This window comes from Paramisgurnus dabryanus, chromosome 6, assembly GCF_030506205.2.
Source record: "Paramisgurnus dabryanus chromosome 6, PD_genome_1.1, whole genome shotgun sequence".
Taxonomy (NCBI): Eukaryota; Metazoa; Chordata; class Actinopteri; order Cypriniformes; family Cobitidae; genus Paramisgurnus; species Paramisgurnus dabryanus.
Window position 1 is genome coordinate 7,150,936 of NC_133342.1, and position 215,469 is coordinate 7,366,404.

Here is a 215,469-nt window from a genome sequence, read left to right on the forward strand (position 1 = left end):
ACAAATTTCCACAAGACAAAGAACCTCAGAAATCATGGATTGTTAAAATGAGAAGGGACATATGACCTAATTTTGAGATATGAGCAGTCTGTACACAATGTGTACATAAAGGGCCAATTTTAACTTTCTAGGCACATTGTGCTTCCCAATCCTGGTCCTTGAGGACCCCCCCAAAATTTTTTTTAGATGTCTCCTTATTTAACACACCTGATTTAACTCATCAGCTTGTTAGGGAGACATGTTTACCATTTTGGAAGGAGGCTGATTAGTTAAAGGGATAGTTCGGCCAAAAATGATATTAAACCCATGATTTACTCACCCTCAAGCTGTCCGAGATGCTTATGTCCATCGTTTTTCAGACAAACACATTTTCAGTTATTTTAGAAAATGTTTTAGATCTTTCAGTTGATTAAATGTGAAGTTACGGGGTCCACGACCTTCAAGTCCAAAAAGTGTGCGTCCATCCTTCACAAAATAAATCCAAACGGCTCCAGGATGATAAACAAAAGTCTTCTGAGGGTAATCCGCTCGGTGCTGTTGTAGAAATATCCATATTAAAAACTTTATAAGCTAAAATAACTACCTTCCGGTAGCGCCGCCATCTTAGACTCCTCTGTATTCAGGAGAGAGTATTAGCGTAGTGTACGCACTTTTCTTAGTGACATATGACAAATTCGGAGGGCGGGGGCACCGAGCAGCAGCAGAGAAACCTCCATACGCTGCGTAAAGCTCTGATCGTGAATGCGGACGCGACTAAGATGGCGGCATTACCGGAAGGTAGTTATTTTCGTTTATAAAGTTTTAAATGTGGATATTTCTACAACGAAACTGTTTATCATCGTGGAGCCGTTTGGATTTATTTTGTGAAGGATGCACATTTTTTGGACTTGAAGGTCGTGGACCCCTTAACTTCACATTTGATCATCTGAAAGATCTAAAACATTTTCTAAAATAACTGAAAATGTCATCACCTGAAAAATGATGGACATATGCATCTCGGACGGCTTCGGGGTGAGTAAATCATGCGTTTAATATCATTTTTGGCCGAACTATCCCTTTAAATCAGGTGTTTTAAATAAGAAAACATCTAAAACTTTTTGGGACGCGGCCCTTGAGGATCAGGATTGGGAAGCACTGGTCTAAGTGCACGGCGCACAGTCGTGTCCGAATCCACTTTTGCCAATTTAACGACAGGAAAAATGGTTTGTGCACCTAGAGCACTGTCTAAAAGGGTTGTTTTTGTTTCAGCACTAGGACAGCGCCGCAAGTGTTTTGAAAAGCGTTACTTAAAAAGGTTCTCGTCTCACCATATCCACAGGTACAAAGTCATCATATACAATAAATCCGTGGGGTAGCATTTAATTTTTTTAAATATTTGCCACATTCAATTACTTACCAGGCTACATGTGAAGCAGGTCTTTATGCCGTCTAACGTTTCTTAATCAGACCTCATTTATGTTCAAGAGACTCAATAATAATCTTTTAGATATTAATCTTTTAATTACACTTGCGTTGTGCTTTGCACTGCAATGCACCATGTGTATGACAGGGTTGATAATCTGTTTTGTTATAAGTCTGTTGGCTAATCATTAATTTACCCCATAAACTTTTCTCCTGTAAGTTTTTTAAGCACATTGACGAGAATCAACAGAAGCAGGTCTAAATAACATTTGTACACAACTTGGGGGTTCATATGGGGTTTTACACCTCTAACAATACTTGCACAACGAACTATCACGTATGTAGCTTATCAAGTCAATCACACGCTATTAGGTCAATGTTCATGCCTTAAAAAAAAAACATAACTGAGAAAATACATGGGACATACTTTTATGTTTTCCCTTACGAAAAATGTACCATGTTTTTTTTTGTGGTAAACGTTTTGTAATCATGTTTTTTAGTTTTTGAATTACTATTATCAAAAGCATGGTTTTACTACACTAACCATGGTTTACCTATGGTTTTGTCAAAACCGTGGTTATTTTGTGGTTACCATGGTTTTACTACAGAAACTATGTTTTTTTTTTTTTTTACTGTAGCAAACCATTTTCGCAAGGGCTGTATAAACTAGAGATGTATACTTAGTTGTTGTCATAAAATATTGTATTTTTGCACTATATTGGTGTTTTAAAGAAAAGTAAACATGCTTACAGCATGAGAAAAATTAGCGATTAGCCAACAGGCTAATATCCAAAACAGATATTATGTACACAATGCGCTTATCTCATCTCAAAATAGTTCATATGTCCTTTCTCATTTTAACAATCCATGATTTCTAAGGTTCTTTGCCTTGTGGAAATATGTAATACAATGTATTTTCTGTGTTTTGATGGCTGAATGATTAGCATCCTGATACAAAACAGTAGGTTTAAAGCGCACGCTCTGGATGTCCATCCCTCAAAGCCTCGGTTTTGGAAACATGGCGACGGACTGAATAAGACGTATTACTGTTTTCAGTGCATTCTTTTTTAGTTGGAAAAATAATCCCCCATACAACCAAGTTTCAATGCACAGTATATTATATAAACGTTCTGTACAAATCACTTATTATCATTATATTGTCACATATTTGTATAGGAGGACAGTGCAGACCTGCGTTGTCAGTTGCAGTTTGCCAAGGAGGAATCGACCCTCATGCGTAAAAAGATGGCAAAACTTGGTCGCGAGAAGGATGAACTGGAACAGGAGATGCAGAAGTACAAATCGCTATACGGGGACGTCGACAGCCCTTTGCCCCTGGCGGACGTGACGGGTGGAGGTCCCCACACTACCCGCGAGGCAGAGTTACGCTTACGGCTCAAACTAGTAGAGGAGGAAGCCAACATCCTGGGCAGGAAAATCGTAGAGCTAGAGGTGGAAAACCGCGGACTTCGGGCGGAAAACGAGGACCTGCGCTGCCAATACGAGAGAGACTGCTTCGGGCGTGAACCCTTCTCGAGTGTCCCTACCTCACCGTATGGTGGCGATGCGTTGGAATCTGCCAGTGAACTTCGCCGCCACCTGCAGTTTGTGGAAGAGGAGGCAGAGCTTTTGCGGCGCTCCATCTCTGAGATCGAGGACCACAACAAGCAGTTGACATCCGAGCTTAACCGTTTCAAATTCGGGCCCAGCCAAAGTGAAAGGGAGTCGGAGGGTGCTGAAGGTGCAAGTGCTGTGGCAATAAAAACTACCAGCGGTAGTGTGGGAGGTAATGGTTTCTTAGGTTGCCCAATTAACAGTACCGCCCTACAGGAGGAGCTGAAAACCTCAAGACTCCAAATAAACGAGCTTAGTGGGAAGGTGATGAAGCTACAGTACGAGAACAGGGTGCTAATCTCAAATATGCAGCGTTGTGACCTTGCGTCAAACCTGGGTGTGCGCACGGGTAGCCCTCGTGATGGCGACGTGGACAACGATGCCGGGCGAAGGGAACAGGATGAAGAGGAGACAGCCAGGCTTTTGTTGCTGCACCCAAAACGGGAAGGTCCTGTCGGTGGGGAGAGCGACTCCGATGACCTGTTTGAGAAGACCGCTACCTCTGGGTTCGCCAGTGCTGAGAAACCCTCCAATGAGCCAGGAGCTATCGAGTTGGCCCAGCGGAGACGAGAGGACCGGGAGACACTCAACAACATCAGACGTGAAGCGGAACGACTCGGAAAAACAGTGGAACGGCTCATTACGGACACAGACAGTCTGGTCCGCGAAGGACACCTGGTGGTCATTGGAGGGGATTTTCTAGAGGGTCCTGATACTAAATCTAACCCCGGAACACAGGTGCTCGATTCCATCAATACCTGCATGAGGACTTTCCGAACTGAACTCCAGCTATTCGTGGAAAAGGTGGATCATCTAGGGGATGGTTTACGAGAACGTACGGATGACCTCTCCCCGATGCCCAACCTCACCGAATCCAGCAGCTTTCTCTCCACGGCCACCTCCATGTCAAGGGACTCACCCATCGGAACCCTGGGAAGAGATCTGATGACGGACCTTCAGGTAAGTTTGGTGAACCTGTATCCTCCATTTTCATTATAAATGCCCCCTCAGTGTTCGCCATCACATGCAATAACATCTTTAATTTCATTTGTTGCTGCTTCCTTATTTGAAAAGCCTTTGTCCCTTTTCGAGAATGCATATGCCTTATGTTGGTCCTGCGCATCTTCATATAATGAAATTTTGTGAATGTGCTACAGAGGAAACCTTTTCAACCTATATCACACTGGCTGGCATGACTCCTCAACTTGATAAATAAAAAGCAAATCGTGCCCATTCGAGATGTTCCATTTGAGTGTAGATCGTAGAGGTAAACATTATCTTAGCAAGTAAGACAAATACTGTTTATTATAGTTAACAAACTACATGCTTCCCTATGATTACACACATACCTGCCCTGAGTGCCACCCAGCTCAGCCAACATGCTCTTACCTTTCCTATCCCTGTGATGTCCACACTCAATGCAACCCTCATACCGCCCGCCCACCCCCCATATTCTCATCCTCATGTCTTACCCTGGCTGCTTGCTGTATTGCTGCTGGGGCAGGGGAGGGGCGTAGGGGTATTTACTGCATGGCTTCACAGGGCTACAGGGTTATGTACCCTGTTGAGATTGGAATTGATGTGCAGGGTCCAAAATTACTTTTACCTCCATTGTGATGCCAAAGCATTTTTAATTTCCCAAAGAATAAAAGAGAGGTTCTGTGGAAGTTCTTTATGGAACCATACAACCCGAGAAAGAACGTTTGAGGAACCTTTATTTTTAAAAGTGCAACAGAAAATGATGATTGACTGGAACTGAATGATTAGTTTAGTGACTTAATGTAAAACATATTTAACAGCTTTATTACCACATAGAGTTCTGGCAGATAAATCATAGCCTTGAAACTTTTAGACCCGAACCCGCTCAGGTCTTGGACGGAACCTCTGGTTTTTGGATCTAAGTGGACCAGTGAAGACCTCTAGTACCAAGCCAGTTTTTACTCTCATTTGGCACTTGTTAGTTTTGGACCCTGTTAATGTGGCATCACACTTACTGTAGAAAAATTGCCATGAAATGTGATGTCAACATAGACTTATTCATTAACCAGTCAGTCAGTGGCTGTGGGCGGGGCTTTATTTGTGTGATGTCACATTAACAAGAGAATCAAAACTGCATGTCTATGGTGGATGTTTTTCATTGTAGGGTGGTTGTGTTCACACACTCCCAACACACATTTATGTCCAAATTATTTTGCATAATAGGTGCCCTTTAAGTGTTGTTAAGCGTATTGTTAAGTGTTTGGTGTTTAAGTGTAAGTTTTGCTAAACAATTTCTGAAAGCTGCTCTCCATAGAATTGCTTGTAGCTTTATTCCTGCTTTGTGCTTTTGAATTCGCTTGACGATAACATGAGTCAACTTTTCAACAAATAACCTTTCTAAAAACATGCGTTTGACATCTATGTGTGTTAGTGGTTTATCATATAATTTGCAATGATTTGATTATTTCAACTGAAAACATTATTGGCACTTTCAAATTCATTTTAAAGGCAAATAATCTGAAAAACTGAGGAAAAGATTTTGCATATTTACAAAAAGTAGAAATGAAAACATGTTAAAGCATCACCAAATTCTCATATTATAATTAGCCCATGTTCTGTGCTGGAAACCCATCGGCTAAGTTGTTGGGTTCCTTGCTTTAGGGCACATTAAACTTGAAACTATGGGTGGGCGATATGACCAAAGATCTATTTTACAGAATGAGTCACTTGATTTCATGGTAAAATATAGTTTACAATAAATTTGGAGTGATGTGCATCGAGTGATGTGCACCGATTATAAAATCAAGACTGACAATCAAAAGCATTTTTAAGCGCTTGTTATTTGTGGATTAATTCATGTCTCAGTCTAATTTGCAGGAAAACATGTTTTCATTTGAATGGCCGTTGTTTCCTTTACAATAATTGATGTGTTTTGTCAAACACAGTTACAAAGACAACAAACTGAAACAAAAGCCTACAGTTAAACTACCCAACAAAAAGAAACACTGATCACCATAATGGCGACAAAACATTTCAATAAAACATCAGCATCTAAACCTCTAATAATTCTCAAAAGAAAGTAGAGAAATGTGGACAAATAACAGTTTCTAGTTTATAATAAGTGAGAGTTAATGTCTCTATCTATCTATTAACTAACTGTAGATGTCATACACTGGATAATATGAAACCAAAAAATTCATTGATGACCTTCTTTAACAGCTTAAGTTCACTAAGCGTCTGCTTTCTTTGCATGGCTGAGCAGAATGCTGTTGTCATATCAAATTCAAGCTTCCATCAAAATCCAATCCATCTTGGACCCCAAGGGTACCTTTTTGTAATGCCTGATCAAAAAGCCTTTGACTCCTCTTCGTGCTAATCATAAAATTGCAATAGTAACGTAAAAAAATACATATTAGAATAGAAATTGATGAAGATTGATGCCATTATTATTACTATATTATTATTATTTACCATTTTCATTTTATTATTTTAATAGAAAAGCTTTCCAGAGTTGGAAGAAAGCTTTAAGTATCAAGATTTTGATGGAAAGTCTGGAATTTAGCATGACGCTTAGCATTTATTTACAGCTGTCACTACACATTTTGGGTTATTGGTTGTAAGACTCATGTGTCCCCATCGCATGCGCTTCATAACCGGTGTTTTGCATTGTTTTTTTACCCCTTTTGGCCCCTCCCACTTTTCTCAATCTCTCTCTCTCCCTCATTTATTCCATCCAGATGTTTCCGCCCATGTTTCTGTTTCTCCTCGTGCTTGTGCTCTTCGCGTCTCTCTCCTACGCCACCATCTTTAAGTTGGTCTTTCTTTTTGCGCTTTTCTTTGTCCTGTAGCCGCTGCCTCTCACTTTCTGTGTTTTTTTTTTGTTTTTTTTTTTTTTAGAAAATTCATAACCATTCTCATGTTTTTGTTGTTGAAGTACAGTGTGTCACACAACCTCACCAACCTTTCTGTACATTTCAACGTTTTGAGTTCCACGTTGAGTTTTTGTTATCCACTCTTTCTTGTCTCGTGTGTGTTTGTCGTTCACCGGTCCCCACACATCTCCCCTCTATCCTCCACTTTCCCGACCCTCCCTCACTCGCAGTACTGGCGAAGGGAAGAGCAGGACTGGTGCCTAGACCGGCAGAGTGGCCCGGAGCCCCAGGGGCAGGTCAACGCTAAGGGGTCCGCCACACCCAGGGGCGCCCCTGGACACAGTAGATACATCAGGCCACACAGTTTCAGACCCGAGGTCAGTTCCTCGTCCATCTCCCTTTGAATCTCCACATAGAGTTCAATGTATTAGGGAAAGTTGAAAAGTATGTGAAAGGGGCTTTAAGAGCTTGTTTGATTTGCTGATTTATTGGCACACTTATTTAAAGGTTTTCACTTTTTTTCAGCTGGACCCCTTTACCTAAATTATTTAATTGAAGTACCCGCTGAGATTTTAAGTAAATATTTAAATAATTTAATAGCACAATTGCATACTTAACTTTATTTATTTTTCATCCGTTTTAAAGTTTTATAAATCGTGTTTTTAATTCACATTATTATTACCTTTATCTGGTAATTTTTTTTTGTAGTGTTGTGTAAGTCACATGACATGCAGATTATATAAGTAGAATATATCTTTTGTTAGTAAAAATTGACATTGTTAGAAAGTTGATTTTAAAATCATTTATTTGCATCTCATGATTTTATTGTAAGTAATTATTTAAATGATTTATCAACTCACGAACCCCTGCAATTCCCTTGTGAACCACCAGGGGTTTGCGAACCCCAGTTTAGAAATCCTGCGTTAACGCAACATACGTGAACGTAAGGTGAAAACTAATGTAACGCAATACGATGATAGCCAGTGAAGTCGCAGGCAAAAAAATTTAAAATAGTGTTAATGTTATACTTGGTGTGGGAAAAATCTACGCATCTGGCAGACACTTTTATCTGAAGCCATTTACAGTGTATTCAACACATTTGGTCAATATCTGTTAATTGGGAATTGAACCCTCAACCTTTTGTGCTACAGGAACAATTTTTTATTAAATTTGCATTTTATCCTAAATCAAGAAAGACGTCGGTTCAATCAGATCCTAAAAATTATGTCTAGTCATGAATTATTCAGTAATATGGCTCCAGATTTCAAAATAAAAGTTTTATTCGATTTCAGACAGACTGGCGTTTGAGCACAAAACGGTATGCATGACGTTTGTGGCTTGTAAGTCGCTGTAGGTAAAAGTGTGTGCTAAATGCATAAATGTATTTCAAATATAAATTGATTTGTCTGAAACTAAAAGCAACAAGAGCAGTTTTGTTGTCATGATTTAATTCACCATTGTTTGTTTCACAGCAGTTATTTTTGCACTCACAGCCACTGCTGTTTGTTTAAAATCACATTGTTTTTTCATTAACAGTCGTCGTCCACCATCCCCACACAAATCACTTTTAAAATGAAATGTTGACGTTCTTTACTATTTGTTTCGCAGGTAAAAAGTGTGTCAATCATTTTATGTATTTCTCATGTGTTTGTTTAAGCTTACAGTTAAGCTTAAGTTATGAGCTATTGTTTAAAGGGGACAGAGAATGAAAAAACATTTTTACCTTGTCTTTGTTGAATAATGGTAGTCTACCCGCATTCACGAACATACAAAAAGTGCTAGACATGCTAAACATCTCAGTCTCAGTCTCAGTCAGAAATTCCTTTTTTAGAAATGTCAGCCAGAAAACGGCCCAATCTGAAAAACTGATGCTTATGACATCACAGGCATCTCACTGCCCCTCCACTTTAAAATAATTGGCTACATTTTTTGAGTGGCAGCAAAGTCAGCCAATCAGTAATGAGATTGCAAGTTAAGCCAGTAGGGGGAGCCAAATAGGTGCAAAACCACTTGTTTAAAATCCCCCACCCTAATAGAGCTATCTGAGAGAGGTTTTTAGGAAGCTTCTAAGGACCAAAACAAAGAAAAATTGTCTACATGTCACATCACAGAACAAGGATAAATACCCCGTTCAATCATTCTATGTCACCTTTAATGTGGACTGTTATAACACCTTCTGGCCAGGGTAAGATTTTTAGCAACTCCAGTTGCGGCGTTGTCGTGTAGCCGCTGAAACCAACATGGCTTTACGGTTAGGGATATATCGCCATCTGTTGGTTGGGCATGCCATTGATCCGTGTTTTTTGCGTGCGTGTTCGTGTGGATGCGAAGATTTATTTTAGGAAGGAGGAAGAACTCTGTTTGTAAAAATACTCCTGTACATGTGGACTAGGCCTCAGTCTTGGTGCATGAAACACTGTTTTTTATTTTTGCATAAAATTGATGGTGTCTCTTTTGAAAGTGCTGGGATTTTGAGAGTGCTGTTCTGTGTTCTGATGGGGTTCAGTTCCGTGACCCAGTGCTACCTGAGGTGGTAACCCCTACCAGAGAGATGCAGTTACGTCTGGACCATGAGAGGAGGATGAGGTGTGGACCGGAGGAGAGAGAGAGCTCAACATCAACCGTCCTTCAGGTTACTGACCCTTATTTTGAAAAGTACAACTGAAAACACTCCCCATATATGAAATAACAGCAGACTTACACCTGGTATTAAGTGGACGGGTGAGACGCACCTGGTGTTTTAAGCCGTCTGTTTTGCCCACTTTCGACTGCTTCTGTCCTGATAATGAGGGCGTGGTCTGTGGACGAGTCCCTCTGCTTTCGTTAAAGGCGGGGTGAGTGATTTTTGGAAAACAAACTTTGGAAAAGGTAGGCGGCCTTTTGTGGCTGCTTGAACACATTTGACCACATGCGCATCTACACCACAAAAGCAATTCGGTCTAATGCGTTTTCGAAAGTGGACAAGCACAAAATGTTTACACCTGTATTTAGCGTCGTCCACATCTTAATAACTGGTGTAAACAAGGCCCAAGAAATGGTGATAGTCTGTCATTTTATACTGTAGCATTAAAAACAAATCAGAAAAAGTAAGTAGTTATAGTTACTAATTACTTTTCACAAATAGTAACTGAGTTAGTAACTGCGTTACATTATTATAAAAGTAATTAATTATCAGGAAAAGTAATTACTGCGTTACTCAAAAAATTATAATATTTCAAATAACTTGAATGCCCCTTACAAAATTAAATATGTTAAATGACTAAAATGGATACTAAAGAGAAATCACTAATTTTGTGGCAGCATGTGATGATGTGAGGTGCTTTATTAGATCAGAATTACTTGCCACAGACGTGGAGAGACTTTTTCTTCATGGACATAACTTGCACATTACACAAACATTCTTGCCTTTCACCTCAACAATGGAAAAGTAGTGCTTTATACTTCGTGTTTGCGACCGCTACCTTTGAGCTTGTTGTACTTGCCATCGTCCTGATGCCGGTGTTTTCGGAGTGATTGATGCCAGATGACCGGGCTGCATGTCAGTGCTTTGAGATGGGGCACAGCAGCAGCACCGCTGCTCGTTGAGAAGAGAAAACGACGCGTGTTTTCATGTCAGTCTACAAAAGTCTCCAACCACGGCAGAAAAGATAGCTAGATTTGTCCTATAATGTCGCTAAAGTGATAGAAAGTTGCTAAATCTAGTGACAAAGTTGCTCAGACTTTTTTTACACTGCTCGCTCTGATTCGGACTGTGCGAGTGTGTGCGTGCATGTTTGTAAACTCTGCCTCTGGTTGGCTAACGATGGAAACTAAGCCAATCATCATCAGCTATGTGGTTCTCCCACCCCCTCTAACATACACTCACCAATCATCATCAATTATGTTTCTCCCAATATATATACACACACACACACACACACACACACATACACACACAAGAGAAAAACAGTGTTTGGCTGAGAGAGCGCACATACTGGTTTCCATGTTTTTTGGGGACATTCCATAGACGTAATGCATTTTATTCTGTACAAACTGTATATTCTATTCCCCTTACCTGCCCCATTCCCTAACCCCAACCATCACAGGAAACTGTCTGATACCTTAGATTTTCAAGAAACATCATTCTGTTTGATTTATTAGCTTGTTTCCTCATGGGGACATCAAAATGTCCCCACAAGGTCACAAAAATACTGGTATTCCTATCTTTGTGGGGACAATTGGTCCCCCCAACGTGATAATTACCCGGCCGAGCATACGTGGGTGAACATCACTACAGTGAGATCAAGTTTAGTAACGCGCAGCATTTTAATGTCAGTAACGATAACGGCGTTATAACGTTGGAAACAGTAATTTATTTCATTACTCGTTACTGAAAAAAATAACGCAGTTACTAACGGCAATTACTTATAACGCCGTTATTCCCATCACTGGTTTTTAGTATGTTTGTTTTTCTGTTGTTTGCTCCAGGACCTAAACTTTAAATCAAATTCAAGCCGGGTCAACATTCCACGCTGCCCTTAAAACCCCAACGTACTCTTTGTCTTTTTACCCACAGTGCATCGGTGCACTCGTGTTATGCTTCACCTGAGATAATCCTAACCCTTATGACTTTTATCTGCCCTGAATGTTCAGGATGAGGAGAGGCGGCGTTCAGAGGCGCGGCGAGGGCTCGAACTGCAGGGGCTTCAATCTCACGAGCCACAGGAAAGAGTCCTGCTCCAACAAGAGGTCAGGTTCTTCCGGCAAAACATGATCATCGTGTACATGAAGCTGCGTTGGATCCTCATGCACTGGAGACTCGGCCGTAGGACGGACGCCGTAGAGGAGGGAGCGCATGCAGAGGTGAGGGAAACGCAGTTGGACTGAATATTTAATACTTACTGATTACGTGCATTTTAGAGTTTAAATAAAGTTTTTTGTTGTTTATTTTTCTACTCGTTTCTTCAGTTCGAGAGATTGGAGAACATTCCCGAACTGAGCAGTGTGATTGAGCAGGGGGACAGCGAGACAGAAAGAGAAGATAAAGTATGTCACCGGATTGCAGGAAGTGACATCACAGATCCCGCCCCACTCTTGCTTTCTCCTGAGAGATTTCAGTATCAGAAACAGGTACCAGACAAACGTGTACGGAAAAAACAGGAAAATAAAGTTTCCAAACTAATAATTGTGGGGTAATTAAATGTTTTCTGAAGAAAACGATGCATATTTTGAACTTATTTAGCGATATTACAATACTAGCACTAAATTCAAATATGGTCCACGTCTGTCATTTCAAATCTCATTGATTCTTCCAAGTCTCTTGAGGTTATATGATAACTATAAAATTGCAACCACTGTACAGTAAAATACTCATCTGGACTTATCTGTCTCTATCTGTAGGTGGGTGAAAGTCGGCGGGTACTGAACGCCCTTCGCTCCCTGCTCGAGGAGCTGAGGGCGGAGCTTCGCGAGGAGGCCCAGCGGCGTTGGCAGCTGCAACAGACGCTAGCCAATGAGAGAGCAACGTGGGAGATGCAGAGGGCTGAAATGAGGAGCCATGTTGCCAAGGTGCAAATAAGCGTTTAATCATAGAGAAAGACATCACCTTTGCACACTTAAAGCTCTTATAACCAGTGTTGGGGAAAGTTACTTTTAAAAGTAATGCATTACATTATTAAGTTACTCCCCAAAAAAGTAACTCATTGCGTTACTTAGTTACTTTTCATGGAAAGTAATGCGTTTGTTACTTTTAAGTTACTTTTGCGTTTCTTTTTCTTACTTGGCTGAGGCTTGATCTCTTTCAGGCCTTGCAGTTGTTTTTTATGATTGCAAAAATGTCAAACTCTGGCCTGCCATCTAAGTTTCTGATTCAAACTGTTCCCGCTCAGGCACACAAAGTGCTTAATTCTACGTTAATATGTTCAGTTTAATTCAGTACATTATTTTATTTTTAAATTAAATAAATTAAACTGAAAAGTAACTTGCATTACTTTTTAAAAAAAGAAACTCAAATATTAATGTTTACATTTATAAAGTAATGCTAACTTTACTCGTTACTTCAGAAAAGTAATTATTAGGTAATGCGCGTTACTTGTAATGCGTTACCCCCAACACTGCAAATAACACACACCGTTTTTGCTTATCTCATGTTAATCTTGAGTACTATAGTGTAGCATTAAATCCTTCATATTTCCAAAGAGTCTTTAGTTTTATCAGATTTAAAGTCAGATCAGCTGTACCGATTTTTTCCAGATAAGCCCGAGCTCCTGGAGGCGTTCCGTGGGTGGAGCGAGTCACGAGCAAGCAACAAACAAAAAACATTATCCCACTATCTCTGGATAACTTATGATTCACTACACCTTCGTATCGTTTACATATTATACACTTATGGGCTCATTATAGTTGTGTGTAGGTCCCACCAGGTAGCCGCGGCGGCCTAGGTTCCGCGTCGATTTTCATTTATACTTCTCCGTCGTCGTCCGCGTCGATCTGCAAACACACATGCAGACCGCTGGTAAGCAATATCCACGCATGTACCACAGTAGCAGCACGAGCGTCAATGAAGAAGCAGCCTGGCAAGTTAACCCACAAACGAAGAAGAAAAAGCAACTTGCTTTGACCAGCAATGGTGGAAGTACATTGACAGCGACTTATGTTGCAGTTTGAGTAAAATCACTTCTCAACTTGGCTTATCTTTGTTCTCACTATCGCGAAGAGAAATAATACGCAGTTTTTTACCTGATGGGAGGGGTTCTAGTGGACCAATCATGTCGCTTGCGGTTCGCGTAGAACTAACGTGCTGTAAAAGATTTGCCAAGGTGCACGTCAGGCTACGGATAACCTACGGAGTAGAATTTACTCACGACTATAACATGGGCTTTACACGCCAATTGCCAACAAAACACAGACATTTTATGCCGTTTTACTTACCGTCTGCGACTCATGACCTGGTTGGGACCGCCCCATTTAAATGAAATCCAGCGTTAAACAAACACACGTACTGCTACCCCAGATAAACAAGCTTGTTTCCATAAGGCTGGGTTCAGTGAAAAGCTGAACATGCTTAAATTCCATCAAAAAAACCAACACATTTCTTTGGTGACGTTTATTTTGTGTCAGGTCTTGGTTGGTGTGTGCGTGCGCTATTTCGGTTAAAGTGCCCATATAAGGACTTCCACTGTACTTTCTGCACTGAAATTGAAATAAAGCAAGATCGTTACATATGAATCTTTTATGTTCGAAAAAACTTTCCAAAACTGGTACAAACCCTGGCAAAGTGCATTCGGCATAGAAATACTTTGTCATGCGTCTAACACTTTGCCTATGTTTAGCTAGGAATCCAACTCTTAAACTGTGTTGATAAGTCAGAATACATGAAATAGCTTTAGACCCCCCAAGGATTGTAAAATGCAAAAAGATAAATGTGACACTGCCATTTTAGCCCAAACAGCGTTTCTTTGAAGAAACATCAGGAAGAGCCTTTGCATCTGCAAAACTTCAGTTTAGATAAATGATGTCGCATAGGTTGCCTAGGTTGGCAGCTCACCAGAGTTTGAAGCAGAGCCCTAAAGATAAAGTTTGTTGATTCGAACACGGACCAATATTCCTATTGTTTGGCTCATTTTCGTGCAATTTTTTTAATATTGAGGTGGATCCACAGAATGCACAGATTTTAACAAGCATTGTCTCATTCATCTTTCAGACTGATAATAGTAAAGCTGTGCAGTAATATTTGTTTAATTTATTGTTCAGTTTACTGTATCCCCTCCTTTACAAAGCTGATTTACTCTAGGATATGTTTATGCTCTTTCCTATTAAAAACGATTTGATTATATCACACAGAAATACTCTCACGATGAGCTTAAGATGTCTTGTGTACCGTTTTGGTGTTTGAGAGTTAGGGAACGTCTTTAAATAGACAGCTATATTTATGCAGTGATGCAGTCTGGCCATCAAACACTGTCCTGGTTTATTTAAAGACGGCATAGTCAGATGAGCCCAGACTGCAGGTAGATGAACATCTGAATGACAGATGTGAGATGCATGTGGTTTGTAGTACATGACATGAACATGCATGCACAAAATTGCAGCATGCACTGTAGTAGGCTACATGCAAATTGATTTTATTTGTAGTAAAACCATGGTTAATTTTCATAAAGGTACACTGTTTTCTACCTGCTATTTTAAATATTACAGAATTCATATGTATTCTTCTCTTATTGTTCTCTGCTTAGCTCCAAGGGGTGAGTGGTGAGTCTGCATGCGCAGCCGATGCACTGCAGCAGGAACGTGAAGAACAGTGCCGCCTGCTGGCCGACAGTCACAGTCTGACAATGGAGCTGCGCTGGAAACTGCAGCATGGAGAGAAGCGTTGGACCCGCGAACGGAACGAAATGTTGGAGCGATTCGAGAAAGAGAGGCACGAATGGGAGCACAGCTTACGAGAAATGCACCGCAAGATGGAGAAGGTCAGAGGTCAAAGTTTCAATTCAGAAGCCCTGTTATATTCATGCCACTTAAAGGAAAACACCACCTTTTTTCAATATTTTACTATGTTCTTACCTCAACTTAGATAAATTAATACACACCTATCTTTTTTCAATGGGTGCACTTAATCTTTGTACAGCAGGTCGTGAATGTGTTAGCATTTAGCCTAGCGCCGTTCATTTCTTAGGATCCAAACAGGGATGAATGTAGAAGCCACCAAACACTTCCATGTTTTTCCTATTTAAAGACTGTTACATGAGTAGTTACAAGAGTAAGTATGGTGGCACAAAATAAAATGTGGTGATTTTTTAAGCGGATAAAAAATGAGAACTATATTGTATGGCAGAAGAGCACTTAGTCTGCAGCACTTCGACCTCGGCGCGCAGTAACATTATCACTCCTGACTACTCCCCCTCTCGCTCCATCTTCCATCAATATTACTGCACCCGAGGTCGAAGTGCCACAAGCTTAGCGCTCATGGAAGTGTTTGGTGGCATCGAAATCTTCCCTGTTTGGATCCTAAGGAATGAATGGGGCTAGGCTAAATGCTAACACATTCACGACACGCTGTACAAAGATTAAGTGTACGCATTGAAAAATGATAGGTATGTATTAATTTGTCTAAGTTGAGGTAAGAACATAGTAAAATATTGAAAAACGGTGGCGTTTTCATTTAAGCCCTTTTCACACAGAGATTACGGAAAATACACGGAAAATGCGTCCGGGATTTGTCCAGGATCTTTTGATTTTTGATTAATTCATACTGCCAATGATTTTCCGGAATCTGTGCATGCATTCACACACATACTGTTTCTCTCTCTTCTCTCGAGCAATTTTGTTTATGACAAGATCATAAGGAGTGTGTGATGCGCTGTTCTGTCATGCTGGTGAATGATCTCAGCTTCAGCGCGGATAGTGACAAGCTCCCTGATCTCTGCGTCAGTCCAGTTTGCTGACATTTCTTTAAATTTCCTTAAATCTCTGTGCCAAAGAGCTGAACCGTAACTTCTGGTTGCAATGACACGCGCATCCTCACTACGGAATGCACCTTACGGCATTGTTTCTGCCTCTTGTTTACACAGAATGCTTTCCGTGAATGTTACGGCAATGTTACTAGGCCCTTTTTACAAAAGCGATCCCAGATCATGTACGGGATGTGTTTGTGTTCGCACAGAAGCCTTTCTGCCAATTTTACGGAAATTTTCTGGGACCAAATGCTGTGTGAATGGGTTTTATTCACTGTCTGCATTTGATAAACAATGCCGATGTCTCCCCTTCTCTATTTCAGATGCAGAAAGATCTGCGTCATTCGGAGGGGGCTCACCAGTCTGAAGGAGGTTCAGCGCATGTCTTCTCACCTCATGATAGCCCATCGAAGCCTCCCAGATCTCCTCGCTCCCCCTGCACAGCCGCGCACATGCGCTCACACTCCGACTCTGAGGCCACGCTGGAGGAGAAGGGCGCAGTGAGCAGACTCAGACCCTGCGAGGGACCTCGGGTCTCAGAGAACCTGTTTTTGGATGCCCTCTCTCTGGATTCCCTAAGAGAGATGGAGGTTCCCCCTCCATCATGTCTGGAGATGGAAAAGCGTTTTCCCTGCATGAAGGAAGTAAGAGACATCGGAATCTGTTAATGAATTAGCAAGATTATGGCTGGAAAATTCACTGCCGAGTTCTGAGCAGCTAAAGCCACTATGATTGTGTCCAAACTGCATTTACATTTATGCATTTTGATCCAAAGGGACATCATTTGCATGGTTATATTTATGATGCTTGCGATCCTTGCTCCTCTCTCACCGGTAGAAGAGCAGTAATAGTGAAGAACATAAAATACTACTGTATGCATTTATTACGTTAATTCAGTAATTGACTTTATATAAAAGCAATGTTAATGTTGTGTGCTTTGTTTCAGGCTCTGAATGAGATTTGTGAGAATGTAGAAACAGATGTTTACCCGGAGGAGGAGATGGGTGGCGGCAGTCTGCTCAGGTACTGTGTGTGTCTCTGGCCGTTTCTCAAATTCCCAATGTTTTATGCAATATATGCAAATACATATATTAAACAGCTGTCCCTTGTGGTTAAATTGCACTAGTTTAATGTCATTACAAATAACGACTAACTTGTTGTTGTGACAACGTATATCACGTGATGTATCAACATGGCGGATGTAGTACATTCAAATTCATTCATACTATCCATATTCATACTATATAGTACTTCATCTTATTCAAAGAGAGAGTGTGTATAGGGCATAAGGCTTTGTTCTCTTCAGGTCAGCTCCAGATTATTGATTCACTGTCCATTTATCACTGTCCAACACAGCGCTTCATTCACCCCAACACTGTTTCAGCTGCAAATAACCTTCAGTATCTTTCCTGACCGCCCCAGTCTGAATCTGTAAAGATGAATCGATCTTGCTCTGCCCTTGCTTGAGTGTAGGTCAGCAACTATGTTTAGACCGAGATATTGCTGCCATTTCAACAGGCACTAAGGAGAACTACAAAGGCAAAAGAAGCTCTTCATCTCAGTCTTTACTACCTCTTCCTCCACAATTTTATGAAAATATAGTGTTATTATTTAAAGGGTAAGTGTATATATAAGGGAATTATAATTGTTAGTTATGTTGTTGTCAATGTGTTTAGGAATCATGGCCATGTTCTCAACCTTGTTTTGCATAAAACCAAGTATTTGATTGATTATAAATATGCTAGTATGGTTAGCAGCACTAATGTTAAGATGCTATGTAACTACTGACAATATTCCCTCCACAGGGCAAAGTCGGTTTGCTCCATGAGCGAATTCCAGCGATTGATGGACAGCTCCCCCTTCCTACCAGACAAGAGCAAGTCTGGCGAGCACGGGCAGGATGATGTAACTCCTCCCCTTTCACCAGACGACCTCAAGTACATTGAAGAGTTTAATAGTAAGGGCTGGGATCTGCCCACAAGCTCCCTGACGGCTTGCCCCATGCCGGGTCCAATAATTCCCCCTCCTGTGATAGAGGCCTGGGCAGAGAGGACAGAATCCCGAAGGGCCGACTCTAGTTCAGAAGCATTCCAGCCAGCCTCTTGGTACCTAACTACCAGCGCTACCTTGACCACCAACACCATGAGTAGTCCCGAGTACTGCCCAAAGCTCCCGCTTAGGACAGCACAGGGGTCAGAACAGTTTGGGGTTCAGATCATTCATAGCCCTGCAAGAGGGGAGCGGTCTGCTATGGGCCCTACTGAGCAGGAGTATTTGTTCTCCAAAATGACCAAAGTAAATGCAGGGGAGGTTGTAGGAGGTGTAGAGGAGGTGTTTGGAGCCAGATGGCCATGTGAGTTGAGGAGTCATTTGGAGGCAGGACTCAGGCCTGGAGAGCACCCACTGCTTTGTCCTGCCATAGGGTACAGTTCAGCTTTAGAGCTAGAGATGGCACGCAATCTCAGCGATGACATGAAGGAAAAGGCCTTTTCCACCCTCAATACCATCCGATCCTCTGCGTCAGGATCCAGCCCTCCAGAAAGGCAGCTACGAGATATGGCGTGTCAGACGAACGGATTAACCTCACGGGGCACTCAGACCACCCAGACCATCAGCGTGGGGCTCCAAACAGAGACCATCCGCACCCTCACCAGCAGCCCGCACCGCTGTCTAACACCAAAAGGAGGCTCCACCCCAATCTCATCCCCATCTAGGAGCCTGAGAAAGATGCAGTACTCTCCTGTAGTTCAGGCCAAGTTCGAACGCCCCTGCTGTTCCCCTAAATACGGCTCACCCAAGCTCCAAAGGAAACCCTCTTCCAATTCTGTCAAAACCGACCAACCTCCTGCCCAAGTCCGTGTTCCTACCCCAACAGCTCAGCAGCAAAAAGGCAACAATGAATCCGCTTGGGCACGCTCCACGACAACCAGGGACAGTCCAGTTCACACCACAATCAACGATGGCCTCTCCAGCCTCTTCAACATCATCGACCACACGCCCATCGCTTACGACCCTGTGCAAAAGTTCAACAAGTCTCCCAGCCGCTCTCGTCCCACGGAGGCAGGGCCTCAGGGGTCGGCGGATTCCAAATCTCCAAGCATTTGTGCCACACAGGGGCCTTTGAGAAACTCTCGGGGCCGGTCCCCAAGCCCTGTGCAGCTGATCGTTGAAACGCAGGGTGAGAAGAACCCGGAGGTTATTAGCATCAGACAGGATCTGTCCGCTCCGCCGGGTTACACGCTAGCAGAGAACGCCGCACGGATCTTGAATAAGAAACTGCTGGAGCAGAGCTTCAGAGAGGAGAGGAAACTTACCACTTCGACTACTGCTGCTCAGAACAAAGGGGATGCAGAGAAACCAGGATGTCTTGAGGTATGTCAAGAGGGATTTGGTTTTTTATACGTGGATGAAAATGTTTTGCTCAGCTGATGTTTACTGATTGATTAAATGACTTGGGTTAAGTTCGAATGTTGTTTTCAGTTTGGACAGCTCTTAAATTTTTTTTGTCTAGGACTAGTCTAATCCCTGTACGGGCAACCGCCACACAGTTATACTTGCACCGCCTACTGCCGTTACATAATTGTACACGCGACACAAACAAATGCACAACACAATGGCGGCAATGCTCGAGGGTGCACGAGAGTACGCTAATCTTGATATCTTAGCAGTCTTAATAGTCAATAATCTTGACTATTAGCAATGGCGCTAATAGTGACGATTCTCTCTGACCTTTCACATTTTCTCTGCACATCACATTTTAGTATCGGTACAGCTCACTTAAACATCAACTCATATGGTCCTAAAAAATTTATCTACTAGTGGAAAACCCCACAAAAAGTGAGTCATACTGAGAAGTATCGAGCCTTACTATGCAATGGAAAATGACATTTATTACAGTATATTTCATTGAAGTGTTTACTTTGTCTGAATTGTTTCTCCTAAAAAATTTTATCTCTAAAAAAACATTAGCAAGAATCTTCTGCATCTCTATTTGTTCTGTATTTAATCTAATCTGCCTAGGAGATATTGAAGGTTCGTACAGACTCAGTTTGGCTAATGTTTAGTGAGCGTGCTGCGTGTCATATTACAGTAAAGGTTTGACTGCTTGAGTAATGTTTTGGTACTAAGATAATTCAGTTTCAAGGAACAAAACTACATTATTGTTTGTCTATGATTTAGTGCTTTGTTTTGAAACGTTGATCAAATGCCACAGCCCAAGCCTGAATGTATTTGAGCCGCATGCTGCAATGCTAATGGTAACTTAATCACGTATGATATTTGCTGCCTGTTGTTTCCATGTGTAGAAAACTGCTTATGTAAGTACTTTAGATGCGGGATGTTTGTATTCAGCGTAATAAAGTTGTGTTAGTGTATGTTGTCTGTCCATTTGAAGATCAATCCCGTACATAAATGTACAAGACCGCTGTCAACACACAGATAAACCAAATCCCAAGGGTAAATTTACAGATTTTTACAGAATACAGAAGTCAATGATTTAATTTTTATATTTTTATTTAGTCATTCAAGCTGTAATGTATAGAGCGGTAAATAGATAGGATGATAAATATCTAAAAAAAATTATGCGAAATACACACTTGTGAAAATAACCATGGTTTTATTATAGCAAATCTGTAGTTACCTTGGAATTTGTAAAATCATGGTTTTTCTATGTTCGATGTTTGGTTACTGGACCAAAACCGTGGTTAATTTATGTAACTACAATAAGCATGTTTTTTTATTTGAATTGCAGTAAGGCCATGGTTATTTTTTAGGGTAAAAATAGATGTCTCTTTTCTGGATTTGTAGAGTAATGTCACTGATGGGTTTTATTTAATATTATATTGATCTCTATGCAGTGATGCTACGTTTACAGGTCAAACGTTTGGACGCTCCTTGACCTGTCTGGATTTAGCTGCTTCAGTTCAGGGATTCAGCGCTCCTGCTGTGCTTGTGTGATTTTGATGAGTGTGTTTATTCTTGTTTTTTTTTTTGGGTTATCTTCAGAACCATACCGTAATACTAACCGCACCCTGGGGACTGTAACACAGCGCTGTAAGTTTCACCGCTCTTCCCTGACCTCTGACCTCACAGTGCTCTCACTTGTGTTCGTCTCTGTGGTTTCAGTGGATTTGTTTCACCGCATGCCACACAATTTTCCGACTCTGTATCACTGCTATGCATTATGGGAAATAACATACTTGCTTTGTTGTGGTCACACTCTCTCCTCATGTAGGTGTGAGCATGCACATCGTCTGATATTAATTGACATCATTGATAAACAGTTATCCAAAAAGCCATCGGTTTAGGGGAGATCACGCTTTACTTTAATCTTGGGCCATAATACATTTATAATCGAAGGTAATTGAGTTCCAATTTTTCAAACATTTTTTATATATATATATATATATATATATATATATATATATATATATATATATATATATATATATATATATATATATATATATATATAAAGTCGCTTCAAAAAGTTGAAATCAAATGAAAAAACATCAAACCAAGTTGCATAAGTGATATGAGGGGTCATTTACTCGACAACATTTTCAAGTAAACAAATAAAGTTTGTGTGGTTTGGCGGTTTTTTTACATGACAATAGCAGTTTGGGGTCCTGAAAATGCAAACTTTCAAAGCAATTTTTAAAATAAAATGCCTTGTAGTCATATCTACCATGTAAACGCAAATCTGTGATAATGGTGAAGTCATACAGGACTGCTAAGGATACTTGGTTTATTAATGCTTCTCCAACAAAGTTTACAAAATTTGGCCACTTTATAGACATTTTCAGTCAAAAAGAAATTTTTTTCAAACATAATTTTAAAATTATTTCAAAATATACACAAAATGGCAAAAAAATATATGTACTGAAATATATTTTGAAATATGTTTACAAAAATATATATATTTTTGGCCACTTTTGTATATTTTTAAAATAAATATATTTTAAAGCATTTATACTAACTTTGCATTGGAAGAAAAACTTTGTATGTTACAAACCTGTAAACATAGCTTTATATTTTATACATACATATACATTTTATATGGATTTTATACATTTTTTTATTATTTTATTATAGGAAAAATAAACTTTTTGCTGTATGGGTTGGCTGGCATGCGTAATACTCGTAATAATGCATAATATGCGTAATAATTTAGTCGTGTTTGTGGATCTATGTAAACACAGATTTTATTGTGTTGATGTAAAAAATAAGTGTGTGTGTTAGGGCTGTCAAAAGATTAATTGCAATTAATTGCATAAAAATAAAACAGTGTGTTTGCGTAATATATTTGTGTGTGTATTGTTTGTAATAGTTATGTATATTTAAGAAAAATGTTAGTCATGTATTTTTATATATACAGTAATATAAAATACACATAAACATGTACACATGTAAAGGTTTCTTAAATACATACATGCATGTGTGTGTATTTATATACACAAAGTAATTACACACAGTGCACACACATATATTATGAAAAAAGAAACTTTTATTTTGTATGCTATTCATCTTTTGACAGCCCTAATGTATGCAGATATTTTTTGAGTTGACGCTGTGTTTATAGAGGATAAAAGAATGGATTGGGAAAGCTCTGGCTTTAAACGTAACACTTTCCAGCCAGCGCCAGCATTTTTCATGATTTTCACAAAAGTTTGATGCCTTTCAGAAAATGTTCTCCTTTAAATATATAAACAAACAATATATCAAATGAAAGGACAAAAAACTTTCATCCTACCTTCATTAATTCTCTTTTTATCACCTCTCAAATATGCGTAAGTTTCTTTAAAAACACCAAATTTTTAGCAAAAAGCTGAAATAATTAAATTTTTGTGAAGGACTTTTGATAGAGATCAGATTCAGAGCAATTTTAAAACATACACGGAGTTCTTTCTCTTTCACGTGAGGCGTTACTTCCGTGTTATAAGTTGCGAAAGTGCGCCCCCCTGGTGGATATTAGCGGTATTGCGGAAAGTCGGAAATTCTCGTCATTGACAGGGAAACACCTAAAACACCTAAAACTTCTCAAATAAAATGCAACTTGTTTTGATGTTTGGTTCTGACAATGACATTTAAACGAGTGTCCACATGCCATTTGAGGCGTCCGTGTATTAACCTCAGATGTGGCTTTTTGAATGGTGTAACATTTATTAATATATAATCACTTTTTTATTTTTCATAGGTCCTTTGGCTGTAATGTGTGTTTGTACTTCCATTACTTTAGTTGGTTTCAAATTGTCTTTTACAGTCCGACATGTCTCACCAGCAATGCGGATGAAGACCACAGTCTAACATCTTGGGCTCTTTCTGGGGTTTCTGGGGTTTCTTTCCTTTTACCATGTTTACGGTCTCGTGTTAACATGACCTGCTCAGCATGTTAGCAGTGATAGTGGTGTTTTGTGTTGGATAATGTGGCTGGTGTCAGTGTTGGCTGTGTATATTAACACCTGCTGCTAATGCTGAATATCATCACATAACATCTAACAGTGTGACGTAATCTCAGTGTTAGTGGTGATAACATAACACTTGGTTGAGATCTTCACAGGACAAAGGGCTTTACTTTTTAAATATAAGAGCAACAATGTCATTGGTGTGTGTTAAGATTACAGACATTGAAGTTACTACTCAAATCAAGGTTATATTTTCACAATTCTTTACATTATGTAGGTGTAAACATTAATTATGATTTTATGTAGAAATTTTTTTTGACAAAAAGCACACAAAGGGCATTGTTTCATGCGAATGACCCCAATCTGATGTAATTCGGATGATGGGTAGATGGGTCATGTTTCCATTGGGCTTTATTATGTATAAGCTACCAGATGTCTGCACGGGACAATCAACTTTAATCTTATGGTTTTATTTTCTCAATGTAGGACTTGCCACGTTCGCCAGTTGCCCCGCCTCTGGACTCTCGCTTCCTGCGTCCGGCACGCCCCGCAAACCGACGCCCGCCATCCCGCTGGGCTGCCCACTCGCCGTCATCTTCCCCCAACTACAGAGATCGCACGGAGTTCCGTTTTCCCTCACCCGTCAGAGCGGTTCAGACCATCCCAGAATCGGAGGAACCCGGTCAGGAGGTTCACCTTTAACCAGTCAAATTTACATTACACCACTACTTCCTTGCAACTCAGGCATCCTTTTGTTGTGTATTTTTTATACCAGCCGGTTTATCATGACGTGATGGATAAAAAAGCTTGGGGCTGTTAACCAGAAGTATGGAGCCAGCACCGTAGTGCCCTTGAACAAAGCAGGCTGTGTTTGGAATTGAATGCTAGCATACTGCTTAGTGCACAGTATATACTGTATCCTCTATACTGCCTACTGACGTTTTCAAATAGTATGAAATAGTACACTGTCAGAAAAATTTTATAATAATATTCCTTGACTGTCACCGGGGCTGAAATACCCTTTAAAAAAGTACACATTTGCACCTAAAGAGCTCATATTAGTACCTCAAAGATACCAAATGTACACACATTTGTACCTAAGTGGTACATATTAGGACTTTTTAAAGGGTACTGCCCCAATGACAGCTTGGGTACTTTTCTTCTGACAGTGTAGTATGTACCGATAAACTTGGACTTCATTACATTGCATGTTTAAAGCAACACTATGTAGTTTTTTTACCTTTAAATAATGTCTCTAAAATTATTTCAGTGATAGAACAACTTTTAACTGGACAAATTGTACTGTTGCTGCAACCTGAGCAGCCTCCTAGCTGCTACAAGCACACTCTGAAAGTGGCGGTGGAGGGTAGGAAACACAGCCCCGCCCCTCCCCCTGCCTGCAGAAGAGTGTCTGATACCAGGCACTGTTGCGCTTTTCAACCACATGGGGGAGCTGTAAGTCATTTGTACATGGAAACTACATAGTGTTGCTTTAAATACGTAGAGAGACATTGAGTTAGCTGGATAAATAAATGAGGTTATTTTGCACCGTTAATCAAATGATGTCTAAAAATATATAAAGATTTGTACATTTTTGTATATTATTACTTCCGGTTCAGTGGTCACAAATGGTAAGGTTTAAAGGGGTCATATTATCAGATTTTTTAAAGATTTAGAATAAGTCTTTGGTGTTCCCAGATAAGTATGTGAGGTTTTAGCTCAAAATACCCCACGGATAATTTATTATAGTATGATAAAATTGACACTTTGTAGCTGTGAGCAAAAATGTGCCGTTCTGGACGTGTCCTTTAAAATGCAAATGAGCTGATTAATGCAAACACGGATCACCATAATGGTGTTTTGTTGAAATTGAAACTCAATTGTGCTGTCATTTATTTCTCTCTCTCTCTCTCTCTCTCTCTCTCTCTCTCTCTCTCTCTCTCTCTCTCTCTCTCTCTCTCTCTCTCTCTCTCTCTCTCTCTCTCTCTCTCTCTCTCTCTCTCTCTCTCTCTCTGCACTTAATGACAATGCGGTGGTTGGATAGTGCAGATTAAGGGGTGGTATTATTGTCACAAAACAGGCAAAATATAAATAACCAAATTTTTCACATGCTGGCAGTTATTGGGTTATTCTTTTCACATTTTCTAGGTTAATGCAAGCACTGGGGACCCAATTATAGCACCTAAACATGGAAAAAGTCACATTTTCATGCTATGACCCCTTTAAAGTTGCCATGAAATGGAAGTAGCAATTGTCTTTTTTTCCATATCGTGACATATATACAAGTAAAACAGCTTTTGACATGAGAGAAGATGTAGGGCGGGACTTGATTACGTCCATCGAGAACTGATTGGATTGCAAGAAGTCGGGCCATGTTGCTAATCGCTTCGACCTTTTCCCAGGCCGAAACAAATCTCTGATAGCCCCGCCCTTTCAATTTCATGGTGACTTTAACACATTGCATTGTGGTAAACAGCCATTCTTATGTTCTCTATCTGCACATTTTAACAAATGTTTGGTGAATATTAAGGTGCTACACAATGCCATAGAGGAACTATTTTTGGTGTTATGGTTCCATAAAGAACCCTAAATATCCGAAAAAAAAAAACTTTCCGTTTCACAAATGGTTCCTTTGTAGTAGGGTTAAGGTTTTGAAAGGCGAGAAAGAAATGGTTCTTTGGGGAACCCAATAAAAAAAGGGTCTTCTTTGAGCCTTTTGTAGCACAAGTTCATTATAATTTTCCATGCATACAGACCACTTACGTACTGCAGAATAAATAGTATGCTAGCATGCTTTTTCAAACATAGCCGAGTTCATGCTGTTTTTGCGAGGAAGTCACGAAGCTCCTTCACCATCTCCTGATCCAGTCTGACCACACATACAAGTACGCACACCACCAGAGCCACTGAATCATCAAGAATCTTTCTTAAAACGCGTCCTGCCACTAGGGGGCAGAGTTCTGTGAGCACCAGCTAAACTGACCCATTTGGAAACTGAGCTTGAACCTTTAGAGATATCAAGGACCTGGAATGTACGGACACAAAACATCTGAAAGATGCATAAGAGGTGCCTGCACACACGTGACCTCTCAGTGTGTGTGTGTGTCACTGTACATGTATGCAATACATACGATGATTTATGTTATGTGTTCTTTAAAAAGCTGATGTGTATTTTTTTCAGGTTTTCTGAAAACTTCAACTGGACAGTAATGATATTTGTCAGAAGAGCGTAAACGTTTACACGTATTTATGTATTTTTCTCTCTTGTTTGGCGGGGTGAATGTCATTTGTTAAATTATGTTATGTGTACAGTATATACTTTATAAAACTATTTTCTTAATTTTAGCCTACTTTTCATCCCATTTCTGTTTGTACCCTTTGATGCTTGAATATAAAGATTTGTAAAGAGAATTAGATATAACAAAAATCTTAACTAGTTCGACAGGGAAGAATGATACATGATGTCAATCATACCAATGTATTTAAAAAGCAAATGTAACATTTGAATGTTCAGCTTGATGACACAATGAACGGAGAGTTTGACACTAAAGCTGCTTTTCCACCATCGTGCCAAACCGTTCTCGATGTGTATTTATTCAAAACTGCGCCGAGCCGCTACGGATATGGTTTACTTTTCTGATAAAAGCCTCCCTTGAAATGTAATACAAACACATCAATCAAGAGTTTACAGACGATATGCAATGTAATTATTGAGCGTGTTATGAAGGATAATAATTTATTTTAGTTTTTAGGACTACTTTTTACCTGATCTGTGTTTATTTCGCTCAAATAACGCACTTTACCAGTTACAGAGAGATACTTGTAGCCAGGCAACAGAGAGTGACCAATCCTGAGCGGCGATGTCACTATTCGCATTCTATCAGCATGATTAAAGCCTGTCGCACACTGAGAGAGATGTGAAACACCACAAATTTAAAATTTGACGCATAATTTTTTATGAGCACACTGGCGCCATCTGTCAGGGTTCCAACTTATTCTTGAAATCCTTGAAAGTTTGTGAATCTGAGGGAAAAAAATCAAGGCCCCAAAGTCACAGGTCATTGAAAGTGCTTGAAACTATTTTATGTAAGAAGTTTTCTGGAAAAAAAATCATATTATTCCCTGTGTAGTGTAGGATAATATCATAAACATTCTAGACTTTTTAAGCACACGTGCTAAACTGTTCACTTTAAATGCTTATATCTTCTGTATGCGAATGTTGATTCATACCAAAATGCTTTTTTGCATAGTTGTGTTTGACACATGAAAACGTCTCGGGTTACGTATGTAACTGTTGTTCCCTGAGAAGGGAACGAGACGCTGCGTCTCCCTTGCCATACTTCCTGCGTCCCTGTAACACCGTCTTTGGCAATATTTCAGATAGCGATATACTTCCTGGCTCTCGCTTCACTCTTTGTCGTTAAGCCTCACCATTGGTTGAATTTGATATACACATTCAGACACACTTACACCTGGAGGCGTCCCCAAAGTGTCACCGCAGTGACGCAGCGCGAGTTCCCTCGAAAGGGAACTGTAACAATGTACCTTAGGTTACACGATGTAACCTTGCTCTTGAAATGTGTCCCCACATTTAGTCTTTGAATTTGAGGGTATTGGACCTGGAAAGTCTTTGAAAGGTCCTTAAATTTGAAGTTAACTAAGGTGTGGGAACCCTGCATCTGTCCACTGTGCTTTTCACCTAGTGTGCAACAGGCTTTAGACAACCATACTAAGAATTACAAGCTGAGAGCGGTTTCTAATCGTACCGTGACGAACCAGGCACAGGTGGAAACATAACTGTAACCGTTCCTTAGCAGTCTATATCGGTTCGGCTCAATGGTGGAAAAGTGCTACTAGTATCCTTATGCACAATTACCAAGTCAAAAAATACCAACAGGAATCTGTACAGGATTCTAGAAACAATTATTATTATTATTATTATTAATTCAAATTTCTTTCTTTCGAACACTCTTTTTGATAATGTTTTAATAGTCAATGACTGACTTTATGATTGGTTTTGTTTTGTTAAACTCGCTGCTATATTCTAACACTGGATTGTTTTAAGGTGGTTTATGTCTGGGCCCTGCAATTCAGGGTTAGCCCATAAACGGGTTAAAAGCAGTGCTAAGCTTGGACTTAAACCCAGGGTTAATGTCAACATGAAATCAATATTTTTACATTTTTCCTTTTAAATAGAAGTTTAAGTCGTCTTGTGCATATTATAATATGACACTTCATAAATGCACATTGCTCTGGAAAACAAATAAAGTGTATGAATACACTGCAAAAAATAATTTTCAAGAAAAAAATTCTTAGTATTTTTGTTTTGTTTTCAGTAAAAATATCTATAAATTCTTAAATTAAGATGCTTTTACTTGATGAGCAAAATCACCCAAGAAAATAAGTCTAGTTTGTAGACCAAAAATATCAAATATCAAAAAATATCAAAAAAAAAAAGTTATTTTGTGCATAAAACAAGCAAAAAAAAAAAAAATCTGCCAATAGGGTATGCAATTTTTTCTTAATTTTTTCCTGAATTTAGGGTTTAAGAAAAATGTTAAAGATTTTTTTGCTTAACCCATTGGCAGATTTTTTGGCTTGTTTTAAGCACAAAATCACTTAAATTTGATATTTTTGGTCTAAAACCTAGACCTATTTTCCTGGGTCGTTTTGCTGATCTTAATTTAAGAATTTTTAGATATTTTTACTAAAAACAAGACAAAAATACTATGGTTTTTTTTCTTGAAAATCATTTTTTGTATATTTTAAACATAACAATTTTCTCCTTTTCTGCAAAGACGTTCCCTCTCCCATCAAGGCCTTTTTTCTTGTTTCATAAATTCCTAAATCAAGTCCCACTTTTAACATTTCTTGTTGAATATCCTGCGATATACAGGATATGGTGCGGTACAGTCAACATAATATAAGTTATGATGGCTGTTTCATGCTGACACTATGTGAAAAGTTTCTAGTTTTCTATTGGTGGAATGAAACAATTCCCATAGCGATCCTTCAAAATGAAATTCTCATTCTAACAGGAATCCTTTACACATTCCTAAAGGATGTTTTGACTGGGATTGGACAGCCATTGTGCAGATACCATATTTGATATGCATGCCTTTAAACACTAGCACTTTAGTGCATGTACTCGGATGCTGTTGTACTTTGTGATAAAGCTCATATTGTAAGCCAACCCCACATATGTATACACACACACACACACACACACACACACACACACACCGCTGTTCACAGGTTCTCAAATTGTCTTTTTTATTTGTCTTGCTATCAACTTTGCATTGAGATAAGAAAACTTTTTAAGTCTATGGTTGTATGTATTAAATCATGTTTGTATAGCTGTTATTATAAATTATAAAGTTTTTTCTTTCAAATGAGAAATGAAGTTTTAAATGAAGCCCCTGTCTAAAGTCTTATGATAGAGTGTGTGTTCAACTGGTAATAAATTGAATGTGTATTTCCCAAAAAAGCTCCTATCTAATCATTTCTTGTGTACTGAGATGTCATTTACCACATGCCAAAATTATTGTTATATACAAATACTTGCCTGATCTCTCAGAAATTTGCACTGGTTTTACAAGTTGGCTAATTTGTATGAATTTGTACAAGTGAATCGAACAAAGCTACCATTATTTAAAAAAAAACTATTTTGAAACCTTGCCCCTTATCCCTAACATCAGAGAGGCAAAAGCAAATGTAAGAATGTGGTCGTACAAATTAATACGAATTAGCCACCTTTTAAAATATATATAGATTGCAATGAAATTGTGTTGGTATGTACACTCACCTAAAGGATTATTAGGAACACCATACTAATACTGCGTTTGACCCCCTCCCACCTTCATAACTGCCTTAATTCTACGTGGCATTGATTCAACAAGGTGCTGAAAGCATTCTTTAGAAATGTTGGCTCATATTGATAGGATAGCATCTTGCAGTTGATGGAAATTTGTGGGATGCACATCCAGGGCACGAAGCTCCCGTTCCACCACATCCCAAAGATGCTCTATTGGGTTGAGATCTGGTGACTGTGGGGGTCATTTTAGTACAGTGAACTCATTGTCATGTTCAAGAAACCAATTTGAAATGATTCGAGCTTTGTGACATGGTGCATTATCCTGCTGGAAGTAGCCATCAGAGGATGGGTACATGGTGGTCATAAAGGGATGGACATGGTCAGAAACAATGCTCAGGTAGGCCGTGGCTTTAAACGATGCCCAATTGGCACTAAAGGTGTGCCAAGAAAACATCCCCCACACCATTACACCACCACCACCAGCCTGCACAGTGGTAAGAAGGCATGATGGATCCATGTTCTCATTCTGTTTACGTCAAATTCTGACTCTACCATCTGAATGTCTCAACAGAAATGGAGACTCATCAGACCAGGCAACATTTTTCCAGTCTTCAACTGTCCAGTTTTGGTAAGCTTTGTAGCCTCTTTTTCCTATTTGTAGTGGAAATGAGTGGTACCCGGTGGGGTTTTCTGGTGTTGTAGCCCATCCGCCTCAAGGTTGTGCGTGTTGTGGCTTCACAAATGCTTTGCTGCATACTTGTAACGAGTGGTTATTTAAGTCAAAGTTGTTCTTCTATCAGCTTGAATCAGTCAGCCCATTCTCTTCTGACCTCTAGCATCAAAAAGGCATTTTCGGCCACAGGACTGCTGCATACTGAATGTGTTTCCCCTTTCACACCATTCTTTGTAAACCCTAGAAATGGTTGTGCGTGAAAATCCCAGTAACTGAGCAGATCAGGCCAGCTGACCCACCAGCTTGACCAGTTTTGCCAGGCTGGGAGGACCATCTTAAACCAACTACAGCCACCTAAAACCAGCTTTCAGGTTATGTTGGTCTTAGCTGGATTTTTCAGTTGGGTCATGTTTTTTTTTGTGGTAAAAGTGCAGTAACCATTGTTTTTTTGTGTATTACTATTAGCATGTACAGTAACCATGATTTTTTGTTTGTTTGTTTTAACTGAAGTAAAACCATGGTTAATTTTCATAAGAGAGATTAATGTCAAAATCAATATGTGTAAAATACAACTATTCTTGCTATAATGCAAAACTTGGGAATTAAAGGATTTTCTAGCCCTAATCTGCTGGTTGCAATAATTTGGGATGATATGAAACAACCTTGATTTATCTGCTATCCGGGAAAACTACAAATCCCAAAGTCCAGCAGCACAGCTTCCTGACACGTGACTCCAGGATTCCCACAGGTAGGCATTTGTTTACTCAACTATTTTGTTCTGGCTTAGATTAAATACGGCCTAAATGTAGTGAAATGTTGGGTTTAGGGTTAAGTTTGGTGGGTTTAAAATAAATATAACAAATGATATAAATGCATCATCAGTTTTGTCTTCGTTCATCACTTGAAAGTTTTGGTCACTTTATCAGAAAGTTCTTTCTGTGTGCTGCTTGTGAAAGAATATATATATATATATATATATATATATATATATATATATATATATATATATATATATATATAAAATAGCTGCACTTTACCGCGCAGCATTTTGATTGGTCAATCTATCAATCAGACTAAGAAATCAACATTTTCTTATTTAATTTTAAGCAATTGGAAATCTGAGGGGGCCAGACATGTAAATGAGGGTGCCAAGGCCCACCCAGGCCCCCTCGTGGCTATGCCCCTGGCTGCAACATTACCTAATTACAACCAAAATACAATGCTGTTGTGAAAAGCTGTAAACGTGTTTTGTGTTTGCTGGGAGGACATGAAACAAAGATTGGTTCAAGTCATCATTTGTTAGTATGAGCAAAAGAAATGTATTAACATCACTGAATACTCATTGGATTTCTGGATGGCATTGAAATTAATCTAATCCGATTTTCTAGTCTCTGCTCAGCTCTCATTTAGCGATAAGTGAATTATTATGATCTTGTTTTCTCTTATTTCAATTCATCTAAGTGTCCCGTCCAGGTGTTTTTAGTATAATGGTCATACAGGATCACGTCTGTGAAAGTCAGTGGTTACACTTCACCTGTTTTTCAGCTTAACTTGATCACCATTAGTTAATCCCTGTCAGATCTTACAAACTCCATGAACATCCTTACGTCCCAAAATAATCCAATATTTGTAAGAATGGGAATCTGTAATCAGAAAAGAAGGGATTGAATGCTACAGCACATGGATTTATGAAAGAGCTATCTGAGAGTGACATTCAAATGCAGCTGTTAGTACTGCGTGTCCGTTCATATCTATCTGTCCATCTGTCATGTCTATTACTCATCTGTATTTTTCACTTTACATTCTTGTGTAGTTCATTTTTCTTCACACACTAAGGCTGTTAGTTGATGTGAGATGCTGAGGAAGATGGCATAGACATCGACTTCATTCTGAACTTTTGCACATGTTAAGATGAAGAGGCTTGTCGATATGACTGTTGTCATGGTAACTGCAGTTCGAGGTGATGTCATGATTTTAATATTCAATCTCATCCTGTCGTTGTACAGTTGCGTGTGAACATGTGTTTCCTTATAAACAAATGATTCACATAACAGATGCAAATAGTAGAAATCCATGTCATGTGGAAAACTGAATCACTCCAAAGCATCAGGAATATATTTCCCTGCAAGATTGTTGCATAATCAGCAGTCTTTTCTCATGCACTACTGTGCAATTTATGATATTTTAACCCTGCCATTGGGTAACAACAGTCAACAAAAACTTTTGTATATCTTATTTAAACTGTATTATTTTAAGCTCTTGTGAATAAACATTGTCATGCATTGCATGGAAGCAAGCATCTGATGTGATGGAGCTTGACAGGAAGAGAAAGCAAATCTGATCCTTAACAAAAATATGTTTGATGAAGATCATGGATGTACAATAATCTCCAGTAAACAACAACTGGTACATATGCAAGTAAAGACTCAGCCAGAACACAAAGAGAGAGAGAGAGAGAGAGAGAGAGTTTTATAGACTGATATGAGAACCATAGTTACCGTAGTAAAACCATGGTTTTGCCAATGTAATCAATTTGCCAAAATACATGGTTATAAAAACGTGATTAATTTGTGTAAAGGTATAGATTTATTTAAATGTCATTAGGTTTGATCCTCAGGGAACACACACTGATACAAAAAGCATAAACTGAATGTGACAAATAAAAGTGTCAAATGCTTGAATGTAAATATACTATAAGAGGTCAAGAAGTTTATTTTCAGTGTTCCACGGTTAACCACAAGGGGGCATAAATGTGTTTTAGAGAAAGTGTTTACTGTCATGGTCGTTTGTTCTTGAAAGAAAATGTAAGTGATGTTTGCCCATGCAAAACAGTCAAATAGTGTTTAATTCTGCTGTTCAGATCGTTTGAGTTTTCCAGGCTGTAAAGCATACGATTTTAAAGGTGCCACATAATGCATTGAAATAATCTGTTAAATTGTTCTCTGATATCTACAGGTATGTGGCTTTACTAAATGCAAAATTACCCAGAGACGGTTTTACATGTCTATTTACAACCCTAGGATTTGCCCCCAGAATGAAATGGTCTATTATACCTTAATTGAGAGGATCATGAATATTAATGTTGAGCTCTGCTCTGATTGGCTGTTTCACAGAGCAGCTCCTTCAGTAGCTCTGTGTGTGTGTAAACAGACCTTACGTTGAGCCATATCGGAAATAGATACAGATTTTAAGGAATAATCAAGTGTTCAAAAAACACTGGGGGTGTGTCCGAGATCATGCACACTCGCAGGAAAGCTGCCATCTCAACCTTTAAATACAACCGCTACAACCTAAATGGATGCTCGTAATTGTGTTGGGGTCAATAGGGCTTGGGCGCCGCGTTGCATTCTGGGACGTGGCGGCCATGTTGATGGCCTCGCGAATGTAAACATACAGCAAGTCAAAAGAGAAGCAGCAGAGTTGGGAGGATTAAAAGAAAGAAAAAAGATGATAAAATCCGGAAAAGGATTTAAACAGGGAAGCAGGGACTGGTATGTGGACAAAATCGGAAATATTAACGGTTTCGATCCACATGAAAAAAGAGTGAATAAAGAGCCATTTTAAGATAACAGCGTGGTTGTTGTGAGAGCACGATTTCATGCCAATCTGTAAGTCACGTACGACCTAGCTTCACAGCTAGCTTAGTTAATGCAGCAGTTTTTGCTGTCAGCAGAGGGATAGCAACAGAAAGATGTTGAAATTTTCCCGTTCTTTGGGCGAGTAAACCGGGACATTTTCCTTATTTTCAGTATTCAATGTTGATTTAAGCTATATAAATTAATATTCAGATGTGTTATACTTCACTGTCGTACATATAACTTTCATTTATATGTCATGAATACACATTACTGAGGGGTTGAAGTTAATGTTTGGTTTCCTACATTGAATAAAACATGAAGTGTTGTCCTTATCTGTCATTTTTAATGTAAATTACTTTTAATGTGTTACTTTATTATTAATACAGCAACGGTTTACCATGGTTGAAAAAATAACGACAAATAAATCAAATTAAGACACACGATTGAGAGAAAGTAGAGCGCAGCAGTCCGAGTAGCAGTAAAGGAGGCAATCAACATGGCCGCCACGACAAGTAATGACGTCATGACGCCCAAGCCCTATTAGTTGTCCCGCAACCAAAATGATTTTAAAAAATCATGCACCCTGCCTTTAACGGTGTAAAGGCGCCTTTCCTTTGTACACGAAAATCGGACACGACTGTCGGAGCCCTAGTGGCAGTTGTAATGGAGTTTCAGTTAACATCATAACATGGGACGGAACCTTATTCCAGCGTAAGAGGCTTCATTTTAGGCATTCACAGATTTACACCCCTTCACGACTCTCCATAGGAAATAAATGACTTCCGGTTTATCGGCCGTCGTACAGTGGACAGTGGAAAGGCGGCTTGACTCCACAATTCAGTACTACATGGTTCAGTCTTTGTAATATGTTTCGGCAATACATTTCTAACATTTACAATGTTTAAAAATTCTCTCATATTTGGAAAAATGTTTAAGATCTTTGGTGTCCCCAGAGTGCGCCTGTGAAGTTCAAGCTCAAAATACCATATAGATCATTTATTATAACTTAAATTAAAGCAACACTATGTAGTTTCCATGTAAAAATGACTTACAGCTCCCCCATGTGGTTGAAAAGCGCAACAGTGCCTGGTATCAGACACTCTTTTGTAGGCAGGGGGAGGGGCGGGGCTGTGTTTCCTACCCTCCACCGCCACTTTCAGAGTGTGCTTGTAGCAGCTAGGAGGCTGCTCAGGTTGCAGCAACTACAATTTGTCCAGTTAAAAGTTGTTCTGTCACTGAAATAATTTTAGAGACATTATTTAAAGTTAAAAAAACTACATAGTGTTGCTTTAAAGTTAAATTTTTTAACGGTATTATTGTAACTGGCCTTACTACCTACCTCACAAAACAGGCGAAATCTGAACGACCTATTTTTTCCATGCTTGCGCAGAATGATTTACTAGGTTGATCTTTTTCACATTTTCTAGTTTGATAGAAGCACTGGGGACCCAATCATAGCACTTAAACATGGAAAAAGGCACTATGACCCCTCTAAGCATTATTTATGTTTTTAGCACCACGTGTCTAGAGTTTTACACATTTATTCATAAGGGTTCGGGGTGCCTTCAAATGAGCAATAGATTTATTGAAGATCTTCACAAAATGATAATTTCTAGTAACATATTTCACCATAATAGGCTTCTTTTGATGTAAATGATATACTGTACTGTATGTGTATTTTCAAACACTTGTTAATACCCATAAAAATAACAATTCATCAGTTTTTGTTATTTATAAACTCTTTTGAAAGTGCATTCAAAGTATGTCCAACATAACGGAAATCAAGGCATCCTTCATACAGGAAAATATATAAAACATAAATCAAAAATTAAAACATTTACATAATCTATCTTCTGACAGAATCAAACAATCAACAAAATATGATTGTATTGTAAATAAAGTTTAGTGTGCTAGAGGCAAACGTGAGGCGATGTTTTGTTTGATAATTTAGCATTAACACCTTTTCATCTTTATTATGCACTCAAAAAATATGGTGCTAAATTACTAAAAAGCTCGTAATCATAGGGGAACAATTTTTAGCACCACTGTTGAACCATACACATGACAAAACATATGGTTTCAGTGTAGCGCTATATGATTTTAGCACTTAAAATGGTTCCCTATATTATTATGAGCCTGTAAACAACTTTTAGGGCTTTTTAGTACCATTTTTTCAAGTTTTATGATCTGATCTAGCAATACCTGAGCTCACTTTAAGCCCAAACCCAAAGTCTTTAACCTCAGGTGAGCTCACACATGTGAACGAAGCTTTGAAATCATCGCGATATCAGATTGTCTTCACGCAGCCGCCTCGCACCTTTGACTAAACAGCACATCCACGACTTTAGGGTCAGCCAGGGTCGAGAGGTCACCCAGGTCTTTATCATTGCGAGCGATCTGCCTCAGGACTCGCCGCATGATCTTACCTGAAAAACAGGTGAATGATTTAGATTTAGTCATGCCCAAATGACTACATTGAGCACCAAAATTCTGAGAAATCTGACATTTAATGAGATTTACACTTAAAGAAGGGGAAAAAAAAGAAAACTTTTTTTAGGGATTTTTTATATTCCACTGACAAGAATAAATAGTTTGCATTTTGGGGTGGTTTCCTGGACAGGGTTAAGATTAATCCAGGACTAGGCCTAAGTTATATTAGGACAGTTAATTAGTTTTTACAAACAAATCTTACAATGCTTTTGACAAAACAATGGAATTGGTATATGTTAAGATACGTCAGTACAATGTGTTTTTGAACTAAGGCAGCTCAAACATGCATTTTAATCTGGGATTAGGATAAACCCTGTCTGGGATACTGCCCCATAGTGTGTATATATTTTAATAAAAATATCTAAAAGTAAGCAAGATCGTAAGTACATGATCTTCTATCAGTTTAAAACAAATTGAAAAAGTATAAAAGTTTGCTTGTATTACCCGAGCGAGTTTTGGGCAGGCCAGGTGCATTCTGGATGAAATCTGGGGTGGCTATTGGTCCAATCTTTTCCCTTACTGATAAAAAACAAACGTACATGGGTCAGAGACAAAAACACGTTTGGAAATATGAGAAACTCAAAAAAAAATTTTTTTTTACTTGTTTTAAAAGCTCGCATCAGGTTTATTTCAATGCACATGTATTTATGCTGATTTTATGCAATCAAATATTACATGCACCATTTTTATGAAAGTTAAGACTGAATGGACCTGAAAATGTCAAATGGTGTAACCGCCATTTGCGCCAAAGAATGAGAAATATTAAATATTTTATCCACCTTGAAGGCATGTAAGCGTAATCACAAAAAAATCATTTTAAAATATCATTTTAGTTATTTCTAAATGTAAATTTGAATGCGTTTTGTAATATTTGTCTGGATATATGCTGAAACAGCTCTGTTTTCTAAATAATCTTTACCAAATGATGTAAAAATGTATGTAAAAAAAATCATATTACCCAAAATTAGATGATTGTATTTTATTCCATTTTTTTTTTTTATATATTTACATTTTTATTCAAAAAAATACTAGTTATACCAAGTGACATTTTTGCAATTATCCCCCAAATATTCTTTCAAAATGAAATAAAACCAAAAATTTTAGACTTGGTCCTCAAAAAAAGAGAAAGTAATCTGCAAATGTATTTTGAAATTTTAACCCTTTTACATTTAATTGAACCATACGGACACTAAATAATTAATGTCACGTCATTGACCCACATATGTAGCTCAGTAAATTCTTTGTGATTATGATCTTTTACCTTTCCTCTTCAGTTCCTCCATTAGCGTGCGGTTAAACTCGATGTAGTCTTTCAGCGTGACAAAACAGTACAGACACTCTCCCTTTACCGCATGAGGGCGACTGACCACTGCGGCTTCAGCGACTGACGGATGCTCGGTAAGGGCCGCCTCCACCTCTGATGTACTCAACAGATGACCTTAAAGAAAAGAGACGATCAGACACCTGCGCATGTGTGTCAGTAGTATGATGACTGTCACTAGCTAAACTTTGGGATCCATGTAAAATCCAGTATATATATTTTTTTCTTTATGTGTTGTATTTAATTTAGATGCATTATGAATGCTATTTATATATATATTTATTACACGGCTCTCTGGAATGCTTGATTCTGATTGGTCAGTTGAGACATTTGCAGGTTCGTTCTTTTCAAATAATAACCGCTCCAAAATAATAACGCATAGCGGGACTACTTGCACGAGTAAAATCGCTCCGCGCCAATAAAGATCAATAAAGATTACTGTCTGTTTGGCGCCATCTTGTGACAAACACTCGACAACCACGACAAGACACAGACAGCTTACTGAGACTGAACTTGACAAAATAGAGCATGACAGCTACGAAGCCAACACACACAAAAATACAGAATGGGCATTAAAACTTCTCAAAGACTGGCTAAAAGAGAAAAAATGGAGACAGACAAGTATGAAGCAGAGGATCTTAATAAGGTATTACGATCATTTTATGCATCTGTGCAAAGTTTCGCGGAAGGATAAAAATGTTAATTTAAAACAAATATGCCAATAAAATGTTTCAAATTCATATTCATGTCCAGTTTTTTTTCTTATGTGGCAAGTAGCCGTGTAATAAGCGGGATAATGTAGAGGCAGCCGGTAGTTATTGGGAAATAAGCCGCTTCAGTGTGATACAAGACCCTCCGCTTCGCGTCGGGTCCTGATCACACTGTCGGGGCTTATTTCCCAATAACTACCGGCTGCCTCTACATTATCCCTTACATAACCACTGGGTGTCGCTATACTGAAATCTCAGGGCCTCACCAGAGACATTCAGCATGTCATCGATTCTTCCAGTGATCCAGTAATATCCGTCTTTATCCCGCCGGCAGCCTGAGGACACAAGTACAAAATCTCTCAACACTTTACCAGCACGCTGCAATACGATACAGCAATGGGTCAGTCTAAATATAGTAACTGGTTTAGTTTAGTGACACTGCTTTAAACAGCCACGTGGTGACCCGTGCGGGATTTCACACTGGACGTGACAAATATTCTGAATAATGAAATCTATTAGTATTGTTAGGAGTTACAGAAGTAGATACATAACATGTTACTTTAAAGGCGAAGTGTGCAGTTTTGAAAAACACATTGGAAAAGGGAATCGGGCCGACTACTAAAACACACTTGTAGCCAATCAGCAGTAAGGGGCGTGTCTTCTAACCGACATCGTTGCCTGCGTATGTGTGGGACGGGTCTATCAAAAGAAGGTCCAGATTCTATTGGGGTAGGGGCGTGCTTGTTTAGGTGATTTCAAATGTCAACATTGGCTTTCAAACATTGTGCACTCCGCCTTTAAGAATTTTTTGTACATCATAACACCCATGTTAAAATTTCATTAGAAATTTTGCTTTTATGCAATTGGCAGACGCGTATTTTAAAGGAACTTTTAAAAAAAAAAAACGTTATTTTTCAAACACTTATTCAGGGTAGTGTGTAGCTCAAAAGTAGTTCACTTTTTGCGTGTGCAAATACGTTTTTTTTTAATGTAGAAGTGCGCTCAAATAAAGAGCGACGGTGTTGCAATGCACACGCAGTGCGAGGTGCTCTTTTTTCCAAGCACGTTGGCCCCATAGTGGGTTGAAACAACTTTTTAGAATGCCCTGTCGGAAAGTGCATTGAAGAGAAGAAGGAAAGCGGCATGGTCGTGTTTTCCGTGCGGAAATGTGAACCGTCCTTTAAGAATGCAAAGCTCATTGGGTTTGATTCCCAGAAGACACTAATGCAATGATAAATATATAAAACGGATAAAAATATAAAACTTGAATGCACTTAAAGTCGCTTTGGATTAAAGCCAAACAAAATAAATAATCTGAACTTTAAGGTGAAGTGTGTAACTTTTAGAAGGATCTAATGACGGAAATGCAATATAGTATACATAACTATCAGTGGCATAGCAATTGAGTCCCGGGCCCATATGCAAAAAAAATTTACGGGCCCCCTTAAGCCAAAGCCCCCCCCCCAACCTTGCCCGTTGGCACTGTTAACTGTGGCGCGCAGGTCTGATAACAACATATACTTTTAATAAGGTAGTCAAATATTTTTGCTTTTTAGTTTTTTACTTTAAAGGGTAGATTTAAATTATAATAAAAAATAATGTTTTGGGTAGTTTTTGACTCGTGACTAACTTCTCCACCTTCTCTTTTCTCTTTGAGGCCCCCCTTATGTTTATATTTGTCCATCCTTAATGTTCATGTAGACAGCCGCTATAGTAACCTCTCACACTGTGTTTTCTTTTTTTTGTGGCGCGGCGATGCGTCATGCAAAAAAGTATGCCGTTGTAGTCTACGGCAGCCGTGGAGTGCAAAAAAATAATAAACGCAAACAAGAAATGACGGAGAAATTAGACATTACGGAGAAATAAGAAATCACTACACATGATATGCATACAAAAATATATTTATTGCTGCCACAAATAAAATTTTTAAAATTTTTTTTATTAAAAGCTGGGGGGCCAGGGCCCTATTGGCCCGGGCCCATTTGCACGGGCCCATTTGCACGTGCATGCCCAGACGCTACGCCACTGATAACTATATTACCAGTGGTGTATAAAGACCTAACAAAATGAACTGTTATATGTGTTTATTACTTTAGAATAAACTGTTTATATCTACATCCCCTTACATGGAAGTCGCCATTTTGTGCCGTCATGTTTCTACAATAGCCCTAAACGGACAAACTGCTCTACAGAGGGCGTTTTGACACTACTGTATTTATTCTTGGATGACAACATGTTTGTCCTGTGGCGACTACCGTAGCTTCTCTATGCGTTTCTGTAAAGGGTGGACTGAGCCGTTGGTTGCAATTCACAATCTCACTGCTAGATGCCGCTAAAATCTACACACTGCACCTTTAAGTTCATCAGCATTGACAGGGCTCAACATAAAGGACTGCCCGGTGGCCCGGGGCAAGTGTGAGAGACGTTCGGGCCAGTAAAAAGTATTGTCACTTGCCCAATCACTAAAATATATTTTTATCAATATATAATTTAACATTGATTTAAGCAGACGGCGAACGAAACAATGCAATATTTTGCACCGTTTGCTGTCAGTTTACAGGTAAAGCAGAAAAGTTGGGAGCCTTTTTCGTTGGAACATGTCTGTTGTATGTCATAAATTTGACAAAGCTGTTGTATGAGATACTGTGGTCTGCAAACATCTGGACACAGTAATGACAGTCCGTAAGGATTTAGTTCAAAACCATTAAAGGTGCAATGTGGGACTTTTAGCAGGAAAACTGTGGAAAAAATCTAGCAAAAAAACCCTCATGTTTGAAACACATAAAGAAGCTACGTTAGCCACCACATGACAAACACGTTATCGTCTAAGACAACGTAGTGATGAAACACGCTCTATAGAGCAGTTTGACCATTTAGGGCTACCGTAAAAACATGGCAGCGGAAAATGGTGACTTCCATGTAAGGAGACCCGCAGTGTATGTAGATAAAAATGGCTCATTCTAAGATAATAAAATCAATACAGTTCATAAGGTCTTTATACACCACTGATAATATAGTTATGTATATTATAATGCATTTCTGTCAAAAGTTACACATTGCACCTTTAAGAGAAAAATAATTTAGTATACAAAAATTTGTTAGGAAAAAATCCACTTTGAAATGTAAAAATCTGACAGTGTGAAAAAGTAGAACTAAAGTAACTAATGTGTTGTACATTTCTATAAGATTTCTTAATGTAGCCATTTCTATAAAAGGTAATACAATGATGTAACATTCCCCAACATTGGTTACTACAAATGGCACATGCTGCAGGATTACCGTCTCCTGTGACATAGAATCCTGGGAATTTTCGGAAGTAGGTGTTTTCGAAGCGTTCCTGATTCCCATACACACCCCTCATGATTCCCGGCCAGGGTTTCCGGAAAACCTGAGAGCGAAACATCAAATTAACTTTTACATTTGCGCCTAGTTGTGCAGTTTTAGTGATGAATCAAACACTAAGATACAGATCTCACCAGATAGCCCTCAGCCTCCCCCTCTAATTCTTCTCCGTGCTCATTTAAAATAGCGGGCTGAACTCCAAAAAAAGGGAACGTCTGCATGGGGACACATTTCAACAAGAAAAAATTTAGTCTGACCCATCATGACAGATATTACTGCACTGCTTTGATAATTCATATACAGATGATTTAAAGGGACTTACGGCAGATCCTGGCTTCAGAGGTGTAGCTGCTGGCAAAGGGGTCAAAACATGGCCACCCTACCAACACAAAACCCAATTAATCTCATGTTTGAATATTTGACTTGTTTTATAAAACCTATAATTTAGGTCTGAAACTTGAACATTTTGTTAAACACTGGCCTTCAGTGGCTTGCTGCTTTATTAAACTTGGTTAAACCTGACCCCTGCTGGTCTGTACAAGGGATACTCGCACTCTGTACAGTTACCAATGTACGTGTAGTTGGTCAGGTTTTGTGGCAATGTAGTCTCAGTGATCTTTAATGTAAAGCTTTAAATGTTTTACCGTCTCCGTTTGCCAAAAGGTGTCGATAACCGGACAACGCTTCTGCCCCACAACATCATAATACCAAAGCCAAGCCTCCGGGTTTATAGGTTCACCAACTGTACCCAACACACGCAAACTGGACAAATCATACCTAAAAGAGACATAGAGATCAAATATTACATTTACATGTGTGCATGTGGCAGAAGCTTTGATCCCAAACATATATTTTTATTAGTGTGCAAGTTCCCTGGAAAACATTTGGGTTGCTGGCGCAGTGCTCTACCAGTTGAGCTACAGGAACACCGTTTTTCCTAGATTATAATTTAAAAAATAACATTTTAACATGTTATACAGGAATTTCAGTCTTTGCATAGAATAATGAATCCACTTGTGAAGGACAAGAGTTTTTTATGCCACCAAATCATTTTTGTCCAATAGATGGCGCTTTTAATATTCAAACATATCTCTAGTGTAAGTACTGTCTGTGTTTGATAAATGTGAATTCAGCAATATTGGCTACAGACTGAATTGTTTAATAACAAACACGTGATTGTTGCTTGGGCATCTGTGTGTGTGTGTGTGTGTGTGTGTGTGTGTGTGTGTGGCATGGGCATCTCTTTCTCGCTCACTCGTTCTCTCTCTCTCTCTCTCTCTCTCTCTCTCTCTCTCTCTCTCACGCTATCTCTCTCTGTGTGTGTGTGTGTGTGTGTGTGTGTGTGTGTGTGTGTGTGTGTGTGTTTGTTGTTGTGTATCTATGTGACTGTGACTGTTGTTGTATGCAGGTGTAGTTGTTATGTGTCTGTTGTTGTTTGTCTGTCTCTGTTGGCTGTGCACGGGTGTGGTTGTATGTGTTAGTTATCGTGTGCAGGTGTTGTTTTGTGTTTGAGTGTGTTTGTTTTGTGTAGGTGGTGGTGTTGTTGTGTGTGACTGTTGTTGTATGCAGGTTTGGTTGTTAAGTGCATGGGTGTGATTGTATGTGTTTGTCATCGTGTGCAGGAGTGTGGTTGTTGTGTGTGGGTGTTGTTGTGTGTGACTGTTGTTGTGTGTGACTGTTGTTGTATGCAGGTTTAGTTGTTATGTGTCTGTTGTTGGGTGTCTGTCTCTGTTGGTTGTGCACGGGTGTGGTTGTATGTGTTTTTTTTATCGTGTGCAGGTGTTGTTGTGTGTTTGAGTGTGTTTGTTTTGTGTAGGTGGTGTTGTTGTTGTGTGTGACTGTTGTTGTATGCAGGTTTGGTTGTTACGTGTCTGTTGTTGTGTGTCTGTCTCTGTTGGTTGTGCATGGGTGTGATTGTATGTGTTTGTCATCGTGTGCAGGTGTGTGATTGTTGTGTGTAGGTGTTGTTGTGTGTGACTGTTGTTGTATGCAGGTTTGGTTGTCTTGTGTCTGTTGGTGTGTTTGTCTCTGTTGGTTGTGCACGGGTGTATGTGTTTGTTATCGTGTTCGTGTGTGTGTGTGTACCTGGTAATTATCACGTTGTGGGGACCAGTATTTTTGTGACATTATGGGGACATTTTGATTTGGTGTTTGTTGTGTGTGTATCGTGTGTGTGTGGGTGTTGTTGTGTGTGACTGTTGTTGTGTGTGACTGTTGTTGTGTGCAGGTTTGGTTATGTGTTTGACTGTATTTGTTGTAGTCAGGTGTGGTTGTATGTGTTTGTTATTGTGTGCAGGAGGTGTGATTTCTATGTGCGGGTGTTGTTGTGTGTGACTGTTTTTGTTTGGTTATGTGTTTGTCTGTATTGGTTGTTTGTTTGTTTGTTTGTTTGTTTGGTTGTGTGTTGTGCACCTGTTGTTGTGGGTGTGTGACTGTCTCTGTTGGTTGTGCAGGGGTGTGGTTGTATTTGATTGTCATTGTGTGCAGGAGTTGTTGTGTGCGGGTGTTGTTGTGTGTTTGAGTGTGTTTGTTGTGTAACTGTCTCTATTGGTTGTGCACAGGTGTGGTTGAATGTCTTGGTCATCATGTGCAAGAGTTGTTGTGTGTGTGTTGTGTGCGGGTGTTGTTGTGGTGGTGGTGTGTGACTGTTGTTGTATGTAGGTTTGGTTGTTTTGTGTCTGTTGTTGTGTGTGTTGTGTGCGGGTGTTGTTGTTGTTGTGTGTTTTTGTGTAGATGTTGTTGTTGTCTCTTTTGATCATGCACGGGTGTGATTGTATGTGTTTTTCATCGTGTGCAGGAGTTGTTGTGTGTTTTGTGTGCGGGTGTTGTTGTGTGTTTGAGTGTGATTGGTGTGTGTGGGTGTTGTTGGATGCAGGTTTGGTTGTTATATGTCTGTTGTTGTGTGTCTGTATCTGTTGGTTGTGCGCGGGTGGGGTTGTATGTGTTTGTTATCATGTGCAGGAGTTGTGTGTGTGTTGTGTGCCTGTTGTTGTGTGTAGGTGTTGTTGTTGTTGTTGTGTGTGACTGATGTTGTGTGTCTGTCTCTATTGGTTCTTTGTGGGTTAAGTTGTATGTGTTTGTTATCGTGTCCAGGAGTTGTGTGCGTGGGTGTGTGTGCGGGTGTTGTTGTGTGTGACTGTTGTTGTTAGCAGGTTTGGTTATGTGTTTGTCTGTATTTGTGTGGTTGTGTGTGTGTGTGTTTGTGTGTGTGTGTGTGTGTGTGTGTGTGTGTGCGGATGTCGTTGTGTGTGAATGTTGTTGTGTGCAGGTTTGGTAATGTGTTTGTCTGTATTGGTTGTTCGTGGTTGTGGTTGCTTGTGTCTGTTATAGTGTGCAGGAATGTGTGTTTGTGTGCACTTGTTGTTGTTGTGTATGACTGTTGTTGTATTCAGATTTGGTTGTTATGTGTTTGTTATTGTGTGCAGGAGTTGGTGTGTGTGGGGGGGTGATGTTGTGTGTGACTGTTGTGGTGTGCAGGTTTGGTTATGTGTTTGTCTGTATTTGTTGTATGCGGTTGTGGTTGTATGTGTTTGTTGTGTGCGGTGTTGTTGTGTTTGATTGTGGTGGTGGTGGTGTGTGACTGTTGTTGTATGTAGGTTTGGATGTTTTGTGTCTGTTGTTGTGTGTGTTGTGTGCGGGTGTTGTTGTGTGTTTGAGTGTGTTTGTTTTGTGTAGGTGTTGTTGTGTGAGACAGTTGTTGTAAGAAGGTTTGGTTCTTATGTGTTTGTTGTTGTGTGTCTCTGTTGGTCATGCACGGGTGTGATTGTATGTTTCTCTCATCGTGTGCAGGAGTTGTTGTGTGTTTTGTGTGCGGGTGTTGTTGTGTGTTTGAGTGTGCAGGAGTTGGTGTGTGTTTGTGGGGGGGTGATGTTGTGTGTGACTGTTGTTGTGTGCAGGTTTGGTTGTTATGTGTCTGTTGTTGTGTGTCTTTCTTTGTTGGTTGGGTGCAGGTGTGGCTGTATGTGTTTGTTATTGTGTGCAGGAGTTGTTGTTGTGTGTGTGTTGTGTGCGTGCGGGTGTTGTTGTATTTGACTGTTGTTATGTGCAGGTTTGGTTATGTGTTTGTCTTTATTGATTGCGCACGTGTGTGACTGTATGTGTTTGTTATTGTGTGCAGGAGTTGTTGTTGTTGTTGGTATGTGTATGTGTGTGTGTGTGTTGTGTGTGTGTGCTCACTGCTGTAGTGGTTCTCTTCCATATTTCATCAGCAGTCTGATAGCAGTGGGTGCTGTGTAGAATTTAGAGACTCCATATTTCTCAATGACCTCCCAGAATCTGCCCACATGAGGGTAAACTGGGACACCTTCAAACTACAACACACACACACACACACACATTCACAGATCGTGTTATTTCAATAGACTTCAACCAGTCAGTGCTAAATCACTAATAATCATAAAGATAACTAATAAAAACATTATTTAAATGTACTAAAACACGCAACCAATGATTTTGCATATAAAGTGACCACAGATCTTACGAGCACACTTGTTGCTCCATTGGCTAATGGCCCGTATGTGATGTAGGAGTGGCCTGTGATCCATCCAATGTCTGCAGTGCACCAGTACACGTCGTCATGGTGATAATCAAACACATGCTTAAATGTCAGTGATGTGTAAAGCATGTAGCCAGCAACAGTATGAACAACCCCCTGTACAGAGAAAAATGAATGAGGGGAAGAACCTTCTTGCATACTGCACAATATAAGGCATATATACTTGGAATTTTCAAATGAATTTTCATTTTTGGGTGAACTATCCCTTTAGGGCTGAAAGGTGAATGGTCACTTGCCTTGGGTTTTCCTGTAGAGCCGCTTGTATAAAGTATGAAAAGAGGATCTTCAGAGTCCATCCACTCTGGTTCACACTCATCTGACAACCCATCCAGAAGATCATCCCACCAAATATCACACTCAACATCCCATGAGGTCTAAAGCACACACAGGTTTATTTCATTGTATTGGTGAAGATATCTCATTCACTTTCTCCCATAACACCTGATAATGGTCTTGCACATCCATTCATGTCTCAACACTGTTTTTATATCAAAAACTTGTCAGTACTGTTTAATGCTATTACCTTCTGCTGCAAAAAATATTCTCTTTCTCATTCTCTTTTGTAATCAGAGCCATATTGCATCGGTTGGCGCTACTTTATTATTTATTTTATGCATACTGTAGTGTCTTGTACTGTCTTGCATTTGTCTCTTGTCTGGCACTAGGTTGCACACATGCACTTTATGTTGCTAGGCTAAAAATTTACTTTTTCTAGTCTTTTGCTCTGTGTTGATTTATGTTGTTCAGTAGTGCCATGGTCCTGGAGAAACGCTGTCTCATTTCACTATGTACTGCACTCGTTTACACTGTAAAAAGTTGGATCAACTTAAAAAAATACCTAAAAGCAGTTACATCTAAAAAAGTTTTAATTTTTTTTTTTAAGTTGATCCAACTTGTACCTTTTTTTTACAGTGTATGGTTGAAATGACAGTAATGTTTCTAGACGCGTGTATGATGTACAAGAGCTCTTATTATATATTGCTTTATAAATATGTTATAATAATTTCTTTATGAACTACTGTACCTGTAGTTTGTTGGAAGCGTCAGTGTTTGTGATGAAGGCGTGATGTTTCACCACCACACATTTTTGAACACATATGCTAAGAGAAAGAGAAAAGGATCAAAAAGTAAAAATGATCAGATTAACAAGAAACTGTAGCACACAGTGACTCAGACATCTGATGACATATTCAAGATACCCAAATGATGAAACCGCTCTAAAATCACTTTTATCATTCGACAAGCAAAAATCATAACTCTGATATAGCTTAGATAAGTAATATAACATCTTGGCAGCAGTTTGTCTCTATCAAATATTTTGTCTCTTACACTTCTCATGGATTGATATATCACGTAGTGTGTAAAGTCGTGCAATACATATGCCAAATTCAAATTTTTGCGTGCATATGATACACCAGTCCTTCCCGTTCACTTAATAAAGTGCATCTTTTCGTGTCGTTTTATGTATTGGTTTCTTATTTTTTTTGGCTGGGTTTTTTTCTGTCACTTTGGTTTGGGGTTAGATTTGGGATTTGCTTTAGGATGTAATTTAACATATAGGTTCCTCCATGTTTTTGTCTATTTTTAAACCGTAGTCGCTTGGAGTTGAGTTTAGATTTGGGTTAGGACAGTGGTTCTCGAACTTTTTTGGCGTACGGCCTCCCTTGTGTATGGTGTATCCCTTCATGCCTTCCAAAGAACTGTAACTTAATGGCTAAATACATTTATTCTATGTGATAATGCTGCTATATCACAGTAATCTAAAATACATTACTTGTAATTTCACAGTTAAATAACGTAGTACTACAGGAACATACTGCTAAATCACAGTAATATGGAGGACTAACTACTGTAAGATCACGGTATACAGCTGTCATTTCACAAGTATTTACTGTAAAAATGACACAGTAACATACTGTGAAAGTACAGTAACTGCATGACAGTAATTTACTGTGAAGTTACATACTGTACCTTCCTGTGAAAGTAATGCAACTGGTTGCCAGTAATTTACTGTGAATTGACAGTCATTTACTGTGAAATTTTTTGGAATTGGAATAAATCAAAACATATTAAATTATACAATGTAGTGCTGTTGATGAGTAGCCTTATTTTTCTGAGATTTAATTACACAGAATTTTATGATACATTTTTATATTTTATAAAATGTCATTACACTGGGGCCTCCCTGGCACCATCTCAGGGCCCCCAGTTTGAGAACCACTGGACTAGGATGTCATTTAATGTAACAAAAACCCAAGCGACAATGGTAAAAAAAATGAAAAAAAAAGATAAACCAATACAACACGAAAAAATGCGCCACATTAAAGCAACACCAAAGAGTTTTTTTTTTTACCTTAAAATAACGCTTCCAAAACAGTTTCAGTGGTTCATCCACTCAAAACAGGGTGAATGGCACTTTCACATTCGCTTTGCAGCCCTCTATCGGCCAACACCGCACTAAAGAAGTTTCCAACGGTCGGGTAGCGGTCCTGTTGTCCGAGTGAATACTACAAAAACTTGCTTTACGGCAGACCTACAATCCAATCAGAACCAGCTATGCCTCAGTATTTATGACAGTGGGTAATGGACAATTACGCTTCTAACCTGTAGGGGGAGCAAAGAGCCAAAACTCTTTGGTGTTGCTTTAAGTAAACGGGAAGGACTGGCCAATCATATGCACGCAAAATTGGAATTTGGCGTATGTATTGCATGACTTTTCAATTTATACGCAAATCATGAGAATGGGCTGGATTGATTGCCGTTCTTCTTACTTTTTAAATTCAGTTTGGCTGCCTAAATATAAATAGTAATAGTGATGCAATGGCAAAAATGTTACCTGTCTGTTATTGGTATTCATATCATCGCATTATGTCAATGGTTTGAGTAATAACCATAAACACCTGATGCACAGAAATAATTATCAACAACCATCTGGTGACACGTTGCACACCACGCTCTCATGTTTCTGTAACATGTGTTTTTTTGGACTGTGATGCTGATGTCTCTTATCACACATCATAATAGCTATATGAAAAGGAGGCTTTAAAACCGTGCTGTTGCCCGGCAACCCTTGATAGATTCCAAATGGGTGACACTGGAACAGCTGATGGTTTGGTGCAGATTGAGTTAGGGGATTTAGAGGTATAGTTTTCTCAAAAATGAAAATTCTGTCATCATTTACTCACCTTCGTGTTGATCTAAACCTGTTTCTTATACATATTGACTACCATAGTATTTGTTTTTCCTACTGTGGAAGTCAATAGGAATCTGGGGGCTTAACATCTATGTTTAAAAATATCTTCTTTTGTGTTCAACAAAATAAAGAAACACATACAGGTTTAGATCAACATGAAGGTGAGTAAATGATTTTTGTGTGAACTAACCATTTAAGTCAAGTTTATCTAAAAGAAGAGGATATAAAAAAAAAAGATGTACCTCCCCTTGCAACGCTCCAGAGCTTCATCTGCAATCTTCTTCAGATTGATCAGTTTGTCACCTCTGTAAACACCATCTGTGGGTCACGTACACACAAAGAGAAAGCAAACGCATGAATAAAAAGAGAAAGAACAGGTGTTAAATTAGGGCTGATTTAGACCTCAACCCAAAGCATTTTGGGCAAATAATTGACCAAAGCTATGTTATCATGACAAGCTCCCATGTGATTGCTGGTTTTAAATGATTTACAGCATTGGTTCTCAAACTGGGGGCATGAGATGGTGCAAAATGTAACTTTAATGTCAATAGTAGATGTCGGTGTTATGTTGAGATTGGCTTGTTTTCCAGCAGTCTTTTGCATGCAGGAGGTTTACATAAAATTGAGGAAACAAACGCGTTTAAGGCTCCATTATCATGTACAGAACTTATCTATGCGAGGTAAATACAGTTTTTTATTCTATGGCACCTTTAATAAGTAATGATTCGTTCACAGCAGACGCGGTACAGGCGTCAAGCGTAATGCAGGGTTCACACCAGACGCGTTAGACGCGGCAAGCGTGAGTGATTAACAAGTTAAGTCAAAGCAAAGATGCAATTAGGCATCCTGCTGCGCGGTACACATGGCGCGGAGGGCACGTTCCGCACAAATTGAGCGTTGCCGCGGAAAAGGCGCAAGTTTAAAAATCTGAACTTCGGCGGATTTCCGCACCACGTTAACCAATCAGGACCTTGTTTTAGTAGTGACATGATTATAGGAAGCGAGCAGAGTGGCGGAGTGTCTCAGCGAAGTCCCAGAAGCCCCTCCCATGATGCGAATTTCCACGTGAATGTCTCGAATGACTAGAATTTTACAAGCGGCATTCACTCGCAAATGAAGCGAGTGAACTGAAATGTTCAAGCGTCCAACTACGCGTGAATAGTGCGTTTTTTGTTGCCTCTACCGCGGCTGGTGGGAATGCACCATTAGTGATTTCAATGTTAAGTCAATGTGAAGACGCGTTGACGCGCGTCTGAAGGTCTCACGGCACAATTGAGGCATTTAGCGCGCCGCTGTAGACACGATTCTGCCTCGTTTGCATGTCTAGTTTGCGCGAATGTCGTGAATTGAGCGGTGCTGCGGAAAACATGCAAGTTGAAAATTTTTAACTATGGCGGAAAAACATGCCACGTTACCCAATCAGGAGCTTGCTTTAGTAGTGACATGATTATAGGAAGCGAGCAGAGTGGCGGAGTGTCTCAGCGAAGTCCCAGAAGCCCCTCCCATGATGCGAATTTCCACGTGAATGTCTCGAATAACTAGAATTATACAAGCAGCATTCACGTGCAAATGAAGCGAGTGAACTGAAATGTTCAAGCGTCCAACTACGCGCGAATAGTGCGTTTTTTTGTCGCCTCTACCGCGGCTGGTGGGAATGCACCATTAGTGATTTCAATGTTAAGTCAATGTGAAGACGCGTTGAAGCGCGTCTGAAGGTCTCGCAGCACAATTGAGGCGTTTAGCGCGGCGCTGTAGACGAGATTCTGCCTCATTTGCACGTCTAGTTCGCGCGAATGGCATGAATTGAGCGTTTCTGCGGAAAACGCGCAAGTTGAACATTTTTTAACTATGGCGGAAAAACATGCCACGTTACCCAATCAGGAGCTTGCTCTAGTAGTGACGTGATTACAGGAAGCAAGCGGAGTCGCAGAAGCCCCTCCCATGACGCGATTTTCTGTGTGAATGTCTCAATGACTAGAATTTCACGCGCGGCATTCACGTGCAAATGAAGCGGGTGAACTGAAATGTTCGAGCGTCCAACTACGCGCGAATAGTGCGTTTTTTTTGTCGCTTCTACCGCGGCTGGTGGGAATGCACCATTAGTGATTTCAATGTTAAGTCAATGTGAAGACGCGTTGACGCGCGTCTGAAGGTCTCGCGGCACAATTGAGGCATTTAGCGCGGCGCTGTAGACGCGATTCTGCCTCAATTGCACGTCTAGTTCGCGCGAATGTCGTGAATTGAGCGTTGCTGCGGAAAACATGCAAGTTGAAAATTTTTAACTATGGCGGAAAAACATGCCACGTTACCCAATCAGGAGCTTGCTTTAGTAGTGACATGATTATAGGAAGCGAGCAGAGTGGCGGAGTGTCTCAGCTAAGTCGCAGAAGCCCCTCCCATGATGCGAATTTCCACGTGAATGTCTCGAATGACTTGAAATGTTCAAGCGTCCAACTACGCGTGAATAGTGCGTTTTTTGTCGCCTCCACCGCGGCTGGTGGGAATGCACCATTAGTGATTTCAATGTTAAGTCGATGTGAAGACGTGTTGACGCGCGTCTGAAGGTCTCGCGGCACAATTGAGGTGTTAAGCGTGGCGCTGTAGGCGCGATTCTGCCTCATTTGCACGTCTAGTTCGCGCGAATGGCATGAATTGAGCGTTGCTGCGGAAAACACGCAAGTTGAAAATTTTTAACTATGGCGGAAAAACATGCCACGTTACCCAATCAGGAGCTTGCTCTAGTAGTGACGTGATTACAGGAAGCGAGCGGAGTTGCAGAAGCCCCTCCAATGACGCGATTTTCTGTGTGAATGTCTCAATGACTAGAATTTCAAGCGCGGCTTTCACGTGCAAATAAAGTGAGTAAACTCAAAATATTCAAGGGTCAAAGGCCCTGTCCCAAATGGCGCACTTCATGTGGACTTTCGGTCTAGTGGCCTTAAATTGCGCGTTCTCGCTTAGTCTACAAGTCCGTAAGGTGTCCCATCTGTCATTTTTACGCTTTGAAGTGTGCTCATCAGCGCCTCCTTTGCCCCCTTGATGCGGTCTTCAGTGAAGCCTGCACTGCAGCAGGCTTTGCGCACTTTGCCAACCCAGAAGTCTTGCGAAAGGGCAATCAGACCAATCAGACGACGGAAGGGAGGAGTTCACACTGACGGGCAACCTCCCTACCTATTTCCGGTGTGATGCTCGAGTCTGTCCCAAAATACGACTCTGGTGCACCCACGTGGACTCGCATCAAGGTTCCCTAAAGTCTGGACTACGTGATGTCATCAAAGTGTGGACTCTTTGGATTTTTTTGAGAGCCGTGTAATAAAGAGAATGAATAACTTCTTTCTGTTAAGATGATGCTATAGGATAAACTCTATGATAGTTACCTGCTGTTACCAGTATATTACACCGAGCATCCACGATTCTCTCACACAGGGACTCTGAGGAGAAGCCTGCAAACTGACAAAGAAAGACAGGAGAAGAATTTTTAGAATACGAAGTACATAATTAGTGCGTCAAAAATAAAGCGCTTTAAGTACATTATTGAAGTGTACTACTTTTTCACCTGGGTAGAAGCCAATCCCTCCTTCAATAAAAGGTAGTGGGATTTTTTTTGACATCTTTTTGCTTAGAAAGTAATAGCAAACTTCTTTACAGCCCCAGGTAAAAATATATATACTTCAATGTACTAAAAACTTTAATTGATTTTCAGTATATTGAAATCAATGGTCTCGTAATACACTTAGATGTTCTTACATTTGGCAATGGCAATGGCAGTTTATTTATATAGCACTATTAAAACAAGACAAGTTGTCCAATGTCCTTCACAATAAAAAAAACTAAATTAAAAAACAAATACACAATAATGCTACAAATACTAAAAGAACATACATTACAAATACTTATCTAAGAATGGCAACTTATAATAAAAAAACCAAAAGCAAAAATAGCAAATAAAGTAGTTGGTGTCAAATACTAAAAGCTAAAGAAAACAAATGTGTTTTCAATTTTGTTTTAAAAACCTGTACAGTCGGTGCGTCTCGAATATTGTTAGGCATACTGTTTCATAATTTTGGTGCTGCAATGGCAATAGCATGATCTCCTTTTTGGTTTAAATGAGTCCTTGGTATTTTTAGTAAGTTCTTATTTGCTGATCTCAAAGTTCGTCCGGGCTGGTGTTCAAATAAAAGCTCAGAAAGATAGGCCAGTGCAAGTCCCTGCAAGGATTTATACACCATTAAAATAATTTTAAAATCAATTCTGCAAAAGACTGGAAGCCAATGTAAAGAGATCAGGGTGGGTGTAATGTGCTTTATTTTAATAGGTATAGACCAATTTTTTTGTATATTAAGTATGAAATGAAAATGTGAAATTGTATATTCACTAGTAAGTGCACTTACATAGTATTTTAGTGCACGTTTTTCATATGGGCAGATCTCAAACCACTGATAAAGGAAGTATTTTATCTGAATATTGAGCTGTGATAGGAAAAAGCATTTCACTTTTGAATATAATTTAAGAGTGCCCTGTCCAAAGCAAATAAGGAGAACAATGGGCTGGCTGAAATGGGGTCATCATCTATACATCAAATAGTTTCAATACTTTAAATACTTGATTGAAAGTGCCTGTGATATTTTTACTTCAGCTATAACCTTTACATGGCAGGAGAGTCTTGGCTGGTAAAAATAGTCCTGGTGGGGTAAATGAGGGCACACTGATTAAATTCATATTAACAATATAACTGCTAGAGCTGAGACAAAGTTTAAACCATTCTTAAAATCACATACAATTTTAAACTAGAACTGACCCTGATGTTCATAAAAAACAGAATTAAAAAGTTTAATATGTACACTCTTAGAAAGGATGTGTTAAGTTTTTACACATCTTTGTGCGTTAAGCTTTTAACACATTATTTGTCATTTTTACACATTATGTGTCATTTTGTGTTAATTTTGTGTTAAAATATAACACAGGATGTGTTAAAAGTAACACACAATGTGTTGTTTTAATAATAACACAGAGATGGGTGGATTTTTAACACGTTCGTTCTAAGAGTGTAGCTAATTTATTAAAAGTCAAATTTCCCCCCTTATTGGACAGAAAAAGACCTTGTAGTAGTATAATGTCAGACCAACAATAAATTAAACAATATATCAGTGGCATACAAATGGGCAGTATCTATATGTTAAAGGGCACAGTTTATGTCCATTTTTACAAGATGTAATATAAGTCTCAGGTGTGCCTAGAATGTGTCTGTGAAGTTTCAGTTCAAAATACCCCACAAATCATTTGTTACATCATGTCCAAAATGCCCTTTAAATGCAAATGAGCTAAAGCTCCTAATTTCCTTACCAACAGACAGTGAGCGCTTTTGTTTAAAAATCTGATCTGATTTCTATGAATACAGTCTGGGACAATAGTATCTTTAGCCACATTAGTGCTGCTAACAAACACATTTAAAAAAGCTTTTAGGTAAAATTAACCAGTCAGTCAGTGGCCGTGGGCGGGGCTTTGTCAGTGTGACATCACATTAACAAGATAATCAAAACAGCATGTCTATTGAGACTGCTCTAGTTTTATGGGGATTAAAAAAGTGAGTGTTTTTTTTTTCATTGTAGGGTGGTTGTTCACACTGCCAACAGACATTTATGTCCAAACACCTTGTAAAGGTTTTTTTTTTGCATGATATGGGTTCTTTAATACATATATTAACCATTCATTTTATTTTAGCACAGATCACAGATATGTAAACATGTGTGCATTGTTTAATGCTCATATGTAAAGGAAACAATCACTGATCTAGAGACAATATAGTCACAAAATTAATTTAAGAGGCTGCCGTGGTTTAAAAAGTAGAACACGGTAATATCAATGCCAATGTAATGGTTTACTTTGTATACATTGAATGCACTCCAAGTCACTGAATTAATGGTAAATACATAGTAAGTGTAAGTGAATGTGACTCAGTTCTGCAGTTTAATAAAAATCATTGTTTTGCTTACCACAATAGAGTGAACTGCCCCAATTCTAGCACAGGCCAACATTGTGTATACCAGCTCTGGAATCATGGGAAGGTAAATGGCCACCTTGTCCCCCTTTTTTACACCTGGACCACAGACACAAAACATAAAGATTTGAAAAAACTCAAGAGGTCATAGTTCCTACATACAATGTAAAAAAAAATTCAGCATGGAGTAAAAACCGCTTGGTTTTGCAAGTCAAATTAACCCACTATTTTCAGCATTGATCACATTATTATTTCAAGTTATTACCTGTGATATTTCGACTTGTTTTTATAAGTTAAAGTAACATGAAAATATATTTTGTTTTGAAAAAAGGTCTGCATTTTTACAGCGTAGAGTAATGTTCAACTAAAACAAACACTGATCACCATAATGAGTTTATATAACAACTAAACCTAAGTTAAGAAAAATTATGCAATTTTAGGTTTCAAACAGAGATGGTGATGATAAAGTTACAGATTGCAGTTTTTAACTCTGCTTCAATGTTACTTTTTAACTCTCTGTAACAGTGTTCTTCAACCCTGGTCCTCGAGGACCCCCTTCCAGAAAGTTTTAGATGTCTCCTTATTTAAAAGACCTGAACCAACTCATCAGCCTCCTTCCAGAATGTCACCCTAGCAAGCTAATGAATTAAATGAAGTGTGTTAATTTAGGAGACATCTAAAACATTCTGGAAGGGGGTCCTCGAGGACCGGGGTTGAAGAACACTGCCCTCTAAGATTACTCAATGATGAAGTTCCAATCTTTGATACGACCTTACTCAGTCAATATCAATAAAGATATCAAGGTTATATTTTCACGTTATGCAGGATGATTTTATACTTTAGCTGGGTTTTCACATATTTGCAGGTATATTTTCTAGATAAAGTTCTTACCCAGCAGCTTTAGAGCATTAGCACATCGGCACACTTCTCTCAACAGCCGACTGTAGGTGATGGTCAGGTGATGATCAGGTGAGTTACCTTCCCTGGAGAAAACAATGATATTGTCAAAAAATAATTTATAACAATGCATTTTACCTTATTTGAATGCCTGCCTTCATATGTCTCATTTTAACTGGAATAGATAAGGCGTCTTTGGCAGTGCTGCCCATATTATACTTGGATGTCTATCAGCTATGTGTTTGGCCTTGTTTATTGTATAAGCAAAAGAAGAGTCAACTCAGCAGACCAACATATGCCAACCTACTTACTAACATAACACCTTAGTCTGTATTTCTGTGTTTTCTGAAGAAAATGTGAGAAGTGCATGCATGTGTATGACCCTGTTAAGATGAAATTGTAGTTGTCAGGGCACTGCTGTGCGGTTGCTGCAGTCTATCTTTTCACACACTCATAAGCACTAATAATGTTTATATATTAGATATATTGTTATAAACTCAAAGTATTGTCCAAAAGTCTTATGCCACCACCAGCTTTGTTTTTACAATACAGGAAATTTATATATACAAATAAAAAATAAACAAATTCAGAACAAAATGACATCTTCAGGTAAAAGTCAGTATTTAGTCTTGACCTCTCTTGGCACTAAACATATCATGACCTCCTTTGAGGAGACTGAAGTCCTTCAAATAGAAATTAGGGATTAGAGATCCTGCAGGTTCCTGCTATTGAGTGTAAAAGAAGGTCACATCTGACATACAAATGATTACGGTCACATACTGACTACCGAATACAAATTTCCTGTATCTGGTTGTCTAATGGTGGCATGATGGTCTAAGACTTTGCACAGTACTGTTTATACCTGCTTTTAGTGGCTTAACCTCTGCACGTGTCCACTTGTTGGTTAATGTCTTACTGAAGTATTTGCTCTGCGTGCTTGCTGTTGTTATTTTTTACCGGCTATACGAACTGATCTGTCTGCCAAACCACCTTATCTAATGTGCCAGAGAAGACAGTCTAGACTGGATTACTGTAGGAAGTACAGCCAGAAATCTGTCCTGAGAAGATGTATCATGCAAACTTCTATAAATCCAAGTTGAACATCCTCAACTCACAAAATTTGTAAAGCATATGTCACATTTCACCCTTAAACATTGTACGAGTATTATCTTAAAAATAAAAGTGCTTCACGATGCCATATAAAAACATTTTTGGCTGAATGGTTCCATAAAGAACCTTTAAAGGGATAGTTCACCCAAACATTTAAATTTTGTCATTATTTAATCACTCTCATGTTGATACAAACCTGTATACATTTCTTTGTTCTGGTGAACACGAAGGAAGATATTTTGAGGTTTGTTTGTAACCAAAAAAATCAGAGGCCCTATTTACTTCCATAGTATTCTCTTTTCCTACTATAGAATTGAATGGGGGTTTATGATGAGTTTGGATACAAACATTCCTCAAAATATATTCCTTTGTGTTTATCAAAACAAAGACATTTATACAGGTTTGTAACAATGTGAGAGTAAGAAAATGATGACCGAATTTTAATTTTTGGGCGAACTTTTTTTTTACTTTTTTTTAATCTTCTGTTTAAAAAAGTTTAAAAATGTAAAAAAGTTTGGTTCTTCTAAGGACTTTTGACTAAATGGTTCTTGAACCAAAAATACTTCTATGGCATCACCGTAAAGAACCTTTTAAGCGCATCTATTTTTAAAAACGTGTAAAAGTTTTGATCTGAAACCCACTGTTGAAAAGTCTATTTATATTTCAAAGCATCAGTTTTGAGATTTATGAACAAAATTTCATGCCAAAACATCACGATTACAATAACTTCACTTTTAACTCTTTCCCTGCCATTAACGAGTTATTTCGTCAATTAAGAGAAAACATTTGCATAAAAATGTGTTTCTGAAGTATTTTTATGTTAATTGGCAATACCGCAATTATCCACTACATTTATTTGTTTGAAAAATGTATGAAACGTTATTTACAAATTTTAAACTTGGTATGTTTTGATAATTGTTCTGAATCTGATCTAGGGCTGGGTATCGATTCAGATGTTCCAGATCGATTCGATTTCGATTCACAAGCTATCAAATCGATTGGATTCCGATTCTCAATTAAATTTCCGGTTTCGGTTCTCAGGTAGGTTTTTATACTCGATTCTCGATTCAACTCAATGAATATAGATTTAATACACATACTATATTAATAAAAAAGAACAGTGAACAGCAGTTTACAAGTGGGTAATAAATAAAAAGAAATTAAAAGCCACAACAGTCTTGTTTGCAAAATCTAAAATGCTTCCATTCCTCCGTTCAATGTTTGCAGAAATAAATATGAAAAAAAAATCGATTCTGCTCTTTAAAAATCGATTTTTTTGCCCAGCCCTAATCTGATCTCTAACAAAATTCACAAAAGAAGAAACAATATTAAACAATATATATAACAATTTTTTTAAGAAAAATACACAATTTTAAGAGTTTAAAGCAGAGAAAAGATATAGATAGGATGAAACGTTTTTTTCCTGTTTTGTTTGTTTGTTTATTGTTTGTTTGAAAAACAGGGTCTGTTATTTCATTAGATATATTTGTATGTTTATATATATATTTTTTTTTAATTGTTGGCGGGAAAAGAGTTAACAATAATGGTTCTTTACGGTGACATAGACCAGTGGTGGACCCGAAAGAAAATTTATGACAAAAACAGTTTTAAAATGTAATATTTTAATTAAACAAAACATATAAAATTATACCTATTAGAGCTGTTGGTTAGTTGGCTTATTATTTTTTAGGTTTAAATACACAGAATTCATGATAAATGAATGTATTTTACAAAATGTCATAAAACTGGGGCCCCCCTGGCACCATCTCGCGGCCTCCAGTTTGAAAACCACTGACATAGACAAACCATTTTTGGTTAAATGGTTCCATAAAAAGCAGCCAAAGAACCTTTCTGTTTAGCAAAAGGTTCTCTGTAGTGAAAAAGTTATTTCGATTATAAGCATTTAAGAAAGAAATGTTTCTTTAATTATCTAAAAAATTTATCTTCTATAGCATCGCTGTGAGGAACCTTTTTTGATGAACCTTTGATGAATGTCTTTGATGTTAGGGTGATGCAATCTTTATAGGAGCTTTCTTATCACTGTTTACTGTATTTAAATTAAAGGTGCTGTGTGGAGATCATCTAGTGATGAGATTGTGATATGCAACCAATGGCTTAGTCTACAGCTCCTTCTCTTTCGAAACGCATAGAGAAGCTACGGTAGTCACCATAGGACAAACACATCATCGTCTAAGACAATGTAATGATAAAATGAAACCGAACCGTTTGTCCATTTTAGGCTATTGTAGGAACATGGTGGCTCAAAATGGTGACTTCCATGTAGATTAAAACGGCTTATTCTTAGGTAATAAAAACAATACAGTTCCCTATAAGGTCTTTAACCACCATTGCATCTCTGTAAAGAGATAAGTTACACAATGCATCTTTAAGCATATAATAAGAATTAAAATAGTGCAGTCATTACCAGTAGTATGCTACTTTGTCTCCAAGGTTCCTCTCATGCACATTTCGGTCAAGAACGTTGTAGCAAATGTTTGTTCTTGCACCCTCCATGAACTTCACATAAATGTTCCCCTTGGTAACATCAAAGTTATACTGTAACATCTGTCCTGAGGCAGGCTTCTTCCAATAAAACTCTTGTGCCACATCTCCCCAGAATTCTGCAATGCATTTCAAATAAACACATTTGTATTGCATTTTTGCATTGATCTTATTATAACCAAGTCTCTCTGTTGCAGATGCACAGTTACAATTTAGCTCTGACTCTCATCATAAGTTGACATACTGTACCTTCAGGCTCTTCAATAGACTTTTTGTATAGAGAATGATATGCATCAAGGTCTGGCACATGTGCATCCATAAACAGTCCATCGGGTGGATAGTAAATGTTCTCTGCTGGTTCCTGGGGCCCTGGAACAACCATGTTTGAACAGTTTGAAACAGCAATCCCTATGATCTGCGTTACAAGAGATTCCTCTCTGTATGAAGCAATTTATTAGGGCCTTGCATGTGGTACCCACCCTTTAATCTATCCCAGTCTGCTCAGCACCTCCTCCACCACCAATCACGGTGCCTTATTCAACACTCCTACTTTTTGATTGGTTGAGCAACAGCTCGGCTGCTGATCCCACTGCAATAGGAGGTGCAGCACGAGCCCAGGGGCTGACCAGAATCAGGCTGCATGTTTACTGAAAAAAGACACACACACACACACACACACACACACACACACACACACACAGCAGTTTTCATACCGAAATCCTGATACGTACTAGCTAGACGCCAACCTCACACAAACCTGTTGACCAAATTAGATTTATGGGCCTTTCGGATAGTGAGGACAGTTTCAAATGCCCCCACGAAGTCTAAAGTCTAAAACTGTACACACACATTTAACCAAATATGAAAACGAGGACATACCATAGACAACTATGGGTGTCCCCAGAAAGAGGTTTTGTCCGATTTAGCTGGTCTCTGAACTATAGGCTACCTAAGTAAACACACTTGGCTGTGCTTAGCTTAGTCTAAAAGTATGTCAAGAAAATTTTATCAAAAAAAAAAACAAAAGAAATCCTCTTATATAATAATGTAAATGGGTTCCTGATAGAATGCTTCGATTCATTTCCCATCTCTCGCAACTCTGGATTTCACTGCCCCCACCCCTTTGTTTGACATTTACTGGAAGTGTGGCCATACAAAGCAATGTTGTTTGCGCAACTTACAAAAGAAGGGAACTACTTCTACACAAAGGCTTAGCTGCTTAAAATGCATTGCATTCACTTGATAAATACCACTTGCTTTGATTTTTTTGTTGTCTAATGCACTGACATGCATACATATATAACTTAATTCAAACAGTTGGCCAAATCCCACTGTTTAGATTTTAGTTAAAAATAGGATTATTAACAATATAATAGTAAGTCTTCAATCCAGTAAGTGTGCATTGCATAATGGCTGGCTTAGTTATATTTATCAAAGAATGTCCAGAACACAATGTGCATCTGTTCTCTGTTGCAGAAAGTAGGTGTAAATCTGACCAACTCTGTGTTCGATTATACAGACTGGGCGCTTAATGTTTGCGAAACCGAGCTCAGCCAAGCTCGCTCTGTGTTTGATTATAAAGACTCGTCGCTTTTTGCTTTAGATTCAACGATTCAATATTGAAAAAGCTTTACTGGCATTGTAAAAATTATATATATTTACATTACCAATGAATGGAAACATTAAACATGCGTATTTAAAAACAAATAAACGTAAAAAACCCCAAAGCTTTATTTGCGCGATGTCGCTCTGTATTCGATTATACCGATCTGGCGCTCAGTCCGTATCCAGACCAACTCAATCGATATCGCAGTGATTGATGTCCGCCATTGCCGGAGTTTAATGTGACCGAGCGTGTTTCAAAGATGTTTTCAGCGTTACCTCTGCGCTCTTTGGTGTCTTATGCGGTAGGATAATTTTATGTTTGTCTTCATAATTTAGTCTAGGAGAATCGTAGAGAAATTTTCGGAAACAGTACAAAACCGCAGCGTTGACATCTGTGCAAGGACATGAAGCTAAAGCGCTAACCGCTAATATTCATGTCTGGCTGTGTTTATATATACCAGATACTGATTAAAATCCGAACACACAAAACTGTACAACAACGTAAATGACAACAAACACAAATATTAAGTGATGTTTGCACACATGTACTATTTGTACATAATGTATAACGTTACTGTAACTGCTGTCATACATATACAGTATGCACGTAATGCACAGTTACTTGGAAAAACTGTGTTTTAATTGCGCTATATATATAAGTTGCACATCTGAAAAACAAACTCGTTCGACTTTTACATCATTTTTCTTTCTATCTATGCATAAAAAAATCATACAGATTTTCTGGACAGACACGTTGAGAATAAAGCTCATTCTGATCTTGTATGTTTTCTAAATAACTCTGTAGTTGTTCATTAAAAAAGGTCCCTGTCATATTTGTTTTTCTTCAGGCAAGGCAAGTCCGTAGTCTGCATCAGACATCAGCTCGAGCTGGCGCAGGTGGCATCTTTGTGGTGAGACTTTAGGTTTTTGTACATACTGTATACATGGGAATTACCTTAAAGGATTATTCCACTTTCGTAAAACAAAATTCTGATAATTTACTCAACACATATCATCCAAGATGTTGATGTCTTTGTTTCTTCAGTCGAGAGGAAATTAAGTTTTTTGGGGAAAACATCCCAGGATTTTTCTCAATTTAATAGACTTTATTGGACCTCAACAGTTTACAAAGGCCCCTAAACGATTCCAACTTAAGACATAAGGGTCTTTTATAGTGAAACATAATTTTGGCCAAGAAAAATAAAAAATATCCACTTTTAAACCACCACTACTCATCTTGCACTAGACGTGTGACGCACCAGCTTGACCTTACGTAATCATGTTGAAAGGTCATGCGTTACATATGTGAAACACACACTTGCAGACCATTTTAAACAATAAACTGACAATTAATTAGTAGGGCTGGGCAAAAAAAAAAAGATTTTTCGATTAATCGTTTTTTAAAACGTGGTCGATTCAGAATTTTTTTCTTTCATATTTATTTCTGCAAACATTGAACGAAAGATAAACATTAATCGAATTACTAGTCTTCTTCAGTAGATGTCACCCTCTTTTTTGTCTAGCGCATGTTACCAAGGAGCAAGAGGCAAGCCTGTCATTCATTCATTCAGTGCTTAAAATGGCGGTTTCAGGTGCTTCATCGATTTTATTAATACCCCACTTGTAACCTGCTGTCGTTCACTGTTCCTTTTATTAATATAGTATTTGTATTAAATCTATATTCATTGAGTTGAATCGAGAATCGAGTATAAAAACCGGCCCAAGATCCAGAAACGAAAAATGAATCGAGAATTGAAATCGAATCGATTTGATAGCTTGCGAATCGAAATCGAATCGATCTCGAAAATCTGAATCGATACCCAGCCCTAGTCATCATTTATCTCAATACTTACATTATATTTGTTTTCCTACTATGGTAGTCAATTGTTACAATTCATTTTTGGGTGAACTATGCCTTTACAATCTTCTCATGTAGATTATCTCTCGGATAATAGCAGGAAATACACATAGAATGTGTATATATAACACTTCATAACTTCTCACATGTCTATGAAATGATTGTAAACCAAATAATCTGAGCAGCTGTCTTGGTTATTTATTTATTTTGCTGACATATTTTCATTTTGTCTACTATAAAATCGCCCTTCATAGTGGCTAAAGAAGAGTAAAATGTGTTTGTTGTGATTCACGAAATGTCTTTATTCCAGCACAGAGACACACCAGACAACAATCCAGATACTCCATTTGATTTTACCCCAGAAAACATGAAGGTGAGGGACTCATTATTCACAGCAAACATAATAACTAAACACTTTCATAGTATTTATTTTTATAGAATCTGTCATATGATTTAGGGCATGTTTGATATTACTTTTTGCAAAGTGCAATTTGTGTAGAAACAACCAAATATGTTGAATAAACAGACATGTGATGTGATTGTTTTTGTTACTCAGAGAGTCGAGGCAATAATTAATAATTACCCAGAGGGGCACAAAGCAGCCGCCACTATTCCTGTGCTGGACTTGGCCCAGAGGCAACATGGATGGCTTCCTATTTCGGCCATGAATAAAGTGAGAGTTCATGTTTTCCTTAATAAATACAGGGATCCCACTATTGAGCAAACCTGGAAATTGTGATATTCAAACCTGAAAAAACCTGTCTCTCTATGTAATAATAATAATAATAATACAATAAATATTTGGTAATTATGACCTGCAAATAATAAGTTAATGGTATATTGGTGTAATAACATGGTGTCTCCTGCAGGTGGCAGAGGTCCTGGGCATTGCTCCTATGAGGGTGTATGAAGTTGCAACATTTTATACCATGTTCCTCCGCAAGCCAGTGGGAAAGTACCACGTCCAGATCTGTACCACCACGCCGTGCATGCTCTGCGACTCCGACAGCATCCTGGAGGCCATCAAGAACAAACTAGGTAAGCAAGAACTAATCCAGTCCATCGCAGGTGCGTTGCAGAGATAAAAGCATAAAGCATACTTTGTTTTTTGAGAGTATGTCTTTCACAGTACGCTTCATTTGATCATGTGCATAAACACAGGTGGTTGTTGCTTGTGCACTTCAGTGGTTTAGCTTTATTTCTCGTGAATGCAGGAAGCAATTGTCTATATTCTCTTTAAAATTAAAGTGCACTGACATTGCATAACTACACTGTATGCATAGTACACTAATATAAGCATAGGTGTATTAAGCTTTAACAAAAGCATAACAGCTTAAACATGGTCTCTAGCATGTAAATAGTAATGTTGGGGTAATATCGTAAATTTTTTTGCAAATGATGTGGCTTTTCTACAGTGTCACCTAACATCAAAACTTACCTTATTCAGGTTATTTTTAAGTCTTATTAAAATGTATTACCATGTTCTGCCTCTGAAACAACTTTTGGGTTGACCTTGCCAAGCCATCCTATTTTTTTTAATCCCTCCCTTTATAACCACCACACATTCATTTTCTAATGGATTGTTCATTTGGTTGAATAGTTTATTTCATTTTTAGAAGCATGGGTCAATGACATGAAATTAATTATTTTGTGACTGTATATGGATCATTTATATTTAATTTATGGATAAATTAAATGTAAAAATAAATTTGCAGATTACTTGCATGCATTCTCTTTTTGAGGACCAAGTCTAAAATTTCTGGTTTATTTCATTTTGAAAGAATATTTGGGGATAATTGCTAAAATGTCAATGTGGTATAACCGGTCTGTGTCAATTAATGTGACTAGTGTTTTTTTTAAATTAAAATATGAATATATTCATTAAAAAATGTGGAATAAAATATAATCAAAAATGTCAATGTGGTGTAACCAGTCTGTGTCAATTGGTGTAAATAGTATTTTTTTTTTTTTATTAAAATATAAATATATTCATAAAAAATGTGAAATAAAATATAATCATCTATTTAAGTGAAATATGATTTTTTTTACATAATTTATCAAAGATTATTTAGAAAACAGAGCTGTTTTCAGCATATGTCAGGGCAAATATTACAAAAATGCATTAAAATTTACATTTTAAAAATGATAAACGAATAAAGTGATAATTAATAAAAAATTCAACCAAGGCAGATAAAATATTTAATATTTCTTATTCTTTGGGTCCATTCAGTCTTAACTTTTATAAAAATGGTGCAAATGTATTTTTTATTGCATACAATTAAAAATGTTTATTGCATAAAAAATACACTGTGCATTGAACTAAACCTGGTGCATGCTTTTAAAAGTTTTTTAGAAATTTTTTTACATTTAATTTCTCATCTTGCCAAACCATTTTTGTCACTGACCCGCATAACATTTCTGTAAAATCAGTTATGTTGCTTGACTGTCAACTAAGAATGATCTTTTCTTTTAGGTATCAAAGTCGGAGAGACCACAGCCGACCAACTATTTACCCTAACAGAAGTTGAATGCCTTGGTGCTTGTGTGAACGCCCCAATGGTCCAAATCAATGATAACTATTATGTGAGTATGATCACAAACCTCCTTTTTGAAACTTTCTGTGTGTTGCTACTGTACAAAGCGTCTAGTTTTAATGTGACCTCTAGGGGAGGCACTTTCTCTGGAATGAACAATGTGCCTGTATGAATGTCAATGTGTTGAAGAGTACTGTAACACCGGTGGCAATAGATTGTAACTAGTCTTAATTTAAATTAAATTACTTTGACTTGATTTAATTAAAATGACTGGTGGGCGATATACAGGATGTGATGTCAAAAAGATAATTTACAGAGGAAGGTTTTGACATTTTTTAAAAAGTAGTGTTTGCCAATATAAAATGTGGCATTTCTTTGCTGGGAAGTTGTTGGTAATACTGCGTGTTTGCATAAAATTATGTTGTTTTGCGCTTACCTGTATGTTTACCTGGTCAAATTTTTATGAGATTATAGTTTTCACTTATTTTTTTGATGATAACGTTAATGTGCACGTTAAAAATGCGTATAATCTTAGATTATCGCTCTATAATCCATCTTCTATCGCTTTTATCTAAAATCATTTTATAAGGTATTTACGATGTGCATTACAAGGTATACATTTTCTCCTAGTTTGAACCCACAAGCTTTTGTGTTGCTAATGCAATGGTCTACCACTGACCTGTTAAATTAACCATGTAACATACAGTTATCAGTGTTTGGATTTATTTGTAATAACCACAAATTTACCATGGTCTTACTATAGTAACCATAGTTTAACAATTGTTTTTTTTTAAGTATAACATATCGTAACATTAATAGTAATCAATGTACAAAATTACATGCTTAGTACCTTTTATTAATAAAACCATGGGTAATTTTTCTAATAGTTTGCATGTAATATTATCCAAACCAAAACATGCCCCATCATCCCTCCCTACTCCCCCAAATGCACGCACTAACACTGTACTTTTATCGATCCGAGCCCGGGCACACTTTCGTCGTTAAGATGCGATTGTTTTGAAAAAAGCAGGAAGTGCAGTGCTCTCTTAACACTGGAACCCATCGTAATGTTAAGTCTGTGTTTTTTATTCTGAGTCGTTTGGTGCACGATGACACACAGCCCCCTCACATGCCATCATATTGTTTAGTTTACCTGTCACGTGTGCAGCTCGGACATTCATGTAACCCTACTGCGCGCATCAAAAGATTTTTTACAGAGGCAGATGAAGGTGAGTAATCGCAAAATTGACGTCTCTCCTTTTTGCGCTGACACCATAGCCTTCCACGCCTGAGCCTAAGTAAACCGCGCTCCAGCCAAACTCCGCAACCCGTCTGGGGCGCAATTAACCAAACCTACAGAGAGATCACACTAGTCAAACGAACCAGGCTTTGGGGGTCAAACACGCCCTAACGCGGTTTGGTTTGGATAATGGGAGTACGGCCTAAATGTTCCCAGTAGGGCTGCATGATATTGAGAAATTTTTCGATTCTACTATTGAATGTTGCCGTAACTATATTTCTTGCGATATATTGTTTACCTTGAGAAATGCTATTTTATTATACTAAAATAAACAGGACATACATTTTTTTAAATGTAATTAAATGTAATTTAGGCAACAACAACAAAAAACATTTCAAACGTACCGTTCTTTTTAGGTACAAGTTCGCCAATGTAGTTTTCCTTCCTCTTCTCTATTACAGCCATATTTATTATCACCTCTCTGCTTTGAGCCGCTAGATTCACCTTTGCGCCCGCGGTCTTGCCAATAGTATAACAGTACAATACCTACTTGGTGGGTATTTAATAAGGCCCCTTCTCATTGGTCTAATTTGGACAATCTAAGCATGCAACACACATGATAGACACCTAAAATATGGATATTATAATTTGTTGATATCGTGCAGCCCTAGTACCCAAAACTGGCATATAATATCCATACTAATCCAAAACTTACCGGCTAGCCAACTAAACTCTCTTCATGGTACAGGCCCCAGGTTGACGAAGTCTCAGTGTAAGCCTGTTTGTGTTAAACAAAGCCCTCAATGACCCGCTAGGTTAATGATGCAATTAGCTGTGGCGCTGGACTGTTTTATAAAGAGTCATCAACCGTGTGTGATTCACCCGTGTGAAATGGGTTAATCCTACGATTAATCATGCACTGAGGTTGTTGGGTGAAGTCATCAGCCGATGCTTTTTAAGTTTTGGTAGTTTCTAATGTAATGGTAAAGACTGAAATCTTCCCGGAGGAAACTTGTGTGAGATTTTATCTATGTGACTGTACCTCTTCTAGATTACTACATACAGACCAAGACAGCTGTGGTTTAGAGATCACTCACATATGCAAATGACTTGCATCGAGTGTCACAAGTGGTGAACTAGGGAGTTTACTTTCTCAGTTATTCTTCTAAGTAATTGTAACACATTCATGTTTTAGTCAGTCTCAAAAGTTGTAGTAGTTCACCCATCTACTACAGATGAATGAATCAATCTCAAAACCTGTCAGCAGCATTTCACCCCGAAATAAAAGTACAGTTATTTTTTTTTGCCAATTTTTGGATCATTTAGATCTTTTAACCATTGTGATATTTTATGGCTATTTTCAATCTTCCCCAGTTTGATAATGAACAAAAGTAATTTTATTTTAATGGTGGTTTAAAGGGCACATATTATAAAAATCCACTTTTTATGTTTGGACATAAATGTGTGCGTTTTGATTTTCTTGTGATGTCACACTGAAAAAGCCCCGCCCACAGCCACTGACCAGTTTATTTTACCAAAATGATTTCTAAAATGTTTTATTGGCACGTTGTAGCTCTAAATATATTATTGTCTCAGACTGTATGTATTCACAGGAATCTGATCTATTTTTAATCGAAAGCGCTCACTGTCTGTTGGTAAAGGAGTGAGGAGCTCATTTGCATTTAAAGCTACACACGACACGTGAAAACAGTGCTTTTTTGCATCCACCCAACTAGGGGCATTTTGGACATGCTATAATAAATGATCTGTGGGGTATTTTGAGCCAAAACTTCACAGACACATTCTAGGCAAACCTGAGACTAAAAAGTACATCTTGTAAAATGTGCATCATTTTAAACCTTTAAATCAGGGGTTCTCAACCTTTTGCAATTTATGGCCCACCAATGACCCCTTTCTAAACATGATAGTATCAATGCAGAATAAAAAAAACGAAAATGCATTGTGACATCCCCCTCGCATTACTAAAGGTACACCTGGTGGTACCCCTGTAGACAAATAAGGAATGGGATTGCTTTCAATGGAAAAACCAAACCACATAGGTGTCATTTTCAGCAGAAAAAAAACAACATTTAAAGTGGAAGATGTAAAGGTGGACTTTTATGCTTAGACTTTATTAGTACTCAAGGGTAGTACCTTTGAGCAATTACATCTTTAAAGGTAAAATATACAGCTGCAGAAAACATCAAGAGTTTCAGTTTATCTAAATGTACTATTTATAGGAATGTGTTTAAGTAAAAATTATATTTTTTTGTTTCATAATACCAACTACCAAAAACATTTCTGCCAAATTCCTAATAAAAAATTATATTTTTTTTTGCTAAAAATTGAAATTGGAAAAATTCAAAAGATTCAGATTTAATTAATTAATAGGCTTACTGCAAAGAAAACAAGTTCAAAGTCATTTTTTAAGAACACAATGCTAATGTTTTATTATTTATTTTATGAACAATTGAAAAGTGAATATTTGATGAAATAACCCTGATTTTTAAAAACATCTTTCAGGTGTCCTTTCATGCTTTTAGTTTTGTACATTGCTGTTGTGTTGGGGTAACTTTACGTCACTCTTAAGGGTCGCTGTCCGAAGTCAACGGAAACTGGACCATAATCATAACCAAAGGCAACATGTAGACATGATTAACAAAACTGTATTAAAATGATTTCTACTTCTACACATGCAGTGAATTGAAGCCAAACTGAAAGTATCTTGCACATCTAAAAATTACGCAAAAGGGGGAACCCCGAGCTTCAGAAAGTGATGCAAAATGCACTTCAAAAGTGGCGCTATAGTAGGGGAAAGTGTGTGCATTTAAAACTGACCTAAGGGTGAGTTTTTGCTTCCTTTCATGGTATCGCACACCAGAGTCACACAGCGGACCACCGCCGACAGTTATTGTAGATGCCGCCTTCTTTTTAATATGGCACAACGCGGGCATGCTGTTTAGGACCCCATTCACATAGTTACTGCATCAGAATGAACATGCGTTCTATCTGACGTGACTGCTGTTGCAATATTCAAACATGAATCGAGCGTTTTTAATTCAAATAAATTCATAAGAAAAATTTTATGCGAATATAACAAGATTTATTAAACCAGATGGCGCTAGAGGGACCACTGGTGGGCTGCAGCCCATTGGTTGAGAATCACTGCGCAGTCCTTCCAGAAAAGCAGAGAGTTTTTTTGTGATTGTTGCGGGCAAAAATCCTTGATCTTGTGGCACGTTTTCTTAAAAATATGCGATGGAATATGCGGGATATTTATGCAAATTTATGCAGGAACAATTAAATAAAATTGTATATAAAATTGCGGGAACTTGCCAAAATTGCGGGAGCTTGCAAAAACTGTTTAAACTTGCAAAAACCGTTTGCAGCTTTTCATTGATGTTTACGTTGCGTAATTACGTCACTTCCTAACATTCCAATGACAACAGGGGACATGGCTGCGCATGTGTGAAGTAAATGCAACATTTTTCAACTTTCTGCTAAGATATATATGACTTTTTGCCACGGAAATGCGGGGATTAAAAAATCATGCAAGCCCTGCATGTTTTGCAAGCAGAAATCAGCAATTTATATGCGAACTTTGGCTGATTACACATTGAATCATGCGATCGCATAATCACATTTCTGGAGGGAGGGACTGACTGCTTTAAATGAGGCAAAAAATTATATTATTGTATTGCAGTAATATAAAAATAATTGGAATCACAATTAAGAATAAAGGTAATTAATAATATTAAAGAAATAAAGGCTTTGATGTTAATGAAAATTTGGGCAAATCTGCTTTATTTTCAAAAAATAAAATTTTCTTAGTAGGGTATTATTTTCAAAATGCCTCTCTTGTAGGTTATAAATGCCTTGGCTTATACAACTGATGCTTTGTAAAGATGGGGTGATATGAAAGAAAATGGAGGCTTACTTCTATTGAATGAGTGTTTAATGTGTTCTCCTTGTATTTGTCTTTGCTTTGATTTATAGGAGGATCTTAAGCCATCAGATATTGAGCAGATCATAGATGAGCTGAAAGCAGGGAGAGTTCCCCCACCTGGTCCTCGGTACGAAGGCATTTTCCCACTTTCTATCTTCACTTTCTCTTTAAACACACTCTAAAAACAAACGGTGCTAAATGGCACTAAAAGTGTTTGTTGGCTCGTAATAATAGAGGAACCATTTTTAGTGCCGTATAGCACCTATGAAGCACCATACGGGGGCCATATGGTTCTAGACCGGTGCTACACAGGTACTATCGGTGCTATATGGCACTTAAAATGGTTCTTCTATGATTACGAGCCAAGAACCACTTTTGGTGCTATTTAGCACCGTTTGTTTTTAGAGTGCTGGGCACAAAAAAAAAACTAGACTCAATATTTGTTTTCTCAATATTATTTATATTTGTCCACAATTATACTCTGAACCTATATTGTAATTGTGTGAAATATAGAATCCAATGCAGATAAAAAAAGAAACAAGTGAATAAGAAATAGTTGACGACGTTAAATAAGTAGAAAATATTCCAAGTGGTAATGCGGCATGAAACAAAGGGCGGTTACACCATGGTTGTGCATTATTTTCAAATAATTCAAAGGCCCGGAGTCAATTATTCTGCTTATACCATGGTTACCACAGACTAAGACATTGCTCTGGTGGTTGTTTTTAAGACATTTGACAGGTCATGGGCGTTTATCAAAAAATAACACGTAATCGTGGAAGATTTCTCAATCAGAACAGCCCTGTGGTCTAAAAGTTTATAATATAAATGATGCACTAAACAAAGTATGCACTAAACAAAACACACCACATATTTTGTAAAGTGGCTCAAATACCAATAAATATTTTCCCAGACATTAGGCCAAGCCCTAGTAAATTAAATGACCCAATTCAAAGGAAAGCATATTTTAGTTTTAAGATCACAGTGTTTTACAGGACCACCATAGACACAAGCTCATTAAAGGGATTGACCATTAGACAAAGGTCAACTGTTAGGTATAGGAGGCTGAGCATAAGATTAACTTTCAAAGACGCATATTGTTTACACCTTATAAAGGTAATGTACATCCCAAAATAGCATTATTAAACTCTGGTTAAGTACTTTATGTGATGTTGGTTAACTAGGGTTAAATAAATTGGCATGCTAAGAATGTTTTAACTGATATAATCTCGCTTCCATCAGGAATGGCCGTTTCTCATGTGAACCTGCTGGTGGGTTAACTTCACTGACAGAACCACCACCTGGACCGGGCGTTGGCGTGAGACCCGACCTATAAGGAAACCTATAAACCGACCCATTGTCCATTATCTGACTTGAGTCCCTGTTCACATCGGAGATGCTATGTAAATAAAATGTTATCATTAATTATACCCAACAGGCCCACTGTGATTCTTTGATAGCTTTGAATTAAATGTTTTGAGCATTATAAAAAAAATGACAACCAAACACAAAAAACTGTGATACCAGAGTGTTTTACTCAGATAACCCTGTAAGGTGTGTTTGATAGTAAAGAAGTGTTTGCATTATCAACCCTATTCATAGGGTTTTTTAGTGTTTATTCCAAACAAAAGACATAAACATGTAGGATTTGGTCTTCTATTACTTTTATTTGATAATACAAACAAATTTGATTGACAATGAGGAAATCGGGTTTTACAGCAATCCGTACAAATAACTTAAACAGCGAAAGATGTGTAAACAATGTGTATAAACGCAAGACACATTACTGGGGTGTATTCCAGAAAGCGGGGTTAACTTACAATCAGCAAAACCCTGAACTGTCGGTTGATTTAAATAAAACCTGCTAACCCTCATCATGTTTGTTTCAAAACACCTGATAAAAGTTAGTTCAATCAATTTCCTACTGGTAACCGAGAGTTTATACGCACACACAGGGAATACATAAAGATGTGACATAAGGTATGTGACATAATTTTTTTGATATACCCCCTGTGGTTTTTCATACCCAACCTTAAAGGAACAGTATGTAAGAAATTTATATCAATTAATCATTAAATAGCCCTGAAATGTCACTAGACATTAAGAAATAATTTTCATTTCAAATACTTATATCACTCACAACAGCGGTCCGGCCAGGATATTGTCATTTAAAAAGTGGAGTTGCAGCCCTCAACTGATGTTTATGTTGTCGTTTGGTATATTGGCCACCAGCTGTGTGATTGCAGTACCAGTTTTAGCCACACGTTTTGTGATTGCAATACCAGTTTTGGCCACAATCCTACATACTGTTCCTTTAACTGTACTATTACACCACTTGACAATCCTTATAAGAAATATCCTGTGGTTGTACCATGGTTGATGCTTTCGCTTAACCCTTACGAAAATAAACCATGGTTTTACTACAGTTAAACCAAAATACCATGGTTACTGTAGTAAAACCATGTTTTTTGCTAAAATTAATCAATACACCAAAAACCATGGTTACTATACTTTTACCACAATAAAACATGGTTAATTTTCGTAAGGGAAAGATGTGATGGTCAACAACGCTGGTGTGTATGTTTACAACATGCAATAGCATTTCTTGTGTCCACTGACAGGCTGAAGTTCAATGACACACAACTGCTATTCTACGGAGCCCTTCTCATGACATGGTAAAACTTTTTTTTTAAATCGTGGCCACGAATTAGCAATTCGTTACCACGAATTAGTAAATCGTGCGCACGTTTTAGTAATTCGTTCCCTCATTTAAGCTAAATCGTGCGCACGATTTAGTAATTTGTTCCCTCGTTTAAGCTAAATCGTGTGCACGTTTTAGTAATTTGTTCCCTCGATTAGGTTAAATCGTGCCCACATTTTATTAACTCGTTCCCTCGATTAAGTTAAATCGTGCCCACGTTTTATGAATAAGTGCCCAGAATTTCATTTAAACCATCGGAATAGTGACGCTTATCGCAGCTCAATGCATTAATACATTGCTATTAAGTATAAAATTTAGGGGTGACCCCGAATAGTCGAAGATTCGATGCATCGATAGGAGAAGCCTGATTCGACTACCAATCTCACAGTCCAATCGTCGCAGATGTGTTATGAAATGAGGATCATTCAATTTTAGCCGTATATGGGTTCACACATTATCTGATTTCACATATAACAGCTTTCTCACAATATATTAATATACAGCATATTATTATAATGCTGCAAATAATATGTGAAGTAACAGCTTTCAATAAATATTTTTAAAATGCGTTAATAAATCCAACATCCCCTGTGACCGGGCTACACGGAGGTTTCTTAGTTAATAAAACATTGCCTCTTTGTTTCTACATTTAAAAGACAAAGCTGGCAATTATATTATGGCTATAGATTTCTATTCTTTCAATAATTTATTTTATTTTATTTATAAATCACTCTGGGTTATCTGATTTGATTTAACTATTTGGCTTGTGTTTTGTTTCTGTGCACTTGAGGCATTTTGAATATTTGTTCTGCACCTTGTTACTTCTGATGACCTTATTTTATTTAAAAAATGTATCTATTATAAAACGTAAATTCTGATCTAATTTAAGTCTGTAAATTTTGGATAGCTTTTCGTTGTATCAATGTTGCGATACTGCGTGGTGGCCATGCTTGCGCATGTAATTTAGCCGAACAGGCTAGGTGCTCTGCCTCTCATATTTAGGAGTTCATCAAACTAAACATTAAAAAACGGATGTTTTTCGACGGGTATAAGTTTTTAAAATGTATTTATCATACATTTTGGTTATCTTGTCAAAAGTTAAACTACAAAACAGGTAAGCCGTTATTTAAAATTTCGGTGATGAAACGGAAACTATCTGCACCGAACCTATTTCTGCCTGACTTTTCTTGTGATTTAATATTATGGTTGGTGTTCACTTTTAAATGATAGCAAAGAGATTCCTGAAATAAATAATATCATCAGGTCTTTCTGTATCTAAAGTGAATACAGAGAGGATCAAAGTCAGAGCAAGCAAACAGGTATTTCTGTGCTAAATAATAACGCATAGTGTCTATAAAATCATTAATTTCATTGTTTTTCATGTTATAAATTAACGTTTAATGAATTGTAAATAAAGATTAGTTTTTATCATTTACAGTCACAATCACAAATTATTTGTCATTTCTCATTTGTCGGGTTTTTTTTTGGTCATGACTGCTTTGACGCGCTATATCTCCAAATTAAATAAAAACACTGAATTAGCCGAGGTTTCCAAGGCAGAATCACCTTTGTTATTTTTTTAGGTTTAGTTATCAAAATGTATTTTTGTGTGATGTTCTGTAGATCTTGGCTTTAAAATGTTATGAGGAATAAATAAACAAATGTTGCCTTATATATTTTACCTTAAAAAAAATAAATATATAAATGCATCGTCAGTTTTGTCTTCGTTCATCACTTGAAAGACAGTTTTGGTCACTTTAACAGAAAGTTGTTTATGTGTGCTGCTTGTGAAAGAAAATAAAAGTTAACAATTTGTACCTGGTCTGGCCCCCTCCCAACCCATGCAGACAAACATAGATATGATTCGACTATCGGTCGACTATGGAAAGATTCGACAATTCTGATTCAAATACGTAACACATTATTCATGAACACGTTCATCTCTGGCCTGGCTCTGTTATGTAATAGCTGATTGACAGGTGCGCAACTCCGTCTTTCGAACAGGTATAATTTTGTATAGTTACTCATTTAGGAAAATTATCCATGATTTAATGATTTTATTATTATTATGAAAATGTTTTTTTTTTTTTTGCAGATTGATTACGATTTGTATACCCTAGTTCAAATACAAGACCTTTTTTTTTACCACGGAGGGCCGGTGGTATACGGAATTTCCCGATAGATTTTTTGGTCCCACTCCGCCCCTGACTGTATTAATGCGTTAGGCGTCACATTAATGTCCCTACTTTTTAATGGCCTACTGTGCACAAATTAATAAAACCGTATAAGACCCAAGGTGTATGAATTTGATCCTTACATAGCACTGTATCATGAGCCAGTTAATGTCCCAATATGTTTTTTAATTCTGTGCAGGAATAAATAAAACGAACTATGTGACTTATTAATAAAGTGATTTTGCATTAAGCGTCATGTTAATGTCGGTTGTGTTAAGTTTTTTTTAATTCTGCACAGGAATTAATAAAACTGTATATGAAGTTTGGCTCATTAATAAGGTATATAGATCAATCTTGATCTTTACATACTGTATTTATGCGTTAAGCGTCATGTTAATGCCCCGATGGTTTATTTTTTATTATTCCGAGCAGGGATGAATAAAACGGTTTAAGACCCAAGATGTATGAATTTGATTCTTATATAGCACTGTATCGATGCGTTAGCTCACGTTATGTCCCAATATTTTTTATGAAATTCTGGGAAGGAGTTAATAAAACTGTATATATACACGAGCCTAAGGTGTATGAATTTTATTAGGGGTGTCCTCGACTAAGGATTTACGTATTTGAATCAGAATTGTCGAATCTTTCCATAGTCGACCGATAGTCGAATCATATCTATGTTTGTCTGCATGGGTTGGGAGGGGGCCAGACCAGGTACAAATTGTTAACTTTTATTTTCTTTCACAAGCAGCACACATAAACAACTTTCTGTTAAAGTGACCAAAACTGTCTTTCAAGTGATGAACGAAGACAAAACTGACGATGCATTTATATATTTATTTTTTTTAAGGTAAAATATATAAGGCAACATTTGTTTATTTATTCCTCATAACATTTTAAAGCCAAGATCTACAGAACATCACACAAAAATACATTTTGATAACTAAACCTAAAAAAATAACAAAGGTGATTCTGCCTTGGAAACCTCGGCTAATTCAGTGTTTTTATTTAATTTGGAGATATAGCGCGTCAAAGCAGTCATGACCAAAAAAAAAAAACCCGACAAATGAGAAATGACAAATAATTTGTGATTGTGACTGTAAATGATAAAAACTAATCTTTATTTACAATTCATTAAACGTTAATTTATAACATGAAAAACACTGAAATTAATGATTTTATAGACACTATGAGTTATTATTTAGCACAGAAATACCTGTTTGCTTGCTCTGACTTTGATCCTCTCTGTATTCACTTTAGATACAGAAAGACCTGATGATATTATTTATTTCAGGAATCTCTTTGCTATCATTTAAAAGTGAACACCAACCATAATATTAAATCACAAGAAAAGTCAGGCAGAAATAGGTTCGGTGCAGATAGTTTCCGTTTCATCACCGAAATTTTAAATAACGGCTTACCTGTTTTGTAGTTTAACTTTTGACAAGATAACCAAAATGTATGATAAATACATTTTAAAAACTTATACCCGTCGAAAAACATCCGTTTTTTAATGTTTAGTTTGATGAACTCCTAAATATGAGAGGCAGAGCACCTAGCCTGTTCGGCTAAATTACATGCGCAAGCATGGCCACCACGCAGTATCGCAACATTGATACAACGAAAAGCTATCCAAAATTTACAGACTTAAATTAGATCAGAATTTACGTTTTATAATAGATACATTTTTTAAATAAAATAAGGTCATCAGAAGTAACAAGGTGCAGAACAAATATTCAAAATGCCTCAAGTGCACAGAAACAAAACACAAGCCAAATAGTTATATCAAATCAGATAACCCAGAGTGATTTATAAATAAAATAAAATAAATTATTGAAAGAATAGAAATCTATAGCCATAATATAATTGCCAGCTTTGTCTTTTAAATGTAGAAACAAAGAGGCAATGTTTTATTAACTAAGAAACCTCCGTGTAGCCCAGTCACAGGGGATGTTGGATTTATTAACGCATTTTAAAAATATTTATTGAAAGCTGTTACTTCACATATTATTTGCAGCATTATAATAATATGCTGTATATTAATATATTGTGAGAAAGCTGTTATATGTAAAATCAGATAATGTGTGAACCCATATACGGCTAAAATTGAATGATCCTCATTTCATAACACATCTGCGACGATTGGACTGTGAGATTGGTAGTCGAATCAGGCTTCTCATATCGATGCATCGAATCTTCGACTATTCGGGGTCACCCCTAGCATCTTTGAATAACTTTAAATATAATTTTTGTCATATAAAGTTTTGATAGATTTTTCTTTATTAGTACTGTTATTATACAGTTTTTTCCACTGTTATTGTTCATTTACCTCAGAGTTTATTTCAGTTATTTTGCTGTTTTTCCGGTAATAATAATACAATTTACATGCCAATCCTGCTTCCTTGTCTTTTTATTAATTTCATTATGCTGTTATTTGAAGTTATGTGGATATTTATTGCCATATAAGACGTTCATTGCCGTTATATACTCTCGACTAATATTTAAATCATATGCGGAATAATGTGTGCATCTTTGAATAACTGTAATAATACAGTTCCTTTGAAAATAATTTTTGTCAAAGTTTTGAGAAATAATAATGTTGTGAGGATATTGCCATATTGCAGTTGAATACTCTCGTTTATAATATGAAAATCACTTAGTAGAAAATATATAATGTGATACTGCAAAGTTACCCTTCTTATTTGTATTTATTATATAGCCATATGGAGACAAACCTTTGCAAATGTGCTGATTTGATCCATTCATGTACTGACCACCAAGCTAGAGATTTTAAACATCCTTAATCCACACTTTCTATCAAATAGTCTATCTGCTTGATGGATCAATCCGACCGCATATGTACTGCAATAAACAAGCATTCATCGGCGCGGCTTTTCATCAAGGCTATGCCATTTGGGGAGGAGCCGTTCAATGATCCCCATATATTTTTAAAAATCCCTATGGTTGGACCTGCCGAACAGGTTGAGCACTTTTATGTTAAGCAAAGAGGCTGCACAGTTTGACCAGCGATGCTAATGCATGCTATTGCATTAAATACAGTAAAAGATTAAAATCACTATTAATAAGTCATATACATATTCTGTTTTATGTATTCCTGCCCATATATTGTCCCAACATATTGGGACATTACCGTGACGCAGTAATTAATTAAACTAAATAATTCAGGGGCTTAAATATCACTAAAATAAAATAACTTAATAAAATCTCTTTATGTCACTTGGGTGATTTTTTAGTTGGACAAACCAAAATATATGACAAAATTAATTACTGCGTCACGTTAATGTCCCAATATGTTTTTTAATTCTGTGCAGGAATATGTGACTTATTAATAAAGTGATTTTGATCTTAAAAGCATTGTATTTAATGCATTAGCATGCATTAAGCGTCATGTTAATGTCCTAAAGGTTGTGTTAAGGTTTTTTTTTATTCTGCACAGGAATTAATAAAACTGTATATGAAGTATGGCTCATTAATAAGGTATATAGATTAATCTTGATCTTTAAATAGCACTGTATTTATGCGTTAAGGGTCATGTTAATTTCCCGATTATTGTTTTTTTATTATTCCGGGCAGAAATGAATAAAACGGTTTAAGACCCAAGATGTATGAATTTGATTCCTATATAGCACTGTATCAATGCGTTAGCTCAGGTTATGTCCCAATATATTTTATGAAATTCTGTGAAGGAGTTAATAAACTGTATATATACAGGAGCCATAAGGTGTATGAATTTGATACTTAATAGCAATGTATTAATGCATTGAGCTGCAATAAGCGTCACTATTCCGATGATTTTAATGAAATTCTTGGCAGGAATTTATAAAACTGCATTAAGTATGCGTCATTTATAATGGCTAGAGTGAATTTGATCTTGTTAGCGTTGTGTTAATGTCCAGATGGTTTAAATTAAATTCTTGGCACTAATTCATAAAACGTGGCCACGATTTAACTTAATCGAGGGAACTAGTTAATAAAACGTGGGCACAATTTAGCTTAAACGAGGGAATGAATTACTAAAACGTGCGCACGATTTAGCTTAAACGAGGGAACGAATTACTAAATCGTGCGCACGATTTAGCTTAAACAAGGGAACGAATTACTAAAACGTGCGCACGATTTAATAATTCGTGGTAACGAATTGCTAATTCGTGGCCACGATTTAAAAAAAAAGTTTTACCATGTCATCAGAAGGGCTCGGTACTACTCAGATAAACACAGATTATACACAACAAGTGCACTAAACCTTGAATACCTTTGAAAAAATGATTATTTATATAGTTTTTGGGGCCTTTATTTGCAAATACTGAAAATATGCATATCATGTTTACAATTTGTTATTGAACTTGGCAAAACGCATGACCAAAATTGTTTTTTATGACAACCAAGAGCATATACAATCATAAATCTTTGTGTACTTTCTTGTGAGTCTTCAAACTGTGACCTACTTCTGCACGAGACAGCTGCAATGCCATATTTTTTAACACGATCACCTCTTCAGACCACAACAGTCACGTTTCATGCAACTAACTACACTAGCTGCTCTGTGCACGTGAATAAGCAGCGCCCATCCCCCATATGCGCTGATGTTTTATTCCAGCTCTTTCTGCAACATAATACCAGCCCGTCCACTGCGCATGCGCGAACGGTCCTTTCATACATCAGGTAAATAACCAAACTGCGCCACAACAATGCTGAGCTCCGACAAATCACATAGTCTGCGCTTATAATAACAAAATGAATACTTTCAATTTGATCGCGACTCTCAAATACCTGCTTCACCTCTCCGCGCGCCATCTCCGACTTGAAAATTCCTGAACGTTTGCACTCGCTCTCTCGTCGCTGCGTCGGGCGGAAGGGGTGACGTCACAGTGCGCAGCGTCAGCCCCAACCCCAAAGAAATAAAGCCAAAACAAAACTTAAGGCGTGAAATGATAAACACAAAATACAGTTGGAATGTGAATGAAAATCGGAAGGGACTTTTATATTAAGCCAGCATATAAATGTTATCATCTGTTTGTATTATGGTAAATAAATCTGACCAGGAAAAGAGAAAGTGAAACACACACGAAAATTAACAAATTTAACTTCTTTTAATAACACATAACATATTTATTTTTTGCATACAAATCCTACATTAAACTAAATTTAATTGCGATGCTTTATCAAAGTTCAGCTCAGTAAAACTCATATATTGTGTTACGAGCCAGATTAACACATTAGAAACCACAATAATTTAAGAACAGAATAAATGAGTTAAATAGAAATGAAATAAAATAGACAATATAGCAAAGAAACATATTAAACAAATAAATTTTACTGATAAAAGATAAAATGTAATATATTATAGAAGATAACAGGGAAAATATAAATAAATAAGAAAATTATTTAAAAGCGAAATATCAGTGCATGGAAACTCTAGCAGCAGAACGAGAGCTGTATCATGGTCATGCGCAGAAGCCTTCTGAGCGCGGCGGATCACATGACTGCTCGTCAGCCAATGGCTGTCGCGGCTTTGCGTGTTTTTTGCTCGAGCTTTTCTTAGACACGAACTGACGGCGATGTTTTCAAAACCAGTACCGAGAGACGTCACACAGCCGTAGGGTTAATGTTCCGTTTTTACCCGCCGACACGCACATTTCTTTACGTAAACATTATCGATATTCGGTCCTCTGTTTGTGGGTGAATGACGACGGGAAAGTCGAAGAGCTTTGCAACGGTAAGCGGAAAGTTTTCGTTGTTTTGTCTGTGTGCTTGCGATTACAGAAAACGCATTTACTTCATGACCAGCTACGAATACCTTAACCTGCCAGTCAGAAATTTAAACATAAGTGACTAGCGTGAGATTTAAAACCTTGAGGAATTTATATTCAGCATGTTGAAGCAGCACATACACGGTTGTGCTCACTAGCGTTTAGAGCGCCGTGCACGAGTCAGTGACAGGCGCGTTTGGTGCGCGCGGGCGTGAAGCCCTGGAGGGGCCCGCATGTCTCATAAACCCACTGCGGGCTCATTGTCTGTGCGTGAGAGGGGTGGCGCAGTCCGCAGCATGATACTGTCTCTTATAGATTTCACGTGTTTGAAGTTTAGGTTCAGGTTAGATTTGTATCCGCAACGCGTTGCGTTGCATTGCATTGGCAGCTTTGCATTATTTGTCATTTGAATTATTACCCCAAACGCACACACATTCCTTATTATAGATTAATGTGCAAATAAATATTATATTTCCACGTGCATTTAAATCCACGGGGCATGTGAATGTATTTCTGCTTTTGTTGCATTCAACGCAGTTGCAGCTGTGCATTGTAATATTGTATCCATGCATGCAGCTTGGGGTGTGTGTTACCACAAAGCTTTATTTGGTGACTGTCCTTCGCGCACAAACCTTTTGTCTAAAGGACGCGTCGAGGCGTCTTCAGCTGTGCAACACCAGCTTGAAACCTTCAGTCGCATTTTATTTGTTTTCTTTTGATGACATAACGCGTTACTACATTGTTTACTATGAGCACAATCTAATTGACACGAATCATGCTTTTACTGCACATCTCATACACTGGCCAAAACAGTTATTTCTGTATTAAATGGGCAGGAGATGTGATGGATATCATTGCTAATCTTCCATTTCAAAAGGAAAAAATATAAAAAAGATTTTTGCAAGCAGCTGGATCATGAATTATTGTGAATAATAATAATAGAAATTCTCAGAATCTGTAGAGACGAGCTATTCAGCTGTAGTTGACATCTGATTCACATAATCTTGGTTCCTTTGTTTTGAAAAAAACGAAAGGCACATTTAAGTAGTTAGGGTTAGTTTCCGAATTTTATTAGGATTATTGAATAAATCATTTTATTTGCATTGTTTATATAATATAACAATCATAATTTATAGAAATACACACAATGGTATTCATCTTCGTGTGATTAAGATGCATAGAATTGGTTACTTTTGTAGTCATTGTATGTAAATTAAACCACTATTATAAGAATACAAATTATAAAATGTGAGGCCAATAGGAATTTGAAATTCCTACATCTGACACATGGAATTTGTAATATGATCATTTAAATATTTGTAGATGTATCTTTGATGTTTATGTTTAGAGAGGGGAAATTTGATATTCATTTTAGCCTTTTAGTATAGAGTTTAGGTCAGGTGTCTACACCCACTCTTACACCCGTTCTTGCTCACGCACTTGCAAAATGACATATTAGGGATTATCCAGAAATCCAATTTTTCTACAGCTGCTGGGCCACCGTCCAACGAGCGCTTGTGGTTCTTGCTGTTTTTCCATTGACCCTCTTTAAAGTCACAGTGTTCATGCAGTTGATATGATGATGAATAAAAACAGGCCGTTACTGTTAATGTTATAGTATTGTCGGTTTGCCCCCCAATGCGATGTTTATAGTTATATGGCATGTTTATGTTAGATGCGCTGCCGGTCCTGATGCAGTGGTGCTGATGCAGTGGCAACTTGCAGGGACTGTCAAGGCAACACGCACATATTTTAGCAAAATAACAAGATGCAGTTGAAAGCGATTCAAATTGAGCCAAAATACAATAATACTGACAATAAAATATTGCTTAATGGTTGAAACCGTACGTGCAAAAAGCAACAGTCGTATTTTTTATTGAGATTTGTTAATCAAGACTTAATTAAGCATTGATTCACTTGTTTTGTTTACATTTTAAATGGACACAGAAACAGCCACACCTTTTAAATTAATAAAATAGATTTTGGTTGAAATATAGGCATTTAAATGACATTATTTTCTCAGTTGTTTACCATGTGTTGGGCTTTTATCAGAGCTTAATGCATCTTATTTGTCCAATGCGTCTTTATCCATAGCAGAAGCTCTCACAGTCGTCAAACATCACATTAATTTCAATATTTTCGAATATGCATTTATTGTGCAGTATATTTTGTGTTTTCTTTAAGCCAATATTTTGAAAATGCTATTTCATAATATTTTTATGAGTTATTTTTAATATATAATAATTTAGGACTGCAAGAAAAATTTAAATGGTTGAAAATATTGCAAATGGTCATATTGCAATATGTAATAACCAAACGACTGTAATACTTTAAAAAAGTTATGTATAGTCAAAGTTTTAGGTTGATGTAGACAGTAGGGAGACTGGTGTGATAGACACAGTGATGCTTTTTTTCCCAAAAAAGTGAAAATGTGTATTATTTTCAATATAACTTTAATGGATATTACAATGGTAAAGCAAAGGCAAAACACCCATCGAATGCTGTAATATTGAAACCGTAAGTTACCGTATAGCATTACGCAAGTTCTCAATATTGTGCAACCCTACTGTTATCGTAACATTTTATCTTTTAGCTAGACAAATATGTTTATATGGAATTTGTACATGTAAAATAATTTCTTACACCGCAGGACTTTTTGTATTCAAAATGAGCTAGTGAAGTCAAAAAGTTCTTATTTAAATGTAAACCTAAAATCTTAACACATTATGCATCAGCTAGTCATTAACAGAGCATCTATCTGCAAGAAATCTGGCTGCAACGAGAGCTGCACCGCCGCTGCACACTTCACTGCTGTGTTTACAGTCACGTCCTAGTTTTGCTTTCATTTGCGCAGATGACACGGGCACACTGCGACGTTTCTGTCGGCTTCATTCACTGCACGCTGGACGGTTAGTGGAGACGTGTTTTCACAGCGCTCGTGCGGGCATGATTTGTTTGTTTGAGAGGGAGGGAGAGAGAGGAAATCGCACGAGAGAGACAGAAACAGGCGTGCATTAGAGCTGCCTGACTCACTGTCCTACCCATTAAACATTGGCCTTTGTGCTCTGTCTGAAGCTCTCCCATGAGAGTTCCCTCTCCCCACTTCACGTTCAAACTGGATGCCATTTTTATTTCGCCGAGCTTCTTTAGTACTGCACAGACCCTTTGCTTTGAAGCGTGAGGATTATTTCACCAAAAATAGGATTTGTGTCTCTTCTTGATGTTGAGAGGGGTTTGGCACATCTTTATTGTAATGTTATTTTCGCTTGGATCTGTTTTGGTTGAAGGAAAACTGTGTTTGATTAAAGCTCCAAGGTCCTTGTTTAAGATCCAATTTCTTTACAAGTGCTGCCTTTTCCTTTTTGTGTTTGAAGAGCTCACTGTATCACACTGACCTCTGGATCCATTACGTAAAATAAACACAGACGATTTTGAATTTTGCACAGCACGAGTATAATCCAACAGCCTTCGCGTTGGCTGCCCTATCAGCAGACTCATGCTAAATATATGCACATGCAGAATTAAAAAAAAATCATAATTTTTACACTTCTGAATGTTAGAATTATATGCTAATTTCATAATATTTCAAAACTATAAAATTTCAAAACTATAATGAATGATAGATATTAGGGATGCCTAATGATTATTCACGACTATTCGTTTGCAGAATAAAAGTTTTTGTTTACATAATTATTATACACAGTACATCAACAAATATTATGTATATATAAATACAAACACATTTTAAGGAAAATATATATTGATATAATAAAATATACAAATATAAATATACAAATGTTTATACACATGAAAATATTTCTTAAATATATACATGCATGGGTGTGCATTTATATAATATATAAATGCACACACATGCATGTATATATTTAAGAAATATTTGCATGTGTATAAACATTTGTATATTTATACACATTACACATGCATTTAATATGTAAACAAACACTTTTATTCTGCAAGGCAGCTTTAATAGATATAATTATATAAAGTATGTAATTTCAGTCCATGGGCCCCTTAATGGACAGCGAGGAGGAGCAGAGGCCGCCAGTACATCTTGTATCAAATTAAGTATTTTAACCAGGTCTATAAAGACATGTACTATATAAACGGTTTCAGTAACAACATAATCACACGGCATTCATGGAACAAACGTAACTTTAGGTAAACTTGCTAAACAGTTGGTGCATCCCTAGTTACTGTGTAAAATTAATGTATACAATGTTAACTACAGATCTGCTGCCAAACCTCCAAACCTATCGTCGTCTTCCATCGTCTTTAGGAATTGTAAAATATCTTATATCTTAAACCGTTCAGTTTAGCGCTTAGCCAGACAATTAAACGGAGACCGGAAGTTAAGTTACACCCTGACGCGTGACCGCGACACGTAACCGTGTCTGTCCGATGAAAGCGTCTATAGTACCATATGAATGGATTTACATACTGTGTTATAATGGTTAATTTTACTGAATAGATTTTAACATGGGAACTTTTATGCTCTTCATTTTAATCTAGTTTTAATGTTTAGTATTAGCTCTTTAATGCATTTTTGTTGGATGCCTTATTTCCTTGTTTCCAAAAATTGGGGTGTAATGGTGCGCACAATTTATGGTGCGGTAAGCACTTCAGGTTTTTTTCATAATTCAGGTTTCGGTTCAGTTAGGGGGAAGAAATGTAAAACATAAAATTACTTGCCTATTATTATTATTATTATTATTACTAGGGATGGACACGAGTAATCAATTGCTGAAGTATTCTAAGGTGGCATCAACCAAACATGTCAAGTATAAACACGTCCTTAAATTGCATTCACAGTATACATTTAATCAATAAGCGTGTTCCCTGGGTATTAAACCCACAACCTTTTCTACTGCTAACACAAAGTTCTACCAATTGAGCTATGGGAATATATCATCACTTTGTTTTTTTAGGTTAGAATACTATGTTAAGAGGCTACATGAGATAATAGGCTTAATACTAAAAATAAATAAGTGTTATATTGCAAGCCAAAAAGTGTTTCAATCTAAGAATGAAGATTAAATTAAAATCTAAAATCTTAATTGCTTATTAACATATGGGTCAACTGCCAATTAAAATTGCACAAAAGTTACTTGCAACGAGCTTCTAGTCTAAAAATGCTTTATTGATAAGTCAATTGTGTATGTCACAAATGTCGAACATTTCCCCTGTCGTGTGTTTCTCTTGAACGGCACGCACTTATAATTTAAGTTTCCTCTTTTTATGAGTCCCTTGTAAAAAACATCTTGTGTGGGGAAGCCCCAGTGAAAGAACGTCACATTTTATCCTTCACCCTTTAAATGTCAGGCTTTGACAGCCTACAGTGGGACGACAGCGTAACTTGTGGCTTTATGGGCGTGCAGGAGCCAGCTGATGTGGTGACTATAGTCTTCCTCTACTGGGGTTTTCACTACAATGGAAAAATCTTAATATACGCTCTTACAAATAAAGGCCCCTCTGTGTTTCTGTCATCACAAAAGGTTTAACAAAGGATTAACTCTCTCAGCTTATCACAAACAATTTTTGGTGGCATGATTGTCTGAACATAGGTTGATTTTTTTTCTCTGTTTTGGTAATAGTAAAAGATACAGCTGGAACATTGACAATACCGTAGCTTATGTGTTGAAATGTTGAGTAGTAGGGATGCTTAACAATTAATAGCGATTAATCTATAGCAGAATAAGAGTTTTTGTTTACATCATATATGTGTGTAAAACTGTGTATAATAAATATGTATTTATAAATATGCACACATGCATGTATACTTTTAAGAAAAATATATATTTATATATTATTTATATTTATATTTCTTAAATATATACATGCATGTGTGTGCATTTATTTATACAAAGTTATTATACACAGTTCACACACATATATGATGTAAACAAAAACTTTTATTCTGCTATAGATTAATCGCGATTAATCGTTAAGCATCCCTATCAAACTGATGTTTTAATCGCTATCCAATTTGACTCAGATTTACCATCATCACAGTTTTTAAGTGTGTAATTTAATGATTTATTTTAAGGACAAAATTTGCAATTTTTGTCGCTAAGGGTCGCAAAATGGTAACAAAGGCGTAGCATGATGATGCTGGGAGAATTGTCGTCATTACCTTCCATGTGAATAGAAATCAGCCAAACGGGACTCACAAATCATGTTTATGGATGATGTAATGAAATAAAGGTTAATAACCGTTATGTTATAACATAGGCCAGAAGAGTGCTACTTTAAACTGTTTCCACAAAACATATGGGATGTGCCATTTGGCCATGTGAAAAAACCTGGGATAATGCAAAACAACACACCACACTGGCTATGTTTACATGCACAAAATGATGTCCATCTGACTGAATTTAATTCGATTGAAGGTTACAACAGTACAGTTTACATGCACCCTAAACATTGCAATCTGATTAAAATATTAGTTTACATGTACATTCTATATAATCTGAACTGAACGTCTGTGCAAGCGCACAGCCAGGGTTGCCAGTTTCGCTTATCAAAACCATCCCAATGAACATATAAAACTAGCCAAAAGCATCCCAATGACTCTCACAGTCCAAATACCAATAACTAATGAATGAAATCCTTTCATCTTTAACCCGCAGGAAAAAACAACCAGTGGACAGTTTAAACAGTAGCCTGAACATAAGTCTGAACTCGAAAAATGTAGAGGACTTGGCAACGCCACCCAACGCATAGCATCTGTCATATTATGGTTCATGCTTTATTTCTGGATAAACGTACAAAGCTGAGTTGGAGAAAGTTGTTAAGAAGTTTTCAGATCTAGGCAATGAAAACACAATTTTCAAAAGGCACAACGTTATTTTATTGCTTTATGTAGCCAAATGTTATTGAAGTACACGTGAACGCTGTAGAATGTAAAGCGCCTGACCCCGTTACCTTAATAATGTGTCTTGCTATTGCCTTGCTATTGCATCTTTCTGTGACGAGAATTATGTGAGACGTAAATATGAGGTAAATATTCTCATGATGATCGGATCACAGTTCTGACTACACCACTTCCTTTAATATGATCCGAATTTGCATCCGAATTGCAAGTTATTATACAAGATAATGACTATAAAACACACATTTTTGTCAAAAACACAACTATTTTAGAGTCTTTTAAATCTGTATGTTTTTTATTAAATTAAATTGTTTTCTTTAAAACTTGACCTAACCGCTTCAGGAGCTTGGCTGTTTTTGAAAAGAAGCGGTACAGCTATATCTGTCTTCTAAAAATGAAGCAAGGCTCAACGCAAAAAATTATTTTATACTGGCCCTGTCAGTGTAACATATTTTAAAATAATAATTTTAATAAAATAATAATAATAAAATAATAATAATAAAAGTCAAGTATAATTGTATACATTTACAACAGACATTTTCCAGAGAAAAAAGATTCCCAAATTTTCTGCTTTACCTGTAAACTGACAACAAACTCTGTAAAATATTGCATTGTTTCTTTCGTCGTGTTTTACCCAAGTTAATGTCTGCTTCCAAGATGTTAAATAATATACATTAATGAAAATATATTTTAGTGACTGAGGGTGAGGCACTGGCCCGATCGGGATTAACATGAGATTGATGAAACTGTGTGCCTTATGTTATCGTTAGTATGTAGTTAAACAAGATATGGGGGGTCTTAACATTTTAACATTTATAGGTTTTATTAGTGAAAAATAGACAGTGTATATGTAAAGAATATGTAAATATAAATATGAGAGCCCTTTACAATTAGTCAGACCACTGTCACGGCAGGACCATTTATTGGGCCGACTCTCTGTTTAACACATTTATGTTAGAAGTACACTATTAAATACAAACATATACAAATGAGATCTTGTTAGATATTGACAGCAGTCACTTTGTGGCTGCAGTTAGATATTTGTTGAAAACATTTAGAATAATGCAATTGAATTAAGTTGAATTTAATTGAATATATCAATGCAAATCGTACATATTGTGCCTTTAAAACAAGGCTCTTTAAATGATTTGCAATTTCAGTCTGGGTTCTAGACAATACACAAATAATATTCAATGTTTATCAGTTCATGTGCATAGAAAATTTTGTTTGTAGAAATCTCAGGACGCTCTGCAAAGCTTGAAGCAACTGTAATCAAGGGGGCGGAGCTTAGATTGAATCTAAACTATTAAGTATCAATCTCAGTTCTTAAACTGATGCTCTGTTTTTCCCTATCATGCCGCTGTGGGCTGTTAGATTGCATTATGATTGGTATTAGAAATGCTTCAGTCAGGTTTTGTGGTACTGGTTGCTACACACATCCAGACAGGAGGTATGGTTACATTCTCCTAATCCCCAAGACAGACTTCATGTATGGAAAAATATTTGTTTCTGTTTTGTTTTGTCTTGTTTTTTTACATATCGATGAAACCTAAATGTTATTGTTCTTTTTAGGAACCAATACCGTTGCATGCATGCAGTCTGTGTTTTGCATGAGAGGGGGAAATTTGCCAGCTTTTTTCAGCTGAGCGCTTTGTTTGCTGTGATAATTCTGCTTTGTTTATCAGTCGTTAAACGATGCTCCGGTCGGTGGTTGTGATATTTGTCCTGCTCCTTTTCCACTGTGATTGGACGGCCGAGTGAGAAGTAGGGCTGTCACTTTTCGTTCGAAAATCGATTGCACAATCGATCGGACCAACCAAAAAAAGTTTCGAAAACGAAAATAGGCAATCGATTTTAACCAAATATGTACACTATTAATTTTAAAAGAATTAAACAGTTAAAAATATAGATGTAACAAAACTCACAAACAAGCAGAAAAAGAAAATAAAGAATTCCGAAAGTGCAGTAGGTGTGCGAAAGCTAGACAGAAAATACCCAGCAATTTTACGCACCTATAGTTTCACGCTTTCATTCGCTGCATCTAGTGTTTTGCAAAGAAAATGGAGGACAACGTCAATAAACCTGTGCAACACAAGAGAGCGTCGAAATTGTGACCTTACAGGAGATGATGAGTTATGACAAGGAGCCACCCTTGCGAGCTGACAGCGACCCGCTTTTGTGATGGAAGATTGGCAGTACAAAATACGCAGCTGGCAACGAAGTACCCGAGTTTCCCTGGGACATCAGTGCGGTCGGAGTGCGTCTTCTCAACAGATGGACATATAGTGAATGAAAAGCGCTCTGCTCTTGACCCCTAAAATGTTGATCGAGTTGTTTTCCTGACCAATAATTTGTAATGGCCCTAGTCTTTTTGCGCATTTCATTATGCCTGCCTAGTGCCGCCTAAGTGTCGGTTACGTTTAATAAAAAAATACACAGCATGTTCTCAACTTCAAGTAAGTCTATTTAAAGTTTCATTTTTGAGCAGTTGTTTGAAATGGATCGAATCATTATTTAAAATAATTTTTGAATTGCCTAAATCATAAAAGCAGCCGGTTGAAGCCTGCAGTAATGTTTTTCATTTATGGCAGCAGTCCACTCTGCATATTTTTTTAGAGAATGTTGAACTACTGTTGCTGTTTTTTATTCTGCACGAAACTTAATGACAATGAATAAGAAATATTGCTGACTTGTGCGTTTCAGGCGCTCTCTTTACATTTGTCTGTTATTTGGCATGAAAATGGAAACGTCTTTTTTAGACATGGAAAATCGATTTTACAATCGATTCAATGAACACTTATATATAAAAAATCGAAAATGATTTTTTTCACAAAAGTGACAGCCCTAGTGAGAAGTGACTTTGACGAACGGAGCGTTTCACCCAAAGTTGAGCTGGCGCTCAACTCAGACAAAACATGCCAGCTGCTGGCGTTTTTGAAAAGTGCCGCACTTCTAGGGGTGTGCCGGTTTCAGAATTGGTGATGACGGTTATGACGGGAGTCAAATGTGACGGTTCGTCACATAACCGTCAGTGGGGGGCGTTTTGCTCGTTTAAATGCTCGTGGATTGACGGGAAAGTGTCATTTTACCATAAAATCATGAATGTGATGCCAAGTGTGTTTTAAACAGTAATAACTTTGAACAATTTAACAGAAAGCAATGAAATATTAAAAAAAAACACACGGTTGCCAGAAGACTGCGCTGTCACTCTCTGCCCAGCATAAATTAATCCTCTATCTATCATCTATTTTAATAATCTTCGGAGAAACATATTTGTGCATTGGGCTTTTTATATCTGTAATTGTGTCTATATCTGTCATTACACGGACCAGAACAGCATGAAAACAATGTGGATTAAAAGCGTATTGAAGAGGTTTTGCTCATAAATGCGCAGGTAAAAGAAAGTAATGTGAACTTGAGATTGTTATTAAACGCAGCCGGTGTAAAAGCACAATGGCCACGCGCAGCAAACGCTCTCCGCAGACGCGCTGCACAGTGCTCACCCGGCATTTGAATAAACTTAACACTGATTAGCTACTTGCCCTACGTTTCTTTAAAATTAACAGCAAGACAACTAGCAGTGAATGTGCGTTGAAGAGAGTTAGAAGATTAGCATGGGAGGATTTGAACTTGAAAAGCGGAGTGTACTGACGCCTTTCCGCGGTTAAAACAACATTCCTTCTCATGGTCATTCATGTTTATTTGATGCTATAAATTAACTAGAAGGAAGAGATGATTTGAAAGGTGAGACTTTGTTTAATATGTTAAATCTCAAAAGTAACCGAAAAGTAACCTGGTCTGTCCTGTATGTTCGCGCGTTGTCAGTGTCTGCTCCGCTCTGTATTTTTCACTGCGTGAGAACGTGAGGGTGCGTATAACACAGACTGTTAACAATTGTTTTAATTAGTATTTAAAAATTCTTTATGATAAAAAATGTTTAAAAAAATATTTTAATAACACGGTTTTGGCGGTTATAGAGTTCTAATGACGGTTTTCAACTATAACCGTCGGTCTCACGGTTATATAATGACCGTCACACCCCTACGCACTTCCATTGCAAACAATTGTGAACATAACCCAGCGTAAGCGCTTTGAGGTGCATGCTACTTTACTATTTGTTTTTTATTTTCAATTGACTTCATAGTCTGTGTTATATTCACATATAAGAGCTTTTCACATTAGGGGTGTCACGATTCTCCAAAGCCTCGATTCGATTACATTTTCGATTCTAAGGTCACATTTCGATTTGATTCTCGATTTAAATTTTTTTTTTGAAAGACAAAAAATGATATGCCTTTGGTGCGTCATAAGCAGCTGCACTTCTCTCTGTCTCACGTGCACGCGCTCTCGCATCTGTCCAAAGTCTAAACATAAACTAAAGTAGTAGTCCTCATGTATTTGTTCAGTTTAATGCGTTTCATGCGAGCTGAGGCAAACTATCCCTTTTGTTTAAAATATAACCCGCTGCATCTTGGCGGCTCTCTCGCGCACGTGCAGAGAGCTGCACTCTGTCAAAAGGCAGATCACTAGATAGTAGTCCGACCCCAACCCAGCGGGTCATGACTGATATCAGTTGCCTTCTCTTGCAAATTAGCGCATTAACTCCACTTCTGCTGGCTGTTTGCGTTAACACAAACCTGAAGACATATCACTGGGCGAGATTGTACTTTATATTTTTCATAATTTGTGAGTTGCACACCACCGCGGGGCGCACTTCCCGACCCCCGGTTGACTCCACCACCACAGTGGTAATTACAACCGTCCCAGCCCTATTGTAGCAATACATCCCTCGTGTTTAAAATATAAATCGCATTCCGCTGGACCAATGTTTTTAAAGGCACCTCTGAGAGGTTTATTTTCCCCCGCTTAGCAAGCCGACCGGACGTGGCAGCATCGACGATCCCATTTTTTTTATTCGAAGTTCGAGGTTGTGACTTAATTTCGATCGATTTCGATTTAAAATCGAAATCGTGACACCTTAAGTTCACATATCGCATCTTTTGCCGGCTTTAAGTTTGATTTTTCAGATGTAGGCGCGTGGTATGGCGCTCATAATGGAAGTGACGTGCACGCGGTATGACACACTAGTTTTTTTCAGACGCGTCCGTCCGCATCGAGTTAAAAACATCTTCACTTTTTAAAATGCCATTAGCGCACCGCAGGTCATGTGACAACAACCTACGCACCTAGCTTTTTCCATACGTTTTAGGCACAACATGTGAATGGCCCCTAAGGCTTCAATAGTACAGATGGCCTGATGATCTATTGAGTCAGTGTGAGAGAGTTGTGGGTCAACTTAAACCCTTGTTTCCCAATCAGGTGATGTCAGTTCAGTTTGCTAGAGCTCAAAACCACACACAAGAGTGACAGGCGCTCTTCTTTATAATTTTCTATTTAAATGTGTTTACTCTTTAATCATTGATCTTTACATGTCATCAATTATTTCATTTATCTAGCCCAGGACACCTAATCAATTAAACCAATAATTATCGATTATGAACATAGTTGTCAACAAATGTCATTATCGTTTAGTTGGTCTGTTGGTCCTACCCAAATATCCTAATTAAGGGTTTTATTTAATTAATTGGAAAAAAATCATCCGATTTAATAGAGTATCAAAAAATTGTTACTTGCAGCCCTACATTCATCAGAAGTATAGCTTGCTCACTACATAGTTCAACTTTTTTTATGTCCTAATATCTGTGAATGTCAATGTTTGTTTGATATTCCCAACAGTTGCTTAATGGCTTCAATCACATGTCTTGCACTTGCTTAATAAAATCAAAATTAAAATGCTCTGAGCTGTAAGAACACAGATAATTCATTATTCACTTACGTGTCTACATACCTGAGAGCCAAGTTGTAAAACTCGATCATTGGGTCTTGTATGTATGCTGCGTTTCCTAACAATTTCCAAACAATGGTCGGGCCGTCTCGCAATGTCAAGTGTCCGACACTTGAGATGAGACTGTCGGCAGCCTTGTGCTCATCACCACATTGTCTGGAGAATTTGAGATGCGCTTGTTTTCTCTGTTGATGTAACAGTAAGATCTCATGGTAGCTTTCGTCAACACTGTAACATACGGCTACACAATTAATAAAAGAGAAAATAGTTTTTTCCATCAGTTGAGGAGTGAGCTATGCTGTAGTAGAAATTTTCTATCTAATACAATGATAGCTGTACATTGCACCCAAATGGTTCTACTTTATTGGACTAAGGTCCAATATTTTGAATGTTTATTTACAATGCTGCTGCTAACTTGCTTGCTAACTGTGCGTGCACAACACCAGTGACTAGTAACGGCAGAGCAACTTGACCTCGCTTATTCCAATGGAAGCTTGGCGACACGAGCATCAGTGGCCGCTGGTGACAGGAAGTGGGTGAGTCCAGCTACTCAACAAAGTTAAGAGCAATTTAGCCGAGTTAACGTCATCCGCCTCTCATAATTTACTGAGAGGACCGTACTCATTTAACAATGTTAGTGCAAAATGTGCAGACAATGGGATTGTGAGATGCAATGTAAGCAACATATTGAAAGGTTGTGTAAAAAGCTCCAGGATAAACCAGTTTGACCACTCTGGTAAACGCATGCTGCCTTTTGAAATGCCTGATGGATTTTGGCACCATTTTAAATGTAATTTGTGAAATCACTGTTCGTTGCAAGGTCCTGTCATTTCTAGCATATCTGAAGTTTCAGAGGGGATGTAAAACTTTTTTGTTCTCTATGGCATTAAATATGTGTACATGCTTTTACTTTGTTGTGCTAGCATAGGATTGTGTTCAGTTCATGTGAAGTGAAACCGCCCTGCCTCCCGAATATGAGAACAAAAAAGCCACTTCGACAGCAGCGTGGTGATTATACACAGTGAGCGTGTGCCAAAATGGGCGTAGTGTGCATTTTGCACTACATGTGCTCGGTTGGTACATGAGACGACTTGGTATGCGGGCATGGCTGACAATGTTGGTTGTCAACTGTGTCGGGATGGTTTACAGTCAGTGGCTACTGCACTTTCATTTCTCACAGGGGACAGAGAATGAAAAACCATTTTTTTCCTTGTCTTTGTTGAATAATGGTAGTCTACCAGCATTCACGAACATACAAAAAGTGCTAGACATGCTAAACATCTCAGTCTCATAGAAATTCCTCTTTTAGAAATGTCAGCCAGAAAACGGCCCAATCTGAAAAACTGATGCTTATGACATCACAGGCATCTCACTGCCCCTCCACTTTAAAATAATTGGCTACATTTTTTGAGTGGCAGCAAAGTCAGCCAATCAGTAATGAGATTGCAAGTTAAGCGAGTAGGGTGAGCCAAATAGGTGCAAAACCACTTGTTTAAAATCCCCCACCCTAATAGAGCTATCTGAGAGAGGTTTTTAGGAAGCTTCTAAGGCATTACAGACCCCCAAAAAAATTAAGGATAAATACCCCGTTCAATCATTCTATGTCACCTTTAAGTTATTTCCAGAAATTAAACATTGTGATGTTTTTCTTAAAAAGATAATGCCATAAATACTTATTATAATATAAAAGCAAAAATTAAAGCAATGAATTAAGCCAAAAAGTTCTCAGGAAATTAAATAAGCAAGCAAACCATCAGTAATAAAATAAGAACAAAGAAACAAATGAAAATAGAATTAAAATGAAAATAGAAATGAAAATTTTCAATTGTTGCGATTATTTTGTGATAAACTAATAAATTGTGCAGAATCGCAAAAATGTGACGTTTTGTGTATTTAGTGACTGCACAAGTGCGCAAAATCAAACGGGTTTGGAATTGTCAATTTAATATAACAACTCGTAGCATCAGAAATAAATTAAAATGGATGTGTGGATGTAAGGCAAACCGAAAGATCCTGCTATCAATGTTGAAGAAATATAGGATCATGCCTAGAGTAAAGTCTGTTTTTATGTGTACATGAACGTACATACAGAGTTAAAAAAAACGGCTTTATGCATATAGTATACACGCACTCTTCTGATGACGAATATTGTGTCATGTGCTCTGTACGCGGACCCTCGCGTACAAGTAAAAATAAACTATACTTCTGCCTTTACTGCGTTTTAACTGAGGCTCGGGGATCTGGAATAAATTGACTGACAGGTCACATTTAAGCATTGAAGTGATGCCGAACAGACTTTTAATGGGAAGAGTCAGGGAGAACAGACGGCAGAAAGCTAAGCTGAAGACATCACAAGCTTAATCCCATTGGTCTGCAAAGTCAGGAATGCTGTCTGTTTTACTCGTATTAAATAATGAGAGTTTTTCTTAATAGTCTGTTTTTGTTTGATGTGGCTCTGTTGTTGTTGTTTTTAATCGGTTAAAGAAATGAAGCTGGGTTCTCATGCTCCACATTTCTCTCGTAAAGCATCATTTTGTTTCTTTTGGGCTGGAATATTTGCCGTGACAGTTTTTATTGTGGTAGATTTGCAGTGCCATGGCAAAACAATTTATGTTTGCACATATTTATGTATTAACAGTTGGTGTCTGGCTGCACCAAAATTTTCAATAACTGTTATGCTTGTGACTGTATACTTGTTGGTAAAGGTTTTTGTAAAGTCATTAGCTTTTTAGGCATTGACACTTTGACCTTTCTGATCATATGTAGACGTTACCAGATTTGGGAATTCAGTAAAGATGCCCACTGTCAAACAATTTTTTTTTGTGCTTTTACTTTGTTTTATTTTTTGCATTAACATAAATATAGCAATCCTGGAAAGTTCTTGAATTCAAGACCAAGTTGATGTATTCCTAACGATATCGGACCATCCAGGAATCTGTATCATTCTTATGAGGCTGGTTAGTGCAGGATATCATCTCAGCCCGACGCATACATGGCTACAATTTGGGTGACTCATACTGGCGCATCAATAGACTGAGTCACTGGGTCGGCTAGTGCTGGTGCAAGACTGCATTTCTAATTTTTTTCTGTCAGATGTGTTATGGTTTAGTTACGCTGTCTGTTCATGTTCCCATGTGCAATTAAATGTCCTGTTTGATCTCAGTGCTTGCTTTGAATTTTGCCTTGTACAGAGAATTTTAGCCATCACAAATGTTACTGCACAATCGATTGAAGTTTTGCCTTGTATTAAGTATGTATTGTATTAGTGTTTAATATTATATTCAGGGATTTTAGCTGCTTGATTAGGTGGATATTGGAAGCAGATAATATCAGGGCTTATTATTTTTCTGGTGTCCCTTAAAGTTAATATTTCATTGTAATGTTTCAGTCATTCAGAAATCCAGAATTTTCATTTGTGCGGCAGGATTTTTATTTCATCCGTAATATTTAGTAAAAATATTTGTTGAGACCGATAGCCAATTATTAAGATTTAAGTTTGGTGGTTATATTAACTTACATTAACTAAATGTTAAAGATTTACATTTTCTGAATGTTGTTCATTCATATAATGACCATTTACGTATTCCCTGCCAGCCATTTTTTTTGGCCCGGCAGCATTTTTTGTGATTTTTTTTGGGGTGTGACGAGATCTCGTCGCAAGATTAAATGTGTCTTGCGAGATTTCTTGTGGAGGTGAAATGCTGGCGTTTCTCAAATAAAAGACTGCATCCTTCGGAGGTCGCATTTAAACTGCATTTACTTCATAAAGACTGTCTTATTTGAGAATATTAACAATTATAAAGTTTACTAATTATTTAGTTAATCGCAAATTGTTGTAGCTAATACAACTTGCGAATGTAATGCTCAGTTAATGATCTGAAATAAACCTTAATGATGTATGCAGCCTGCATATGCGACCTCTGGAGAATGCAGCTTTCTGTTTGACCCTTTTACAGTGCATGCATTATATTTGTCTTTTACTGCGTTTGCTTTTTTGTTTGGGTTTCCAATTATGTTCGTTCGGGAACTCTGTGAAGTCTGAGACGCGTTGTGTTTGTCTGTTGATCAGTGTCAGATGTGAAGTCTCAGCAGATTAAACCCTCACACAGAGTTTACATGATTTAATGTCTGCATGTTCTTGCTCAAAAAAATTACAGTGTCTGTATCATTTTGTAGTGTAAAGAAATGGACATATATTAAATATTAAAATGGATTAAAAAATTGTTTGGCTAAAAATAAGCGTTTCTCTCCGTCGAAAGTGAAAGTGAAGACAGCGTCCGCGAGACGAGTCCACTATCGCCCCCTGCAGGCATTTGTTATAATACATATATAATGCTTTTTATATATAGGCCACAAAATAAATGTAATTTGTTTGTTAATGTGATGTTGTTTAATGTAACTTGGTTTTAATACTTTATTTGAACCAATTATTATTGCATCTTCGTTATTATGTAATTTTAAAGGCTACTGCTCACATGGGTCTATTTTTATTACCCAAAAATAACAAATTACTTAATTATCAGTTAGCAAAATAATTGTTAGGGCCAGTCCTTGATTAGTTAAAAACATTTTAAAATAACATGATTTCAGTTTCTTATTCATTTATTTTATCATGGAGGATTTCTTAAGTATAAAAATATTGTCTCGTCTCGTTCTCGTGAACCCAATCTCGTGTCTCGTCTCGTGGATTAAGTGTCTCGTCATCCCTAGTGATTTTCATAAAATGCATTCAATCAATTTTCTTTTATAAATATATAAACATACAAATATATCAAATGAAAGAACAGACATGCTTTCAATCAAACAAACTAAATGGGAAGTAACGTTTCAGCCTATCTTAATTTTTCTCTTTTTATAAATACGGCCTCTAAAATATACGGGTAGGTTTCTTAAAAAATAAAAATTTTAACATCTGTTTGCTCTACCAGCTGATGTAACAAGCAACACACGCTGTTGTTCACAACAACCAATAAGGTAGGGGAAAAGTCATGACATTGATGAGAACTTAATGTGCGTGACGCTTAAAATGTGAAAATATATTTTAGTGACTGAGGGCGAAGCACTGGCCCGATCATGCAAGTGACAATACTTGCCCGGACCTCTCTCACGCTTGCCCCGAACAACCGTGCAGTCCTTTATGTTGAGCCCTGCCATCTTGTTCAGGTTGTCACGGGAGCAGTTGTTTTGGTGCAGATCCGAGCGTGATTGCCGTGTTCACATATGCCTAAAGAACCGAACCAAGAGAGAAAACGCACCAGGTGACTGAAAACACCCTTAGTTGTGCGTCTGTCTGATCTGTTAAAATAACTCTGTCTGAACTAGCAGAAGCCCGATTATAACCACATTAGAAGAACAACCAGACCAACACTTATTTACTAACCTGTGCTCTAGTTTTTTTCTTGCTCTTGTCCTGTCTTTTCTCACTATGCCCTCTTCATTTAGGTCCCCGCCCCCTCGTCCGTTGCTGTATAATCTGCAGTAAATGGCACATTGTTCTGTGCCATGTGGGTATCTGTGGTCATTAACCTAAATACTGTGCGCTCTGCGAGCGTCTTAAAGCTTTCTCGGACAACAGCCGATCAGGAAGTTTAATGCTCTGTTCGAGTCTTTCCATTTACATTGTGCACAGCTAATAGGCCAAAACACAATACATGTCTAGGCCTGTTGCTGACATGGTTAATGAATCAGTTTCACACACACAACAGCCCTACTGTCTCCAAGTAAAACGTTTGTAAACAATTGTCACACTTCTTCAGGTTCACAACTTCTCTAACAATATTGTCAATTGAGCGAATGATGATCAAGTAATTAGTGGTAATGTTGGTAATATGGACAAATAATGAGTAAATTGGTTGTTTTTATAACATGGGTAATGGACAGATTTGAATTTTTATGATATATATTACGGCTGTAAGATGGATATGTGGTGGACTGGTATTGTGTTTTGACTAGGGTTTTGCAAAAATATCGATACAGCTAACTATTGTGATTCATTTTTCCCGGAGTTTGTGTCGATATTTTAATCTCTACTATCGGTATTTAAAAAAACCATCAAATCCCTATAAACGACCTCCTTCGCTGCTGCTGTAGTTGTCACTGTGTAGTTGTCACTGTCCAGTTGTCTGTCATATACGGCCAATGTCTCAGAAGTTAGCAGAGTGAGAAAATGGCAGGAAATTTAAAAACACCTGCAGCTTTTTTTTTTAAAGTAAAAAAATGCAGCTATATTTTTTTAAATTTTTGATAAAAAAGAAAGAAAAAGTATTGCAATGTATCGCAACATGCAATGCATTGTATCGTATCACGCAATGCATTGTATCATGGCACATGTATCGTGATATATATTGTACCGTGAGGTCCTTGCCAATACCCAGCCCTAGTTTTGACCCATGTTAATAAACAGATCTTCCGACTGGATTATGTCTAGGGATGCTCCGATCAGGATTTTTGCAGCCGATACTATAGGTCGACCGATATGTGTTTTTCGGGGCCGATGTAATACCGATTATTGCTGATCGAATAGACCGATAACCGATATTTTGAACCGATATGTTTGGTGTAAAAATTTAAATCAATATCATTTAGACACAGGTTCTGACAAAAACTTTCAATGCTTTGAAACATTTTTTATTCTGACAAAGAGCAGGAAGCACCAATAAACTATATATATATATATAAAAACTTTATTAACTTTATAAATATATAAATTATTTTCTGATGATTTTATCATTGCATACAATAGTAGAACTGTTCAGTTAATCATGTTGCACATCAATGGATAAACTATCCTATGGATTTCAAAAATTACAAATAAATCAATATTACTGTTGTTGGTTTTTTAAATACAGTATTGTCAAACAGAACATCCCATATAAGCACATGTAACAATATTTTCTTACACCCCTATTTGCCAAATCGTAAAATATGTACAATTCCCATGAGATCAGCCTGGCTTAGCACATAGTTCACAAAAATCCAAATTTATGTTTACAAGTGTGCATGTCTTGAATTATTTTATGTATGTACAGCTTTTGTATGGGCGTAGTCTTTTTCTGTATACATGTGGTCCGTACTTTTGAAGTGTGGATGAAAGGTCAGGAAGAAAAGAGAGGAAATATTTTTATGACACAGAAAATATTTGGACTGCTGGCTGTGACTCACGGCTCACTTTGTCATCATGGGCTGTCCTGTTGGGTCACGCTCGGGGTTGTTGTACGGTTGGTCAGGGTTAACTACTGACGTCACTCAAGTGCTGTATGTGTTGTTGTTGTTGTTGTTATGTTTTTAGTGTTTTGAGTGTTTTTGATTTTAGCAGAAGGTTTGGGGGAGGGAGCAGATTTACAGGTCATGGGTTTTAATCGAAGCACAGCCAATGACAGCAGGACGTTTACACAATGTTGTTATAGCGGTTAGGCATAAGACGAGAGCTGCCAGCAGCCTATTGTTTTTATGAAAGGCTTTGAGGGGGAGTGTGTGTATTTTACAGTCTTGGTTTCTTGAAAGGCCGATATAAGCTTTGGGAAATGCGTTTGCACGGATCCTACATAGATCGGATTACACAGTCATATGTGGTGAAATAAAGGGACACAGGATATATTTAAAATGTTTGTTTCATATTTCATGCATTCATGTTTTTAGCAGACCTGTTTATACTTGTTTGTGAATGTGTTTGTGTGTGCTGGTAATGAAAGATTAAGAAAGACTTTACCATAGTTAGAAGCATGATTTTTACATGTGCCTTGTCTTATATACTAGGGATGTAACGATTCAATCGTGTGTCCCATTAAAAGGGCCTGTCTGAAATCGATTCTGAATCGCAAGGCTGCGATTCTTTGTTTCATGCGCAGCTTGTGCGTATACTACGGCATTTGGTCAGTAGGAAGTCCTTATCAATCTAAAATCATAACGAGTCGGAGTCGTTTATAACGCATTTAAAAAAGCAACACTTGTTAAATATAAAAATCATTCAAAATATTCTTTATTACATGAAAATACCTGAAACAATTTGAAGAACTGCGATATAAATATTCCTGTAGACATTTCCTGGAATAGCGTTTGTAATGGTGGCACAAAGGGAGTTTCTGCATGGGAAGGCCCCCCTGGCGTTCGGATGTGCCGGGATTTCACCGTAATTCATTCAAATTAATTTATTGAGAAAACGCGCATTTGTACGGTTAATCGCTACACCCCTATTATATACACTAATGCCGCTTTTCCATTGCATAGTACTCCACGGTTTGAGTCGGGTCAGCTTACTTTTTTTTTTTTTACTGGGTTTATTACATAGTACCCAGTATTTTTTTTTACCACCTCGGTTAGGGTTCCAAGCAATCTGAGCTGATACTAAAATGTGACGCAATAACACTGTAGATTAGAGCCCGACCGATTTATCGGCATGCCGATATTATCGGCCGATATTAGGCATTTTCCAAACTATTGGTATCGGCATTCATAATGGCCGATAAATTAATATATTAAAAAAAACGGACGAAACACAGAGACGCAGAGAGAGAGAGAGAGAGAGAGAGGAATAATAAAAAAAATAAAAAATAAATATTTTTTGGTGAAAACCCAAAAATAAGTTTGGAAAATGGGGGGGTTGTCTTATATTCGGGTATATACGGCTATTAAAAGGTAGCTTATGAGGCAATATAGGGACTAATTATTACACACGCACACAAACATTTAGGAGAGACCTTTATCTTGTTTAATGATAATATAAATGATGATGATAGTAATAATGTCATCATTATTTTTGTAATTATTACTGTCAATAATTTTTGATGTTCCTTTGTTCTGTTGTGACAATAAAAGTTTCTTTTTAAAAATGCATTATCATATTATTTTAGTTAAAACTCATAAATAACTACAAATAACTAATGTTAGGGAAACCTGTTAATGTTTTGTTGCGAGTTTCTGGAAAAAAATATCGTCCGATATATCGGATTTTAAAACCAACAAACATTTGTATCAGTATCGGCCTTCAAATTCCTTTATCGGTCGGGCTCTACTGTAGATCACTGATTGTTCAGAGAGAATCGTCACTACCAGCGTCATCGCTATAATGTAAAAGATTTGATTTACCTTCATGCTAGCTTGTGCTGACTCTAGTAAACCTGTTGTCATCTGTGCTTTGTTGTTAGTTCCCAAAATCCCTTTTAGCGGTGAAAAACATCCACAGGCTGAGAATCGGGACCACCTGTTTTCCTTGCAGTTTGTGGCGGTATATCCTCAACGCACACGTTAGCATGTATGCACAGCGTTTTTGCAACTTAGCGGAGCGCATCGACTGACTGTACGGGTGTTTGTACAGAAACTGTCATGTGAGACAGCAGTAGTGATAAACGCGATGTGCAAACATTTATTTGTGGTGGTAAATTTTGATTTTGTGGCGAAAGGACAAATAAATGAATGCATGCATTACAAAAACGCTTGCTTCCACGCTGTGCAAAAACAACGACACACCTATAGTCCCTCCCACTCTGAAGTCATACTTAACTCAATAGAGAAGCTAACCAAGCCCAAGTGAAGTGAGCTGACATGACCTGACCCATGTGGTACTATGCAATGGAAAAGCGCAAGGATTCAAGGGCTAGGCTCATTTCCCAGATTTTAGTATCATAGTAATCTCCTATTTTAAACTTGTATATCAAACCTACCTAAAAACAGAAATGTAACTTTGGGGATTACAGTACTGTTCAAAACTCTCGGGTAGGGATGTTCACATTGACCGTTTAACCCAGGGGTGTCAAACTCATTTTAGGCTGTGGGCCGGATGGTAAATAATGCCATGAAGTGCGGGCCGGATAATTTTTTTAAACCTTAGTGTGCTGATAATTGTGTTAAAATTAACTTAACAAACCAATTAATTAGTTTGTTTAGCAAGAAAACCAGAGAAACACACAGCTCTGTGAAAACTACATTTCATAAGGTCACACTCATACTGTATATTACACACACAAATTTACATCTGAACAAAACCCACTGGCCTTATAGGTTGAAAAGCTTTAATTTAACTTCTTTTGCCTTAATGCCAAAATTATTTATAAACCATTCACTTTTCTTTGGAATATATTTGTAATGAGAACAGTCATTTAGAAAATGCTAGATGGGGCAGTGGCCCAAACCAAAAATGGCACTATGGGGGGTGGTTCTATTATTATGGTTTTAATAAAGTATTATAAATATTATGTGTTATATTACTAGCATCAACTTAGACAAGTGATTATAATGGGAAATATAATAAGAATTAAAGTGTGACAATCTGCTAAATATTCAATATGATTTACCTGCTGGCTTGATGGAGCTTTGAATCCATGTTTGCAATGTTGAACTGCTGCTAAAAGCCTCTCTTTCCGTTCTCTGTCGTTATTTTGTGAAGGCATTGGTGTTTTTTGTATTTTTTGTCTACAAAGTGTGCCAACAACAGCAAATTTAGTGTTTATATTAACTTAGATCTGATCGGGAACATTAAATCGATTAGACAAGCATTGTAACGTTAATAAGAATGTGGATATTTTGTTTTTGTTAGCTTGCTAAGTTGTTAGCACTTTTAGAACACTGACAGCAAATCATTACCGGAAGAAATACATAAACATACTTACAAATTACTAATTCTGCGGTTTAACAACTGATATAAGGTAATGAATCTACCTGTTAATGCAACGAACTTTGGAAACTGTCGTCTTCGCTCTCCAGGCAGAGAGTGGACACAGAGATGCTGCGGAGCGGGCGAGAAAACACGAAGTGGATCACCGGAATCAGTGGATCTTTAGCGGTGCGGTAACAATAAAACGGCAAGATTTTTGGGCACCGTGTTTAGTCTATGTTCCGCGAGTTGCTGGTTTCCGCAAGTCTCTCATATTAAAAACGAACTAGACACCCGCCTAAAAGGGTTTTTAAAATATGTATTTAATATTTAATAATACTGTATAAATCATCACGCGGGCCGGATTGGACACCTTTGCGGGCCGTATCCGGCCCGCGGGCCGCATGTTTGAAACCCCTGGTTTAACCGTTAACATCGCACATCCAGACAGACCTTCGCTGATGGCCTCTGACCCTGACCATAAACATCTCTCTTTTTGCACAAACGGAGAAAGACGACGCAAAAGCAAAACTTTTTGAAAAGCGTCCTGCTTTAGAAATGACCACTGTGGTAGATGAAAAAGAGTCAATCTGCCCTCTTTGGATATTAATCATCGCGTGCTTTTTGATAAGGTAATGTTGCGTGAATATCTGATAATGTATGAATCCTGGTTCTGTTGTTGATCTGTCGCTGCTGTTTGCACATTCAAATGAAATGTTTTGTTTTAACTAGGCCCCAGACAACCGTCAACTGTATTTTTACTCAATGAAAACTTAATATTAAAATCTTATAAGTTAACGGTTAATGTTCGGTTCATAAGCTGCGGTTGTCGGTCAGGAAAATTAACTGATATGAACATCCCTACTCTCGGGCCACCCAGGTTGGACGATATTGACCCAAATTCATATCTCGGTAATTTATTTATTTATTTGCGAATGTATAACGATGCCCGGTTATTATTAATTAAGGGTCAGCATCTACCCCACAAAACTACACCACATTAAAATAAATGTTTATGCCATCCACATGTGCTTTGTGAGCATGCACTGGTGTAAAATCTCATGGTGTGTTTGTTCCCTTCTGTTTGTCACAACGAGTGCTTTTTGTGAAGGCTTGGGTGATATACCGGTACTGTTCCTATAAGTTTAAGGAGTGATTTTGCTATATCACAGTACAGTGTTTCCTCTAGGATTTTTTCCAGCTGTGGCAGCATACTCGCACAACTGCTGCTATTGGCAAAACGCATATAAATCACTCTCAGGATATCTGATATGTTGGTGACATTTTTTTCTTCAGTAAAACAATACAGAAGATATTTTGCAGAAACTTTAGTGCTCTGTGATTTCCTATAATTCAAGTAAATGGTTTCCGCCACTTTGAAAGTTGAAAAAGCAGATATATCCATTCAAAAGTAATCCCCACGATCCCTGGTGACACATTGACGTTATTAGTTGCTTTTTTTAATGCATGAAATGTGAGGGCATTGTGTTTACGCATGAAGCAAAAGCCTGGAAAAACAAAAATCAAATGCTATTTGATTTTTTTTTTATAAAAATTGAACGACACTAATCAAGGAAGGAATTTAATTTGCTATTTAAGCCATGGCAGGGATGGTTTTTGGTGTGGCTGTCCGCCACTGCAAAATGAGTGTAGCGAAAGCTGTGTGCCAGTGAGTGGACACTAGGGCTGGGAAAAAAATCGATTTGATTTTAAAATCGAGTTGGCAGGTCAAATCGATTCATATTTAAAAAAAATCGATTTTTTTTTAGATTTTTTTTCTCCCCCTCTGCAGTATAGAGCAGTACATACAGTGTTTCCCAAACATAGGCTCTACTGGGCATTCCGCCCAGGTAAAATGGACCCGCCCAGGAAAAAAAAATCACTTTACGAATTTCCGTATTTTCTGAACTCGACTGGATGACCCGTGTTTTGTTGAGAGAGCCCGTGAAGATGCACGCGTCATAAACTCATTATCCAGCGCATCATAAACTCATCATCCAGCGCGGCAAACTGGATCAACTGCAGCACATAATGAGGTAACTGAGCAGCCAGGGAACTACACTGCGACCAAAATGGTCGCATATGCTTATGTGCATATGTGTTTATAGCATCCAAGTTGGCTTCATTTTGCGTGCAAGCACGTTGTGTCTCTCCCGTTGATTGTCCGTTCATGTGCTCTCTGTTTCTCAATGAATTGGGTGCGACGCGAAGCAAGCTCAGTGTCACATTGTATCCTTTATGTTTCTGAACTTGAGCAGAGTTTTACCATTAGAGGTCTTTCTTCCCTGAGAGGACCCGTACGGTTCCGGGTTTATATTAGAAATGGTCAGTCTGGTCCGGGTCGGTCCTAGTTTATTACTTTGAGTCCCAAGTATGATTAATATTGTGTGTAAAACCCGATTCGACCGGAGAACTGCCGTGAGCGCTACCTAAAGCTCGAGTGAAGTTTCAGCGTGCCTCCGGTTTCTATGGTGATGACAACTGGCTCTTGTTGCGCCCACGCGCTGCATTTTCTTTAATCCATTTTTTTATAATCTAATCTATACTATTAATAGACCATATATTTTCTAAAATCTAAAAAGTTTGCACAGAGATTGTAGCAAAAAGCAGTGCTAATGTCAAGCCCATTGCACTGAACGAGCAAAGCTAAAGCTGACTCAGGATATAAAAAACGCTAAGCTGTAATGTAAAGTCTGTCATCAGGACAGCAAGTAAACTTTTAAATCTGAAATAATGAGTGGATTAAGCTTTTTTAATTGGCAAAAGAGAAATAGAAAGCAGAAGCAGTAAAAGTGCCTATCTCTAGAAATTATTACCATTATAACATCAGTCACATTTATAATCTATAGACCTGCACTGTCTTTTAATATACTGTACATAGTATTGTATATATTGAGTTTGATAAAAGGGGTCGTCAAATTGCTTCATATACCAGTGCAAAAACAGAAAGTGTTTTCGTGGTGCTTTGACAAACAGTGTCAGCTTTGTTCATGACAAAGAAAGTTTGGGGTGGTTAGATTAATGAACTATAATGTGAAATTAATATTAATGTTCAATAATTTAAAGTATTGTGTTGTGTCACACATTATTAGTTCTGTGTCACATGTATAGTAGACCATTTTTTGTCGGTGGATTATAATGATTGCCCTTTTCACCAGCTACCACCACAAGTAAATTTCAGATCTGTGGGAAACACTGACATACATTTTGCATTCGCCAATCTTCATTCCTTCCCAATTTTTTGTTGATGCATTTTAATTAAATATAATAAATATATATTTGAAAAATATATACAGTTTGCAATTATTTTGTTTTAAATGGGGTCGGGGAAAAAAAATCGATTCGAATCGTAAATCGAGTTTTTTATAAAAAAATCTCAGATTTTTTTATGGGGACGAATCACCCAGCCCTAGTGGACACTTGGTTTACATTGTTTACGTTTATGTTTTTACAACAGTATGTTTTTTTATTTTTGCACACCTTTGCTGCAACCATATGCAGACAGTTGGCAAGGAATGTTAAGTAAAGTGATTGTGTGGTGGTTTGACTACATAAAAGCATTACCATCCTTGTTGGATACCATGTTTCCTGATTTTTATTGGTAGCAGCTGTTCGGTAATTCATTCAGGGGACTACTAAGACTGTATTGAATAACATTGATGCAGTGCCCTTGCAGAAGGCCTTATTTACTTAAGTTTATAGCTAAATCTGCATGAATTCTGCATTGTTAAAATCTGCAGTAATCAATGGAGCTTTCCATGGAATTTTTTGTAAGTACTATCATAGTTTTTGTTGTAGGATTTAGGCTTGTCACAATAGCTATTTTTCATAAGTCTGTAAATTGTCCCAAAAATAAATGGCGGTTGTCGATATTATTGTCAGTTTAAGACCATTGATTATATAATGACAATAAAATAGCATAATAATGCAAGTACATCCTTTCTAAGAACACAACTTTTAATTTTTAGAAATATTAAGACATTGAAATTGGAATGTAAGAAAAAACCTAAATAATTAAAACATAAATAAATATTATAAAAGGTATAGTACCAGTCATTGGTTGAGCTTTATTTTATTAAAATTTTATGCCCCGTTACTCACAGTCATGTTTATAATAGCTAAACTCTGGACGTTTCAGATGACTTTGTATTTGTATAAATCTTTTTATTGCCTCTGTTTTTGAACAAAGTAGACATGCCGGCTCGTTAACATGAATTTCCTCTCCTCGCGTCTCATTTACATCAGAGATGTGGTTTGTAGCTTTAAAACCAATTCCAATCTGATTTATTCTTATAAACTGATTGTATTTTTCATAAAAACACGAAATTATAGCTCGATTACTGCTTTCTCTCCGCCTATCACTGTCCGCTCTGTGTGTGTGTGTGTGTGTGTGTGTGTGTGTGTGTGTGTGTGTGTGTGTGTGTGTGTGTGTGTGTGTGTGTGTGTGTGTGTGTGTGTGTGTGTGTGTGTGTGTGTGTGTGTGTACGCACCACTCTTTTGAGCCAAACAGCAGATGACAAAGGCAATTGCGATCGACTAAAATGCTAATGCTAATGACATTCATTTTTATGCAAACAAACACACAGTTAAACACTATGGCAATATATCGCCTCTCAAAAAAAAACCACAGGTTTACTTATTGTGCGATAAGTTAATAAAAACCTACTAGGCCTGTCGTGAAAATTATATAGTTCTTATTTGGACTGCTCGATTATGTGCAAAATCATAATCACGATTATTATTATTTTTTTATAGGAATCATGGCCACGATTATTTGACATAAGTACCCATTAACTTTGAAAACATGCATTTATTTAACCTTTTTATTAAGTGTTGTAATAGGGTACACGTCTCAAAGCAGTGGCGCCTTCGAAGGGACTTAAATTGGTCCAGCAGCATACAATTTATATTTGACTTGCACAGTAATTATTTAACCTCAATTATCTTGTTTTAGTAATTGTTTGTATTAATAATTTAGATTGAAAACCAATTAATTGCACAGCTCTAAGTCCCATTACACGGCTCGTTGTAATGCTTGATTCTGATTGGTGGCATTTGCAGGTTTGTTGTTCCCAGATAACAACCACTAAAAAATAACACACGGTAACCCGGATGCTGCAAGCTAGGGCTGGGCGATACGGCGTGAAAAATGTATCTCGATATATTTTCTGATATCTCGGTGGACGCTATATATCTCGGTGGCTTTCCGTGGAAAAATGCCCTCCCCAAAAAACTACTGCAAAACAAATATGCCAAGTTCCACAAGGTCTTTTTTATTAAAGTGCAAAGAGGTAGTTCACCTATTTACAAAGTGCTTCTGCAGCATTTAAAAAATTATATAAAAAAATTATAATTTAACTATAAAATAAGAGTGTGTGATTTTGAAACGGCACATTGTGCTTTCTGCATCTATCATTAAAGTAATTATTAGTAATACAGTGGAAATTAGTAGAAATGTGAATATTTGGTAACCATATTTATTTACAGTGTGTGCCCCTAAATTTTCTGGTTGTGCCCCTAAAATTTTCAGTTGGGGGCCACAGTGCTCCTAGTTAGGGGTGGGCGATATGACCAAAATCTTCTATCACGATAGGATTAATTTTATATCATGATAACGATATGTATCACGGTAGAGTTTTTTATGTTTTAATAAGGTTTAAATCTTTAATACCATAGAAATGTTCATAATTCTCACAAAAAACATATACAAGCATAGAAAGAAGATAAAAACAAACAAAACTCAAACTCTCTGAAGATACACAGTCAATAAGAATGATAATAAATAATTATGCATGTATGTATAGGCCTATATATATTTTTATTTAAGGTAGAAAAGTGATTTAATCAGGAGCAGTGAGAGATTTTTTTCTCAATGCTGTTTGATTAACACGAGTGACAGACAGGAGCAAAATTAGGTAACTTCCCCTTTAAGACCAAAGTCCGGATCCAATACACTGTTACACATGCGCTTTCTCTTTTAGCTGTTTACTTTCTCTTAAGACCTTACTGGTCGTGTTTATGATGATGCTTGCAAAGACGGGAATTTTGACGCATATGTGTATTTAAGGCCAATAAAGCGGGAAAAATGCTCACGAGCTTAATAAGCAGAGGTCGCGCGACTTGCGCGCTCCTCACAGACAGAAAGAGCAGCGGTTGCGCGACTTGTCCGCTCCTGACACACAGAAAGAACGCGCGCATACAGATCTGTTGTCTGTGTTTCAATGGCTTAAAATAACTTGTTTTAAAACTGCAGTGCTTAAATACGTGTACAAACGTTACGTTTTCGCGACCACACGCACAGGAGCGTGACGTGGGCACGTAACCTCGATAGAAACGATAGTCCAAAATCTCTACCGGTTGACAAATTTCTACCGGTTAATTTTGTCTACCGGTTTATCGCCCACCCCTACTCCTAGTGAAAAAAGTAAGTCTGCAGCCCTGTATCGATATATACAATATGTCAAAATCCATTTCGTGTTAAAAAAATTATATATATATATATATATATCGATATAGTTTGAATATCGAGATATCGCCCACCCCTACTGCAAACCATTTTGACAGATACAGTTTAATATTACACAAAAATGTAATATATGTTATTAAAAGACATATTTATATGACATAATATTTACAAATGATTAAACCAAATTGTCTGTTTGTGACATTTTGACATCTTATCTTAAAACCGACATTGAACGTGTTTTCCTTGTGGATAAAGGAAAAAATATTTTAAATCAATATTTAATGTTCCTTACCTTACTTTAAAGGTAAATAGTGGTAGTCTACCCGCATTCACGAACATACAAAAAGTGCTAGACATGCTAAACATCTCAGTCTCGTAGAAATTCCTCTTTTAGAAATGTCAGCCAGAAAACGGCCCAATCTGAAAAACTGATGCTTATGACATCACAGGCATCTCACTGCCCCTCCACTTTAAAATAATTGGCTACATTTTTTGAGTGGCAGCAAACTCAGCCAATCAGTAATGAGATTGCAAGTTAAGCCAGTAGGGGGAGCCAAATAGGTGCAAAACCACTTGTTTAAAATCCCCCACCCTAATAGAGCTATCTGAGAGAGGTTTTTAGGAAGCTTCTAAGGCATTACAGACCCAAACAAAAAATGTTTGTCTACATGTCACATCACAGAACAAGGATAAATACCCCGTTCAATCATTCAATGTCACCTTTTAAAGGTTTTGCTTTATAATGAAACAAACTAATTTCATTGTGTAGGCTATTAAACTAAAACTAATTCAGACGTAGCCTAGGTTTTTAGTTCAAAAGGTTTTCAAGATGATGAGGTCAAGGAAATAAAGAGCACTTTGCCCTGTAATGGTGCTCTAATGTAAGAATCTGACCCACATGGTCGGCCTGTTTTTGTGTCTCTCTTCCAGTAATATCACAATTAATATGAGACATTCTGGGAAGGGCATTTCTGGATCTACTCTTCTTGTTGTGAATAGGAGTAATCATGTAGTACATTACAGTATTTATAGATGTACAAACAGCAGTTTCATCATAAATCAACAGACTGCATGACAGAGATTTGTGTGTCGCTGATTACTTCCATGTGGTTCTCAGTTCTGTATTACATTTAGACTGTGTGCTTACTGTTTTAGACAAAAGCAAAAAATTCATAACGTTTCCCCGGTACATAAAATATTATCTAGCACAAGCATTTTATTTTTAGCGTAGCTCTATTGGGACAATGGCACTTCATTTATTTGATTGATGTGCGTGTTCATTTTTCTTATTGTGTAATAAATGTTTAGAAACTGAGAGATTCGAGATTAGACACTGTATGGTTTGCTGTATTGGGATTTTAGGCTATGATGTAAACTCTACTGTAATGCTTTTTCATGATGTATTTGAGTGAAATCACAATATAGCTAGGGATGCACCAAATGTTTGGCAACCAAAACTTTTCGGCCAAATAAGCAAGCAGGCATCTTTCTTTGACACTTTAAAACGCATGCCAACATGTTTGATGCATTTATAAAGCATGCGCGCCTTTTACTCTATGCTGGTTGCTATTTGAATGTATTATCAAAAACTTTGTTTGGTTACATTTATTCAATCAATCTTTTTTTGTGTCTCCCCCTTTTTGTGGCTGAAAGGGAAACTCCTAGAAATGCATATGCAATAAAGTCAATCACAAAAATAACTAGACCTTTTCAGCGCTTGATCCACTGTGCATCTATAGTAAATCCCGACAGTCGTTATTTAAAGCCAAAATGATGGTTTGTGCTGGTAGTAAATCTTGCCCTTAGTTTCCTGATAAAAATTAGCATATTTGCATCTTTAAGATTTTTATCAAGAAGAAACTGAATAAGAAAGCAATAAGGCTTTCAAGGCTGTGCTATATTGTAAATATATTACAATGCACATAACTGATACCACCTTGTTGCCATGACTACAGTATTTTCAGTGTTGCATATCATCTCTTACCTTTTCTTTTATATTATTTAAGTTAGCGGATGTGTGGTCTGCTTTACGAGAGGGATTATGTGGCTCATCTATTCTCTAAGAATCCGTCTTATTATCCTTTTCAACCATTTTTTGGTTTTCCTGTTTTTCATTTTCCTCCATGGCCATAGTTGTTGCTGTCATCCTGGGGTCAAGAGTTTGCACCGAGCCATAATGGTGATGTGGTGATGCCACACAGGACGACCTGCTGGTCCATCTGATGGCAGAATAAATGAGGCCCGTCAGTAGTTTCACTGCTGGTGTCTCAGAAGAGACGGCAGACCGGGGTCACGCTGTAGGGTTTATAGCACACTGTTTGTGTTTCCACTCCCTGGCGTTGGCCCCAGCCTCTGCCTGTCTTCAGTCTCACAGGCAGGAATACACCCAGTCATTTACCCACCAGGCTTTGCTGAAATCTTGTTGGCAGAATGCATCCACGTGCTTCTTCTGGAATAACCTTGAATGTTATTTCGTGACTTAATGTAAACAGTATTGTAAGCGTAACGGCAATGTCTCTTCCAGCACGTTCTTCTGGGTTTTGATGTAATGACTGTGGATGTGAGGTTTTAGGGACAACTTCAGAGGGAGTAAACTAATGAAATATTAATGTTGTGCACTACGGAGCACACCATAAACAGTCAGCTTAGTTTATTGATGTGGAATTTTTTTATTTTTGGATTTTGGTGCACAGTTGAGTGAAATTTCAAACTGATGAATTTAGTCAAGCGATAAAATTACATTTATATTTTATTCAAAGCAACTTCATTGTGCATTTAATCAGTACATTTTTATCAGTGTTTGTGTTCTAGGAATCAAACCCTCGTCCTTTTATGCTGTTAATGCAGTGACCTGCCAGTTAAGCTGAAGAAATAACCAATTGCACCATGTTAAGACACTCTTGGTTTTATTCTCTATTAATCATTAGCGCATTTAAATTTTTTGTAGTGATGCACCGATGTATCGGCCGCCGATATTTATCGGCCGATTTTTGATGAATTTGAAACCATCGGCATATCGGCAATAGCACGAGAAAGGTCGATACCGATTGTTTATTAATTAAATGCATAAAGAAATCCATTATATGTAAAAAATGAGTTAATGTTGTTTATAAAATAAATGCTGAATAGCAAAAACCACCTTTGAAGGTTGTCATGCTGTCTTATTATATTTGTTTTAGCTTAATTTGTGCCTCTCCTATTATGTTGGTCAGTTGAATGTTAATTAGATCAAATCCATGTTAAGTAAAAATAATTTGATGCAGAAATAAAATAGCTAATAGACCAACTGTATATTATTGTATACAAGTGTTTAATATCGGTATCGGACAGGAGTTGTTTGTTTAAATCGGTATCGGCCCAAAAAAAAATCCTAACGGGATGCACCGGTTGACCGGCCAGAGATCGGAACCGTTTTTTGTATTTTTTTCAGCCGGTTTTTCCGGAAGTGCACCCACGTGCACAGACTACATTTTTATCATTCGCAAACATGTCTTTTGTGTAAAAGCATTTCCAAATCTGTGCGCAGGACATTAAGATTGCAAGCTGGAATGTCTGTAAAGGACAAGTTAATCGCGGAGAAATAACAATACATTCGCAGGGCTCTCAAGTCTCACGCATTCACTGTGAGATACACGCATTTCAGTCAGTTTACACACTCACACCTTGTATTTCTAAGAGACTGATAACTTTTCCTGCTATTTACAATTAATGGACGAGGCGCAGGGAAGTTCTCTGTCGAGTTTAGCTGTCTCGAGTTTTTTCGCGCTCCTCTGATGTCAATCACGTGGATGCGCGGCGCATGCACGCACAGAGTGAAAGTTAGAAGAGCAAGATCCGATAAATGCTGTAAATAACGCAGGTTTCTTGAATATAGCCAATTGGCTTGTTAAGGAAATCGGTATAAAAACCGGCCATGAAAAATCAAGATCGTGCATACGTAGACTTTTAGTAAGTATCCTACATACAATGTTTAATAAATAAGACCCATGATCTTTTAAGGGCGGATCATCACCTCTGACTGGAGCTGGACTGGACACATTCAACCGCCTGTGCGTAGAGAAAGCTGCTCACTTTTGCGCCTTTTTGCTGTTAAATTGTTTAAAATTACTTGAGTGTTAACATTTGCAAGCCTTTGATACATGTGCAAACGATAAACTTTCCCTATTTAAGTTTGCGAATTAATCTGCAAGTTGCATGCGAGCAGAACCGTAGGTCATGATTTGTTCGGATCAACTCCGATCCAGTACACCACTAGTTATAAAGTTTTAAAGGCTGTGTTTGTACACAACAGTACAAATGCTCAATAAAGATGTGTATACATTTGGTACCAACTGTACTTTTTTTGTGTGTGGTACATGCTGGTACACCTAATGCAGGAAATCTTGTGGTGTAGTTGTAACACATTTGTCCCACACAAATGTGGACGGTGTTGCTTGTTTCTCATCACTGTCTCCTTTTTCTCAGAGCGAGTGACTCAGCTCATTTTCGTGCAGTTCCACTGGGTGTCAGGTGTCGTGGAAATGTTATTTCCCAGACGTCTTTGCTCTGTGTCATCTGCTTGCATCACTAAGGGAGAGCGAGGGGTTGATATTGTTTAGTTCTGTGTGTCTCTGTAGGTTTGTTTCTTTTGTTGATCTGGCTACCAGGGTCTCTTTTTTGCTTAAATTAATTGGAGATATTTAAGGATTTAGGTTCGTGCAAAACTTTTTTCGATGTGATTTTGTTAAATAAACCCATGGTTTATGCATTCAAGTAACATCATGTTTCCATTCATGTTTTTTTTTTTAGGAGGAGCTTTCGTACAAGTTATAAAGTATGTGTAACGTGTGTGTACAGTAATCTGTTAAAATGGTTTTGTTACGGTGGTGTGAGTAAAACAGTCAAGGGCTGTAGTAGATTTCAACATCAGTCACCTTCTCAAGGAAAGAAGAAAATAATAGGCCTGAGCCGATCAATCGCTATGGTTAAATGGTTCGGCATTATGTGATTCATTTTGACAAAGTGGTTTAAAATGCACTGAGGAAAATCTGGATGTACTTTTAGTTTCGTATTCACATCACAACTGACAAAGCTGCAGATTTTTCCGATCCATGTATTTCTTGAAAAGCTGAATTATATAAAACCATAAACATGATAAACATAAATTCTTGCTTTCAAATGACCACAAACTAGTCATGAAAAGTTAATTATGTCTACGCTCTGATATTTCTTTATTAAATGTGTGTAATAACTGCTGAATTGTGATTGGGTGTCAGCAAAATGTTTCTCAGAACATGACTACATGACATTTACATGCTCAGTCATTACAATTATGCTCAATACACTGATAACATGTAAGACAGGGGTCTTTAACAATTTTTTTTCAAAGGCCAGATTTTAAAAATGGAAATCTGATGCAGGCCAAAATTTTACCCCTATTTTTACCTCTTATATATTTTTAAACATATATTATTATTATTATTGTTATTTTATATATATATATATATATATATATATATATATATATATATATATATATATATATATATATATATATATATATATATATATATATATATATATATATATATATATATATATATATATATATATATATATATATATATATATATATATATATATATCACACAAATTAATCACTTCCGGTCGGTGTTTCACATGCGGTGTAGTCACACAAGTTTTTATGCATCCAAAGTAGGGATGGGACGGTTTAAAAATTTAATATCATGATTATAGTGACCAAAGTTATCACGGTTATCAATATTATCATGGTTTTGTTAAAATAAGATGGAAATGTTCAAAAAAGAACTGATACACACACTGATAACATTTGAACAAGTTTTATTTTTGAAAATCACAATTTAATATTTAATGTCCCTGAAATTATTTCTGTCGTAAAAAAAAATCTGTCTAATAAGTTTACCATGAATGAATACAATACATTATCCCTTAAATGCTTTCTTGTGCAAAAAACTATGTTGCATGTGCGCACCTGCGTCAAACTGATTCTGGCTTGACAGGATTTACCGCGAGTTTTCAAAATCACGGGAATCAAACACGGTTGTAATGATAATTAAATTTAAAATTATAATACTAACCGTAAGGACATTTTATCGTGGTTATCCGTGAAACCGGTAATCGACCCATCCCAAATCCAAAGCTTAAACTGGATTTGAAAATTACACACTTGCAGATGTTTGGCAACCCTCACAGCCCCTTTGTGACTCTCCTTCTGGTTTATTTGGTTCATTTGTCTTATACAGTGGAAAGGCGGCGTTAAAGTAACCACACTGATTTTAAATCGGACAAAGATGACCGGCTGGCCGGATAAAGATGATTGGTGGGCCGCATTTGGCCCACGGGCCACTAGTTTACTAGCTCTGATGTAAGGTCATAAATGGCTAAAGCTAAATTGGCGCAGGTAAATTTTTACCCATTCTCCCGATTTTGCAGCGCTTGTAAACCCCTTAACCGGGTTTTATTGCAGTTCTGTTCATGTGCACATGTCTATGCATGTAAAATATAAATGCCACAAATGTTTATAATCTCTGAATCCCATGTAAACTCAATTTTCTGCGTAGCCGGTTTATTGGTTTGCATACAAACGGATGAAATCAGATTTCTATAATACTTAGATTTTTATAGAAATACACTTATTTTGCACATCACTCATGGTTTGCGATGCGTATCGTATTATGTCACAAGATTTCTCGTGGAGGTGAAATGCTGGGCTTTTCTCAAACAAAAGGCTGCATCCTTCTGAGGTCGCATTTGTAGACTGAATATGCATATTGCATATTTGTCTTATTATAAAATATTAACAATTATAAAGTTTAGTATTAGGTTTAGTTAAGCATAAATTGTTGTAATATGTCTTGCAAATGTAATGCTCAGTGAACTGAAATAAACCAGGCTTGATGACGTATGCAGCCTGCATAAGTGACCTTGGAGGATGCAAAGTCTGAGACGTGTTGTGATTGTCTGTTGATCAGTGTCAGATGTGAAGTGTTTTAGCAGATTAATCCCCCACTTGGAGTTTACATGATTTAATGTCTGCATGTTCTTGCTCAAGAATAACAGTGGCTGTATCATTTCTATTTTAAAGAATTGGACAAATATTAAGTATTAGTACAGATTTAAATGATGTTTTGCTGAAAGTAAGTGTTTTCTCAATCTAAAGTGAAAGTAAAGATACCATCCATGAGATAAGTCCGCTTGAATCCTCTGCAGGCTTTTGTTATAATACATAATGCTGTTTTTATTACATAGGCTATACATTAATGTGATGTGTTTAATTGGTTTTGATACTTTATTTGAACCAATTATTATTGCATCGTCAATATTATGTCATTTTAAAGGTTTTTGCTAACTTGCGTCTATTTTTATTACCAAAAAAATCAAATCACTTCATTAGCAAATTAATTGTTAGTGACAGTCCTAGATTAGTTAAAACATTTCCCATTAATATTTTTATCATTGAGGATTTCTTGGTATAAAAAAGTGTCTTGTCTCGTTCTCGTGAACTCAATCTCGTGTCTTGTCTCATGAAGTAAGTGTCTAGTAAACACTGGGCATGGTACGGTTACCGGTTTCAAGGTATATTGAGGTTTTAAAGAGTCAAGGTTTCAAAACCACTAAAATAATATGTGATACTGTTTTCAAGGTATAAGCGTTGTTTACACAAAATAAAGTTAAATAATTAAGTCACGTAATTGATTTGATGTTTACATTTAATATTATTAATACATTTCAATTTTATAATTTTTATAATTTTGCAAAAGAATATTATAATTAAAGGCCTTATTTTTGCCTGGCACGTTACATGTTGGATGTTACTTAAAAATAAAATGTATTGTGTCCAGTTGAAAAGTTGTTGTTTGTATATGCAGACATTTGAAATAACACATTTTAGTCTTGCAATGGCAATACTGCAACATCGTGAAACCGTGTTATTTTTGCTTAAGGTTATCATACCGGCAAAATCTCATACCGGCCCATGCCTAGTAAACACACTTTATGCTTGCAAACGTTTTTGTGCATTAAGTAGGTTATTTTTTATGGATTTGTTTAGATCGGACAAATGGACTACACATTATATGCAATATAAACATATATTAGAGCATGTATTTCGCCATAGATTTTCAATAATAAGAAGAAAACAAATCGATACAATAAAAACACACGCATGTTTGTGTTTTGTGGTTGTGAAACCCAAACAATTTGTGACTAGATCAGCGACGATGTGGCAGTGAGATTTGCTCCTCTTACATTTACAAAATCTGTTTGTCTTGTGTGTCGCTGAATAATAGACTTTGTTTCCTGGAAATTCGTTTTATATCCTAATTACTTTTGTGCCTGAAATGTGTTTCTGACATGTCAAAAAGGACCAGAATGGTGCTGATTTGTCTAAACAGTTTCAGATGTAAGGTTTTGGTGTGATTGACGGTTTCTGGTTCACAGATGTTTCACCTTCTATACCGAGAGTTCAGCTTTGATTGATCGTCTTTTAATGTATTTTTGGACCTGGAGCTTGCAGGTGTATTAGACCTTCGAGTTGAAGGTTTTCTCTGGTTGCTCAAGTGTGATATTTTCTACGTTGCTGTCAAGCTTTGGATCTTTTTTTTATTTTCAATGTTTTTGTGCATTGGGGAATTAAATGAATTTCATTGCAACAGCAGATATGATGTGCCCAACAGACATTATAAGAATCGGTTTTAGTCTTTTTATCATTTTGTTGCTTTTTATTATGTTTTGTTGTTTTCCATCTATATTTAACTATAGAGTTACTCTTATTTCCTTGCTAGTTTTGCCTTTCTTTAAAAGTGTGGTACCATGGTTTTTATATGGGACTTTGACTCTATGTTGCCACCCTACAATAAGTTTCTGTTTTAATTCTTGACTGCAAGACTTAACAGTGGGAAACGTTTAAAAAAAAATACAATTAAAAGTTTTATTAGCTGATGGTCTGATGATACAGACATAGAAAGAGGACAATTTATTGTAATTTATATGAATAAATCTGTTAGTTTAAAAAGTTAAATGTGTTTTGATTTTGACTAGATAATCCAATATATTGGCATAGTGTAAAATTGTGCTTAAATATATGAGATGCATGAGATGATAATAATAGATAAAATGCCTGATATTATAAATCTAAAACTATTTGCATTTCTTATATTTTAAAGATGTGGAGCAGTGTTGAATCTTGTATGGGTTTTATATAAGTTGTATGTTTATGTTTCAGTCCCATGATGAAATCTGCAAGCCGTAGCTGTCACAGCTAGTCAGAAGATGCACCATGGCCAAACCGGGATCAGACCGCGATGGAGCCATGGTGGAGAAGACGGCGGGGAAGAAGGTGAGATGACAACTTTTAAACTCTGCAGCACCTGTTAAATAATGTATAAACATTGAATATATATTAGTTAAAGGGAAATTACTGAAGGAACATGTTGGGAACAATCTGAAATATTTATAGTTTTTGGGGGTTTTTGTAGGCAAACCAAAATTCTTAGAAGAATTCATGCTAAGTTACACACACAAAACATGTTTTGTATATTAATTGCATATCCAAACTCTTATGGTTTATATTCTCTTCTCTCCCTTAGAGTAAAGAAAAAATCTCTCCTTTTGCCAAAACTCCGAAGCTGGATCGGAGCGAAATCCTGGGAAAAGAGGGGAAGTCAAAGTCTTCCATGAAACGGAAGCTGTCCTTCACCGTTAGCCCGCCGAGGAACGAGGAGCGAGACTCTGACACGGGTCAGTTTTATATTTTGTGTGAAGTGTTCTAGGATGTTCTTGCATCTGTGCCTCGTTGCTGCCTCCTTTTGGTTAATGTTAAAACATGTTTTATTAATGATGAGTTTTTTAACAGATAAACTAGCCTCATCAAAAATATGATTGTTTTGGGTCTCATTCAGCGATTCAAGAGATTTCGACTTATAAAAAAAACTGAACTTGGGCGAATTTGAGTTTTAATGAAGAATTTATAGGACATCTATACAAGTGAGCATAAATATACTAAATGAAATAGTCTCTGATCTTAAGGTTACACTGTATTTCAACTTATGTTGTCTTTTCAGAAGTCAAATCTTAAAAAAGTCAGTTGAATTAAGTTGCATAATTAAGTTGTTTACATTGTAGTGGCTTTTATTTAAAAAGAAATATGCTTGTAATAATTGTTTATGATTCTTGGAAACAATAATGTTATTAAACATTGGTTTTATTTACAATTAATATTATTAAATGAAAATAATAATCTGGAGCCCCCGTAGCCTTCTAAATAATGTAAAGTATTTTTAGAAAAGTTAAGTACTTTCTAGTTAAGTAGTTTCTAAGTACTTTTAGAAAAGTTAGCAGGCAGTTATAAATTAAAAACTAAGAAACCTCTTGCAAGTGCTAGACTAACAGGTAAACATTCTGAAATGTACAAAAAAAATAAAAATTACAGGGGCAGTGCACTTTAATAAACATTTCTGCCAGAGTTTGCCAAAAAGGCTTTTTTCACATTAATGTTTAATTATATTAAAGGATTACTTTAAATCTTGATAATTTACTTACCCCCATGTCATCCAAGATGTTTATGTCTTTCTTTGTTCAGTCGAGAAGAAAATAAGTTTTTTGAGGAAAAATTTCCAGGATTTTCATACATAATGTGTGACCTTTCAATGTGATTATGTAATATGTAAGGTCACGCTAGCGCATCACACGACAAGTGCAAGACGAGAAGTTGTGGTTTAATAGTACTTAATTTCTTATTGTTTAGGCAAAAATGATGATCCTTTTGCTAGTTAAAACCCTTGGGCTAAACAATCCCAAATAGCCCTTTAAAGCTATGTTGAAACTGTAAACCATTGAGGTCCAGTATATGGAGAAAAATCCTGGAATTTTTTCCTCTAAGAACGTAATTTTTTCGACTGAACAAAGACAGACATAAATATCTTGGATGACATTGGGGTGAGTAAATGATCAGAATTTGTTTTTAAATATAAGTGAAATATTCCTTTAATACGTTCAAAGTCCACACAGCAACACCTACTCTTGCTGGGTACACACCAAAAGATTTTTTTACATTTTATAAGATTTAAAAAATGTGAGAGACCACAAACATGAGGACATAAAATCCTAGATTTAACCGTTTTGCTCCTATAGTGTGTGGTGTGCCATTATGTGAGTCTCGACTGTGAACACAGAAAATCTTGCGAGACTTCAGAATAAGCATGGCGGACGATATGCAGGAAGACATTTCAATGATCGTGCTTGGAATCATTTTTACAAGACACGTTGTATAAACATTCATGCTGTTGCCACAAATCAACAAGCTGATCCTCCATCTCGGCTGTCCACATCAACTTTTCTCAATCCGAAGGCTGTAGCCTGCGGAGGTCGCATATGCAGGCTGCATACGTCATGAAACCTGGTTTATTCAAGTTAACTGAGCATTACATTCGCAAGTCATAAGTATATTACAACAATATACGATAAACTAGGAATAATAGTACATTTTATAACTGTTAATATTCTGAAATAAGACTGTATATGCAGCCTGGAAATGCAACCTACGGATTGAGAAGCAGCCTTTGTGCTGCGCCATGACTGCTTCCGTCTTCCCATATCTAGCTTTCTGATTGGATATGGTTTCGTTTCATGTAATAATCTCAATAGCGTGCTCGCGTTCGTCCTCGGGATTCCCCACACACATCAGGATTTCTCATCGTAAATACTCAACATGTTGAATATTTACGATTCGCAATCGTCGCGGTTCAGACGTTCTTCCGAGCAGGTGCGGACACACTTAACACACCTCACACGAAGGGACAATCTGATAAAATAATATATTTGGGACGATATTTGGGACATAGCTAGGATTGTCAGAAAGGGGGAAATCGGCCCAAAATCAGCCCGATTATCTTTTGGTGTGTACCCAGCATAAGTGACAGTAATGGTACATTTTATCTGAACATACATTATATTAAAGAAGATAAAAGAGATCAGATAGAAGAAAGAAAATGGGTAGGAAATATGGATAAAATAATTTTTTTAAATACAAATTAGAGCAGTCACTACATTAAACATTTGTCTCAGATTCACTTTTTAGACATTTTTTGACTCTACAGCAAACAGAGCAATTTTGCCTTTATTGTCCCAATTTTAACGCATATATACTAGTCAACATTTAAAGTGGATCTAAACCTTTAATAAAAGTAAAACCATATAAAACCAATCCCGAATACACATTCTTGTCTTAGGACAACTTTGATTTAACTTTTTTGATCCATTTAAAATGTTGAGTAGTATTTTTTTCTTTTCATTTATTAACGCCTACAGTTACAGTCACTGAAAAATGAACAATATCTTTTGTCCATGGTGTTGCTCATTTACTAGCATTTTGCCACCAAAATTTGAGAATGTGCCACTGAATTTTACATTCAGTCGCACATGTGCGACCAGTAAATTTGACCTTTTTTTGTGATGTGACACTGAATTTGAAACAGCACATTGTACTTTCTGCATCTATCATTAAAGTATTTATAAGTAATACAGTGGAAATTAGTAGAAATGTGAATATTTGGTTAGCATGTTGATTTACAGTATGTGCCCCCAAATTTTTTGGTTGCGCCCCTAATATTTTCAGTTGGGGGCCACTGTGCTACTAGTGAAAAAAGTTAGTCTGGAGCCCTGAGTTTATTAGTTACATGCTACTTATAACCAGTGATTGTATTGTGTAGCCCTTGGGGTTCCCAAACTTTTAATTTCACGACCCACTTAAATGGGTATAATCTAAGCCGGGACCCACTAACATAACATTTTTAAATGAAAGAAACGCGCATCATTTTCTTTTTAATAGTCTTTTTTTTTCTTGTCATTTAATCAATGAAATGTTAATTTAATTGCAATATCAGAATACCTTGGTATATCATATCAAAACCATTGTCATTGTTTGTCATTAGTTGGACTAAACTGTTTTTCCCGCTACAGCCAAGCGACTTTGCGCAACCCACCTTATCCCACTGTGCGACCCACAGGTGGGTCTTTACCACAATTTGAAAACCCCTAGTGTAGCCAACATCATTTTGCTTATTTTAGACATTACCAAAATGTCAGGTTTTTTACTGACCTGCCATATTAACCCTTGGCTGACACTCCAAACATGGAGTTGAATAAGCACTTAGATAAAAACTGATCTTAAAATATTTTACAGCTTCTTCAATGTGACTGAGCTTTTTTGTGACTGAATCAATTTAGTGTATACTCATGTCAGAAGTGAGTGGGGGATCACACTTCATTGGTCCAATGTTGCATCCTAGGATTGGGGTGCATGGTCTTACCTCATGAGGAAAATGGTCTTAACTTTGTGATGTCATTTGTGACTCTTTATTGGTTTCGCGAAGTATTTAAATCCTGTGGTGTGATTTGAGAAGCAGAGCCTCTAAGTATAATCACTGCTCTGCTTTTTCGACCCCTGACCCTCCCCACCTCTCTGCTTTTGCACTGTAGATGACTCTGACCCCGGGCAGTCGAGTGATGCGTGGGGAGAAAGATTACTTCCTACCTGCAGGATATATGCAGGTAACTGCCTCCGCAAAATCCACCCCGCAGCAGACCCTTGCTGTGTCGCACAATCAGTCGTAAACAGTCCGAAAAGGCCTCGGATGCGTCACCGTCCCTGTACTTACAAGCATGGGGCTCATATAAAATGAATCCTGTTTACCAAAGGGTTACACTAACCTCTGCAGCATGACCTAGTCCGTCTGCTAGCTTGTTTGCCTCACGCTCTGTGCTTCACTTTGTGTTACAAGAGCAGGGTTTTGTACAGACCCAATATTCTTGATTTCACCACGATTCTTGTTCAAGGAAGCACATACAAGCATTTTCCAGGTTTATCTTCTGCATCTGTTTTAATCGCATGCCTTTCAATACTAATGGGATTAAATGGGTAATGCATGCGTCTGTAAGGCTGGAAATAGTTTCATCTCTGTTTTTCACCTTTTGCCACTTCTTTAAAGTGGACAATTGTAAAAATTAAGATGCACGAAATCCAGGAGGAAGCATACTAATGAGCTTTTTGTCATTCTTCTTGCTTGCTGTAGACAAAGATGGTCCGGATAAGAAGAAAATTAAGAAGGAGCCGTGCACTAAGAAGTCTACCCCTGTGAATATTTTGTTTGGCTACCCTTTATCGGAGCGTAAGCAGATGGCTCTTCTGATGCAAATGACAGCGAGAGACAACAGTCCAGGTAGGAAACATTGACCACTGAACGATTGTTGGTATTTATCCTACGTTGCACATCATTTTTAATGGGCACATACGTGACTCTGTCTGTAAAATCCAGGTTAAAGTCTCATTATCTAATAATGAGATTAGGAGCATCAAAGTTTGATCGATTTGACATTAGTTTCGAACTTTGACATGACCTTACCCAGTCAATATTAAAGGATTACTCCACTTTCATAAAAAATCCTGATAATTTACTCACCCCCATGTCATCCAAGATGTTTATGTCTTTCTATGTTCATTCGAGAATAATTTTTTTTTTTTTTTTTAGAAAAAACATTCCAGTTTAATTGACTTTAGTGGACCTCTACAGTCAACGCAGCTTCAAGGGCTCTAAGCAATCCCAACCGAGGCATAATGGTCTTATCTAGCGAAATTATTTTGAAAAAATAAAATATATTTACTTTTAACCACAACTTCTTGTCTTGCACTAGCCATGTGATGCGCCAGCGTGACCTTATGTATTGCGTAATCACGTCGAGGTCACCTGTTACATATGTAAATTGCACACTTGCGGACCATTTTAAACAAAAAACTGACACAAAGACATTAATTAGTATCATTTTACATACAACAACGTCGGAACGGTCCTCTTTCTTTACACTAGCAAACACTGGAGCAGTAGTTTCGCATGCGTTATGCGTAACCTTTCGACGTGATTGTGTAATACGCAAGGTAATGCTAGCGCGTCACACAGCTAGTACAAGATGAGAAGTTGTGGTTTACAAGTACATATTTGACTTTTTTGGTGAAAGTGACAATCGTTTCGCTTGATAAGACCCTTATGTCTCGGTTGGGATCATTTAGAGCCCTTTGAAGCTGCGTTGAAACTGTAAACTTTTGAGGTCCATTAAAGTCCACTATATGGAGAAAAATCCTGTAATGTTTTTCTCAAAAAAACTTAATTTCTTCTCGACTGAACAGAGAAAAACATAAACATCTTTGATGACATGGGGGTAAATTATCTGGATTTTGTTTATGAAAAAATGAAGGTTATTGTTACTCCTCTCGAGTTAAAACAAAGGCACAAGTCGTTTCTGGGTTTTAACGGGTATTTATTTGGTGACAGAATCTTCAAACATGTCTTAACATGTCCCTTTATTGCTAAATTGCCGAACTGGTATAAACAAAGCACAGAAAACATAAATTAACCTTAAATTATTGACATATTTGCAGACAATATTAAGACAAAATTACATAGAAAACTAAATAAAATGCAGAATGATTTTCAGATTTTTGTTATTCTGGTTTATGATCTCAGATACCACGCCGAGCCACCCTTCTCAAACTCCAACAATGCAGAAGAAGATCACTAGCAGCTCGTCCACGCGGCAGAAGGACAAAGTCAACAAGAGGAATGAGAGGGGGGAGACGCCCCTACATATGGCCGCCATCAGGGGCGATGTCAAACAGGTGAAGGAGCTTATCGGCCTTGGAGCGGATGTTAATGTCAAAGACTTTGCAGGTAAGACTGTGTGCTCAATAAACATTTATATGACCCAGTTATAAGAAAACTAGTAACTTGGTATTAGCACTTATGTCATTGTGTCCAAATCACTTAAAGGGGGCACCTATTTCATTTCTAAAACAACGTGATTTTGTGTACTTGGTATATTACAATTTGTCTAATAAACACATTCATTTCCAAATATCATACATTTTATTAGCTCCAGATATCCCTGTCTTCCTCAAACGCTTTGATTTTGTACAAAACTCATCGATCTGAAAAGCACTATGTCCCTGATTAGCCAGCTAATCTGTACTTTGTGGTTGGTCTGAATACCTCTTACATTAGCCGGAAATGCAACGCTCCTTACCATGTTTGAAAGATTCGCTCACATTGCAATGCTGACAGCAGTTAACTGAAAGGCTGTGTCAAAGCAGGAGGAATTATGATAACATAACACAATCCGTGTGTGTCTTGTAGTCCAAGAAGAGATTTACGTTGGAAACGATAACTTGCATCATCGTTTACCTTGTATTTTGTACCTTTTGCATATTTTTAACATGTACTAATACTCACTTACACACCAAATGGAATGTAATATCATGAATCAGATGATAGGTGCTCTTTAAGTGTTTCCTTATCTTTGTAAGTCGCTTTGGATAAAAGCATCTGCTAAATGCCTAAATGTAAATATGCCGTGATAACCATAGTTTCACACAAAATACAGTAGTTTATGCACCTAAGACTTTAACTTGCCTCTATTTTTATTGTAGTCACCAAAACAGCTGCAATTAGGTATAGCCTACTAACAGTAATCGTTTTTGTAATGGTTTACAAAATGGTTGTGGTGTTACCATCATTAATCTCAAAAATTATTGAAAAAGGTTTTATTTTGACTTTATTGTAGTATCTTAAATCATACATGATTTCTTTTCCCAGGTTGGACGCCACTCCATGAAGCGTGTAACCTTGGTTACTATGATGTAGCGAAGGTTCTGATTGGTGCAGGAGCAGAAGTGAACACGCAGGGATTGGACGACGACACGCCGCTTCATGATGCCTCCAGTAGTGGACACAAAGATGTGAGTTTTTCAAAATGTGGACCAGGACCCACTTGTGCAGGGGTGTCCAAACTTGGTCCTGGAGGGTCAGTGCAGATGAGATTTCCTTAACACACCTGCCTGAAAATTTCTAGTCTGGGTAGTGAAACCTTGATTATAGGGCTGTGACGATAAATCGTGTGTCCCATTAAAAAGACCTGTCTGAAATCATTTCTGGTCAGTAAGAAGTCCTTTTTGCATCTTTATAAAACATGGTGCTTAAGATAATATGATGAATCCATGTTCACTGTATGGTTGCTTCATGACCTTAAATTGTAAGTTGTACAGCAAGTGTATTTAGCCCAGTGGTCTCCAACACGGTGCCCATGTCTGTGAGTTGCCCGCCAAAGCACATTCTATTAATAGCCTCAATTTTAATATTTATTTATAACATATTTTTTCAGCTTGGCTTCTTTTATGTATGTTAGCATTTTAAACAATGATAAACATTTAAACAAGTAAATAAAGATAAAATCAAAAAGTAAAACAAAGTTTTGAGTAGTCTATATCAAAAAAGTAGCTCTCCAGATTGTTTTATTCATTGTGATAGACCTTGCTCACAACTAGGTTGGAGACCGCTGATTTAGCCTATAGTTAGACACAGTAATTATATCATTTTGCAGAGAAATTAGGCATTGGAGCAATTATTAACAAAAAATCTAAGCCTTTGGGTTACATGCCTAACTTTCTATTATACCACGACTACCTCTACCATAACCACTTATCTGTGTAAAATTACAACAGACAGACAGTCTCGCATTGCTCATTGCTTGGCTATACTTACTAAATAGTGCGTAATGAAATCTGTTACAAGAGGACCTTTAGTAATTGTGAGTCTTGCAATTTAATTTATCTGTTTATGCTGCCTCCTATTGCTCCCATGACATTTTTGCAAACGTTCATAGATTGTGAAGCTGCTTTTGCGTCATGGTGGCAACGCCTTCCAGCTCAACAAGAGAGGAGAGAGACCCGTTGATGTGGCTGATTCTCAGGAACTTGAGCAGTTACTAAAGGGAGAGATCCCACTTTCAGACGTAGAGGAGAGTTCTTCAGGTACAGAGGTTTTTGTCTGTACTGCTACTTTGGTCTTTATTGTCCTTATTGTTTGACTGTACCTATCAAAGAAATAAACTTGGTGAAATATCAAACTTGTTAGCAGTATACGTGACCGACAAGGGTCTTAATGTGTTTTTAGCAGACTTGTATGATTGGATTTAAATTTGCACAAATGTATGTATTTATTCATGAATAATTATTTGATTGGGAATTTCATATGACCAGTTTCTTTTTTGTAATCCTTGTATGTCACAGACTCAGAGGACCCACCTTCAGTTAATCCCTCCAGTGTAGACGAAAACATGGAGTACTCTGATGCTGAGAAGGACTCCACCACAGTGAAGGCGTCATCGTCCATGTCAGGACTGGACGAATATGAATTTAAAGATGAGGAAGAGGAGGAGGATCTCAGTAAGGCACTTAACGAAAGACACCTCTTAAGACGAGAGCTACGGCAAAAGGAGAAAGAAGAGAAGGAAAGGAACCACTATGCTTCCAAACAGGGCAGCAAAAGCGAGCAGCTGGCTTGCAAAACGAAGAAAACTAAAGCATCACGCGTGTACTGCACTTCGGATAGTTCAAGCGATGAAGCTGAGGTGCCTTCAGAAAGAAGAAGCTCCCCGACGAGGTCAGTCAGTGTGGATAGTCATAAAACGGAGAGTAAATCAAAAAAAGAAAGCCTCAATCTCACCCCATCTGAGCAGAAAGAAAAATGTAAACAGAAGAAAAAGAACAAGAGCCAAAGCAAAAACAAAGAGAACCAGGAAGTGCGAGAGGAAGTGAAAGAGAACGGCAAATCCCTTCTGTTTTCTGCAGCGACTGTGTCTGATAATTCTGACAAGGGCGTCAGAGAAGAGGACTCCTTCAAAATGTCTTTCAGCGCAAAAGATGAAACCTCGGTCCACCTCTTTCACCTATCTGTGGTCAAGTCCCCAAAGCTGAACCACAGCCAAACTGACAAGCAAACAACCCCACTGAAACAGGAGAACACTAAGACCTGTGTTTCGATCGGAGATGGATCCTGCCCAGTTGACAACGTCAAATACAATCACTACATTGAGTCAGACTTCTGCACAGAAGGCTCTAGCAGTAAAAGCTGCAAACACAAGGAGAAAAGCAAGCATCACCACAAAGAGCTCAGCTTGGAAGATGACGGCAGCTCTAGTCCATTCAAAGACAGTAGTTTAAGTAACAGTATGGACAGTTCTGAGGGTGTCTTCAGGAAGACGGACAAAGATGGCAAAGTTGTTAAGAAGCACAAGCTAAAACACAAGGAGAAAGACAAGTACAGAAAGGAATACGAGGCTGAGAGAAACCGTCACCGGCAAAAAGAGGCACGCAAGGACGGGCATAGGAATATGGAATTCGATCGGGAGTTTTGGAAGGAGAACTTTTTCAAGAGCGACGAGAATGAGGAGATCACTGGTAAAGGCGAGGTGCTCCGTGGCGGATCTCCTCTGAAATCTTCAGAATCGTCACCTGCTAAAGAGGAAAAAGGGGTGTCAAGGGACAAATATTCAAGCAGCAGTAGTAGCAGCAAGGACAGGAGGCCAAAAGATGAGAGGGAAAAGGACAAGGCTATAAAAAAAGAGAAAAGAGAGATGTGCTCCAAAGATGACAGAGGAAAAGATGAACACGATGACCGGACTGAGGGTTCACTGCACATTTCAGGAGTTAAAGAAGAAGTGGATGACAAACCAATCACTGGTAATTCAGCAGACCTAGATCAACTGGAGTCTGCAGAGAAAATCCCTCGAGAGAAAAGCGATAAGCGACTGCCAACAAAAGATCGGGAGTCTGAAAAGTCTGAGAAAAAGCATGCAGATAAAGATAAGAAAGTGAAATCTGAGCACTTAGCTGACAAGTCGGAACTGCACATCTCCACAGATCGATGGAAAGAAAAGGAGAAACTAACAAGCACTTCACATTCACCCAATGATAAGAGCCATAATAAAGAGATTGAAAAACTCAAAGCGATGTCTGCAATGAAAAAGCATGAAGAAAACAAGAAGAATAAAGACAAGCTTGACAAAAGAGCAGAGAAAGATCATTCTTCTGGTGACCACAGAGACAAAGATAAAACCAATTCGGAAAAGAAAGTGAAGACCACTGATCATGGCAAATCTGACCGCACTAAAGAAAAGGAACGAGAGAAAGACTCCGATAAAAGGAAAAAAGAAAAATCTAAAGATACCACCCCATCTTCCTCATCCTACTCCAATCTTAAGTTGTTACTAGAGGAGAAGAAAGGCTATGTTTGTGAAAACAATAAGATTGCCTCATCTAAATCAAAGGAAGAGGTTACAAAGCCAACGGAGAAAGACAGGGATAGACGAGAGAAGGACCGAGAGTCTGAAAGACATCGAGACCGCGAGCGAGATCGACACAAGGAAAAGGACAAAGATAAAGACCGATCACAACTGAATAGAGATGGCAAAATAAGCAAGACGAAACCAAGTGAAGCCGAATTCAAATCCAAGGTTGCACCCAGTCCAAAGGACGCTCGTCCAAAAGAAAAGAGGTTGGTAAATGATGACCTCATGCAGACCAGCTTCGAACGCATGCTCAGTCTCAAAGACCGGGAAATTGAACAGTGGCACAGAAAGCACTTAGAAAAAATCAAGCAGAAGGAACGAGAACGACTAAAGCAGCGCCCAGGAATTGATCTGGGGAAGCAGAAAAGCAAAGACAAATCCATCACAAAAACATCCACTTCGTCCGGTGAACCTTGTTTAACAAAGGAATTGATGCGCTCCAAGAGCTCCGAGGTTTCAGATGGACACCGCGAAAAAACCTTAAAAGATGCCACTAGTGCAAGAACCCTCTCGCTAGATGCGAAACATCTCCCTTCTTCTGGGAAGAACGGACCCTTAATAGAAAACAGTTTTAGCCGATCTCCAAGACCAGAGAGTGAAAAGTCTGGTCTTATGTCAAGATCAATATCCATGATCTCTGTGGCAAGTTCAGAAGATTCTTGTCAGACCACCATACTAACACCCAGACCAACTGAATATGATTCGGACCACAATGTGGAACCTTCAGATTCCCATACACCTTTGCTGCAGTCGCCTACGGTTCATGACAAGGATACCGTCAGTCTTCCCGATACGGCTCTTTCCAATCGTACGCCGATACCAAACAGGCATGCATCGCCATGCTTAAGGGCTATTCTGGATGAAGAAGCCAAGGCTCTGCCAGTTGAAATTGAAGATCCACAGAGAATTGCCGTTGCATCACACCCAAGCAATGAACAAGCTGCTGAGATTAACGCAGCCCCTGTTCTAGAGACTTGCAGTAGTCAAAGCTCCACTGTTGTTCCGGATGGTTTAAATCAAAATTGTAGTGATGGTGAAGGCATTACTCTTGTTTGTCAAGTTCAACCTTCGTCATATGTGCACGAGTCTACTACTAAAGACCTTAGTAGCCAACTGGCTAACAATGTGTCTTGCAACCCTGGTAGTCAAAAAGAGCACTCAAGTCTGGGTCAGCTTGAAGTCCCTGGTGCAGCAATGCCAGAGGGTTCTTTATTAGATATTGTTTCCCAAAGTGAATCATGTCAGCCTTTACAGACACAAAAATCTTCTGACAACCATGCACCTGTGCATTCTGGAAGCCATCAATGGGAAACTGCCCCCAATTCTGGTAATGAGCCGACCTTAAGAGAAGAGACTACGGAGCAAAAAGAGAAACCCTTAGTTGATGCCGAAAACAAAATTGACAAGAGTGGGGAAATCATTAACGCAACAGAAACCAACCAAAATTCATCTGTTGTTTCATGTAGCACTGAGAATATTAAAACAATGTTGAAAACAGCCAACTTCCAAGAAGATTCAGTCAAGGGCACAAGTGTGCAGGAAGAAAGTACATCCAGGTTCTCCAAAGACCCACTGAGTTCAATTGATGCTCAACCAGAGAAACACGAGCTGGAGTCTGTGACAAATACATCCCATTCCACTAGTCCAGAAAGGGTCCCTGAGGAGCCGATGGAGTTGTCTGAAGATGTTTCAGCTAAGAACCGAATTGCAGAGACAAATGGTGCCAAAATCTCATCCTCAGAAGAAGGTGCAACATCTTGCTCCCAATCTGAAACTAAAACCGTTGTAGACCGATCAGACCAGCTTGCTGTCGAGGACAAGCCTCCAAAATCTGACCTTCCGGCTAATGAAGAACCAACTGAGAACAGTGCCGAAATCCAACACAATTCTCAGCCAGAGCCATCCAGTGAAGGAACCTCAGGAAGCTCCTCTCCATCGTCCGTCACGGAGAGAGATTCCGACACATCTGGGGCCAGGTCCAAAGTCCGGCTCTCAGATGAAGACGTTGACATGCAGGCAACCCATCCGAGGAAACGAAAGATGTCTAGGGTTTCTCCCCAAGCACAATCTAGCCTTACGGCTCAGCAGGTCAGAGAGAAAACCCAGCAGTCTTTAGCAGCGATTGTAGATGCACTGAAACTCGAAGAGATCCAGCCTTACCAGACGGAGCGAGCAAACCCGTATTATGAGTACTTGCACATTCGTAAGAAGATCGAGGAGAAGAGGAAAGTACTTTGTAGTGTCATTCCTCAAGCTCCGCAGTACTATGACGAGTATGTGACGTTCAATGGGTCCTACCTGCTGGATGGAAACCCACTCAGCAAGCTTTGCATCCCAACAGTAAGTTTTTGTAAATGCTTGAACTACCGTATTGTCCCGTATATAAGACAAAATTTTCCAAACAACATTTTTCGAGCTCAGGACTATTATGTCAATCATACTGTACCCCCTCAAAAATGCGGTAGGTGGCGCCAAATACACATAAGTTAGGGTCAGCTTAGTCTTAATTGTTATTAAAACTAGATGGACTGCAGGTTATATATGTTACTGTATGCCATTTAAAAAGTATTAAAGAAATGTGGGTAACTGAACTGGTCCACTTTGACTTTATGAAAATTATTTTCAAATTGAAGCATTTTCTTTATAAAAAACAAGAGTTGGTCTTCAAAAAGCATTTTTTCAAAAGCTGCACTTTGAAAAGGGGACGGGTCGTCTTATATTCGGGACAATACTGTCATCTTATATAGGTCTATTTATTTAGGTTCTTCGTTTGAAAGGAAAGAAAACCAATATCTAAAGTCTGACTGTTGTGTTTACTGCTGTTGTTTTTGTAGATAACGCCACCTCCTTCACTACCTGAACCGCTGAAGGAGATGTTCAAACAGCAAGAGGTGGTCCGGATGAAACTAAGACTGCAGCACAGTATTGAGAGGGTAAATGGATGCATACTGTATTGGTTTCAGGATACCTCTAGGACTTTGTGATTTCATTTTAAGGATGCTGTAATGAGGTGACTAACTTTAGGCCATTGCTTTTTCAGGAAAAGCTGATTGTATCCAATGAGCAGGAGGTTTTGAGAGTTCATTTCCGTGCTGCAAGAACACTAGCCAATCAGACGCTTCCATTTAGTGCCTGCACAGTCCTGCTGGACGCTGAAGTATACAACATGCCCCAAGATGTCCAGGCAAGTGACACATTTGTGACCCTGTCTTAAGTAGCATGGGTATATTTGTGGAAATATGGGTCAAAATATTGATTTTTCTTGTACCAAAAATAAATATATCAAAACTTTTATTTATTGTGAGTGATAAGGACTTAATTTGGACAACTTTAATGCTGGTTTTTTTTCAGTATTTTGATTTTTTTGCCCCCTCAGATTCCAGATTGTCAAATTGTTGTATCTCGGCAAAATATTTTCCTAACCATACATCAATGGAAAGCTTATTTATTCAATTAAAATGAAATATCCTAGGGAAAACACCCATGAATCAATAAATCAAGCTACGGTCACACTTTCAGCATGCAAAATTTCTATGCAGCCTCTTGCAGCTACCTGATTTGATGTTATTCGCTAAAGTGTTGTCGTTTTGAATTCTGACATGCCTGCTCCTTTATGTTTGCTTTTATTATTATTGCACAAAATAGGAATGCGCAATTTAATGTTATTATTTTCAGTTTTTCCCCCACCTGAAAAGGTCATGTTTGACATATTGATTATCTGTTGGGCACCTGCCTTCACATGATACAAATATATTAGAGCTGTCAATAGATTAAAATATTTATTATAAAACGGGCAGTTCTGGTTCTTCATTCTGATTGGTTGAAACGCGTTCTAAGCCGTGATAAAATACACCGGTAACCCCACGGTTGAGACCACATTACATAAGTATCACTGCACCACTGTTGCTGCGGACTGATTTATATAATAAACACCACAGTCTTTAATCATATTTTTATTTGTCTACAATTGCACAATTAATGGCGATATCCAGATAACTGTCAATAAATATTGTTGAGTCATCTCGTCGATAAAGAGAAAACGTTGTCTGAGGAGTTTATAACTCAAGTTCATACATCCGCTATTATCCACTGGGTGGCGATCTTACCCAACTTAAACACTGACGCATTCACTCAACACTAAAAACACAGCATGTAAGTTTTGATGGCTTTGATTCTGATCTCTTACAAAAGTTCTTCACAAAAATTTATTTATCTCCGCTTTTAGCTAAAACATTTGAGAGGTGATAAGAGAACAAATGAAGGTAGGATAAAACGTTTTTTTGTTTGTTTTTGTTTGAAAGCAGATGGTCTCTTCTTTCATTTGATATTTTATGTTTATTTAAAGAAGATAATTTTTCTGCAAGGCATTAAACTAAAACTGGGTGCCAACTTAAAAAAAAAAACGCTGACGGGGAAAGAGTTCAGCATGCTTTCAAGCATTTTTGTGGTGTTTATAAAATAAACACCACAGTCTTAAATCATATTTTCATTGGGTCTTTGCTGCGTCTGTGTTGGTTGGGAACTGCGCTCTGTTTCAGTCACACTTGATTCTGAGGAACTACTTTGTTTGGCGGAAGAGTAATATTTGTACTAATATAATTATAGCTTATTTGTGTTTTATTTTATAAAATCTCGCTAACGTTATGCATATGAAGTAACCGTTTTATAAACGCAATAAACCCCTCGAAGCAGTGGGGTTACAGTGCATTCCGCTTCGCGTCGTGCCTAACAACGCCCCTTAGCTGTTATAAAATGCACTGGTTACCCACAGCTTCTTGGGGTTTATTGCTTTAATCTAGATTAATCGCATGATTTCATGAGTTAACTTGCAATTAATCGCAAATTAATCTAACATTTTGATCTGTCCTAATTCACCTTAATTTAACAATTTTTAGTTTTTTAATACTCTAATCAACATGGGTGTGGACAAATATAGATGTTTGCGGCTGCATCATTTGTGAGCTGGCCTGACAAATGAAGTCAGAATGAGCTAATTTTATAAAATTAGTGTTTTATATTTTGACATTCTCTATTACAAAACTTCAAAACAATGCATGACTTTTTGAATCTTCAACCTGTTTGAAGTTGACAGAGTCAGCAAAGGTAATTTTGAAAAAAATCCCAAATTACCACAAAATTACCACATCCATACCTTAAAATAATAGATTTAATAAATAGCTTTAGGACACACAAAGTCAAAAACAATATCAATATATGTTAAACTTTTGATTGACATTGAGACATATTTAAGATCTACTATATAATGCAGGGATCTTTAATGTTAACACGTTAGATATTTTTCCACTGTTAACAAAACATTCACTTCAGATATAACAGTTTATAGGTCCTACCTGCATGAATTCTTGTCAAAACAGATATTTTTAAAACTGTAATTTTGTGTGGATGTCTACATATCGGAGTCACACACTTGCGCCTCTGTGTGCACGCGAGGAAGTTCGCTTTTGAGTCTTGTCGCTCTTAATAACTCTTTAAAAATCAGGTCCCGAACTTTATCTCTCTTAATTACCCTTTTAACATCAAGTTTAAATATTAAGTCCTGCAATTTATTTTTGCATGCTTTAAAAGCGAAACCAAAATACGTAGATGAAGACCCGTCTTTGCATTAGATCATTTATGACAGTTCACCTCTCAGAAAACGTACAAATAAATATTATTTTAGATCTTAAATGACTATTTAGACTTTAGAGCATTGGATTTGCTAGAAGAGAGCTTAATGTTCTTATTTTTATGAAAACCTCGGACTCATTTAGACAGCACAGTAAGGCTGCGTCCTAATATATCCAACTATAGGTTGGACCAAGGGCGTTGCGTTAATCACCGTTAATAAAATTAGTAGCGTTTAAATGAATTTGCGACAATGATTTTGTCCTCAATTGTTGTTTTGTATTTTGCTACAGCTCGCTATGTCACTACTGGAGCACTACTATATCTCTCTGTCGAATACCCTCCAAAGTTCAGTGTTTTCAATTTGTGTGTTACGTGTCATTCACGCCGCATCATTCTCGCAAATTGTGCCGCAGGATGTCTATCACGTCTTTGCATTGACTTAACATGTAAATCACTCACACTTAACGCTTTATTCGCATCTGGTGTGAATGCACCATAAGTCACTTACTGGATAAAAGCATCTGCCAAATTGTTAATGTGGATCAAATCAAATAATTTCGACCTAAAGTACTTCTCCAATCTCTGAAATAAGGAGGTGGTATCTAGTTTTAAAGAATAAGTTATTTTTTGATTTGTAGTTTTTACAAATCTTTTTTTGTTTGTTTTTCAGGGTGACGATGGGAAGACCTCTGTAAGAGATCGCTTCAATGCAAGACAGTTTATGTCTTGGCTTCAGGATGTGGATGACAAGTTTGACAAGTTAAAGGTAAAAAAACTTAGCCAAATTATTATATAAATTTCAACAAAGCATCTGTAGACTACTTTGTGTGCAGTGCACCCCAACAATATTTGGACGCTTAAGAATGTTTGAATTTTTAATCGAGCAAAAAACGAGCCTTTTATTGAGTTGCTGTCAGTGTAGTTTTGTATTAGTAAGACATTTTAGCTCAACGATGTTAGATTAGATGTTAATGTGATGCCTGTGCATACTCTGTTAAAGGGATTGTTCACCTAAAAATGAAAATAATTTACTCCCCCTCAAGTTGTTCCAAACTGCAAACACAAAGGAAGACAAAGCATGACAAAGCAGATCTGGGGCCCCATTGACTTTCATAAAAGGAAGAGAATGCAAGTCAAAAAAAAGTTTCAAAAAGTTTGAACTTGAGGGGGAGTAAATGATGACAGGATTTTAATTTTTGGCTGAACTATCCCTTTAAGGCACCTGTGCAAACTTCAGTGGATCTTCATACATCTGCTCTGATGTTGTTTATTATTAGTCCATATGTTATATCATTTTAATGCGATGACATTGACACATTTTAGTCTGCCCCAATATGTTGGGCTCGTTGCACTTGTGAGATTGACCAAAATCTGTGTTTCTCCCAGACGTGTCTGTTGATGCGTCAGCAGCATGAAGCGGCGGCGTTAAATGCGGTTCAGCGTCTGGAGTGGCAGCTAAAACTGCAGGAACTGGATCCCGCTACTTACAAGTCCACCAGCATATTCGAGATTCCCGAATTCTACATCCCACTCGTGGAAGTCAACGATGACTTTGACCTGACACCGATATGACACCACGGTGACCGGCCCGATACGAAGATGACAGTGATGATGTCAATAAAATATCAAAGCACTTGATTCGGCGGGGTTCAGTTGGTGTGTCTGTATGCGTGCATGTACAGTATGTTGTGTCTCATGGTGCACAAACGTACCATTTTCCAGAGCTATAAAAACAAATACAGCAAGCCGCTTGTAGTCCATCACAGCGCCGCACATCAAGGCTATCGTCTTGGTCCGTGTTTTCTGTTCCAGTTCTGGTTAGGCCGCATGCACGCTCTCCATATGGTCGCCAGATTGGCACTTACAAACTGCGAGCGTAAATAAAATGCACTTAAGCTTGTGGTCCACCATCCAAACAGTCGACCGAGGGTCGGCGCAGAGGAGTAGTGAAAAACCAGCCTTGAGAAGGTAAAGACCACCGTCGGAAAAACGAAATTCTCTGTTAAAAAGGAGATCTCGATCCGACATGTTTCTACAGCAAGTGTTTATAGATTATGTATAGATTGTGCTCCTCATTTTTTAACTTATTTTATACATACTGATTTGTAAATAGCCATGTAATTATTGTTTTTAACTTGTAAAAAAAATGAAAAGGAAACTGAGAGGAAAGAAACGTTAAAGTAATAAATATTTTGATTGTTTTGTCTAATGTTCAATGGACCAAAGTTGTTTTTACATTGAAGTTCTTTGTTGTTGTGTTTGTTGATGTTTGCTTAATTCTAAGCATGTGTTTTTGAATTACCTTTTCGTTCGGTTTATTTTCGTTTCATATTTTACTGCTCTTTTCCCCTTTGACATTCATCAAAGCTGGTGTTTCCTGACTTGTGGTTTCTATAATGTGCATGCTTTCACAGGTTTGTCTCTCTCTCTCTGAACAGTTGTACCGTGGTGAGGTTTACTGAAGTGCTCCTGGTTTCTTTCTGCCATTGTTGTGTCTATTAGTAACATCCATTTCTTGTGTGTTGTCCCTTGTGTCTTGCGCATATTTAAAAAAAAAAAAGAGGAAAAGTTTGTTGTGGTTTCTCCATAGGACAAAAAATGCCCTTACTTTTACAGTTTTAATGTGAGATCACAGCAAAACCTATTTTTTACAGACGTAATGCCTTTTGAACGATGGTTCTAAAAATATGTCTATTTTAATATTTACTTGTTACATGAGGATGTACATATTTGTAATATATAATTGAATAAATTTTATTTGTTGTGAAATCAAACACATTTGCTGTCCTGTTTTTGTTTATACTTCATATGCTGTAGTCAATCATTTTATCACTTAACTCATCTTTGAGCATCATAATAGCATATGTAATTTTTTTCCTGTGACAGTTATTTCTACATGCTTTAAAACTGCTTGCATGTATTTCCATCATTTAGTATATGCTGATCTTTGTATATGTAAATTAGTCTCCGCCTCTACTCAGTTGCACAGCTTGGAATATAGATAAGACTATGCAAATTATTCGAAGTCCTCGCCTCCATCCTTTTTTATGCGTAAATACTTGTAGTTGCTAATTTAGTATGCAGCACTAATTCTTTTAGGGCTGATGTGCCAGTAACCCACTAAACATAAGACGTTAAGTTATAACTTATAAGAAGATAATGCTTCCGTTTGTCCAAGACAAATTTTGGATGTTACACAACATGACAACTAGGACCGCTATTTGGACATCTAACCAGGACCTCACTTGGATTATGCAGTTCAACATTTGAACATCAGCTGTAAAAATAATTTTGTGGTGTTACTGTTTTAACTAAATTTTTTATTAATTTATCAATTTCTACGTTCTTGTTCATTTAACTTAAAAAAATTCCATGATGGAGCAAGTGGTGTAGTGGACAGTGCTCTGACATATGGTGCATATACACTTCTGGTGACCCCAGTTCGAATCCTGGCTTGAGGTCCTTAATCCAAATAAAAAAATTAGGGTAATGGTTCACATCTATATTTTATAACTTGAGCCAATGAAAAATAAACAACTTGTTGATAAAGTCTATGAAATGTAATTATAGTCCAGTTTTTATGTTTTAAGAACATTTGTTGGTTGTCTGAATGTTACACTTTATAATTTTCAAATTATTTCTGAATGTTCTGTGAAATATTGCTGTAAAAAAAACAAACACAATTAACTTATGTTTAGATGCTGGCTTTGTTTCATTTAAAGTCACAATTATGGTGATCCGTGTTTGTTTTGGTTGAACTCTCGACTCAAAGTTTGCTAGCTTCTCCTCTGACTGCTACAACTTTGTGTTTAAAACATGTTTGTTGTTGTTAAAAGAAACCAATAATGTAATGATCACAGTGGTGGTTAGTATCTAATGCTTAAGATCATCATCTAGTGCAGGGTTCCCCAAATCTTACCCTGGATGGCCGGAGCACAACAGAGTTTAGCTCCAAACCTAATTGAACTATGTGAAGGGGGCTGCAAACAGCACATCCAGGTTGTGCCACATTAAAAAATCAAACACACTGCCTGCATCCACATTAGCTGTCCACGACGCTCCCCTATGACTCGGGTGTGCGATATCTTGAAATGAAGCAAAATCCTCACCCCAGGTCAGTTTTAAACGCACTCAGGGTATTTCCTACTTTTGCACCAGTTTTTGATATGCAAGATACTTTCAGTTGGCTTATTTAATTCACTTATTTTAATACAGCCGCCCAAAAAATGAATAGATATAAAGCCTTTTTGTGGTGAAATGTTGCATTGCATCACACATTCTAATAATAGCCTCAATTTATATATTTATTTATAAAAAAAATATTTTAGCTTGGCTAATATGGAAAAATGCCAACAACTTTAGAAATAAATGTTGCATAGCTTTTCTTTTTTGATCACTTGAGACACATTTTGTTTTCCTGAACCAGGAAACAAATTCTGTATTTAAGTTCTGGGAAAACAAGAATTCAAGCTGTTTTAAGCTGTTGCCTACAGTATCTGTGTACTGTCTGTGCAGTGAAATGGCAGAAGCCAATATTTCAGTGTCTCAGGATCAGTTCATCTGTTCAATCTGTCTGGATTTACTAAAGGATCCAGTGACCATTCCCTGTGGACACAGTTACTGTATGAGACTGACATCTAGTGGAGTTGTTTATTATATGACTGACACACCTGTTTGCACACGTGTTATAAACACAACCAGGAAATTCAGGAGTTCAGGGAAACTGAAACTGTTGGACTGTTGTGTGTTTCGTCTTTCTTTCTGTGAGTACATACAGTGAAATGGCAGAAGCCAGTATTTCAGTGGTTCAGGATCAGTTCATCTGTTCAATCTGTCTGGATCTACTGAAGGATCCAGTGACCATTCCCTGTGGACACAGTTACTGTATGAGCTGTATTACAGACTGCTGGGATCAAGATGATCAGAAGAGAAACTACAGCTGCCCTCAGTGCAGACAGACCTTCACTACAAGACCTGATTTAAATAAAAATGTGGTGTTTGCTCAGATGGTGGAGATGCTGAAGAAGACAAAACTTCAAACTGATCGACCTTCTCTCAGTTATGCTGAAGCTGGAGATGTGAAGTGTGACGTCTGTACTGAGAGAAAACACAAAGCTGTCAAGTCCTGTCTGGTGTGTCTGAACTCTTACTGTCAAAATCATTTTAAACTTCATGAGAATTTATTCAAAGGGAAAAGACACAACCTGATAGACGCCACTGGACGACTTCAACAGATGATTTGCCCAAAACATGATAAACAAATGGAAATCTACTGCCGCAATGACCAATACTGTATTTGTTATCTGTGTACAATTGACGAACATAAAAATCACGACACTGTATCAGCTGCAACAGAGAGAACAGAAAAACAGGTATGAACATATAAAAATGATATAGAAAAGATTATAGATTATAGAATTGTGTAATTAGCCTATTATGTTGAATATTGATTATGATGATAAAGTAAGCACTGGCCACACCTTAATGTTTTATGTGCCTAACCAAACTAGCTGTTTAGTAGCCTGGCTCCGCCCTCCTACGTGCTTCCGTTTAATTTTCATTTCGCTTCAGTACAAATGAAATGAGAGTCTGATTGGACCAGGCTATCTGTTTAGAGCCCCTGCAGCCACCTGGGGGCCCAAAGAGTACATGAAATGACAGCTTGACTATCTGGGGTTCCATCCAAATGTGAAGAAATGTGAATAAGGTTTTTCCATCAAGTTGTTAGAGCGAATGAGGTGGCATTTGTAACCAATTAACCAACAGTAAATAAAACAGCTTTTAACTGAATGCTGTGCACAGAAGAAGAAATGCAGATTTTTTAAGCAGGCACTTACAGCATGGGCATTATGATGACGTCGAACCCATGGTAAAGACAACTTCAATAGAAGAGACAGCTAGACGATCAGTCACATGGGTTAAATGTTCACTATGTCAGCATTTATTCGGCAAAATATCTCCTATTATTAGCATTAAGGGGTGAGCTAGGGCACAAACTAATAATTGTAACACAGCTACTTTGCATATTTACACAGGGCCGAGCAAACTGTGCTTTTGGTCTTTTTCTCTTACTGTCAGAAGATCTCCTGTGAATTTGTGAATATGTAAATATTTTTTTGACTGATAAAGCGAAAGTCAAAAAGTGTTAGGTTGTGTCCCGCGCTCCCCTACTGTTTCTCGCATAAGTCAAAAACCACCTCAAGCAAGGTTAAAAACTTTTTTGTGAATTAAGGTATTTTTGTTCGAAAATTAATTGTTTTTGATTATGTATTTCAAATTTAGCAAAAAATCATGGTGATGGAAACTAATGACTATTGTAAAACAGAAAGTAGTTTTAAAGATTACTCACTCAAACCCTACATGACCAGTTGAGTTATCTGTTATTAATCTTTTGAACAGAGATTACTGGAGGACAAGCAGAGTAAACTCCATCAGAGAATCCAGGAGAAAGAGAAGGAGATTCACGACCTAAGAGAGGCTGTGAAGATTCACACGGTGAGTTTTGATCAATAGAGAAACATAAATACTGGAAGAAGTGTTTGAGATTGAGGCTATGTTTACATTAATGCGTTTATCCTTTAAAACGCGTTACTTTTGCTACGTTTACGCCTTTCATCTACACTACATCACCGTTTTCGACCCTCATAAACGGATTCGTTCGCAAACGCTGAAGACCCTGTTTTAGTTTGAGAACTCAGACGTTGCTCTGAGTGTAAATGAACGTAGACGGAGTCTTATGTAAACGAACAGCTGATGTTACGTGACAGCGCATCATTTTCAAAGTAAAAATTATTTTATTCATGTAAATGTTGGTTTGCAACGGGGTTTTGCCAAAAATAGTAAACATCTACCAACCAGCTATTATAAACGCTATATCGGATAGTTTTAACATGTATCCTTATAGATAGCCTAATGTCTGTTTTATATGAATGTTTGAGTATTGTTGGGTTTAATGTGTTTATGTTTTGTTTAAATGTAGTTAGCTTATGAAAGATAGACTGTAATTTTAAATGCCATATAGGTGTTGTAAAGGCTAATATGAAGGGAGAATTGTAATGGGTCAGAAATTATTTTCCAGTTTAATGTAAGTTTTGTTTGCTACTTTAAAATGAATTTCGTTTCAGATAATTTGTCTCTTAATTTGAATCGATGTTTTGTTGATAAGTTTTGTGAATATAAATTAATAAAAACAATAAACTCAAAGTCATTAATATATAATGCTCTTTTAGGCGTTGCGCTTTTAGCTATTTGTGTGTTGCTAGCGGAGGACGTGCACGGACCTCGCACACTTTTAAAAATTAATGCAATAAGCATTTCTGGTAGGCTAAATTAATACTTCACCTCTTACTATGTTTGATTGAAGTTTGCATTTGCTAAAATTTATTTTTTGCTTCAAGTTCGCTACTGTTTAGTACTGTTCACTTGAATGCTTTCTTTTTAAATCATAAAGACCTTTCTGTTTAGTTATAAAATAAAAATTAACCTATTAATCATATTAATATGTTGTAGGGGGTAGATAGAACAGTATAAGACTTTCCCAAACACATTTTTATAGGTTAAAAAATAGTGTCTGTTGTAGTGGCCGGCAAAGGATCTAGCTATGAATTTTTGTCAATATCGCACACCCCTAGGCTGCGTAAACGTGCAGGTAAGCTATTATTAGAGTAATAAGTTATTTTACACTTTTATGCGCATGCCCAGTTACATGATTGGTCATGTTTCATGCGTTTATGGTGGTGTATAGTGTGGATGAAGATTCTTTTTAAAATGCCAGTATAAACGAGGATCGTTTTCATTTTAAAATGCCGTTTTAAAACGCAAATGCTCTAATGTAAACATGGCCTGAGTTTAATGTTTCTCTCTGTGAGTGTTCAGATCTCTGCACAGACAGCAGTGGACGACACTGAGAGGATCTTTACTCAACTGATCCGATCCATTGAGAGAAGACGATCTGAGGTGATACAGCTGATCAGAGATCAGGAAAAGGCAGAAGTGAATCGAGCTGAAGATCTCTTAAAGAAACTGAAGCAGGAGATTGATGATCTGAGGAGGAGAGACGCTGAGCTGGAGCAGCTTTCACAAACTAAAGATCACATCAGTTTCCTTCAGGTAACTCAACAGCCCCAACACTGTCACTCACGAACAGAAGTCAAGACTAAACCAATTCACCATTTAACATAATTCAGAAAAACAAAAATGTGCAGACACTATAGGCCTATATCATTTGTTTCTATTTATAAAACAGTTCCTGTCATTGATTCTGCTTGGTCAAAACAATATTTATACTTTACTCCACTTTGTGTTGTGCCTAATAGGAAAAAGCAGCCTCACGTACCTTAATGCTTACTTAAATATCTCTGTTTTACACATTTAGTATCAGGGGGTCCCTGCTCCATGCCTCTTTCGTCTAAGGCAGGGGTAGGCAAGTTCGGTCCTAGAGAGCCGCAGTCATGCATATTTTAGCCTAAGCACTGATAATCTAACCTGCTGTCTAAATCCTAAAGACATTGATTAGCTTGTTTAGGTGTGTTTGATTAGGGTTGGAACTAAACTCTTCAGGACTGCGGCTCTGTAGGACCGAACTTGCCTACACCCGGTCTAAGGGGTCCCTGCCTCGAAAAACGTTAAAGACCCCTGATCTATATAGTATATTTTGAGCTAAAACTTCATATACACACTCTGGGGACACAAAAGACTTATTACTCTACAAGTAAAATATAAAATGCAATTTTAGGTTTTGAAACTGGCATGGTAGATAGAATAAAGTTACAGATTGCAGCTTTTAACGCTGCATCAGTGTTACTTTTTGATTGTCTGTAAGTGTGAAGTTTTTGTCATTGTGTTGTGTTCATGTAGAGTTTTCAGTCTCTCTCTTCATCTCCTGGATCTTCAGACATCATCATTTTCAGTTCTCTAACTTTTGATGATGTGAGCAATTCTGTCACTAAACTGAAAGAAAATATGGAAGATTGCTTTAAGAAAGATATTAAAAAGATATCTGACAAAGGTGAAGAACTTTGACTTTGGAAAGACAATGATTTACTTTTAGAAATTAGTCTTACATTATCATATAACAGAATACAGAGCATAATAAAATGAGTATGACTTTACATAAGAAATAAATTAATTATGTGACTTTATTTCATAGTTACATGCATTGAAATTATTCCCACCAATGTACCGAAGACCAGACAGGAGCTTCTACAAAGTAAGACACATTATTTGAAAATTCATAGAGTTAGATCATTTAACACAGTTTAACTCGTTATCATTTGAAGTAGAATATTTCATAATGGACAAGAACTTTGAGGTTTAATAGGAATCACTGAAATGTTTTGAAATGTTTTACTGGTTTTACCATGGTATCGTGCATCGGACGACCGGGTTGGGTGTTAGTAACATAAATAAACACATAATGTGCCTAAAACACTGTTTTATTAGTTATTTGTTTGAAATAATGACAGCTGCTTATCCCAGAGCATCACTCTGTGCAGCGTTTTGAATCTGACGGGAGGTGACATACATTCTAAAACAGGGCCGTGCACAGACCTTTTGAGGGGCATGTGCTGAAACTGAAAAAGGGCACCCCCTCCAAATAAATATCACTTAATAATCATCTTAATAGCTTTATATTTATTCACTATTAATGATTGAAAAAAATCACTATTAATGAATGAAAAATGACATTTTATGATAGCTTGGCATTATACAGTGCAAAGGATATCTGCCCTTGTAAGTTGGCTTTAACAATTTACATCCTGGGTGTTTGTCTGTATTAGGCCTATTTGTAGTCATGTGTTTGTGAAGTGCTCTTGTGTACTAGCTCTTATTTAATTGTAAAATATATTAATTTAAATTTTTTCCTCTGCTTACATACATAAAGTTACATAAAAATATGTTTGAAGAAAAAAAGGTATTCTGTTTGGTTTTATAAGCTAATTTGTATTATTTGGTTAACATGTTTATGCATGTGATTGAGAAGAGGGGGAAATAGGATATTAAAGATCAAAATAGGAGATTATACTATACTATAGCCATACCATAACCATATTCAACATGTATCTGCCTACCTGGTGCTGAGGACCAGGAACCTTGGTCTTTTGAAGGTGCAAATAACTGCATTACTAAAAAAATATACTAAATACTAAATAGACTTAACTCTATGCAGTTAATTTCAGAATAAAAAGTTATGAACCAAATAATCATACAACTCCCTTGACTAATTCAAGGCATAAGATACATGCATATACAATAAATTATATCCAGATTGCATACTGTAATGAGGGACAGGGCAATATAATGTACATACTTGTATCCTTTACACGTTTTTCGTCTCTATCCAGTTTTCCCAACTGGGCATCTGATGTCTAAGACCTTTCTAATCTGATATGTTTTTGGTGTTAATGTAGGCTAAACATTTACCCGCGCGGGCGCGTCTTCTCGCGTGAGATGTGTTGACTTTAGTTAAACGATTAATACGCGTCATGCAAAAAAACGGTAAAAACCAGACCGTGCATTCCGTATTGTTGTCACGGGTGCCCTTCACATGGGTGAACACTTGTTTAAAAACTGCTCGCGCTTTGTCAAAAACTTAATTTGGTCGCATTTTGCGCCAGCCCTTGCTGCAGTATGGAGCCCTTAGTGCCCCCTGATTGCCCACTCGACCAATCCCGTCTATGGATAATTCGGCTCTGCTCAAATTTATAAAACATGCGCCGTTATATACATACTAGTGTTTCTTTCGTAATGACACAGCATTGTACTCAAACAACAAGATACTTATTTACCGTTGCAAGACGTTCAGCTGCCTCTGACTGCTGTGGAACTTCAGCTCGCTGCACTCAGGGGGCGGAGTTAAGAGGTTTGACAGACAGTTTGAGCGGATCCAAAAATATTTAGTTTTTTAATAATTTTATTTGATAAATATATTTGTAAAACACACAGACAGACGTAAATGTTTAACAATAGTATTAATTTATATATTTATATATTTACACCACCTCCAAAAAAGGGCACTTCGGAGTGTAAGGACAAAAAGGGCATGTGTTCTGCACAGGTTGAGCCCTATCTGTGCACGTGCCTGTTCTAAAATCCCACATATGGGAACGTAGATCACATTTTCAAAACAATAATGAAAGTGAAGCTTGATGACACTATAAAGGAGAGTGGAATGATGTAAGAAGACGTTTTCACCATCCAGAGATGTATGGAATTCCCTAATCATGTTTACGGATTAATATGATTCATTAAAGAAAATGTTTGTGGACTCTGTACTCGCCAATAGATAATTGTATGTTTATTTTAAAATATCCAGCCATTATGTTCAGCCAATACAGGTGCCCAATGAATCTTGGGATAACCGAGGCTGTGATGAATCCAGTCCTTCACAACCTGAAGAAAGAATGATGCATTTTGAGGCTGCATTTTAAGCTTAGTTAGCCTTCAGTCGTGATGCTGTGAAGCAATCGGTCTTGGAATGCGGCTTTCGAATTGGGACAAAAGAGTATTTAATCATTTGTACTTCTGTAGGTCACAGTTACCATGTTAGCATTGGTACCTTGTGTACAGGCATTGTATATACCAGTGGTTCCCAATTCCAGTCCTCAGCCCTCCCTCCCAAAATGTTTTAGATGTCTCCTTATATAAAAAACACCTGATTTCACTCAACAGGCTCCTTCAGTAACACTAACAAGCTGAAGAACTGAATCAGGTGTTTTAATATATGGAGACATCTAAAATGTTCTGGGAGGGGGAAATTGAGAACCACTGGTATATACTCTACCTGCTCTGTGCACTATACAAACAAATAGAAACATGATTTAATGCAAAAAATTAAGCTAGTTTAAATTAATTAAGCATTTTATCTTTCTCAGATTTCTGTCTGTTCTCTCTGGATCCAACCACAGCACATAAATGTCTCTGTCTGTCTGAGGAGAACAGAGTGGCTACTAACACTGGCACAGAGCAGCAGTATCCTGATCATCCAGACAGATTTGGTCATTGGGATCAGGTGTTGTGTAGTGAGAGTGTGAGTGGACGCTGTTACTGGGAGGTTGAGTGGAGTGATATAGTGGACATATCAGTGTCATATAAGAGCATCAGGAGGAAGGGAAACACATATAATAGTTTACTGGGATGTAATGATCAGTCCTGGAGTTTGTGCTGCTCTTCCTCTCAATGCTCTGTCTTGTACAATGGCAGAAAGACAAATCTCCCAGTAGTGTCCAGATCTTCGAGAATAGGAGTTTATGTGGATCACAGTTCAGGATCTCTGTCCTTCTACAGCGTCTCTGACACAATGACCCTCATCCACAGAGTCAACACCACATTTACTGAACCTCTCTATCCTGGGTTTTATGTTAGAGGATCAGTGAAACTGTGTGATCTAACATTATAAATGATATACATCATGCACCATACACTATAACACACAAGTAATAATAATAAAATACAGCACGCTGATTCCCACCCAACATTTCATGGTGGGGCCAATGTAGGCAATATATGGGCTTGAAATATAGACCCTAAGTGGGTTTGTCCATGGGTTCTATGCTGGCCCCATCTGACTTAGCCCACATGAACCTTATGTAGAAACTGAACCCAATGTGGACTAAACCAATGCCAATTATGTTTATGGTTGGGTTGAAGAAGTGATAAAGATAATGAAGATATAACTGAAGTGATGATTGACCATTAATGATAAACACCTGCTAGTAATAAACAGAATTACTAAAGAAAGATAAACAAGAAAAGTAGAAAACATAAACTTATGCTATGTTTATTTCATATGTGTTATAAATCTTATAAAAGAGAAATAACAGAGGTTTAGCTCTAGTTCAGGGGTGGGGAACCCTGTTCCTGGAGGGCCACTGTCCTGCAGAGTTTAGTTCCAAGCCTAATTAAACACACCTGAAAAATCTAATTCAAATCTCCAGGATTACTTTGAAATGAAATTCAGGTGTGTTTGATTAGGGTTGGAACTAAACTCTGCAGGACAGTGGCCCTCCAGGACCAGGGTTCCCCACTCCTGCTCTAGTTCATGTTGATGTTTTATTGTTTCATTTGAAGATGTCATTATGGTAATCAATGTTTGTTTTAGTTGAGCTCTTGACTCTTGATTTTTAGGTTGTTCACTTTTTTCTGGCTGCTATAACTTGTATTTTTACATGTGTTGTATTTGTTAGAATATTTGTAATGGCAAAAAGAGACCAAATAAACAACTTGCACTAAACAATATTTTCTATGTCTTTGAAAACCTGGCAAAAATATATCCTCCTTAATGAAGAATGTCCATTAAATGTTAATTCTAGTCCAGTTTTTTTATGTTTTAATAATGTTTGTTGGTTGTGTGAATGTTAGAGGAATGTAACATTTTACAATTTTCAAACTGCTATAAAAGATTTCTGAATGTTTTGTAAAATATTGCTGTAGAAAACACTATTCACTTATTAGGTTTAGATGTTGGATGTTTCATTTAAAGTCACCATTGTGATTAGTGTTTGCATTTCATCAGCTCATTTACTTTTTAAGTAATACAGAGATACTGTAGTTAATCTGTCTCGACAACAACGTATCCTTCCTGATTAACTTGATAGTTAGGTTTACTGTCCTTAATCTATCCAGTTTCGGGTCACGTGGTTTTATGTCTGCACTGAGGGTTAGCGGTTAAATCATATCTGAACTTATTTAAAATTCCAAAGATTAACTTTATTATATTTAACAAATGAACTTTTGGTTATTTATAACGTTTTATTATTCATTCTATTTAAGATAAAATAAAATATTTTGGCACAATGGCGCCCTCCTTATACGGTGCCATTATGCACTGCATATACTGCATATGGCATTTTTTGCGCCACTGGATGAAATACTCAGGAACTCAGGAATGGTTTTGAATTATGAAGACTTCAAGAATTTTAACTAGAAGTAGTAATGACATTCAGAGCACTTTTAAAGCGATAGTTCACCTAAAAATGAAAAATCTGTCATAATTTTCTCATCCTCATGTTGTTCTAAACCATTGACTTCCATCGTAGGAAAACAAATATTATGTAAGTATTGTGATAAATGATGAAGAAGATATTTGATAAATGATGGTAAGCACACAGTTGACGTTACCCATTGAACTCCACCATATTTCTGTCAGGTCCATTAAGTCAAGAACATACAGACAATAAAATGATTTAGAAATGTTTATTCAGTAGATGAAAACAGATTAAAATTTGGCGGTATGGCTCTGTTCAGGGAGTCCTCTGACCTTTCATGAGCACCATGAAATAGCAGAGAGTCAGAGGACAGCAGCAGCAGCATTAGGGAACGCTCACGCAGTTTAGGACTGTGAGAGCTAAATATTCCCCCGTGAACAGAGCAGGCAACATGACAGACAAATGCCACGTTATATGAAAGGAGGAGCTGGGGAGGTGGCGGGCATCTGAAACGAGCAGCAAGCATGTAGGAGCAAACAGAATAAGCTTTAAATAAGGCGCCTTGTTTGAGCTTGGCCATTGGCAGCGAAGGGAGTCACCCTCCTGATGCAGCTCAGCTGGAGCAGATCAGCTGACGAGAAGGCGTCTTGACTACCTGGCCTGCCAGAACTGACGCTGACGCTCAATTTGTTGTTCCTATGAAAGTCAGTGGTTAGAATCAGCTGTGTGCTTACCATCATTCCTCAAAATATCTTCCTTTGTGTTTATCAGAAAAATTTTATGTATACAGCTTTGTAACAACATTAGAGTGAGTAAATGATGACAGAATTTTCATTTTTTTGGGCGAACTATCCCTTTAAATATACAATTAGTAAAATCCACCGCTAGGGGCTTATAATCAAAACAATTACAAATATAGCTGCAAGCAGCAATTATCGGGGTAGAGCCAAAAAAGGCACAGAAGAAAGTAAAGTTGAGTTCGGATGAGCGGTTAAAAGAATCTAGGAAAATCTTTTGATTTCAGACAAAATAATATAACAGTTATCAGCAAAAAAAGCTGTATTCAGTGAAATATCTCCCTCTCTTCTTGAGGAGCATTGGCAACTAGAACACTGAAGGAAACGTGACTGGTGCTTGCAGTGGCAATTCTAAGCTCACAAAATGTTACAGTTGTGTTAATGAGTCAAAAGAGCCCACCCCCGTGTCTCTACAATGTTCTGAAGCAGAGAAATAGCTCTTGCAAAAACAGTTCATAAAGTATTCTCATTGGTTGCTAGGGAGTGAATTGGAATGAACCAATGAAAAAATACTCCAAGCCATTAAAGGATTAATTCATGATGACTCAAGGTTTCAGTTGTACAGTAACAGTAATGTTAGGCAAAAATACCATATTTCTATCTCAAAACCACTAGGTGGCGCAATGACAAAATTGTGCATGCAACCTTAGGTCATAACTGTGTTACATCTATCTAGTTTTATGACTATACACTTTAGTTTAGTGAAGAAACAGTTGTATGACCATAAGGTTGCTTAATTTCAAAGGTTTTGTTCAATTATAAGGCCAACTAGTGGTGCAAGCATACAATTTTTTTTGTGTAGCCTCAGACTGTGGTCGTACATCAGTGTATCAAATATGGTGAAAAAATCTCTTTTCATTGTGGAGTTATAACTATTTATGTTTAAAAAACACAAAATTTGGAGGTAATTTTTAGTTTTTTGCAATTTTCGGCCATTTCTGATAGAAATTTTAATATAACGCCAATAGAGTTTTTTGTTCAGAAGTTAATGTGATGTTCTTCCTATGGTGTTTTCGAGTCAATCGGAATAACGCTCGCGGAGATATTCGCGTGTGTTTGTTAAGTACTTTTTTTGATACGCAGGGTTAACCATAAGGCGAATCCTGGCATGTTTGGTATCGTTGGACTCGGCGACTATTCAGGACTATAAAAAAAGTCCTGTGAAAATACGTTGATCGCAGCCAAAGTTATGAGCATGTATAACATTCGTCTTACCACTAGGTGGCGCTGTGATGAAACTCTGCATGCCCCCTCAGATCTTGACTGGCATCACAACTTCCAAGTGTCGCGTAAATAGACATAAGATTGTCAAAGATACAGCCTAAAATTTGTTTTTTTGCGCTCTATGTAAAATTCGTTGACGCGCTATACGACAACGGATTTATCGAAATTCTTTAAATAACTTTTTGCCATGAGTGTCTCTAGATGTTACATAGCAATTTTAGTGGCAATCGGGGAAAAACTCTAGGACAAGTTCGCAAAAGTGGGTTTTACGAATAATTCAAAATGGCGGAAACATTATCATGACGCAAAATGACGTCATAGGGTCCAATCGAATCGTCTTGAGCCATTAAATCAGAGGAAACAAGAATTTTGTGTTTAGGAATTACGGGTCAGAAGTTATAAGCAAAAGCATAAGTGCAACTTTGGACTGTTGGTGGCGCTAGCAGGTTTGAGATAGAGACTCCAAATTTGCTGTGGAGACTTTTTGGACAGTCCTTTAAAAGCGTGCCAAATTTCCTAACTTTCCTATGTACGCTGCTATGGGCTGCCATAGACCGCAATTGCGGAAGAAGAAGATGGAAGAATAATAGGAAAACGCAAATGAATGACATTCTGAATCACCATGGACTGATGGGATTTGTTGTCTTTAACTCAACCGCTGTTGGCCATCAATCAGACGGGACGAGAAATCATGTTAAGCAAGTTTTATAAATGTTGCGTTTGATGACATATTTTTGTTTTATTATGTAAGGTTTCATGTAATGTTCAAAACTAAATTGTTACCCAGACAGCACACGTACGTCTGCCCGACGTCGGCTCAAGAGCGTACGTCGGCCTCCTTATCTGAAACATCTAATAAGTATCGGCCAGGCATCGGCCAAATCTTCAGTCAAGTCAACGGTATTTCCCGCTCATCAAGCTTGTCTGTTACGTCGGCTTTGGGTCGGATAACTATACCGGAGGCCGATGCCGCGCTTCTCTCTGTTGGTGCGTGTCCAGTTACTCCTCCCTTTGCAATGCAACCCACCAGAGCAAAGGCGACATCATGGGTGTGTACAAGAACTAAGTAAATGATAATAAGTGAAGAAAAATGGAATCCGTTAAGTAAATGTAAATGTTTTAATATAATATACATGTTGCGAATTCTTTATGGTTTATCTATTATTGTACGTAACTTATCTCGTTAAAGTGTTGGGTTACGTGAAATGCGCAGTGCATAGTTTAAAGCAGAGTCGTATAATAATAGAGTTACGACACTCACATAGACGTCCGTTGTAAGAATGGAATGCGGAAGAAACAGCGTTTCATGTAGTGACCGGTAGTGACGCATAGTTCCAAACGCAGCACTGAAGCCCATTCATTTCAATGGCACCTGCTGGTAAATCGATGAAATTACCGTTTCTCTTTACATTTTCGGACATTTCATTAATATAGTCAACAGTGATATTTTATGAACTCTGCTGTAGGTAATGATTATCGTTAATAATTACTAGTAATTTTTTTATATTTTAATGAGTAGTGTATAATGTGTGAATAATATAGATTTAATGGTTTAATATTTTATTACTGGTGGCCATCTACTTTATACTTATCTTTTTTATATATTACGAGTAACACTAGGGGGCAACAGCGACAAGCTAAATGCCTTATAAGAAAGTCACACTGCTTCACAATGCTGCTATGTGTTTCATTGTGTTTGGTAAGTAATACGAGTGATGTATCCTCGAAAATCATGTATGATTATATTAACATTTAATGTGAATTTAAAATATGAATTTAGTGTGTTTCTGTTATGCTTCACTGTTACAAATAACCGCGTTGGCGATCTTTTTTGTGATTTTAATATATTAAAAGTGTAGGAATTATGTTTTTAGCAGATTGATAGCCATTTATATAGCCATATTTTGCTACAAAAATAAAAGATAAACTGTGTTGCTGTAGTTGGTATAGATAACCACAGTTATATTTGGGTCACAATTAACTGTTTATCTTTATCCCATTACAAGCTAATATTTACCTAAAATAGCTGAAAACCTATGCAAACAGATTGACAGCCCTGCTTGGTTTGGAACTGTAGAACGTTACATGAATCACGTGACCGCGCGGCGGCGAGATCAAAGCGTTTCGTAACTCTGTTATTATACGACTCTGGTTTAAAGCATATACGTTTCTAGCGTAAGTGTGGTATTCTCTGTTACGAAAGTATACTAGCTGGAGTTTTCGTAGAGTTCGCAAGCTTTTCACTCGTGTGCAGCATCCTTCAGTGCAAGTTAAAGTTTATGACACAGTAAGTTCATATCATTATACTATGTTTAATGATTAATGTTTGTGTGCACCGTAACTATTTCTGGCATTACGCCAGTTTTGCCGCTGTTTCGTGATCTGTATAATTATCAGTGTAATCGCGCTAACACTTGCGTTAGCACGGGTGCTTATAACACTAATACCTGCAATATATGTTTAGTTCTTCTTATTATGGGCATAATCCTGTATTCTACAGTTTGTTATCTGTTGCTATAATAATGCTGCATAACGTGATTTATGCTATTATATTTCTTTCCGTAGTTTATATCCTTGCTTAGTGTATATATGAGAGTTCATGATGTTTCATTTGTAATACGGTTGAATCCGTATGTAGACAGGTTATTTTTTATGTCTTATTTGTTTATTACAGAAACTACCTCATTTAAATACTGGCATGTGTACAAGGTTGAAACTTGCATAAATAAAAGCGAAATCTGATGACTCCTCCCTAATCAGAGTACTGAAGTGGTTAACAGCCTTTAAAACTAGCAATCAGTGGGGTAATTCTCAACAATAAAAGTAAAAATAAATAAAATAGCAGCGCTTTCTTTGCTTTTAATGACACACAGCTGCTAAGTTCCATTAATCCGAAGCAGGAGGGGGTAGTAATGTACATACGCTGGTTGCCAGCCGCCGTTAATACTCAAGTAAGTTAGAGAAAAGGCAACTCGGGAAAGTGAGTACAAATAAGGGATTATTGGCTTGTTTTACACGTATCATTGTTTTGTGTTCCCCTCCTTCGTAAAAAAACAGACAATTCCACGTCAACTCGAACACGCAAAACCCCGGTATGAAGCATTGTCATGAGCATGCCAAACCAACAGATGGCGATATATTCCTTAACCCAGAGAAGCCACTACAGTCTCGTCTTGCCATGAACAAGGAAAAAATGCGGGAGCTGACTTCGCAGACGTACGTGGTTCAGGTAAGTTTTCGACAAAAATCTTATATTTAAAGGCTTAAAAGTTAGTATAAGGCACTCCGTCTACTACAGCACAGCAAATAAAGTCATAATGTTTGTAGTACTAGCAGCGCTATTCAGATTTGATGCATTTTTGCTAAAATGTTTTATTTAATAGAGATTATAATTTCCATTATTTTTATCAATCTAAATACCTTTCACTTGTTCAGTATTGTGTTTTTGTTGCTATGTAAACGATGAACTATATATAGGCAGATGGCCATTGCTTTTCTGAACAGCAGTTGGAAGTATTCTGAGGTAATTTAAATTTTAGGAAAAATATGAGCATGATTATCGATGATTATATAATTGAGTTCAATAACATAGTAATTTTGGTTGTTTCATTTCATTGTGAGTGTTTGTTTGATGTTTAAATGATCAACATAATATGGTTAATTATGTTGGCTTGAGAAAGCCAACATACTGTTGTTGCACTTAAACTTATTATGTTGGCTTGAAAAAGCCAACATATTGTTATTGCTATTAAACTTATTAGTGGTGCTTGCATTTATGCAAAGCATCACTATTACTATCTTGCATACTTATTATTATTATTAGTGGTGCTTGCATTTATGCAAGGCATCACTATTATTATTGCTCATACTTATTAGTGGTGCTTGCATTTATGCAAGGCATCACTATTATTATTGCTCATACTTATTATTAGTGGTGCTTGCATTTATGCAAAGCATCACTATTACTATTCCTCAGGGATATTATTATATTTTATTCTTACATCTGCACGTTTTTTCGGCACCTAACTCGTCCCGCACGGTTTGTCGTAGACCCATGAAAGAGGGCTCAAATCGACCGGCTTATTGAGGAGAGGTGTGCTATGACTTTTATAAGCGATCGGGTGCAGGATTTCCGAAAGGGGGGTGAAAAACCACCCGAAAAATCCCATTGACTTAACATTGCGCCCAACTTTGACGAGTCATAGCTCCGCTCGAGGATTTTGTAGAAACATGTGGGTTACAACTTTTGAAGAGGGTGGTAGACTCTGTAAGAACATACATCACATTGGGGTGTAACTTGTACCCCTGGGGTGTAAGAGGCGCCCAAAAGTGCCCCAATGAAAAGTCAATGGGGGAAAATCCCATAGACTTAACATTGCAAAAACTTTGACGGGTCATAGGTACGAGCGAGGATTTTGTAAAAACATGTGGGTTACATTATTTGAAGAGGGTGGTAGACTCTGTAAGAACATGGATCACAATGGGGTGTAAGTTGTACCCCTGGGGTGTAAGAGGCACCCGAATGTTCCCATTGACTTATAATGGGGCAGGAAACATGCCCATATAAGGGAATATAAAAGTTCCAGATGGGATATCTTTGCTTTACAATGTCGTAAAGACAAGGGGGTGGGCTCATTTTACTCAGACATCCAATCAGTCTATCAGGATATTCCCAAAGCTTTTAAGCCACGCCCCTAGCAACCACTTTTGAGCACCCTAGCAACATAAAATTCAAACAGTTATATCTCTGCATCAGAACATCATAGAGACACGGGGGTTGGACCGTTTGACTAGTGACTCAGAGTGTAATCATTATGGGATGCCAATTTTTTCCCTAGCAACCAAATACAGTACCCTAGCAACAGAGTAAACAAAGCCTTATATCTCCGCATCAGAACATCGTAGAGACACGGGGGTTGGACCGTTTGACTAGTGACTCAGAGTGTAATCATTATGGGATGCCAATTTTTTCCCTAGCAACCAAATACAGTACCCTAGCAACAGAGTAAACAAAGCCTTATATCTCCGCACCAGAACATCGTAGAGACACGGGGGTTGGACCGTTTGACTAGTGACTCAGAGTGTAATCATTATGGGATGCCAATTTTTTCCCTAGCAACCAAATACAGTACCCTAGCAACAGAGTAAACAAAGCCTTATATCTCCGCATCAGAACATCGTAGAGACACGGGGGTTGGACCGTTTGACTCGTGACTCAGAGTGTAATCATTATGGGATGCCATTTTTTCCCCTAGCAACCAAATAGAGTACCCTAGCAACAGAGTAAACAAAGCCTTATATCTCCGCATCAGAACATCGTAGAGACACGGGGGTTGGACCGTTTGACTCGTGACTCGGAGTGTAATCACTATGGGATGCCAATTTTTTCCCTAGCAACCAAATACAGTACCCTAGCAACAGAGTGTTATATCTCCGCACCAGAACATCGTAGAGACACGGGGGTTGGACCGTTTGACTAGTGACTCGGCGTGTAATCATTATGGGATGCCAATTTTTTCCCTAGCAACCAAATACAGTACCCTAGCAACAGAGTAAACAAAGCCTTATATCTCCGCATCAGAACATCGTAGAGACACGGGGGTTGGACCGTTTGACTCGTGACTCGGAGTGTAATCATTATGGGATGCCAATTTTTTCCCTAGCAACCAAATAGAGTACCCTTGCAACAGAGTAAACAAAGCCTTATATCTCCGCATCAGAACATCGTAGGGACACGGGGGTTGGACCGTTTGACTAGTGACTCAGAGTGTAATCACTAGTGGATGCCAATTTTTTCCCTAGCAACCAAATACAGTACCCTAGCAACATTGTAAACAAAGCCTTATATCTCCGCATCAGAACATCGTAGAGACACGGGGGTTGGACCGTTTTACCCGTGAATCGGCATGTAATCACTAGTGGATGCCAATTTTTTTCCCTAGCAACCAAATACAGTACCCTAGCAACAGTGTAAACAAAGCCTTATATCTCTGCATCAGAACATCGTATAGACACGGGGGTTGGACCGTTTTACTCGTGACTCCGCATGTAATCACTAGTGGATGCCAATTTTTTCCCTAGCAACCAAATACAGTACCCTAGCAACAGTGTAAACAAACCCTTATATCTCCGCATCAGAACATCGTAGAGACACGGGGGTTGGACCGTTTGACTTGTGACTTAGAGTGTAATCACCAGTGGATGCCAATTTTTTCCCTAGCAACCAAATACAGTACCCTAGCAACAGTGTAAACAAAGCCTTATATCTCCGCATCAGAACATCGTAGAGACACGGGGGTTGGACCGTTTTACCCGTGACTCGGCATGTAATCACTAGTGGATGCCAATTTTTTCCCTAGCAACCAAATACAGTACCCTAGCAACAGTGTAAACAAAGCCTTATAACTCAGCATCAGAACATCGTAGAGACACGGGGGTTAGACCGTTTTACTCGTGACTCGGCATGTAATCACTAGTGGATGCCAATTTTTTCCCTAGCAACCAAATACAGTACCCTAGCAACAGTGTAAACAAAGCCTTATATCTCTGCATCAGAACATCGTAGAGACACGGGGGTTGGACCGTTTTACTCGTGACTCGGCATGTAATCACTAGTGGATGCCAATTTTTTCCCTAGCAACCAAATACAGTACCCTAGCAACAGTGTAAACAAACCCTTATATCTCCGCATCAGAACATCGTAGAGACACGGGGGTTGGACCGTTTGACTTGTGACTTAGAGTGTAATCACCAGTGGATGCCAATTTTTTCCCTAGCAACCAAATACAGTACCCTAGCAACAGTGTAAACAAAGCCTTATATCTCCGCATCAGAACATCGTAGAGACACGGGGGTTGGACCGTTTAACTCGTGACTCTGAGTGTAATCACTAGTGGATAGTGGGTTGGAACGTTTTACTTTTGGGTTGGAGTATAATCATATATTGTCCCGAGAATTTTGCCACGGCAAGCACCACTTCACATTTTCTTCAGGAAATGTACCTATCTAGTTATTATTATATCTTATTCTTATGTCTGCACACTTTTTCGGCGCGTAACTCGTCCCGCACGGTTTGCCACAGTCCCATGAAAGAGGGCTCAAATCGACCGGATTATTAAGGAGAGGTGTGCTATGACTTTTATAAGCGATTGGGTGCAGGATTTTCGAAAGGGGGGCGAAAAACCAACCGAAAAATCCCATTGACTTAACATTGGGCCGAACTTTGACGGGTCATAGCTCCGTTTGAGGATTTTGTAGAAACATGTAGGTTACAACATTTGAAGAGGGTGATAGACTCTGTAAGAACATACATCACATTGGGGTGTAAGCTGCACCCCTGGGGTGTAAGAGGCACCCGAAAATTCCCATTGACTTATAATGGGGCAGGAAACATGCCCATATAAGGGAATAAAAAAGTTCCAGATGGGATATCTTCGCTTTACAATGTCGTAGAGACATGGGGGTGGGCTCATTTTACTCAGACATCCAATCAATTTATCAGGATAGTCCCAGAGCTATTAAGCCACGCCCCTAGCAACCACTTTTAAGCACCCTAGCAACATAAAATTCAAACAGTTATATCTCGACATCAGAACATCGTGGAATCATGGGGGTTGGACCGTTTTACTCATGACTCGGAGGGTAATCACGGGCCGCATCAATGGCCACTCCCAAGCCACGCCCCTAGCAACCAAATTGGAGCACCCTAGCAACCGAATAAACAAATCCTTATTTCTCCGCATCAGAACATCGTAGAGACAGTGGGGTTGGACCATTTTACTTGTGACTCAGAGCGTAATAACTTGCGACATCATTGGCCACTCCCAAGCCACGCCCCTAGCAACCAAATATGAGCACCCTAGCAACCGAATAAACAAAGCCTTATATCTCTGCATCAGAACATCGTAGAATCACGGGGGTTGGACCGTTTTACTCGTGACTCGGAGGGTAATCACTGGCCGCATCATTGGCCACTCCCAAGCCACGCCCCTAGCAACCAAATTGGAGCACCCTAGCAACCGAATAAACAAATCCTTATTTCTCCGCATCAGAACATCGTAGAGACACGGGGGTTGGACCGTTTTACTTGTGACTCGGAGTGTAATCACTGGGCACATCATTGGCCACTCCCAAGCCACGCCCCTAGCAACCAAATACAGTACCCTAGCAACAGAGTAAACAAAGCCTTATATCTCCGCATCAGAACATCGTAGAGACACGGGGGTTGGACCGTTTTACTTGTGACTCGGAGTGTAATCACTGGGCACATAATTGGCCACTCCCAAGCCACGCCCCTAGCCACCAAATACAGTACCCTAGCAACAGAGTAAACAAAGCCTTATATCTCCGCATCAGAACATCGTAGAGACACGGGGGTTGGACCGTTTTACTTGTGACTCAGAGTGTAATCACTGGGCACATCATTGGCCACTCCCAAGCCACGCCCCTAGCAACCAAATACAGTACCCTAGCAACAGAGTAAACAAAGCCTTATATCTCCACATCAGAACATCGTAGAGACATGGGGGTTGGACCGTTTGACTCATGACTCGGAGGGTAATCACTAGTGCATGCCATTTTTTTCCCTAGCAACCAAATACAGTACCCTAGCAACAGAGTAAACAAAGCCTTATATCTCCGCATCAGAACATCGTAGAGACATGGGGTTTGGACCGTTTGACTCGTGACTCGGAGGGTAATCACTAGTGGATGCCATTTTTTTCCCTAGCAACCAAATACAGTACCCTAGCAACAGAGTAAACAAACCCTTATATCTCCGCATCAGAACATCGTAGAGACACGGGGTTTGGACCGTTTGACTCGTGACTCGGAGTGTAATCACTAGTGGATGCCAATTTTCTCCCTAGCAACCAAATACATTACCCTAGCAACAGAGTAAACAAAGCCTTTTATCTCCACATCAGAACATCGCAGAGACACGGGGGTTGGACCGTTTGACTCGTATCTCGGAGTGTAATCACTAGTGGATGCCAATTTTTTCCCTAGCAACCAAATACAGTACCCTAGCAACAGAGTAAACAAAGACTTATATCTCCGCATCAGAACATCGTAGAGACACGGGGGTTTGACCGTTTGACTCGTGACTCGGAGTGTAATCACTAGTGGATGCCAATTTTCTCCCTAGCAACCAAATACAGTACCCTAGCAACCGAATAAACAAAGCCTTATATCTTCGCATCAGAATATCGTAGAGACATGTGGGTTGAATTGTTTTACTTTTGGCTTGGAGTATAATCATATATTGTCCCCCGAAATTTGCCACGGCAAGCACCACTTCACATTTTCTTTAGGAAATGTACCTATCTAGTTATTATTATTATATCTTATTCTTATGTCTGCACACTTTTTCGGCGCGTAACTCGTCCCGCACGGTTTGCCACAGTCCCATGAAAGAGGGCTCAAATCGACCGGATTATTAAGGAGAGGTGTGCTATGACTTTTATAAGCGATTGGGTGCAGGATTTTCGAAAGGGGGGCGAAAAACCAACCGAAAAATCCCATTGACTTAACATTGGGCCGAACTTTGACGGGTCATAGCTCCGTTTGAGGATTTTGTAGAAACATGTAGGTTACAACATTTGAAGAGGGTGATAGACTCTGTAAGAACATACATCACATTGGGGTGTAAGCTGCACCCCTGGGGTGTAAGAGGCACCCGAAAATTCCCATTGACTTATAATGGGGCAGGAAACATGCCCATATAAGGGAATAAAAAAGTTCCAGATGGGATATCTTCGCTTTACAATGTCGTAGAGACATGGGGGTGGGCTCATTTTACTCAGACATCCAATCAATTTATCAGGATAGTCCCAGAGCTATTAAGCCACGCCCCTAGCAACCACTTTTAAGCACCCTAGCAACATAAAATTCAAACAGTTATATCTCGACATCAGAACATCGTGGAATCATGGGGGTTGGACCGTTTTACTCATGACTCGGAGGGTAATCACTGGCCGCATCAATGGCCACTCCCAAGCCACGCCCCTAGCAACCAAATTGGAGCACCCTAGCAACCGAATAAACAAATCCTTATTTCTCCGCATCAGAACATCGTAGAGACAGTGGGGTTGGACCATTTTACTTGTGACTCAGAGCGTAATAACTTGCGACATCATTGGCCACTCCCAAGCCACGCCCCTAGCAACCAAATATGAGCACCCTAGCAACCGAATAAACAAAGCCTTATATCTCTGCATCAGAACATCGTAGAATCACGGGGGTTGGACCGTATTACTCGTGACTCGGAGGGTAATCACTGGCCGCATCATTGGCCACTCCCAAGCCACGCCCCTAGCAACCAAATTGGAGCACCCTAGCAACCGAATAAACAAATCCTTATTTCTCCGCATCAGAACATCGTAGAGACACGGGGGTTGGACCGTTTTACTTGTGACTCGGAGTGTAATCACTGGGCACATCATTGGCCACTCCCAAGCCACGCCCCTAGCAACCAAATACAGTACCCTAGCAACAGAGTAAACAAAGCCTTATATCTCCGCATCAGAACATCGTAGAGACACGGGGGTTGGACCGTTTTACTTGTGACTCGGAGTGTAATCACTGGGCACATAATTGGCCACTCCCAAGCCACGCCCCTAGCCACCAAATACAGTACCCTAGCAACAGAGTAAACAAAGCCTTATATCTCCGCATCAGAACATCGTAGAGACACGGGGGTTGGACCGTTTGACTCATGACTGGGAGGGTAATCACTAGTGCATGCCATTTTTTTCCCTAGCAACCAAATACAGTACCCTAGCAACAGAGTAAACAAAGCCTTATATCTCCGCATCAGAACATCGTAGAGACATGGGGTTTGGACCGTTTGACTCGTGACTCGGAGGGTAATCACTAGTGGATGCCATTTTTTTCCCTAGCAACCAAATACAGTACCCTAGCAACAGAGTAAACAAACCCTTATATCTCCGCATCAGAACATCGTAGAGACACGGGGTTTGGACCGTTTGACTCGTGACTCGGAGTGTAATCACTAGTGGATGCCAATTTTCTCCCTAGCAACCAAATACATTACCCTAGCAACAGAGTAAACAAAGCCTTTTATCTCCACATCAGAACATCGCAGAGACACGGGGGTTGGACCGTTTGACTCGTATCTCGGAGTGTAATCACTAGTGGATGCCAATTTTTTCCCTAGCAACCAAATACAGTACCCTAGCAACAGAGTAAACAAAGACTTATATCTCCGCATCAGAACATCGTAGAGACACGGGGGTTTGACCGTTTGACTCGTGACTCGGAGTGTAATCACTAGTGGATGCCAATTTTCTCCCTAGCAACCAAATACAGTACCCTAGCAACCGAATAAACAAAGCCTTATATCTTCGCATCAGAATATCGTAGAGACATGTGGGTTGAATTGTTTTACTTTTGGCTTGGAGTATAATCATATATTGTCCCCCGAAATTTGCCACGGCAAGCACCACTTCACATTTTCTTCAGGAAATGTACCTATCTAGTTATTATTCTTCTTTTTCTGGACACTTTTTCGGCGCGTAACTCGTCCCGCACGCTTTGTCGTAGACCCATAAATTAGGGCTCAAATCGACCGGCTTATTGAGGAGAGGTGTGCTATGACTTTTATAAGCGATCGGGTGCAGGATTTCCGAAAGGGGGGCGAAAAACCACCCAAAAAATCCCATTGACTTAACATTGCGCCCAACTTTGACGAGTCATAGCTCCGCTCGAGGATTTTGTAGAAACATGTGGGTTACAACATTTGAAGAGGGTGGTAGGCTCTGTAAGAACATGGATCACAATGGGGTGTAAGTTGTACCCCTGGGGTGTAAGAGGTGCCCAAAAGTGCCCCAATGAAAAGTCAATGGGGCAAAATCCCATAGACTTACATTGCAAAAATTTTGACGGGTCATAGGTCCGAGCCAGGATTTCATAGAAACATGTGGGTTACTAAATTTGAAGAGGGTGCTAGACTCTGTCAGGACGTCCCCCACAATGGGGTGTAAGGTTACCATAGCAACCATTTTGGGCACCCTAGCAACCTATACCATAGACTGCCATTATAAAATGCCCGGATGGATATCTTTGCACCACAGTGTCATAGAGACATGGGGGTGGGCTCATTTTACTCAGGCATCCAATCAGTCTCTCAGGATCCTTACAGACTTACTAAGCCACGCCCCTAGCAACCACTTTTGAGCACCCTAGCAACATAAAATACAAACAGTTATATCTCGGCATCAGAACATCGTAGAGACACGGGGGTTGGACCGTTTTACTTGTGACTAGGGGTGTAACAATTGGGCACATCATTGGCCACTCCCAAGCCACGCCCCTAGCAACCAAATTTGAGCACCCTAGCAACCGAATAAACAAAGCCTTATATCTCCGCATCAGAACATCGTAGAGACACGGGGTTTGGACCGTTTTACTTGTGACTCGGAGTGTAATCACTGGGCACATAATTGGCCACTCCCAAGCCACGCCCCTAGCAACCAAATACAGTACCCTAGCAACAGAGTAAACAAAGCCTTATATCTCCGCATCAGAACATCGTAGAGACACGGGGGTTGGACCGTTTTACTTGTGACTCGGAGTGTAATCACTGGGCACATCATTGGCCACTCCCAAGCCACGCCCCTAGCAACCAAATACAGTACCTTAGCAACAGAGTAAACAAAGCCTTATATCTCCACATCAGAACATCGTAGAGACACGGGGGTTGGACCGTTTGACTCATGACTCGGAGGGTAATCACTAGTGGATGCAATTTTTTTCCCTAGCAACCAAATACAGTACCCTAGCAACAGAGTAAACAAAGCCTTATATCTCCGCATCAGAACATCGTAGAGACACGGGGGTTGGACCGTTTGACTCGTGACTCGGAGGGTAATCACTAGTGGATGCCATTTTTTTCCCTAGCAACCAAATACAGTACCCTAGCAACAGAGTAAACAAAGCCTTATATCTCCGCATCAGAACATCGTAGAGACACGGGGTTTGGACCGTTTGACTCGTGACTCGGAGGGTAATCACTAGTGGATGCCATTTTTTCCCTAGCAACCAAATACAGTACCCTAGCAACAGAGTAAACAAAGCCTTATATCTCCGCATCAGAACATCGTAGAGACACGGGGTTTGGACCGTTTGACTCGTGACTCGGAGGGTAATCACTAGTGGATGCCATTGTTTCCCCTAGCAACCAAATACAGTACCCTAGCAACAGAGTAAACAAAGCCTTATATCTCCGCATCAGAACATCGTAGAGACACGGGGTTTGGACCGTTTGACTCGTGACTCAAAGGGTAATCACTAGTGGATGCCATTTTTTTCCCTAGCAACCAAATACAGTACCCTAGCAACAGAGTAAACAAAGCCTTATATCTCTGCATCAGAACATCGTAGAGACATGGGGGTTGGACCGTTTGACTCGTGACTGGAAGTGTAATCACTAGTGGATGCCAATTTTTTCCCTAGCAACCATATACAGTACCCTAGCAACAGAGTAAACAAAGCCTTATATCTCCGCATCAGAACATCGTAGAGACACGGGGGTTGGATCGTTTGACTTTTGGCTTGGAGTATAATCATAAATTGTCCCTTGAAACATGCCACGGCAAGCACCACTCACATTTTCTTCAGGAAATGTACCTATCTAGTTATTATTATTATTATTCTTTTTCTGGACACTTTTTCGGCGCGTAACTCGTCCCGCACGCTTTGTCGTAGACCCATAAATTAGGGCTCAAATCGACCGGCTTATTGAGGAGAGGTGTGCTATGACTTTTATAAGCGATCGGGTGCAGGATTTCCGAAAGGGGGGCGAAAAACCACCCAAAAAATCCCATTGACTTAACATTGCGCCCAACTTTGACGAGTCATAGCTCCGCTCGAGGATTTTGTAGAAACATGTGGGTTACAACATTTGAAGAGGGTGGTAGGCTCTGTAAGAACATGGATCACAATGGGGTGTAAGTTGTACCCCTGGGGTGTAAGAGGTGCCCAAAAGTGCCCCAATGAAAAGTCAATGGGGCAAAATCACATAGACTTACCATTGCAAAAATTTTGACGGGTCATAGGTCCGAGCCAGGATTTCATAGAAACATGTGGGTTACTAAATTTGAAGAGGGTGCTAGACTCTGTCAGGACGTCCCCCAAAATGGGGTGTAAGGTTACCATAGCAACCATTTTGGGCACCCTAGCAACCTATACCATAGACTGCCATTATAAAATGCCCGGATGGATATCTTTGCACCACAGTGTCATAGAGACATGGGGGTGGGCTCATTTTACTCAGGCATCCAATCAGTCTCTCAGGATCCTTACAGACTTACTAAGCCACGCCCCTAGCAACCACTTTTGAGCACCCTAGCAACATAAAATACAAACAGTTATATCTCGGCATCAGAACATCGTAGAGACACGGGGGTTGGACCGTTTTACTTGTGACTAGGGGTGTAACAATTGGGCACATCATTGGCCACTCCCAAGCCACGCCCCTAGCAACCAAATTTGAGCACCCTAGCAACCGAATAAACAAAGCCTTATATCTCCGCATCAGAACATCGTAGAGACACGGGGTTTGGACCGTTTTACTTGTGACTCGGAGTGTAATCACTGGGCACATCATTGGCCACTCCCAAGCCACGCCCCTAGCAACCAAATACAGTACCCTAGCAACAGAGTAAACAAAGCCTTATATCTCCGCATCAGAACATCGTAGAGACACGGGGGTTGGACCGTTTTACTTGTGACTCGGAGTGTAATCACTGGGCACATAATTGGCCACTCCCAAGCCACGCCCCTAGCAACCAAATACAGTACCCTAGCAACAGAGTAAACAAAGCCTTATATCTCCGCATCAGAACATCGTAGAGACATGGGGGTTGGACTGTTTTACTTGTTACTCGGAGTGTAATCACTGGGCACATCATTGGCCACTCCCAAGCCACGCCCCTAGCAACCAAATACAGTACCCTAGCAACAGAGTAAACAAAGCCTTATATCTCCACATCAGAACATCGTAGAGACATGGGGGTTGGACCGTTTGACTCATGACTCGGAGGGTAATCACTAGTGGATGCCATTTTTTTCCCTAGCAACCAAATACAGTACCCTAGCAACAGAGTAAACAAAGCCTTATATCTCCGCATCAGAACATCGTAGAGACACGGGGGTTGGACCATTTTACTTTTGGGTTGGAGTATAATCATATATTGTCCCGGGAATTTTGCCACGGCAAGCACCACTTCACATTTTCTTCAGGAAATGTACCTATCTAGTTATTATTAGTGGTGCTTGCATTTATGCAAAGCATCACTATTACTATCTTGCATACTTATTATTACTATTATTATTAGTGGTGCTTGCATTTATGCAAAGCATCACTATTACTATCTTGCATACTTATTATTATTATTATTATTATTATTATTATTATTCTTTTTCTGGACACTTTTTCGGCGCGTAACTCGTCCCGCACGCTTTGTCGTAGACCCATAAATTAGGGCTCAAATTGACCGGCTTATTGAGGAGAGGTGTGCTATGACTTTTATAAGCGATCGGGTGCAGGATTTCCGAAAGGGGGGCGAAAAACCACCCAAAAAATCCCATTGACTTAACATTGCGCCCAACTTTGACGAGTCATAGCTCCGCTCGAGGATTTTGTAGAAACATGTGGGTTACAACATTTGAAGAGGGTGGTAGGCTCTGTAAGAACATGGATCACAATGGGGTGTAAGTTGTACCCCTGGGGTGTAAGAGGTGCCCAAAAGTGCCCCAATGAAATGTCAATGGGGCAAAATCCCATAGACTTACCATTGCAAAAATTTTGACGGGTCATAGGTCCGAGCCAGGATTTCATAGAAACATGTGGGTTACTAAATTTGAAGAGGGTGCTAGACTCTGTCAGGACGTCCCCCACAATGGGGTGTAAGGTTACCATAGCAACCATTTTGGGCACCCTAGCAACCTATACCATAGACTGCCATTATAAAATGCCCGGATGGATATCTTTGCACCACAGTGTCATAGAGACATGGGGGTGGGCTCATTTTACTCAGGCATCCAATCAGTCTCTCAGGATCCTTACAGACTTACTAAGCCACGCCCCTAGCAACCACTTTTGAGCACCCTAGCAACATAAAATACAAACAGTTATATCTCGGCATCAGAACATCGTAGAGACACGGGGGTTGGACCGTTTTACTTGTGACTAGGGGTGTAACAATTGGGCACATCATTGGCCACTCCCAAGCCACGCCCCTAGCAACCAAATTTGAGCACCCTAGCAACCGAATAAACAAAGCCTTATATCTCCGCATCAGAACATCGTAGAGACACGGGGTTTGGACCGTTTTACTTGTGACTCGGAGTGTAATCACTGGGCACATCATTGGCCACTCCCAAGCCACGCCCCTAGCAACCAAATACAGTACCCTAGCAACAGAGTAAACAAAGCCTTATATCTCCGCATCAGAACATCGTAGAGACACGGGGGTTGGACCGTTTTACTTGTGACTCGGAGTGTAATCACTAGGCACATCATTGGCCACTCCCAAGCCACGCCCCTAGCAACCAAATACAGTACCCTAGCAACAGAGTAAACAAAGCCTTATATCTCCACATCAGAACATCGTAGAGACACGGGGGTTGGACCGTTTTACTTGTGACTCGGAGTGTAATCACTAGGCACATCATTGGCCACTCCCAAGCCACGCCCCTAGCAACCAAATACAGTACCCTAGCAACAGAGTAAACAAAGCCTTATAACTCCGCATCAGAACATCGTAAAGACATGGGGGTTGGACCGTTTGACTCGTGACTCGGAGGGTAATCACTAGTGGATGCCATTTTTTCCCCTAGCAACCAAATACAGTACCCTAGCAACAGAGTAAACAAAGCCTTATATCTCTGCTTCAGAACATCGTAGAGACACGGGGGTTGGACCGTTTTACTTTTGGCTTGGAGTATAATCATAAATTGTCCCCTGAAATTTGCCACGGCAAGCACCACTCACATTTTCTTCAGGAAATGTACCTATCTAGTTAGTGGTGCTTGCATTTATGCAAGGCATCACTATTACTATTCCTCAGGGATATTATTATTATTATATTTTATTCTTATGTCTGCACACTTTTTCGGCGCGTAACTCGTCCCGCACGGTTTGTCGTAGACACATGAATGAGGGCTCAAATTGACCGGTTTATTGAGGAGAGGTGTGCTATGACTTTTATAAGCGATCGGGTGCAGGATTTCCGAAAGGGGGGCGAAAAACCACCCCAAAAATCCCATTGACTTAACATTGGACCGAACTTTGACGGGTCATAGCTCCGCTCGAGGATTTTGTAGAAACATGTGGGTTCTAACATTTGAAGAGGGCGGTAGGCTCTGTAAGAACATACATCACATTGGGGTGTTAGTTGTACCCCTTGGGTGTAAGAGGCACCCGAAATTTCCCATTGACTTATAATGGGGCAGGAAACATGCCCATATAAGGGAATAAAAAAGTTCCAGATGGAATATCTTCGCTTTACAATGTCGTAGAGACATGGGGGTGGGCTCATTTTACCCAAACATCCAATCAATTTATCAGGATAGTCCCAGAGCTATTAAGCCACGCCCCTAGCAACCACTTTTAAGCACCCTAGCAACATAAAATTCAAACAGTTATATCTAGGCATCAGAACATCGTAGAATAACGGGGGTTGGATCGTTTTACTCGTGACTCGGAGGGTAATCACTGGCCACATCATTGGCCACTCCCAAGCCACGCCCCTAGCAACCAAATGTGAGCACCCTAGCAACAGAGTAAACAAAGCCTTATATCTTCGCATCAGAACATCGTAGAAACACGGGGGTTGGACCGTTTTACTTGTGACTCGGAGTGTAGCAACTGGTCACATCATTGGCCACTCCCAAGCCCCGCCCCTAGCAACCAAATACAGTACCCTAGCAACGGAATAAACAAAGCCTTATATCTCTGCATCAGAACATCGTAGAGACACGGGGGTTGGACCGTTTTACTCGTGACTCGAAGGGTAATCACTAGTTAATGCCAAGAGGTGTTAAGCCACGCCCCTAGCAACCAAATATGAACACCCTAGCAACGGAATAAACAAAGCCTTATATCTTCGCATCAGAACATCGTAGAGACACGGGGGTTGGACCTTTTTACTCGTGACTCGAAGGGTAATCACTAGTTAATGCCAAGAGGTGTTAAGCCACGCCCCTAGCAACCAAATATGAACACCCTAGCAACGGAATAAATAAAGCCTTATATCTTCGCATCAGAACATCGTAGAGACACGGGGGTTGGACCGTTTTACTCGTGACTCGAAGGGTAATCACTAGTGGATGCCAAGAGGTGTTAAGCCACGCCCCTAGCAACCAAATATGAACACCTAGCAACGGAATAAACAAAGCCTTATTTCTCCGCATCAGAACATCATAGAGAAACGGGGGTTGGACCGTTTGACTCGTGACTGACAGTGTAATCACTAGTGGATGCCAATTTTCTCCCTAGCAACCAAACCCAGTACCCTAGCAACGGATTAAACAAAGCCTTATATCTCCGCATCGGAACATCGTAGAGACACGGCGGTTGGTTTGTTTTACTTGTGTCTTGGAGTATAATCATATACTGTCCCCAGAAATTTTGCCACGGCAAGCACCACTTCACATTTTCTTCAGGAAATGTACTTATCTAGTTATTATTATTATTCTTCTTTTTCTGGACACTTTTTCGGCGCGTAACTCGTCCCGCACGCTTTGTCGTAGACCCATAAATTAGGGCTCAAATCGACCGGCTTATTGAGGAGAGGTGTGCTATGACTTTTATAAGCGATCGGGTGCAGGATTTCCGAAAGGGGGGCGAAAAACCACCCAAAAAATCCCATTGACTTAACATTGCGCCCAACTTTGACGAGTCATAGCTCCGCTCGAGGATTTTGTAGAAACATGTGGGTTACAACATTTGAAGAGGGTGGTAGGCTCTGTAAGAACATGGATCACAATGGGGTGTAAGTTGTACCCCTGGGGTGTAAGAGGTGCCCAAAAGTGCCCCAATGAAATGTCAATGGGGCAAAATCCCATAGACTTACCATTGCAAAAATTTTGACGGGTCATAGGTCCGAGCCAGGATTTCATAGAAACATGTGGGTTACTAAATTTGAAGAGGGTGCTAGACTCTGTCAGGACGTCCCCCACAATGGGGTGTAAGGTTACCATAGCAACCATTTTGGGCACCCTAGCAACCTATACCATAGACTGCCATTATAAAATGCCCGGATGGATATCTTTGCACCACAGTGTCATAGAGACATGGGGGTGGGCTCATTTTACTCAGGCATCCAATCAGTCTCTCAGGATCCTTACAGACTTACTAAGCCACGCCCCTAGCAACCACTTTTGAGCACCCTAGCAACATAAAATACAAACAGTTATATCTCGGCATCAGAACATCGTAGAGACACGGGGGTTGGACCGTTTTACTTGTGACTAGGGGTGTAACAATTGGGCACATCATTGGCCACTCCCAAGCCACGCCCCTAGCAACCAAATTTGAGCACCCTAGCAACCGAATAAACAAAGCCTTATATCTCCGCATCAGAACATCGTAGAGACACGGGGTTTGGACCGTTTTACTTGTGACTCGGAGTGTAATCACTGGGCACATCATTGGCCACTCCCAAGCCACGCCCCTAGCAACCAAATACAGTACCCTAGCAACAGAGTAAACAAAGCCTTATATCTCCGCATCAGAACATCGTAGAGACACGGGGGTTGGACCATTTTACTTGTGACTCGGAGTGTAATCACTGGGCACATAATTGGCCACTCCCAAGCCACGCCCCTAGCAACCAAATACAGTACCCTAGCAACAGAGTAAACAAAGCCTTATATCTCCGCATCAGAACATCGTAGAGACACGGGGGTTGGACCGTTTTACTTGTGACTCGGAGTGTAATCACTAGGCACATCATTGGCCACTCCCAAGCCACGCCCCTAGCAACCAAATACAGTACCCTAGCAACAGAGTAAACAAAGCCTTATATCTCCACATCAGAACATCGTAGAGACACGGGGGTTGGACCGTTTTACTTGTGACTCGGAGTGTAATCACTAGGCACATCATTGGCCACTCCCAAGCCACGCCCCTAGCAACCAAATACAGTACCCTAGCAACAGAGTAAACAAAGCCTTATATCTCCGCATCAGAACATCGTAGAGACACGGGGGTTGGACCATTTTACTTGTGACTCGGAGTGTAATCACTGGGCACATAATTGGCCACTCCCAAGCCACGCCCCTAGCAACCAAATACAGTACCCTAGCAACAGAGTAAACAAAGCCTTATATCTCCGCATCAGAACATCGTAGAGACACGGGGGTTGGACCGTTTTACTTGTGACTCGGAGTGTAATCACTAGGCACATCATTGGCCACTCCCAAGCCACGCCCCTAGCAACCAAATACAGTACCCTAGCAACAGAGTAAACAAAGCCTTATATCTCCACATCAGAACATCGTAGAGACACGGGGGTTGGACCGTTTTACTTGTGACTCGGAGTGTAATCACTAGGCACATCATTGGCCACTCCCAAGCCACGCCCCTAGCAACCAAATACAGTACCCTAGCAACAGAGTAAACAAAGCCTTATAACTCCGCATCAGAACATCGTAAAGACATGGGGGTTGGACCGTTTGACTCGTGACTCGGAGGGTAATCACTAGTGGATGCCATTTTTTCCCCTAGCAACCAAATACAGTACCCTAGCAACAGAGTAAACAAAGCCTTATATCTCTGCTTCAGAACATCGTAGAGACACGGGGGTTGGACCGTTTTACTTTTGGCTTGGAGTATAATCATAAATTGTCCCCTGAAATTTGCCACGGCAAGCACCACTCACATTTTCTTCAGGAAATGTACCTATCTAGTTATTATTATTCTTTTTCTGGACACTTTTTCGGCGCGTAACTCGTCCCGCACGCTTTGTCGTAGACCCATAAATTAGGGCTCAAATCGACCGGCTTATTGAGGAGAGGTGTGCTATGACTTTTATAAGCGATCGGGTGCAGGATTTCCGAAAGGGGGGCGAAAATCCACCCAAAAAATCCCATTGACTTAACATTGCGCCCAACTTTGACGAGTCATAGCTCCGCTCGAGGATTTTGTAGAAACATGTGGGTTACAACATTTGAAGAGGGTGGTAGGCTCTGTAAGAACATGGATCACAATGGGGTGTAAGTTGTACCCCTGGGGTGTAAGAGGTGCCCAAAAGTGCCCCAATGAAAAGTCAATGGGGCAAAATCCCATAGACTTACCATTGCAAAAATTTTGACGGGTCATAGGTCCGAGCCAGGATTTCATAGAAACATGTGGGTTACTAAATTTGAAGAGGGTGCTAGACTCTGTCAGGACGTCCCCCACAATGGGGTGTAAGGTTACCATAGCAACCATTTTGGGCACCCTAGCAACCTATACCATAGACTGCCATTATAAAATGCCCGGATGAATATCTTTGCACCACAGTGTCATAGAGACATGGGGGTGGGCTCATTTTACTCAGGCATCCAATCAGTCTCTCAGGATCCTTACAGACTTACTAAGCCACGCCCCTAGCAACCACTTTTGAGCACCCTAGCAACATAAAATACAAACAGTTATATCTCGGCATCAGAACATCGTAGAGACACGGGGGTTGGACCGTTTTACTTGTGACTAGGGGTGTAACAATTGGGCACATCATTGGCCACTCCCAAGCCACGCCCCTAGCAACCAAATTTGAGCACCCTAGCAACCGAATAAACAAAGCCTTATATCTCCGCATCAGAACATCGTAGAGACACGGGGTTTGGACCGTTTTACTTGTGACTCGGAGTGTAATCACTGGGCACATCATTGGCCACTCCCAAGCCACGCCCCTAGCAACCAAATACAGTACCCTAGCAACAGAGTAAACAAAGCCTTATATCTCCGCATCAGAACATCGTAGAGACACAGGGGTTGGACCGTTTTACTTGTGACTCGGAGTGTAATCACTGGGCACATAATTGGCCACTCCCAAGCCACGCCCCTAGCAACCAAATACAGTACCCTAGCAACAGAGTAAACAAAGCCTTATATCTCCGCATCAGAACATCGTAGAGACACTTGGTTTGGACCGTTTTACTTGTGACTCGGAGTGTAATCACTGGGCACATCATTGGCCACTCCCAAGCCACGCCCCTAGCAACCAAATACAGTACCCTAGCAACAGAGTAAACAAAGCCTTATATCTCCGCATCAGAACATCGTAGAGACACGGGGGTTGGACCGTTTTACTTGTGACTCGGAGTGTAATCACTGGGCACATAATTGGCCACTCCCAAGCCACGCCCCTAGCAACCAAATACAGTACCCTAGCAACAGAGTAAACAAAGCCTTATATCTCCGCATCAGAACATCGTAGAGACACGGGGGTTGGACCGTTTTACTTGTGACTCGGAGTGTAATCACTGGGCACATCATTGGCCACTCCCAAGCCACGCCCCTAGCAACCAAATACAGTACCCTAGCAACAGAGTAAACAAAGCCTTATATCTCCACATCAGAACATCATAGAGACACGGGGGTTGGACCGTTTGACTCGTGACTCAGAGTGTAATCACTATGGGATGCCAATTTTTTCCCTAGCAACCAAATACAGTACCCTAGCAACAGAGTAAACAAAGCCTAATATCTTCGCATCAGAACATCGTAGAGACACAGGAGTTGGATCGTTTTACTTTTGGCTTGGAGTATAATCATATATGTTCCCCAGAATTTTGCCACGGCAAGCACCACTCACATTTTCTTCAGGAAATGTACCTATCTAGTTATTATTAGTGGTGCTTGCATTTATGCAAGGCATCACTATTATTATTGCTCATACTTATTATGTTGGCTTGACAAAGCCAACATACTGTTCTTCGATCTAAGCTTATTATTATTATTATTATTATTATTATTATTATTATTCTTCTGGTACAAACTTTTTCTCACAGTAACTCCTCCTAGAGCTTTCAAGCTACACCCACAAAACTTTACAAAACTTTTAAGACTGGTACGTAGATTGTTGCTATGACTTTTCTAACTGATGGGACCTACCGAATTCCTAAACGGGGCGCTCAAACACCCCAAATTTTCCATTGACTTAACATTGCGACAAACTTTGACGGGTCATAGCTGCAAGCGAGAAATTTGTAGAAACTTGTGGGTTACCACATTTGAAGAGGCTGGCAGGCTCTGTAAGAACATACATCACATTTGGGTGTAAGTTTCACCCCTGGGGTGTAAGGGGCACCCAAATTTCCCCATTGACTTATAATGGGGCAGGGAACATGCCCATATAAGGGAATAAAAGCGTCCCAGATGGAATATCTTCACTTTAGAGTGTCGTAGAGATATGGGGGTGGGCTCATTTTACTCAGGCATCCAATCAGTCTCTGAGGATTCTTATTGAGGTATTAAGCCACGCCCCTAGCAACCAAATATGAGCACCCTAGCAACATAATAAACAAAGCCTTATATCTCTGGATCCGAAAATCATAGAGACATGGGGGTTGGGTCTTTTGGTCATGTTAGCCTTATGCTAGCTCCATGCTAAGTCATACTAGCTTCATGCTAGTTTCGTGCTAGCTTTATGCTAATTTCATAATAAATCATGCTAGCTTCATGCTAATTCATGTTAGCATCATGCTAGCTTCATGCTAATTCATGTTAGAACAATGTTAATTCATGCTAATTCATGTTAGCATCATGCTAGCTTCATGCTAATTTATGTTAGCATCGTGCTAGCTTCATGCTAATTCATGTTAGCATCATGCTAGCTTCATGCTAATTCATGTTAACGTCGTGCTAGCTTCATGCTAATTCATGTTAGCGTCGTGCTAGCTTCATGCTAATTCATGTTAGCGTCGTGCTAGCTTCATGCTAATTCATTTTAGCTTCATGCTAATCATGCTAGCATCATGCTAGCTTCATGCTAATCATGCTAGCATTATGCTAGCTTCATGCTAATTCATGTTAGCATCATGCTACCTTCATGCTAATTCATGTTAGCATCATGCTAGCTTCATGCTAATTCATGTTAGCATCATGCTAGCTTCATGCTAATTCATATTAGCATCATGCTAGCTTCATGCTAATTCATGTTAGCATCATGCTAGCTTCATGCTTATTCATGTTAGCATCATGCTAGCTTCATGCTAATTCATGTTAGCATCATGCTAGCTTCATGCTAATTCATGTTAACATCATGCTAGCTTCATGCTAATTCATGTTAGCATCATGCTAGCTTCATGCTAATTCATGTTAGCATCATGCTAATTCATGTTAGCATCATGCTAGCTTCATGCTTATTCATGTTAGCATCATGCTAGCTTCATGCTAATTCATGTTAGCATCATGCTAGCTTCATGCTAATTTATGTTAGCATCGTGCTAGGTTCATGCTAATTCATGTTAGCATCGTGCTAGCTTCATGCTAATTCATGTTAGCATCATGCTAGCTTCATGCTAATTCATGTTAGCATCATGCTAGCTTCATGCTAATTCATGTTAGCATCATGTTAGCTTCATGCTAATTCATGTTAGCTTCATGCTAATTCATGTTAGCATCATGCTAGCTTCATGCTAATTCATGTTAGCTTCATGCTAGCTTCATGCTAATTCATGTTAGCATCATGCTAACTTAGTGCTAAACATGCTAACATGGTTACTTTTGGTATCATGTTTACGGGAAGTTATAATACTAAACTAAACTTGTTTTAAATTTCTCTCAATCTGTTTTAAACGTTCAGGCTAGGCTTTGTCAAGCCAACATAAAGTTTGTCTTCAAACTTTTCTATCTAGTTATTTATTTATTTATTATTCTTATATCTGGACACTTTTTCGGCGCGTAACTCGTCCCGCACGGTTTGTCGTAGACCAATGAAACAGTGCTCAAAACGACCGGCTAATTGAGGACACGTCTGCTATGACTTTTATAAGCGATCGGGTGCAAGGTTTTCGAAAGGGGGGCGAAAAACCACCCAAAAAATCCCATTGACTTAACATTACGCCCAACTTTGATGGGTCATAGCTCCGCTCAAGGATTTTGTAGAAACATGTGGGTTACAACATTTGAAGAGGGTGGTAGACTCTGTAAGAACATGGATCACAATGGGGTGTAAGTTGTACCCCTGGGGTGTAAGCGACACCCGAAAATTCCCATTGACTTATAATGGGGCAGGAAACATGCCCATATAAGGGAATAAAACAGTTCCAGATGAGATATCTTTGCTTTACAGTGTCGTAGAGATAAGTGGGTGGGCTCATTTTACTCGGGCATCCAATCAGTCTCTTAGGATCATCCCAGAGCTATTAAGCCACGCCCCTAGCAACAATTTTGGGCACCCTAGCAACATCTCCCATAGACTGCCATTATAAAATGCCCAGATGGATATCTTTGCGCCACAGTGTCATAGAGACATGGGGGTGGGCTCATTTTACTCAGACATCCAATCAGTCTCTCAGGATCCTTACATAGGTATTAAGCCACGCCCCTAGCAACCACTTTTGAGCACCCTAGCAACATAAAATTCAAACAGTTATATCTCGGCATCAGAACATCGTAGAGACACGGGGGTTGGACCGTTTTACTTGTGACTAGGGGTGTAACAATTGGGCACATCATTGGCCACTCCCAAGCCACGACCCTAGCAACCAAATTTGAGCACCCTAGCAACCGAATAAACAAAGCCTTATATCTCCGCATCAGAACATCGTAGAGACACGGGGTTTGGACCGTTTTACTTGTGACTCGGAGTGTAATCACTGGGCACATCATTGGCCACTCCCAAGCCACGCCCCTAGCAACCAAATACAGTACCCTAGCAACAGAGTAAACAAAGCCTTATATCTCCGCATCAGAACATCGTAGAGACACGGGGGTTGGACCGTTTTACTTGTGACTCGGAGTGTAATCACTGGGCACATCATTGGCCACTCCCAAGCCACGCCCCTAGCAACCAAATACAGTGCCCTAGCAACAGAGTAAACAAAGCCTTATATCTCCGCATCAGAACATCGTAGAGACACGGGGGTTGGACCGTTTTACTTGTGACTCAGAGTGTAATCACTGGGCTCATCATTGGCCACTCCCAAGCCACGCCCCTAGCAACCAAATACAGTGCCCTAGCAACAGAGTAAACAAAGCCTTATATCTCCGCATCAGAACATCGTAGAGACACGGGGGTTGGACCGTTTTACTTGTGACTCAGAGTGTAATCACTGGGCTCATCATTGGCCACTCCCAAGCCACGCCCCTAGCAACCAAATACAGTACCCTAGCAACAGAGTAAACAAAGCCTTATATCTCCGCATCAGAACATCGTAGAGACATGGGGGTTGGACCGTTTGACTCATGACTCGGAGGGTAATCACTAGTGGATGCCATTTTTTTCCCTAGCAACCAAATACAGTACCCTAGCAACAGAGTAAACAAAGCCTTATATCTCCGCATCAGAACATCGTAGAGACATGGGGTTTGGACCGTTTGACTCGTGACTCGGAGGGTAATCACTAGTGGATCCCATTTTTTTCCCTAGCAACCAAATACAGTACCCTAGCAACAGAGTAAACAAAGCCTTATATCTCCGCATCAGAACATCGTAGAGACACGGGGGTTGGACCGTTTGACTCATGACTCGGAGGGTAATCACTAGTGGATGCCATTTTTTTCCCTAGCAACCAAATACAGTACCCTAGCAACAGAGTAAACAAAGCCTTATATCTCTGCATCAGAACATCGTAGAGACACGGGGGTTGGACCGTTTGACTCGTGACTCGGAGGGTAATCACTAGTGGATGCCATTTTTTTCCCTAGCAACCAAATACAGTACCCTAGCAACAGAGTAAACAAAGCCTTATATCTCCGCATCAGAACATCGTAAAGACACGGGGTTTGGACCATTTGACTCGTGACTCGGAGGGTAATCACTAGTGGATGCCATTTTTTCCCCTAGCAACCAAATACAGTACCCTAGCAACAGAGTAAACAAAGCCTTATATCTCCGCATCAGAACATCGTAGAGACACGGGGGTTGGATCGTTTGACTCGTGACTCGGAGGGTAATCACTAGTGGATGCCATTTTTTCCCTTAGCAACCAAATACAGTACCCTAGCAACAGAGTAAACAAAGCCTTATATCTCCGCATCAGAACATCGTAGAGACACGGGGGTTGGACCGTTTGACTCATGACTCGGAGGGTAATCACTAGTGGATGCCATTTTTTTCCCTAGCAACCAAATACAGTACCCTAGCAACAGAGTAAACAAAGCCTTATATCTCCGCATCAGAACATCGTAGAGACATGGGGTTTGGACCGTTTGACTCGTGACTCGGAGGGTAATCACTAGTGGATGCCATTTTTTCCCCTAGCAACCAAATACAGTACCCTAGCAACAGAGTAAACAAAGCCTTATATCTCCGCATCAGAACATCGTAGAGACACGGGGGTTGGATCGTTTGACTCGTGACTCGGAGGGTAATCACTAGTGGATGCCATTTTTTCCCTTAGCAACCAAATACAGTACCCTAGCAACAGAGTAAACAAAGCCTTATATCTCCGCATCAGAACATCGTAGAGACACGGGGGTTGGACCGTTTGACTCATGACTCGGAGGGTAATCACTAGTGGATGCCATTTTTTTCCCTAGCAACCAAATACAGTACCCTAGCAACAGAGTAAACAAAGCCTTATATCTCCGCATCAGAACATCGTAGAGACATGGGGTTTGGACCGTTTGACTCGTGACTCGGAGGGTAATCACTAGTGGATCCCATTTTTTCCCTAGCAACCAAATACAGTACCCTAGCAACAGAGTAAACAAAGCCTTATATCTCCGCATCAGAACATCGTAGAGACACGGGGGTTGGACCGTTTGACTCATGACTCGGAGGGTAATCACTAGTGGATGCCATTTTTTTCCCTAGCAACCAAATACAGTACCCTAGCAACAGAGTAAACAAAGCCTTATATCTCCGCATCAGAACATCGTAGAGACACAGGGGTTGGACCGTTTGACTCATGACTCGGAGGGTAATCACTAGTGGATGCCATTTTTTTCCCTAGCAACCAAATACAGTACCCTAGCAACAGAGTAAACAAAGCCTTATATCTCCGCATCAGAACATCGTAGAGACACGGGGGTTGGACCGTTTGACTCATGACTCGGAGGGTAATCACTAGTGGATGCCAATTTTTTCCCTAGCAACCAAATACAGTACCCTAGCAACAGAGTAAACAAAGCCTTATATCTCTGCATCAGAACATCGTAGAGACACAGGGGTTGGACCGTTTTACTTTTGGCTTGGAGTTTAATCATAAATTATCCCCCGAAATTTGCCACGGCAAGCACCACTCACATTTTCTTCAGGAAATGTACCTATCTAGTTATTATTATTATTATTCCGCTTTCTTCTGAGACTAAATTTTCGACACTAACTCGTCCTAGAGCTTTCAAGCTACATGCACCAAATTTTCCACGTACCTTCAGACTGGTCTGACTTAGTGTGCTATATCTTTTCTAACTGATGGGACCTTCCGAATTCCTAAACGGGGGGCTCGAACACCCCAAAATTTCCATTGACTTAACATTGAGACAAACTTTGATGGGTCATAGCTGCGAGTGAGAAACTTGTAGAAACTTGTGGCTTACCACATTTAAGGAGGCTGACAGGCTGTGTAAGAACATACCTAACAATGGGGTGTAAGCTGTACCCCTGGGGTGTAAGAGGCCCCCAAAATTTCCCATTGACTTATAATGGGGCAGGAAACATGCCCATAAAAGGGAATAAAAGCGTCCCAGATGGAATATCTTCACTTTAGAATGTCGTAGAGACATGGGGGTGGGCTCATTATACTCAGGCATCCAATCAGTCTCTTAGGATCACCCCAAAGCTATTAAGCCACGCCCCTAGCAACAATTTTGGGTACCCTAGCAACCTCTCCCATAGACTACCATTATAAAAAGCCCAGATGGATATCTTTGCACCAGAGTGTCATAGAGACATAGGGGTGGGCTCATTTTACTCAGGAATCCAATCAGTCTCTTAGGATTCTTATTGAGGTATTAAGCCACGCCCCTAGCAACCAAATATGAGCACCCTAGCAACATAATAAACGAAGCCTTATATCTCTGGATCTGAACATCATAGAGACATGGGGGTTGGGTCTTTGGGTCATGTTAGCTTCATGCTAGCTCCATGCTAAGTCATACTAGCTTCAGGCTAGTTTCATGCTAGCTTTATGCTAATTGCATAATAAATCTTTCTAACTTCATGCTAAATCATGCTAACATCATGCTAAATCATGCTAGCTTCATGCTAATCATGCTAGCATCATGCTAGCTTCATGCTAATCATGCTAGCTTCATACTAAATCATCTTCGCTTCATGCTATTCATGCTAACATCATGCTAGCTTCATGCTAATCATGCTAGCATCATGTTAGCTTCATGTTAATCATGCTAGCATCATGCTAGCTTCATGCTAATCATGCTAACATCATGCTAGCTTCATGCTAATCATGCTAACATCATGCTAGCTTCATGCTAATCATGCTAGCATCATGCTAGCTTCATGCTAATCATGCTAGCATCATGATAGCTTCATGCTAATCATGCTAGCATCATGCTAGCTTCATGCTAATCATGTTAGCATCATGCTACCTTCATGCTAATCATGCTAGCATCATGCTAGCTTAATGCTAATCATGCTAGCATCATGCTAGCTTCATGCTAATCATGCTAGCATCATGCTAGCTTCATGCTAGCTTCATGCTAATCATGCTAGAATCATGCTAGCTTCATGTTAATCATGCTAGCATCATGCTAGCTTCATGCTAATCATGCTACCATCATGCTAACATCATGCTAGCTTCATGCTAATCATGCTAGCATCATGTTAGCATCATGCTAGCTTCATGCTAATCATGCTAATCATGCTACCATCATGTTAGCATCATGCTAGCTTCATGCTAATCATGCTAGCATCATGCTAGCTTCATGCTAATCATGCTAGCTTCATGCTAGCTTCATGCTAATCATGCTAGCATCATGCTAGCTTCATGCTAGCATCATGCTAGCTTCATGCTAATCATGCTAGCATCATGCTAGCTTCATGCTAATCATGCTAGCATCATGCTAGCTTCATGCTAATCATGCTAGCTTCATGCTAGCTTCATGCTAATCATGCTAGCATCATGCTAGCTTCATGCTAATCATGTTAGCATCATGCTAGCTTCATGCTAATCATGCTACCATCATGCTAGCATCATGCTAGCTTCATGCTAATCATGCTACCATCATGTTAGCATCATGCTAGCTTCATGCTAATCATGCTAATCATGCTACCATCATGTTAGCATCATGCTAGCTTCATGCTAATCATGCTAGCATCATGCTAGCTTCATGCTAATCATGCTAGCTTCATGCTAGCTTCATGATAATCATGCTAGCATCATGCTAGCTTCATGCTAATCATGCTAGCATCATGCTAGCTTCATGCTAATCATGCTAGCTTCATGCTAGCTTCATGCTAATCATGCTAGCATCATGCTAGCTTCATGCTAATCATGCTAACATCATGCTAGCTTCATGCTAATCATGTTAGCATCATGCTAGCTTCATGCTAATCATGCTACCATCATGTTAGATTCATGCTAATCATGCTAGCTTCATGCTAATCATGCTAACATCATGCTAGCTTCATGCTAATCATGCTAACATCATGCTAGCTTCATGCTAATCATGCTAACATCATGCTAGCTTCATGCTAATCATGCTAACATCATGCTAACTTCATGCTAATCATGCTAACATCATGCTAGCTTCATGCTAATCATGCTAACATCATGCTAGCTTCATGCTAATCATGCTAGCATCATGCTAGCTTCATGCTAATCATGCTAGCTTCATGCTAGCTTCATGCTAATCATGCTAGCATCATGCTAGCTTCATGCTAATCATGCTAGCATCATGCTAGCTTCATGCTAATCATGCTAGCATCATGCTAGCTTCATGCTAGCTTCATGCTAATCATGCTACCATCATGTTAGCATCATGCTAGCTTCATGCTAATAATGCTAGCATCATGCTAGCTTCATGCTAATCATGCTAGCTTCATGCTAGCTTCATGCTAATCATGCTAGCATCATGCTAGCTTCATGCTAATCATGCTAGCATCATGCTAACTTCATGCTAATCATGCTAGCATCATGCTAGCTTCATGCTAATCATGCTAGCTTCATGCTAGCTTCATGCTAATCATGCTAGCATCATGCTAGCTTCATGCTAATCATGCTAGCATCATGCTAGCTTCATGCTAATCATGTTAGCATAATGCTAGCTTCATGCTAATCATGCTACCATCATGTTAGATTCATGCTAATCATGCTAGCTTCATGCTAATCATGCTAACATCATGCTAGCTTCATGCTAATCATGCTAACATCATGTTAGCTTCATGCTAATCATGCTAACATCATGCTAGCTTCATGCTAATCATGCTAACATCATGCTAACTTCATGTTAATCATGCTAACATCATGCTAACTTCATGCTAATCATGCTAACATCATGCTAGCTTCATGCTATTCATGCTAGCATCATGCTAGCTTCATGCTAATCATGCTAGCATCATGCTAGCTTCATGCTAATCATGCTAGCATCATGCTAGCTTCATGCTAATCATGCTAGCATCATGCTAGCTTCATGCTAGCTTCATGCTAATCATGCTACCATCATGTTAGCATCATGTTAGCTTCATGCTAATAATGCTAGCATCATGCTAGCTTCATGCTAATCATGCTAGCTTCATGCTAGCTTCATGCTAATCATGCTAGCATCATGCTAGCTTCATGCTAATCATGCTAGCATCATGCTAACTTCATGCTAATCATGCTAGCATCATGCTAGCTTCATGCTAATCATGCTAGCTTCATGCTAGCTTCATGCTAATCATGCTAGCATCATGCTAGCTTCATGCTAATCATGCTAGCATCATGCTAGCTTCATGCTAATCATGTTAGCATAATGCTAGCTTCATGCTAATCATGCTACCATCATGTTAGATTCATGCTAATCATGCTAGCTTCATGCTAATCATGCTAACATCATGCTAGCTTCATGCTAATCATGCTAACATCATGTTAGCTTCATGCTAATCATGCTAACATCATGCTAGCTTCATGCTAATCATGCTAACATCATGCTAACTTCATGTTAATCATGCTAACATCATGCTAACTTCATGCTAATCATGCTAACATCATGCTAGCTTCATGCTATTCATGCTAGCATCATGCTAGCTTCATGCTAATCATGCTAGCTTCATGCTAGCTTCATGCTAATCATGCTAACATCATGCTAGCTTCATGTTAATCATGCTAGCATCATGCTAGCCTCATGCTAATCATGTAAGCATCATGCTAGCTTCATGCTAATCATGCTACCATCATGTTAGATTCATGCTAATCATGCTAGCTTCATGTTAATCATGCTAACATCATGCTAGCTTCATGCTAATCATGCTAACATCATGCTAACTTCATGTTAATCATGCTAACATCATGCTAACTTCATGCTAATCATGCTAACATCATGCTAGCTTCATGCTATTCATGTTAGCATCATGCTAGCTTCATGCTAATCATGCTAGCTTCATGCTAGCTTCATGCTAATCATGCTAGCATCATGCTAGCTTCATGCTAATCATGCTAGCATCATGCTAGCCTCATGCTAATCATGTTAGCATCATGCTAGCTTCATGCTAATCATGCTACCATCATGTTAGATTCATGCTAATCATGCTAGCTTCATGTTAATCATGCTAACATCATGCTAGCTTCATGCTAATCATGCTAACATCATGCTAGCTTCATGCTAATCATGTTAACATCATGCTAGTTTCATGCTAATCATGCTACCTTTATACTTAAACATACTAACTGCCAGACTGCCTACTAAACTAAACTTCTGTCAAACCGTTTTAATTGTTCAGGCTACGCTTTTTCAAGCCAACATAAAGTTTGTCTTCAAACTTTAATATCTAGTTATATCTTATTATTCTTATGTCTGCACACTTTTTCGGCGCGTAACTCGTCCCACACGGTTTGTCGTAGACACACGAAAGAGGGCTCAAATTGACCGGATTATTGAGGAGAGGTGTGCTATGACTTTTATAAGAGATCGGGTGCAGGATTTCCGAAAGGGGGGCGAAAAACCACCCGAAAAATCCCATTGACTTAACATTGGGCCGAACTTTGACGGGTCATAGCTCCGCTCGAGGATTTGGTAGAAACATGTGGGTTATAACATTTGAAGAGGGTGGTAGGCTCTGTAAGAACATACATCACATTGGGGTGTTAGTTGTACCCCTGGGGTGTAAGAGGCACCCGAAATTTCCCATTGACTTATAATGGGGCAGGAAACATGCCCATATAAGGGAATAAAAAAGTTCCAGATGGAATATCTTCGCTTTACAATGTCGTAGAGACATGGGGGTGGGCTCATTTTACTCAGACATCCAATCAATTTATCAGGATAGTCCCAGAGCTATTAAGCCACGCCCCTAGCAACCACTTTTAAGCACCCTAGCAACATAAAATTCAAACAGTTTTATCTAGGCATCAGAACATCGTAGAATAACGGGGGTTGGATCGTTTTACTCGTGACTCGGATGGTAATCACTGGCCACATCATTGGCCACTCCCAAGCCACGCCCCTAGCAACCAAATGTGAGCACCCTAGCAACAGAGTAAACAAAGCCTTATATCTTCGCATCAGAACATCGTAGAAAAACGGGGGTTGGACCGTTTTACTTATGACTCGGAGTGTAGCAACTGGTCACATCATTGGCCACTCCCAAGCCCCGCCCCTAGCAACCAAATACAGTACCCTAGCAACAGAGTAAACAAAGCCTTATATCTTCGCATCAGAACATTGTAGAAACACGGGGGTTGGACTGTTTTACTTGTGACTCGGAGTGTAGCAACTGGTCACATCATTGGCCACTCCCAAGCCCCGCCCCTAGCAACCAAATACAGTACCCTAGCAACAGAGTAAACAAAGCCTTATATCTCAGCATCAGAACATCGTAGAGACACGGGGGTTGGACCGTTTGACTCATGACTCAGAGTGTAATCACTATGGGATGCCAATTTTTTCCCTAGCAACCAAATACAGTACCCTAGCAACAGAGTAAACAAAGCCTTATATCTCCGCATCAGAACAATGTAGAGACACAGGGGTTTGACCGCTTGACTCGTGACTCAGTGTGTAATCACTATGGGATGCCAAATTCTTCCCTAGCAACCAAATACAGTACCCTAGCAACAGAGTAAACAAAGCCTTATATCTCCGCATCAGAACATCGTAGAGACACGGGGGTTGGACCGTTTGACTCGTGACTCAGAGTGTTATCACTATGGGATGCCAATTTTTTCCCTAGCAACCAAATACAGTACCCTAGCAACAGAGTAAACAAAGCCTTATATCTCAGCATCAGAACATCATAGAGACACCGGGGTTGGACCGTTTGACTCGTGACTCAGAGTGTAATCACTATGGGATACCAATTTTTTCCATAGCAACCAAATACAGTACCCTAGCAACCGAATAAACAAAGCCTTATATCTCCGCATCAGAACATCGTAGAGACACGGGGGTTGGACCGTTTGACTCGTGACTCAGAGTGTAATCATTATGGGATGCCAATTTTTTCCCTAGCAACCAAATACAGTACCCTAGCAACAGAGTAAACAAAGCCTTATATCTCTGCATCAGAACATCGTAGAGACACAGGGGTTGGACCGTTTGACTCGTGACTCAGAGTGTAATCATTATGGGATGCCATTTTTTCCCCTAGCAACCAAATACAGTACCCTAGCAACAGAGTAAACAAAGCCTTATATCTCAGCATCAGAACATCATAGAGACACGGGGGTTGGACCGTTTGACTCGTGACTCAGAGTGTAATCACTATGGGATACCAATTTTTTCCATAGCAACCAAATACAGTTCCCTAGCAACCGAATAAACAAACCCTTATATCTCCGCATCAGAACATCGTAGAGACACGGGGGCTGCACCGTTTGACTCGTGACTCGGAGTGTAATCACTAGTGGATGCCAATTTTTTCCCTAGCAACCAAATCCAGTACCCTAGCAACCGTATAAACAAAGCCTTATATCTCAGAATCAGAACATTGTGGAGACACGGAGGCTGCACCGTTTGACTCGTGACTCGGAGTGTAATCACTAGTGGATGCCAATTTTTTCCCTAGCAACCAAATCCAGTACCCTAGCAAACGAATAAACAAAGCCTTATATCTCCGCATCAGAACATTGTAGAGACACGGGGGTTGGACCATTTTACTTTTGGGTTGGAGTATAATCATATATTGTCCCGAGAATTTTGCCACGGCAAGCACCACTTCACATTTTCTTCAGGAAATGTACCTATCTAGTTATTAGTGGTGCTTGCATTTATGCAAAGCATCACTATTACTATCTTGCATACTTATTATTATTATTATTATTATTATTATTCTTTTTCTGGACACTTTTTCGGCGCGTAACTCGTCCCGCACGCTTTGTCGTAGACCCATAAATTAGGGCTCAAATCGACCGGCTTATTGAGGAGAGGTGTGCTATGACTTTTATAAGCGATCGGGTGCAGGATTTCCGAAAGGGGGGCGAAAAACCACCCAAAAAATCCCATTGACTTAACATTGCGCCCAACTTTGACGAGTCATAGCTCCGCTCGAGGATTTTGTAGAAACATGTGGGTTACAACATTTGAAGAGGGTGGTAGGCTCTGTAAGAACATGGATCACAATGGGGTGTAAGTTGTACCCCTGGGGTGTAAGAGGTGCCCAAAAGTGCCCCAATGAAAAGTCAATGGGGCAAAATCCCATAGACTTACCATTGCAAAAATTTTGACGGGTCATAGGTCCGAGCCAGGATTTCATAGAAACATGTGGGTTACTAAATTTGAAGAGGGTGCTAGACTCTGTCAGGACGTCCCCCACAATGGGGTGTAAGGTTACCATAGCAACCATATTGGGCACCCTAGCAACCTATACCATAGACTGCCATTATAAAATGCCCGGATGGATATCTTTGCACCACAGTGTCATAGAGACATGGGGGTGGGCTCATTTTACTCAGGCATCCAATCAGTCTCTCAGGATCCTTACAGACTTACTAAGCCACGCCCCTAGCAACCACTTTTGAGCACCCTAGCAACATAAAATACAAACAGTTATATCTCGGCATCAGAACATCGTAGAGACACGGGGGTTGGACCGTTTTACTTGTGACTAGGGGTGTAACAATTGGGCACATCATTGGCCACTCCCAAGCCACGCCCCTAGCAACCAAATTTGAGCACCCTAGCAACCGAATAAACAAAGCCTTATATCTCCGCATCAGAACATCGTAGAGACACGGGGTTTGGACCGTTTTACTTGTGACTCGGAGTGTAATCACTGGGCACATCATTGGCCACTCCCAAGCCACGCCCCTAGCAACCAAATACAGTACCCTAGCAACAGAGTAAACAAAGCCTTATATCTCCGCATCAGAACATCGTAGAGACACGGGGGTTGGACCGTTTTACTTGTGACTCGGAGTGTAATCACTGGGCACATAATTGGCCACTCCCAAGCCACGCCCCTAGCAACCAAATACAGTACCCTAGCAACAGAGTAAACAAAGCCTTATATCTCCGCATCAGAACATCGTAGAGACACGGGGGTTGGACCGTTTTACTTGTGACTCGGAGTGTAATCACTGGGCACATCATTGGCCACTCCCAAGCCACGCCCCTAGCAACCAAATACAGTACCCTAGCAACAGAGTAAACAAAGCCTTATATCTCCGCATCAGAACATCGTAGAGACACGGGGGTTGGACCGTTTGACTCGTGACTCGGCGGGTAATCACTATGAGATGCCAATTTTTTCCCTAGCAACCAAATACAGTACCCTAGCAACAGAGTAAACAAAGCCTTATATCTCCGCATCAGAACATCGTAGAGACATGGGGGTTGGACCGTTTGACTCGTGACTCAGAGTGTAATCATTATGGGATGCCAATTTTTTCCCTAGCAACCAAATATAGTACCCTAGCAACAGAGTAAACAAAGCCTTATATCTCAGCATCAGAACATCGTAGAGACATGGGGGTTGGACCGTTTGACTCGTGACTCAGAGTGTAATCATTATGGGATGCCAATTTTTTCCCTAGCAACCAAATACAGTACCCTAGCAACAGAGTAAACAAAGCCTTATATCTCCGCATCAGAACATCGTAGAGACATGGGGGTTGGACCGTTTGACTCGTGACTCAGAGTGTAATCATTATGGGATGCCAATTTTTTCCCTAGCAACCAAATACAGTACCCTAGCAACAGAGTAAACAAAGCCTTATATCTCCGCATCAGAACATCGTAGAGACACGGGGGTTGGACCGTTTGAGTCGTGACTCAGAGTGTAATCATTATGGGATGCCAAATTTTTCCCTAGCAACCAAATACAGTACCCTAGCAACCGAATAAACAAAGCCTTATATCTCTGCACCAGAACATCGTTGAGACACGGGGGTTGGACCGTATGACTCGTGACTCAGAGTGTAATCATTATGGGATGCCAAATTTTTCCCTAGCAACCAAATACAGTACCCTAGCAACCGGATAAACACAGCCTTATATCTCCACATCAGAACATCGTACAGACAAGGGAGTTGGATCGTTTAACTTTTGGCTTGGAGTATAATCATATATGGTCCCCAGAATTTTGCCACGGCAAGCACCACTCACATTTTCTTCAGGAAATGTACCTATCTAGTTATTATTATTATTCTTCTTTTTCTGGACACTTTTTCGGCGCGTAACTCGTCCCGCACGCTTTGTCGTAGACCCATAAATTAGGGCTCAAATCGACCGGCTTATTGAGGAGAGGTGTGCTATGACTTTTATAAGCGATTGGGTGCAGGATTTCCGAAAGGGGGGCGAAAAACCACCCAAAAAATCCCATTGACTTAACATTGCGCCCAACTTTGACGAGTCATAGCTCCGCTCGAGGATTTTATAGAAACATGTGGGTTACAACATTTGAAGAGGGTGGTAGGCTCTGTAAGAACATGGATCACAATGGGGTGTAAGTTGTACCCCTGGGGTGTAAGAGGTGCCCAAAAGTGCCCCAATGAAAAGTCAATGGGGCAAAATCACATAGACTTACCATTGCAAAAATTTTGACGGGTCATAGGTCCGAGCCAGGATTTCATAGAAACATGTGGGTTACTAAATTTGAAGAGGGTGCTAGACTCTGTCAGGACGTCCCCCAAAATGGGGTGTAAGGTTACCATAGCAACCATTTTGGGCACCCTAGCAACCTATACCATAGACTGCCATTATAAAATGCCCGGATGGATATCTTTGCACCACAGTGTCATAGAGACATGGGGGTGGGCTCATTTTACTCAGGCATCCAATCAGTCTCTCAGGATCCTTACAGACTTACTAAGCCACGCCCCTAGCAACCACTTTTGAGCACCCTAGCAACATAAAATACAAACAGTTATATCTCGGCATCAGAACATCGTAGAGACACGGGGGTTGGACCGTTTTACTTGTGACTAGGGGTGTAACAATTGGGCACATCATTGGCCACTCCCAAGCCACGCCCCTAGCAACCAAATTTGAGCACCCTAGCAACCGAATAAACAAAGCCTTATATCTCCGCATCAGAACATCGTAGAGACACGGGGTTTGGACCGTTTTACTTGTGACTCGGAGTGTAATCACTGGGCACATCATTGGCCACTCCCAAGCCACGCCCCTAGCAACCAAATACAGTACCCTAGCAACAGAGTAAACAAAGCCTTATATCTCCGCATCAGAACATCGTAGAGACACAGGGGTTGGACCGTTTTACTTGTGACTCAGAGTGTAATCACTGGGCACATAATTGGCCACTCCCAAGCCACGCCCCTAGCAACCAAATACAGTACCCTAGCAACAGAGTAAACAAAGCCTTATATCTCCGCATCAGAATATCGTAGAGACATGTGGGTTGAATTGTTTTACTTTTGGCTTGGAGTATAATCATATATTGTCCCCCGAAATTTGCCACGGCAAGCACCACTTCACATTTTCTTCAGGAAATGTACCTATCTAGTTATTATGTTGGCTTGACAAAGCCAACATACTGATATTGTATTTAAACTTATTATTAGTGGTGCTTGCATTTATGCAAAGCATCACTGTTATTATTGCTCAAAGATATTATTATTATTATTATTCTTTTTCTGGACACTTTTTTGGCGCGTAACTCGTCTCGCACGGTTTGCCGTAGTGCCATGAAAGAGGGCTCAAATCGACCGGATTATTGAGGAGAGGTGTGCTATGACTTTTATAAGCGATCGGGTGCAGGGTTTCCGAAAGGGGCGCGAAAAACCTCCCGAAAACGTCCCATTGACTTTACATTGCGTCGAACTTTAAAGGGTCATAGCTCCACTCGAGGATTTAGTAGAAACATGTGGGTTACAGCATTTGAAGAGGGTGGTAGGCTCTGTAAGAACATACATCACATTGGGGTGTAAGTTGTACCCCTGGGGTGTAAGAGGTGCCCAAAAGTGCCCTAATGGAAAGTCAATGGGGCGAAAATCCCATAGACTAACATTGCGAAAAAAATTTGACGGGTCATAGGTCCAAGTGAGGATTTCATAGAAACATGTGGGTTACTAAAATTGAAGAGGGTGCTAGACTCTGTCAGGACGTCCCCCACAATGGGGTGTAAGGTTACCCTAGCAACCGTTTTGGGCACCCTAGCAACATCTCCCATAGACTGCCATTATAAAATGCACAGATGGATATCTTTGCACCACAGTGTCATAGAGACATGGGGGTGGGCTCATTTTACTCAGGCATCCAATCAGTCTCTCAGGATCCTTACAGACTTACTAAGCCACGCCCCTAGCAACCACTTTTGAGCACCCTAGCAACATAAAATACAAACAGTTATATCTCGGCATCAGAACATCGTAGAGACACGGGGGTTGGACCGTTTTACTTGTGACTAGGGGTGTAACAATTGGGCACATAATTGGCCACTCCCAAGCCACGCCCCTAGCAACCAAATTTGAGCACCCTAGCAACCAAATAAACAAAGCCTTATATCTCCGCATCAGAACATCGTAGAGACACGGGGGTTGGACCGTTTTACTTGTGACTAGGGGTGTAACAATTGGGCACATCATTGGCCACTCCAAAGCCACGCCCCTAGCAACCAAAATGAGCACCCTAGCAACATAATAAACAAAGCCTTATATCTCCGCATCAGAACATCGTAGAGACACGGGGGTTGGACCGTTTTACTTGTGACTCGGAGTGTAATCAGTGGCCACATCATTGGTCACTTCCAAGCCACGCCCCTAGCAACCAAAATGAGCACCCTAGCAACAGAATAAACAAAGCCTTATATCTCAGCATCAGAACATCGTAGAGACACGGGGGTTGGACCGTTTGACTCGTGACTCGGAGGGTAATCACTAGTGGATGCCATTTTTTTCCCTAGCAACCAAACACAGTACCCTAGCAACAGCGTAAACAAAACCTTATATCTCCGCATCAGAACATCGTAGAGACACGGGGGTTGGACCGTTTGACTTGTGACTCGGAGGGCAAACACTGGTGGTTGGCAATTTTTTCCCTAGCAACCAAATTCAGTACCCTAGCAACCGGATAAACAAAGCCTTATATCTCCGCATCAGAACATCGTAGAGACACGAGGGTTGGACCGTTTGACTCGTGACTCGGAGGGTAATCCCTAGTGGATACCAATTTTTTCCCTAGCAACCAAATACAGTACCCTAGCAACCGGATAAACACAGCCTTATATCTCCGCATCAGAACATCGTACAGACATGGGAGTTGGACCGTTTTACTTGTGACTCGGAGTGTAATCAGTGGCCACATCATTGGTCACTTCCAAGCCACGCCCCTAGCAACCAAAATGAGCACCCTAGCAACAGAATAAACAAAGCCTTATATCTCCGCATCAGAACATCGTAGAGACACGGGGGTTGGACCGTTTGACTCGTGACTCGGAGGGTAAACACTAGTGGTTGGCAATTTTTTCCCTAGCAACCAAATTCAGTACCCTAGCAACCGGATAAACAAAGCCTTATATCTCCGCATCAGAACATCATAGAGACAGGGGGGTTGGACCGTTTGACTCAAGACTCGGCGGGTAATCCCTAGTGGATGCCAATTTTTTCCCTAGCAACCAAATACAGTACCCTAGCAACCGGATAAACAAAGCCTTATATCTCCGCATCAGAACATCGTAGAGACACGGGAGTTGGATCGTTTTACTTTTGGCTTGGAGTATAATCATATATGGTCCCCAGAATTTTGCCACGGCAAGCACCACTTCACATTTTCTTCAGGAAATGTACCTATCTAGTTATTATTATTCTTTTTCTTCTTCTGAGACTAAAATTTCTGCGGCTAACTCGTCCGACAGCTTTCAAGCTACATCCACGAAATTTTCCACGGACATTCTGACTGGTCTAAAGAAGTGTGCTATATCTTTTTGACGGGATCCGACTTACAGAATTCCTAAAACGGGACATTAAACTTCGGAAAAGTCCCATTTACTTAACATTGCGACAAACTTTGACGGGTCATAGCTGCAAGCGAGAAATTTGTAGAAACTTGTGGGTTACCACTTTTCAAGAGGCTGGCAGGCACTGTGAGAACATACCTCACATTGGGGTGTAAGTTGTACCCCTTGGGTGTAAGAGGACCCCAAAATTCCCCATTGACTTATAACGGGGCAGGAAACATGCCCATATAAGGGAATAAAAGCGTCCCAGATGGAATATCTTCGCTTTACAGTGTCATAGAGACATGGGGGTGGACTCATTTTACTCAGGCATCCAATCAGTCTCGGAGGATTCTTATTGAGGTATTAAGCCACGCCCCTAGCAACCAAATATGAGCACCTTAGCAACATAATAAACAAAGCCTTATATCTCTGGATCCGAACATCATAGAGACATGGGGGTTGGGTCGTTTGGTCATGTTAGCTTCATGCTAGCTTCATGCTAAGTCATACTAGCTTCATGCTAGTTTCATGCTAGCTTTATGCTAATTTCATAATAAATCTTGCTAACTTCATGGTAAATCATGTTAGCATCATGCTAGCTTCATGCTAATTAATATTAGCATCATGCTAGCTTCATGCTAATAATGTAAGCATCATGCTAGCTTCATGCTAATTAATGTTAGCATCATGCTAGCTTCATGATAATTAATGTTAGCATCATGCTAGCTTCATGTTAATTAATTTTAGCATCATGCTAGCTTCATGCTAATTAATGTTAACATCATGCTAGCTTCATGCTAATTAATGTTAGCATCATGCTAGCTTCATGCCAATTCATGTTAGCTTCGTGCTAACTTCATGCTAATTCATGTTAGCATCGTGCTAGCTTCATGCTAATTCATGTTAGCATCGTGCTAGCTTCATGCTAATTCATGTTAGCATCGTGCTAGCTTCATGCTAATTCATGTTAGCATCGTGCTAGCTTCATGCTAATTCATGTTAGCATCGTGCTAGCTTCATGCTAATTCATGTTAGCATCGTGCTAGCTTCATGCTAATTCATGTTAGCATCGTGCTAGCTTCATGCTAATTCATGTTAGCGTCGTGCTAGCTTCATGCTAATTCATGTTAGCGTCGTGCTAGCTTCATGCTAATTCATGTTAGCATCATGTTAGCTTCATGCTAATCATGTTAGCATCATGTTAGCTTCCTGCTAATTCATGTTAGCTTCATGCTAATTCATGTTAGCATCATGTTAGCTTCATGCTAATCATGCTAGCATCATGCTAGCTTCATGCTAATCATGTTAGCATAATCATACTAGCTTCATGCTAATTCATGTTAGCATCATGCTAGCTTCATGCTAATTCATGTTAGCATCATGCTAGCTTCATGCTAATTCATGTTAGCATCATGCTAGCTTCATGCTAATTCATGTTAGCATCATGCTAGCTTCATGCTAATTCATGTTAGCATCATGCTAGCTTCATGCTAATTCATGTTAGCATCATGCTAGCTTCATGCTAATTCATGTTAGCATCATGCTAGCTTCATGCTACTTCATGTTAGCATCATGCTAGCTTCATGCTAATTCATGTTAGCATCATGCTAGCTTCATGGTTATTCATGTTAGCATCATGCTAGCTTCATGCTAATTCATGTTAGCATCATGCTAGCTTCATGCTAATTTATGTTAGCATCACGTTAGCTTCAAGCTAATTCATGTTAGCATCATATCATGCTAGCTTCATGCTAATTCATGTTAGCATCATGTTAGCTTCATGCTAATTCATGTTACCATCATGCTAGCTTCATGCTAATTCATGTTAGCATCATGCTAGCTTCATGCTAATTCATGTTAGCACAATGCTAATTCATGTTAGCATCATGCTAGCTTCATGCTAATTCATGTTAGCATCATGCTAGCTTCATGCTAATTCATGTTAGCATCATGCTAGCTTCATGCTAATTCATGTTAGCATCATGCTAGCTTCATGCTAATTCATGTTACCATCATGCTAGCTTCATGCTAATTCATGTTAGCATCATGCTAGCTTCATGCTAATTCATGTTAGCACAATGCTAATTCATGTTAGCATCATGCTAGCTTCATGCTAATTCATGTTAGCATCATGCTAGCTTCATGCTAATTCATGTTAGCATCATGCTAGCTTCATGCTAATTCATGTTAGCATCATGCTAGCTTCATGCTAATTCGTGTTAGCATCATGCTAGCTTCATGCTAATTCATGTTAGCATCATGTTAGCTTCATGCTAATTCATGTTAGCATCATGCTAGCTTCATGCTAATTCATGTTAGCATCATGCTAACTTAGTGCTAAACATGCTAACAAGGTAACTTTTGGTATCATGTTTACGGAATGTTATAATACTAAACTAAACTTGTTTTAAATTTCTCTCAATCTGTGTTAAACGTTCAGGCTAGGCTTTGTCAAGCCAACATAAAGTTTGTCTTCAAACTTTTCTATCTAGTTATTATTATTCCGCTTTCTTCTGAGACTAAATTTTAAACACTAACTCGTCCTAGAGCTTTCAAGCTACATGCACCAAATTTTCCACGGACCTTCAGACTGGTCTGACTTAGTGTGCTATATCTTTTCTAACTGATGGGACCTTCCGAATTCCTAAACGGGGGTCTCGAACACCCCAAAATTTCCATTGACTTAACATTGAGACAAACTTTGACGGGTCATAGCTGTGAGTGAGAAACTTGTAGAAACTTGTGGCTTACCACATTTAAGGTGGCTGACAGGCTCTGTAAGAACATACATCACAATGGGGTGTAAGCTGTACCCCTGGGGTGTAAGAGGCCCCCAAAATTTCCCATTGACTTATAATGGGGCAGGAAACATGCCCATATAAGGGAATAAAAGCGTCCCAGATGGAATATCTTTACTTTAGAGTGTCGTAGAGACATGGGGGTGGGCTCATTTACTCAGTCATCCAATCAGTCTCTTAGGATCGCCCCAAAGCTATTTAGCCACGCCCCTAGCAACAATTTTGGGTACCCTAGCAACATCTCCCATAGACTACCATTATAAAAAGCCCAGATGGATATCTTTACACCAGAGTGTCATAGAGACATAGGGGTGGGCTCATTTTACTCAGGCATCCAATCAGTCTCTTAGGATTCCTACTGAGGTATTAAACCACGCCCCTAGCAACCAATTTGAGCACCCTAGCAACATAATAAACAAAGCCTTATATCTCTGGATCTGAACATCTTAGAGACATGGGGGTTGGGTCTTTGGGTCATGTTAGCTTCATGCTAGCTCCATGCTAAGTCATACTAGCTTCATGCTAGTTTCATGCTAGCTTTATGCTAATTTCATAATAAATCTTGCTAACTTCATGCTAAATCATGCTAACTTCATGTTAAATCTTGTTAGCTGCACGCTAAATAGTGCTAGCTTAATGCTAATCATGCTAGCATCATGCTAATCATGCTAGCTTCACGTTAAATCATGCTAGCTTCATGCTAATCATGCTATTCTTATGCTAACTTCATGTTAATCATGCAAGCCTCGTGCTAGCTTCATGCTAATCTTGCTAGTTTCATGCTAGCTTCATGCTAATCATGCTAGCATCATGCTAGCTTCATGCTAATCATGCTAGAATCATGCTAGTTTCATGCTAATCATGCTAGCATCATGCTAGCTTCATGCTAATCATGCTTGCATCATGCTAGCTTCATGCTAGCTTCATGCTAATCATGCTTGCATCATGCTAGCTTCATGCTAGCTTCATGCTAGCTACATGCTAATCATGCTAACATCATGCTAGCTTCATGCTAATCATGCTAGCTTCATGCTAATCATGCTAGCATCATGCTAGCTTCATGCTAATCATGCTAGCATCATGCTAGCTTCATGCTAGCTACATGCTAATCATGCTAGCATCATGCTAGCTTCATGCTAATCATGCTAGCATCATGCTAGCTTCATGCTAATCATGCTAGCATCATGCTAGCTTCATGCTAATCATGCTAGCATCATGCTAGCTTCATGCTAGCATCATGCTAGCTTCATGCTAGCATCATGCTAGCTTCATGCTAGCATCATGCTAGCTTCATGCTAACTTCATGCTAGCTACATGCTAATCATGCTAGCATCATGCTAGCTACATGCTAATCATGCTAGCTTCATGCTAATCATGCTAGCATCATGCTAGCTTCATGCTAATCATGCTAACATCATGCTAGCTTCATGCTAGCTACATACTAATCATGCTAACATCATGCTAGCTACATGCTAATCATGCTAGCATCATGCTAGCTTCATGCTAATCATGCTAGCATCATGCTAGCTTCATGCTAGCTTCATGCTAATCATGCTAGCTTCATGCTAGCATCATGGTAGCTTCATGCTAATCATGCTAGCATCATGCTAGCTTCATGCTAATCATGTTAGCATCATGCTAACTTCATGCTAATCATGCTAGCATCATGCTAGCTTCATGCTAGCTTCATGCTAATCATGTTAGCTTCATGCTAGCTTCATGCTAATCATGTTAGCTTCATACTTAAACATACTAACTGCCAGATAGCCTACTAAACTAAACTTCTGTCAATCCGTTTTAAACGTTCAGGCTACGCTTTTTCAAGCCAACATAAAGTTTGTCTTCAAACTTTAATATCTAGTTATGTTGGCTTGAGAAAGCCAACATACTGTTGTTGCACTTAAACTTATTATTATTATTATGTTGGCTTGAGAAAGCCAACATACTGTTGTTGCACTTAAACTTATTATTATTATTATTATTATTATTATTCTTTTTCTTCTGAGACTAAAATTTCTAACTCTAACTCGTCCTAGAGCTTTCAAGCTACAGCCATCAAACTTTTGACAGACTTTCGGTCTGATCTGACGAGGTGTGCTATATCTTTTCTAACTGATGGGACCTTCCGAATTCCTAAACGGGGCGCTGAAACACCCCAAAATTTCCATTGAGTTAACATTGAGACAAACTTTGACGGGTCATAGCTGCGAGTGAGAAACTTGTAGAAACTTGTGGCTTACCACATTTAAGGAGGCTGACAGGCTGTGTAAGAACATACCTCACAATGGGGTGTAAGCTGTACCCCTGGGGTGTAAGAGGCCCCCAAAATTTCCCATTGACTTATAATGGGGCAGGAAACATGCCCATAAAAGGGAATAAAAGCGTCCCAGATGGAATATCTTCACTTTAGAGTGTCTTAGAGACATGGGGGTGGGCTCATTTTACTCAAGCATCCAATCAGTCTCTTAGGATCACCCCAGAGCTATTAAGCCACGCCCCTAGCAACAATTTTGGGTACCCTAGCAACATCTCCCATAGACTACCATTATAAAAAGCCCAGATGGATATCTTTGCACCGGAGTGTCATAGAGACATAGGGGTGGGCTCATTTTACTCAGGCATCCAATCAGTCTCTTAGGATTCTTATTGAGGTATTAAGCCACGCCCCTAGCAACAAAATATGAAGACCCTAGCAACATGATAAACAAAGCCTTATATCTCTGGATCTGAACATCGTAGAGACACAGGGGTTGGACCGTTTTACTTGTGGCTTGAAGTGTAATCATTATGGGATGCCAATTTTCTCCCTAGCAACCAAACTTAGTACCCTAGCAACGGAATAAACAAAGCCTTATATCTCCGCTTCAGAACATCATAGAGACACGGGGGTTGGACCGTTTTACTTGTGGCTTGAAGTGTGATCATTATGGGATGCCAATTTTCTCCCTAGCAACCAAACTTAGTACCCTAGCAATGCAATACATGTTAGCTTCATGCTAGCTTCCTGCTAATCATGCTAGCTTCATGCTAGCTTCATGCTAATCATGCTAGCTTCATGCTAATCATGCTAACTTCATGCTAGCTTCATGCTAATCATGCTAACTTCATGCTAGCTTCATGCTAATCATGCTAACATCATGCTAGCTTCATGCTAATCATGCTAGCATCATGCTAGCTTCATGCTAATCATGCTAGCATCATGCTAATCATGCTAGCATCATGCTAGCTTCATGCTAACTTCATGCTAATCATGCTAGCTTCATGCTAACTTCATGCTAATCATGCTAGCTTCATGCTAGCTTCATGCTAATCATGCTAGCATCATGCTAGCTTCATGCTAATCATGCTAGCATCATGCTAGCTTCATGCTAATCATGCTAGCATCATGCTAGCTTCATGCTAATCATGCTAGCATCATGCTAGCTTCATGCTAATCATGCTAACATCATGCTAGCTTCATGCTAATCATGCTAGCATCATGCTAGCTTCATGCTAATCATGCTAGCATCATGCTAGCTTCATGCTAATCATGCTAGCATCATGCTAGCTTCATGCTAATCATGCTAACTTCATGCTAATCATGCTAGCTTCATGCTAATCATGCTAACTTCATGCTAATCATGCTAGCATCATGCTAGCTTCATGCTAATCATGCTAGCATCATGCTAGCTTCATGCTAATCATGCTAACATCATGCTAGCTTCATGGTAAATCATGCTACCTTCATACTTAAACATACTAACAGCCAGATAGCCTACTAAACTAAACTTATGTCAAACCGTTTTAAACGTTCAGGCTACGCTTTCTCAAGCCAACATAAAGTTTGTCTTCAAACTTTACTATCTAGTTATTATTATTATTCTTTTTCTTCTGAGACTAAAATTTCTAACTCTAACTCGTCCTAGAGCTTTCAAGCTACAGCCATCAAACTTTGGACAGACTTTCGGTCTGATCTGACGAGGTGTGCTATATCTTTTCTAACTGATGGGACCTTCCGAATTCCTAAACGGGGCGCTGAAACACCCCAAAATTTCCATTGACTTAACATTAAGACAAACTTTGACGGGTCATAGCTGCGAGTGAGAAACTTGTAGAAACTTGTGGCTTACCACATTTAAGGAGGCTGACAGGCTGTGTAAGAACATACCTCACAATGGGGTGTAAGCTGTACCCCTGGGGTGTAAGAGGCCCCCAAAATTTCCCATTGACTTATAATGGGGCAGGAAACATGCCCATAAAAGGGAATAAAAGCGTCCCAGATGGAATATCTTCACTTTAGAGTGTCTTAGAGACATGGGGGTGGGCTCATTTTACTCAAGCATCCAATCAGTCTCTTAGGATCACCCCAGAGCTATTATGCCACGCCCCTAGCAACAATTTTGGGTACCCTAACAACATCTCCCATAGACTACCATTATAAAAAGCCCAGATGGATATCTTTGCACCAGAGTGTCATAGAGACATAGGGGTGGGCTCATTTTACTCAGGCATCCAATCAGTCTCTTAGGATTCTTATTGAGGTATTAAGCCACGCCCCTAGCAACAAAATATCAAGACCCTAGCAACATAATAAACAAAGCCTTATATTTCTGGATCTGAACATCGTAGAGACACGGGGGTTGGACCGTTTTACTTGTGGCTTGAAGTGTAATCATTATGGGATGGCAATTTTCTCCCTAGCAACCAAACTTAGTACCCTAGCAACGGAATAAACAAAGCCTTATATCTCCGCATCAGAACATTGTAGAGACACGGGGGTTGGACCGTTTTACTTGTGGCTTGAAGGGTGATCTTTATGGGATGCCAATTTTCTCCCTAGCAACCAAACTTAGTACCCTAGCAACGCAATAAATGTTAGCTTCATGCTAGCTTCATGCTAATCATGCTAACATCATTCTAGCTTCATGCTAATCATGCTAACTTCATGCTAGCTTCATGCTAATCATGCTAACTTCTTGCTAGCTTCATGCTAATCATGCTAGCATCATGCTTGCTTCATGCTAATCATGCTAGCATCATGCTAGCTTCATGCTAACTTCATGCTAATCATGCTAGCTTCATGCTAGCTTCATGCTAATCATGCTACCATCATGCTAGCTTCATGCTAATCATGTTAGCATCATGCTAGCTTCATGCTAATCATGCTAACATCATGCTAATCATGCTAACATCATGCTAGCTTCATGCCAAACATGCTAGCAACATGCTAGCTTCATGCCAATCATGCTAGCATCATGCTAGCTTCATGCTAATCATGCTAGCATCATGCTAGCTTCATGCTAATCATGCTAGCATCATGCTAGCTTCATGCTAATCATCATGCTAGCATCATGCTAGCTTCATACTAATCATGCTAGCATCATGCTAGCTTCATGCTAATCATGCTAGCATCATGCTAGCTTCATGCTAATCATGCTAGCTTCATGCTAATCATGCTAGCATCATGCTAGCTTCATGTTAATCATGCTAACATCATGCTAGCTTCATGGTAAATCATGCTACCTTCATACTTAAACATACTAACAGCCAGATAGCCCACTAAACTAAACTTATGTCAAACCGTTTTAAACGTTCAGGCTACGCTTTCTCAAGCCAACATAAAGTTTGTCTTCAAACTTTACTATCTAGTTATTATTATTATTCTTTTTCTTCTGAGACTAAAATTTCTAACTCTAACTCCTCCTAGAGCTTTTAAGCTACAGACACCAAACTTTGCACAGACCTTCGGTCTGATCTGACGAGGTGTGCTATATCTTTTCTAACTGATGGGACCTTCCGAATTCCTAAACGGGGCGCTGAAACACCCCAAAATTTCCATTGACTTAACATTGAGACAAACTTTGACGGGTCATAGCTGCGAGTGAGAAACTTGTAGAAACTTGTGGCTTACCACATTTAAGGAGGCTGACAGGCTGTGTAAGAACATACCTCACAATGGGGTGTAAGCTGTACCCCTGGGGTGTAAGAGGCCCCCAAAATTTCCCATTGACTTATAATGGGGCAGGAAACATGCCCATAAAAGGGAATAAAAGCGTCCCAGATGGAATATCTTCACTTTAGAGTGTCTTAGAGACATGGGGGTGGGCTCATTTTACTCAAGCATCCAATCAGTCTCTTAGGATCACCCCAGACCTATTAAGCCACGCCCCTAGCAACAATTTTGGGTACCCTAGCAACATCTCCCATAGACTACCATTATAAAAAGCCCAGATGGATATCTTTGCACCAGAGTGTCATAGAGACATAGGGGTGGGCTCATTTTACTCAGGCATCCAATCAGTCTCTTAGGATTCTTATTGAGGTATTAAACCACGCCCCTAGCAACAAAATATGAAGACCCTAGCAACATAATAAACAAAGCCTTATATCTCTGGATCTGAACATCGTAGAGACACAGGGGTTGGACCGTTTTTCTTGTGGCTTGAAGTGTAATCATTATGGGATGCCAATTTTTTCCCTAGCAACCAAACTTAGTACCCTAGCAACGGAATAAACAAAGCCTTATATCTCCGCTTCAGAACATCATAGAGACACGGGGGTTGGACCGTTTTACTTGTGGCTTGAAGTGTGATCATTATGGGATGCCAATTTTCTCCCTAGCAACCAAACTTAGTACCCTAGCAACGGAATAAACAAAGCCTTATATCTCCGCATCAGAACATTGTAGAGACACGGGGGTTGGACCGTTTAACTTGTGGCTTGAAGGGTGATCATTATGGGATGCCAATTTTCTCCCTAGCAACCAAACTTAGTACCCTAGCAACGCAATAAATGTTAGCTTCATGCTAGCTTCTTGCTAATCATGCTAGCTTCATGCTAGCTTCATGCTAATCATGCTAACATCATGCTAGCTTCATGCTAATCATGCTAACTTCATGCTAGCTTCATGCTAATCATGCTAACTTCATGCTAGCTTCATGCTAATCATGCTAACATCATGCTAGCTTCATGCTAATCATGCTAGCATCATGCTAGCTTCATGCTAATCATACTAGCATCATGCTAGCTTCATGCTAACTTAATGCTAATCATGCTAGCTTCATGCTAGCTTCATGCTAATCATGCTAGCATCATGCTAGCTTCATGCTAATCATGCTAGCATCATGCTAGCTTCATGCTAATCATGCTAGCATCATGCTAGCTTCATGCTATTCATGCTAGCATCATGCTAACTTCATGCTAATCATGCTAGCATTAAGCTAGCTTCATGCTAATCATGCTAGCATCATGCTAGCTTCATGCTAATCATGCTAGCATCATGCTAGCTTCATGCAAATCATGCTAGCATCATGCTAGCTTCATGCTAATCATGCTAGCATCATGCTAGCTTCATGCTAGCATCATGCTAGCTTCATGCTAATCATGCTAACATCATGCTAGCATCATACTAGCTTCATGCTAATCATGCTAGCTTCATGCTAATCATGCTAGCATCATGCAAGCTTCATGCTAATCATGCTAGCATCATGCTAGCTTCATGCTTATCATGCTAGCTTCATGCTAATCATGCTAGCATCAAGCTAGCTTCATTCTAATCATGCTAGCATCATGCTAGCTTCATGCTAATCATGCTAACATCATGCTAGCTTCATGGTAAATCATGCTACCTTCATACTTAAACATACTAACAGCCAGATAGCCTACTAAACTAAACTTATGTCAAACCGTTTTAAACGTTCAGGCTACGCTTTCTCAAGCCAACATAAAGTTTGTCTTCAAACTTTACTATCTAGTTATTATTATTCTTTTTCTGAGACTAAAATTTCTAACTCTAACTCGTCCTAGAGCTTTCAAGCTACAGCCATCAAACTTTGGACATACCTTCGGTCTGATCTGACTCGAGTTGCTATATCTTTTCTAACTGATGGGACCTTCCGAATTCCTAAACGGGGCGCTGAAACACCCCAAAATTTCCATTGACTTAACATTGAGACAAACTTTGACGGGTCATAGCTGCGAGTGAGAAACTTGTAGAAACTTGTGGCTTACCACATTTAAGGAGGCTGACAGGCTGTGTAAGAACATACCTCACAATGGGGTGTAAGCTGTACCCCTGGGGTGTAAGAGGCCCCCAAAATTTCCCATTGACTTATAATGGGCCAGGAAACATGCCCATAAAAGGGAATAAAAGCGTCCCAGATGGAATATCTTCACTTTAGAGTGTCTTAGAGACATGGGGGTGGGCTCATTTTACTCAAGCATCCAATCAGTCTCTTAGGATCACCCCAGAGCTATTAAGCCACGCCCCTAGCAACAATTTTGGGTACCCTAGCAACATCTCCCATAGACTACCATTATAAAAAGCCCAGATGGATATCTTTGCACCAGAGTGTCATAGAGACATAGGGGTGGGCTCATTTTACTCAGGCATCCAATCAGTCTCTTAGGATTCTTATTGAGGTATTAAGCCACGCCCCTAGCAACAAAATATCAAGACCCTAGCAACATAATAAACAAAGCCTTATATCTCTGGATCTGAACATCGTAGAGACACGGGGGTTGGACCGTTTTACTTGTGGCTTGAAGGGTGATCATTATGGGATGCCAATTTTCTCCCTAGCAACCAAACTTAGTACCCTAGCAACGGAATAAACAAAGCCTTATATCTCCGCATCAGAACATTGTAGAGACACGGGGGTTGGACCGTTTAACTTGTGGCTTGAAGGGTGATCATTATGGGATGCCAATTTTCTCCCTAGCAACCAAACTTAGTACCCTAGCAACGCAATAAATGTTAGCTTCATGCTAGCTTCTTGCTAATCATGCTAGCTTCATGCTAGCTTCATGCTAATCATGCTAACATCATGCTAGCTTCATGCTAATCATGCTAACTTCATGCTAGCTTCATGCTAATCATGCTAACTTCATGCTAGCTTCATGCTAATCATGCTAACATCATGCTAGCTTCATGCTAATCATGCTAGCATCATGCTAGCTTCATGCTAATCATGCTAGCATCATGCTAGCTTCATGCTAGCTTCATGCTAGCTTCATGCTAATCATGCTAGCATCATGCTAATCATGCTAGCATCATGCTAGCTTCATGCTAATCATGCTAGCATCATGCTAGCTTCATGCTAATCATGCTAGCATCATGCTAGCTTCATGCTAATCATGCTAGCATCATGCTAGCTTCATGCTAATCATGCTAGCATCATGCTAGCTTCATGCTAATCATGTTAGCATCATGTTAGCTTCATGCTAATCATGCTAACATCATGTTAGCATCATACTAGCTTCATGCTAATCATGCTAGCTTCATGCTAGTTATGCTAGCATCATGCTAGCTTCATGCTAATCATGCTAGCATCATGCTAGCTTCATGCTTATCATGCTAGCTTCATGCTAATCATGCTAGCATCAAGCTAGCTTCATTCTAATCATGCTAGCATCATGCTAGCTTCATGGTAAATCATGCTACCTTCATACTTAAACATACTAACAGCCAGATAGCCTACTAAACTAAACTTATGTCAAACCGTTTTAAACGTTCAGGCTACGCTTTCTCAAGCCAACATAAAGTTTGTCTTCAAACTTTACTATCTAGTTGTTCTGTCCCGTTTGTTAGAAAAGCTTTTGCAAATATCTTGTCTGAGGTAAATTGTCATTTTAAACACATTTAGTGAGTGTGAATAATATGATTTTTGTCTCTATATATATTTATGATGCTCTGGCAGTTTTAGTTACTGTATAAAGTGTATTATTATGATCTGTATGATAGTTTGAGTGCTTACAATGGCAGCAAATTTAAAAACAAAACAAACAAAAGATGTTTACATTGACATTATTTAAGTTAGTTCAGATTTTTTGACAACCATTTTGTTATGCACAGTGCAATCTGATTTACGTTATTGTATATCAGATGTATGAAATGTACAGTGATTTAATGAACAGGTGTTTCATATCATAGTCATTTGCCATACTGTGGATTTTAAACACATCAAGGGCTGGAAATGACTGAATAAATTTCTTGCCTTTTTCCTTAGCTAATATTTCCCTCATATATGTTTCCTCTCTTCTTGTGTGTTAACAGGTCATTGGCACTGCTGTGTAAGTGTTTCACTGACAGACACCTCAAGACATTTTAGTGTGTGTAACTGGACATCATTTATGTTAATCTGTAATATTCAATTATTATGTTTTATGTCTTTGCAAAACAGATCACAACATCATTTGCTGTAAGTTGTTTTTAACCAGCTGTTACAAACATTTTTATTATTTGACTTTAACCCTAAGTGTTTTTGATCTTAACCATACTGTCATATTAGTTTTATCGGAGATAGGACATAGAGGTACTAAGCCATCTGTTTCTCTGTGCAGGGCATGTACATCTAGGATGCGATCAATCCAGATGAGATTCTCTCCAATGCCAGCAAACCGACAGTGGAAGACACGAGCCAGCACTTCTCCCACCACATTGCCTCAGGCTTTTGAGATACCGACTTATAACTGCTTCTCCCCCCTATGTTGGAATCACCGGGGCCTCCATCGCCCGGCATGTACACGCTACATTAGGTGTAGGTAAGACGCACACTCACTGCTTCCCTGGTGCTTGTGTTCTCAATGTTTCTGTGCAGGTGCCTGGAATAATGAAGACAATTTGGGTTGTCGTGTTACACGCCAGGTGAACAACATCAGAGTGCGGCAGTCAGAGATCCTAAAGAAGGACTCCATATGTTTAGTCGAGACAGTACGCCGTACATCTCTTACGACGAGGATATTTGTTTCAGGACCGCTTTCCCGATACTGACAAGGACATTTAAGGTTCAATGGACAACTTGCTTTCAATGAATGGTTAATGTCTGTAGCCCTTTTCACACACACATTATGGAAAAAATACAGCGTACACATCCGGGAGTTGTTCGGGATTATTTGATTTTGGTTAATTCACGCTGCCAATAGTTATCTAGATTTGTTTGTGCTTTCACACACATGCACTTGGTAGGTTTTTCGTAGTATCTGTAGTTTGCTTATCCGTGATTTCTCTCTCGAGAAACCACACGTGTATTTTTTTGTTTATGATAAGATCATAAAGGAGTGCGTTACACCAGTGCTTCCCAATCCTGGTCCTCGAGCACGCCCTCTCAAAAAGTTTTAGATGTCTCCTTATTTAACTCATCAGCTTGTTAGGGAGACATTTTTACCATTTTGGAAGGAGGCTGATAAGTTGAATCAGGTGTTTTAAATAAGTTTTTGGGAGGGGGTGCTCGAGGACCAGGATTGGGAAGCACTGTGTTACACGCTGTTTTGTTATGCTGGTGAATGTTCATAGCTGATAGTGACGAGCCCCCTGATTTCTTCTTCAGTCCAGTTTGCAGATTTTTCTCATTGTGAATGTTAATCTGCATTTAAATCTGCCATGTCAAAGGAGAAAAGGCTATATTTTTGTCGTGATGACACAATATTTATGTTGACTAATTATCGACGTTGAAATTGACACCGCCGATTCTATCCACCAAAAGCAACAGCTCTAAGTCTAGCATACACATAATTGCATTCACTAACCTTTGCCTCAGGTTATAAATAACTTAATAATCACAACCATCCACTACCTAAAAAGCTATGAACAGCAGTCATGCAAATTTTCTCAATTTGCTTTTCTATTTCTACTAGCATTTATGTGAGCTGCAGTCTGGATCCTGCCTCTGTCAGATGACCTAACACAAATGGAAAGATGACATCGACCCTTGCAAGGACTTCAGACGATCCCAGCACTGGACTACATACAGTGGTAATCATGTGCGTTTCATGTTTAACTTTGGATACTTTTGGAGATCATTTCATCTTCCCCTCGCTTAAATGTTTACATTAACAGAATTTTTTTACCAGGGGTGCCCAAACTTGTGCATGTCTCTGTACTGATATATACTATACAAATAATATAAGTTGAATTTACTTATTTGAAACGCATTATACTAAACACTACACTGCAATGTTGTTTTTAACGTTTGTGCATAATATATGATTTTTTGTCTTTTTCCTTCATTAGATTTTCAGTAGTCCGTGTCAAATTTTCTTTCAAGGTAAGATAGCTTTACATGTTTTTTATTGTGCTTTAGTGGTCACACAGGCCCGGTTTATGTTCTTAACCAGCATGAGTTTATTTATTGTGATATACACAAAACAAGATATTTTGATAAATGATGTTAAGTACACAGCTGCTCATTTACTTCAATAAAATGTCTTTTTCCTATTATGGAAGTCAATGGGTACCATCAACTGTATGATTGACATCATTTATCAGATTAAAGAATTTTTGGCAAGTTTATAACAACATGAAGGTGAGTAAATGATACAATTATAATTTTTACGTAAACTTTTAGCTTTGAAGGATTATTTACTCAACCCCATGTTATCCAAGATGTTTGTCTTTCTTTCTTTAGCCAAACACAATCAGAGTTATATTAAATACTGTCCTGGCCAGTGGCGGCTCGTGACTGCTCTTCTGAGGGGTGCGAATTCAAAATAAGTGTTCAGAGTGTCATGTGTGTTGCTCGTGTCTTCAAAAATATGTGTTTGTTACATCATGTAAACCATGTGCATCACGTGTCTTGTCAAAAGAAGTGCCTGCTGCACACGCGTCAAAACCTTTTATGATAAAAGAGATGCTCACGTTCACAAAATATACAAAATACACACAACACATTCACTTAACATTAAACTCTGATTACGCATGAGATAATGCAGGTATTTTTTATCATAAACCATTATGACGTGTGTGCAGCAGGCACTTATTTTAAAATGACGAACCACACACATGACGGGCTACATACATGTTGGGAGGAGCTTCGCATTGCATTTTGCGCCCTCGGAAAATAAGTCATTGTCCGCCACTGGTCCTGGTTCTTCAATGCTTAAAGGAATAGTCTACTCATTTTCAATATTAAAATATGTTATTACCTTAACTAAGAACTGTTGAATCATCCCTCTATCATCTGTGTGTGTGCACGTAAGCGCTGGAGCGCGCTGCGACGCTACGATAGCATTTAGCTTAGCCCCATTCATTCAATGGTACCATTTAGAGATAAAGTTAGAAGTGACCAAACACATCAACGTTTTTCCTATTTAAGACGAGTAGTTATACGAGCAAGTTTGGTGGTACAAAATAAAACGTAGCGCTTTTCTAAGCGGATTTAAAAGAGGAACTATATTTTATGGCATAATATCACTTTTGGGAGTACTTCGACTCGCCTGAAAAGTCCGCTCCCCTTCTCACTCTCATAATGGGAGAGGGAGGGTGTTACAAGTCGAAGTACTCCCAAAAGTGCTTGTTTTAAAGAGCTGAACCATAACTTCAAAACTACGCCATTGTTTTTGCGTCTCATTCACAAAGAGGGCTTTCCAGGTATCTTACGGTAATGTTACTAGGTCCTCTTTCCTGGAACAATCCCAGAACATCTTTGCGTTCACACAAATGCCTGTCTGCCAATTTTACGGATATTTTCTGGGACCAAAGTGCTGTGTGAATAAGGTTATACTTTACTCGATTACATGAACACTGATGAAAGCACTTGTTCAACACAGTTTGGTGGTAAGCAAGTGGGTGACTGTTATCTTTAGATATCTCTAACAATAAAATGTATAATTTTCAAGACATTTGCATTAATTCCTCTTATAGCACTCATTTTAAGTATAGCTGAGGATGCAAAGAAGAATTAACACTGTTTATAATGCACAGCCAGACACTCAGGAATGCAACAACACAGTAGACCAGATGTTTTATATGCTTACATAAAGTACTGTATGCTTTGTGGGTCCACTTTTTGATTATCTATCCAATATACACGATTGTTCATGTTTGCCATAGGCACCTAAATTTAAATATAAAAATGTGATTGTATGATTAATAATTTTTTGTTGGATGTTTCCATTTAGGTGATCCTAAAGCAACAAAGAGGAACCATGGAGAGGAAGAAGTAGTATCCAGATGTTTAAAAGGCGGTGTTCGGGACAGGAAACAAAGGCAACAAAGAGGAACCTCTAAGGTTTAAAGGCACTGCTTGCAGAGACGAGTGCAGAAAACAAGACAGAAGACCTGTCGAGAATGTTTTATGATTAAATGTTTTTGTTATGTACATGCACATTATTATTTACAATATATTTCTAAGATACATAAATATGTGACCTTGTATATGAAATCCAGGCTACTGTCTTAAAATCTAATGACATCTAAAGTTTGAATTTACTGATTTAACATTGAGTTCAGTCTTTGGCATGACCTTACTCAGTCAGTATTGAATATGTCAAGATTATATTTTCAGAGAATGATTTCTGAATTGTGTAGGATGATTTTATGTAGAAAACAGTAAGTCACAAAGAAATACTTTGCTGGGTTTTCACAGGCCGTGTCCCATTTGTACAACATATGTGAACTAAACTTCTGAAATCCAAACTGTTATATTTTAGCATTTCAAATGAAGCCACCCTTTGCCTAGAATTTGAAATATATACCCTTGGGTTTTTTCAGTAATTTTTTGACATCTCACCCTGAGATATTTTTAAAGAAATTTCTATGTATTATGGGCTTGAATTACTTGTTTATTTTATCATTTTGTCCAAGTAATTTGAAAAAAGTTTTAACTTAAATTTTAGTTCTCAATTAAAATAAATGTATATGTTGAGACTATATTTTTGTCCACAAACGTAATTGAATCATATACTTTAAGAGTATATTATTTTGAAGTTGTATTTTATTTTAGTTGTGTAAGTAAAACGTTTACACAGTAGTATAGCAGTGTATAATAGTTACAGAATATGTAATTTATGTGTGACACATGTAAATATTCTGTTACTGATTTATCCAAGTTGTTTATGTGTTATATTTGTCAAATGAATAAATTTGCAACGGTTATTGACAGTGGTGTACTTGTTTTTAGTTATTATTGCAAAGAAGCACATTATTCTGCATAAGTGTGAATGAATAAAGGTTTAATTTAATAAATAAATGCACGGTAAAGCCCGTGCAGAGCGGCTGTAATTGCATCGTTTAAACATCGGCCCGAGGGCATTTGCGACGAGATGCCGACATCTAGACGACATCTTCCCAATGAGCAAACGCTCCCTGAGCGACATCTTGCCGATGGAACTTTGAAAGTCGGCACAACGTCGGCCAGATGTATGTGTGCTGTCTGGGTAGTCATAGATGTTACAGTATTAGTCCAATACGATGGTGTGTTTACACAGCACAGAATTAAGTGTTCAGATCAACAAACTTACCATAAACAAGCGAGTAGCCTGACAGACGTTATACAATAATGCATACTTCTGCATTTGTCCACGACACTGTTGTCATGTGGTTTCGACATTAATAAAGGCAGTAACAAAGAGTAACATGGATATTTACGTCATTGACAGACGACCGTGTCACTGCAGAATGGCAATTTTCTCATAATTTACAAGTACTTGAAAACAGTAGACATGTATATATATATACAGTACAGGCCAAAAGCTTGGACACACTCACTCGTTCTTTATTTATACATTATTCCATATAACATAATAATAATAAACTCATCCAAATTATGGCATAACACAATTGCAACGTTGGAAATTATGTTGGTGACTAAAAAAAAACTGTTATATTTTATTATTGGAAGTGCAGTCACCCTTTGCCTAGAAATTGTTGAACCGTATGCATGTCATTTTTTTAAGAAGCTTCTTAAATTTTCAATTAAGGATGAATTTTAAAAAGTATAGAAGGAGTTCATATTTAATCTGGGCTCTTATTGGCTGCTTTTTCTTCAATATTCAGTGTAAGTCATCTATTTCAAAAATAATATTTTAAAATAAAATGTAAGTTTTCTAATAACAAAAATTAATCTGTTTGGAACGGGTATATTTTTGTCGACAAAAGTAATTTTAAGCATTTAACCATACACCTTCAGCTTAAATCTTAAATTATTTTTAAGATCACAGTTAACACACACACACACACATATAAATATATATTATATAACTGGCCTAGTGTTTTTTTATATATATATATATTTTACTGCAAATATCTTACAAATTGTACCTTTAAGACCATTTAGGTTCAGGTGGAGTGTCCCTGTTGTTCCTGTCTTGTCCAGCAGATGGCGCACGGAACAAAGTCAAGTGCAGCGTCAAAGTTGATAATTTTAAATAAAGTTAATTTGCTTACAACGTCTATCATTGTAAACTAATAATTTTGAATGATAAAAACTAGAAATGTTTCTACATCCTGCAGGAATTAATTCGATTTACATAATTACATAAGTCTCTGTAATGAAATTCCAGACATGACTACAGGTTAGGCCTAATAAAGTTCAGTTTCTTGAACAGAGCCATTGATCTCAATATATCGTCATGACTCAGAGAGAGATATTTTCTGTTGCCTGTATCAGTTTTTTTACTCTTAAAATTCTGGCACCTGAGGGCTAGCATTTTTTAAGAGTAATTGTGGACGATGATTTAAAATGTTCATTACTGTCCCACCAAAGAAAAGTGTCCCCCATCTTTTGGCCTAAGGGTGAGTATTTTTTTTCCATTTTAGAGTAAAATGTCTCTTTAAGCCTCCATGCACTTGATAAATTATTAGTGTCATCCATTCTGATATCATGACTGTACAATCACAGTTTGTAAGTGAAGATACTTAAACAGCGGTTATAATGCTCAATAATCTCAAACCTGATGCATGTTGATTTGTTAAACCCACCTGGTTTTATTCACCTGGTTTATCCTGCTTATACTGGGATGGCTGGTGTGT

The 215,469-nt window shown here is 38.8% G+C and overlaps 5 protein-coding genes and 2 long non-coding RNA genes across 17 annotated transcripts in view; 6 read left to right on the forward strand and 1 right to left on the reverse strand.

Moving 5' to 3' along the window:
• Positions 1-30,187, forward strand: part of mtcl1 (microtubule crosslinking factor 1) — a 65,110-nt gene extending 34,923 nt beyond the window's left edge. The window contains exons 5-16 of one of the 7 annotated variants that reach the window (XM_065261970.2): positions 2,578-3,975; positions 7,097-7,243; positions 9,328-9,498; positions 11,499-11,708; positions 11,814-11,975; positions 12,246-12,413; positions 15,080-15,313; positions 16,621-16,941; positions 17,244-17,320; positions 18,103-19,669; positions 24,187-24,382; positions 24,476-30,187. In XM_065261970.2, coding sequence (XP_065118042.1) covers positions 2,578-3,975; positions 7,097-7,243; positions 9,328-9,498; positions 11,499-11,708; positions 11,814-11,975; positions 12,246-12,413; positions 15,080-15,313; positions 16,621-16,941; positions 17,244-17,320; positions 18,103-19,669; positions 24,187-24,382; positions 24,476-24,489 — 4,665 coding nt within the window. In that variant the 3' untranslated portion in view covers positions 24,490-30,187. Of the gene's footprint in view, positions 1-2,577; positions 3,976-7,096; positions 7,244-9,327; positions 9,499-11,498; positions 11,709-11,813; positions 11,976-12,245; positions 12,414-15,079; positions 15,314-16,620; positions 16,942-17,243; positions 17,321-18,102; positions 19,670-21,170; positions 21,266-21,301; positions 21,350-24,186 lie in introns of those variants that run through there. The other 6 variants (XM_065261973.2, XM_065261975.2, XM_065261969.2 and 3 more) reach the window with 6 other exon arrangements.
• A 6,295-nt stretch (positions 30,188-36,482) lies between these two features.
• On the reverse strand, positions 36,483-61,342 carry acss2l (acyl-CoA synthetase short chain family member 2 like). Its single transcript, XM_065262381.1, has 18 exons — positions 61,133-61,342; positions 60,807-61,002; positions 57,266-57,357; positions 56,370-56,473; positions 53,754-53,826; positions 50,619-50,694; positions 48,208-48,283; positions 47,420-47,557; positions 47,109-47,279; positions 46,805-46,938; positions 43,273-43,405; positions 42,951-43,007; positions 42,763-42,843; positions 42,566-42,674; positions 39,553-39,621; positions 38,517-38,693; positions 37,700-37,774; positions 36,483-37,191 (listed from the first exon to the last, which is right to left on the reverse strand). Exons 1-18 carry the CDS (start codon positions 61,263-61,265, stop codon positions 37,064-37,066), a joined length of 2,022 nt encoding a protein of 673 aa, XP_065118453.1. The 5' UTR covers positions 61,266-61,342; the 3' UTR covers positions 36,483-37,063.
• Positions 61,343-62,632: 1,290 nt separating this feature from the next.
• Positions 62,633-73,496, forward strand: ndufv2 (NADH:ubiquinone oxidoreductase core subunit V2). The gene is made up of 8 exons (XM_065262047.2): positions 62,633-62,790; positions 63,337-63,399; positions 64,657-64,719; positions 64,903-65,019; positions 65,216-65,384; positions 66,820-66,929; positions 72,117-72,193; positions 73,309-73,496. The coding sequence occupies exons 1-8, from the start codon at positions 62,749-62,751 to the stop codon at positions 73,400-73,402; spliced, it is 735 nt and encodes a 244-aa protein (XP_065118119.1). The 5' UTR covers positions 62,633-62,748; the 3' UTR covers positions 73,403-73,496.
• Positions 73,497-82,489: 8,993 nt separating this feature from the next.
• Positions 82,490-141,092, forward strand: ankrd12 (ankyrin repeat domain 12). 2 transcript variants are annotated; one of them, XM_065262376.2, is made up of 13 exons: positions 82,490-82,681; positions 121,748-121,861; positions 122,112-122,262; positions 126,001-126,072; positions 126,594-126,740; positions 128,040-128,243; positions 129,165-129,307; positions 130,231-130,378; positions 130,637-135,036; positions 135,531-135,629; positions 135,737-135,880; positions 138,995-139,090; positions 139,711-141,092. In XM_065262376.2, the coding sequence occupies exons 2-13, from the start codon at positions 121,802-121,804 to the stop codon at positions 139,894-139,896; spliced, it is 5,850 nt and encodes a 1,949-aa protein (XP_065118448.1). In that variant the 5' UTR covers positions 82,490-82,681; positions 121,748-121,801; the 3' UTR covers positions 139,897-141,092. The 2 variants fall into 2 exon arrangements, with proteins under 2 accessions (XP_065118448.1, XP_065118449.1); XM_065262377.2 differs by lacking the exon at positions 126,001-126,072.
• Positions 141,093-143,030: 1,938 nt separating this feature from the next.
• On the forward strand, positions 143,031-151,270 carry LOC135744287 (E3 ubiquitin/ISG15 ligase TRIM25-like). Its single transcript, XM_065262305.2, has 6 exons — positions 143,031-143,696; positions 144,724-144,819; positions 146,200-146,433; positions 147,181-147,331; positions 147,473-147,532; positions 150,198-151,270. The coding sequence occupies exons 1-6, from the start codon at positions 143,106-143,108 to the stop codon at positions 150,719-150,721; spliced, it is 1,656 nt and encodes a 551-aa protein (XP_065118377.1). The 5' UTR covers positions 143,031-143,105; the 3' UTR covers positions 150,722-151,270.
• Positions 151,271-156,969: 5,699 nt separating this feature from the next.
• Positions 156,970-157,871, forward strand: LOC135744175 (uncharacterized). The gene is made up of 3 exons (XR_010530672.2): positions 156,970-157,221; positions 157,328-157,499; positions 157,748-157,871. It is a non-coding gene; the product is annotated as an uncharacterized lncRNA (long non-coding RNA).
• A 50,427-nt stretch (positions 157,872-208,298) lies between these two features.
• Positions 208,299-211,361, forward strand: LOC135744273 (uncharacterized). Of its 4 annotated transcripts, XR_010530707.1 has the most exons (7): positions 208,299-208,793; positions 208,904-208,921; positions 209,064-209,264; positions 209,368-209,507; positions 210,357-210,482; positions 210,733-210,766; positions 210,946-211,361. It is a non-coding gene; the product is annotated as an uncharacterized lncRNA (long non-coding RNA). The 4 variants fall into 4 exon arrangements; XR_010530706.1 differs by having other exon boundaries at positions 209,368-209,537; positions 210,733-211,361; XR_010530703.1 differs by having other exon boundaries at positions 210,733-211,361.
• The last annotated feature ends 4,108 nt before the right edge of the window (positions 211,362-215,469 follow it).

Coding starts and splice junctions, on each gene's coding strand:
- acss2l (XM_065262381.1), bottom strand. CDS start 61,265: ATGGTTGTTCCAGGGCCCCAGGAACCAGCAGAGAACATTTACTATCCA. Junction 43,406..46,804: donor GGAAGAGAACCACTACAGCA/GTGAGCACACAC, acceptor TGTCTCTTTTAG/GTATGATTTGTCCAGTTTGC. Junction 42,675..42,762: donor GGGAGGCTGAGGGCTATCTG/GTGAGATCTGTA, acceptor TTTCGCTCTCAG/GTTTTCCGGAAACCCTGGCC.
- ndufv2 (XM_065262047.2), top strand. CDS start 62,749: ATGTTTTCAGCGTTACCTCTGCGCTCTTTGGTGTCTTATGCG. Junction 62,791..63,336: donor GCTCTTTGGTGTCTTATGCG/GTAGGATAATTT, acceptor GTTTTTCTTCAG/GCAAGGCAAGTCCGTAGTCT. Junction 72,194..73,308: donor GTTCCCCCACCTGGTCCTCG/GTACGAAGGCAT, acceptor CGCTTCCATCAG/GAATGGCCGTTTCTCATGTG.
- ankrd12 (XM_065262376.2), top strand. CDS start 121,802: ATGGCCAAACCGGGATCAGACCGCGATGGAGCCATGGTGGAGAAGACG. Junction 121,862..122,111: donor AGAAGACGGCGGGGAAGAAG/GTGAGATGACAA, acceptor TCTCTCCCTTAG/AGTAAAGAAAAAATCTCTCC. Junction 126,073..126,593: donor TACCTGCAGGATATATGCAG/GTAACTGCCTCC, acceptor TGCTTGCTGTAG/ACAAAGATGGTCCGGATAAG.
- LOC135744287 (XM_065262305.2), top strand. CDS start 143,106: ATGGCAGAAGCCAGTATTTCAGTGGTTCAGGATCAGTTCATCTGTTCA. Junction 146,434..147,180: donor ATCACATCAGTTTCCTTCAG/GTAACTCAACAG, acceptor GTGTTCATGTAG/AGTTTTCAGTCTCTCTCTTC. Junction 147,332..147,472: donor TAAAAAGATATCTGACAAAG/GTGAAGAACTTT, acceptor TTTATTTCATAG/TTACATGCATTGAAATTATT.